The 270064-nt window shown below is 55.5% G+C and overlaps 20 protein-coding genes and 3 long non-coding RNA genes across 55 annotated transcripts in view; 16 read left to right on the top strand and 7 right to left on the bottom strand.

Moving 5' to 3' along the window:
• VPS45 (vacuolar protein sorting 45 homolog) overlaps positions 1–17197 on the top strand; it is a 28022-nt gene extending 10825 nt beyond the window's left edge. Inside the window, exons 12-19 of one of the 10 annotated variants that reach the window (XR_008729931.1) lie at positions 1–73; positions 389–510; positions 7267–7398; positions 12207–12765; positions 13747–13933; positions 14060–14162; positions 14663–16312; positions 16605–17197. The exon at positions 1–73 is cut by the window's left edge and continues 35 nt beyond it. Coding sequence is in view for 1 of the 10 variants with exons in the window: in XM_055696964.1 (XP_055552939.1) it covers positions 1–73; positions 389–510; positions 7267–7398; positions 16605–16692 (415 nt within the window). In the remaining 9 variants the exon portion in view is untranslated. Of the gene's footprint in view, positions 74–388; positions 511–7266; positions 7399–12206; positions 12766–13746; positions 16313–16604 lie in introns of all 10 variants that reach the window. The other 9 variants (XR_008729932.1, XR_008729927.1, XR_008729930.1 and 6 more) reach the window with 9 other exon arrangements.
• Positions 8153–45185, bottom strand: LOC114014629 (uncharacterized). 3 transcript variants are annotated; one of them, XR_008729938.1, is made up of 6 exons: positions 44484–45185; positions 44276–44337; positions 25301–25398; positions 22507–22651; positions 19769–19872; positions 8153–9946 (listed from the first exon to the last, which is right to left on the bottom strand). It is a non-coding gene; the product is annotated as an uncharacterized LOC114014629 (long non-coding RNA). The 3 variants fall into 3 exon arrangements; XR_008729936.1 differs by having other exon boundaries at positions 44276–45185; XR_008729937.1 differs by lacking the exon at positions 25301–25398 and having other exon boundaries at positions 44276–45185.
• Positions 27572–49708, top strand: PLEKHO1 (pleckstrin homology domain containing O1). 3 transcript variants are annotated; one of them, XM_027799033.2, is made up of 7 exons: positions 27573–27929; positions 28774–28920; positions 41310–41450; positions 42913–43017; positions 45193–45294; positions 45827–46596; positions 46838–49708. In XM_027799033.2, exons 1-6 carry the CDS (start codon positions 27900–27902, stop codon positions 46592–46594), a joined length of 1293 nt encoding a protein of 430 aa, XP_027654834.1. In that variant the 5' UTR covers positions 27573–27899; the 3' UTR covers positions 46595–46596; positions 46838–49708. The 3 variants fall into 3 exon arrangements, with proteins under 3 accessions (XP_055552940.1, XP_027654834.1, XP_005434805.1); XM_055696965.1 differs by having other exon boundaries at positions 27572–27929; positions 28783–28920; positions 45827–49708; XM_005434748.4 differs by having other exon boundaries at positions 45827–49708.
• Positions 49709–93086: 43378 nt separating this feature from the next.
• Positions 93087–106248, bottom strand: ANP32E (acidic nuclear phosphoprotein 32 family member E). Of its 4 annotated transcripts, none has more exons than XM_055696981.1 (7): positions 105944–106248; positions 104112–104261; positions 103357–103479; positions 101719–101884; positions 100064–100221; positions 97904–97958; positions 93087–95951 (listed from the first exon to the last, which is right to left on the bottom strand). In XM_055696981.1, exons 1-7 carry the CDS (start codon positions 105995–105997, stop codon positions 95884–95886), a joined length of 774 nt encoding a protein of 257 aa, XP_055552956.1. In that variant the 5' UTR covers positions 105998–106248; the 3' UTR covers positions 93087–95883. The 4 variants fall into 4 exon arrangements, with proteins under 4 accessions (XP_055552956.1, XP_055552958.1, XP_055552957.1 ...); XM_055696983.1 differs by having other exon boundaries at positions 93087–95948; XM_055696982.1 differs by having other exon boundaries at positions 100064–100218.
• A 667-nt stretch (positions 106249–106915) lies between these two features.
• LOC114014631 (uncharacterized) lies at positions 106916–122738 on the top strand. Its single transcript, XR_003558203.2, has 3 exons — positions 106916–109766; positions 119632–120209; positions 121096–122738. It is a non-coding gene; the product is annotated as an uncharacterized LOC114014631 (long non-coding RNA).
• LOC129734258 (uncharacterized) lies at positions 111640–117349 on the bottom strand. 2 transcript variants are annotated; one of them, XR_008729935.1, is made up of 5 exons: positions 116397–117349; positions 114351–114413; positions 113011–113084; positions 112259–112364; positions 111640–111901 (listed from the first exon to the last, which is right to left on the bottom strand). It is a non-coding gene; the product is annotated as an uncharacterized LOC129734258 (long non-coding RNA). The 2 variants fall into 2 exon arrangements; XR_008729934.1 differs by having other exon boundaries at positions 111640–111783; positions 116397–117337.
• A 772-nt stretch (positions 122739–123510) lies between the features above and the next one.
• Positions 123511–128036, top strand: APH1A (aph-1 homolog A, gamma-secretase subunit). The gene is made up of 7 exons (XM_055696979.1): positions 123511–123670; positions 125509–125679; positions 125922–125995; positions 126216–126338; positions 126475–126602; positions 126980–127103; positions 127389–128036. The coding sequence occupies exons 1-7, from the start codon at positions 123558–123560 to the stop codon at positions 127451–127453; spliced, it is 798 nt and encodes a 265-aa protein (XP_055552954.1). The 5' UTR covers positions 123511–123557; the 3' UTR covers positions 127454–128036.
• Positions 128037–128121: 85 nt separating this feature from the next.
• CA14 (carbonic anhydrase 14) lies at positions 128122–132961 on the bottom strand. Of its 3 annotated transcripts, none has more exons than XM_055696975.1 (11): positions 132827–132961; positions 132677–132697; positions 130933–131103; positions 130712–130851; positions 129501–129596; positions 129347–129413; positions 129084–129240; positions 128869–128995; positions 128723–128743; positions 128542–128626; positions 128122–128423 (listed from the first exon to the last, which is right to left on the bottom strand). In XM_055696975.1, exons 1-11 carry the CDS (start codon positions 132876–132878, stop codon positions 128260–128262), a joined length of 1101 nt encoding a protein of 366 aa, XP_055552950.1. In that variant the 5' UTR covers positions 132879–132961; the 3' UTR covers positions 128122–128259. The 3 variants fall into 3 exon arrangements, with proteins under 3 accessions (XP_055552950.1, XP_055552952.1, XP_055552953.1); XM_055696977.1 differs by having other exon boundaries at positions 129111–129240; positions 132827–132956; XM_055696978.1 differs by having other exon boundaries at positions 128159–128423; positions 129111–129268; positions 132827–132950.
• Positions 132962–133879: 918 nt separating this feature from the next.
• On the top strand, positions 133880–137051 carry CIART (circadian associated repressor of transcription). Its single transcript, XM_055697223.1, has 5 exons — positions 133880–134397; positions 135275–135584; positions 135819–135894; positions 135970–136048; positions 136168–137051. The coding sequence occupies exons 1-5, from the start codon at positions 133880–133882 to the stop codon at positions 136436–136438; spliced, it is 1254 nt and encodes a 417-aa protein (XP_055553198.1). The 3' UTR covers positions 136439–137051.
• A 130-nt stretch (positions 137052–137181) lies between these two features.
• MRPS21 (mitochondrial ribosomal protein S21) lies at positions 137182–138743 on the top strand. 2 transcript variants are annotated; one of them, XM_055696990.1, is made up of 3 exons: positions 137182–137230; positions 137472–137564; positions 138236–138743. In XM_055696990.1, the coding sequence occupies exons 2-3, from the start codon at positions 137482–137484 to the stop codon at positions 138414–138416; spliced, it is 264 nt and encodes an 87-aa protein (XP_055552965.1). In that variant the 5' UTR covers positions 137182–137230; positions 137472–137481; the 3' UTR covers positions 138417–138743. The 2 variants fall into 2 exon arrangements, with proteins under 2 accessions (XP_055552965.1, XP_055552964.1); XM_055696989.1 differs by having other exon boundaries at positions 137184–137230; positions 137469–137564.
• Positions 138744–138917: 174 nt separating this feature from the next.
• On the top strand, positions 138918–152351 carry PRPF3 (pre-mRNA processing factor 3). 3 transcript variants are annotated; one of them, XM_055696957.1, is made up of 17 exons: positions 138918–139037; positions 139410–139473; positions 141072–141255; positions 142045–142175; positions 145308–145454; positions 145893–145976; positions 146081–146301; positions 146663–146969; positions 147663–147829; positions 148470–148552; positions 149131–149274; positions 149560–149659; positions 150166–150279; positions 150828–150946; positions 151521–151604; positions 151715–151776; positions 152085–152351. In XM_055696957.1, exons 3-17 carry the CDS (start codon positions 141111–141113, stop codon positions 152229–152231), a joined length of 2055 nt encoding a protein of 684 aa, XP_055552932.1. In that variant the 5' UTR covers positions 138918–139037; positions 139410–139473; positions 141072–141110; the 3' UTR covers positions 152232–152351. The 3 variants fall into 3 exon arrangements, with proteins under 3 accessions (XP_055552932.1, XP_055552933.1, XP_055552934.1); XM_055696958.1 differs by lacking the exons at positions 138918–139037; positions 139410–139473; positions 141072–141255 and adding an exon at positions 144379–144474 and having other exon boundaries at positions 142044–142175; XM_055696959.1 differs by lacking the exons at positions 138918–139037; positions 139410–139473; positions 141072–141255; positions 142045–142175 and adding exons at positions 142915–142933; positions 144379–144474.
• A 398-nt stretch (positions 152352–152749) lies between these two features.
• On the top strand, positions 152750–173972 carry RPRD2 (regulation of nuclear pre-mRNA domain containing 2). Its single transcript, XM_055696951.1, is given in 16 exon segments — positions 152750–153328; positions 159837–159966; positions 162165–162265; positions 163457–163534; positions 164854–164906; positions 166197–166323; positions 167257–167432; positions 168106–168391; positions 168749–169027; positions 169311–169514; positions 170163–172159; positions 172161–172340; positions 172342–172386; positions 172388–172669; positions 172671–172815; positions 172818–173972. Coding segments are annotated over 16 exon segments (4437 nt in total). The 5' UTR covers positions 152750–153108; the 3' UTR covers positions 172952–173972.
• A 441-nt stretch (positions 173973–174413) lies between these two features.
• On the top strand, positions 174414–182599 carry TARS2 (threonyl-tRNA synthetase 2, mitochondrial). The gene is given in 20 exon segments (XM_055696993.1): positions 174414–174496; positions 174681–174886; positions 175501–175624; positions 175721–175842; positions 175917–176034; positions 176474–176538; positions 176635–176713; positions 176796–176942; positions 177058–177156; positions 178501–178667; positions 179155–179306; positions 179393–179472; positions 179475–179550; positions 179644–179720; positions 179807–179833; positions 179835–179908; positions 180487–180588; positions 180936–181008; positions 181434–181548; positions 182379–182599. Coding segments are annotated over 20 exon segments (2112 nt in total). The 5' UTR covers positions 174414–174436; the 3' UTR covers positions 182528–182599.
• Positions 182600–183490: 891 nt separating this feature from the next.
• On the top strand, positions 183491–188222 carry ECM1 (extracellular matrix protein 1). Its single transcript, XM_055696968.1, has 7 exons — positions 183491–183595; positions 184890–184967; positions 185417–185718; positions 186205–186561; positions 186939–187159; positions 187703–187790; positions 187999–188222. The coding sequence occupies exons 1-7, from the start codon at positions 183550–183552 to the stop codon at positions 188170–188172; spliced, it is 1266 nt and encodes a 421-aa protein (XP_055552943.1). The 5' UTR covers positions 183491–183549; the 3' UTR covers positions 188173–188222.
• Positions 188223–190996: 2774 nt separating this feature from the next.
• On the bottom strand, positions 190997–192193 carry RPS27 (ribosomal protein S27). Its single transcript, XM_055696991.1, has 4 exons — positions 192060–192193; positions 191727–191835; positions 191507–191617; positions 190997–191223 (listed from the first exon to the last, which is right to left on the bottom strand). Exons 1-4 carry the CDS (start codon positions 192063–192065, stop codon positions 191195–191197), a joined length of 255 nt encoding a protein of 84 aa, XP_055552966.1. The 5' UTR covers positions 192066–192193; the 3' UTR covers positions 190997–191194.
• A 10-nt stretch (positions 192194–192203) lies between these two features.
• On the top strand, positions 192204–195715 carry RAB13 (RAB13, member RAS oncogene family). 2 transcript variants are annotated; one of them, XM_055696987.1, is made up of 10 exons: positions 192204–192338; positions 192496–192589; positions 194099–194159; positions 194243–194303; positions 194453–194530; positions 194611–194700; positions 194778–194843; positions 194967–195017; positions 195104–195158; positions 195575–195715. In XM_055696987.1, exons 1-10 carry the CDS (start codon positions 192234–192236, stop codon positions 195589–195591), a joined length of 678 nt encoding a protein of 225 aa, XP_055552962.1. In that variant the 5' UTR covers positions 192204–192233; the 3' UTR covers positions 195592–195715. The 2 variants fall into 2 exon arrangements, with proteins under 2 accessions (XP_055552962.1, XP_055552961.1); XM_055696986.1 differs by lacking the exon at positions 195575–195715 and having other exon boundaries at positions 192205–192338; positions 195104–195350.
• JTB (jumping translocation breakpoint) lies at positions 195120–196870 on the top strand. The gene is made up of 6 exons (XM_055696988.1): positions 195120–195158; positions 195575–195772; positions 195865–195905; positions 196051–196136; positions 196255–196334; positions 196465–196870. Exons 2-6 carry the CDS (start codon positions 195696–195698, stop codon positions 196619–196621), a joined length of 441 nt encoding a protein of 146 aa, XP_055552963.1. The 5' UTR covers positions 195120–195158; positions 195575–195695; the 3' UTR covers positions 196622–196870.
• Positions 196871–197009: 139 nt separating this feature from the next.
• On the bottom strand, positions 197010–199032 carry CREB3L4 (cAMP responsive element binding protein 3 like 4). 5 transcript variants are annotated; one of them, XM_055696971.1, is made up of 9 exons: positions 198892–199032; positions 198567–198777; positions 198337–198416; positions 198177–198254; positions 198003–198109; positions 197851–197919; positions 197676–197751; positions 197492–197588; positions 197010–197417 (listed from the first exon to the last, which is right to left on the bottom strand). In XM_055696971.1, exons 1-9 carry the CDS (start codon positions 199027–199029, stop codon positions 197170–197172), a joined length of 1104 nt encoding a protein of 367 aa, XP_055552946.1. In that variant the 5' UTR covers positions 199030–199032; the 3' UTR covers positions 197010–197169. The 5 variants fall into 5 exon arrangements, with proteins under 5 accessions (XP_055552946.1, XP_055552944.1, XP_055552947.1 ...); XM_055696969.1 differs by having other exon boundaries at positions 198337–198777; XM_055696972.1 differs by having other exon boundaries at positions 197492–197550; positions 198337–198777.
• Positions 199033–199790: 758 nt separating this feature from the next.
• Positions 199791–203514, top strand: SLC39A1 (solute carrier family 39 member 1). Its single transcript, XM_055696980.1, is given in 5 exon segments — positions 199791–199882; positions 200397–200657; positions 201550–201680; positions 202737–203168; positions 203171–203514. Coding segments are annotated over 4 exon segments (939 nt in total). The 5' UTR covers positions 199791–199882; positions 200397–200479; the 3' UTR covers positions 203369–203514.
• A 1514-nt stretch (positions 203515–205028) lies between these two features.
• On the top strand, positions 205029–217343 carry CRTC2 (CREB regulated transcription coactivator 2). The gene is made up of 14 exons (XM_055696956.1): positions 205029–205288; positions 209075–209176; positions 209530–209648; positions 209876–209935; positions 211545–211613; positions 213053–213156; positions 213386–213415; positions 213657–213736; positions 213933–213982; positions 214082–214326; positions 214886–215334; positions 215830–216117; positions 216200–216374; positions 216471–217343. The coding sequence occupies exons 1-14, from the start codon at positions 205118–205120 to the stop codon at positions 216677–216679; spliced, it is 2151 nt and encodes a 716-aa protein (XP_055552931.1). The 5' UTR covers positions 205029–205117; the 3' UTR covers positions 216680–217343.
• Positions 217344–218414: 1071 nt separating this feature from the next.
• On the top strand, positions 218415–228432 carry DENND4B (DENN domain containing 4B). Of its 4 annotated transcripts, none has more exons than XM_055696953.1 (27): positions 218415–218489; positions 220815–221123; positions 221204–221456; positions 221550–221619; positions 221778–221947; positions 222031–222272; positions 222377–222443; positions 222526–222584; positions 222674–222818; positions 222910–223085; positions 223191–223291; positions 223368–223583; positions 223659–223804; positions 223882–224021; positions 224099–224222; positions 224341–224547; positions 224636–224764; positions 224848–224995; positions 225080–225645; positions 225720–225839; positions 225935–226110; positions 226657–226780; positions 226869–227102; positions 227192–227297; positions 227370–227535; positions 227620–227684; positions 227779–228432. In XM_055696953.1, exons 2-27 carry the CDS (start codon positions 220825–220827, stop codon positions 227922–227924), a joined length of 4395 nt encoding a protein of 1464 aa, XP_055552928.1. In that variant the 5' UTR covers positions 218415–218489; positions 220815–220824; the 3' UTR covers positions 227925–228432. The 4 variants fall into 4 exon arrangements, 3 of the variants coding, with proteins under 3 accessions (XP_055552928.1, XP_055552929.1, XP_055552927.1); XM_055696954.1 differs by lacking the exon at positions 218415–218489 and adding an exon at positions 220012–220390; XR_008729924.1 differs by lacking the exon at positions 218415–218489 and having other exon boundaries at positions 220439–221123; positions 227779–228000; positions 228130–228431.
• A 738-nt stretch (positions 228433–229170) lies between these two features.
• On the top strand, positions 229171–269291 carry GATAD2B (GATA zinc finger domain containing 2B). Of its 3 annotated transcripts, XM_055696961.1 has the most exons (12): positions 229179–229323; positions 254412–254571; positions 255144–255473; positions 260649–260778; positions 261043–261174; positions 261528–261659; positions 263932–264102; positions 265957–266272; positions 267137–267339; positions 268112–268222; positions 268634–268751; positions 268975–269291. In XM_055696961.1, exons 2-12 carry the CDS (start codon positions 254549–254551, stop codon positions 269106–269108), a joined length of 1800 nt encoding a protein of 599 aa, XP_055552936.1. In that variant the 5' UTR covers positions 229179–229323; positions 254412–254548; the 3' UTR covers positions 269109–269291. The 3 variants fall into 3 exon arrangements, with proteins under 3 accessions (XP_055552938.1, XP_055552936.1, XP_055552937.1); XM_055696963.1 differs by lacking the exon at positions 254412–254571 and having other exon boundaries at positions 229171–229323; XM_055696962.1 differs by lacking the exons at positions 229179–229323; positions 254412–254571 and adding an exon at positions 243822–244045.
• Positions 230134–237199, bottom strand: LOC129734255 (uncharacterized). The gene has a single exon (XM_055696974.1). The coding sequence runs from the start codon at positions 231294–231296 to the stop codon at positions 230148–230150; it is 1149 nt and encodes a 382-aa protein (XP_055552949.1). The 5' UTR covers positions 231297–237199; the 3' UTR covers positions 230134–230147.
• Positions 269292–270064: the final 773 nt, after the last annotated feature.

Raw genomic sequence — 270064 nt, 5'->3', positions numbered from 1 at the left:
GGTCCGGGGCAGTGACCTGTTCGGTCCCAAGGATGCTGTAGCCATCACCAAACAGTTCCTCAAAGGACTGAAGGTATGGATCTGCCACAGATGAAATAGTGACAGTTTTAGTCCTAAAATTACAGTCAGAGCAGGACTGGTATGCAGTGCAAGGCCATGTGTCATGGATTTCAGAGATTTAATAGTAAGTGCACTGGGCTTTTAGGGCATAATTCTCATTGAAGGCAATGGGAGTGAGTTGCTGAAAAGTCTCTAAATCTGGATGTCAGTGGTTAACCCCTGATGTACCCGTCAGATGGTGATGCTCCTTTTATGTGCCTTTGCCGATATCTCTCGGCCCGCTGCCTTGCTGTATTAATTCATAACAAGAGCTTCCCTTGCACTGCAGGGTGTTGAGAACGTGTATACACAACACCAGCCTCTCCTTCAAGAAACACTAGATCAGCTTATCAAGGGAAAACTCAAGGACAGCCAGTACCCCTACCTGGGTGCCAACACTCTCCGTGACAGGTATGTGGGGCCTTTGAGGGCAGAGCTTGGAACCGAAATACATCTGCTCCTCCCAGGGCTGCCGCTTGCTTTGCTGTTTGCCTGTAGATGAAGAAAACTTTGCTTGGCAGAGAAATGTCCTGATTGTGTAGGTCTTTCTTCTGTTCTCAAGTAGGTGCTGTGGAGCGGGCGAGTAAGACTGAAATATGGTGGTCTTGTCGTGCTGGCCAAGATGTGACATTTCCATTGTAAGGGCTCAGGTAGAGAATACAGCCATTGCACCAAAATGCCAGGGTGTTCACATGATGGATTTCAACATGCCCTCTAACTTCATTCCATGCCATCTGGCGCTTATTTGTAGAGTACCAAAAATAGTGCGACTGCAAGCTCTCCCTTCTGAGCCAGTTACTATTCCTGATGAGAATGGGATCTTGCTGAATATGGCTAATAACTGTAATTGAAAAGAACTCTGGCTGTCTGGTTCTAGCTGAGTTTGCTGGAGCTAAGCTCATCTGTCGTCAGCGAAGTCATTAAAGGTAAGTGTGGGCCTCGGAGTGAGGGCTCTGAATCATTAGAGAGAAGACGACGAGTCCTCCTCCGATGGCATTCTCTACAAATCCCTCCTTTCCTTGGTACCACTGTTGCCTTTCTGTAAATGCGGTTCAGCTTCTGCAGCGTGCCAGTTGGGTATTCCTCATTCCTTCCAGTGGCAGTTTTCTTCGAGGAGAAGAGCCTGCTGTTGCTTTGCTTCCTTTGGGTGATCCGTCATGAGGTCATCACAGCGATTCCCTGAATCTTCTCCAATGTCTGTTAAATGCCCCAAGGTTCCAGGGAAGATGTTTTACTTGCAGGGTTAGAACCGTTGTCATTCCCTTCACACGCTGCTGGCTTTTTATCAGTAACTGCCACATTTTTAGTGAAGCAGAAAATAAATTCAAGGTAGTAATTCTCAATGAACGAGGCAGCTGTGGCAGGGCAGTTTGGGTTAAAGGAAAACCACGGACTCGTTTGGAGCAGGAGAGAAGTAGACTTGGGGACCAAGGTTCAGCAGTGTCAAGCGGGTGGGAGGGGCAGAAGCATGTGAAAGAGCGAGCATTCATGTCTGGCTCTTTGAGACGCGCACGCATGCTGCTCTTCCTCCTTCGCCCTGCCTTGGGGCATTTTGATCCATCTGATGAAAGCAAAAGTGTATTTTGTAGCAGGGAGGCATCCAAATTCCATGGCAGGCTGACAGCAGGGGCTGTTAAATCATTTTATTTATGGATAAGAAAGAATTATAGTCATACAAGAGGCAGTTCATTTGTGTATATCCCTGGTAGACCAAAAAACCCAAATCTGCTTTGCTTTAGGTTTTCCCTTTAAAATAAAATGGTAAATTTTGGATAGGGTGGACATGTGGTTTTAATAGGTGTGAAATATCAAGGACCCTCACAACAGAAATGCTATCCTCTCTGTCCTTGAAACCAGCTCTCGACTGAGATGGATTTTCAGCCCAACAAAAAGAGGTTGATGGGTGCGGTTTGTGGCAGATCTGAAATGAGACCTGCAGAACAGCAGCAACTGCGTCCAGGCATCCCTGACCTGGGTTTGTCCTGAGCTAGCTAGAAGCAAATGGTCTTCTGACTTTTATCTTGTTGGGGGTTTTTTTGGTTTTTTTTTTTTTTTTCAGTTCCCATTTAATATTTTCCTGAGTTTCACTTAGATTCCTCTTCAAATGTTTCTGGAAAAGGGTACAGGAACCTGCTCCTGAAAATCTTGGTGCAGATAACATGCAAAGAATCTGTTTGGGGGAGCACAAGAAGGGTTTAATTCCTGCCTCAAACTGAAGAAAAACAGAAGTTGGATGAAGGGAAATGGAGTTTGCCTCTCCCTCCCTTCCCTGCAGCAGCTACAGCCTTGTCTCTTAGCTCCAAGCCGTGAATCCTGTAGTTTTGTTAAAGCAGAACTTCCAAACTGTTTTTCCCTTTAAATTTCTCATGGTTTTCCTTTGGTCTGGGATTGTCCTTGGGACAGCGGCTGGGTACAACAGTGCTGCTGCGGGGTCAGCTCTCTGCAAAGTGATCGTAAGTGTAAGGGCACGTGGTTGTTAGCGTTGTTTCCCGATGGGAATGGTGGATCTTGTTGAGTTTAAGACATAGGAGCTGTAGGAATGAGGGTCTGTAACTGCCAAAAAATAGGCACCTAAATACTTCTGGTCTTTACTTGCTGCGTAAAATGAGGGCCACCGCACTGTGTCACCTCTAACGTATGGGTATTCAGTATCATGGAAGCAGGGGCTGCCTAGAAACAGGTTGTAGTGATCAGGTTTGGAGGAAAAAGGCCTGCTTGATGGTTTTGCCTTGGTGCCAAACCAATGGAGCTAGGAATTTAAATTTCATAATTTCACAAAACTTAGTGTAATAAATCACAGCCCAAGGCAAACTGGGCCCCACTGTCTTCTTGCTCGCTGCTTTCAGAGGATGGTGTTACTGTGATTGGCAGGAGTTCAGCAGAAGGTCAGGGCGAAAGGCTTTGTATTTTTTGATCAAAGGGATGTAGTTGCTTGAACAGCAAAGAATTTGAAAGGATTCTTTTTAACTGTTTCTTTCTGTATTAAACACCACACTGTTGCAAGGGAGGAAAAGCTCCTGGTCCAAATTCAGCTGTGGAAATTGGCGGCAGTGAAGGGAAGGGAATCTTTGCAAAGCAGTGAGCAGGGTTCCTAGGAGAGAGCAATTAGCAATTCCTCTTTCTTTTGCTTCTCCTCTATTTCCAGCTGTGTTAAATATCCGTCTCTTGTATGCCGTAAGCCCGCAGTCCCTTCCACCTCCACCTTCCTGCTGGAAAGTACTAGCTAGAAGAGTTCCCAAAGCCTCTCTGCGTCACAGCAGCCTGCGGGAGCGCGTTACGCGAAGGTTTGTGACCCCCTCGGTGTGCTCTGCACGCCGGGCTTGGCTGAAGCCTCCCCTTTGGATGGAGCTTTTGCTGTGTTTATGCTTTGACCCAGGATTTTCTTGAAGAGGGCATCTGCCCCAACCAACGGGGCTGGCGGTGCCTCCCCAAGGTGGCTCGCGGCCGCTTCTTACAACGTCGGGTTTGTAGGCGGACCATGAGGCAGTGCTGTCACTGCTGCGCTTCTGGAAACCGAACCCAGGTTCCTCAGCATTTTGCATGAAGAGGCAGCAGCCTGTGAGATAGCAGTAGGGAAAGGCACGCCGCTCCCTGGGGATCCAGATGGGATGCGGCTCGTTCCATGTTCTTCTCCGATTACCACTATTACTTCCCTGCTTATTGAAAAATCTTGGAAAATTACCTGGTCTGAAAGCCCATCAGGGTTCAGAGTTAAACGCGGAACAGGAGAATTCACCGGTACCATCTAGTTTATCCTGCCACGGGACACGATCTTTCTCCAGTAACTTTGTTGAGGGGAAAGTCCCTCCTGACCACTTGAGGAAAGGAGGAATTTGGAGCCATTTGGAAGCATCTGTAGCTGACGCACATCTGATGGGACGGGTGAGGTATCTCCTTAGACAGCAAAGGTAAAATCTCCTTGTTTGGAAGCAGCAGCCTGCAGCGTGTGGTGGGGAACCACTGCGCTGTGTGCTTTCTCGTCTGAGCTCACAAACGCTGCCCTAAAGAGCGGGGAAAGTACTGCCACTCCTACATCCCATATTAGCTTGTGTTTGGTGTGGGTTGGGTTCTGTGGATGGTTTTTAAGGCAAAACTCTGACTGTGTCCTTGTCTGCTCGAGGAAGTTGCTTTTTCCTCTTGTCCGAAGTGTTTGAGCGCTCAGCTGTTAAATTGGCAGCTCCCCTGGGGAGATACGTAGCCACAGCCGCAAACTGGGTCTGAGGAGCTCAACAGCTGGAGCGAGTCTTGCTGCGGATTGCCTTCCCGCTAATCCTGTAACAGTCTTGGAGTTTCTTCCTATTCCAAAATTGCTTATTATTTGCCCTTGATAGAAGCAGTAATTCCCTGGGCACTTCGTGAGAACGCCAAGATCCCTTTGTTCTTTCTGTGGCCTGCGCGACGTAGCTCGCTTCTGCTCTGTGAGGAGCCTGATGGTAAATGCCAGATGCTTCGGTAAATGCCAGATGCTTCGAGCCAGGCACCTGAAGCGGGGGAGGGGTGACAGTTCTGCCCTCACTATCCCATGCCAGGCTTAATGCTTAACCCGGGGTGTAGGGTTAGGCTGCTGTCATGGGGACGGTAAAAGCGAATGGCAAACGTAAAGGCTGGTCCATGTTAAGATATCCCAGAGGAGCGTGCAAGAGTGTGGCATGACTTTGGCATCAAAATTCCTTGGGTTTTTCATAGTCCCAACCAAAAATATGTAACTGATGGTACCAGGAGACTGATCCTGTGGGTTTCGGTCTGCACAAAAGTTCTTGGTAAGAAATTGCCTTAAGCCTGAAGGTGCTAACTGACCTAGGGACCTTGGGGAGGTGCAGCTTTCTCAGCCTGAAGGATGTTCTCCCTAAGAAGCGAAGCATGGCACGGCCTGCTTGGCATGTTTTTACTTGCATCGTGATAGAAGTGGCTTTATATCATATAAATATGTAATATATAGGTATACTTTTTCTGACAGCTGACTGTGGCTCATCGGATTTCTTCCTTTCCCTTTGATTTCCCTCCGCAAAGGACTTGGGCACATTTGCATCCAGTTCCCAAGGCCGTGTGCCCAACTGTAGCTAAAAGGACAAGGTAGAGCGCTCTGCTGTCCTTCGGGGCTGGCCCGGCGACTTGTGTTGTCACTCGGGTGCGAAAACCTCCATCTGCCTCCGCGAGATGTTTGAACCTGCCCAGCCTGACCGTGCGGTTGCTGTATATAACCTGCTTATCTGTAGGCTGCAGCGCCAGAGGTTTCACAGGTTGTTCCCGTGCAGGGAACGGTGCAGCTCTGCGGGGAGAGATGAGCACACCGAACCCTGGGGCGTGGGGAGGGAAGCGAAGGTAGCACAGGCTGCGTGGCTGAGATCCCGAGGGCAGCGCTGCCTGCGCCGCTGCTCCTGGCTGGCTGGGGTCAACCATGTGCGGGGTAAAACTCACCGCTCTGACCCGAGAGGGCAGGCGTAGGGCATCTAATACAGCATGTTCCACTGTTGCTGACTTCTTAGAAAGGATTCCGCTCTGAGCCTTTTTCTTTCCAAGGAAGCTGTGCAATAAATGGCAGCTGGAAGGCTTGGCCATTATTAGAGTTACTACAGTCCCCGAGGATAACAAATCATGTAGTACCTGCGGTAGAACTGTATAGAGTGCAACAGCTTTTTTTATTGCTGAATTAGCGATGCTGCATGTCACCAGAGGGTGTGCCTGAAACGACGGGATCCCCACGTTCCAGCCATTGGGGCTGCAGTATTCCCTCTCCACGCCACGGAGGAGAAATGCCCCGACTACCAGCACATTCTAAAGCATTTCTGAAATCTTCTGCCTGCCAAAATCACCTCATGCAAGCCCAATTCAGACTTTCTGAGGCAGCTTATGATTTGGAACATTATTGGTAACGAGGATCACTTTGAGCAGGGGTGCACACTGATCTTCTCTGTTAATTTTTCTTACCTTTCTGCATGCTCTCCAGGGGCAGGGAGGCAGTTGTGTGGTTCTGAGCGTTAACATCCTTGGGCTGAGCCAGTGTCCCGTCCTGACGGCAGAAGTGGTTTTGCTCTTGGTGGTCCCTTCTCTTCAGTGATGCCAGGAAAGAAGTCCCTGATGTTGGCCCTCCCGATGCGCGTGTTGCTCCTCGGGACAGTAACAGGTGTCGAGGGCTTTGCAGGTTGGCTTCTCAGCAGGGAGTAACCAGAGACAGGGAGGCTAGGTGCATTCCGGGGTCATCCCTGTCTCATGCTCCGTTTGCTTTGTCACTGATCCAGAGCTCGCACAGACTGAACACCTGCTGCTTCCAGCACCGCAGCGAGCAGCTGTAGGCTACTAGAAGTACCCGCTGGGAAAGAAGAGATGAGTTTTGAAACGGCAACACAAAGTTCACGGTGTTGAGACTTGACGGCTCAGACTCAAGCGGATGACTGACAGGATGTGATCCACGCCTTTTCGCTGTCGAACCCACAGAAATCGTTCTCTCCGCTTGTAGATGGTAGCGGGGCTGATTTAGGGCTTGCAAGGCCATTCTGCTGTCTGTGAGAGTGGAAAAATGAAGCGGTCGGGAAGGGTGGTGCAAGGAAGGTGCAGCCTTTGAAAGCAGAACATGCTTTCGTGTGTGTGGCTGGGTTTGTATTTTGTCGGATGAAGGCATTTCGCTCTTCCCCCCCTTTTCCCCTCATGCTGCTTCTCCGTAACATCCTGTATTTCTAGGCTGGTTAGGGAATGTAACCTCAGAGGTGAATTTATGCACAAATCCCAGCAGTTTTGTAATCAGCCAGCAAAACTGCAGCTGATCCGTGCCCTTCAAACCGAGCCCGAGAGGTCTGAAGCACCGCTGTTGTCCTCGTTTGACTCCTGAATTGATCTTAATTTAACAGCCGCAGCGGTGTCTCGATCATGCATTAAACATCGGCGTGTGTGTCATGGTGGAGCTCTGCAGGGACGTGGCATGTGGGTGTTGCTGAGGAGGCTTTTAAGGACCGTTAGCACATTGTGTAAATGTTTGGGAGAGAGAAGGTTTGAAAAGCCATCTAACAGGCTCCACGGTGTTGTCAGTCTGGAGCCCCGTGCATCACAAAAATGAGACGTGGTCTGGGGAGGGAGCTCGGCAGGATCACGGCCTCAGCACCTGGTGAGGGGGACAGGATTTGTCCTCGTGTTTAGTCTGATGCCGTCTCAACATTTGCCTCTTTATTGCAGGCCCCAAGACATTGTCGTGTTCATTATTGGAGGGGCCACCTACGAAGAGGCGCTGACTGTCTATAACCTTAACCGCACCAACCCGGGGGTCCGGATCGTCCTCGGTGGGACCACAATCCACAACACAAAAAGGTAATAGCCTGTTCCTTACTGTGGACTCTGAGTATGCAAAACTGCTGATGTGAGCATGAATTTGCGATGCCTGAGGGATCTTTATCGCGCAGTAAAACACAGAAATGTGTGTAAATGGTCCGAGCCCAGCTCTGCTCATTATGGCTGAGGGACATATTACCAAGCTGAAGGTTTAATGTGCATTTTACTGAATTCAAGGGCAGGGAAGTAAATGTGTATAGTTTTTCCTGCTTGTAATTCACCACACACTCTTAATATGAATGAGAAGCCAGTGCAGCACACAGGAATTCAAAACTGACTGTGGTCTCACTGCTCTTGATGGAGCAACTGCATTTGAGAGCAGTGAAGTTAATGTACCTATGATTAGAACTGAGTTCTGTGATTACCCTGCTAGCACGTTCTCTGCCGCCCACAAGCCTGCAGAGTATTGGCTGTGCCTTTTGCATTTCTCCCTGGAGAGCTGAGCTTTCCTTATTGGTTTGCCGTACGTTCCGAGTTGCCTTTCCTGGGAGGCCAGACATTTGTAAGGGTTTAATCCCTCCAGGGACTGAGCAGTGCCGCGGAGCAGCGACCACGTGGAGCTTCATTGATTTCCTCGGTCACTGTCTCTGGGGTGTTCCAGCAGCTGACAGTCAGAGCCGAAGGGCTCGTGTCAGGCAGCGCTGACGATATTTCACGTCCCCTGCACTGAGCTGAGTGAGCCATTCCTGAGGGTCACGTGAGTCACACGGTTTGTACAGAAACCTGCAACTGCTTTGCTGTGGCTGGCCCAAAATTCCTGTCAATGCGGAACGCTGGGTTTATCTCCTGTGAAACATCTGGCTGATAAACACAAATAATGTTTCCTGGACCCAGATTATTCATCTGAGTATTTGAGCACAGGTGAAAATTTAGACCACACTGGGGATTGTCTCCTATCAGCAGGGCTTGTTGCTAGCCAAGCGAAGGAGCACAAATTGTTTCATTTACGTCCCTTCCTCCTTCCCACCACCCCTGTCTGTCCCTGTGGGTCATGGTGCTGCCGTGGCCGGGAGCCAGTGGGTTATCGGAAGGACGGTAACGGCAGGAATGTGACAGGTGACCCACATCTCTCCCATGTGTTGCAGCAGGAAGCGTGGTGAAATCTAAGTCCAGGGAGAGAACCTGGCGTTGTCCAGCAGCTGCTCTAAGCTTAAAGGGAGCGCGTGGCTCTGAGCTGGGGTGGGAGGAGAGCTTCAGCATTACCACGTAGAAACACAGACAGAATGCAGTCCTGCAGCAGGAAGCAAAAGTTAATGCATCTCAATATTTGGGGTGAAATTTGCAGAGCTGACATAACAGCTTTGGGTGCCTCAGCACTCTCCTGGAGTTCAGGAAACACACACAGTTTTAACACCGCAGGCGTCGCGTGTCAGAAATAAAGCTGTCAAGTACTTCATTGATCTCAGTTACTGACAGGTGGACTCAAGTGTAGCAAGTAGGCTAAAAAATGGCTTGGTTTTCAGACCATATATGTACGCTGCTGCTGCATTAGAGTCCAGTGTGATATTTATAAAATCCCTGCACTTTTGGCCTTCTTTTTCATGCCTGTAAGGGATCTTCAGGCTCCAAAGCTGCCTGCACAGAAGCAGGAACAATTCTCTCGCAAGGAAATCCAGTGATTGCTATCATCGCTCACTCAGTAAAATGCCCAAACCCTCCAAATTCACAGTGCCTGCTCGGAAATTTGGTCCTTACTTTAGCTTAATGTCGGTTGATTGGAAAGCTCCTGAATTGATGCTAGCCCAGAAGTAAATTGCTTTGATGAACTGGGTTACAAAGGCAAGTCTGTATTAGCCCACATATCAACCAATTCCTGCCCAAATTACCCAGCTTGCTCAACCTGCTGCTTTACTGAGTAGCCTTTGAACTAAATCCTGTTCCAGCCAAGCCTAGAAATAGTAAGAAAAAGAGATCAGTGGACATACTAGCTGCTCTTTGACTGATAAAAAGAAAGAAGTTAAGTAAATTGTCAGCTTGCAAGGACGCAAAAAAAACCTGGTTCATATTCAGCCTGGCATCCACTCCAACCTCTTAGTGTACCGGTGCATTTTGAGACTGATTTTGACATCTACCGACACTCCTGCATCAAACTTTTACCGGCACCTGTCCCGTGAACCTGGTACTGTCGTCGGACCACACTAAACACAAAAACCAGAGTAAGCGATACAGAGATCTCTGGGATGGTGTAGTTTGTCACACCATACTGGAGGTGGAGACCTGCCCTGAAAGTGTATCGGTGCAGCAGATTCAGCAAAAACTGTCACTTGGGGAGGGGGAACAGAGAAAACTCACCAGCAGTGTTTTGAGTGGGAGTAGGAAAGCAGTAGTGCAGCGAGCAGGGTGGGAAAAGGTGGTTCGAGCTTTAGGCTGCCGTCCCAGCTCTGCTGACGACCTGTTAGGTGACAGTGGTCACCTTTCTTTGTCTGTGCGAAGCAGAAGGTCTCCGAGGTGGGACTGTCTCTCACTTCTGCTTGATGACGTTCAACATTTGCAGCTACACTGTTGGGCTCCGCTTCTTAGATTTGTGCTGTAATGAGTAACATTAGCGAGTTAGGGCTTCTACCGCGACTACGTTTTGGCGCAGTCTCTGAATTATTTACAGAAAAACTAGGATACTGTATCAAAATTTGCATTTCAAAGAATGAAGTGAAAAAAAAGAAAAAGAAAGCTGTTGCTTTTTAAGGGCTGACTACTACAAGGTCCTGTCTGGGAACTCCGGGATAAGGACTGCCGAGGGTCCCATTCTAAAAGTAGTCTCGCCCCAAATGATTTGCTGTTCCCTAGTGCCTTGAATAAGATTTCCTTAATGATGAGAGGCCAAATTAATAATAATAATAATAACTTAGAACTTTTGAGTCAATAATCTGGAGCCCTTTCCAAGGGAGGGCTGGCCTGCTTAGCTCCTGCACACAGAGGAGGAGCAGCCTGTGCAGCCGAGCGAGCCGACTTGCTCCAGACACCTGAGAAATGAAGAATTTTCCTGTCCACTGAATGTTAACCGCAATTCTAGAAAAGTATGCGAGGATCATGGGTATTTTGGCAAATACAGCAAGGTGCCTCGTGTGAGGAAACCTAGATTTTATTGTGTCCTAACTCGTCCAGTAATCCGCTGGCCTTCCTTTAATGAACTGTTGCTTATGTCTGCTGGATTAGGGTTGATATGTCACAATAAACAAGGAGATTTTAATAATAATGCGCTGAGCAGCTGATGTAAGCACACTAATCCTGTGCTTTCATTGTTCTTACCAGTCCAACTTAAATTGCGATCAACATCTGTGTTTATAGGGTGGGGGATGGCTTAAGGGATATCCATTCTGCTTTTTTACAAAGCAGAAGACAAACAAGCCTTTGGAGCTGGTTATGTTGTTAGAGCTGTATATTTGTGGGAAGCTTATCTGTTTAAGAGGCCATCTGTATTGTCCGGTGAATATACTGTACGTAGAGCCTTTAAAATGTGGGAGGGAAAAGTACTCTGCATAGGAACGAAACCCACAACATTCCGTGTTTGCAAAGAGGGTCCTGAAGTGGGCATAGTATGTAGCTGCTTGGAGTTTCCTGATGCGGCGCGGTCGTGTCAAGGAGAATGCGTCCCTGTTGCTCTTCACGGATTTATATCCATATAGATGCAAAACAGAGGCAGGTGTCTAATAATAATGCTCATCCTCTGATATGAGGCGTGTAGTCGAAGGGATTCTTTATAAATCAGTCAGGCTGCAGAAGCTAACAGGCTCCACTGTCGGAATTTATTTATTTATTCCTGCTCAAAAAGAATGCCAGTGGCTTTACAAGAGCGGAGAAAATTTTTGTTTCCTGTCTTCCCTCCTCTACCTCCAGCAGCTAAATCCATGCAGCACACATATTCCTCGGCCTCTTTCCTGATACTACCTGTGGGCAGGTCAGTTGGTGATAGGGTTGGGAATGTGGCTTGGGTCTTCTGTTCCTGGCTGCAACCGAGAGCTGGGAGGAAAAAAAAAATGCATTAAAGCAGCGGGGGTGCTGAAAAGTCAGGTGGGGAAAGCCAGAGAAATCTAGAAATCCAAAGATCAGAAGATCTCTCTGATTGTGCACGCTCAGTTTTGCTGCAGATGAGGCCTTAAATCTGCTTCATCCCTGTTTCCTTAAGTCTTTTTTGCTTTTTTTCCCTCTGTTCCCGTTAACAGGCAACCCTAGCGCTGTTAAGTCTAGGAGGGTATACAGATATGCATTTGGTAAGGCTCTGAGATCCTTTGAGAAACATCAGCAGGGTAGAAAAAAAATCTGTTGTTGTCAAGGAATTTTCAGTGTTTTTCTACTCAAACCAGATTGGCTGCCTCTGTTACTTTTGAAATTTTGGCAGCCCTACTAAAAATATTTCTATTATGACTTGATTGTCAAAAAGGTAAAAAAACCTTCCTGGCTGTGTTTTCCTGCCTGCTGAGCCTAGGCAACAGCTCGTGGCATTGCTGTGCCCAGCTGATGGGAATCGAAATGCCACATCTGCCGCTGGATGCAGCCCTTCTCCAGCAGCTTGTGCCGGGGACGCAGCCTGCAGCTACGCCGTTCTGGCCAGCCGGGGGTCGAACCGCTTGAGAAATGAAGAATTAGAGTGTAGGGCTCCTGTCTGGTTTTTTTTTTTTCCCCTGTAATATAATGAGCTGTAATGGAAGGGTTGGAAGGCTGGGGATAATTAATCATAGGTTCTTTAAAAAATACATATGTAATATGTATTTAAATTATGGTGAGCGTTCTTTCTTGACTTGGTGCCATTCCTGAACACTGACCATAGCAACATCTGTAATTACTTGCAGGAGCCAGACGAATTGGGGCAAAACTGTGGTGGAGTCAAAGTTTTCAGTTGCTTTCCATTCCTTAAGTTCATGTTTTGGAAGGTCGTGAACTCACACCAAAATGCAGAACCCAGAGAGATCTTAGGCATCAGGGCAGGGAGAGAAAAGCCAAGAACAGAAGTACTGGACTTCGAGTTGAAGGAGTCCGGGAGCCTAACGTGGCTGGCAGTGCCTCCTGACTGCTCCCCTTCTCTGGGCTGAAGGTTGGGAAGAAGTGGCTCCGGCTTCCCCGCTTCCTAAAGAAAATCCAGAGTGAGGGAACCAATTCCTTGCTGTTGGTGGCTCCGGCTTCCCCGCTTCCTAAAGAAAATCCAGAGTGAGGGAACAGACTCCTTGCTGTTGGCCAACAGTTTTACCACCAGGTCCATGGGCAAGCAGCTCTGGTTTTTTCCTGCAGAAGCAAATGGATTTCAAAGAAATTGGAGGAGAAAGGGTTAAAAAGATCAATAATTGGCTAAAAATGGAAGAGCAAGACCAGGAGGAACATCTGGTGCGTGGGGCTGACTCATCCAGAGCACAGGTTAAGCACAAACCTGCTGTGACTAATCCAAGGGGATAGCTAGCCTGACCCACTTACCCAGTTCCAGCGATAGCCCGGCGGTGCCAGGCGCGGCTGCGGTGTGCTTAGCTGGCGCAGACTGGTGATGGCCACTGGTCACCGGCTACCTGTGCCTCTGCCAGGGGTGTGCAGGAGCAGCCGTGGTTCCTCCCTACCAGAGAGGGAGGGTTGGGAGTAGAGTGGAGAGGTTGTTTCGGATTCTCCTCGTGATTTGAGAGCTGCACCCCGAGCAGAGGCTTGCCCAGGTGGAGCTGGAGTAGCTGTGACCACTGTGCTAGGTGCTCACTTGGCTCCTGGCAGGACCCTCAGGGTCCTGGCAGGTAACAACAGCCACAGCACGGTGCGTTTTTACTGTGCTCCAGCTCACCCCTCCGGAGTTTGGTTCTTGGGGGAGATCTTCTCTGCAGGAGATGCTCAGAGGTGGTCGTGCTGCCCACTTTTAAGACCTTCCTGAGATATAAAGGGACAACATCTCCCTGCGTCTCCCTCTCCACATGCAGAAACTTTCTCTCCAGATTGGAAATAAACAGGAGTCCCCTTTAAAAATAAAAGCAAGTCATTCTCTGTTGAGAACTCAGTCTGCCTGACTCTAATGCCTAAAAATAAAACTGGAGGAGGGACAGCTCTCGAGCTGTAATCACAGCGCTGAATGACCAGAGCGCAAGCGGTGTTCCTGGACACCTCTTGTAAATCGGGCACCTGCCCTCCCAGACCGCCCATTTCAAGTGGTGCGGTGTTGAGATCTGGAAATTGGTGCAGGCATTTGCATGAGGTTGTGTTTTTTTTAATTTATTTATTTTTTTTTAAACCCCTCAAGATTCACAACCTGGGCAGGTAGACCTATTTTAGACCTGTTTGAGGGGAATCATGTTTTTGTAGGATTTATGGTGTATCCTGATTTTTCTTTCTTTTACCTTTTTTTTTTTTGTTTGTTTTTTTAAGCATTAACGTTCAGATAACTTGATCAGCATATTGAAGGAATGAGTCAACCTAGAAACTGGTAGCACTGTATCGCATTGCCAGAGTAACCATCCTCCTGGTAACATATCCTCATTAGATCTTACGTGGGAGCGTTGCTGTGGTTTTGCGAAGCGTTCCGCTGCCTCCCAAACTGCACAGACCTGCAGGTGTAAGTAACTGCGATGAAGTAATGCCAGCAGCGTTCCGTGGGCCATCAGACACATCCCGTCAGGCGTAGAGGGATGTCACTTGAAGGTTTGCTCACCTGTGTCTTGCCCGGGTGTTTGTGTTACAGCGGCGTGCGGAGACCCGGCTGCGCGGGAGCTGTATCAGCACGCAGAAGACGGTCTGGTCGGTGTGTTATACTCCAGACAAGGCCAATCACATGAAAGACGGAGGTGGGGAGCAGCAGCGAGGGGCAGGAGGGAGCTGTTGCTTGCTGGTGAAACTGGGACTAGGTCCAAGCTTTGGTCCTAGTCTAGCGCTCACCTCTGCAGGCTGTGCTCCTGTTCGCCTTTTGCAGGTGGAGTGCCATACCAAAGCATATCAAAGCCTCTAATCAAACAAAAACAATGCAAAGAGCTTTAAAGCATTCTTTCAAAGATGGGTTGGTGGGGTTTTTTTTTCCCCGTCTTGAAAGGATTGAATTAGTTTCAAACCTTAACCCACTTTTAGACCTATTTAAACAACGGTGTTCCCGAGGTTTAGCCTCCCTTGCTCTGGCGTGCTTTGCTGGATTCAGCTCTGCTGTGCTTTGTGAGGCAGGGCTGGGGCTGCCGGGGTGCAGGCGTGACGCAGCTGACCTTGGTGCAGCTCCAGCTCTGTGTGTGTACCTGCTTCGCAGCCTGCTGCGCCTACCAGGCCACCCAGATAAGAAATGAATCTGTGCTCATGACAGGTGTCGGCCTGGAAACTGAAACGCCGTGGCACGCTTCAGGGCTAAAACTGTCCTTAGAAGACTGCTCGGTGACAGAATGGGTGAAATTCATTTTGCAGACTCATCAAGGTAGAAATCCTCTCTCTTTCCACCTAACCCAGCACCCAGCAACCCCAGTTCTGCCTGCAGCAGAAATTCTTTGCTGACAGAGTTGCCTCCACAGTGATCGTGACTTCAGCCGTGGCCATACAAGGCTTTTAAGATGCATCGCAAGCATTCCAGAACGGGACTTTCCAAACTAGCAAATGCTTAGCCTAACTGTGCTCCTAAAGACGTAATGGGGCTTAAGTGGAAACAGATTTGGGCTAGGACTGAATGGTCTTGCAGATTCCGATCTCAGGATCTGAACCAGAGCAAGACACGGAGCCCAGCCCTCCTGCCTCCCAGACATTTTCAGTAACTGCTGCCTGCTCGCTGCCTGCTTCGACCTATTTTTCTTCTTTTCCTTCTGCAGCTGGCCAGCACCAGCCTCTGGAAGCAATTCTCCACCTGACAAGCCTTTTCTTGAGAAGTAATTTACCTGTTCAAATGTGTCTCTTGAGTGTGGTGACTTTGGGGGTTTTTTGTGTGGAACCCTTGCTCTGGTGTGTGGTTGAACTATTCACTTGGCTTTACAAGGCAAACTTGTGCCTGAGTCTCAAACTGACAAGTTTCTTGGGGTCCAGCCCCCAAACTCGGTTAAGTTTCCTGGGAAGATCACACAGAGGAGAGGCTGGGATGAAGCTGAGTGTGTGCTTAAGCATTTTACTGGGTTGAAACTTTCTTGAGATCCAGCTGAATGAAGGGTTAGTGCCCAGAGGTTTCCATGTGGCTCATTATTTAGATCTGAGTGTGGTGTAAAGAGGCTGGAAGCTGGAGAGAGGGTCTTGCCGTGGATGTGAGCCCTGGGACGAGGCTGCAGAGCTGGGGTGTGAGGCACAAGCCCTGCCCCAGGCTGCTCGAGGGGCTGCTTTCCAGAAAGCCCTGGCTGTGAAAGTCAAGGATGCCTCAGCAGGAGGTTTCCACCCTGCCTCTTCCTGCCTTATCATCCGCACAGGAAGGCTGAGAGTGAGCAGAACAAGCAGCCTGAACGCTGGCCTTCCTGGCTTTGTTGCTGCAAGGCGAGCGGGGCTGCCAGTACCGTCCAGATGCCGAGCTGAGCCCGCGGGGAGCTGCTGCCCTCCTTTTGGAAGCCTCGCAGTTCACGGCACGGGGAGAGACGAGGCCTCGCGGGCGGGCGGAGTGTTTGAGGATGAATGGCCATGTTCAGTGAAGGCATTGACCTGGTGATCCATGCTGGGAGCCCCAGATTTTGGTGCTCCAGATTTTGGTCCCCAGGGGGAGGGAGCTGCTGGGTTTGAGATGAGCCTGATGAGGGAAAGGAGCAAAACCGTTGGGACCCAGATCCCTGTTTGGGGGTGGGTGAGTGGTTTCTTGGATCATGTGCTGTTGTGGGCAGGTCTTCTCCTCTTTGCCACCATCACCACATATGAAGGAGTGACAGGACAAGAGGAAACTGCCCGAAGTTGCACCAGGGGAGGTTTCGATTGGATATTAAGAAATAATTCTTCACTGAAAGGGTTGTCAAGCGCTGGAACAGGCTGCCCAGGGAAGAGGCTGGAAGTATTTAAGGTGTGTAGATGTGGCACTTCGGGACATGGTTTAGCGGTGGACTTGGCAGTGTTAACAGTTGGACTCAATGATCTTAAAGGTCTTTTCCAACCTAAATGATTCGATGATTCTGTGACTCTGTCCCCCCATCCCAGTGACACCAGGGGAGGAAACAGATGTTTTCATAGCGCTGAGGTTGTAGAGCACTTGCTGGTTTTGTTCAGAGGCTTGAGGCCACGCCATGTGGTTACTTTCTGTCTGTATGAGTGAAAAGTTGGCCCCTGTCTCTGCTAACTTTAACTTTGCTTGGCAGCTTCCTCGAGGAAGTTACAGCTTCGGGGTTCCGCGGCCGAAGCACTGAGAGCTCTCAAGTTACGCCAAGGTCAAGCAGCAGATGGTGAATCTTGGAGAAATCGCTGTCTCGCCCATCCGGAGCTTCCACAAACTGCCCGTATGGCTTTGGAGCAGAACTGGACGTTCCTGCGCTGCTGCCGTAGCTTCCCCCACCCATGCCAGGAACCCTAATGGGCATGAGAAGCATCAGGGCAGTGAATGCTGGAGATGGCACCTGCCCTGATGAACCAGGACATGCCCCAAACTGCAGCACCCTCATTGTCTCCTCATAAACACATCTCTGACTGGGACGTGGCTGTGCAGTTGGAGCCGTGACCTGCAGGAGAGCCTGGGAAAAATGCTGCTACAGAAGCATCGAATTCGTGGGAAAGCTGCGCTCTTAGTCAATTTGTCAAAACACATGGTATGAGTCCCCTAATGAATGTCTAATGATCCTGGCCCAGGGTTTTGTGTGCATCTCTGGAAGGTGAAAGTGATGGGCACCAGAAGCCCTTTGCTCTGCTGAGTTGTCTGTATATTTTGTGTCCTATTAAATAACTCATTTTGACTGAACCTCTTGTCTATTAAATGGTTCCTGAGATCCCTTTTGTAATGCCGCTGAGGTATAATTGCATTCTCAGTCTTCTTTAGGAGCTTCTGTTTACCTTAAGAAACAAACACAACCCCACAGCCCTGTTTTTGCTTCCATGTTATGAACTGGAAATGTGTTGTGATTTCTTTTTAACAATAAAAATAACTCTAGCAGTAAGAAAACGGTGTTGTATTCGAAAAGAAACAAGAGGATTGTAATTGTGGAGCAGACCTGGGAACAGAGGAGGCCGGTTGGCATTCGTCTGGGCATGGGAGCTAGAGCAGAAAGTACTCGCTCTGCTTCCCTGGCTCTGGGGAAGGTGGAGACAAGCAGGGTGGGAGCTGTAAATCCCAGCCCCTGCCTCCTTCTAGGGTGCAGGCACCCAGAGAGAAATGCAGGCTCTGCCCCTTCAGGAGAAATTCCACACACACACCCCTCACCGCCCCGAGTTTCTATTTATTTTAGGTACAGGAACTGTGAAAAGCATCACAGGTGAAGAGTCAAAACAGACATTAGCAGACTGGATGCCTGGCTTCTGTGCACGTCCGCTACCGATGAGCAAGTCTTTCCCTTATCTCTTCCCATAATTAAGACTGAACCTCTAGCTCCCCGAGAGCTCTGCAGAGCTGCTGTGGATGGAAAGTACTTGAATTCACACTCATTTCTCTGGCTTAATTCCCTAAAGCAAGGTCACTCCGAGCCTGGGCGCCTGTCCATCCAAAAATCTCCCCGCAGTGCTGAGGGATTGATGGTACATGCGCGGTGGAGCTGCTCCAGGGCGCTCGCGTGAAAACAGCGGGGTCAGGCCAGTGGGGCAGTTTCCACGCCGAATCATTAGGGAGCGTTTCCTTCCTCACTCGGGAGCGGCAGGCAGTGTTTTGGAAGGGATGGGGACTGGCATGGTTTCCAATTCACCGCCTTCATCCTCGCAGCTAGGAAACCAACACATTTTGCTCCTCTCCTGCCTGTAGTGCCCTTCCAAGGTGGGGTTGCCACTGTTGCTGGAGGCAGGAGGCAGAGGGACCCCACAAAACATTTGGTTTATTTAGCCAGCCGGCTCTAACCTTATCGGGCAGCTCAGTTTCCTAACAGCGTGTTGTAAAAGGTTGTGCTCCTGGTAGTGGATTAAGTGGTGGATTAAGAGACTCCTACAACGTGTGATGTTGCATCAACCTTGCTGAAGTGAAATCCGCCTCCTGTGGGTTTCTTTTCACAGCCTCCTTGGTACGCATTTTCGCTTACTGGCAAATGCAGGCGCTGGAAGTTTGGACCAAGCCTGACACAAAGTCCTCGGGAACCATCCCTGCCCTCTGCCTAGTCCTGCTCCCCGTGCTTCCTCGCCCTTCCCTTTGCTTCACATGGCGGCTTGGAGGATCACAGTGCCACCCTTTGCAAAGGCTCATACAGAGCTGACATCACCTAAGGCTGGCTGCCTCCCTTGTGATCAGCGTTGCGGTAAACAAAAGAGATTTTTAAACCAGAGCAGATAAAGAATTGGAGAGAAGCGGCGCAATGCTGGGCTTTGGGTTATTTTATTTTTTTTTCCAGTCGCATTTGGACCTTGTATCTCATGCTGTCTCAGCTCAGCCCCCTCTTCCTGCTTGGAATCCCACTGCTTTCCTGCAGGCACCGCAAATCATTCCTCAGAAATGAAGCAAAAGTAGGCTCTCTGGTCGAAATCCCCGGCTTGGGATTTCTGCTGGGCCAGCAGCAAAGAGGCCTCCAGGGCACCTGCTCTCAGTGCAGCGGGGAGTGAAATCACTCGACAGAGCAGGAGCCCTTGCTAGAGCACCGCAGCGCTGAGCCAAGCTCTGCCAGTGCTCGTCAGAGCCCTCAGCTCTCCCCAGCGAGCTCAGTTCCTGCCGTGGGCCCCGTGGAGGCATGGAGCGGGTCCGGAGCATCCTTTCTCAGCAGAGTAGGCGCTGTTGAGGGGGCTGCCTCCCGATGGGCATCCCTGCTGTTCTCTAGAGATTGTCAAGAACAATTCCCGGGCCGCGAATCCATCTTGGAGGCTGAGTCCTGCTGGGGAGACGGGCGTCCCACACACCCCAGGCTCAGGCACCCTACGTATCTCCTGTCCTGCACAGAGCTTCGGGTCCTGGGTGTAACACAGGCTCGCCTCTGCTGCCCTGTTTCCAGGCAGCGGTGAGGATTTTGCTCACAAAGTTTTGTGCTGGTGTAAAATGAGCGCGCTTGAGCAATGACCAGGGAACTGGTTCACGCAGAGCTCTAAACCCATCCTGAGCCACATGAGCCGCGAGAACTCTACTTAGTAGTTCCTACATCTCATTTATAACTGCTTAAGCTAAAGTGCACGTTAAAAATGTACCCGGTCTTTGTTTAAAAACACATATCCCCAGACTGCCTATTCTCCCTGGCTTTCTTTTTTTTCTTTTTATATACACACTGTAGCTAAAATTGGACTGGCTTCAATTTTTAGCCATTGGATTTTGCTGTGTCTTCTCTTTCGGAGCTTTCTGCCATGCCAGTGAGTGCACAGATCACACCCAAGATAATTTTAGCCCATAGGAGATGTGGGGGTATTAATTTACCTTCTGGAGGCCATGTAACTTGCTGGATGGGGGGTGGGGGTGGGAGAGAGAAGCAGCTCCCAGGGGCCTTCCTCTGACGTCTTCAGAAGATTCTGTTTTCCCATCTGGAAGGAAAAGCGTACCATGACTCTGGTTTAGGGCATCATGAACAAAAGTCCCCACACACTGAAAAACCAGTTTCCCAGGGCATTTTCTCATGGAAAAATCACTGAGCCGAAAAGGAAACAGCAGGGCCCTTGGTAGGAGGTGGGAAGACTCTCTGCGAGGCTGGTTCCTTTATCACTTGGCTTTTTGTGGCTCAGCTTGTATTGTTCCTGCGCTCACAGAGGCAAAATGGGAGAGTCTCAGTCATTCAAACCCTTGCTTCTTTCCTTGGCACGGGTGACTAATACTTCTGCAGATGGAGATTTATTGGGCAATTGCTAGGCTCCTGGCAAAATGGGAAGAGCCTTGTAATTTCTTCTTTTGGCCACAGCTTCAGTCTGTTCAAGGAGCAGGAATAACAAGAGAATACGGATGGAATAATGTCCCTTGCTGTTTTCCGTACCCAAAGTGCAAGTTGCTGTTATGTGGAGGACGTGATGATAATAGTTTACGGAGAAAGGGAGGTGATACCTCTGCATGATGCTGAAAATGGATGAGGCTGGAGCTAAGTAAAGTTTTTGCAACAAAGCTGCTTTTTCAGAGAAAAATGCAAGTGCTGTAGCATCGAAACACTTTGCAAACAAGTTTTGTTGAATGGGGGGGGGGGGGTGTTCTTGTTTTTTTCGGTATCAAAACTCTGGAGAAACTTTTCATTTAGAAAGTACCAAAATATTTTGAGCGCTGTGAAATAAAAACTCCTTTTTGTTTCCAGCTTTTCCTTCCTTAGAAGGAGTTTAAGACAGATCAGAAAGAAAGGATTTTGCTCTTGTTTCATCTGTAACATGCTGACCAAAGTGGGGCTATCACAAGTGGTGCTGGTCCTAATGAGGGGCGAGAGTCCCCTTAGTTCCACCCAGTAAATTTGTCCCCCTCGTGAGCATGGCGGGACCTGGGCCCCCCAGCTGCCCCTGCTACTGCCCTCCTTGCTCGCTCTGTCCTACGCGGCTGCCGGCAGCCTGCCACCCTCGGCATAACCATGTTGAGTGGCAGCAGCCGTGGATGCCAGGACCCTGCAATCCCCCCGGATACACAAAGGGCCCAGCTGAGAAACCTGCAAGTGAGTTTCCAGATCTCTTGACACGTGGCCTCTAATCAGCGATTGACTTGGGAATTAACAAGCCAGATCAAATGAAATGAGCTCCTAAATCCCTGGGAATTATATTAGCATCACAAGTAAGTCCTGTTGATGTGGAGCAATGTGGGATGGAGCAAAGCCCTGTAGTGGCAAGGGGGCCAGCCAAGCCTGGCTAGTGGTCTCCCTCGGGCACCCCGCCACAGGTGTCCTTGATGGCTCTTCTTCATGTTGCTAAAAGCCATCGTGGGGCAAGGAGCAGATCCCTCCGGCCAGACGGTGTGAGCCGTACCTGAGGGACGCAGTGAGGTTCCCCACATGTGGACCTGTGTCCCGCTGGGAGCGGGGGTGAGGACACAGCACCAAGGAGCGAACCTGGCTCGTGTTCCAACTCTGTGTAGCCCGGGGGCTTCTTCACGCTGCTGAAACTCTCTGCAGAGACAGGGTTGCTGGAGCAATCCCAGAGGGGTAAGTCGGGGCATAAAAACCCTGTCAAGATGCATGTTTTTCAGGTTGTGTGCTGGCTGACAAGACCCAGGCAGATGTTGTGTTGGTTTCTCTCCTCCCCTCTCTGCTAATGTTCTGGCTGCAGCAAATGCTGCTACCTCGTTTGCCCCTGCACTGCAGGAAGAGCTAGCCCTGCACAAGGTGTGAAGCTGTGGGTGAACTCCAACCTTACCAGCTCTGTTTTACCATCTCACCTCCCCCCACAGACCTTCTCTGCCCTGGGATCGTTAGCCTGCAATCTCCCAAGCCAGGGCTCACCTTATATCCCACTCTGGTTCCTGACCTCCCCCTCCCGTGTTGTCTTTTCAGTCTTGGGCTAGGTTTGCAGAGCTGGCCAGTTCGTTAGCTCTCTGCAAATTTCATTAGCAGGCTGCTTTCCTCCCCCTTCCACATCATTAAATTAGAGATGTTAAATAAAACTGGACCTCTGGGAGGGAAGTCATGGCAGAAAGGGAAATCATATTGCAGTAGGAACACGCAGATAAGGCATTTCATTTAAAAAAAACAAACCAAACCCAAACTTCTAAACCTGTCTATAACCAAAGTAAACTGCAGGGGAAATATAAGCTTGTTTCTGTTACACGGAGGCTGCTTTCTATCAGATCTGCAGTACTGCAGGAGATGCTAAATTTGCAAAGGCTTTAAAGCGCCAGCAAAAGGAGAGTCACTGAGAATGGCCACCAGGTAGGCATGCAGTAGGTGCACTGGTTTCGCAGTAGGTTTATACTGGTTAGACCTAGACTGGGACAGTGTCGAATGCACTGTGAAGTCAAGTCAGGTTGGTATAAAAGTGCCTCGTCTCAGGAGAATTTACCTTCACGTGGGAAATACTACAGCAGGCACAGACAGAGCTCCAGGCTGTGTCTCGGGAGATCCTGAGGTTACTCCCGGCACTGCCTGGGTTAACTCTCACCACTGTTGTCTTTGCTCAGCTTCAAACTTGCCCTTGACCCCAAGTTCCCAGTGGCCCAAATGTGTTTGCCTACCCGCCAGGTCATGTCTAGTCTAAGCCAACCTGCTCTCCAGCTGAGCTTGGTTCAGACTCTGCGAAGGTCCAGGGTCTCCTCCTGCAGGCCATGGGCCAGAGACGGGTTCCAGCTCCGGCTCCGGCTCCAGCTCCAGCTCCAGCTCCGATCCTGGTTCTGCCCTACTGGAAGCTCCTGCAGGATTTAAGATACTTCATCAGGACACAGCCGCAGCCTGACCTGCTTCAGAACTACATCCCTGTTGAGTGAGCAGCCTTTCTCTCTCCTGTCTTTCCCACCCTCTCCCTGCCCCATACAGAACATTTTAAGTTGTTGGGAACGGGGCAGAGCCTTGAGTGAGTCATTCTGCGGGAGATGATGCTCAGCTCCTGCTGCCAACCTGAGCCACCAGTCCCTGAAAGTCTTGGAGAGAAGATAGGAGAGCTGAGTCACGGCCCTTAAAGGAAACTTAGGCAGTCCCCTGGACTGGTCCTTTCCAGAGGGGTGAATCCTCCTACCAGGCAGACCCCTTTCCCAGACCAGAGTGCTGTAATTATCGTCAGAGTCAAGAAAAAACACATGTCCTAATTAAACTCAATTCATCTTCTAAGCAGCAGTTTCACACTTGATATCCAGAGGCAAAATTATGAGGGGCGTGTGTGTGTGTGTGTGTGTGTGTGTGTGTGTGTGTGTTAAATACGTAAATAAACTGAGAGTGTTTGTTGTCCTGCTTTTGCAGCAAGAAGGTATTTTGGTAACTGTTTATTTTGAATCAACACATCATAGGGCAGCCGAACTGCATCATCAGGGCTGCAGAGAGCAAATAGGATGTTCGAGCTCAGTCAGCAGGAGGACATCGATGTAACTTTAGAAAGAGGTTCTCTTTTCATTTTGCCAATGTTTTCAAGGTCCTTTCCCTCCCTCTTTTAAAAACAATGATATTTCTGTGCTCCGAGTAACAAAACTCAAAGCCGTGATATTAGCAATTCCCTTCAAGTCCATTGTTCCCTGCTCCCTTAGAGAAAAGATAAGTCAGTTGCGAGCAAAACATGTGGTACAGGAACTCAGCCTCCGGCTTGCATCCCCGTGGCAAGGGATGGTGCACCGACCCAAGGCTCCACTTCTCCCCTGCCTCCCCTGCTTGCAGCCCTTTATGCCGGCAGGTGCACGGAGGAGCATTCCTGCAGCCGCAGCCACCGCCCACGCTTCTGTGGAGACCCTCCCGCATCCCCTTGCCACTGCAAGAGTCTCCTTGTGCCCAGACTGGAAGCCCTTTGCGTCGGCAGAGTAGCACAGAGAGCCTTTGTGGAAGCAGCTTTTCAGACTACAGCTTTACAAAGCCAAAGGTGGAGCCTTTGGGGCAGTTTGGTGGAGCACAGCGGAGTCCTGGAGCACGACAGGGGCTGTTGGAAATACTCTGCTGCAACCTCCCGGCGTACAGCACCAAGCACCAGGACCAAAGTCATTGGGCAACGCTGCAGCACCCGAATAACACCCAGCACCTCGCGGCAGGAAACCCAGATCCTGACACAAACTCTTCAGAGGTACCGCCAGAAGGTACTGAAGCAGCCGTCGCCGAAGTTTTGTATCATTATCATCTAAACGTTTCTGGTTCTGTCTTTCCTGCTCACAGCCAGGTGGTTGCTCCCAGCTCCGGGCCACAAGATGCTTTTTCCTGTGGTGTTATTTATTAGGTACTTTTGATATATCCTGCAACCACAATAAAAGAATGTACCGCTACTGAAAATACAAACTGGGAAAACAAATCATCCCAGAATACAGTCTACACAAAGGTTGTTAAACTATGGACTGAGTTAATTAGCAGCTAATAAAAGACTAAATTCTTCCATTAGCTATTCCGGTATGTGAGATGCGCTGATTTCATTGGGGGCCATTTGCATCTGTGGGCACGAGGCCATATTTACTGTGGTAACCATGAATGCAAATCACACAACCGGGGCTTGCCGCAGCTGGGATGGGGACAAGGATGGGGACAGGGTGGCAGAACCGCACAGCCGTACAGCTTCACATGCCACGCTGGTGCAACTGTGGCTCAGGAAGGCCACAACCACCCCCATCCCTCCCAGCCACCTTCCCCAGCCCAGGAAATCCAGCCCATGTCCGGGGGTCAGTCCCACCGCCGGGAGCGTGACTGCCTGTTTCAAGTACGGAAATTGGAGCTGGACTCCCTCCTATCTCCCTTCCTTCCATAGAAATTGTTGATGTTTCCAGATCTGAATCACTGGTCACATCCTTTATAAATGTGAGTCACTGTCGTACTACTGCCTGTGGGCTTGTTCAACCAGCTACACCCCTTGTATTCTCCAAAACAGCCCAAATATTTCAGCAGGAGTTAAATTCCTCTTCCCTGGAATGTGTGTGCAGGTGCTTTATCTGGTGCGGCTACCAGGTGGCTTCCCCGGCACCAAGAGGTGACCAGGGGTGTTTATTTGCACAGCACGAGCCCAGCTCTGCTAGATGAGTGGTGCAAAGGGCCAGCAGTGCCCGTGGAAATCCAGGCCATCACCCAGAGGGCTCCCAAGTGGCCCAAGACCCTCCTGGGCCACCCCCAGTGCTGCTTGGCCGCTGCATTTCCTTGTCTTTGTGGTTCATGTGAGAAAGGGGTGGCCCCTTCCAGCAAGGAGCTCTGTACGCTCCCCCCGGACCAGAACAGGCTTCGAAGTGCCACACAGATTTATGATGTCGAATGGTTTTTGTATTTTTTTTTTCCAAAGCTGCTTTTACACTGCCCAGATAAACTGATTACCTGCTGATGGGGAAGCGGGAAGAGCTGTTTATTGGGAACCACCAAAAAAAAGTTTTTCAGGATCAGAAGAAACCAACCTCCCGCCCGATGGCCGCTCAGGCAGCTGTTCCTCCGACGGCGGCGTCTCCTCTGCATGCTGCCAGCACCCAGACCACGCTCCGCCACCCAGATGCCGCTGGATGAAAACAAAGTTTTACGTCGTCAGATGACGCTGCGGCTACACACTGTGGCGTGACGATGGCAGTCGGCTGCTTTAGTAAAGGCAGCTTATGTGGCAGGCGAAACCTGTCCATGGCAAACTTTCGGATGCAGTATATTGGTTTAAAAATTTGTGTGTGACAACGGGGAATATTACACAAGTGACTTGGCATACGGCTGCGGGAAGCGTATAGACGCTTAAATGGGATTTCAGCAAGGCATCTTCATCCACTTTTAAAACCCCCACGAGGCACCTAACGGTAAGTCTTTTGGCACAGAAATCCCTTGATAAAACCCCAAACGCCAGCCCAAGACAAACTGTACTCGGAGTATCAGAGTTTGACTGGTGAAAACGGTGTGTAACCGTAACAGGGCCGTCCTGACAGTGCCGCAAGGAGACCATTTGGGAAGAGAGTGGGCCCTGAGCAGCGCGAGTCTTGATTCAAAGGGCATGACAAAGCTCTCCCGCTGCTACCAGCATCGTGCCATCTGGCATTGGCCTGCAGCCACCTCTGGGGTGCTCCATAGGACCTGGCCACTGAAAACAGGACGTGAAGAATAACAACTCCGGTTGGGAGGCAAAATGTTATTAAATCAATTGGCACAGTCCGGCATGCAGTAAGGAGACCCTGCAAACTGCACCGGGGGTTTTAGACTGGCAACTTTTGCTGGGGGGAGCATGACTCATCTTTGTCCCTCCACCATCCCACCTCACCTGCTTCTCCAACTCTGCCCACGTGCCGCAACCCAGCCACGTGGGGCAGGTGTTGCTGCTGGGCCTCCGCAGCCCTCGTGGACACATGCCATCGCTGTGGCTCTTCCCTACTCCGCTGGGGTGCCCCCCCCCCCAAACCCAGAGCCTCTCAAGCAGAACAGACTAGCACCTGACACTGCTGAATTTAACAAAGAGAATAAAGGAAGCAATACTAAAGCATTTAGCCACTTCTTAACTTTACACGGTAATTGTAAAAAAAAAAATCCCAAACCACCTGATTATACTCATGGTCTAAAAGGGGAAACTGAGGCACAATAATGGCAACTCCCATTTCTGAGCCCCACAGGGCTGCACAGGCACCAAAGGAAAAAGCAACCCCTCTTCTGCACATCGTAGAGGGGGGATTTGGCTTGGACTGTAACTTGTTGCAGTGTCCAGGCTTTCGGTACAGCCCACAGCTCAAACACGGATGGGAAAGCACTACAGAAGTGCCAGCACTCGGAAAAAGGATGCAAACCCGCCAGCCCCTTCCTCACAAAAGCTCTGAAAATAAGTCTCTAAGCCAAGCACTCAACCACTGCTTCTCCTTCCAGCATATAATGCTTTAAAAGATGTTAGTACAAGTACATCATCAGTATTCTCTATGCATTAATTCCGAAGTGCTTGGATTAAAATACAGTCTACAATTGGTAGGGTGGGTGGGTGCCAGACTAAGGATTGGATGGAAGATTTTCACTGTAAAGCAAGCAACTGATCAATTGATCAATGACTGATCAATCCCTTTTAACTATCTATCTGGTTCTGAACAGAATGATTTCCTCCTTTCTCTGTTTTTTTCTCTTTTTTCCATGTCTCTTTAATCTATAAACGCAGTTGATGGCCTCGGTCCTGTGCTCAGATAGTTCTGGACTCACAGGGGACACAGGATGGAGACCAAATAAGCAGAAAACAGGTTATTTTATAAGAAGCCAAGCCCCTCCTCACTTTTGGGAAGCCATGCTCTGAATCTGACAGTCTTTTTGCAGTGTTAAGTCCCTGCCACCAGCCCCCCCTGTGCTGGGAAGCGGTCCCTTCTCCCCTGGCCCCCTCCCCAGGGAATCCCTCCCTTCCTCTCTGCAGGGCGCTTTTGTTTACACTTCTAAACACTCGGCCACTTTCTTGGCAGAAACCCTTCCCGGTGCCACCTGGCCGCTTTTCCATCTCCCAGGAAGTTTTGCGGTGACCTGTGACACGGCCAAGAATGTGGCTTGGACACAGGGGGGGACATGGGGACATCTGACAATGTGCTGTCTGCTCCCGTCCCCCCCTCTCTGACCCCAGCCTCCCCACACTCCCATCCAGCTGCACACACATCCAGCCACTCACATCAGCAGTGAGTCAGAAACAAAGAAGAAAAACCCTCGTGGGCTGCGATTCGCCCTTTATTGTGAACTCCAGACGTCATACGCGCACGGCTATAGATGGAGCTCGGGAGCCCAGGCCAGCCCAGTGCAAGCCCACAAGAGCTCAGTGATGGTGGTGGTGGTGCCGGTTGGTGGGGGGGGATGCTGTGTCTGTGTGGCTAAGGATGTATTACAGAGGCGGGCTGGTCTTAATGTAACTAGAGAGCTTCTGTAATCTACAAAGGGTGAAGACTGAGAGGGAGTAAGAGGAGGTACCCTGTGTATTTCCCAGCCACACTCTCCCCAGGAGGAGGCCGCCGGCAGCCCCTCTCTGATCCCCCCCCCCCCTCCCCATCTCCCTCCGGCACAGCACACCAAGGAATGATGAAAAAAAATAATTCGGCAAAAAGGGTGAGTCAAATCGGTTCTTCTCTGGGGCACGGTGGGGTGAGGGAGGCTCCCGGATGTTTTGGGGAGGGGGGTTTGTCTCTTGATTTCCAGTTGTTTGCTTTGCCTCTGCTCCCCCCACCCTTGCCTTGCAAAAAAAACCCACCCAACCCCAACCAGATCAAAACAAAACCAAACCCAGCACCCTTCTCTCCAACTGCCCAGCGCCTCTCCTTCCTCTTGAATTCACCAGGAGATACTATGTGCCGTTTAGTGCAGAGCAATGTAGGCAGGCAGTTTTCATTTTTGAGCACAAGGAAACGATAAAATACGGAGACACCATCTATCTGGCGCTGTGTCTGCTCTGTGCCGTATGTGTGTGTCTGCTGTGCTGAGATCTTATCACTGTCTGTGAAGAAATCTCAAATGCAAACCCATACATAGCTTTCACCTCGAGGATTAATTGTTCATAAAAGGCTCAGAAATGCAATTTTCACTGAAAAAAAAAATAATAAATCAGCTAGTTTAAATTCTCTCCAGCACCCTCCTCTTCCTCTTTGCATGGGCAAATGCACATCACATGAGGCGAATATAACATAAAGCCTTTCTTATATAATGCATGGAGTGAATCCCTGCCTGCGATTTTTGCATCGTCCTCTCGGCATTATTGTTGTTGCTTCATGTCTGCAGCAGAAAAATCTATGTAGAGTGAATCAGGCAAAGTACCTCGGTCCCGGCTTCAGTGGAGAGAGGGGCCGGAGAGAGGGGGAGGCGAAAGTTGGGCAAAGAGGGAGGGGGGGAGAAGAGGAGTGTAAAACCAAGAATAATACCGTTTTCCCCCATTTTCTTCCCTCTCTCTTTGTGTTAGGGGCAACAGGATGGAAACCAGCAATCTGTGCAGCCAGAGAAGGTCGGCTGGGTGCGGAAATTTTGCGGGAAAGGCATTTTTAGGGAAATCTGGAAAAACCGTTATGTGGTTTTGAAGGGAGATCAGCTTTACATCTCGGAGAAGGAGGTAGGATCAGTTTCATTTTCCTTTCCCATCCCCCCTTCCTCCCCTTTGCATATGAAAAGCGCACTCGGAGCAGCCCCAGCCTTTCCCCAGCGCCCCTCCATCGCCAGCCTGGGTTCAGGAGGTTTCTCGGGGGCTTCTCTTCTCCTGGAGAAACCTGCCCTGGGCTGGTGTGTCAGCTCCGACAGTGACTCTCTCAGACAGCTCAGGCTGGGAGACATTTTCCCTGCGCTGGACACATGAAAGGATTCACTTAGCGAGAGTTAAACCCCTCATCCTTCTTTCCGCCGCGGTGAAACGGCAATGCCAGCTTCCTTCTGTGCCTGTCCTCTGTCATTAAGTTCGACAGTGGTCTTGTTCCCAGCTGCTGCACCGCTCTATTTGGAAATAACTCTGGTCTCCCAACTGGAATCGAGCCATTTATGGGTCCCCTATCTCTTCTATTTTTCTTCCCCCTGAACCTGCAAGAGCACAACGGGGAAATTTAACCAGGGATTCAACACCTTGTTGAGAAAGGTATCCCCTCTCCTCCTCCCTCATCTCCGCTCAGTGTCGGCTGAGGTTTGGGGTTTAATGGAGTATTTACATTCGACTTAATTGGATGTGACTATCGGGCTGAGTGTTGCAGGCTCTGGCAGGCTGCGATCCGGCTGTCCTCGCACAGCCTCCCCCTTTAATTTTTCTCTTGATAAATTCATCAGGAAGAACTCCCCAGGCAACAGCACTCCTCCCTCCGATTACCCTTTAAAAACTCATCGTTAGCGCTAGCGAGAGTTGTGCCCACAACAAGAGGCACAGAGGCTTGTTTGAGTCAGGCTGGTGTTAGGATAGGGCGTTTGGGGTAAAAATCACAGATCTGGGGCTGGGTCTCGGTGGGTTTCCTCCCATAAGTGGAAGTTAGTCCCCGATGGGCACGGCAGGGCGGTCTGTAGCTCAGACGCGTGGCTACCTGGCCCTGCTGTATCAGTCTAGGATCTGGAGAGGTAATATCATCCAGAGTACCAAGCATAATTTGATTTAGAAGCTAACTGAATCACGGGGCATGGCGAAGTGCAGATGGATCAAGGGTTATTAGAGCATGGAAATAGCCTAAAAGTGGACCGAAAGGCCAGGTCGTGCTTAGCTGTGTGTTGGCATTTCCCAGCTCGCTCCCATTGATCCCTCGGCTGCTCCAGAACCGGAGAGAGACACAGGCAGGGAGTAAATGTTGCCTGCAGACTGGGGCTCCGTGCCTTAGAAAGGCTCAGGTGAAGAGCCATAATAAGAGGAAGATTAGAGACCGTAGACAACACCAGCGGTAATTAGACACCAAACCTAGGATGAATTTATAGATGCATTTATGGATGGGAAAAGTTACATGGAAAGCTGGATGTGAGAGGGACACAGCAAGGGGTACAAATCTCCTTTCATTTATGGTTCTTCCAAATTTTCCAGTAGTAAGGCAGACTGTATGGTGCGTATTTCTCAACAGCGGGCCTGCTTGTCTTGCATGACTCTTACAAGCAGCTCACATACCTCTGGGGCCACAGATCAGAGTTTAGAAACTGCCAGACAGACAGATTACATGGCTGGAAGGATTTTACCTGCTGCCTCGTGTTCTACCGGACTGGGTCAATAGCTCTCCTGTGCTGGGGCCCCAGTTCGAGGCAGCACTGAAACATGTGCTTGAGCAGAAACATATGCTTAAACCCAGTTCACAGGGATCAAACTGGAGCTTGTACTTCTTGAGCCAGGACCTGGAAGAAGGAGGAACCATGATCAAGTTCAAATGACAGGGGAGCTGCCTGCTTGGATCAGACTGTATCAACTGTGCCAACAGAGTTGGAACTGCTGGGAAGGGATTGGGAATGGTCCCTGCTGGGAAAGGATTGGGAATAGACTGGACTAGGCAGCTCTGGAATGGCAAATTCACTGCAGGCTGGGCAGATGTGTCAGCAGGATGCTCTATGGTCCTTTGAGCAGGTGTGAAGGCGCAGTATCACCGATGGGCCTGAGTAACACTGAAATTCAGATCTGAGTTAGCAGGGAGGCTTTGGGGGCACTCAGAGACAGGAACTTTTTGGGGTCCCTCTCACCAAGCCACCTTTCAGTGGGAGAAGGAGTCGTACCGGTGGGTAGAGGGAGAAACCTGGCCCTGCCGAAGCAAAGGCAGAGTCAGGCGGCCGGGACTGTCCCCCCGTGTCTCCACAGGACGGGAGGTCTGGCTGCCACCCAGGCTGCACTGACCACCCGAGCCCACCAGATGCTTTCTGCCGGAGCGAGGACCTCCTCAGAGCAGATCCGCTAGGGAGAGGGCACTTCCAGAGAGCTGCTATTCAGTGCCCGTAAACCCTGAGCAACCTCTGGGAGTACCGGCTGCAGGTACACTGGGGTGCCCGCATCCCCCACGGCTGGGCTCCACGCTGGCAAACTCCTCCAGGGCTGGAGGAGCTGCCCCACTTGGGGGATCCTCCCAGACCCTCCGTCTGCAGCCCAGACCTGCGCAGCAGCTCTCTGGGACAGCAAAGCCACGCTGTGTGGCACAATACACTCCCTTCAGCAGGGTGTGAACCCTCCCTTTGATGGGTTCTCTGGATCTTGCCTGGGAAAACAAGAGTGTTTTCCAAAATCCTGGCCACCCTGAAGCCACCAGCTGGACTGCTACTGGCTGCAGTGCCACTGGGATGTCCCGGACCCCCAGTGCTGCCGGGTGGGTGGTTATGTCTCTCTCTGCTATCCCAACTGTTTGAAACCTGGAGAATAAACCAACAGCAAAGGCTCTACTTGGCTAAGGAGCAGGAAATTAATAATTTGTAATACAGGAATCAACACCAGTGAAGATGTGCAGGAAAAAGATGTCTGTCTGTCCCTCTCTCCCCAATACGTCTGGGTAGCTACTGCTTAGATATCTGTGTCCAAGGGGGACGAGGCTGGCTGGGGGGCCACGCGGGCGCTAGTTCTGAACAAGGAGCACTTGTGTTTGTTTCAGGGAGCATGCGTGTATTTCTTGACAGGGGAAAAAAAACGCTAATGCGTGTGCAACTGAAGCAGCGCTGTGGCTCTACGTGTATGAATACTCGCCGTGTGAAAGACCATAAATAACACACAGCAGTGACTGCCTGTCTTTATATGGAAGAATCTGTGGTTGTGTAGAAATGTGGTTACAGAGGTAACATCTGGCTGGCTGCGTGTGCACTGAAGTGACTCTGTGTGCCTGCAGGACTGAAGAATACGCCTGTGTCACTGGGTCCGGTATCTCCGGGTATCTCAGTACACGAGGTGGCTCCAGCCCCCCTGGTGCGTGGCACACTGCGCTGCCTGTCTGGGGGAGCGCACTTGTGTGCACCTGTGCGGACGGAGGGCACGCGCGTGGGGGGACTGCCTGTCGCTGCGCATTCCCAAGACTTTCTGTCCAAAGACGGACGGGTCTTCCAACACACAGCGCAGGGTGGTGGTACTGACTGGACCTCTACTCCTTAGCAAAGCCTTCCCATACCAGCCAGGTCTAAGATCTGCCGCGGGGAGCCCCGTAGCCAGCACTCTCTCCTGTCCACAGGACACTTAATGCATTTCCGAGCTCTGCTCCCGGAGCACGAGGCTCCCTCTCCATCTCGCTTTCCTGGCAGCAGGTGCCCGCAGCTCCCGCAAATAGCTTAATAAATTGGGATTTGTCAAGCACAACAGGATGGAGCCCTCTTTTGTTTTTTCACACACCAGATTATGCCCAGTGGAGAAAATGGAGCCACTGCTGGGTTGTGCTGATGAGTTGTGTGAGAGGCTCTTCACAAGTGGAGAGGAGAAAAACCTCTCCACTTCTGCACCCCCGCCACTGCCGGTGCAGCTGCTGGGGCAGGCGCTGGATGCAGCCAGAGAGAGAATTAACTAGTGGAGACCCTGAGGAGATGTGAGCAGAAAACTCTAGTGGAAACGGCCACTAGACAGATTCAATCTCAGCCTGATTCCTGCAGTGACGGGAGAGGAAACTCAACTGTCTGTTTCTCTAAAAGATCAGCGTCCTCCTCTGCTATAAATTAGTTTTGTTCTATCAAAGCTATCGGAGCAACGTGGATCTGGTGGATGGAGCTTACGATTTAACTCTCAGATTAACCTTGGTGTTTCTTGTCAGCTTCTCTTAAGCTCAGCAGCTGCTCTAGGACAGAAGGCAGGTTGGTTAGCAGGTAAAGCCGGGCTCCTGGCCTCTCCCCGTCAGCTCACAGCACCGCAGCAAAAGGGGTTAATCACCAGGACTATCCTCAGCTCTGCCACGCACTCACTAAATGAATTCAAACCAGACATTTATTTACTTTTGCCTGAATTTCTCCATCTGGAAAGCAGGGCCAATAATACTCATCTCCCTAAGGCACAAGGTGCCTAGGAAGGGGGAATTGTCTGTCACTGTGAGATCCCTTGGGAAAGATGTCAGCTCAGGGCAGGTAATGATGTTGCACAAAGACAACGTGGAGCAGTGAAACTGCTCGGAGCTGAGCAGCGGTCTGACGTCTGGAAAGGCTGAATAGATAGCTTTCCAAAAGGCTAACTCCCCCAGGCAGAGTCAGACTACCAAAATCCCATCAATATCCACACTGATTCCTGCTGGGAGTCTGTGCACTTGTTCAGTTGCCTACCTAGAGCTGGGCTTGCAGGTTAGAGACTAGCCCTGATGTGTTTATTTTTGTTAGGAGGAGATGTGGATGTCTGATGGAAGCCAGGGCTTCCTCCCTGGCAGAAACCAAGTCTGTAAGGAGAGGAAATGTATTTTATCAGATCAGTTGATACACCTGGAAAACGCAAACAGGGCTTCTGAGTTACGTGCTTTTATCAGGGCATCAACCTTTGGAAGCTTTGGTCTTCCAAAAGACCAGGTTAGAACTTGGTCTAACACCTAGAAGCTTTTGCTCTTCGAACCATGCACCAAAATGGTAGCTGAGGCTTACAGACCTCCTTCAGCCCGGGGCCCTGAGCCTGCAGAGATCTGTACCCCTGCTGCAAGCCGAATTCGGTGAACTTATGCAAAAAAACCTTCATTATTTAGCATTTGGTCATCAGCCAAAAAAAGCGTCCAAGGCAGAAACACAGAAGACGATGTGCTGAAGTGAGCTAAGCTCCTGCTAAGCGAAAGAACACCTTCTCAGTATCATTTCTGCATTCGTTCCCCTTGCTCTCCTCCACACTGGTTCCCTCCCCCCCGCCTCCTGCAAATTTCTGGTAATTGTTCTCTTGTTTCTAGCCCAGCTTTGTCATTGCTTTGCACTTGGGAATAGCAGTCAGACTAACGCAGACACAGCTGGGCTCCTACCACTTCCTATCAGGAAGCCCAGGGCTGTCCAGACAGCATGAACGGACTCTGCGATGACGAGATGTTAATGAGGAAACGCTTCTTGGGGCTTTCTTAAGCCTTTTCTTGTTTGCTACCGAAAGCATCGCCACAATTAGCACAAGAGCACTTGAAAAGTATCTGTTCTCGCTCCTCGTTTGTTAACAGCACCATCACAAGCTGCACAGCTTGCTCTCTGCCTGGGAGGGGTGCATGTGCGCGCATCTGTGGTCACATTCGAGGTAGCGTCTGGAGTTCACATACATGGTTCACGCGTGGGACGGAACCTGCAAAGCACTTGCGGTGTTTCCACACACGTGCTGCTCACGCGCTTGGTACTGACGACGCTTCGTGGCACGCATTTAGCACGTGGTGAACAACTCTGTGTACGGGGTGGTTGTGTTTTCCGGCTCCGTGTTACATCTGCGGTTGGTAGGTGAGGAAAATACGTTGGTGTCCAGCACGTTCGGCATGCACAAGGTGTTGATCAGAGCTGTGTGATTACAGATGTGGTTACGGGCGGTGGTTGTGCTAGGTGTTCAAACCCTTGGCTTTCAGCTACACAGGAACAGTCTGTGACTGCCTGGCTGGCACCTGCAGTCCCTTGCGTACCTCTCCTGCTCTTGCTCTTTTAAGCTATCCTTTTCCCTTCCACCTTCCTTCTCCTGTTTGGCCAAGCTCTGTTCTACACTTTGGAGAGGAAGGTGAAAAGTTTCAGGGGTTGTTTATGTCCCAGTGGCACCGTCTTGCACAGTCAGAGAAAGGGTTGAAGAACACCAAGGTAGAAAAAACACAGCCTGACGCCCTCTCTGCAACAGAGGCAGCTTGTGAGCTGAGGCAGCACAACCTGGGGATTCCAGGGCCGCGCTGGGATGTGACATTGCTGGTTCTCTTCAGGAGCCTGCCGATTCCGAGGGATGTGTGTTTCTGGTAGCCCTGGCTGATGACTCTTTGGGGCAAGGGACTGGAGTAGACAGCAGCTCTCTGCCACCAGCCCCTCGCTAGCTCAGGGCAGCGATCGGGATGTGAAAAGGCCTGGAAGGTGACACTCGTGCCCTTGAGCTACCGAGTTCATGGTGCAGCTCCCACTTGGGATGCTGGTGTGCAGATGGGAGGCAGTCTCTTGGACTGCTGCCACTCCTATCCTACCCAGGTCCAGAGGCTCTGGCTGAAACCAGAGTCCTGCCGTGCCAGTGACTGCACAAACACACTATCTCTATCCCTGTCTTCGCTCTGCACGTGCACTTTGTACTAAAGAAGGAGAAAGTGGACTGTCTGCAGTGTCCCCCTGGACGTGGGCCATTTCACCCTCCTTTCACAGCGTTTTGCAGGCCTCTCTTACTGTAACACCTGAAACCCTCCCAACGCTCCCTGTATTTCTTCTTCTACTTCCCTTGCAGAGCCAGAACCGCTCAGCTACTTCCCTTGTGCAGCCAGGGCACTGAGAACAAGGAGCCAGTGACAGGCCAGGCCCTTACGCTCAGGTCTCCCCCATCACCTGCCAGTCCCCCAACCAGTGCTGCTCCCTGGCACTGCCAGAGCCGGTGCTGCACACATGCGTGGGCTCCTCTCTCAGCCACAGCCTGGTCTGAGCTAAGCTCTGCAGAAACTTCTGTTCCTTGCTGGATGGTAGGACTTGAGGAAGTGAAACTTTGAGCTCAGCTTGAGAGGGGAACACGCTGGCTGATGCTGTCCCCAAAACTGCCCGTGTTTGGATATTCAGCTTTGCTGAGAATCTGTAAGTTTTTTGTCGCATACGCCCTGAGCCACGTTACGACCTCTTGAACGTCCCGTGGATACTTTACACTTGGTGTCTTGTGATTTCCTGTACCTTCCGCATTTGCTTTGAGCATGTCACATCTCAGCAGGGGAACTGCTCAGGCAAATCGCCACCAAGCAAACCTAAGGAAAACCACAGAACTCTGCCTGGGGACCGAGGGACTGCCCTTCCCCTTCGCTCCTGCCTTGGCCCCAAAACACAGCCCCGATCTGAATCAAGCAGGTTTGGAGCTGTTGCAGGTGACAGCTTGATGAGGGAGGAAATTTTAACTCTCCGTCAGCAAGACACCCAAGGGGCAGAGAATTTAAACCACGTTAGGGATCCTTCTGCTGCCAGAACGCTGTGAAGGAGTATTCATGCAGGAGAAAACAGACCTTTGGGAGTGTGATTAGCTGCAAGGCTGGACAGAAGCCCTACAAACCTTTGTGAGATGGTACCTTGGGTAGCACGGCTGATGTTCTGACCCCCTACGTGTTCACAGGACTGCCCCGTCCCACAGGCACAGGGAGTGCCGTGGTGGCTGGCATCCCTCCGGGCTGACCCTGCTGGGGCAGCAGCTGTGGGGGTGAGGCGTGTGAGGAATGCAGCTCCCCTCCTTGAACTTTAGCAACGCGCCAGCAATGTCAGCCTCAGCACATCTCGCCGCTGACTGCAGGCCCAGATTAGCTGGTGGCTGCGTGGCTGGCTGCTGCGTAGCTACACCCTGAGCAGCGGCAGCTGCTGTTGCGGGTGCAGGGACTGTGTGGTCTAATGGCCCCAGGGTCTAACGTGCCCCGCTTTAGGAACCCACCTTTGTTTTAGGTGATGGGGGACACTTCAGGTTCCTTCTCCGTGCCTCAGTTTCCCTTCCCTCGCCTGGCCTACTGGCCAAGTGCGGAAGGCATGCATGGAGCATGGGGAGGAGCCAGGTTGAACCCCAGGACAAGAAATTGTTTAGTCTGCCTAGAGCAGGTACAATACGGATAGCAAAGCCAGCAGACGGCCATGGCAGCAATTGCTGGGATTTATTTACCTTAATCCTTTCAATCCAGAGCTTCCCCGCAGGGCAAGGAGTGCAGGACCTACATGCCCATGAGGCTCTGAGATCCACCGGCTCGCTGCATGCCAGGCAATCAGCAGCTGTGAGGAAGGAAAGACCTGCTGGCCACCTCCCAGCTAGGAATGATTTTGCCAAAATCAACCATCCAGGCCTCTCTCTTCCTAGCACTTTAAGCCAAGCGGTCCCTGATTCCTCTCAGCTTCAAACTACGGTGTGGGAGACCTTAAGAAAAGCTGGTGAAAGCAGAAGGATCCAAAAAATACCCACATCTGCAGAGCCCCAGCTGCTTCACAGGCAGGTGTGCAAACCCGTGCAGTGGACGGGAGAGAAAATGCTGCTCCAGACAGGGAAGCTTTTTCTTGGCTCCCTAAAAGAAGCTGTGGAAAAGAGGAACCGTCAGGCCCTGGAGAGCCTGTTGAAGCCGTCTTCCCTGCAAGTTAGAGAGCAAGGGACCAACTGTCTGGGCATGGGGAACCAGACTGAAGACTATTGAGAGGAGATGCTCAGCCTTTCCCACAATTCAAACCTGTCTTAAAGAGTTTCATGTTTGGCACCTGAGACTAAAAATCACCGCTCACTTTCAAAAATCTGTGTTCAATCTATATCCAGCAAAGAAGAAGAAAACAAACGAGCAAACATAATGGTCATAGTAAATCTCCATCACGAGGATCAGCGCCTCAGCCACAGAGCACCCTGGGTGCATGACAAGCTGCAGTAGGTCACCCTGGCATAAATGAAGATCAATGCTGCTGTGCTGCCCGTGCCATTCCCCTTACAAATCACACCAGGTGACTGAGAAATCACACTTCATTCCCTCCTACTAAGAACTGACACTGAGGCTACTTCCTCCCAAAGGTCTCCAAAACGTTATCCAAAGACCTGTGCGTTGCCAAATTCTTTGCTGGTGAAACCTGAAAGGTTTTATTTATTTGCGTGGCTCCAATCTCACTGAAAACGTGAGATGAGTAGAGACACCCTGCAGGTTTGTCACCCACCCCCTACCGATACAGGTGACCAGGATTTAGGCTTCACCGACGATGCGGTTCCAGCAGTTTTGTGGGTCTGTAGGGGTTGCCTTTTTATTTTTTACAGAGGATGGGCTCATGACTGTCCTTATCCTCTGCACTCATCCTCTCCTGCCTCTGAGGTTGCTCTGTTCTGCAATTCATGCCCATCACCTCCCTCTTTCCGGCCTCAGTGGCCTCCCACAAAGGACAAAAGAGCTGGCTGGTACTTTTGAAGTTTGCCTTTCACCTTCCTTCTCTCTAGTTTCACTGTTTGCACACTGAATGCTCTGTTATTTTGCTCTGCTGCTTACTTCTCAGCCTGTATGTCTCAGCGCGGGAGAGAGGGGGGAAATCAGTTGGCACTGCCCCTTGCGAGACAAGACTGCCGTCCTTCCCATGCCCCATGGAATCTGCCGCTGCATCACCGCAGCAGAGCCCGTTTCAGGCTGATGCTGAGACCTCTTCCCACCACGGAGGCAGAACAAAGCCACGTTCAAATGACTAAATTACAGCCCCCTTCACTTTATGGCCTCATTATACTACCAAGGCTGTGTACAAGAGGGAATCAATTCAAAGTGAGCACAAACCTGCCTCGCCTCCCTGTGCTGCGGCTCTGGCTGAAGGGCAGACATACCCTTAGGCACCTGGCTCACTCTAGCCCACATCCTTCACAGCGTGCACCCACCCCTCCAAAAATACCTGTGGGGGGCTGAACCTGCCCACTTTGTCCGAAACTTAGAAATGGGACCCCAGCATCATCCTTTTAAAGTAAAAAAATGTAGCTTTTTCTCAGCCTTTAAGCGTTTTATAACTGGTCTACACATGGGTACAGCACTTTGGTGAAAGTGATGTACCAGCTGCACAGCAGGGCCTCTTCTGAGTGTCTTTTGTAGACAAGCGCTGTGTTAGAGCCCTGGCACTTGGCAGCCCGAGCCTTCCAAAGGACTATGTACACCTTGCAGGGTGTTCATCTGAACCAACTCCACCTGTCCCGCCTGCAGCCTCCTGTAGAGATTCCTAGAGGCAAGATATTTGAGTCCCAGCTCCTGGGAGTTCACAGCGCAGGCTCTGCTGTCTGAGAAAGGAGGGAAGGGCTGGGGAAGTCCCAGTGACCTACATGAGCGAACATCTGGAGTAAGGAGTCCTGCCTCAGCCACTGGGCCACAGCTGGGGGCTCGGAGGGGATTGGCTTTTCCTGCTGCAAGTGAACAGGGCTGAATTCAGCCAAGATTCTTGGAAAGAGGTGGATTGTAGGATGGTGCTGGGAAGAGATAAAAGCTGATTAGAAATGCATGGGGAGGATATATAGATAGACATTATCTGTGAGAGACATTTCCATATCTGTTCGTAACAGCCCATACACAGTAGCTGTTAGTTACAAGCAGAAATCAGCAATAGCTTCTGGGGCTTCCAGAGGAGCTGTGCATGGTGACCGCCTCCTAGTTCTTGAAAACAAACTCAGGGCATAGAAGGAAAAAGGACAGAGGAGGAACTGCAGTCATTATGCAAGGCCAGATGGTCAGTTTATCTGTGTCTCTGGTTAGAAAGCCGGTTACAGCGTTTCAATCAGCCTCTTTGTTGAAATTCTATTGAAAACATCAGGGGGAATTCCTTCAGTGCTTCCCAAAACTAGGGAGGAAACCTACTAAATGGGGTGGAGTCCTTTCAAGAAATCCAAGAGCTAAGACCTCATCACCGTCTGCCTTTCTGGCACCTGAGTTACTCAACACTGCAGTTCCCAGCCCCTAATGACCCTGGCTGGAGCAGGATCAAGCAGATTGACACGGATTTGTGCCTGCCACTGTTCTGCCCTCAGTGGACACGCAAACCCAAGTTCTCTCCCACCCCAGTTACCAGCATTCCTCCTGTTTACCATGGGAAGAGCAGAGCTGCCCTGCCGCAGGAGCGGGGGGTGAGGACAGTGCATTAATGAGAGCAGAGAAAAGGAAGACCATGAAAACTAAAGGGGGCCAGGCAGAAGACAGGCTGCGCGTTCTCTTCTTCGCTCCAAGAGTCCCCTGAGTGACGGTACCTTCAGGTCAGGGCTCTGTCTGTCATGGGACAGCACCAAGAACCTTGGCTTCCTCCCCAGCTCAGCCACAGCCCTCGCGACCCTGTACAGGTCCCACCTTTAATTTAAGCCTCTGCACTATTTATCTGTAGCTGCGTGCCTGTCACACCGCGGCTAATACAGAAAGCGTTGGGGAATAGACCCTAGAGAAAGTGAGATCTTGTAAAAGCTGCAAAGAGGCCACTCGATGACTCTCTAAAGGACAACCACGAAGTGCTTCTGTTAGCGAACACTAAGCCCTGGTGCTCTCTTCCTTCTTGAAACCTTCCATGAATCCCCTGGCTGCTGGTGGTCTCCGGAGGCCTGGCCAGCCACCCAGCAGTGGAAGCCTGGCAAGCAGGTGCCAGAACAGGACCCATGAGCTGGGCAGCCCCCCGTGCCTGGGTGAATTCTGCCCACAGCCCCTTCCCAAGGGACGAGGCTCAGCAGCGGGGGAGAGCAGCACACGCATCGTGTCAGTAATCTGGGACTGGATGTGCTGCAGCCACCCCCCAAATCAGCTGTCAGCACAGGTTTCAGTAATACCACTAGGTTAAAAATAGGAAGTGCTAATCTTTATCCCTCAAACTTTTGTTATGCTGTCTCCAGAAAAGCAACAAGCGCTAATATGCTTGCCCCCTTTAATCAGCAGATGAAAGTCCACCTCCTCCCAGCATCTCCACCTCCGCGTGAACCTCCTCCTAGCAGGCAAGGTCCTCTCCTTGCTGCTGGAGTAAATCCTGTTCATTTTGAGGCTCCACAAGCATAAACACTGTGTCTGATCACACTTGCATGTACTAGCCCCAGTAACTTTGGGGGTAGGAGAGGCAGTTAAGTCCCAAAGGAACCCATAGCAAAGCAGGAATTAACCTAGGAGACCATGATTTTCAAGTTATCCTTCTAAACACATCCCCCTCATTCCAGAAGAGATTCGAGTCAGAACTATCGTGTTGAAAATCTCTGCTTCTCCTACCCAAAAGCAAGTGTAGCACTCCCCAGCTACCAGTGCCATTACTGCATTTGTGTGTCTGATGCTGGAATATTCTCACACAATGTTTCAGCGACCACGTAACACACCAGAGGCTCCAGCACACATCCTGCACACTCAACCCCCCCGTGCAGACGGCAGCTCCAGCCAGGCACCCTGCTGGCTTGGAGCAGCAGCAGCCCCATTACTACCTCACTGACATCTGCAAGGCTGTAATTTTGTTTTTGTTTTGCAGGTAAAAGATGAAAAAAACATACAGGAAATGTTTGACCTGAGTGACTATGAGAAATGTGAAGAGCTCAGGAAGTCCAAAAGCAGAAGCAAAAAGAACCACAGCAAATTTACCCTTGCCCACTCCAGACAGCCTGGAAACACGGTATGCTCTGCTCACAAGTGCGCAGTGAGCCCGTGACAGCCATCAGCTCTTGGTGGAGACCAGGCTGCCTCCGCTACCGACCACAGGCCCGAGGGCTTGAGGCAGCAACTGGGGGGTGAAACTGGGTAGGCTGAGTTGTGCAGGCTCCAGATTGAGCCTCGTGGTTTCAAATATACAAACACCCATTTACTGTGTCAGGACTGATAGTGACAGTGAGAGATGGAGCCAGGAGGGGTGTTTCTGTTGGGGGAGGACTCCGGTCTCTGGCGTACTAAGGACATGCGACCAAGCACATAGCTCTGGATCCGTTTACCTGAGAGTATTATGACTCTGGGAAAGGAAGGCATCAGAACATTTGCCAGGAGCAAGGACAAAGCATTTCTACTGCCACCACTCCTGGCAGCTGTGCTTTAGCTGACTGCACTCATTTATTCACAGGGGGAGGCAGGGAAGGGAGGGATGCTGATGGTCCTTGGGTCTGCTGTCCAGATTTGCACAGCATCAAAAGAGCTGCACAGGAATTTGTCCCAGGAGTACTTTCTGACCAGACGAAAGCTAAGAAGTGCCAGAATGGGGTCATTGCTACCTAGGGGCAGGACTGCCCATGAGGTCTCAGTTGCCGCTGCAAAAAGAGAGCCAGTCTCTAAAGACAAGCTGTCTCTGGCACGCACCCACCCCCAGCCACACACGTGAGCTGGATTTACACTATTCATTCTGACTTGTTTCAGTAGACCAGGCCTGCCCACCCCACACTTTGATAAGGATTGCATAACATATGAAACAAAAAAAGGGAAGAGAAAGGGAAAATGGAAAGCGGCTGCACTGTCCCCAAGCGCCCTGAGCAAGCGAACAAAATGTTGTGGAGGCTAAAACTCATTTTGACTGAGTATCTAACTTAAAAAAACCCTAAGGATCCTGGATCCCCTGTAACTGCCGTATTTTCAGGACTGCTCTGCCCTCGCTGTGCATCTGGCATATCAAAGCACAGAAAATCCGGCTCCTTCTGCAGGTACCTACTTAGCTGCTTGTCTAACAGACTCTTTCAAAAGTCTGAGGTGGCAACAGATAAATCGCATGTGAGCAGCAGATGCACAGAAAGGCTGCGTCATCGTTTGATGAGGGCAAAATCTAGGATAGTGTGTGGGAAGGCAAAGAGGGGGAAGGAGGAACTGCAGCCACCAGGGAAGTAAATATGGTACACAGCTTTTGGTTTGGAAAGCTGGGTACTGTGAGGAATCACGGTCTGCTTTGCAAAGGGCTGCCAAGAAGCAGAGAGGCCAGGTGCAGTGTGTGGCAGACCAGCACCGTTTTGCAGGACTGGAGGATCAGGTCTGCTTTGCATTTTCCCACTAAGGCGAGCCAGCTGTAACAGCCGTGTAGCTTCTCTGTGGGCAGGGACAGTGTGAAAGCATCTCTGTATGAGTTTAGTCACTGGCACTGACCTGAATTCCCTCTTTTGTAGGCACCAAATCTGATCTTCCTGGCTGTAAGTCCAGAAGAGAAGGAGTCCTGGATTAATGCCCTCAACTCTGCAATTACACGTGCTAAAAACCGCATCTTAGATGAGGTGAGCAGGACTCTGAGGGCTGGACCCAGGCTCTGTGGTCTCAACTTTAATCTTGGGTGAAGATTTTAGACTGCCGGCGACAGCAGCAGCCCCTCCTACCCTCTCCATTTCCTACCTAAAAGGAGCGCAGAGCCGTTGCATTTTCGCGGGCTGCACTCAAACACAGCCGCCGGCACCTAGAGAGTGGGCTGGTCTGGTCTGGTCTGGGGTAGTTTGATCCTCCCAGCCTCGGGCTGAACACACAGCACTGATTGCAAAGCAAGAGCAAGGGTCCAAGGCTCTGCTCCCTGCCTGGCGCAGCCCAGCCCCAGTCAGATGCCTTCACCTCAGAGCCCAGCCTTGCCTCGCACAGGGATGGTGGGACTAAGGAATGGTTTCCCAGGGCTTTGGAGAGACTTTCCTCCTGTCTGCTGCTCCTGAGTGTGCTCATGTTTGCAAAGGAGCTTTAAGTAGTGCAACTGAATTAAGGTATTAACTGTAAACCAATATAGTCCCAGGCTATCTTCAGAGCACTCTAATAGCATGGCACCATCTGTCAGCCCCCCTCAGTCCATCTTCATCCCACCCACCCCTCCCCTCTCAGTCACCACCTCCAAGAGACAGGCCCATTTCCACTGCTGCGGTTGAAGGAAGGGCACAAACTGGGCATTTAAACTTTGCAGATCCTTTCCTACTGTCCAAGGGTCAAACCAGGAACGTTTAATTTTGCCTTCTCAGCACTGTGTGGCACATATATTTCTGTCAAGACAAGTCAGGACCTCCATTTAGTGAAAAAAGAAGGGACAACCAGAGAGATGAGGCTTTGGTGTGCGCTGTGGGACAGCAATAGGACCCTGCAACAGTACAGCCCTGCCTACTTGAGAATGCGTCCATACCAAGCGTAACTAGCATAGCTCCTACCGCTTCCAAAGCGGCAGCGTTATTGCTGCATGAAACTCCCAAAGTAACTACCACAATTATGCAAAGCAGCTTCTAGTAGAAAAAAAGAACAAAGCAACATCAATTCAGCCTCCTCCCAGAGACAAAGTGTACACTCACAAGCGCAGCTGAGCCGACAGAGGCCAGGTTTAGATCAGAACAAGCATTCCCACATAGTTCATTCCAGTGTGAATGATAATCACCTTGAGCAGGCTGTGCCCTTCGCTACCAGGGCTGCGATTTGAACGAGCGTTTCAACACTGCCTCACATTAATGCTTCATGACAACTATTCTTCGGCTTAGATCTGTCTCAGATCTATCTCATCCACATTCAACTTACCGCAATACAGGCGGCCCACTGCTGTGATGCTGTTTGTTCTCTTGGATGGCAGCACAAAAACCCTGTAGTGAAAGAAAACGAAGGTCAGACCATAGGAAAAGCTTTAGAGCAGAAAGCAGCATAGCAAACAATAGTATGGATTGCTTCAAGGAGAGTCTGCCACTGCAATCTTGACAAACAGATTCAACAGATAATTATCAGGAATGACCTAAGTAGATTGGATCCCATCAAGGCACAGAGGGGAGAGACCAGGGAAACGCTCGCGGACTCCTCGAACGCTGGATTCCCACAGCACGCTCCCTGCAGATCTCCTGTAAGCATGTAGATCAGTGACTCCCACCAGCACGCCCAGGACCAGTGATGGCCCTCGGGACCAGCATGTTGTCGACATGGTGCAGGCAGGTTTAAAAAAGCTATCGGTCTGTGTGTGCCTGGGCACACTCCCTAGGGAGGGCGTTACAAGCTGTAGCCATCCAGGCACCCCAGGTAGCCAGACTGTGCTCCTGGACAGCAACCCTGGCCCCGCTCGCAGCTGCAGCAGTCCAGCAAGGTAGCACGTGGGGAATGCATCACCTTCCTCGTTCCAGCTCAGCGCTAGGTCTGGTTCAGGTGGTGAGCACAGCTCACCTCCTGTTCAGCAAACATTTGCACTACAGAACTGCAAACTCTGCGTTTGAGTTCAGGGTTCACCGTTCGCAGCCCAAGCTGCTGCCTGACAGCCTTTAGCGAAGGATCCCAGCCCAGGGGTATGTGGGAGAAGTTCACCCTCAGCATACGGCCGGGTCACAAGATAAAGGGAATCCTGGAGGGACAAATGATCTGCCACAGTGCATCTGGCTGATCACAGCTACGGAAACTAGGAATGGCTCATACGTCCTATGCTCCCAGGTGTTCACTGGCCTTTGTCACCACTGTAGGTTACTGTCGAAGAGGACAGCTACCTCGCCCACCCAACGCGTGACAGAGCAAAAATACAGCATTCCCGACGCCCTCCAACACGGGGACATTTGATGGCTGTGGTACGTATAACAAATTCCGGGCACCTGTTTAGGTAAAATTCCCTTGTAACTATTTCTTTTATAAGTAAATGCAAGAAGACTTGATGTTTGAGCTCTGACCTGAACAGAAAATTGTCATTAAGACCCAGGGCTGTCCTGAGTCATCAGATCTAGTCCTCTGTTCTTGTAGACCATTGCGTTGTGCAAACCCTTTTGCAAAGTGGTTGCTTGCCATCACTCACACCCATTTTCCTGATGCTGAAAACGAAATGCTCCTTCAGGCTCCTGGTGGAGAATAGCTATCCAGCTGGGGAGCTCCGTCATGGGTTAGCACAGACAGCTGGTCCACGGCTGCTCAGCTCATCCACATCTCAGCTAGAGCCACAGACCCAGCATAGCTGGGGCTCTGTCACTAGGTCACACTTGCTAGTATTCCTGGTCCACTTCTGCATCCCCGCACAGGTGATGCGTATCTTTGGTGTAAGAGCCACTCAGAAGTAGCATGCAGCCATGCCTTTCTCTGTGGCAACACAGCTCTTCTTTGTTTCTTCAGGCATCTACCTCAACCTCTGATGGCATGCTGACACTCGACCTGATCCAGGAGGAAGACGCCTCTCCAGAAGATCACAGCACCTGTGAAGAGAGTTTCCGGGTGGATCTGGATAAGTCAGTGGCACATCTTACTGCTGGACGGCGCCGGTCAGATTCAGAGAACGTCAAGTCATCAGAGAAAGGCCGGACAGGGAGCCTCCCAAGACGGGAGGTGACCTCATGGGACAGAGCCGGGCAGCGCAATGACTCCTTTGACAAAGGGACCATGTACACACCACAGGTCCCCAAAAAGCTCTCGCACTCAGAAAAGAATAAATGTGCCTCCATGGAAGAAATTCTGTCTCGACGGGACTCTTCCACGCACCGGGCGGTGCTGAGGAGGGGGCTGGAGGCTCATTTTGCCTCAGCAGAACCAGAGCAGCTGTCCCGGATACAAGAACTGGTTGCACTGAAACTGGAAAAAACTCAGGAACTGCTGACAGAGGTGAAGGGCTACGGAGAAGGCAAGAGAAAGACCAAGGATTCCACCACCAGCACCACCACCACCACCACCTCTTCCTCCTCCTCATCTTCCAAGTCGGACTCTGAAAGGATCCTGCAGGAATCTGAGAGGTTGCTGGGGGAGGCTTCCTCCACCTGGAGCCAAGCCAAGAGGGTGCTGCAGGAGATCAAAGAGTTGAGGGACCTGTACAAACAGTTTGAACTGCAGCAATCAGACTCAAAACCCAAACAGAGCTCACAGTCTCAGTACAGGAAGAGCATGATGTGAAGGCAAGCCTTGGGATCGGGAGGGAGGGACAGGGAGGGCGGCCATTTGGTCTTTTTTTTTTTAATTATTATTATTTACAGTGTTCAAAAGAGTGAAAAGGTGCCTGTTCTTACCCAAATTTGCTTCTCAAAGCTTGAACCCTTCCTTTCCTCCATCACATCCCCTGATGAAAAAACCCTGTGTTCCAATAAATTCAGTTACAGTTTATACCTCCTTTTTTAAAGAGCACCCTTTGCACCGCAGGCCCCCAACTTCTGTCATGCTTGGAGGACGGAAGAAAGCACCAGTTCCTAGAAAATGGCCCTGCATGCCTGGAGCAGCACGTGCATAACAATGGGGACAGATGCTCTTGCGCTGTAATAAGCCCTGGCTTTGCTGCTCTAACGTCTGAGCTGTATCCTGAGTTACAGCTCCTTGACCAAGAGTCTCGTCTTGTTCCCTCACCGTCCTCTTGGAAATAAATGCTAAATAAAGTTGTCCGTCCCAGCCAATCCTTGGAAGTCCCCATTATCCAGGAACTGTCTCGAAGACGCTTGGATGTTCAGGCTGACCTCAAGTTTTAGGCGAGTCGTCAGAGGCACTCGCTGGACTGCAGCTAGCGGGGTTCTGTCCTGGCACAGGTCCCTTTTGTGAACTCCTGGGGTCGGCAGCTGTTATTCTTGTGGTACATATACAGCCCTCCAGAGAGAGGGCAACAGGTATGCAATCTGTGTTCAAACTAATCCTGTCTGTCCGTTGATGCTTTACAGAACCCCCTTGGCCCTGTGCAATGGGAGTTAGCAGCTATATGTCTTCCTTTCTGTGCAAATAGAGGATCAAAGCCTTGAATCTAACAGACAGCCCACGTGGGTTGTTTGGAGGGGTTGTTTTCTGGCTTTTCCATTTTCATTTCCTTTTTTTGTGTTTTCCTTTTCTTTGAGCTGAGGGGAAAATGGAAAAATCAGGGTTGTGTACAGGCGGCAGCCGGAAACCAAGAGCCATTTTGGTAGGTTTGATTCTGTTCTCTCATGCATGCAGTCTCGGTTTCTGCCAGTTGGACTGCCACAGATAGTCCTCGCTGCCCCCCCTAAGATCAGAATCAGGCCTACTGAAACGAAAGCTGAGCCTGTAAGAGAGCTCAAATACCCTCCTCTTGGTGCTGCCAAGCACTTTGCTAAATAGGTGGCTCAGTTTTCACGCCTTTAAGCAGAAAGACAAGAAAGGAGGGTGTTAAGATGTCTCACAGGGCTTAAAGTACACCGATGTGGTAACATCCAACTGTTACTTTTTTTTAAAAAAGGAAACCTAATTCCCTTTCCTACATTGCAAATGATCCATGAAAATATTAAAACCAACAGAGTTATTTGCTGGTCGCAGTTGGTGTTGTCTATTTTCTTTTAATGATTGACCTCCCTTGGAAAGGAGAATGGTTACTTCCACTTCTGTCTGGTCAGCTTTACTATTCAGGCTCATGTTGCTGATGTATAGTTGCCAGCACTGCAAAGAAAGCATTTATGTTTTTTTTTAATTAGTCCTACTCCCACTTTCCTGTTAGAATTACTGGTAGAATTATTACTGTTGGCATTAGGTTCCTGAAGATTTTATTATTTGCAAACTTCAGATCTGGCCCTTGCAACGATCTTTTCCTTGTTCCTGACTCCAGCACGGCTTTTTGCCCACTCTTCAAAGACAGTTTTGAAAAGGCATCGCTCGCACGCCTAAGCTCCTGTCACAGAGCTGCATGTTACAACCATCCAGGGGTATGCACGTCACCCTTCCAGATTCTTTGTTCTTTTCAGGTTTTTCCTTACCTTTTCTATCACTTGGAGGATCTGTTTGGATGCATCAGAGGAAAAAACATAATCCCTAAAAGAAATTTTAAAAGAATGCATGTGAGCCACTGTGATAAAACCCTTCCCATTCAGCTTTTTGATTGAGAGAACAAGAAAAATATGCAAATATTTTCCAGATGTGACATTCAGCATTAAAATTAGCCCTGTTTTCAAAATAAGAAAGCTAGTCTAAAAACCTGGAGGTTTGAATTGCACTCGGTTGGGATGGATGTGTGTTGTGACAGGCTTACTGGACTGATGTCAAAATGTAAGCACGAAAACACACCTGATCCTGACTGCACAGGGGTCGTTAAACACTCTCCGGTCTTTCTGAAGCAACAAGGCAATATAAAAATTGGCTGATTAACAGGGTCAAAACAGTGCTAGAGGCAGGGATGAAACCCTGAGCAGTCACCCAAAACAGGTGACTTTTTGTTGGACAGGTAGCCAAGGGCATCTTTGTTTCACTGCCGCCTCCCCAAGATTACGGAGCTGAATCACATCCAATGAGACCCGGATGCCTGGACACAGCGTTGCCACCTTTAGGTCTCTGCTGCCCTGAGAAAAGAGATGCGCTGCGCACTTGCCAGAGCTGGGCAGAAATACAGGACCATTTCTGCTCTCCAGACTGACCTGTGGAAGCCTTTTTATTTGTAACTAGAGCAAGATCCGGCGGAAATGATGGAGCTGACTTAGGAAGTCAGGAAGAAACTACTTCCAACCTAAGATGAACTGCGGTTCTCATCCTGCCAAACCCCAGGAGGTTTTTCCTAGTTCTACTCTGAAAACTTAAGGGGCCAAGTTTGATGCAGCTCTGGGTGCCGCATTTCCATGCGGACAGCAGAATGCTGCCTGGGGACTGAGCCACAGCGCAACCCCGTCTTAGCCCAGGCTCTTCTCCTCCACTCCGCGGGGGAGCAGAGCACATCAGGCTAGCACATGTACGACACGTGATTTAGGGCAGTTTTTCAAACTGTACAACATGAGTTCCCAGATCTGAGCCACACATCGGCTTCTCCCTCCTTTCTCTCCACCTCAGCTCATCACGGCTGAGTAGAACCCTGTGCAGGTATACTATTTCCAAACTGATTGGAAACTTTCTTTCAGAACATGTTCCCTGTTATAAAGCATAATTTCTGATGGGGCCCAGGGAAAAGGAATAACTTAGGAAGGAAAAACCCCATGAGTTTTCAGAGTAGAAAACGTGTATTTTTCACTTGGGAATATTTTTGTATTATACAAAACGTGAATTTTTCCTTAAAAAACTCACCAAGTCAAAATAAAACATTTTGTTTTACCAACCGCTCCCCTTCAAGAAGCCTGACAATTTTTTCCACAGGCAATTTTTACACTGTTTTCATTCAAAACAAAATTAAACTCGAGCTGTGGAATCCTTCACAAGGCAGAAATGCTAGGCTCCAAGCGGCTCTGCTTCCCAAGCTGTGAAAACTTCAGCCCTGGGCTCCGGCTCCACGCTGCCGAGCACTGTGTGTTCCTGGGTTGTGGCTAAGAGACCCAGTCATACACCACAGCCAGAGCAGAGGGTTCTGTGTATTATTAGCTGCTTGACAAGAATATCTATAAACTCATTCCTAAATTAGGAATGTCTAATTCTAGACACTGCACAAATTGAAAGGATCGCAATCTCTCTCTCCCCCTTCTCCCACATGGGCTGTAATTCTGCCCCCTTTTTAGCCTTTTGTTATTTATTTGAAATTTTGCAAAGTTCTCCCCTCTGTCAATCCCGCTTCTGGGATTAGAGACAAAAAGCCAATTATGAGCAAGAATGGCATGTGTATGGAAAACATGCCAGTCACGTTAGTGCTGCTGTTTCTTCCCTTCCTGAGCACAGCTTCCCAAGCGGAGAACCGATGGGGAAGCTGTGGCTGGGACTGCCGGAGGGGATCCTTCCCAAGGGCAGGGAGAATGGGTTGAGCCTGTTTCCTCCTGCAGTTCATTGACAGATCACAGTTAGAGACAGTTTGCTCTCTATTTAATCACCTAAATGGCTAAGGAAGACACGGAACACACAGCAGTTCACACCATTATTTTCTCTAACAGAACCACACTCAAAAGGACTAAGTAGAAATTTTGCTTTTTTCCCCCAAAAACCCTACAAACCGCAATAATAAAAATGATTCAGCCGCAATTGTAATGATTCTCTGTAGTCTCTTCTCAGCACCCCTATGCCCAGGAAGCCGTTCACACCAAGGAGGGTGGGCTGCAGGGGGAAGCTCCTTCCAGCCCAGCTCACTACTGCCCACAGGGGTCCTTGCATCAGGGGATGGGGAGGAATTGGTGACGCTGCGATAAAAAGGGATCTTCTTTGTGAATGGATTTGCAGTTTGTTTCCTGTAACACCCCTAAGTCATCGAAGGAAGGGAATTGTCCTTGAATTGCCACTGGAACCTTTGATTCCAGCAGGTTTTTTGGAGCATAGTGAGGGTTCAGGAGCCTGTGGGAGTTTTAACGTGCAAGGCACTTGAACAGAAAACATACCTGAACACCGAGGTGCTTCACAACAGCCAAGAACGAGGGTTTGCTGTTCTCTGAGGCCTGGCCCATGGCCTCCTCCCCAGTGCCTCAGACAACTCAGATGGACCAGCACAGCTTAGAAAATCAAGGACAGAAAATTCAAGCTCTAAGGAAGTCAGGAAGACCGCACTTTGCAACCTGTGATAAGCTCCCAGTCACCTCCAAGACATTAAGCTCAAGTGCTGTAGGGGTAATCTCAGCTTCTGAACTCTCTGGGAGCATGGCTGTGCTTGTCAAAAAGCCCCTCAGAATTGCCCTGGGCGCTGGGCAGCAATTTTTCAGGAAGAGCAGATGTTAACATCTGAATAAAACAAAGTTGAAAATGAAGTTTCTTTATGCCTGGTCTCTACACAACAGGATGAAGGGCAGAGTCCACCTGGAGGCTGAGAGGTTTTGTATTTTGCTTTCATGCCTATGTGGTGCTTAAATCTTTCCCTCTGGTCTCCTTTCCTCTTGCTGCACCTGCCCTGGCCTCTCCATAGAGGAAGCGTCCCCACAGATGGTCTGCCTGTGCCCACGGGCACCCTTCACCTGGCTGTACCACGGCACTCGGCTGGTGGCTACGCCGAGAATAAATTGGCAGGCATGGTGGCTCAGCGGGGACACCCCATGCGAGCGTGCGCCCGGGATGCTTCACAGCAGAGCAAGGAAAAATTTGCAAGGGGAACAAGCAGTGTCAAACACAAGCAAATCATTTTTATAAAAGCAGTTCAAGAATTTGAAGAGCAAGATCTCTTTCTGCTTTGTGCACCGCATGCCTGAGCCTGGAGGGGATCTCCAAGCGGAAGAAAGCCTGTCCTCCAAGGGCTGCGCTCGACATGACCCCACGAAGGGCAGGCAGATGGCCCTCGCCATGCTGAGCACAGCACTGCGGCAGCCACGGGAGCTGTCAGGCTGGCTCTCGAGGGAACGAGCATCTGCCATAGGGAGGGGGGGCAGCGCTTTACCGACCGAGTCTATTTGCAGCACCCATGTTTGGTATCATTGAAAGGATGAGGATGAAAAAGTCTCAGTTCTCTGGATATTGAAGAGCTGACACATAAATCAGAGTGAGCTGAATGCCTGAAGTAGTTGGTGCAGGAACAGCTATAAATGTGAAATAGGAATTGGTATCGTAGAAGTGCTGACTGAGGTTTGACTTCTGTGTGTGCCTGGGGGAGGCGGGGGCCGCGCTGGCTGCCTAAAACAGAACTCGGATTAAGGTGTTGAGCTGTATAGAGGATTGAAACTCTCTTTGACAAAGGAAATTTCCAGACTGCTTTTATTCCAGAAAATCATTCCCAACTTCTCCTTCAGGGGCATTTCCAAAAGTCTTTCATTTTGATTTCTGACTTGCTTCCCTTTCAGCTGTCATCTGCAGTATTATGCAAATGTTTACAATGAAAAACATTAACAATGAAATGGCAAATCCACTTGGAGCCCCGAACACTTCAGCAGTCTCAGACCTGCTCCCTTCCTCCTCCTCCTTCCTCTTCCGCTGTGAAATCCACCAGCTGAGCAGCACATCTGGGTCTTGGAGGAACCCTGGATTCTCATGGAACTGGTCCCCTGAACCACCTCTCAGGGGCTTCAACGAGAAGGAAGATGACTGCCTGTTTGCTCCCCTCCTTCACACTCTCCGTCATTTCTATCTCAGTTTACATTTGCAATTCAGCAGCTCCTGGCTTCCAAAGCTCCTCCGGTCTCCTTCCTTCCTCGGAAGGATGATGGGAGAGCAGGAACTGGGTGATTAACCAGGGGCTCTCACTTCACCTAACTGCAAGATGCTTGTTAAGGTCAGGTTTGGCTGAACACCCCTGACGGCCCCTACACACACACACGTACCTGGTCTCATCGCTGAGGTAGCTGTCTGGCATCACACGAGCAGACAGAGCAAGGTGATGCCATGCGGAGAGACCGCCTGGTCCCACAGGCTCCGCAGCCCAACACTGCAGCATTGGGTGGCTCCCAGGCCCATGCGGTTTCGAGAAACAGGAGGCTGGTTTAGGGAAACAACTGGAACACTAGACATGCCAGCTGGGACGGAGCCACAGGGCCTTCACTATCTGCCAGGTCAGAGCACACCTAGGTGACAAAGCTGGCCATCCCTTGCATCAACGCTGTCATGGTGCCCAGTGTTCATATGTTCAGGGTCCAGAGAAAAAGCAGGGGATTCCTTAGCTGAGCAATAACTTTGTTATGGTTCTGCGCCTGAGGGGTTCACTTAGCGCAGAGCACAGCACAGAGCAGAGGCTGTTTCCTGAAGTGCCGCAACCACGTGCTTGGTTCTCAGGTGTTAAAACTTTGAGCATTATTTAAGACTTTGGCTAAGTCCCCCTCCCCAAATTCTTCTTTCTGCATAGCTGTAATGCATGAAGGAAGCTGCCCTTGATCTGGCCGTGGAATGTTTTTAAATTTAAAATTTAAATGCTTGTACTTGCTTGCCTGTCTTTTCAAAAGGAAACAACTTTCCATTGTAGGGAAACAGTTCACAGCTCCCCTGACTCTCCAAAAAAATGTCAGAAAGCCCCTTTAAAGAAAACTTCCTCCCAATTTGTAAGTGGCAGAGATTCACTGGAGGACAGGGGACCACAGCTCCTAAGTAGAGACCCTCAGCAGAGCTCTGCTCACGGGGGTCTGCATCACAAGCTCCCCCTGCCCGCTTACACACCGTCCAGCCCTGCGGGGAGGAGTGTGCCAGGCCAGGCAGGCAGTCAACAAGGCATCAGCCTTGCTCCCCCTCTCCTCAGGGCCAGGGGATTCTTTCAGCCACATACTCCTAGAAGGTTTGGAAGCTACGTATCTTTGGGAATTTCACCTCACCTCCACATCTGGGCCCCAAGAGCAGAAGACATCAACCACCTGCTTCTCCCCACCCACCAAACGGGCATGGAGTTTCAATTGGCAAAGCTGGGAAGAATCCTAGGGCCCCCGTGCTCCACCCAGATGAAATACGGAATGGTTGCCAGAGGACCCCAGCTGTTTGTATCTGAGCTGCAAGAACCCATAGTGAACAAAAGGCACTGGGAAGAGCTGAGCAGTGACTGATGGAAATGGAGCAAAGCTGGGGGCGATGGAGTGGGAAAAGAGAGGATTTAGAGACAATTACACACGTCTTAAAAAAACCAGCAGGCAACGCCCTGGGGAAGTGTGCTCTAGGAGACTGTGCTGAGCTTGTTCAAGGAGTGCATGTACTGGTGGAAGGAAGGATGGGACAGGGAAGGAAGGAATGCTCTTCCCACCACCATGGCATCTCTTTTCTGTTAAAGAAAGTGAGTGGAGTGCAAGAGGAGCAGAAAAAACAGCTGTGGGCTGAAAGGCCCCTCCAAGCAACCCAGGGCCCATGCATGGACCAGTTAAGTTCAGGGTGCTCCTGCTCCATGTAGCTTCCAGGCTCTTACCTCCTTCACTGATACGATAGCTCCGAGCGTGTGCTGAAGCATCTGGCTGAACCTGGCTCCTGTAGCAGAGCCCACAGATCGGTTCTCCATGCTGCAACAGGGTGGGTGTGATCTGCGGCAGTGCAGCCCAGCCCATCCAATAACCCAGGCCAATTCCTGACCTTCTGGCAAAAGCAAAGGATCTCAGGGACTCAAGATTTTTAGTTATTTGCTGGAAGGTTTGCTTAGTCTTGAAGTACAGCAGTGCAGGCAGATTAGGGACGTGCTGATCTGCCAACCCAGTCCTCCTCAAATCACCAAAAGCTCCAGCCCTGTAAGAAACAGCTGGTCCAGGCCAGATAATTAACAGCCACGAATGACCCTCAGTTGTGCCAACTTCCACGGAGCCGCACTAACTTACATCAACCGCGAAACTTGTAGGAATACATGCACGAGGACCTGATCCACACAACTGACAAAGACTGATGCTGGGACCAGGCAGTTGTATTCAGGAGTCATCTGAAGGATGCTACGACGCTTGCAATCCATGCTGAGTGGCTTGCTAGGCTGCAGCAGCCCTGCCCGCCTGCTTGGAAATCCCTGCTCACTGACCCCAGTGTCCTGTCTCCCATTTTACTTGGAAATCCAAAGATCATCTACACTTAAGCTTTGATTCATCACCCAGCAAAGACCAGCTCCAGGAGTGACCGATGAGAACTTCAAAGCACAAGGAAGCATAGGTACGAGACTGGTTCAAAACCCATTTAATCAGAAATCCCCAAGATTAACCTTTATGTCTACTTTGCTGTTTGAGAAAGGAACATTCTCCTCTTTCACTTTTCTGTATCCAGTAATCGAAGGAATTAAATCATTTGCAAACCAAGGCAGTGAATGGAGATCTGACCCTGAACTTCATGAATACTCATGTCTAACGAGCCACATGGCGTTTATCCCCTAAAAAGCCACAGGTCAGAGCAAAACAAGAGTTTTCAAAAAAGCTGGAAGGGAACATAAGGGCTTGAGTCCCTCCCTCCTCTGAGAATGCCTAAATGGTTTAGAAGTGCAAAAGCCACGGACAGTCAGGTGAGTTAGGAAGATTAATTTCGCCTAACTGTAGTCACTTCCACAGAAATGGCATCTCCAGCAGATCTAAACTACTTTCAGTGCTTATCTTGGAATGAATAAATCACCTTCAACAGGTATCAATTCCTTTCCATTAACTGTACGCAAACCCAAACGGCAAAAAGTTGGAGGAGATGATTCTTGTCCATAAGCAAAACATTATGTCACGTCCCTAACTCATTTAAACCCCTTGGAAAACCTTGGTTTCTGCATATATTGTACAAAGGGGCTCTGAAGGTGCTATTTTTTGCTGCAACTGCTCAAAAGAACATTTCATTTACAAACATGATACTGATTTTATTGTTGCTTGATCTATCAATACTTTTTGTCTTTGACTTGTATTTCAGGTTCTCCTTTCCTCTTCTTAAAAAGGGGATTTGGGAGGGGGGGAATGCAATGGGTTGTTGCTTTTGGAAACAAATACCGCACTGATTTTTATGTAAATTAAACCTTCCATATGTACAGACTCTGGGACATTATTCCAGTCTGCTGCAGCTTTGTTTATTTTGATTGATTTTAAGGCTGTGATGAAAAGAATTTTTTAAATAAAGGATTTTTTTTAAAAAAAAAAATCTTTCTTAATGGGCTTTGCATAACTAGAACAAGCAGTTTTTCATGCTGATGAACTAGACTGTTCCACAAAATGTCTTTTGCAATGGAAGAGCTATGTTCTTGCCCCAGCAAGAGGGATGGCAGTAGTACAAACCAGCGTGTGTCACTGTTTACACAAGGTAAGGGCAGTGATAGACTTTCCCTGTTCATGCTGCTTTTGCATTGCCAGCAAACTCAAGCAAGTCACCTCCTCGTGGTTTTATGAAAGCAGCAGTTAAGGTGGGAAAGGAATTCAGTTGCAATTTCAAAAGTACTGAACCACTTGAGAATCACGCATGACCTCTTGCAACCCAGGTAGTGCCAACAAGACGCTGGCCTCCCCCGTGACTCTCCTCATGTTTCAGGAAGCCTGCTGCAGTGCTGCTCTGGGCTGAAGCTTTTAAAAAAGTCAGCACAAGCTCTGTTTCATGCCGCAAACCAGCGGAACAGCTGAAAGGTCATGCACTGGCAATGCTGCGGTACCTGGTACACCCGAGCTACGCTGCCCAGCTTTTCAGCCAGGATTCAGTAAGACCCTGCAGTTTCTAAGAAGGGCGGTGTTTGGGGGCTGGGGAGAAGAGAGGCAGATGACAGGGGAGGTTGCCAGAGGGCAGATGGCAGCTAACAGCTCAGGACTTGTGAGTATTTCCTCCCTTTGTCGTTAACTGAAAGCTGGGTTAGGCTGGAAGAAGGGAGCAAGCTCCTGTCACTTCCAGGTTACTGTCAAAGCCGCCTCTAATGAGGAGTGAGGAGGGCAAGGACTTAACCTGGGTAAATTTAGGACTCGCTGCAGTTGAGGGGAGGACAGCCACAGAACCAGAGCCCTCTGCCGTGGCACAGTCCAGCCTGCAGCACATGGGCTGCCTTCCCCCAGGCCCTCGCTGTCTCTTCAGCAGAGAAGATGTCGCTGCTGGTTTATCCAGCACCTGCTGCAGCGGCTCAGCCCCACGGGGACAGGGCACTAGGCACGTCAGTTCACTCACGCGTGAACTCTCTGCAGCCTGTTTACCTCACACAGGCTGCCAGAGAGTCATCAGATACTACAGTACCCTTGCCTGCATCTTTTACAACACAAGCTCAAGCCTTGGACATTTTACAGATCTTAAAATTACAGTTCCCTCCTACAGGTTTCCTTAAAATATGCGATAACATGCCACACTCAGCAGGATGAGAATCAAGGCAATTTTTTGTTTCTTTTACTACTATGACCTACCTCAGTGTCTGCTCTCACCAGATTAGTGTCACAGAGGTACCTAATGCTGTCAGAAAAATCCTTCTGCAGCCTCCCGGAGGGTTTAAACACCACTCAGACATTGCCTGGCCAGGCTAGCTGGAAGCAGGGAGGGCAGCAACGCAGGAGCAGGCAGGAGGGGAGGCAGGCAGCAGTGCAAACGCATCCAGAGCACAGCTCAGACCCAGGTGTCACGCACTGTACAGCTCTGAGCTGAAGGCTCTGCCTGTATTTGCCAGGTATTTTCACTCATCAACTCTGGTATCAGATTTAATAACCTGGGCTTGAAGCTGAACTTTGCACCTTAGTGTAATTCTATGGAAGGGTATTTCTCATGTCAGTAAAATCACTCCATCTGTTGGTAACACGGGACAAGGTTTGTTCTCTGTGACCCCTTCAACTGGTAGTTTGCAGAAAGCAAGCATACAGGCTGTTGTTACAACAGTGAGCCAAGCAGAGATAGGCAAACCAGGTTGGAAAAAATATTTAAAATACACCAAAATGCATTAAACTCTATCATGGTTTCCAGAATTTCTAGACTTGCTCTTCAAGCCTAAGAATTGTCCTGTTCCTTGGTTCATATTTCAATAACCTCACCTGCCTATGTCCAGTCATACGGACTAGTTTCAAAAAATCACACTCTTAAAAATCAGATAGAGAATAAAAACATTCAACAGCTGTAGGTGTTGGCCTATAGGATTTCCACCCCCACTGATGGATTTGCAAAACCTTACTCTCAATTTATAAATCTGAGCCTGGTTTTATTAACCCTGCTGCAGATTGACAAATCCTATTAGAGATTTACAAATCACACCAATCTACCCTAAAGGAAGAATCCTGGTTTATAAACCCACATGTTCTGCTTAGGCAGCAAGGCCATGTCACCATAGATAGCCAGCTGTATAAACTTGGGGGTTTTTTCCCCTCAGTCTGAACTGCCTGTTGTGATGATGCAGTCTGATGAAGAGGGAGGTCTCCACAGGGAATTTTTCTCACCAGAGTAGTCCAGATACTGCAAAAATATTTGGTAGATAGACAGATACATGCATCCATGCATACGTAGATCTATTCACTACTCTCAGTGTCACACCACGGCCTCTCTCTACTCCAGGACTTCATGTACCTGATACACCCGGTCAGCCTGAGCAATGAGTTTGTTACAGGGGTTGGCAGCTGGAACCATGGTCCATGACACAAACTGCCAGGCCCTTTTTCAACACACATAATCTGTGGGCCAAAACTAACCACAGAACAAATACGTCTGCAATGAGACCGTTGCCATTCAGTTGCCAGCTGCAACAAAAAAGCTGCCTGATGCTTTGTGACAGGAAAAAACTTCAAAAGTGCTGTGTTCAGGACTCGTTTGGATAAGCCCTCAGAAATTCAAATGTTGTTCCAAGATATTTCAGAAGTCTGAAAAACAGGCTGGACAGATGTCCCAGTGCTTCCTGCATTGAGATAGCTGGAAAGACCTGAAGAAACAGCTCTCTCGATTTCCAAGGCTCTGTGTTGAGTTTCATGCAGAACCTAGAAAAGCAGAAGCAGTAACTTGAAAAATAACTGACAGCTGTCTCTGCTGGCCTAGTGAAGCAATAGAAATTACAAACCCTCTGAGAACAGCTTTCAAGAGTCAGTGTGGAATTCTTTTTGCTTGCTGCTGTCTCTAGGTTTTCAGGAATCTCACCTCTGGCTTCCTTCTTCTTGCTATACAAATTGTTTAGCTTCCCAAGGTGCCTGTTTCTGGACATTTACTGTGGTCTTCACCTCCAAGATAACCTCACCATTCCAGTGTCAGTCTCAGCTTCCCTTCCTGTCCTCATTCTCGCACCGATCACCTCTTCTTACCCCTGGCTAGTTTTTTCCACCTCTGTTTCTCTGTTTCCTCCCTGCCAGCCCCTTAGACAGTCCCCTGCCTTCGATGGCATTTCCAAAGGCACTGGCATGTTGCAACGAACCCTAATGGAGCTTCAAAGCCAAGAGAGCACAGACATTGCTTTGTGTATCACACACCCGTTTTGTGGGTGTATCCATGCGGGAATAACGCTGCACAAAGAGGGCATGCTTGGCCAACAGAGGAGCAACAAGTCTGCCATTCCCGGAAAGGGCTGGCTGTATTGTCCAGTGTGTCAATTATTTCAGCTCTGGAGACAAAAAAAATGTATCATTAGAAGAATAAAGAGCACCCTGGCAGAGCAGCACAGAAAAGAACAATTTTGAAGCCTACTAATGGCCAAGAAATCTTGCTTATGCACAACTCTGCACAACTGCGCCTTGAAAACACATGCAAGGCGGGGAGAAGGGGAGTTCAGAAGTGGTATTTCTCATTACACTTCAGGGAGATCAGATTGGGTCCTGGCTTCTTAGTTAAGATGTAGGCAAAGTGTCTCCTATAAAAATAGCTGCAATTTGCTTGACAAATGCCAATGAGCGTGAGTGTTGTTTTGCTTTGCTTGTCAGCTGCCACTCCGCAGGCAGCGAGCTCTCTTCCCTTCACCCTCTCTGCCTGCTTCTCCTTCTCCATCTCCGCTGTCTGCTCCCTCTCCCTCTCCACAGCCAATCCTTGGCACGCTCCAGCTCCCAGCTAAATAAGGAGAAGCAGCGCGAGGAACCCCGGGGTGCTGCAGGCACCCATGCACCCACCCAGCCCAGCGGCTGAGCCAAAGCGGCTTTTTGTGGTTATTTCCCCCTCCCCGGCTCAAAGACCAGCCCCCCTCCTCCCTCTTCTATTTTGGAGAAATAACGGAGAGATACCTGGGAAAGGCCGGGGGTATTATCAGTGCACAACAGCCTGGGAAAAGCAGTTTGAAAAACAAAAAGCACCAACAGAGAGCCATGCATCAGCCTGTAGCTGAACCGATTTGCAAAACAGGCACCAAGGGAAGTTGTCCCAGTGCACAGCGAACCTGCCCGCACAAGCATGGTTCAGGGTGCAAAGGGTGCCTTGCTCGGCGGATCAGCACAGGGGCTGCTGCATCAGCAGGCAAGGGGGGCTTGGACAGCGTCCTGAAGTGTTTTGAGGGAAACAAAATTTTAATCTCAAAACCCAGTAGCTCTTGTCTATGAATCCTTTAAGACATTTTGCTAACCAGCCCTCCATCACACAGAGTCAGTCTGCCGCCCCTCCCAGCCTTGCCCTACTTGCGGAAATCTGTTGCATTTAAAGCTGCAAAGCAATTTAATTTTAGCAGCAACCATCTACTCTGGTCCCACAGCAGGTCTGGAGCAAGCAGGGCCTGTCTGCTGGCGAGGAGTGCTGTGCAGGGATGTGCTGCTCAGCATCAGATGACGGCCTTCTAGCTTTTAAAAATTCATTTTAAAGCAGAGACCCGGGCAGAATGGGGGAGAACAGCAAGGTAGGAAGTTGGATTTTCAGCCTCACGGTGCTTAGATCAGCATCAAATGGAAACTGTCTTCATCTCATGACTTGCTCAGCTGTCAAGAAAGCCAGGGAGCGTGGGGGATATGAATTGAAGATTTTCCACAGACACTTTTGATGATAACAATGACAAAATGTATATTTTCAGTTTATTTTTCCACAGAAGAAGTTGGACCTTTTGTCAAATGAAGCAAACCCAGAATATTTCAAGGTTTTTAAATTCTGCTGCAGTGCCTCAAGGGAGCTGTAGTTAATTTGCTTCGCACTCCTCTCTTGGGCTGGGATTCCCATGGGTCTCCATCTCCCACCCTGCACTGTGGTGGGCCTTTTCTGGAGCTGGGAGGACAGCCTCGTAGCTGTGGCCCGTAGATCATTTTCACACTGTCCTAATTTTTATTGAGAAAACAAAACAAAACAAAATGGCATATCTGAAAGTCTTGTGGCGGCTTTTCTATCAGGATTCTCTTCCAGCACGTGCATGGCCTTCTCTTTCCACTTAGCAAGACTGGAGGGACAGAAGATGTGGCCTGCCAAGGTAAGAGCTCATGAGGGTTATGGCAGGAGCTGTTGACAACCTGTTGGTCTCAGAGCATCGAAGGAATCGCCCCTGCAACCTTACATCTCGGCTCTTTCACCTGAGGATGAATCAACCACGACGAATCCTGGTTACGTACACATTGCCAACTGTGTGGCACATGCCACCTGGACTTCCAGCACCGGGAGCAGGAGCTGCTGTGCCTGTCACTGCATCAGGTAGATAAGGCTCCTACTAGCCTTGCCCCAAGAATTTTAAGTGGGAGGGAAAAATTAGGAATGTGACAACCTTGCTTGTGCTACGGATGTTGGGAATGTGTGGCCACTATTTTGGTGACATCTCTCTGGTGGCTGTCAACTTGTTTGACACTGATGATCAAACACATAATCTCCACATAAAACAGTTACTGCTGAAGCCGGTACTGCATCACCAGTGCTGTAACAGACCCGTACCCACGGTGGAATTAATGCTGTCCCATGTCATACCTCCATAGGTTGCTAACGTCCTTCAGAATCAATAACTCAGAGCAAGCATAACAGGCCAGATAAAGAGAGCAGCTGCAAAATTTCTGAATTACTGCAAAGCCTCTTCAAAGCAGAAGATGACTATTAAGAGGCTTTTGGAAGCTATAAATAGAATTTACACACACTTGGAGGCAACTTTTACACTGCTGGAGTGAGGCAAAGGGCTTTGGTATAAAGAAGAAATAGGCCTGTGGTGTTTAAATAGCAGTGGTCCACATCCTGGAATGGTATCTTACAAAAGCAGCTCACAGTAATAAAATTATGGTGGATCAAGTCACATTTCTCTAGCAGTTTCCAGTCTTGCAGCCTTCCACTGCGTTAAGGGGAGAAAAAAAAAAAAAGAAAAGCCCCCAAACCCCAGAACAGAGCATAAACAGTCGTGACTCATGCCAGAGGGTTCTCAGCCTGGTGAGGTGGGTGGATAAATACAGTTTTCTGATACAGCTGATAGCTCCTGCTGCACAGAAGTATTTCTTGGAGTTACTGATGAAGGAAACTGCAGAAACTGTTGTTGCTTTTCTTTTTTTCTTTAATAAGGCAAATGCCTTAAAAAGATAAGGTGAGATCTATTTCTGGAGGTCTGCAGAAGGCAGAAAGCTATAGGCCCTCTGAGAGCCTGACTGCGACGGTAAAATAGGGTTGAATAATATGTTCAGCATACACTTAGAATAAAATGAATGAGATTCAAATGCACTCCGTTATGTTGTCAGAACTGGGTGAACATTTTTCTGGACACTTGTATCAGCTGTTGTAGATGAATACCCAGTCATTTAGGCTGGGGAGCAGAGGGTGGCCTGGAGCTACAGTGGAGTTTGCTTGCACTGCTCTGTGCCTCACCAATTTTACTCCCATGGGGCAATTAGTTTGCTGTTGACCACTGAACTCTGGAAATAAAACATTCCTCTGGAGATGCCCATCTGTCCATTGATCATAAAGGGCGCGTTTACAACCAGGTTACTAATGTCAAGATCCTGTAAATGGCTTGCTCAGAGAAGTGCCGGGGATTTACTGCCTGTTAGGTGCATGCAAACAGGCAACTATCTGCGGCAGAGAAAAGCTCTCATCAGAACAGAATGCACTTACACTGCACTCACTTACAACACTCAGTTTTTCAGTAAATTTTGGGGAAATTTTAGACTGTTTTGAAAATCGTGGTGTATTGAGAAGACAGTTTTGATTTCTGCAGATTTCCTCCTTTGAGGGAAGTTGCCCTGTAGGAAAACCTACTTAAGCATACAGGAGTACATTCATCTTGAATCCCTCAAGTCTTTCTGCTTTGTTATCAAGAGTTGTCTCTTACTAATGGAAAGCACGGTGCTTCTACCCTTGGAGTACTGGAGTACTGAAATCCTCTTCCAAGTCCCAAGAGAGAGAGAGGAAAAAATAGAAAATAGTTTGACCTACATTCACAGGAATAATTATTGACTTAACAAGTTCCAACCAGCTTTTCAAATTAAAGCTCAGCAAGAACAGACCCACTTCCCTAAAAAAAAAAAAAAAAAAAAAAAAAAGGAAAAAAAAGGAAAAAACTCACGTCTTATTGTATGTCAGATGTACATGTGGGCAGTGACCGTATGTAAATGTATCCCTGGGATATGCATGTATGAATATTTGTCTGTGCTTGTATCTCTTTAGGAAGAATTTCTTTTTTGTGATGGGTTGTACAGTGCCTTGCGGCGTGGGTCTCTGATCTTTGACTGGCGATTTCTGCACGCCAGGAATACGAATATGTACAGCAGGATCCATACTGGCTGTAGTCCTTCCTTGGAACCTATGTGAGCTGTGCTGGGAACACATCTGTGAAGCACTAACAACAACTGCCCGAGAAGGGCTCGTTTAGCTCTTCCCTCTTGTGACAGTATGGACTAATGGAACCAGAAATCCAGCAGCTGTGGCTTCAAGTGTTTCAGGGCTACACCTACAATCAGCATCAGAGAAACTTTTTGCCCCTGGGATTAATGTTTGAGAAAGAAAGCCTTCAAATATCAATACTTGAGGCTGGAGTTAAAATGAAAGTCGCAAGGAAAAGCTAAAAAAAGTAATGATTAGCATTTGTGCTCTGGGAACTCTTTCCAGTATCCTACTTGAAAGTCCCAATGACATCAACATCTCCATTTGTGTCCCGAGTCCACAGAAATTTACTGTTTTGAAGGTACTTTCTCTTTAAGACTTCTTTCTGACTTCCATGATTCTACTTGATCGCAAACTAAGACATGGAGCTACGATATAAAATCTTATTAATCATAGATCTGACCCTGCCTTAGGCGAGGCAGATGGATTGGATTATATATTATGGCCAATTCCTAGTTTTGATTCAGTATTGAATTAATTGTAACTGATTTTTAATAATAATCCCAAGTAATCAATATATAGAGGGCCTTTGTTTCTAAACAAAAAAACCGAAAACAAACCAACCCACCTTGGACAGGTGTTTGTATCCCTAATCTTTCACCTCAAGAAAAAGATACCATACTTACAGATACTGATTCAGGGAAACTTCCCTGTTCAACACAATACGTTAACAGATGCTTAATTCATCATGGGCTTAAGTGCTTTCCTGAATTAGGGCTACCAAGAAGGAAACAGTTTCATACACAAAGCAGAACTAAATAATCTCTTGATTATTTTGCCATTACTGGGCTCAGTTTTTAGTAGTGAGCTTGGGTGTTTCACTATGTCTCAGGTGATTGAAAGTGGCAGTGATTGGGTTAGGATCCACGTTTTTACTAATATTTTAATATGCAAACGCAGGCAAGTTCATTTCTCCATGTAGGAAAAATGCTGCACAGCCCTATTTATTTTTATACAGTGTCTGCCATGCAAAAGAAAGAGAGCAGAGACAGACCTCAATACAGCAGCTCACAGCCAAGATAATGCATGTCCATACGGAACAACTATTATACACCGCTATTACTGAGTGTCTGGGAAAGCAATGACACAAAAGCTAAGAGAACCGCTGATCATTTTAAATCCAGTCTCTAAAAAAATAGTCCAGCCCTCAGAAAAGGCTTTGGAATGATAATGAGAATTTACTCCAAGATTTTACTGTAACACTTCTGGGGTATGAAGTGAGGATGACTTACGTAATGTCACTAAAATTAACGGCAAAGAAAGGCCTCAAACCTTAGCTTTGGGCAAGTGACCACACCATGGAATCACTCTGAAGACATGAAAGACAACCTCCTGTATAAGCAATGGCAAACCAAACCTCATTCACAACCCATTTTTATTAATTTTTGATCTCAACACTGCCGTGGGAGCTAAAACCAGACCTGATTGAGTTGCTATCCTTAAGTTCTTGGGTGTATTGCGCATAGTTGGGGTGGGGTGGGCTGTGGGCTGAAGGTTCTGGACACTGTAATGTGATGGTGTTACTGACATACCTCCCCTTCCTGCAGCCTCTCTACATCTTCCGAATGAGCCACCGCTCGGCCTGACCATCCACAAGACGTTTAATCCCTTTTTGCGCTATAACGGCCCTGGGCTGAATTAATTCTGCAGGCAGAAGTCATTATGCAGCCTCAGCTCTCCTCAGAAAGAGCAGCCCTCACTTGAGACAGCAAGTTATAGAGCTAATTAGTGGGAATGAAGGAATTGCTAGGCTGGATGAGACCCAAAGCCCATTAGTTTAGTGTCTTATATCCAAAACAGACCAGAACTAGATGCTTTAGAGCAAAGCGTGAGACTCTGCCCCCGAATTTAGCCACCTTGAGAGACCAGCTTTGAACCCTGAGCAGGAAGATTCCTATCACTTGTGGAATTGCTGTTAGGGATCATCAAATCTTACCACAGCCTTGGTCTCCATGTTTAGGAGTTTCTGCTGCCTCAAGACTTTGTCACTACTGCAGGGACTCTCCACTCATTAAGGTTGGCAGGGTCCTCCCAGAGATGGGGAGCCAGCCGTGGGGGTGACCAAATAACCGCACCAGGTATTTTTCATTCTAAAAATTTCCATAAATCCACATATTTCACTGTTTATATTAGCTGGACAAAGGTCTCCTCAGTTAGCTCTTTGAGGACACTTTGTGTAAGCTTTGTAGACTGAAGGTTTTAAGCAAATTTTCCCAGTTGCTGTTATCTATTACTAATGAACTGGAAAATAGTGCATCATCACTGTATGAGTCTGGCACATAATTCTTGATTCTTTCTGAACTCCAGTGAGAAGTATTTATTAAAAATTTCTGGCTTTTTCTGCATAATTGTGAACAGCGTTAGTGCCTCCATCTATTAAAAGCCCCAGACTGTTACTAGGATTTCTTTTCTCTAAATACAAGTTTATTTTGCCCTTAAAACTGACAGCCAGTTTTCTTCTGTCTGACTTCTGTCTTAAGTTGCCTTTTTTCCTTCTGTATTTCATGCACTTTATAAAACTAATTCATATTAATTGCTCTCAGTCCCTCCATCTCCTCATATCTATTTGTTAGATACTGCTTTTTTGTTCTAATTGCTGTCTTTGCACTGAGTCTGTGCCAGATGGACTCTCTTGAAGGAGGAATTATGGCTCTTTGGCAACTTAATGCAGTCTTTTTACAGACTCCTCCATGTTAATTTATGTCTTTCCATGTGAAATCTTTAGCTGTCAGTTTTGACTCACAGTTCCCTTCATCTTTGGGAATTTGGGGCTGTAGCGGTCCATCGCACCGTGCGGGGTTACTGGCTGGGACAGTCCTCTGTTTGCCTGTATTGAATACCACCAGGTCACAACCACTGAGCATCCCAGGCCAAACTGCCTGCTCGGGCTGGCTGTGCCACCGGCAGTGGCCTTGCCACCATCCTGTCACCTCCAGGCCCTTCAGGTAGCACCTCTCAGGTTGGCCATGTTCCCCGATCTGCATAAGCAGCATGCAGCACTCCTGCCATCATCATGCAACATGTAAATCCCTCTGTTCACATTGCCTCATGGCTGTTGTCCACCAAATGAGGGCTGAACAAACACGTAACCATATTTCTCCCCAAATCCTCCAAGCAGATGTTAATCTTTCCTCTCTCCTCAGCGAGCAGAGACTTCCAGCCCATGTCCCCATCTCTGTTCTCGTTCCCATTCCCTCTGGCTGCCTGGGTCCTGCCTAGAGGTTTTGTTGGTTTTGAACTTCGCTTCTGTGTTGCAGGAGTGTGGGGTGAGTGGAGGGGAACCCCCAGGCAAAGGCAAAGAGGCATCTAAACTGCAGGGGCAAGACCACTCAGCACCGAGTCCCTCACAGTGCTGACATTGCCAAAGTGTGGGAGATACCTGTCCTGTTTGAGTCTCGATGGAAGCGGAGGATCACGGGAAGCTGAAGCCAGCTGTGGGCAGCTCCGAGACTTTGCTTTTGACTTCTGGATGCTTGATATCCAGGTCACATGCCAGAAAGACTCCCCTGTTTCCTCCCTTGGTTTCCTTCTCTTCCTTTATTCCCTGGAGGGCATCTGGGAGAATCCTGGGGTTTTTGCACGTCCTTTCCAAATTTGTTTTGGAGTACAGGCCAAAGTAGTTATCCTCTGACTGCCAGGAAATGGCAGCTGGAATAAAAGATGATATTGAGGAAAGCAAACTGATGGAAAAGCAGATATATACACACATACATGTATACATATATTGTATGCGTACCCTTTTAGATCTATATATCCCCAAGTGATTCAGGAATAGCAGGCACTAAAAGGGCTAGTGGAAACTGCAATAAGAGATGTACTGACAAGCCTGAAAGCCTGGCTCCTGCCATCAAGTGTTTGTTTTCAGGAACTAGAACGCATGGTGTGAATTGTGCTGCGAGCATTCAGCATGAAGCAGTCGGCATTTCAAAAATGCTTCCGGTCCACTGCGGTGCAACCAAGCTCCAGGAACACAGCTCAGAGCCGGCAGCTCCTCAGTTATTAATTCCTTGGCAACTTTGCCCAAGAAACTTGATCTCCGTGTCCCAGTTTCCCCTGCCTGCATGAAGAGAATAATCCCTTGTCCACCTATAAAAGGATGCATTGGGATTGATTAAGAAGCCATCAATGCATGACACGTTCATTTTCAGGGCACAGCCTGCTACCTAGAAGAGCTGTTCACGGGAGTTACTAATAAGTCTCAGAGCATCCCTTCTCACTAGCACGAGTAATCCTTCCCTTCGTGTGAGGTCAGAGGTGGTGTTTTGACACTGCTGCTGTTTAACATGACATCTGGTATACAAAAAGGTTGAAAACCGGAGCTGTGAGTTATACTTTTTGGAAATGTTTCTATCAGCTCAGCATGGCACAAGAACAGCAAATCAGCTGCTGTATTTTCAGACATATCTATTTTGTTTGACTTTATAAAATGTCCCAGAGGGACTGAAAACTATAGTAAGCCTTCCACTTCATTAATTTTTAATGTTTCAAACAACTCTTTTGCTCTGGTTTGCTCCGTTTTAAAACAACTCTTCCCTGCTCAGAGGGAAGACAGCTTTTTAAAAAAAATCTTTATAACATTTCTGAATGTTTGGGAGAGGTCAGACAAGCCAGAGTTCAAAGTGCTGGAGATCAGACCCTCCTGACACTAGCAGCTTGGGAATTATGCATATAAATGATGATCGCTTCTTCCAAAACCCTTCCCTTCAGGCTGACAGAAAGGAGACGGTTCATAGCTCTGTGGTTAGAATAAAGAGTTCATACATGCACAATAGGCAGACAGAGGGCATTATTCAGAGCTGTAAGAATTAGTGGCTTATAGTCTGATATTGAACAGGATGCAAAGGACTGGCATTAATTGGTCAGACACAGCAGAGATGCGGACATAATTATTTAAAGGAGTAACTCTCAACAGATGGACTTAGTCACGGCCAACACATAGTGTAGCTATCTAAAGAGGAAAAATACAAATGCCCTAGAAGGGAATTATTATTTCGAAGGATGCAGGCAGCCTTTGTCTATTAGGTGGCAGAATGATTCTTTCCATCCTCAGAGAGCCTAAAGAGTACCATCATTTTTCTTCGAAAATCTGCTCACCTCGTGCTCTGTGCCTGCCAACCTCACAAGCCTGAGAGAACCAGCAAGGGGTCTTCACTAACTGAAGGAAAACCAGCATGATGGTGACGATGGGTGCTGTGACAAGCCATAGGACGGTGACTTCCAAGGGAAGGTGAGGCAGCTTGTGGAGCGCTGCGACAGAGTGGCATGAGGGACACAATAAGCACACCTCTGAGATCGGTGGTGAGGCGCACACAACTGAGAACTTGGGAATTTGCATCATGGTCCTCCTGTTCTTGACAGCCACATGATCATATGGTGTCACCCTAAAGATACTCCCCTTGGCCATCAGATCAGACATGTTAGATCAGTGGGATGGGGAACTTGCCAGGGAGGGAGAGGAACAGCAGAGACAGCTAGACAATCTCTCAGCTGAGAGGCGCTTCAAGGAAAGATGGCACTTCACCTTTTCCCAGCCAGGAGTTCCAGTTCATGAGCTGATGGCTCTGCTAGATCCCTCTGTGCTCTCAGTATTCATAAATGGGCTGAGGAAATCACAGTTTCAACTCAAAAGCTTTTCATCACCAGCTGAAGTCCCGTGGCTAGCAATAAAAAAGGACAGCTTTTATAACCAAGAGGATCTTCCTTTCCTCATTAAGCTGCTGATGCTTAAGCACATACATCATTTTGGTTGCATCTAGTTGCCTAGTTTCATAACTTTTAGTGTGGATCATTGGTTCCCCTCTTTAAAATCAGATACTCATGGACACAGAGTAGCCCTGCAGCTGCCCCTGCTCCAGGTTGGCCTCAGCCCTCTGGAACACGTGGGACCCTGCATGCCTTGGTGTGTTTGGTGAGTTAGCTTGCTCCCCAAGGGAGAGATCTTTGCACATGAGTAAGGAAGAAGACAGAGCAGAGAGCAAGGAATCAAGCGGAGTGCAGCAAACCTCCCCCTGGCAGGCCAGTAGTTGTCCTTCATCTCTGTCAAGCTCTCACCAGTATCTTCTTAGTGCTTGCTGCTGTAATACCCAAACAAGCCCCAGCAGGGAGAAAGATACTGACGATGCCCAGTGTGGAGTGAGCCTGAATGTGTGAGATGGAGAAGCAGCATTGCCTAAAGGTTAGCGCCTGCAGCTGAGAGGCAGGCCTGCTTTCATTACTGTTGATGCTGCAACATAAGCAAGTCACTTGATTTCTTCAGAACTGCCTCCCACTTCCTGCAAGCCAAGTGTTCTTCCTTCCAACCCACTTGCTGCTATATATAACCTCAGCGCTGTCTACCTTTTTTGCAGTCCAATCTGGGAGTCATGCTTCCCAGAAATTATGAGATGGCAGTCAAAATCATGCAGGTTCTTGGAAAAGCATGGCTTGAATGCCTACTCTTGGCTGCTTGCTTTCTGATCCTTTACAGGTCACTGGGTCACTTTTTTTAAATGCCTGTTGGCAGGAAAGCAAAATGGTAGTTCTATAAACAAGAACCCTGGCTCATAAAAGTCACATTTGGCCTCTGTATGTCAAATACATCATTAGGAAAATCAGTTTATCTGTCTCCTTGTTCAAGTAAACTAAGTAAATTTGCCTTCTGCCATCTGCTTCCTCCCTACTTTCAGTAAAGAGTTAACCTACGAGCTAGTCAACAAGAGGCAAAATCACAGACAAATCTAACTGCATGCTATCAGGAAAATAATGGTTTGTAGCAGCAGCTTCCTCATCTATTATGTAATAGTAAAGTTAATTCCTCTAGAAATTTAGTCTTGAACAGAGATCTGTCATCAGCTATAAACTCTGCTTATTGATCACTGCAGGGATTGCAGCCACTTCTGGAATGAAACGGGGCAGCTTTGCAATACCACACAGCACACCACACCCCAGTGAAGGACAGCTGCTGTCTCTCTTTAGCAAGCTGATGTGCGACTGGGATTCGGGGAACCTGATCAGCTAGTTGATTTGTCCTATTTCCTAGGCCAAACCAGGAACACTGATCCTCTGCTTCCCAGGACAGGAACAAGAAAGAAAGACATAATCAGCTGGAACAGGAACAGGACAGCTTGCTGCATGACACAATGCTTCTGTGGGCATCCTGGCATCACAGTGAATTTTGTGGACACCCAGATTAATTACAAACAGCTTCTAGTGTGCTCTCAGCTGTTATGGGTGTATGATTCCTGCTTTCTTATTTCTTCATGGGCATACCTCTAGAGTTACCCTCACCTGCATCTATTGACCTGTCCATCAAGTTTTCTTGGCCTGCACTACACTGTATCTGACCCTTTGCACTTTTCATATGGAAGCCTTATTTTCTTATAATCCATATTTTTAATCGAGGACAGGATTCTCCTCTGATGAGTATGGGTAATTTTACAATGTTTGCCAACTAGAATCTGCTTCACAGAACTGAAGAACCCATCACAGAAGATCCACATAGCTGTCACCTGAGCACTACTAGTACCACTACTAGAGAGCGCTACTACTGAAAAAAATGGCAGAGAATGGGAAAATGTAGAAAAACCAGTACAATTCATAGTACAATTACAGCGCAAGATGTTGTATCTATCGAGGATTTATGTTTATATTTATATTTAATATGAATTATGAGTAAAAAAGTAGAAAAGATTGCCTTTTATTAGGGGGAAAACTGAGTTGTAGAGCCGGGGAGTGTCTTTCTTGGAACCCTTAGCAAAGCTAGGGCAGAAGGAGTACCCGTTTATAAGTGTGGTCACAAGCTCCTACCGAAAGGATTAGACCTGAACTCTTCAAAACAACCAAAGGAACTCCAGCACACTAGAGGTGGGACCAAACAGATTGGAAAGCAAGGGTCAGAGTCTCCCACACTTCAGCAAACCGGAGCATCTGCTGCATGGAGCCAAGCTGATAATGCCTTGTTATAAAAAATGTGGGTGATAGCTCAAGTGGATGCATTTAAAAATCTAACAAAGCTATGTATCATCTCAACGATTTTCCTCTGATAATTCAGTCATCCTTCTAACGACCCAACATTTTTTGCTGTTATAGCTTTCCTCAGCCTCTCAGACAGCTTGTGACCTTGTTTATTCTTTAGTTTTAGAAATGTCACTGTCTGTATTTTAAGACGCCTTAAAAACAACTTCCTCTTTTACAGGGCTTTCAATACAGTTTTCCATCCTTTTCTTACTGCTTAGCAGTTTAGAAATGTTTCCATTACAAAGAAAAAAATGCCTGCCTTAAATCACAATGTAATTGTTTAAGAGACAAAAAAAGAAGATATTTGGTCATATGAAACTGTGGTCATACAGAAATTTTTGTCATTTCAGCTGAACCTTCATGAAGATCTGCCTGGTGAAGTTCCTGTTCAATGAAGCATGTGAAATAGCACATGAACAGGTTTAGGCTTTCGCAACAGGCCTGCAGCATCAAGGCTAGCTCTAGGAAATGCAGCACCTTGCGCAGGCAGCAGGCCCCCATGCTTCATGGCTACCAGTTCTCCTTCCTCAGAAGCCCACCCAGAACTGGTTTCCAGATGTAAGCCAGGCTCTGGCCTCCCAAGCTGTAGGGCAGGCAGCTGCGCAGCACCGGCCTCTCCTCTGCCTGGTGCTGGCTCCATTCCGCTGGTCCAAACCTCCTCTGCTTTGGTTGATCGAGGTGGCTCTTGTGACCAAAGCCCATGGGTGGGCTTGCTCCTGATCCTGCTCCCACACGGCTGCCCAGAGCCCTGGGGCCCCTTCAACGGCAGAGCAGCAGGCACTGGAAGTTGGTTCTAGGCAGTCTGTGAAACATCCTGCGACGCGATGGGATGACAATCGCAGAAAGGGACACTAGGACAGCTGACCTGTCAGAATGGTGAGTCTGGCTCCTTGCGATAACACAGGGATAATGCAGGCCTCTCAGACACTTTCCATCCCTAGGGAAGAGACCCCAGTATCCACTGGCCTGCTGTTACAAAGCTACAGAACGGAAGACAAGCACCAGTGCAGGGCGGGTGTGAATGATCCCGGCCAGACTGTGTGGGAAGAATCAGTGGGAAGTCGTACCATGGGCTTAGGCCCCAAGACTTGGGCAGTCCTGAGCTACGGAATGCCAGGATCAGAGTTACCGTCCGATACAAAAGTGCAATTTGGTGACCATGAAGAGCAGAGGCAGGGAAGAGAGGGACCCGTGCGTTTAAGCCAGAACTGTTGTTCAAATGCTGACTCTGGCAGTTCCTCGGTGCATGACTTGGAATGAATCACCTCGTCCTGTGTGCCATTTACCCCTGTGCAAAGGGCGAGCATGAGATCTCTGCTCTCAAAATAGGAAGAAGCTGCTACACCCTTGTGATTCCCTGCAGGTGATCTGGATCTTCATATGCTCAATGACAGTAATTCCTGTGTAAAGGAAGTTGATGCTTATATACAGGAATGGCTACGGGACAGGAGGGAGCCCATTATTAATTAACTGGTGGTGAAAGTGATTGTAGGGAAGTATTATCTGGCACAAAACAATCCCAAAGAACTTCCTGTTTCATTTAACGGGAAAATAAAAACTAGAGGTGCCAATTTAGATCAAGAGGGTAGAAGGGAGACTCTTCAAATTGGAACAGACCAGGTGCTTGCTACAGGGTAGAGCAATGAGGGTGCCAGATAGAAGGGAACTGGATAAGAAGGATTGTGAACATATTTACAGCCATCTGGCACCCTCTAATTATCCAAATGACGAGGCTGCCTGAGTGCTCACCAAAATGTGGAGAGTGAGGGAAGGAAGGAGTTTGTTTGGGCAGAGGATCTTGAGTGCTTCATGCTTTCAACGTATGTTTTTTGGAAATGTTTTATATCACTTACAAGATTATTTATATTACTGGAGATGTAGGAAAATGATACCAGAAGGAAATGGAAGGGCTACTCCTTCTGGAGTTTTCCTTCCAGGTTTCTAAAAATCAAGTCATAGGAAAGAAAAGATACAGTTTCTTGGAGGCAGCATCAGGGACGGGAACGAGCCAGGAAAGCTGGATTCCTCCTCATCTACAGTACTGATACGTTGTTAGTATTACCTCAAGTCCTGCAGTTTTTAGTCAGAACTCTGCAACAGCTGGAATGATGTTATTTAGGAAAAAAATCCCAGGTTCTAGAACTACAGTGTAAACATTTTAAAACAAGCTCATGGTGCTTACTCAAAAACTAAGAAGGAAAGTTAAAAGTTTATGGTTCTAAGCACCAGTGTTATGCTTTCATTGGCCTTAGTAATGATTTTGTAATGTCTGGGTTCACCAACATTAAAGCTGTGTTATCTTAAAATCACTTTACTTTGTTGTGCTTTAGTTCTGTGAATCAGGAGTTTTGACTTGGTTTCTTGGTTTTATTACTGTCCAGCTGCGAGGACATAATAAGAGCTTTCCGTTCAAGTCCTCCTTTAGAATGGTACTAACCTTTCTGTCCTACCTGTTCAGAGTTATAATGTTAGCACTCCACAGAAATGCAAGCAGCAGTGTAACTCTTGCATTGCAATTACAGTATGTGTACATCCCTCCACTGACAGGACTTAACAACAAAAAGCAAACCATTTAATGTGAAATCTTGGGTATGTTTTTCTCTTCTTTCTGATCTGGGAGATATCATAGCATCATATACGGTGGTGTGGTATTTTTAAAGGTTGGATAATTTTATGACCACTAATAACATCTGCTGTTAGGCCTTTTAAGAGAAGGGTAATCAAATTTCATGCTTCAGGGTATTAACCGATCACAGCAAGTGTCAAAATTGTATTTTATTCTTCTATCAGGAGCTAAACAGTACTACGCTGACTGGACTCATAGCCTCATTCAAGCGGAAACTAGACTTCAGTGACAAATTATTTGCCTTAGCATGGTAAAAAGCGAGGTGCTGGACTTAAAATTTGACATTCGCTGTTGCTCACGTATCACAGCAGATAGCAAAGTAGAAGCCATGCCCTCTAAACAATCTGGAGCTTGCTTTCTTGATAGTGCAACAAGTGTGCCTTACCTAGAGCACAGTGGAAGTGACATTAACCCAGCACAGTGGTTTCCCTGTCAACAGTGGTTTATTGTCCTGGAACCTGATCACAAAAGGCTTCAGCTTCTGCTCCCTGAAATAAGACTCGCTGAAATGAACAAGACTGTGATGTTAGCCATATGTAAACAAGCGCTGCAGAAACAAGAATTTCTTCAGAATTCAATATCCAGCACAGAAATAAAAGGTGATCATTAGCTAAATAGTGCTCAGCAACTCTAATAGGGAAGAACAGGTCTGAGGACGGCACGTTACAGTTAGGGAAGAAAGCCATTTACTTTGGCAAGAAAACAAGAGATCATTGTGGTCAAATGTTTTGAATGAGACGTCAAACCAAGGCTTCACTGCACTCACGATCACGAAACTTTGCATGGTACCTAGGGTAAGAATAGACATAAAAACACCGTGTTCCGTCAGAGTCAGACCACTGATTTCTTGCATTTTCTGTCTTTTGATTTCTTCCTATACTTAACAAAATTGCTTTTCACTTTCCTACCTACGTGCTCTTAATATTCCTAGTGAGCCATAACTTCTATAGAGCATTTTTATGTCTCACAGCATACTCGTCATTATTTCCTTTTGTGCTGTATTTCTCGTTTTTAAATACATTTTCATAGTTTGAATAAGTTCTTCAGTGTTGCAATGTAGGTATGCTGTTTTGTTTCCTCCCTTTTCTGTTACAGTTCCTTTCTTGCTTTCTGGCAAGTTTGCCTTCTCTTTTTTTGGCCATTTTTATGGGATGCTGCCAGAAACGCTGAGCCAAAGCATTTCCATTTCCTCAATTTTGACTTGATCTTTTTTAGTCCTTTTTAAAAAATAAAAATAATTTTCATTTTTCATTCACTTGATTAATCCTTCGTTCATTCAGTCTTCGTGTCCAATTGGTAGGGTTTGGTATCATCTTTCAAACAAAAATCAGATGGATCGTATCACAGTTATATTTTCGGCTATGTTGCCTCCAAAGAAAATCGTTATCGTTAAACTGATAATGTACCAATATTTCTGGTTAATAAGCTAATCTCAGTATTTCTTTTTGGTTCCCTGACAATGATATGTCTGCCTCTGTGTTGCCTCTTCTGTTATGCTTACATCAAGACTTTTCATTCTGTACAATGCTGCCCAAAGAGGATCTGGTTTACAGCCATCGTTCCCAAGCACTGCAGTAACAGAGCAAATAAGAATTTGTCGTAGCGACTGATTATGGCTCAGTCAGAAGGGTCAGTCTCCCTCCACTGGCATTAGAGCCTCGAGTTAAAGGTATCTCACCTAGGAGGGATAATCTGGTGTGTCCTGCGCTCAGTCCTGCATGCACTCTGTTACAGAGGAAGAGAATTTGTGGAAACTGAAATCTGTCCACACAGAGGCTCACACCTAAATCACTAAACTATCCCCTTCAGTCCATTAAAAGCTGAATGTGCCTCCAGAACAAATGGATCAGATATGAACAAAAGCTGGGAGATGTCTAAGAAAAGTCGGAAGAGCCCTTCTAAAAGCAGCACAGATGCAGGAACAAGACACTTGAAGAATGTTTGGTGAGATAAAGGAGGCTGAAAATGAACCGGGCTCGCTGTCATTTCTATCCTGTATCATTACTAAGTATGGAGTGCTCCCAGCCCTGCAGCGCCTGGAATGCATGCCATGCCTTCAAGCCTGCAGCTGCTCGGAGGCAAGGCTGGCAGCCACAGCTCAGCCAGGTCAGGTCCAGCGCATCGTAAACTTTCCCATGTCACTGCTAAGGGTATGAGACAGAGCCGGCTCTCCAGTGTCACTACTCGCCCCCCTGGCCCCAGCAGAAGCAGGTGTCACGCAGCACCAAGCCCAAGCGGCCCTGATGACACGCTTCCCTCTTGTGACGCTTGCAGGGCTCTGATGAAGTGACCGAGCGCAGAGCAATGTTGCTGCGGTCCAGCTGCTTGTTCGAGTGCAGGCAAACTTATTTTGAGCTAAAACTTTGCTCAGTCTGAAGGCCATCCTTTGCCTTCTGGAGCAGTGGGGTGCGTGTATTTTAGGGTGGAAAACTTCGCCACCAATCTGACTTCAACTCTTTGCCCTTCCTGCATGAAGTTTATTGGAAGGTGAATGAAAAGTTGTCTTGCTCTGCCCTCTTATGATGGTATCATATTTCCAGCTGTTATTTTATTAAGTATGTCCTGTCTGCAGCTCTGAGACAGGCTTTTAAGTTAAAATATATGATAGCTATACAGATTCTAAGGTCTAATAGACTAGATCTAACAGTACTGACTTTTAAGTATTGAGATACATTTTTTTTTTTATTCTCCTTTTCCAAATTTTCTATTTAATGATGTATTTGAATGTCTTACAACGGTGTGTCTACACTGTAAAAACGGAAGTATTGCAAATGACACCTGCACAAGCTAAGTCCACACAGCAGAGTACAGCAGCAGTCACGTCCAGCTGGCACTAAATGCTTCGCTCCGAGGGTTTCTATCCTGTTCTGTCCTGGTCAGCGCTGATCTTAGCACAGCCCAAGCCAGCCCTGTCCACCTGCAGGGCATGCACCAAGTCTGTATTTGCAAACAATCTGGGCTCAGATAAAATAAATTGTATGTATTGGTCTTACAAACAAAATAGAATAATGTTTGCCTTTGAAGAACAAGCAGAGGCTAAAAATACTAGAAAATACTAAAATAATAAAGAGAAACTTTGCAGCTTCTGGTATCCCCTTATTCATCATTTTTAAAGAGCACGTGCAGAACTAAATGTCATGTCCACTACATCCATTCCTCAGTTCCAAAAGCTGGTATAAAAAAGGGTAGCCTGTGATGTTAGTCAGAGTTCATACACTCATTGGAGAGATTACAGAGGACAGCGATGATATTGCAGCGCTGTGCTAACATTCCAAGGTGGTCCATTTTTCATTGTCCTTTCCCACAAAAACAGGAATACTTGCAGGCAATCGGTTGTGTAAAAACACGGGAGACAAAGGAAATGGTGGCAGCATGACTTCAGGACTGGAATCTTATTATGAAAATGCCTAACTATATTAACTGAAATGGAAAGCCTATTCAGAGAAGACACCAAAGGGTGTATGTGAACCCATGTGGCAACACTTGGGTTGCAACTGTCGCTTCCACTCACTGTTTTTAACCTGCAATTTTTCTATTTAACTCCACTTAGCAGACTGTAAATATCTGAACCACACTCCAGCATTTCCACATGTTTTCTAAGGCTCCCTGGTCAGATGCGTTGAAAAACTTTGGGGATGCTGAGGTGCCCATTTAAAATGCCTGCAGTTTACTCATTGGGCTGCACTGAACCATTTATCCATTATTCCCAAAATGAAGTAACTCACAGGCAACCAAAAAATCACGCTTAGCGACTTTCCTCTCTCCTTTCTATTTTGCATTTTGTCTTTTGCATTTCCTAGGTCCAGCTAGGGCTGTCACACTTGGACAGAAGGAAGATATGCAGCAGAGCGAAATAACAGCGTTTAGGGTCAGTGGAAAGCAGAGGTGTTGTTAATAATATGGCAGTTCTCAGTTACTGCCAGAGTTACCATCTTTGACATTTGTCCAGTGCTATGATGAGCTTGAAAGGCCTTGCACAATTAAAAACGCATCTAACTTTAATTATCAAAACTATTCCACAGAAAGTAAACCCAAACATACGAAGACTTTAGGATTCCAAATTTCTAGCAGTATAGCCAGCCTTAAAAGTTCAAAAATTATAAGTCAGGTTCCAACAAAAATATGGCGCTTAAAAAGAAGTCTTTAGGATTTTGTCAGAATGCTTTTTGCCTCTTGTACATTTAAGAATGCCCTAGAATACGCTTTCCTTTAAAGCTTAAAGGGGTTTGATGGATGTGTTTCTTAAATGATAGTGATAATCATTCTATATTCACATGACTCCAGGTGCTGCGATTTTAAGATCTATTAGTACGATATTCATAACACAGTTGTGAAAGCTGGCAACACTCATTTTGATACGCCACTTTCCCAAAAGCCCAGAGAAAACAGATGGACTTTGCGACATGCCTGGAAAATTAATTAAACCTGGACGCTAGTGGACAAAGGAGAAAGGAAGAGCCAGATTCAAGGACACCTCCTGGAAAATGTTTCTTCCTGTTCGCAGTGGACGCAGGGCTGGGGATGCACAGGCTGCACCAAGTGACTGAACAGCTCCAGAGTACATGTGCTGCTCTTAAAGATATAGCAAATGAAAATGTGTTTGTTTACAGTCACAGGCTGCTGAGAGAACCATTGGCACTGCTGGGTTTGTGCTAAATACAGCCCTGAACTTGAAGGAATTGGTGTATTTGTGAACCTCAGCTTTACACTACCAGAAGTTTTGCTGCTGTTGGCTACACTGCAACCACTTCTGGTTGTTTACGCACCCCTGTTTGTGCATCACCAGTAAATGCAAAAGCTGTGAAGGAAGAGGGGAGGAGGAGGAGAGGGGGTGACAGATGGTTTGAGAAATGGAGCACTTGTAGAGGATTCTACAAGAAGTTCATCACATCCACGGAACCAAACCCTTTTTGACCCAGTTGTTTGGATTCTGTTTGCCTGCTCCTTTGTTACACAAACACTTTGGTATTCTTGTACAATTGCCACTGTCCCAGGGTCAGGACTACGTGAGAAAGCAAGTAAATTCAAAGACAATACAAGAGAAAAGAGAACAAACTAGTTATGGCCTGCAGCCATACAACTCCAAACTGGGATTTCAGTAGAGCATCGTATGTCCTGACTGGGAGGGAATGCCAAGAAACTCAAAACCCCAGCTACCTAGAAAGACAGATAGATAACTCAGCATGTGGCACTTGTCAACATAGGCCAGTAATTATTAACTTTATTACTTCAGTTGTGTTAGAGATCAGTACGTGCTATCCCTTTTGATAAAGAGAAAAATCCTCATTATTGTGTTCACTTATTGTTCAGCATCTAGTCTAGCATCCTGCTTCCAGAGTCAGTTACTGCTTAATGCTCTAAAGTAACGCACAGCTCACTAGATGCATTATTTTTTGTAATGCTGTTCACAGATGTGGGAGAGGAGAAATACCTCCCAGAAACCAGCAGTCCCTAAGCATAAGATTTGATTATCTTATGTTAGCATGCGCGTTATGGCCCAGATTTTGAGCTGCAGCTGTGTTGTGCCGTGGGGACTTGCTCCTGTCTAATTTAGAGCACTGGCAGATTAGGAATTGCTACAATTACCATGGTACAATGTTACTCCAGCCACAGTTCCCTTTTCCCAATAATTAGCCCCTGCACCAGAAAGCTGAGAAAGAAGATGATAGGGAAGTGGCTATACATCTCCTGCAGAGACTCCATGGCAGGTAGAAATACACCAGTGACTGAATCGATTGAGGGTACAGCTCCTTTATGTAATTAGGGAAGCATAAAGCAGTTAGCTATAGGACCAGATCCTCCATTGCAACCTACAGAGGTTACTCTGGCCCAAAGGATGTAATTAATTACTATTATGACTTGTATAGTTAGGAAATAATCCTCTATATTTAGTAAATGTAATAGGATAACAAGAGTGTTGGCCAGAAAACACGGTGAGGACAACTGTCCTTCATGGGCGATGCTAAGATATATCATAATAAACAAACTTTAAACAAACTGTGATAAGGCCAGAATATTTTGGCTTGGAAAAGAAAAATTAAAATAAACCCCCAAACCCATGAATCCTAGGTACTAGAGCAATGCCCACACCACCAGGTCTATTTTTCTATGGGTACGTAAGACCAAGCAACAAAATGGGGTGGGGGGCAAAGGAAATGAAAACAAGTGAAGGCCTTGGAAATAAAAGTGCTGCTGTGAAGGTTTTGGACTAGTAAAAGAAAATTCTGTTTGCAGAGGGTTTACTAAGAACTTGAAAGATATCTGTGGAAAACGTGTCAGATTTTGCTGCATTTACTGTCACATCAGTGAGCATCAGCAGGCAGGTTACCTAAGCATTTACGGGCAGGACAACCACCCAGGGTCAGCCTTGTGCTAATCCAAGAGGGGATTTTTATCAGCAAGTGTACCTGGGAATTTTATGGGGGCCCCTTTAATACTGTGCTACAAAGAAAGCATCCCCAAACCACCAGCAGATGAGTAATGACCTGCACGATGCCAAGAAGAGCTTCTGTCCTTTCAAGGGCAAGTTAAATTAAAAAGCAGTGCAATAATTACAGTATTTTGTTGGGTGAGGGGTTTTCTTCTTAGGCTATGAAGTACAGAGGTTGAATGATATCTAATATGGTCACCGTAAATGTTTTATGAGAGAACAGAAAAAGCAATATTGTTTACAGTAGATTCTTCCTTCTCCCTTTCAGGCAGGCTGAATTTTCATTACCTAAGAGCAAATTCCGATGTAACATTAAGTTTTTACTAAATTATCAGGAATATATTTCCCAAAATACTGTGCCAGTGGCCTCACTGGTGTGCAGGTCCTAAACATGACAGACCAGCAACTAAATCTTTGGACAGGTCATTTAGAAGAGTGAATGTAGAAAAGAAGGCAAACTTACTTTTTTTTTTTTTTTTTTTTTTTTTTTTTTTGGTAAGAAATTTGGAGTACTAATTTCACAAAGCTAATGCATACCAGACAATGTAGTACAAGCTCCTCCAGGCTGTTAGATGAATAAGGTCTTTCAGGCACTGCACACTGCGCCACTTGTTCCCTAAAGTAGCGCTTTCTGGTAGCTAACCTCTCAGCTGGCAAGAACAGAGGACACTGCACCAAGTGCCATTTGTCTGCCAGCTTTCAAAAAGCAAAGCCACCCTTACAGCTGTTCCATTCTGCACTTCCCATACACACTTCCATCGTGTCTGACACCCTAGATGGACACACAATATTCTTTGGAATTAAACCCCCGTGAGTCTGATGAGCTCAGCTGTCTGAATCCTGCTGAAAGTCAACCCTAACCGGCTCAGAGTTTTCAGAATCTATCACACCTAGCTTGCGCACTCTGAAAATCGTCTGTAACTTTTCATCCCAAACCAATACTCCTGAAGTGAATCAGGAAGCAATTCATATTTTTAGAACGCAGCCTTCTGTCATAGTTCCTGAATGAAGAGGAAAATGATTACCTGTTATTTGTAACTCCTGAATGATGCAAAGACAGAGGTTATAGATGAAGCATTCTGGAAACTGTATATATTTTACCATGTGAAACCAAATAATTTCTTAGATCACCATGAGTTCTTGAAGCATTGTTACAGACAAAAAAAAGCACATGCTACTTATTTTGCTGCATTTGCATCCTTATAATACCAAGTTTAATGACATCAATGCAGCTGATGAGTCCAGAACCTTCCAAATTATGCCATTTTGAAGAGTTACTTTGACTCCTTCACAGTCAGAAGGGAGCTCAGAGGTAACTAGTCTGCGATTGCCTCCCCTACCAAACCCCAAGCTGGTTACCGGTCGCACTGTCGTGTAGATGGTGCCCTCTAGTGCTCCTTCCTCCTAAACCAGGAGCCAGACCCTGCCCCCGCTGCCCGGAGCCCATGACGTCCCCAAGCAGAATCACAGTATCATGGAATGGGTTGGGTTGGGAGGGACCTTAAAGCCCACCCAGTTCCACCCCCCGCCACGGACAGGGACACCTTCTGCCAGCCCAGGGTGGCCCCAGCCCCGTCCAAACTGACCTTGAGCACTGCCAGGGCTGGGGCACCCACAGCTGCTCTGGGCAGCCTGTGCCAGCGCCTCGCCGCCCTCACAGGGAAAGATTTCTTCCCGATATCTAATACAAATCTGCTCTCTTTCAGTTTAAAGCCATTCCCCTTTTCCTATCCTTACAAGCCCTTGTAAAAAGTCCTTCTCCACCTTTCTGGTAGGCCCCTAAAGGGGTACTGGAAGAATCGGCAATACATGGTTAAAGAATAACCGTCAGGAGCTTTTCATGGAACTGTAATTATTTTATTTTTTAAACAACTTTCCCTTCTCTTTCCTCTGACTCAGCGAATGGCACTGAGTGGCAAATGAGAAAATAATAACAGTATTGCAATCACATCTAGGTGCCTCTATGAGTGGCCCCAGAGCCCCATTCCACTGTGGCCTGCAGCGTGCTGCGCGTGCACATATTAACAGGAAAATATATACATGTAAGAACAGCAAAACCACAAAAAGAAGGATGTGGGTCAGCAGCCCGGGTGCTGCTGCCTGCTTCCCAGTCCAGGCCGCAGGGGCCAGTCAGGACCCAGCAGCCCACCACCATTCCAGACACCTGCCAGACGAGGTCACTCCACAACAAGAGAAAGGAGATTCTCCCATCTCCCATCGTGCCTTCCCTTGCAACGAGACATCTCCTGATACCGTTTCAAAAGTCTCAGGACAAAAATAAAGCTTCGGCTCTGCCCTTCCAGAGCACGGTGCTGCTACGTGGGGGTTTTACAGCCATTATTTTTCCCCAGAGCATGATGCGATGCATTCATAAGTGGCACCTACTGAACTCACGAGCCATCAGTACAGGGTGTAACTGCATCTGATATGGAAATTTACACCACACAATTCTTAGGGTTGTTTTTAGTGATTCTAACTTTGACAGTTTTATTGCTGCTTTCTATCACCGGAACCATGTAAGACAACTGGACCTCGGATTTGTCTTTGCACATCCTTGAAAGCTTTTCACTTACTTACTCCAGCTGGAAGAAAACTGACTGGCTCTGGGCACTGCCGCCATTACACTTAACAATTTGCCACTGCATTTGTGCAGCTGCTAATAGTCACCACGATGAGTTGGGGAAATGAAGCACAAATTCTGTAGTTGAGTGACTGTACCTTGTGTGTTCTTTTAAGTTCCTTCTTTTTTAATTCGCCATATTAATAATGTCTGAGAGACAACAGGTTTTGCACACATTCTAAACGGTCTTCTAAATAATAAATCCAGATAAATATAATCACTTGTAAAAGGAAATAGATTTTAAATACATTTATTTGCTTTCACTTTCTTAATTATGTCACTTTCTTTAATCATGTTTAGCTGTTTCTGAATTACTGTGACTAATTCAGAATAGCTGTAATTCTATTGCCTCAACTTTAAGGGTGCGGCCAACGCTTATACAGATTAAAGATAAGTAACCGTGAGTATCTAAATACCATCAACCACTGAGTAGTTTCTAACATTCAGGGGCAGATTCACTGAACAACTTCAGCAGGTTCCTAGTACTTCAGAAGAGAGCACCGAGTCCATTCCTATTAGACGAGTATTAGCTATACATTTAAGCACATGCCTATGTCACAGAGATTTCCCAGTTCCACTCCCTCTCCGCACCTGGCCCCTGCAGAGGCCAGCGCAGCTTCTTCCTGGCAGCGGGTAAAGAACTCGTCTCACTTTCCCATTCTCCCTCATCTACTCTTCCTTCTTTCTAAACTACATCTTTCCCTTCTACGCAGCAAACGATATTTGTACTAACCTTGCACATAGAACTGATGTATGATTCCTAGTGAAAGTACATATTCTATACCCCTAGAAATCCAGGTGTGCTAGAGCAAGGAAGAGACCTACTGGGGGAATTTGCAAAAGCTGCAACTCAAGCACTTCAAAAGATCTGCAGTAAAAGACATGCAGCAAGTATTTCCAAATTTAAACGGTTGTCTCAGTGGGTGTTTCATATTACTATCTGCTTCACGATTCCTCACTTTGTTCTGGGAAATATTTTTTGCTTTTCAATAGTATGATGTTCCTGGAATCTTCTTTGTAGTGAAAATGCTTAACCTTAATGTAGAAATTATGCAGAAATTTAAGCCTGCAGCTATTCAGAAATTCAGAGCAGAGATATATTAATATTCTTCCTCCTTCCATCCCTCCTCATTCTTACAAAGGTACAACTCGTCTGTTCAGACTTGTGATTTGAATGAGGAGTAACTCTAGATGTCTGTGTAAAAGGGAAAAGAAAAAAAAAAGAGAGAAAAAAAAAAAAGAGGCTCTCTCAGGGAAAGCCTCTAACTAATTTGTGTAACATGTTAATGTAAGAGATTTTACTAACAACCAACCTTACTACCCCTGGCAGTATACATCAATTGAGATGGAAATACCCGTCATTATATCATAAGATAAAACATTTTAATCTCCAGAAGACTGTGCTTCAAAGAAAGCAAGTGCCAAACATGCATTTATCTTTAACGCCAAAAGCTTTAAGTATTTCAAGAGGCACAATCTAAGCTTTCAGAGCTATATTAACTTCAGCAGGAGCACTGGAAGGATGTACACAGGAGGTGTGATAACACCCAATATTTAGCATTAAAAAGTCATAGCTTGATTACATATGGAAAAGAATTAAAGACATGGAACATCCTGGGTGGGCCAGCCCACAAAACAGCCCCCTTTCCTACAGCGGCGAGACCCTGCATCTGTGCAAGACCTCGACCCACAGCACAGGGGATGGAGGCTGGGCTGGTCAGCGCAGCAAGGCCTCCTTCCCAACAGCCCCTCTCGGAACTCCTGCTGGAGCTGGGCCTCGCCTGCCGTCCCGTGCTGTGGCCTGATCGGGTTTGCAGAGCGTTCTCTATGGCTGGGTCCATATATGCCACGAGTTCTTTCAAGATTTTACAGCACAGGACCGCAGCTGTGTAACAAGATGGAGATAGCTAGGCTGTCACGGCTTGCCTGCATCTCTACACCATTTTTCAGCCTTCTGTTTATGAGGAGGCTCCCCACCTGCTCCCAGAACCACTTCTCCTTTTCCACATCTCCCCAAATGATTTGTTGCTGGTTTCACCACACCTGTCTTCAGTTTCTTTGAGGTCGTTTTCTTAATCATTTTAAATTGGCTCTGGTTGTGGCTGTTCTGTGACTGATCTCACCTTGGAGCCCCTGAAGGCTGTGCAGAGTTTACAGAATCCATCAGAGGAGAATCTGGAGCCTGTTTTCTGACAATTTAGAGAAAGTCATGTGCCTGTTTGCTTGCAAGTGCTTATGAAAGCCTTTTATTCTATATGCATGCATATTTTAAATCAAAATCTCTGTATCTCTGTGTAATATATATGTATTTTAAAGGAACTACGCTTATTCACTACTCTGATAAGAATTAACCAGGACTCTCCTAAGCTATTGCCGACTTTTAAATGGAAGGAGAAAGGTAGGAGACATTATGCAAAATAATTTCTTGTAATCGGAGAAAATGAGTTCACAATATGCAATTAAAAGTACTAAACTGTAAATCATTATCTTGAAACAAGAGCACTGATAATGAAGTTGATTTCGTATTATTTGAACTCTTATTTAGAGGAATGGATACATCTTGTTGATGTTTGATTCTTGCTTAATAGAGCGTACGGTGATAAAGCAAGCTATTTTGGGATAAGGAAAATTTCAGTTTAGCTTTTTGTAAGATTTTTCCTCAAGTGAAAAAAATATGATTTGGCCTTTAATAATAATAGCAAGGTAGTTGATAATGCAGCGTAGCTTAACAACTTCCTGATTACTAACTCCTTCCTGACAATTATTTCTTCTGTGGTCTTACATCATCCATTTTGGCAAATCCACTTGATATTCCTCATCTAGAAAACATGCTTTAAAATATTTATTAACCTACACACTACACAGATTAAGAATTCAAAATTGTAGGTATCAGAAGTCCTTCTTATTCAGATACTATGCTGCAGAGCAACGTACCTGTTTGCAGGACTGCTGCTGAGGTTAGTGGTGGGCTTTGCATAAGAGAGCCACTAGCTGCTTCTTGGCTGCAAGGTCTCACTTAGGTACACAACACTTGGGTTTGTAACTAAAATGTTGATACAGTGACTGATAAAAATCAAATTCCAGGCAAGAAAATCTGATAGAATAGGTAACACTTCATCGGTCATTTTTTTTGATTGGTCAGTCCACTGAGGAACAATTCATTCTTGATTTGAAAAATTACTACGTACGTGTGTGATTTCATATCCTGACTTAATGAAGCTTTCATTACTTTACTCATATTAATAATGTTTCCGTTTTTTCCTTTGAATTTTAGCATCGAGGTAACCCTGTGTTCTGGCTGATAGTAACCACTGCTCCTTTACATTAAATACTGCTCTTTAATACCGTCCACTTTTACTAACAGCGTGAATATGCTGCATAGAGACTGTTACACAGGCAAACGAGGGCAGTACATGTACACCTACACCACACTCTGGCTAACAGATCACCACGAACACGGCTTCTAACACGGAAAGGCTGTATGACGATTACTTGATAACTGTAAAGGAAATTTCATCCTTTTGTTCTCATCACTGCTGTGTGTTTATTTTCCAGTGACAAAACTGGAGTCAGAAAGCCATATAAAAGTTACAGAGCTATAAAGGAGATCAAAGGTACATCCACTACAGAATGAAACTGAGCCATAAGACCTATGACCCTTTTAAGAATGTGTTGTTACAACATTTTTAAACGGGTTTTTGTTCAGTTTAAGCAAGTAACTTCAACTATTGTAAAAATGATATTTTTTAATGAATTATTATTCATATTAGTAAGTCTATAAGGATGAATGCAGAGAAGGATGAAAGAATATATATACATGAGAAAATTAATGGTAAAAGTCAGTAAACAAAACTATTTCAGTAATATTTACCAGTACATTGAACAGTAAGAAAGTTCAAATATTTGACTTTAAGAGCAGTAATTTGATGACACCTGGATGAACCTGGCTGAATTCTTAATAAACAAACTGATTTGTAATAAACACACTAATGGTTTAGTTTCCTGGAAATTAAACAGTAAGTTTCCTTTTTGCTAGAGGCTGAAATGAAGGTGAAGGTATCTTTGTAAAGCTTAACTTTTTTCCCTTCAAGTTTGAAGAATGAGAATTTCTTTCAACTTAATGTTTTTAGATTATGGTATCTTCTGTCCAATAAAAAACTTAAATTCTTACATTCTAAAATGCATCCAGGGTACTTCTTAATTTGCTCAATCCTCATGTTCTTACCTTTATAGATATTTTGTAATGAGTTGATACATAATGAGTGTGCTACCTATGAGTGTGTGTGTGTATACATGGATTTTTTTAAACAGAAGGTTGGGTTTTTTTGGTTTTAGAAGCAAAAAGTTTAGCTGGTTTTGTGGCATTTTTAAATATAACATCTTGCACAAAGTAGGGCATGAACTACTTGAATTTTCAAGTCTGCTCCTACTACTTTTTGTACTTTTTGTGTAGATCCTCTAACAGTGATACCGATGAAATAATATATTGAAGAAAGTATTCCTGTTAGTTTTCAGAAACACAAATTCTCAAATTCATTCATTTCAGCACTAATAATAGTTTTTGCTGTAATACAGGAGCTCATTAGTAACAAACAGCACCTTAGAGGAAATACTGCAGCATACTTTTAAGCAGAAGAATAATGAGTCATCACTATGACAAAGCCGAGAGAAAAGAAATGTGATTCTAGAATGTATTAGGAAAGGCACTTGCTGCAAAGTCATGTTAGTATCAATACGATTTTAGCCAGCAGCTCCCTTCCAATCTTAGGTTCCTAATTAAGCGTTATTTCTGCATGTCCCCAATATTAAGACAGATTCCCAAGGGAGAAGGATGTGACAAAATTTCCCATTTTCTTTGTATCCCCCATGTCTTTAACTATTCTTTCCTTCAAGCTTTGCTCCTTACATGAGCGTATCAGAGGAAACACACAATCACAGAAGTTTATCATAAAGTTACCACACAGCTTTAAACAAATATACAAATGTAATTAGTCAACTGATACTGATTAACAGACACTTTCATCCCTGGGGAAAAAAAACTAACCAAACAAACCAACAGAAATTTTCAGTTTACCTTAACTTCCCAAAAGACATGAGCTCAAACCCATTTCTGACACTCCTCTACCAGAAGATCTACCAAAGGTCTGACGCTTTTGGGTGGGAAGGTTTCCAGTGGAAAAGTACCTTCCAGAAGCCTTCTGCCTGCCACAGAGTCTTCTCTCTCTTTCCCAGGTTTACCCCCTACCTTAGATCCGACCCCATCCTATTTTACCCAGCTCACATTTGCATTGGAACGCAAATGGAACATCCCTTGGGCTTGTTCTGCGCTGCAGAACGACTGCCCTTCATTTTGTGTTTGGTAACCACATCGAACTGTGCATGATCTTCCCTCCAGGGCAGCTGTCTTCTGCGTGTTACAGTGCTGGTTGGAGCTCTGTAAGGATCTTGGACATCATCACACCAATTTCTTTATTGGTCTGGTGCTTACACGATGCCAACAATTCCTCTGCCAAAGTAAGTTACTATTAAAACAGTACTCTTGTGAGGCTATACTTCAAATGTAAAAAAAAAAAAACAAACCAACAAAAAACCAATCCAAACCTCTGTACTTTGAGATAAATTCTTTTTTTGGCAATTATCTGATAAAACTGTTTTGTAAAAAGGATATGAATATTTTGTTTTCCTGTAGCCTGTGCTCCTTATCATGCTTTAACTAATACAAACCACAGTATCAAGCAAATATAGAACAGCAAAACAGAACTTTACTCTTAAATACCACAGTGAAAAATTAACAATAAAAATATCTTAATATAGAAAGCAGCCACTTAGGGGGACTACTTAGTGAGGATAGCTCTAGTCTGCGGCAGGTAGTCTCTCCAGACTCCCTTCAGAGCTGATGGAAAGAGAAGCTCTTCCAGGAAGCAATTGGCAGCAGCTACCCGAAGCACTGCTGTCTGGAGGAGCTGCTCACACTCCGCTGACTATGCAGAGGTGTCATTTATGTTTAGATCCAGACTGTTATCTTTTTGCTTTCATTTTCCCTTATCTCGCAAGATCCAAGATGTATGAGGTCTGTTAAATGCCTGCTGGAGCATCTGTGTGTGTGTGTCCTTCTGCAGGTCTCATGGGGACAGCCATGACATGGCACTGCAGTTTCTAGGCACGAAGAGGGCACATAGGGACTGCCCAGTGAGGCAGAACTGGAACCAGCTAATTACACCGTGCTGAGCAAGTCAGGACAAAACCACCCCCTGGACCTTTCACAGCTCTTGAGGAACCTACACAGGCACCTCAAAAAAGGCTATTTGCACAGCTCTGTCTTAATGGACAGAAAGTAATTAATAAATCCCCACCTAGGTGGAGCTGAAGAACTCTAATTTGCTACTCCTCAGTCATCAATAGGATTATTTTATTTGAATTTTTACTGTAGAAGGAAATAGACATCAAACATACAATTTTAACATATTACATTACTATAGAAAAAATAACTTTTTTTTTTTTTTTTCCCCAACACACAACCAAATACGAAGTCTGCGGTCATTTTTTTCCTCAAACAGAATCCTTTTCCACAGTGCCAAGAGTTCCCAGCTTTTATGTATACTGTGGTTTTCTTTTGGTTTGTTGCTGTGGCCGTACACTTATTTTTGGATTCTCCCCTCATTTTTGTCAGTTAAATTAGAAGCATGAGGAAAGGGTTTCCTCAGTTATTTTTGGGGCTGGCTTTTGCTTTTTTTAAAATGAGATGCACTCAAAGCAGAAACTGAAACATACCATGAGCTCCAATTTTAAAGTTTAAAAAGCAGAAGAGTGTTCCCCAGAAGAAAAGGCTGTAACTCAAGTGAAAAATCTCCCAACAGCAATAGCACCAGGAATTTCACTGCCCCAGGCTGTGCTCTGCAGAAATAAATTTTCTGCCATTCTGCTCAAAGCAGCTGCTGTCACCAACTTTCTCTGTTCCCATCCTATGCATTTTGCTACCCTTGGGCAGCTGCTTGCCCTGACTCCATTTGTGCCAGTCCTGCTGATCAATGAACAACTGGAGAGCACAAGTGTGTACTTACAATATGGTACAACCTTACTCAGGCTGCAACCCAAACCACGAGACTCAGAAATCAGAAATAAAAATAATTTAAGAATTATTTAATTCTTAAATTATTTTTCTCTCGTAATGTCTGATCTCGTTCTCTGGTTCAGACATTTGTGATGTTTATGATCAGTGAAACTGGTAATTTTTTTAGTGTATAGCAACAACTCTTGCTGCCAAAATCAACATGCAGTACTGTTTACTGTTGAATGTGGCAGTTTTCGTTTTGATAATTCTCATTACTTCATCATACAGCTGAAGTATTCTACACTTTTCTGCTAACCCACATTCCTGAATTCATGTGATTAGCCGGGAATGTCAGCTTCCCCTGTTATCACATAAAAATACAGATGAAGAAATGTGAAAGCATGCTCCCTGAAGGCCAGACACCGACAGACCCTCATGGCTTTATGTCCTCAACAGTATGAGTTTTTTAAAACTAGTTTAATCTGGGGGACAGTGGGGGAATAAAGGGAGAAAAAGGCTAACCCCTCATCTTGGAATGTGTGGGAATGACAAGGAATAGTTTTGTTAGTTCTTAGGTAGATTCCAGATCAAAGAAAACTCTTTTGTCCAAGTCTTACCTGCAGCAGGGCAAGCATATTGCCACCCCTACCATCGCTCCCCTTGACCCAGGCACCTGCTTTTATGGAAGGGTACCCCAAATTCTTTTGAGACTGCAACTGGATCAGATTTACCTGAAATTAGACAATGGCTACTGTAGGGATGAGTGAGAAAAGGGGAAATTTGTCCGGTAATCCTGCATGTGCCATGTTTCCTTGGGAAAACAGGCCAAACTTGGGGAACAGATGGATGAACTACACGGCTGCACAGGTTGCCTCAAACACATGAAGAGCATTTTAACTAGGAAGTAACTTCTTCCGAGTTTCACCATGAGCATTTGTACCAAAGTCCAGCTAAACTTACCCTTTCTCACGTGTGACGCTGAAAAAACCCTTTGGGATTAGGGTTTATACTGTGGGGTTTTTCTTCAGTTTGGGCTTTGAACCACCCACCACCAGCATAACGCTGACACGAACTGACAGGAAAAGCCTCTCCTGAGGGGCGGAGGGGAGGCACAGGCTGGTTTGGGGTGGAAAATGAAGCACTTGGCGGGAGATTTGCTCCCCTCCGCCAGCACCACAGGCCGCCCGCCTTGCAGAGGCAAATGGCGGCGGCGCCGCTCTGAAGAACGACCGTTGAGGAACGACCGTGGCGGGAGGGGGAGCGCGATAGGCGGGCCCCGGCGGAGGGGCGGAACTGCGGCAAATCTCAGCCAATCAGCGGCGGGGTCGCGGCTCGGCCCCTGCGGCCCGCAGCCGGGCAGCCCCGTCGCTGGCGTTTTCCCGCCCTCGGGGGCCCCGCGCGCCCCCCGCCCCGGCGCTCTCTGGGTTCCTGAGGCGTCCCGGCCGCCGAGGAAGGAAGGGGAGAGGAAGCGGCACAACTGGAAGGGGGAGATAAGGGCCGAGAGGGGCGGGAAAGAGAAAGAAGGGGCCACAAAAGACAAAAGCTCGGATGAGGAGGAGGAAGGAGCAGGAGGGAAGAAGCCGCACGGCCGCCAGCCAGCAGGGCTTCCCCTCACTGCGACAAAATGGAGGACAGCAGAGCCCCTGGGATTCCGCTGGAGACAGCGGGCTGGGGCGCTTTTCGGAGGGCGGCAGCTCCCCTCCGGCCCTGCCCGGCAGCCACCCAGGCGGAGAAGCGAGGAGCTGGGCAGGGGAACCTGTGCAGCAGCAGGTGTGTTTTCCACCAGAGAGCGCCAGTCTGTGTCAGGGAGAAAGGTGGTTTATGACAGGTCACGGACAAGCTGCTCGCCTCCACGAGAATCAGCTCAGGAGCCCATCAGCCCACGCCTCGAAGTTCTTCCTGATTTTGGAAGACGTGCCTACGCAGCACTGAATTTCATCTCCCTTGCCATGCATGTATGTACCCGAATGGAACCGCCTGGGTTTATTTCATGTAAACCCACCGGTCTCCCCAAAAGGTAGACTCAACTTCTGTTAAAAACAATCCTAAAGCTCAGGTTCTGCATTTGGTTTCGCTTCAGCAGGCAAATAGGCACACAGGGAGGGAGCAAGCAATATGGGGCTTGAGTTGAAAAAGCAATTCCTCCCCGCACCTTGAAAAAAAAAAAAAAAAAATAATCCCAGAAAACCACCACCCATTTCTTGGCTGATCTAGCAGAAGAAAAGCCTGTTTAGTTACTAGCTTTCTCAAGTGCATCCAGGGGATTTTTGCCAAGAATCCTGGACTAATCCCAACATAAAAACAATGTGATGTCTAGCTGCATAGAAGCAGGTTTTTTTAAAACACTGTTCTTAAACAAGGAGCAACGCACATGGACTGAGGCAGCTACTTTGAAGGGACAGCATCAGACTTGCAGGTCAGGCACATGAAATCAGTATTTAGGGAAAGCAAAATATAACCAGGCTCTTGATTTTTCATTTTTGTTTCTTAAGACTCAGCCAGACTTACATAGCTCAGCTACACTCAAATGGTATTGATTTATCCAGTATGTGAAAGCCCTGTCAGCTCCAAGGCTCATTTCCACATTCAACTCCTCTGGAAACTAAGGGAACTATCCAGACACCACTTCGGGTTTTCCATGGCCTCCTTCCTTGGCTGTGACAATGTTACCAAGCTCTGAAGTATCATAAAGTCCAAGTTCTAGCTCCAGAAAGATACACAATGCTGCAGGTTTCCCCCCCACAACAAAAAGGCAACAGCAAAGAACAATTACTTCTCACTCCATTCCTTAAGAAATACCACATTCTCCACAGCTGTACATACTAAAAGAAGTAATCCAATACAATAGTCTCAATTTATTTGAAATAATTCGGTTTGAAAACTTTTTAATTTAAAATTTACAGCACACGTTGGGAGGAAACATGTTTTGTTACAACTAAAAATTATCAGAAGAGTGCTGCAGGGTTGTTTTCTTTAATTTAACACTGTCATGGCTTTATTCAAAACACAGTTGCACAAAATCAGTTACTCCAAAGTTTAAGGAAAGAGTTTGATAAGGAACCAAAACACACTATATACATACTGCCATACAAAGAGCATTAAAATAGGACAAAACCTCTACAAAATATAAAACCCACCCTTACATATTTGCATGAAAAGACCACCCACCAAGCAAAAAAGTTTCAAAAGTTATCTGGAGGCTCTGTATTACTTATTTTAAAAAATGCTATGCTGTTTAATTGCATGCCAAGCTGACAAATATGAAACTATACTTAGATGGTAACACTGAGGAAAAGACAAAGTTACTTAGGAAGTTGAAGTTGTGTGTGAGGCTCAGATTTTTAGACGTAGTGGCTGATGCACGACACTGCAAGTTGGTTTTAGGAAGCATTAACTCTGCCTATCTTGGGGAAGGTCTGCTAACCCCTTCCGAGTTTATTGTGTTTTGTCCGATTTGCTCATCCAACATCAAAACTGGACTCGCTTACTGAAACAAGACCAGTACTCAAGTAATTTTAATTCAAACTAGAAAGTTTTGTTCCATTGAAAACTAATTTTATATGCATCAGTAAAAGACAGTTAAGGAAAACCCTGACAATGAGGTACTTTAGAAGTACACACTTATAAATAATAGGTTTCAATCATTCACCGAGACTAAAAAAAAAAAAAAAAAGCAAACAGATGGGAAAACACACTTTTCTATCTCAAAGCTGAGCACAAAGCAACTGCCTTGAACACAGAGCCTCCACGACAAGATAGGATGTGCACTTACCTAAGGTTTCTATTCATTCAGTATTCATACACAAACACAGGAACTTTAGATTGTGGTTGCAAATGTAGTTTTACCACTACTTTTTCTAGTGTCTTACAGATACTCGTTAAAAAAATGCAAAACCCATTCAGTCAGTTCATTTCCAAGTATATTGCCATCTGCCTGACTCGTTTCATTCAGATGCCTTTAATGGCTGGCTATGCTTTACAGCTACATGAGAAACTATGATTTAAGGCTCTATTCGGGGGAAAAAAACCACACACACAAGAAATTGGGCTTTGCAGAACTTCAACCCTGCAGTATCTAAACTTGATTTAAGAGTTGGAAGTCACATTTAAAGTCTGCTAGTGTGTGAAATACCTATTAAACTTTCACAGGTAACCGATCTATGGGCGACTGACTCTGACTTAAGTCCAGGAAATCTCCCTCTTCCCCACCCTTGGTGTCTCCCCCAGTTTAATGGCAGCTATTGTCAGCCAAGACAGATATAAAAATAAGTCTCTTGAATAAAGCTGTGTGTGATATTTGGTTCAGTACCTACGTGACAATGTAAATTAGTTTTATATCAAGACTACCATTTTAAATCCAAATCATGACTGAAAAAGGAATGCTGTATGTCTGAACTTGTTTCGCAGTGGCTCAAATAGAAAACATGAATCCATCGGGGCAGAATTATTACAACCTGTTGGTCATAATCAGGCTGCTAGAAAAAAAAGCTTGTCTGCGTGTCTCCTGTACTTGCCACCAACTGTATGCAATGGAACAAGTCTCTGCAGCCATTCAATATAAAAAACCCTAAACTATTAACTAGTATTATACATAAACTTGAATGTTTTGCCTACAACCAGATTTAAAAACTTTAAAAGGTGACCTGTGAAGAAAGACTAACTTCTGTTCATCTTTCCCCCTTCGGTGATTCTATAAAAGTGTGGGGGGTTGTTTGAAAAAAAATGTGCTTGAAGGAGTTACCCGTTAACGTCTGCATTAGAAATGCATATATTTCATAGCCAAACACCATGATTGTTGCAGAATTCCCAAAATGACAATGCAAGAGCAAAGTGAGTGAAGGTTTAACACTGACTTTCTAGCGAAACTACACATTGCTTTTGTTAATACCTGCAATGACCATGTATTCTGGAGAAAATTAATGGATTAGAATTAGATTTCATTTTGCCAAGATACGTTCTTGAACAGTGATCTAGAGAACACTCCAGCAAACACTGAACATCTGAACAAGCAGGAAAAAAAAAAAATCTTCTGAAACCCACTTAGGCTTTACGATGTAACACACAAAATGGATAGAAGACTTTAAAAAAAATATTACAGGAGTCACCTTTTAAGAAGCTGAAATAAAGGTGTAATCTAGTTGTTGACTTCAAACAGAATCCCTGGTAAACTCAAGACTATAGTCAACTTCTCGTTTAAGAGACTGGAATTTGCCATATAGCATTTCTGAGTTCAGCTTTTTAAGTATAAAAACCTTAAAATCTTGAAGGAAATTCATAATATTAAACCCACGTGAAATGGGTGGTTTACCTCTGGGCTAATGATGACCAACACAGCAAGCTTGTATAAAATTAAAGAGCTCCAAATGAAAATCTAGGGGGAAAAACTTGACAATGGCTTCAGTGATTATAGGGCTGAAAATTGTTTTCTACATAGAGGTTCACTAACAGGCTATTATATCTTATTTGGAATGATAAAAAGGGCAAGAATAGTAAAACCACACTTCTCCTATAAAAAGTTAACATATTATCTTCTGTAGGGACATCTATGGTACATGGAGACATACAGATCTGCATAATCACTATTGCGTATTCTGTAACTTAAGAGTCTGGTCCTACTTGTGTCTATACCAAATTAATCATCCTCTTCCTCGCCTTCATCTTCAGGGTCTCGTTTCCTCTTCTCCCCTCGAATGCCCTCTGCTAAGGAAAAGAGGCACACATTGCATTACGTTCTGCTCAGACATCACAAAGGTAACGTTATGCTTTTAGAAAAGGTAATTGAAATGGATTACTGTTTGTTCATCGTTAACATGCTCACCACTACCACACTGCTGCATGGCTTACGGCTCTCAAAAAAAGATGAGTTTCAATTGCCCTCCATAATTAAGTTCAAGCTAAGCATGTGATGTTCCACAGAGGGATCACCGATATGAAGTAGATTTATAAAAAAGTGTTTCTGTTAACACTTATTTGAGAACTACAACGGAAAGGACGTTTTTCCATCTCCCCAACTTCGGGTTTTAGAAGCTGCATACATCCTGCCCAAAATGCAGCCGTTTCTGCAGATACCAAGCTCCGTTCTCTCTCCAGTGACAAAGTGATATAAGCATCTTGCATAAACATCTTTGAGCTTATTCTTAGAAATATGTTTAATTCAGTCAGTGGACTATGCGCTCTTGTGGTGAAATCATGAAATGCAATTTTGTCAAATCTAATACATTTATTTTTCAGCAGTCATTTCCTGGCTTATTAGCCATCCTGACTGCCTGCTTTGTTGTCTTAATAGATTCCAGGGCTGCATTTATAAAAACTCAAGAATTAGCATTACTACTTCAGAATTTCAGGTTTTTCAAGTGCAAGGTACATCTCCAAAAACTGATCCATAAGCCAAGCATACGGATAAGACAGGCTCTAGTCTGTGGAGAAATTCTAGAATTTGTCTCGTTGACACAGAGGTGGAACCAGACTCCAGCATTAATACAAAAATTTGCTGCTAGGGCTAGCTTAAAGGTTAGGACAGAGTTCCTAACCATTGGAAAATGGAAGTTCTAGGAGAGCCTCGCAGCAGGACAAGAGGAAAAGCCAGGTCATTTTAAGATGAAGCTTGGTCATTTTTTTGAAGGGACTTTAGCAGCCACTGACTGGTAGGAACAGGGGACTCCTGCCAAGAGAAGTTTAACTTCTGTTCCAGTGGTCCTGTAGGAGCATCAACCCTAAGGCCAGGTCCTACCCTGAAAGCTTGGAAACCTCAAATAAGGTGCAAAAAAAGAACGAGTGATATGTTTGCCCTGTTTAACTCCTTGGAGATCCTTCTTAAAATATCAAAAGGTAAAAATTAATTTATGAAAAAATACTTGAGTAACCCATTTCTTGCAAAGGAAACTTTTTTCTTCAAAATACCAAAGAGACCATACTGGCCTGCACAAACGCCCCTGTCTTTCACATCACTTACACACACTCAATGCACCGTACCCTCCTAAAGCAGGATGAACCGCACAGGCTGGCATTTTTTCTTCGCAAGCTTTTGACTATTATGCATGTGTCTGACATCAGAAGAGTAATTTATGAAATTAAGAAGTAACAACCATCGATAAAAGGACTAGGTAGAAAAAAAAAAAAAAGATACGATTAGGCTCACTAGCTAAGGTTGCCCCCGAAAGCAGCTTTACTGCAGGCCACTTTCAGCTTGATAGAGGGAGAAGATACAGCTGCTACCACTGCTTCTAGGGCTGCACCAGCAGAGCCTCTGGTGCACTGAACAAGGCATTTTAAATGTACATAAATAAAACTTGCAAGGCGTACAGAAGTCCCTCTTCTGTCCACTCTTGAAGATTAAAGTTTCTAACCATGTAGGAGATGCAGTATCCTTCAATTTGGAAAACTGCCCCAACAAGACTTTGAAAACTGTCATTTCGTCCTTGTTTCTATCTTACAAGCGGGCAGATAGAAGAAAATACCAAATACTCCACTGCTGCTTTACTACCTGCTCGAGCTCCTGCTTAAACTGATCCTAAAATACTTCACATACCTTCCGAAACAGACCAGCCAAACAGTGATTTATGCTATTAAACTGCACATCCCAGATTTGCATAGTTTCAGAATTACGAAGATTAGATTGTTTTAGTCACAACGTTAATAACTTGAGAACTTACCTTCTTCCTCCTCGTCACCTCCTTCTTCAACATAGTCATCATCATCATCTTCATCCTTTACAAAAATTGTGAAACATTTTTACAGTTGCTGTTTATTGAAGCTTGGCGTACACACTGCTCCTGAGCAGAAATTCAGAAAATCCCACCTACTCTGAGCAGAGGCCACATTCCACATTTACTTTTTTGTTACTGGACATCTGTATAAGGCCAGGCAGCCAAACCGACTGCAGTACATTTAATCAGCGGTATCATCTGACCTGGCATTCTCATTCCGTCGTTTTTCCCCACTTATCACTACTTTACGCCAGCTCAAGGGTAAGTTATTGCAAGATTAACTGAAGAGGCCACGACGGCAAATAGCGACGACAAACCGCTTTAGTTCCCCTCGTAACCCAATGACATTAAAAGACAAGAAAGAGAAAGCAGAACAGCTAATATTTTCACAAAATTGTTTCTATGTCAAATGAATTTAGTTGTTGGGTTTTTTTTAAAAAAAGCTGATAGCTGAAAAATGTAAACAGTTAACCATCAGCAGCTCCAGAAAGTCAAAACAACGGTGCAAGACCTCTGTCCTACCAGCACCATGTCAAGCCTTGATGAGAAACTAAAGTCTTATTTTTATATCCACCCACTATATCAAATTTTATACATTGGGTAATGCAACAAGTGAAAACAGCAAGCCCATCTAACATTTGCCCTTAGCACATGGGAATGAAAAATCACTCTGGATAAATCCACTGCAATTAGAATGGCACATGACTTCATTTTTGAAAATACAGGAACGAGCTACCAGAATAGAACTCTTCCAAGACTTTACATACCTCACCCTGACCACCATCTGTTGCTAACCTAAACGAATGCAAAATACAAACTTAGGATCTGGTTTTGTTGCCCCATCAACAGAAGGGCCATGGTCCTGAACACCCTAACGTTTTCATGGCTCTGTGTGGCAATTCCTGGTCACCAAACATGCAGAGCATCCGTGTACATGAACGACCACACACAATTCACTCCTGACACTCTTCCTAGTCACACACTGTTAATCTTCCAAGGAACTACCTCTAACCTCTTGGCTTCAAAACAGGTTTAGTTATTTAGTTTAGCTTCATGAATTGTGTTACAGCTGTTACCTCTTCAGAGTACTAAGGCAGAAAAAGTTACAGACGTAAGCCCATCATACCAGCCGTGGTTACCAGAACAAAATGAAAAACACCAAAGAGCTTAGTTCAAGATTTTCTGCACATCCATGTGAAACACAGCTGACAGGAAGTCACCACTTATCAAAAGCAAGAGTACCGGAAGTGATGACCACAGGTTTGGGGGTGTTTTTTTGATCTACAACATGCGAGCTGCTCACACAAACTTGCACAAAAATCTGTGCCAGACACACACTCCCTCTGATCCTCCGTAGCTGTAGAGAGCACACTACATCAGGAATCCCGGGTTTTACTTCTACCCAATCATCATTTAGGCACGACCAGTTTCTATCTACAAGAATCTGTTTATAACCTTGTAAAACCATGTATCTTTTCTTACCCTAGGTTCTTAATACTACTTCATTTGCTTTTTAGCACAGTAGTACTTGAAAGATCCTGTGGGCTATTTTCCACAGCTCTTCACACCACCACTGGGAACATTTTCAAGTGAGCCCATGGTGAAAAGCCCCCCATTTATCGCAGCGAAAAACTAAGACTTTTCTTTTGGGTTTTTTTTTTTTTTTACTTGAAGTACTGGTAACTTGTTGCTGCTTCACTCTCTTCTTCCTCAAGACCAGCGTATTTTCTTTGGTTTTCCAAAAGAAATGAATTTATTCTACTTAATATATGTTTCTATTCTGACCATTTAAATGGTAGTAGCACATAGTTTCAAAATGTTGGGGAGAACAGCTTTGGTCGCTCACAGAGAATAAAGTGGCTCCACCATCCTGCAACTTTACGGGATGGGATAAGAGTGACCCAAGTCTCGGAAGTCAGCCAGGACCATCTTCAGAGCTGACAGCCACCGTCCTGCTCAGCGCTCTGCTGTGACAGCAGTGTTCTCTCGAAAACCCCTCACTGCACCGACCCTGCGCTGACACACTCAGTGTCTCCCAGTTTAACACAGAAGCCTGCAGGCAGTTTCTCTGCGTTGCTTCCATTTGGAAGAGTTTACCAACTTTACCTGAATCTCTTCTTTCATCAGGTAGGAAAGACCAACTTCCTCCTCCTCTTCGCCTTCCCCCAAATCTGAACCTCCATCATCTTCATCATCTTCCTCTTCGTATTCTCCTGGAGGACCGGCTTCATCCTCATCTTCGTCATCGTCATCTTCATCTCCTTCTGAAACAAAGAATACACTTGTAAACATCTAAGCTAAAAGTCAAGTTCCATTAACTCCTCCTTATGCGAGTTTGTACACACCAGTGGTATGTAATTGTGTACATATACATACATATACACACAACAGCTGCATATATAGTTGTAACGTTTTCTGCAACACATGGGAAACAAGCACGATTTCAAGGACGTTAATCTTTGTAATTTTTTTTCCCCTAAAGAAAAGCCTACCACCATTTTTACATCACAAGCTTCAGGCAAAATTCTCAATGCCCGAAGCAGCTGTGTATGCAAACTCCTGGAAGGAAGCTGAAATTTTAAGTCGGTGGAAGGGGGAGGGAGGCTTCTCTATAGAATCAAACCCTAAAATATTTAAAGGCAAAACCAGCTTAACATATTACATATATCTTATTTAATCACTTACTAGTAGCTATGAAACACCTACAGTTCCAGAGACATGATCTCCCATTTCATTTCTATGTCTGGAGCACATAATCACTTTCACAGTTTCAGTTAAGCGAATTACAAGAAATGACAAGGTGATTTAACACTTAAATTCATTTTCAAGTTAATAACCTATTAATCTATTTTCAAATACTGGGTTTATTTTCACATTCCAAGTATCAACTATTTGGCTTTTTATCAAGCTCTTTTCAACACGGGCTTCCAAAATCTGATGGGTCTGAGTACTCTTGGGCAGCCCCCTGACAGCCACGGCCCCACACTCAGCAGTGTCAGCTCCCAGCGCATGATTTAAGACACCAAGAAAACACTGAGAAACCTCCATCACGAACAGATACAGCCCAAATCTCGCTAGTTGTTTGTGTGGATGTTTACAACGCACACGTAAGATGCTGTATCACAACAACAGCCCATCATACTTGCTAACAGTGCTCAAACACATTTGGGATGGTTTTCCATCCTCACAGCTCTGACTGTTTCAGTCATTATGTTAAGCCAAGAACACTGAGGGAAGAGCACTCTTACTCCTAATTCCTGCAATCGCATCAACACAGAATTTGTAGGTGCAGAATTTGTGACTACAACTGAGGTCAGATCAAAAGGAAGTGTATATGTATTTTTGAACAAAAAAAAAATTTACTACACTCGAGCACGGGACTGAAGCCATTACAAAACCCAGTAAAATTAGGGTTTTGCATACAGAATAATGCCTTCATCCCCTCACTTTCTATCATTCAGCAACACCAAAGAGCTTTCCTCCCAGCAACAACCCCTTCTGAGAACGCTTCTATCTTTGTAACATCTTTATAGTCAAATTGCCTTAAACTCAGGCAGCTTCTTCAAGAACACTCAAAACCTTCAACGGTTTTCACTCCATATCACAGCGTGTTAATACCAAACAAGTTCTAGGAGTCTGTGCTTCAAGAATAAGGGCACCAAATCTCACCAGTGCATTCCAGAAGTCACTATACCCCACACCACATTTACACCTTTATTACAGCATACTACGCCTATCCACAGTTTATTTCAGGAAGTTACCCTCATCATCATCATCTTCTGAGTCCGGTGCCTCATTATCTTCCTGATCAAATCCATCTAGGTATGTGATTTGCTGAAGCAGCTCAAAAATGCTGTCTCTGTAATCCTCGAGGTTTGTAATCTCACAGTTGAACAGGTCAAGGCTCTTCAAGTTTTTCAGATTTTGCTGAAAATAGATGAAAAGGGTTGGGTTTTTTCCCCCCTTCTTGACACAACTCCGTGGTACTTCAAGTTACAGTGCAGTCATAGCCCACACACAGTTAACCATGCAGCCAGCTACAGCGTTTATTTGGTCCCCATCCCTTCTTTTCAGTATTTTGCTCCCCATTAAATACAAAGTTCAGTTCAAAAAGTTTGCAGCAGCGAAAGTGCCCAACGAAAGAAAGCACTTTGGCAGATCAACTCCACAGCGCGTTTGCAGCACGCCCAACACATCCTCGAAGCACTAGACCATGCTGCACAGACTGTGCAACGCATATTTGGGTTTGTCTTTTGTTTGCATCACCTATTTTTGCTCAGGTGATCACAGGCAAAAACTGAACAACTCCAGAAGCCTTTCAGTAAACAGCTTGACTAATTGAATTACAGGCATCTTGTGAGGAGCAAGCAAGAGGCACTTGGTAGGATTTCTAACTACGCTACAGGATTTATTTTCCGAACAAGGAAGACCGGACAAGTGATGGCGATTCTCCTCACCTTTCAGACTTTACACACATACAGATAACGAGCCGCCTGCACGGCCTGGCGAGCACCTGAGAGCTAAATAAAGCGTGTTTCTTCCACAGAGCATGAACTGCTTTACTTGGTCCATTAGTCAGACCATTAAAGTAGACAAAGAATTTTTATAAGCAGTTTTAAAAACATGCAGCCTGTATCAAAGTCTTAAAAAAACCAACCCCAATCACCTAGAAAAATGGGTGAACAGATCAGGCAGTAACAGGCACTGGCAGCTTCCACGTTTAATGCCCTACTGCTGCTGCTTCCCAGGTTTGCTGCTAACTGACCGTCTCATACACACATCCTAATCACTTCATAGTTTAATGAAAGCTTAAGGCAGTTGCTTATTAGACAAACTATACCTTAACAAATGAACACAAGAGGATTAGCAAGACAGAACTTGGCTACTTTTCTTTCAAAGACTAAACAGAAGCTCAAAAATCTCTTATTCAGTACATCCCATTACTAACACAGAAGGAATTTTACAGCGGCACGTTTACAAGCGCTGTCTCTAATAACCATGACATTGAATTAATCAAGTCAGAACCAACTGGAATACCGACAAACCTAAAACACCGCAGTATCCGTTTCACCTGAGCTGGCAAGGAAAAAAAAACAGGGAACATATGACAGGTAAGAAATGAAATTTCATTTCGCATGCCTTTCAGCTGAAAAGGAACAGAAGCAGCTAGAACATATCACACCGCACCTTTGTCCTTGCTGATTTCATAGGCTGCACTCGTTAAAAGCCCCTCTCTGCTGTCCCTACAGCTTGCTTCTGTGCCACGTGCTCACGCACAGCCCTTGCAGCTACGCTTGGAAGCTACCATTCCATTGCAAAAAGAATCAGTTCTTGATTAAAAAAAACCCAGTATTTCTGAGAACTAAACTTTCCATCGGCCCCTCTCACTTCATACTTACAAGAGCTTCCACAGTGCCAAGATCTTTGATTTTGTTGCCGCTTAGGTTTAGATATGTGAGATTTGGACATCTTTCTGCAAGGACCTCCAGGCCTCCCGAAATGATGTTGTCACTCAACTCCAACTATTATACAGAGGGAAAAAATTAACTAATTAAACGCTTGGCTTCTTACCATTAGATTCAGACCACATCATTTTTAACTGTTCTCCATTTAGCTTGACAGCTTAATGACAAAACTGAACACTTCTCAAGAGCCGCACAAGTTAACAAGCTTTGGCTGAGAAAAAGTTCCTTTAAGTTTGAGAATTATAGAATTAAAATCTCAACAGTTTGGATATCTAAAGTTTAAAATTAGTAGAATATATAGTACCGGAATTCAGCACAAGCTTTTATTTTGCCACAAATGTGCAACAAAAGGTATTTCGCTGGCCAGGCAATCCAACAGCCTCTTATCACCCACCAGCACGCGGCAAGACACCGCCAACCCTCACAGCGTTTCACAGACAAACATTTACCATCCTGAGACTCACTGACCGAGCCCAATTTGGCTCTAATTAACTGGAGATACCCAACCCAATTTCCGATCTTAAAAAGAAGAAAACCTCAAACGATGCAGATCTGACATGGCGTCATCTCAGAGGCCCGCCATCTCATAAAGCCCCGCGCCGTGCCACCGCGGGCACCGAAAGGCACAACCACGCATCGCCACCCGTGACTTTGACTTCTCCGCACGCTGGCGGAGGAGAGGCACGTACCTTTCGGAGTTTGCTCAACGTGGGGAGTTTGGCCAGCGATGTCAGCTCTACATTGGCCATGCTAAGGAACTCGAGTTCTTTAAATGAATCATTCAGACCTTCGATTTCACCGTTGCTGGATCGGCAGTTATCAAGCACCAACTCCGTCACCTTCAACGGGACAGCAAGTCACTTGTCAGGTTAACGAGCGTCAAAAAACTTCACGCTTCACCCAAACCACAACCCGGAGGCTGTTAACGATCTGTTGGTTTGGTGTTTGTCTTAAATTTAGGCTAGAGGTCCCAAATCACTGACACCCGCCTAGTTAAAAGAAATTAAGAAAAACATGCAACAGTTTCCCTTTCTCTGAGCATACTTCAAATTCTGCAAAAATCTGCCGGTTAACCCCAAACTTTTATTGAGAGATAAACTGCAGCCTCCCCTAGTGCCACTGCAGCCCGGGCTGGAAGCCGCCCTCACATACAAGCGAACTAACTTGTTTCTAAAGTCTAATCATTTAATTGTGCATATTTAAATGCATAAAAGCGTGCCATTTCTCTCCGAACTCTAAAACCTTCTGGCTCCAGATTATTTTACCAGTGAGTCCTGCAGGTTAATTGAGCCCAATTAAAGAATTTCCTCGTGCCAAAGCTGCTACCACGACTCGATAATCGATACAGGTCGGAGCGACCAACAAGGAACAGCCAATTAATTTTAAATTATTTTATCTACAGTGGAATGTATCACTCATTCGAAAGGACGTGAACAAGGTGACTCTTCCTTTCCCCTGGACGCTTTTTAAATAACATTTTTGGACTGCGGCAGAACCCCCCCGAGCGGCACACTTTGCCAGCTTCAAGTCTTTTTTATTTTTTTCCATCCAAAAAAATATAGGAATAACAAAACAACCAGCCCCCTCCCATAAGCACAAAGTTTCACAGCAAGGGGGACGTGGGGAGGGGGCTTCCCGGCTCGGCCCACGGAGCCCCTTCCCCTCACCTGCCGCTGGCAACCCCCACCCCGCGAACACCAGTTTTTGGGTTAAACCAGCAGTTTTGGACACTTTCCCTCCGTCCCGCCGCTGTCACCGTCCCCCCCCCCCCCATTCCCCCGGAGGTCTGTCCCCGTGTCCTCCCCCCGCCACCGAGCCACGCGTGGGGCCGCCCCACGCGACGTGGCCCCTCGCCTTCGGCCTGGGGGGGGGGAGCGTCTTACAGGGGGCAGCACGCGTGAGCTCCCGAATTTTTGGGGGTGTTATTAATTTTTACATCTTTCCGAGGAAAAGGGAAGTTGGCGGCGGAAGGTGCCCGGGGGGTGGGGGGGCTCCCCCCGCAGCCCTGCCCGTGGTGCGCCCGGCGGGGCGGCGGCAGGAAGGAGCGGGACCGCGCCACGCAGCGCACGGGGGGGTGGGGTGGGGGGGCGGAAAACCAAATTAATTTAAAATAATTGAAAATATATATATAATTAAAAAAAAAAAAAAGAAGGGTTGAGGGCGGGCTCGGCGCGACCGTGACCTGTTTACTACAACCGCGCTCGCAAGTTGGAGGCGGCCGGCGGCGAGGCGGGAGCGGATTAACGGCGGGCGCAAGTTGGGGGCCCGCCCGCGGCCCCCCCCCAGCCCCGAGCAACTTCGGGGGGCGGGGGGCGGCCCCGCGGCGCGCAGCCGGCAGCCAGAGCCCGCCGGGGGCGCGGGTCCCCCCCGCCCCGGGGCCCGGAAGCGCCGCCCGCGCCCCGCGGGGCTCCTGCGCCACGGCTGACCCAGATTCGGCGGCGGCGCCGGGCCCGCGCGGCCCGAGGCGGCGGTGGGCGCCCGAGCGGGGGCGGGAGCGCGGCCCCCGCCCCGCCGCCCTCACCTTCTCGGGGGCCCGGTTCCTCAACTCCAGGTTGATGCGCTTCTTCATCTCCATCGCCCCCCCCTCCCGCGGCTCCGCAGTGGCGAGGGAGGGTGGCCGGGCGCGGCGGGGGACCGGCCGCGGGGTCGCTGCTGCGGCGGCCGCCGCCGGGAGGGAGCCGGGAGTGGGGAGGGGAACGCCGCGGGCAGCCGCCGCCGCCGCCGCCCCGCTCCGCCCGCAGCTCCGACCCCGTCAATGGCCGCTCGCACACTGAGCCTCCATGACATGGCGCATGGCGCCCCCTCCCGCCGCCACGCCCCCGCCCCGGGGCGGGGCTTCCTCCGACACGCCGCCCCTCTGATTGGCCCCGCCGCGCCGCGGGGGGCGCCGCGCCATTGGGCAACGGCGCTGCCCGTCAGGCGCGCCGCCTTTTAAAAGCGGGGGAGGGGAAGGAAGGGGTGGGGTTTGGCCTGCCGCGCGCGGGCTGGCGGGAGTCGTGCGCTGCGCGCCGGGCGCCCTGTGCACGTGGTGGGCAGGAGCGGGGGGTCACGGTCGCGCGTGGGGGTTTGCACGGCCAGGCTGCCGGTGGGGGCGGCTGGCCGGGCCCTGCGGGGGGTGGGGGGCGCTGCTGCCCCTGTGAGCGGGGCTTCGCACCCCCGCACGTGTGGGGGGGCGGGTTGCGTGTGGGAGGTTGCGTGTCCGGTCACACAGAGGGGAGACTGGATTGGGGGGGTGTTGGACCGCCTCCTGTGCCCCCTTGTCTGGCCTCGGCGGGTGCAGATGGGGGGTTTGCACATCCCCTTGCGCTGGGGTGGGCTGCTCGCGGGGGTTTGCGCCCTCTGCTTGCCCCCACGGGGGGCGCAGACCCCCAGTTGTGCGGTGGTGGTCGGGTGCTGGCATGGCCCGGTGCACTGGGGGGAGCTGCTCGCTCGGGGGCGGGGGGGGGTGTTGCATGACTGCTTGGGGAGGGGGGGGTGAGGCTCCAGGCACCGTTTGGCGAGCGGCGGGTGGCACGCGTGGTTGCAGAAGGGGGCTGCAGGCGGCGGGTTGCGTGGAGGACTGCGAGCAGGATTGCACGGTGGGCTGAGCACCCGGTTGCATGGTGGGAGTCTGCACCCAGGTTTTGTAGGTCTCGTTGCACCGGTACCGCCGCCAAGTTTTTGCATGCAGCATCTTGCACGTGGAGGGATGCGCTGTGGGTGCGGGGTTTGCATCTGGGGCAATGTGTGGGTCATGGTGCTGGGGGGGGTCGCACACCTCGGGGTTGTACCCTCTCCTGCAGGCTCCGAAGGCGATTTCCAGCGTTGCTTTTCCTGGCAGACCTGTTCTGCTGCATCCCGGTTGCTGTGGGAGCACTCACCCCACGGCAGGCTGGGGGCTTCCTGGACACCCCAATTAAAATTTGGACCCCATCAGCTTGTCACCCTGCCAATGGCTGTGCACGCCTTGCAGTTAAACTTGAAAAAAAAAAAACACCTACAAATAAAGGATGTAAGAACTCCTCAAATAGGGAAATGGGCAGGGGGTGACGTGATGCCAAAGCAAAACCACAGGTGAATACCACTGGGCCCTGTCAGGTCTGGCCAGATCTCAATCTGGGTTTCCCGCCGCCCCCCACCACTGAGAAGAAGCCATGGTCGTTACTGTTAATTTGCATTATTTTTTCTTAATATGCATGAAGGGAGCTTTGCAGACATACAGGATATATTGGTCAAGGTATATGCATGAGCAAACAGCCATGTGATAGCATGATCCTTTAATTCTGAGGCACCTCTGGGTGGATATGTATGGTTTCTATACATCTGGAAGCACGGGAAACTTTTTTGCTATTTAAAATAAAAGTATTTCTATATTTAAAGCTTCGGTCCTGGAGGATGCTGATCTCCAGCTACACTGCGGAATCTGCCCATAAGCCACTAACTCTACTTAACACAAAGCACGAGCCAGGCTGGAAGTGTTAGTCCCTCCCCAACAAGCAATTCCAAATATTTATATGTTGATTCTTTTTAACTTTGGGACTCAAATAGCCGGAGACGTTTTGGCAACTCGGTGGCAGAACAAAAAAACCAACATGGGAATTTGCCGGTCTGTTCCGCTTTGTGTAAACTGAGCAGAGAAAATATTTCCTGTTTCAGGATCAAATAGTGAGAGTTCAGCCAGCCAGTTTCTCTGGTTATTTGAGAAGGGGTTAAAAATGGGATCAAAAAGACTCAATCTTGCCAATTTGGTGCCATATTTGGGCAGGAAGGTATTTTATTTTAGGGGGGGTCTCAAATACAAAGTCACCAGCTGGTGTAGGAAAAAAATTAAGGGGTGAAGGGGAGAATTGGTTGCAATGCTGCCTGCGGTGCTGAGGGCAGAGCATCCCTCTGAAACTGAAATTTATTTGTGACAGCTGATATTGAAGTGCTTCAAAAATAGATGTTTGGAAAAAAAATAAGTTTGTTGGGGGAGTTGAGGCTGGATTCAATACCGGCAATATTCTGTCATTGCAGAATTGTACTTGCTGCTTGCCTACGTTCTGGGGTTTCAGTTGACTCTCAGATCTTCCAGTATTGGTGTTAGGCACATCAAAATCAATTTAATTTTGAGTTTGGTGTCTGCTTTGGGGCAGCAGCAGCAAAAAAGTATTTCAGGGGAAAAGCTGAGCCTACAAAGTGTCTCTCTTAACTTTACTGATGAGCCAGAAAAAAGGAGTGTGTTCGGCCATATGCGGGGTTTGCATCTCGTCCTGTGCCTTTTTGCTGCCGGAGTCGTGGTCCGAGAGGCGTGCCATGAAGTAAATGGAAGAAAAATGGGAGAGTTAAGGAATAAAAGGAGAATTACCATTTCTTTTGGTTTGTTTCAGATCCTGTTGCTCCATGTGGTGCTGATGGAAATAGTCCATGTTAGTGCTGCCGCTCCTGTTAGGGCTTCGAGATCCGAGCAAGGTTGGTATTAATGGATGTACCAGGACGCTGAGCAAAGTAATAACTTAAAAATAATAAATGCAGGAGACCAGTCCCAGCCCTCTTCAATAACTACATAAATCGGCAGAAATTCATCTTAACAGGTATCTAAAATAGAGGGTTGCAAACCCCAGAACCAGTTACCTCCTCGCTGGCCCCAGGGAGGGCGGCTTTGAGCCGCAATTCTGCCGTTTTGCGTGTTTATGCACATCACTGGCGGTTTTGGGGGTGAAACCAGGCTCCTCTTAAACCTCCCATGGTTGCTCCTGTATAAGTGCTATGCAAAAATTAGGGTCACCAACACCTGGCGTGAGAAAATGAGCCCTAAAACCACCCCAACCCCCTTTTTGTTGGGTGGGGTTTTGTTTGGTTTCTTGCATTCTTGCAGTCACGGAGGCTGGATGCCCCATGTGAGGCTGGAGCACATTAAATGCATCCAAAACCTGGGGTTACCCTGCACTGCGGGATGGCAGAGGGTGCGCAGCGTTCCTCCAGCACCGCTTCAGGATGTGCCCGGGCTCTCGCAAAGCCATCGTGGGCTGCAGCTCCCCAGGGACGCTGTGCAAAGACGGGGTGCAGCAGGATTTGCTCCTCAAAGAGTTTGATAAATTGCTGCTAGAAAACAGCCAGGACCTTGGGAGACCTTCTGCTTGCTTCTTGCCTGACCGGAGCTAGGAAAGGTTTTCAGAACCGGAGGGAAAATCCTCTTTGTGTTAAAGCAGCTTATCCCATGGAGGTTTGCTGGGTGAACCTTGCGCGAGCGGTGAAAAAAGGGGCAAATCTGGGAAAGCAACTTGGGAAAGCATCCGGACGTGGAGCAGGAGAATGGATTCGCCTCTGGCTTCGGGTGCAGACTGAGGGAAAGCTCCCGGCTTTGCTGTCAGAAAGGATTCCGGGTGAGATCTTTTGCTATTAGAAGCACAGATGTGCCTTTCCAAAGAAAAAGAATTAAAACATCTTAAAACTCCTAATATTTTCATGAGCAGGACTGTGTCCTGTAGTGGAAAACTTGGGATTTTCCCTGGTCAGAGCTCCCTGGGTTAGAGCATTTATAAACTAAGGAGATTTTTGTGAATAATACCTGCTTTGGGAAAGCAGTAGGGTCGTTTGCAGCTGTACATCGTTAGCTGTAATTAAGTCAAGGACATACCCTGAATGCTCCTCTGAGTTGAATATAGTTTTTGGCCCTTTCTTCTGATCTTGAAGTGAGCTGGGTTTTTGCAGTAAACCGTGTTTGTGGTGTGCGTTTTCACGTAATTAATTCCCCTGTGATTGGGTTGACCTGGCGCTTTTGGAAAGGGCGTCTGGTTTTCTGCCCCTTGGTGTCAGGAGCGCCACCGTGGAGTAGCGATGCCACTAAATATTTACTAATAACTTAATGATGAGTAAACCTAGTGTATTAGAAGCTTCATGGCATATGTATTGTTTCCCCTTGATTTTTCTTCGTTGCAGGGTTGAAAATCTCAAAGCTGCGTGTTCAGAAATTATTTTCCGAAGCTCTCCTAAGCAAAGTTCAGCATTTTTTAGCAACTCTTATAGCAATGAGGAGCCAGGAGGTGGCACTGGCTGGCAGCGCATTCGCCTCTCGCTCACTTCAGCAGCTCCTGGCCATGTTTTGGACCCTCTTGGCTCCCCTAGGAAATAAAATATTTTTGCTTTTCCAGGTTGGGAGCCTGGGCAGCCCTGCAGACCGGGGTGAGGGGTGGTGGGACTGGCTGCTCTGTGGGTGTGGAGGAGGTGGGTGGGTTGGGGTTGTACCTGCTCCGGCAGGTTGGGGAATTTCTGCCGGGGGTTTTGAAGGTGCTCGAGGGAGCTTGGGGCTCTGCAGACCTGGGGGCCGTGCAGATGTGACCGCCGTGAGCTCTGCCTCTTGGGTTGACTCAACCTCCATTGACTTGCAGGAGCCCCAAGACCACGTTGGGTGCACCTGAACCAGGTTTGCTGCTCATCCTTCCCCATAACTCTCCCCAAGAAAAGCACAGTAAACACACAGAGTGTGGAATGGCACGTTCAGGGTTTTGGTTTTTTTTTCCCCAGCTGGACTAAGAGGAGCCTTAAAAACTCAGACTTCTTCCCCAAAAAAGACATAATCTGGCACAGTTTGTTCTCCTTGCAGAGCTGATAGGGGCTGTGTTGGCTGGAGGAGCTTTTGTTTTGGTCTGACTTCTTACTGTGCCACAGATATTGCTGGTGTTTCTAGAAAATAAATAGTATAAAGAGGAATTCTCGGAAAACCTAGGTGGAAAACATCTGCCTGCTTTTTCTAGTTAGCCAGTAGCTGGTAGCTTATGGGTTTAAATGCTTGAAAAGATCCTTTTGATGAGATCAATGCTGATACAAGGTTCTTGTATTTGTTATTCCTGTTCTGCTGGTGTTTGCTGATTATCAAGCAGGTGAAACTGCACCACCAGTCACTACAAACCCCATGACGGACAGTTGCCGGCATGGAGGGTTTGTCCCAAAACGGCCCCGTTTCAGGTGGTGACCTGGGAAGGTGGGACATGGCAAAATCTCCGTCTGGGAATGCTGAGGTTTTCCTGAAGAAATGGGGTGGGAATTGGGGCAGGAGGAGCAGGTTTAGCACACCGCATGGTGTGGATGGTGCCGGTGTTCCTTGTGTTTTCCTAGAGGGTGTTGGTGGCGTCACACTAGAGACCAAACACAGATTGTTAGTAGTTTTGTTGGCAGGAGTTCATATTTACAACTGAATAATAGGAAATCGGAAAGGACCTAGTCATTACAAAGCTTTTGAGTGTTTGTACAACTCTTATGGCTCGGGTTGGCATCACCCATTTATTGAAAACTTTGTACATAAAGTCACAGCTGGACTAAAGGTGGAGGTGACGGCTTCGTGGAGAGGATGTAATTTCCCACGCGGTGACGATGTTCTTTCCTTCATCGAGACCGTCGTGTCTGAAACGAGGGGAAAAGATGAGGAAGTGGTTGCTATGTCCTTCTATTGTGTTTCAGGCCACACTTCCAGCGGGACAGGGATTTTGCATGCACCTGGGATGTCGGTGAGCTTCAGCCCCTGGAAAAAAGGGGATTTGGGTGGTTGAGCAGTGGTGGTGCCTGGGGCTGTGACCCCGTTTGGGCCAGGGGTGCCGACAGCGTGGTCGTGCCACTGAAGCTCCCGGTGAAGGCTGTATGCAAAGAGGTCACTTTGGAAAAATACCCTAAAATGCCTCTTCAGGTCATTAGTAGCAACTAAAGCTTCTTTGGTTGTCCCTAGCGTGGCAGCTGGGTGCCTGAAAGGCTTAAATAGTTTTTGAATTATGTTGGAAAGTTGCTGCAAAGCGCTGCTTGCTGCTCCTTTAGGAAGAATTGAATTTTGCCAGCTTAAAGACGTGCTTTAAGTGAGCGCTTAAATCCTACGGGGCTTTAGTACCTTCTGAGGAGGAGCACGGGGGTCATAGCAGGAAACCCAGGAGGCTGAGGAGGAGGCTGAGGGGGAGGTGACACTGGAGGGGCGATCCCACCGACTCCTGAGGCTCCTGGCAAGTCAAGGAAAATAAATCAGTGGGAAAAAAACCACTTGTTTTAATGTGCTAAAAGCCAGTGGCAGAGCTCGTGCCCCAATGAGCCTCTGACTTCTGAACTGTTCCTGGTGATTGCTGCCAGGGGGAGAGATCGCGTGGCTGCCCAGGAGCATCCTTATCTGTCACTGGGCAAAGCGATCACTGAAATCCAGGGGGTGGCATCTGCTTTTGGAAATCCCTTCCCCAAAGCCCTGATGGCGCTTGGATGGATGTATAGGAAAAGGAATAACCTATGGTGTCACAGCATAGGCTTCACTACAAATCATTTAGGTTGGAAAAGACCTTTGAGATCATCAAGTCCAACTTGGATCCAGGGGGATCCCTCGCTGAGACAGGTCTGATATTATTTAATTAGGAAAATTAGGGATTTTCCCTTCTCTTACCTTCTCTGCAAACTGGCAGAATAAATCCGCGGCAAACCAACCCCAGCTATTGCATGGGTGTCCTTTGGCCAAAGCCACGTGAGTTGTTCAGTAATTTAAAATCAGCATTTTTAATCCATTTATTCCTTCCTGTGACAGTGGGTTTGGCAAGGAAGGCCTCTTTTTTTTTTTTTTTTTTTTTTTTTTTTCCAAAAATACGAAGAGAAAGCCCAACTCACCTCATATATGTACATGGTGGGTATTAACGTGGTGTTATCAGAATAATATTCTACAGTTGCGTATAAGTAATCACCTGGAATGAAAGCATTGTCCTGATGAGGCTGTGCTAATAGGCAGCACAGCCAGTCAGGCATCTTACCCACTCAAACCGTTACAACAATGACACCAAGCATCAATTCCACAGGTTGGAAATTTAATTTTAGGGGCTGCCTGGGTTGAGTTTACTTGGGAGCTGCGATGGCAGCGTGCTGGGGGTGCGGGAGCCTGTTACTGCCGCGGGAATCGAAGCGATTCTCTGCCCAGGAGCAGCTGCTGGCGGTGTCCCTGCTCTTGGTCCATCTCAGTCACCTTTTTAACTTGGCAAGATGTGATTTCAGATGGTAAGAAGAGCTACCGGGGGCAGAGCCGCTCCAGAAAAATGTTCTTTACTTTTCATCTTGGTTGATGTTTTACGCCACCTGTGCCCGAGAGTGGCTTAATTTATAGCAGTCAGCGTTGGGGCATGTGTTTCCTACAGGTTATTCACGTCTGGGTCAGAGGTTCCTAGTGTAGTTCAGACACCAATGTTTTCATGGGAGAGGGTCTCCAGAGGCTCCTTTTAAAGCCAGTGGAGATACTGGGCACCAATTTCTCTCTGTTGACACAAAATGGGTAGGGGGGAACCTGTGCTGTGAGCACATCGTCCAGCGTTGGACCAGATGTGTCCCACCCTTGTGTCGTGACAATATCATTGCGTGTCTTTTCCCCTCGGAATAGACCACATAATTTAAATTAATCTGAATACCTTGGGGAAATAAACTGCGGCTCTGCATGTCCTGCCCCGAGCACCCACAGGGACTGACCCGCCACTCAAATTCTCACGCAGCCGCAATTTGGCAAACCTCTTCCTTCATCAGAATAGCATCTCCCCAGACCTCAGGTCCGTTTCCCTACAGGTATTTCTGCAAGGCTCCGACGCTGCAATATCACTATAAATAGATTTCTGAATCGTATGATGCTGCAAGGACCCGGGGCTGTGGCAGCCCCTGAATTTCCTTCTGCCGTGCACGGCAGCATTGAGCTTTTGGCTTAAATTAAAGATTGAGGGCGCCGAGGTGGGTGCTGGTGGCAGCACAGGGGGTGGGGTGGGTGCAGTGTTATTTGTAATTGCTGAGGACTAGATTCAGCGGCTTCTCAGAGCCTTTGCGGTGGTTTGTGTGGGCAAAGCTTCACCCTGCCTGCCGGAGGCGGGATGGAGACCTCCCGGCATCCCTTCCAACCCGGGTTATCCCAAGTTGCTCATGCAGCTTGCATGAAGTGATTAAAAAAACAAACAAATAAACAAAAAGCAATTTCTCACTGAAACGAGATGCGTAGTCATATAAAAACTCTGATATCTCCTCCTCTTCTACCTCAGCGTTCCCTAAAAACAAACAAAAAGTGAACGGTTCATCATGCGGCACCGCAGGCAGAGACCCGCGTCGAGCTGGCTGGATACGGTTTCACATGAATAGTTTCAATGATTTATTGGCGCTTTGTGCAAACCCTGTTCCCTGGTGGGAGTAATGGATTCGCAATCTGGTCCGTAATTAAATCAGAGACTTCACAACAAAAGATATCGTGTTGCAGACCGGACCAGAGCTCGTCCCAAGAGGGGGTTTTATTTCCTCTATTTTGGGCGCAGATGTGCCGGGAGAGGGAGATGCAGCAGCCCTTCCAGCGTGTTCCTGCACCCCCTACCCCAGATTTATTTTGGGATGGATCTCAAAGCTCTGCTTCTTGTGTTTTGAGCCGCTCCTCGGCCACCGACCCGCCTGGTTTATTCCTGGTGTGCCTTTTGCTGCGAAATTGCTGAAGGCTCAGAAGGGAGCCTCACGTTTCCGTAGGGTTGAGTCGCTATAAATAGATTTCTGAATCGTATGATGTTGTCAAAACTGTATCACGTTGCTCATTTCCCTTTTCCAAATACAAGGTTCCATGCGGTTTCTTTTTCTCAGGGTCTTGTAAAGCAGACTAATTGAAAATATTAATATTGTAATACTCACATACTCGTATAATAATAGAAGGTGCTCATACAATAAGATAGTAAGATACTCATACCATAATACAAGATCTAATATTAATATTGTGATACTTAAATATAGCAGATCCGCTCATCTAACAAGATAATTGTAATATTATGAGTTACAGTGTTAAGAATGTTGATGATGCTGTCAGTGGTACCCGGGTCCAGCCATAGCTCTGGGTGCCCCTCTCCAAAATTTCCCCCCATTTCCTAACGTAGCCCCGGGTTTCTCAGCGCCGGCAGCGGGCTGAGCAAGAAGCCCAGATCCAAAACCTCTCAATTATTAGGAAATTATCTGAAAAGAGTGACCCAGCCCAAGACTTTCTGCCAGGGGAGCCAAAGGGGAAGGAGTCAAGTCTGCGGATCGTGGTACCGCGCAGCCTTCTCCATCGCTCAGCCCTGCCACGGGAAACACCTCGACCCACCCTGTCCCCATCCCGAGCTTTCAGGGACACCGGGACCGCAGTCGGGAGCTGCGTGCTATAGCGTATGCTCGTCCACCCCGCGTGCCTTCCCACGCTCGCCCTCCATCCTTTCTGGCTCCGGCTCCTGGAGCGCATCCCCCCGCGCACGCAGCGTTCTGGGAAAGTTATTCCAAGTTGGCCGTTGTATTTACACTGGAGCCACACTAAGAATAATAAGAGTTGTATTTCCCAAAGAGCTTCCATCTGGAAATCCCCCCCCTCCGTGGCCGCTTTTAACCCCTGGCATGACATTTCGCATCGAGCGGGGAGGAGGAGGAAGGTTATTTGCGGCAGGCATGGCAGTGCTGCCCACAACTTCACTTTCCCAGAAATGTTACTTCATTGCATGTGTGTGTTCCCCCTTGTCCTACTCAGGTTCCTGCCACTCATCCCGCCTGGGGGCTGCCGGTGCCATGCCTCCCCTCCCTCGATTGCCCCCGCTTTGGTCCTCCCCATGGCCCCCAAGTGCCCACCTAATGCTTCAGGAAATCCTGTTTGGTGCGGGGCTTTTCTTTTCCCTTGCCTGTATCTGTCTCTCTTAATAGCTCCCAGCTGTATATCGCAAATTATTTTGAGTGCAATATGGAAAACATTAATTATCACGCTCTATTCTCCAAGCAGGGGCTGTAATTCTGCAAGCACACGCTGCGATCTCCAAGCACACAGACTATTCTGCAAGCACACACTTTGACTCATTACATCATGTGGTCCCCCATTATTTTTTTGGCTGCAGACCCCCCATCTCCAAGCAAACATCCCAAGACCCCACCCCAAGCGACCCGCAGCATCTCAGAAGTGCAGAAATAATTCCAAACCCGGCGCTTAGCAGCATGGTAAAATTCAATTGCAAGCCAGAAAACCAGCGAAACGTATTTACCCAGTAAGAAATGAAGAACCAAGAGTGCCACAATTAAAAAGTTCGTCATCCTACGCGTCGATGCCGTCCGCTGGTGCGGCTCAGCACTGCTGCTCGGGAATTTCTTGAGGCGTCCCAGCGGAGGCAGGAAATGACTCTTGTGAGGGCTGGACCGAGCAGCCTCCGCGCGCTGAGAAAAGACGTTTTTCGGCCGTTTGCCGAGTGGTGCGATGGCGCGCTGGGCTCCCGTTATCCCTACGGGCCAGGAGATGCGCGGTGGCCGTGGCACCGCTCCGGCGAGGGAAGGTTTTTCCCCCTTTGGCAAAGACTTTTCCCGATGGCTGAGTTGCAAATCTTGGGAAGTTACTCCCCAGGGAGGGTTAGTGCCACAGGATGAGCTTGCAGATAAGGGGAGGATGGTTTTGATTATGTTATTTATAGCAAATCCTTCTTGTCGAGAAGGCGGCGATTAAGAGGCGAAGGCAGGAACGACGACTGGGAGCCAGATTCAGTTCCAAACTTCCCTGAAAATCTTGGGGAACATTTTCTTGGCTTCATTTCCCCTTCCCATGCCTCAGTTTCTCCATCAGACAAAATGCAAACGGTCACAGGCTTATTTTATTCCATAGTGACTAGAAATCCCTGGCTTGGGGCGCTTCAGGAGCCGCGTTCCGTGTTTACTGCTGGCTCCTGCAGGGCGAGGTGCCTTGGGACGGGTTGGCATCAGTTGCTGGTTTTCCTCTCTTCTCTAAAAATAAAATAGGAAAACATTTTTGGGGAAGAAAACAAAATCTAGTTCTTCTGCACCGTGGGGAAAAGCTGATACGGGTGCAGAAGGCCTCCGAGAAGGTGACGTGGTGCTGGTGGGAACTGGTGTTAACTGGGGTGTGAAGCAGCAGGGGACTGAGAGGAGCAGGACGTAAATTGGGTGTGAGCAAACCAGTGTGAAATCAGTTCCCACCGGGTGCTGCTCCCCACTGCGGGTCTGCTGCGGGGGGCGCCGAGGTCGCTGTGACTTTCTTGCTTACGCAGCAATAAAAATGAGTTTTCCTGGGGGAAACCCCATGCATTCCGCCACGACGGCTCCCTCCTTCCTCTCAAGCATGATGGGTGATGATGTGTTTGGGTTCTGGGGCAGGCAGCGGGTGTTAGCGAAGCGAGGAGGAGTAAGGTGCGTCTTGGGAAGGCCAAGAGGAGCTGTGCTTTGAGGTACGGTGAGAAGGAACCCCTAACTGGGGAGATCCCCCAGGAAGCGGGACGGGCTGCACGGCGTGCTCTCGCCTTGCCATTATCCACCATCCCTGAGGCATCCTCTCCCCCTCGTCAGAATCTGGTCCCAGCTCTGGATTCCACATTTTCCCCGGTTCAGTGGCTCAGGATGATGCTCCCAGCTGCATCACATCTCCCCCCCCCGCCCTCCCCTCAGAGGGTGCCTCCCGCTCCGGGATGCGGATGAGAAGAGGGAAGTGGGCTCCGCGGCACGGCGGGGGCGTTTAATGGCAACCAGCTGTGCGGGGGGGCGCGGGCTGCCACGAGCATGGCCAGCGCTGTCCTCGTCCCCGGCCATCGATTTCAGCCAGGGATCCTGGCGATTGTAAGCCAGGGAAGGATTCCTGTTGATCATAGCCAAGGATTCCTGTCAATCATAGCTAAGGATTCCTATCGATCATAGCCAAGGATTCCTACTGATCTTAAACCAAGGAGTCCTATCGATCTTAAGCCAAGGGAGGATTCCTATTGATTTTATGCCAAGGATTCCTATCAATCAAAAGCCAAGGAAGGATTCCTATTGATCTTAACCCAAGGATTCCTATCGTTCTTAAGCCAAGGACTCCTATCGATCATAAGCCAAGGAAGGATTCCTGCCGATCCTAAGCCAAGGATTCCTATCAATCAAAAGCCAAGGAAGGATTCCTATTGATCTTAAACCAAGGATTCCTATTGATTTTAAGGCAAGGATTCCTATCGATCTTAAACCAAGGAAGGATTCCTATCAATCTTAAGCCAAGGATTCCTATCAGTCCTAAACCAGGAATTCTTATCGATCATAAGCCAAGGAAGGATTCCTATTGATCTTAAGCCAAGGATTCCTATTGATTTTAAGCCAAGGATTCTTATCATTCTTAAGCCAAGGATTCCTATCAATCTTAAACCAAAGACTTCTGTCAGTCCTGAGCCAAGGATTCATATGAATTTTAAGCCAAGGATTGCCCAAGGCAGATTTTATTTTTCGACTAATACAGGACCCAGCTGAAGAACTTTCCAGGCGCATCCCAAACACATTTGCCGGGCTCCCGGGGATGTACGTGCTTTGCTGAAAGGGCTTTTCCCATCCGTAGGGAGACGCATGGCAAAGGGTTAAGCACAGAGGAAAGCTGGGCGGCTGAGCAGACAGGAAGCGAATATCTCCAAACCCTCCCCTTGACCCTCAAAAATAACATCAAAACTCAAAATCTCAACCCAAGCAGAAGTCTGACCTCGTTGGGATGAATCCCACCGGAGCTGGAGCTGCCGCCTCAGCTAGGAGGTGCTTGGGTGGTGTGGGGAGAGGGAGAGCCATGGGAGAGTTACAATATTGTGGGTTTAAAGTGATGGAAGGGGCAAGGATGGTTTGTGAGGGTGGTGGTGGCTTTTATTGGGTGAGTGGGTGGGGTGGGATGGACAAACTTCTTGGCATGGAAGCTTGGGGTTGGAACTGAATGGGATTTGCTGGTCTGGGGCTGAGAACGGCTCCTCAGGGTGGGACGTGATGATGTGAAACTTGGAAAAACTTGGGGAAAATTTAAAAAGTGTAGTACCTGCAGCATGGAACTGCCACTCAGGGAGCTGGATAAAGGGCACCGTAAGGTGGACACAGGGACAAACGAACCCTTGGCACCAAACTGGGCTGTGCTTTCACAGCGGCGAGCACGGGGGCATCCAGCTGGAGCATCCCCAGCAGCATCCTGCATCCTCGCGGCCTGAGGGATGGTCCTCAGCTGCTGGGGACCACTGGGGAAATCTGGGCCTTGATTTGGAATTGTGTTTCTGGCCGCAAAAAGAAAACACTCTATTTTTGTTCAGTTTTTTCCTTTTACGTTTGTTCTTGCTCACTTTTCATGTCTTGCAACACAAAGCAAAAACACCACCCGGAGAGCAGCCAAAAAAAGCAGCCAAACCAACATCTTTTCCATCTCAAATCCCATGCTCCTTTCCCAAAACCTAATTCCCGTTCTGCGCAATCTCTGTATTTTGTCTTTTTTTTTTTTTTTTCCAGTGATTAAAGTTCACGTGCCGAGATCAAACCGTAAAAGGTCCCGCAGCGAGGGAGCAGCGTGGGAGCGATGCTTTCCACACGGGAAAACTGAACTTGGGAGCCAAAAAATAGATGTTTTTTCCAGAAAGGGATGGTAGAGCCGGCTCATGCTCCTCATGATGCTGAGGATACTGCATCCCAGGGATGCTTGGAGCATCCCAGTGTGGTGAAGCCTGGCCGGCTGCGCTCGGGGGCTTGCACCACAACTTGCAGTTTGGTGCCGAGGATCAAGGATAAAATGAGCTCACTGGTGGCACCGGTGCTCGGATGCATCGCGTCATTTCCCAACTTTAATAGGCGGAAGCAAAACTTGAAGGGGAAATTTAACAAATGCAGCTGGTAAATAAGACTCTTCCCTTAACAATGACTCGTGCCCAAGCAGATGACATTAGCAGGATTCCTGTGGAAGTCGCCGGAGGGAACATTGTTCGGTGGTTTTGCTGCAGGAGATGGGAAAATGGATGAAGGAAACGCAAAAACTCTGTTCCCCCATGGCACCGGCTGCGGTGGTGATCCCAGCGCCGCGTGCCGGCTGGGAGGTAGGTGGGATGCACTGCCCTTCCTGCGGGAAGCCTTTGGGGAACGGAGGGGATTTTCTACCGCCCAGGCTGTTCTGGCTGCTCGATGGGGTTTCTGAGGCTGGATAAAGTTTTTCCTGCCCATCCCTGCCCTGTTGTGAACAGCGGCTGCTTGGGCTGGCCGTTGTTTTGAAATAAAGAAACCCCCTCATTTTAAAGCAGCAATTCTCAAAAAAATAAACAAAAGTACAATAAAATAAATAAAATATAATAAAAACGTGTTCCTGGTTTTGACGGCTGTGCAGCAGCTCGCTCTTCCCCTGGGCATCATCCCCATGCGTGGGGGAACCCCGGGGGTCTGTAGCCCCACACTGACCCACCGCCAGCGTTGGGCTGGGACAGGCACTGTGAGCGCTCGGTGCATCACCAGCTGTGGGAGGTGGTGCTGGGTGGCCCGTCGCAGAGTCACGCTGCTTTTCCAAGCATTGTCTTATTTTTTCCTTCCTTAATTAGAGCCAGATGGGCCACGTGAACCCCTGGGGTGCGTCCCAGGGCTCGAGATATGGGATGCTTCCCATCCCATCCCATCCCATCCTATCCCATCCCATCCCATCCCTTCCCCTCGGAATACCCCCGCGGCCACAGCGCTGGCAGGACGGGAGTATGAATTGCACCCACAGATACCCCAGGCTCCGTGCGTTATCGGGGGGTCACCAAGTGGCTGGAAAAACTGGGAGCATCCTTGGAGCATCCTTGGAACAAGGAGTGGAGCTGTTCATGGTGCATCCTGTGGTGGCTCTTCAGTGTGTTTCAGTGCCCCAGGAGCAAAATAAGGGGAGAAGGGGCAGTGTCACAGCTTTGCCCAATTCTTTTATTTTTAAAAGCCTTTTTTTTCCCTGTTTCACAGCAATTCCTGATGGCTGCTCCACAGGGCACCACGAGGCACAACCTGGTATAAATCCAAGACCTCCGCTGCTTGCCCAGGAATTGGGAATTTTATTATTTTTACGCCACCTCTCATGGCTATCGAGCATCTCCTCCCTCCCCCCAATGCTTACAGCCTTCCTCCTCCTCCTCCTCCTCCAAGCCAAGCTGAGAAACCCAGCAGGAGAAAAGCAACAGTTATTCCCACCCAGCCCCGCTGCCCTGGATGGGGAAGAATGGGATCGTGGAGCTGCTGGAGATGCTGTGGCCAGCCAAACTGGACATGCAGGGTCCAGCCAGTGGGTCTGTGTCACTGCAGCACTGGATGGTGACACCGCACCGGCTGCTCCCACCCCAGCACGCTCCAGCCGCTGGGCACCTTCCCAGGGGTTTTGCATTTTTTCCAGTGCTCATTAGCTGGGAAACCACTGAAATAAGCTTTCCGGGTGGTTCGCGTGTGATACGTTTACGAGCAGCCGTGAAATTTGCTTTCGAGATTGTAAACGAGTGAAGAAAAAAAAAAAGAAAGAAAAAAACCCACAAAACTCTGCTAAAAACCCTCCCCAAGAGAAAATATCTGAAGGGAATTTTCCCAGGGCTACTGCTCAAATCCTGTTGGAAAAGATTACGCTGAAAAAATCCTCCCGGCTTTTGCAAACTATTGTTTGCAAAATAAACCTGCACATTTTTTATTTTTTTTTTTAATTTGCAAAAAAAGAAAATAATATTATGAGTTTGCAAACTGTTCCTGGGGCAAATGTGCAAGTTACTGGTGGAGGGGTACCAGGGGGGTTATTTGGGGTTTGCCAGTGGTGGGACGAGCGCATCCTCCAGCCTGGGGGGTTATTTGGGGTTTGGGCATCCGGGAAAGGGGGTATTTGGGGAAGGAACAGGGAAGGGAATTTGGGGAGGGACACAAGCACCCTGGTTTCACTTGGAAAACTGGATTTTCGTGCCAGGTCCGTGTGGCAGCGGGGGTTTTCATCCTCCTGCCCACCTCACCGGGAAGCCCTGGGCTTCGTCGTCTCCCGGTTTTTCTGCTCTCCCAGGCAAACGTTGGGTCACTCGTGGTCTTTGGGCTGGATTTTCCCCCGCTCCCACCCGGGAGCCGCCGGGAATTACCCCCTGAGCACGGAAGCCACCTACAGAAGGACCCTATATAGCGATACTCAATATATATTCTATATTCTTCCGCCTTTCTGCAGCAGCTGGAGCTGGCGGTGGCTGCGGTTGGCCTCGCCGCTGTGTTTTGTCACCTCTGGGGGACTCACTGACATCACCCCCTTCCCCCCCCCCGAAGCGATGGGGTTTTGGGGAGCGGTTTAGCCCAGGAATCACCCCAAAAGCAGCGGTGGGGATGGGGTCTCTGTTATGGACCAAAAGCCACGTGTTTGTGTCCCAGCCGGGGTCGGGGACCCAGCCCAAGGCCGTGCTGGGGTGGTCTCTGCCCCCCCACATCCCCAAAATGTTTGACCCCCCGCAGTTCCCCCCCAGCCTGGTCCCAGGCAGCTCCGGACCTGCAGCGTCTGGCCCAGGGAGGGGGTCCAGCACCCAAAGCCGATGCCAGGGGTCTGCGGGGGGACGCTGGGGGGACGCTGGGACGAGCCAGCCCCTCGCCCCCAGGCAGCTGCCTGACCCCCAGCACCCACTGCCCCAGTGACCCCACCATGCCCCCCCCGTCCTGTCTGCCCCCCTGCCCCTCACCCCCAGCTCCCCCCAGCGCAGACCCCCTGCGTCCCACTCACCCTGCTCTGTCCTGCCGGCCCCCTCGGGCCCCCATCCCCGCTGTGTCCCCCCATCCCCCCACTCTGTCCCCCCACCTGCTCTGTGTCCCCCTGTCCTCGCTGTCCCCCCCATCCCAGCTCTGTCCCCCCATCCCTGCTCTGCCCCCCCATCCCCACTGCCCCCCCCATCCCCATTGTGTCCCCCCCATCTCCGCGGTCCCCCCCAATCCCAGCTCTGTCCCCCCATCCCTGCAGTCCCCCTCATCCCTGCTGTCCCCCCCACCCCCGCTGCCCCCCAGCCCCGCTGCCCCCCATCCCTGCTGCTCCCTCCATCCCATGCCCACTGCCCCCCATCCCCGCTCTGTCCCCCCCAGCCCCGCTGCCCTCCATCCCTGCTGCCCCCCATCCCATCCCAGCTCTGTCATCCCATCCCCGCTGCCCCCCCCCATCCCCGCTCTGTCCCCCCAGCCCCGCTGCCCCCCATCCCTGCTGCCCCCCCCCCATCCCCGCTCTGTCCGCGGGGTCCGGTGCGCTGGGGGAGGGGGGGGAGGGTTGCGGTGCCCCCGGTGCCCCTATGGCCTGCAGGGGGGGCTGGGGGTCCCCACCCCGGCAGCGCCCCCCGAGGCAGGTCCTCCCCGCCGCCAGGGGGCGCCGCGGCCGCTCCTGGACTACAGCTCCCGGCGTACCCCGCGCGGCCCCGCCCCGCCCCGCGCGCGCCGCCATGGGGGCCGCCGTCTGCTTCGGCTGCGCCGGGATCGCCTTCGGGCCGGCGCTCGCCCTCGTCCTGCTCACGGTGGCGGCGGAGCCGCTGCGGGTCATCGTGCTGGTGGCGGGGTGAGCCCGGGGGGGGGGGGCGCCCGGGGGTCCTGGGTGGGGCTGGGAGGCCCTGGAGGGGCGTGTGGGGCCTTTGGGGGGGGCTGAGGGACCTCTGGGGGGGGGGGGGGGGCTGAGGGGGGCTTGGAGAAGCGTGAGGGGCTTTTGGGTGGGCTGAAGGGGCCTTTGGGAGGTGGTGAGAGGCCCTGCAGGGTCGTGAGGGGCCTTTGAGGGGGGTGAGAGACCTTGGAGAGGCCTGAGGGGACCTTTGGGGGGGCATGAGGGGCCTTTTGTGGGGGTTGAGAGGCTCTGGAGGGGCATGAGGGGGGGTTGAGATCTTGGAGAGGTGTGAGGGGCTTTTGGGGGGACATGAGAGGCCTCTGGGGGTCGTGAAGGGCCTTTGGGGGGATTGAGAGGCCTTGGAGAAGAGTGAGGGGCCTTTGGGGGTCGTGAGAGGCCTCTGGGGGGGCTGAGCAACCTTTGGGGGGGCTGAGGGGTTGGTGGTGCCGGGAGGGCAGCTGTGGGGGCTGTTCTGGGGCCTCTCAGTGTCAGGGAGCACTGGGGGGGGGCAGTTGGGGGGGCAAAGAGCACTGAGGGATGATATTGGGGGATCAGAGCGCGCTGGGGAGGCAGTTGGGGGGGGTAGAGGGTGTTGAGGGGGGTCAAGGGGGAAGTAGGGGGGGTGCAGAGTGCATTGAGGGGGCAGTTTGGGGGCATTTGGGGGGGCTGAGGGGCTGTTCTGGGGCAGTTGGAGTGTTCTGGGGGACAGCGGGGGGGGCTGTGGGAGCGCTTCGGGGGCTTGTGGGGGGGTCTAGGGCAGGGCAGGCAGCAGCGGGGGGGTGACAGGGCAGACAGGATCAAGGTGGTCAAGGGGGCAGCTGGAGAAGTGTGGGGGCAGTTCTGGGCTAGTTGATGGGGCTGTGGGGGAGTTGGCAGCTGGGGGGGGGGCTGTGGGGGGAGGCTGGGGTACAAGCAGCACTGGGGGGGCTTAGGGGGCAGCTTTGGGCTGGCCGAGGCAGCGTGTGGAGGGGCTGAGGGGGAGATCTTGGGGCAGTCGGGGGGTCTGGGATGGGAGGCAGCACCCTGGGGGCAGTTCTGGGGGGGGTGGGGGGACAGTTGGGAAATGCCCTGTGTGGGTGGGATGAGCCTGTGAATTTGTAGAGGGTGGGGGGGGTTGTCCCCTTCCCAGGGTCCCCTTGCTTTGGGGTCTCCCACCACTTGGCTCCGGTTAAAACCGGTGACCCGGCTGAGGCGAAATACCGGGGGGCTGGGGGCTGCAGCCTCGTCACAGCACCCGGGACGGCGGGAGCCACCCCCAGCTCTGACCACGCAGCCTCTGCCGGGCCGGGGGCCACCGGGCCTCGCCGCGCAGCCCCTCGTGCAAATCACCGGCGGGAGCACGGTGGGCTTGGTGCTGGCCAGAGCCGCGGCTGGGGGCAGCCCCATGCCATCCCTTGGGGGGTCGGCTCAGCCCCCAGGGTGGCGATTCCTGCCCCGCGCCTCAGCGTGGGGGTTTGCTGTCAGAAGAGCTTGAGCAGTGGCTCAGGGGGGGTTGCGTCCCCCCACGCTTGGCTTCCCCATGGTGCATCCCTGTCTGACCCCCGAGGGGCGAAGCACTGAGTGTCCTTCCCCGCTTCCAGGGGCAGCAGCGTTCCTCCGGGCAGGTCGCTGCGGCTCCGAGAAGGGGAAGGAGGATTTGGGCTTCTGGATGCCTTTGGCTTTCGCTCCCACGCTTCCTTCGCCTGCCCTCCTCATGCGACAGTGACCAGGAGCCCGGGCGAACCAAGCGAGCGGCGTGGCGAATATTTGCCCGACTCTGAGCTCTGGGGTGTGAACCCGGGGTTTCTCTCTCCCCCCAGGGCGTTTTTCTGGCTGGTGTCGCTTCTCCTGGCGTCTCTGATCTGGTTCATTTCAGTTCATCTCAGCGACCGGGAGGACGCCAAGCTGCAGTATGGCCTCCTCATCTTCGGGGCTGCCGTCTCCGTCCTGCTGCAGGAGGCTTTTCGATTCGCCTACTTCAAGCTGCTGAAGTAAGAGCCCACCCGAGGGCGGCCCGCGCGGCCCCCGTGGGGCTGGGTGACCCTTCTGGTGGCTGTGGCTGCCGCTCGGCTCTTTGTCGGGGGAACCCCCCAAAGCATCTTCCTCCTTAGATCCCTGCCGAGCTTTCTCCTTGCCCCTGTCTCGTTTATAACCGTCCCTTCCCCTCCCGTGTGCCGCGGCCCCTCTTCCCAACCAGCCGCTCACGCTTTCCCTCCCCCCCGCCCCGCCGCAGGAAAGCGGACGAGGGCCTGGCGATGATCAGCGAGGACGGCCGGTCCCCCATCTCCCTGCGGCAGATGGCTTACGGTGAGCATGAGCTGGCACCGGCCTCCCTGCGTCTCCCGGGGCTGCCTGGCCGTGGGGTGCTGGGCTACCCGAGGCCGGTGGTGCTGCTGCTGAGCCCGCCGGGGTAGTGCAGCCTCCCCGGCTCTTTGTCCTGCTCTCCCACCTTTCCCCGAGTGTGGGGCTGGCGGTGGTGGCAGCGGCGCCGCGGTGGCTCCTGCCTGACTCCCTCCTCCCTCCGCAGTCTCCGGCCTGTCCTTCGGCATCATCAGCGGCATGTTTTCCGTCATTAACATCCTGGCCGACTCCGTCGGGCCGGGCATCGTCGGGATCCACGGGGATTCACCGTATTACTTCATCACGTCCGGTGAGGCTGGGGGCTGGCGCCCGGCGTGCTGCGGCAGCGCTGGTTCGGGCCGGAGCCTGCCTTTGCCAAGGCGAGGGGGAGGAGGAGGAAGGTGGTGACGAGGTCTGAGGGGGGCTGTGTCGCTCTCTTCCCCCAGCGTTCCTCACCATGGCCCTCGTCTTGCTCCACACCTTCTGGGGCGTGATCTTCTTCGACGCCTGCGAGAAACGCCACTACTGGTGCCTGGGGCTGGTGGTCGCCAGCCACCTCCTCACCTCGGGGCTGGTGAGTTGGGGGAGCCGGAGCCCCCCCGGGCAGCACCGACAGCTCTCCCCGGAGCGGAGCGGCTGTGGCCATCGTGGGATGCCCACCTGGGGGGCGTGGGGACCCCCTGAACCCCACCTCTGGGCTGTGGGGCGAGTCGGGGCGCGCTGGGGCCCGAGGGAGCCTGTCGGGGGGGTCCCGGGGGGGCGGAGGGTTGGGAAGGCCGGGACTCGGAGCAGGATTAGCGCTGAGCTCCTGGGGGAAAACCGATGGGCAGGTTAAGCCAGGCTCACTGGAGCGGGCTCCGCTGGGAGTGCCTAGCTCCCCTCCCCCACCGCGGTGGTCTGGGGGGGCTGTGGGGGCGGCGGTGACATTCCCAACATGTCTCTGTCCCCCAGACGTTCCTGAACCCCTGGTACGAGGCCAGCCTGGCCCCCATCTTCGTCATCACCCTCTGCACCGGCCTCTGGGCCTTCGTCACTGCCGGGGGCTCCCTCCGCAACATCCTCAAGTGCCTTTCCTGTAAGGGGGGGCCATGCGCGCCACGGGGGGGTCCCCGCGGTGACGTGGGGGCTGTGCGGGGTGGTCCCTGGCCCCTCATAGCTGTTGGGTGGGTTGGACACGGGGGTCCCAGAGCCACCAGGGTAGGGGAGGATGGGTCGTACCTGCCCCCGTCTCCATTGTGTTGACTGGGGGCTGCGTCTCCTGCGTAACGGGGGTCCCTGCGAGGCCGCAAATGCCGCCCTGGCCCCCCCCAACCAGCCCCGTCCCCCCACGCTCACCCTCTGCCTCCTTTCCGCCCCCCAGGTAAGCAGGAGGACGACAGCAGAGTGATGATGTACTCGGCGCTGCAGGTGCCTTTGGAGGACTGAGCAGCAGCCGCGGCCCTGCCCGCGCTGCCCGTACCCAAGTGCCCTCTTCTCGGCAGCTGGAAGGTCACACCGCTGCCTTCGTCTCCGCCGCCCGGCTGAGCCCCGGCCCCTCACGGTGGTGCAGAGGTGGCCCCGCGCCCCGGCCCTTGCCGGGGGATTGCCGGGGTCGCGCCCCGCGCCGGAGTGGATTGCCGGGGTCCCACCGGTGCTCGTGGATGCCCCGTTAGCTTCGCTAGACTGTTTCCTCACAGGGTATGGCTGGGGGGGGGGGGGGGGGGGGAGGGGCAGGGGGGGCTGTGGTGCGGCTGGGCTTGTGGGGCTCAGGGCAGGACCCCCCTTCCTCGCCCCTCCCCTCCCCGAGGGGCCCCCGCTTTGGCCCCAGCCTGGTGTAACCCGCTGCTGTTCCCTGGAGCGGGGTGATGCTCTCGGGGGAGAGGGGGGGCTCTGCCTCGCTCGCCCCCTCTCTGCTCCCGGCCGGGGGGCGCGGCTGGGGGGCGGGGAGCACGTGTTACCCTGCTGTGTGACTGGGGGGGTAAATTATTTTTTGGATTCAGAGTAAAACCCTTTTAATAGAGTAACGGGTGCCAGCGGGCACGGAGGCGCCTTCTGTGATGGGGATGGTGGGGGTTCTTGTGGGGGGGGGGAGGGGTCGGTGCCCCCCATCTCTGCCCCCAGTTTTGTGGGGAGCACACGGGGGTCCTGGTTTCTCAGGGTTGGCAGGATAAAGCCCCCTGGGCAAACGGCCTCATTTCCCAACCCCCCCTCCCAGCCAAGAGCCACCAGTGCCATGGGGTGGGGAAGGGGCTTTATTTCCAGTGGGGCAGGGGCCATTGCTGCGGTGGGGCTGACCCCAAAGTGGCCCCTCGGAGGGCTGGGGGGCAGCGGGGGGGTTCAAGGGTGGGGGTCATCGTCGGGCGTGCGGCGGGAGGAGGCTTTGAACACGACGTCCTGCTCCTGCGTCCCCCTCGCTCTGCCCCGCGGGGGGAGAAGGGCTGAGGTGAGACCGACCCTCCCCCGGGGGTGTCCGGACCCCCCGATTTGGGGGCTGGGGGGGGGGTCCCCCTGCATGGGGGGTGGGGGTCTCTCACCGAATCCTCTTGGCCACGAAGTGGATAGCGAGGAAAACGCCGAGGCAGCTGCAGACAGCACCGAAGACAATGGCGATGACTTCACCTGCGTGATGCCGGGGGGGGCTCAGGGGGGGCATGGGGGGGGGCGGGCGTGAGCCCCCCGTCCTGCCCCCCATCCCACCCCCCAACCAGGCCTTACCTGTCGAATACCCCTCGGGCTCTGCAAGAGAAGAGCCGGGGCTCAGCACCGCAGGCTCCCACCCTGCCGGGGCTCTGGCAGCTATTTGAGGGGTGCTGGGGGGGGTCCCCTCCCCACCGCCCCCCCACCCCCCGGCCAGCTCTCACCCCTGGGGAAGGACGACAGCACCAGCCGCTCGTTGAGCTCCTGCGGGATCCGAAAATTATCCACCAGGCGCTGGGGCTCGGGCTCGGCCGCCTCCGTGGCATAAAGGGTTCCCTGGAGCTGCTCCAGCTGAAATGGGGACGGGGGGGGGGGGGCGGGGGGAGCGCTGGGGCTGCTGCCCCCACCCCAAATAAAAGAAAAACCAAACCCAACCCACCCAAAAAGCAGGGTTTCACCCCAAAACCTGCGCCAGGCTGATGTGGACGGGCTGCTGGAAGAGGGTCCAGAGGACCCCCTGGAAGCACGGGGGGGTGGTGAGGGACCCGTTGTAGCGGTAGTAGAGGTCCAGGCGGGGGGGCAGCAGGTCCTGCACGCTGAAGGAGGGGACGGTGGTCGTCTGCCCTGGGGGGGGGGGAGATGTTTGGGGGTCCCCCACCGCCTCCCCCAGCTCCCCCCCTCGCTCGCGTGCCGCTCGCTCACCTGCGTAGCGGATGCTCCCGAGGTGGCTCAGGATGTTGTCGTAGGCGGGGTGGGGGTCAGCACCCACCTGGGGGGTGCAAGGAGGGGGGAGTGTCAGGGCTGGGAAGGGGGGGGGGGGGTTGGGGGGGGAAGCGTGTTTTGGGGTCCCACGTACCTCCAGGAGGACGCCGAGCACGGCCAGCCCGCCGGCGTGGTGCTGCGCCTCGCTGGCATTGGCGTAACGCTCCGCGTCGTAGTGCACCACGTGCATCTGCGGGTACCGCGGCTGGGGGGAGGGGGCGGCACAGGGACCCCCCCAACCTCCCCGCACCCCCCAGGCTGGCTACCCACCCGCCCCCTCTTCCAGGCCTGGTTCCCAGACCCGATGCCGCAGCTCTGCCTGCGCCCAGACCCCTTCCCCCTCCCCGTTTCCCCCTTCCCCCTCCTGTTTCCTGCCCCCGTTTCCTCTTCCCGCTCCCATTTCCTGGCCATTTCCCCTTCCCCCGCCCCTGTTTCCCCTTCCCGCCCCCATTTCCCGCCCCTGTTTCCCCTTCCCACCCCCATTTCCCGCCCCTGTTTCCCCTTCCCACCCCCATTTCCCGCCCCTGTTTCCCCTTCCCGCCCCTGTTTCCCACCCCTGTTTTCCCCTTTCCATTTCCCACACCCAGAACCCCTTTCTCCTGCCCCTTCCCACACCTCCTCCCGTGCGCACCCCATCCCTGCACCCAGGCCTGTGTCCCACACCCACTTCCCTGTGTGTTTCCTGCACACGGACCCATTTCCTGCCTCCAGCCCCACTTCCCTGCCTGTTTCCTGTGCCTGGACACGTTCCCCATTCCTTGCACCCAATTCCTGCTCCCACATCCTTTTCCCAGCCCCCTTCCTGCACCCATTTCCCACCCAATTCCAATGCCATTTCCCACCCCCAGACCCGTTTCCTGCCCCATTCCCATGCCATTTCCCAGCCCCATTTCGCACCCCATTCCCACGCCATTATACCCCCATTTCCCACCCCAGCCCCATTTCCATGCCATTTCTCACCCCCAGCCCCATTTCCCACCCATTCCCACCCCATTTCCCACTGCATTCCCATGCCATTTCCCAGCCCCATTTTCCCACTGCATTCCTACCCCAGCCTCATTTCCCACCCCATTTCCCACCCCCAGCCCCATTTCCATGCCATTTCTCACCCCCAGCCCCATTTCCCACCCAATTCCCACCCCATTTCCCACTGCATTCCCACCCCCAGCCCCATTTCCCGCTCCATTTCCCACCCTTTTCCATGCCAGCCCCATTTCCATGCCATTTCTCACCCCCAGCCCCATTTCCCACTGCATTCCCACACTATTTCCCACCCCCAGCCCCATTTCCCCCGGTGCCCCCCACCTCGGCGGGGGCGCGGTGCCCATCCAGGAGGTGCTCAGCGCCAGCGCGGCCGGGCCGGCCCCAGTGGAAGTGGAGCTGAGCAGCGGCGAAGGGCCGGGGCAGCCCCCGCAGCTGCAGGGTGGGCGGCAGCACCAGCACCGCTGGGGGGTCGGGGGGGGGGGCATAGGGGTCAGCGGGGGTTCCCCCGGCAGGATCCCCCTCCCCCCCCAGCCCCCGCTCACCGGTGTGGCCGTTGTTGGCCAGGGCGAAGGTCGGCGCCGTGGGGTGCTGGTAGCCCAGGGGGGGCAGGGAGGGGTCCGGCTGAGCCCCCCGCCGCTGGATGTCGATGGGCGACTGGGCTCGGCCCCCACAGGCCGGGTGGCCCTGGGGCCAATGCTGCTGCCCATGGGGGCCTGGCGGGGCCACCCGTCACCCACCCCCCCGACCTCAGCTGACCCCATCACCCCCCACCCATCACCCTCCATCAGCCCCCCCCCGACCCCAGCTGACCCCGTCACTCACCCACCCAACCTTGGCTGATCCTGTTACCCAACCCCCCCGACCCCGTCACCCCCTGACCATGACCCCAGCCCACCCACCATCCCCCCTCCCCACCCATCACCCCCCATAAGCCCCCCACCCCGACCCTGCTGACCCCATCACCCCCCTCACCTTGACCCCAGCCCACCCGTCACACCGCCCCCCCACCCCAGCCCACCCATCATCCCCCCCAACCTCGACCCCAGCCACCCATCAACCCCCCCTGACCCCAGCCCACCCATCACCCCCCCTCCCCACCCCGGCCCCCAGCCCACCCGTCACCCCCCTCCCCACCCCGACCCCAGCCCACCCGTCACACCGCCCCCCACCCCAGCCCACCCATCATCCCCCCCAACCTCAACCCCAGCCACCCATCAACCCCCCCCGACCCCAGCCCACCCGTCACCCCCTCCCCACCCCGGCCCCAGCCCACCCGTCACCCCCTCCCCACCCCGGCCCCAGCCCACCCGTCACCCCCCCCCCCACCCCGACCCCAGCCCACCCGTCACCCCCCCCCCACCCCGACCCCAGCCCACCCGTCACCCCCCCCACCCTGACCCCGGCTGACCCCATCACCCCATTCCCAACGCTCCCAATACAGCTCATTAAGCTTATGGGGACATTTTTGTTCCGGCCGGGGGAGCGGGGACAAAGGCGACCCCGGGGCAGGGGGGGGGAAATGGGGGGGGGCCCGGGGGACCCCGCGGGCCTGGCGGGCCGGGGCTCAGCCGGGATTTGGCCGGATCCTAATTGGATTTGGCAGCGGGAGCGGGGCCGGGGCCTTATGTAAAGGAGCACAATGGAGCCATTGGAGCGAGGGGGACCCAGGCTTTTGGGGGGGGGTGGGGGGCTGCACCCACCCACCTGCCATCTGAGGGGACCCAGGCATCGAGAGGGGGGGGGGCTGCATCCACCCACCTGCCATCTGGGGGGACCCAGGCATTGGGGGGGGGCATGGGGGGGCTGTACCCACCCACCTCCCATCTTGGGGGGGGGGGGGGCATGGGGGAGAGCTGCACCCACCCACCCACTTGTCTCCCATCTGGGGGGACCCAGGCATTGGGGAGGGGGGGCGCACGGGGGGCTGCACTCACTCCCCCCCTTCCCATCTGAAGGGATCCAGGCACCCAAGCACTGGGGGGGGGGTGCTGCACCCACCCACCTTCCATTTAGGGGCACCCAAGCATCGGGGAGGGGTGGCGTCACTGGGGGGGCTGCACCCACCCACCCACCTCCCATCTGGGAGGACCCGGGCATCAGGGTGGGGGGCACAGGGGGCTGTCACCCACCCACCTCCCTCCCATTTGGGGGGACGCAAGTGTCGGGGGGGGGGGGGGCTGGGGGGCTGGACCCATCCAACCCCCTCCCATCTGGGGGGACCCGTGTGCTGCCCCCCAGCCCTGGGGCGTGTGGGGCAGCAGATTTGGGGTGCGGGGCCCCACTCACCCTCATATGCCCAGTGGGGACCTGTGGGGGGGGAGCAGAGGGGTTTGGGGTCAGCCGGGCCCCCCCGGGGGGGGGGGGGGCTGCACCTCAAAGTGGGCCCCGCTGCCGGGCGCTGGGAGTTGGGGTGCAGCCGGGGGGGGGGGCACTCACCAGCGGGCAGGGTGGGGGCCAGGCCCCCCAGCAGCAGCAGGGCACGGAGCATGGTGGGGGCTGGGGGGGGGCGGCCACCAGCCCGGCCTTAAATACCCCCCGGGACCGGCCCCCCCCCGGGGCACGGGGAGGGGTGGAGGGGCCGTGGAGGGGCCATGGAGGGGGGGTGGGGGGACCTGTGGGGCTTGGCAGGGGCTGGGGGCTGCAGAGGAATGAGGTGGGGGGCTTAGGGGTGCCTGTGGGCTGGGGGGGCTGGGAGGGGTTGGGGGGGGGGCGCTGGCTGGCTGTGGGGTGCGGGGGCTGCGAGACTTGGGGGGCTGTGAGCTGGGGGGACTGTGGGCTGTGGGGCAGGGGGCCATAGGGCTGGGGGGGCCTTTGGGGGGGCCATGGGGCGGAGGGCTATGGGGAGGGCTACGGGGCACCCGGGGGGGCTTTGGGGGGGTCTGCGAGGGGGGCTTTGGGAGGGCCCGGGGGGAAGCTTTGGGGGGGGCTATGGGGCAGGGGGCCATAGGGCAGGAGGGCTGGGGGGCTCCGAGGAGAGGGCTATAGGGGGGCTATGGGGCGGGGGGCCATAGGGCTGGGGGACTGGAAGGGACCCGCGGGGGGGGCCGTGGGACGGGGGGGCTATGGGGCTGGGGGGGGCTATGGGAGGGGCTGGGGCGGGGGCGGCCCCCGCAGGAGCTCCCTCGCCCCGCCCCCCCGCCGATTCCACGCCCCCTCACCCCGCCCCGCGGGAGGCGGGGCCTGGGGCAGGAGCGTGCCCCCGAGGCCCCGCCCCGCGAGCGCGCCGTCACAGAGGCGCGTGGCCCGCCCCCGCGCGCCCCGCCCCCACGTGGGGGCCCACGCGCTGCCTGCCTCCATTATGTAACGGCGCCGAGGCGAGGCCGCTCCTCTCTCATTGGCCGCGCTGGCCGTGACGCGCGCCTGAGGCCGGCGCCCATTGGCAGATCGCGGCGGGGCGTGGCCCACCCCCCACATCGCGCAGCCCCCCGACCCCGCCGCCCCCCGCCAGGGGGCGCTGCCTCGCTCCGCGCCCCCCCTCCGGGGCGCCACATGGAGGGGCGTGACGGCGGCTCCACCCTCCTGGCCAATCAGCGCAGAGCGGCTTCCGCATTGGGCAGCGCCGCCGGCTGCGCGGGCCAACGGGGGCGAGAGGGCGGGGCGGGGCGCCGAGTCTCCGCCCCCTGCCGGGGCTCGACGTCCAATGGGAGCGCGGGGGGGCGGGGCCCAGCGGGAGGCACGTGCGGCCGCGCACGTGTCCGCGTGGGGCCGCCGCAGCCGGGGCGGGACCGGGACGGGAGCGGGGGCACCGGCACGGGGACAGGGACCGGGACGGCAGTGGGGATACCGGCCCCGGGACACCGATACCGGGACAGGGACACCGGCCCCGGGACACCGATACTGGAAGAGGGGCACCGGCCCCGGGATACCGGCCCCAGGACATCGACCCCGGGACAGGGACACCAGCCCCAGGACACTGGCACTGGAACAAGGACACCGATACCGGCACGGGAACAGGGGCAGCGGCCCCGGGACACTGATACCGGCCCCGGGATATCGTCACAGCATCGGTACCGGGACAGGGACACCGATACCGGCCCCGGGGCGGGGACATCGGCACCGCCGCAGCTGCAGCTGGGAGCAGGTAGGACCCGGGGGAGCCAGGGTCGGGGGGTGGGGGGGTCCTGAGGCCGCCTGGCGGGTTGTCTCGGTCCTGGGGGGAGGTCCCGGTGCCGGGGCAGGTCCTGAAGCCACCTGGGGGGGGTCCCGGTTCCTCGGGGGGGAACCTGAGGCCAGCTGCGGGGGGGGGTCTTGGGCCTGGGTGGGGGTCACCATTCCTAGGGGGGTCCTGAGGCCGCCTGGGGGGGTGTCTCTGTTCTGGGGAGGGTCCTGAGGCCGCCTGGGGGGGTGTCTCTGTTCTGGGGAGGGTCCTGAGGCCACCTGGGGAGGGGTCTCAGTCCTGGGTGGGGGTCCCGGTGCCTCTGGGGGGGTCCTGAGGCCAGCTGGGGGGGGTGTCTTGGGCCTGGGTGGGGTTCTGAGGCCACCTGGGGGGGGTCCTGAGGCCGTCTGGGGGGGTGTCTCCATTCTGGGGAGGGGTCCCAGTGCCTGGGGAGGGGCCTGAGGCCACCTGGGGAGGGGTCTCGGTGCCACGATGCTGGGCAGCCCTGGGACCAGGCGGGAGGGGCCCGATTCTAGGGGTGGGGGTGGTCCCCATCCTGGGTGGGGGGTCCTGGGTGAAGGCTCCCAGTGCTGGGGGGTGTCCCTGACCCCCCCCCTCACCGTGCTGGGAGATGCTGGACCCACCACCCAGGAGTGGGAGCTGCCAGAGGAGGGGGTGGGGGGGGGAAGACCCCCGGTGGGGGGAAGCATCACTTTATTTTCCATTTTTGCCCAATTTCCTGCTTTTTCCCCTCTTTTTTTTTTCCTCCCCCCCTGCCCCCCTCGCAGGAGCCAAGACCAGGGAGCGGCTCCCCGGGGGGGGCCCCTGCCGCCCCCCACCCTGCCATGGAGCCCCCCGCCCGCACCTGCTCCTGTGCCACCCCCAGCTCCAGCCCGGGGGGTCCCTCTGACAGTGAAGCCGAGGCGGGCGCCCCCCCCCCCCAGCCCCCCCAAACCTGAGCGCAGCCGCAAGCGGCTGGGGGGGCCGGCCCGAACGCCCTCCGAGTTACCTCCATCCCCCCGTGGGGGGAAGCGACCCCGGAGGGGCGAGGCGGGGGACTCCCCCTCCAGCGACGCCGATCGCCTCTTTGCCCAAAAAGTGAGTTTTTGGCAGCAAAACGACAGAGCACCCCCAAAGTGGGGGTGGGGGCAGCGCTTTGGGCCCCTCAGAATGTGTCTCTGCCCGGTGCTGCCTCAGTTTCCCAACCTGAAATAACTGGGAGGGGGTGGGGGGTAAGCAGGGGGGGGGGGGGGGGGGATAAATAGAGCTGGGGGGGCATGAGACCCCCTCCCCACTGGGGATCGGGCCCAGCCACCATCCTCTTCCTCCCAGTGCCAGGAGCTGCGGGGTTTCATCCAGCCGCTGGCGGAGCTGCTAGAGGGGCTGAAGCGGGGGCGATACGACAGAGGTGGGTGCCCCCCCCGAGCCCCCCGAGCCCCCCGGTCCCCCCTGGCAGCACTCACACAGTTTTGGGGTCCCCCAGGGCTGAGCAGCTTCCAGCAGAGCGTGGCCATGGACCGCCTCCAGCGCATCATCGGGGTCCTGCAGAAGCCAGAAATGGGGTGAGTGCCCCCCAGATGACCCTGGGGAGTGTGGTGGGGGGCATAGGGCCCCCCCCCATGGGGGTCCTGCCCTCCCCCACACCCAGCAGCAGGGTGACAGGTGCTCTCTGTCCCCACAGCGCCCGGTACCTGGGGACGCTGCTGCAGGTCGAGGGGATGCTGCGGCTCTGGTTCCCCCATGTCGCCCCCAAACCCCCGCCGGCCCCAGCTCCGCCCCCCGCTGCCCCCCGCCGCCGCCCCCCCGCTGGCCCCCACGGGGCTCCCCGCTGCCGCCGCCTGCCCGGGGACACCCCCGTCTCCAGCCCCACCGGAACAGTGCAGCGGGGGGGACATCCCCGCTGCCACCGTCCCACCGCCCAGACAGGGACACCCCCCACACCGGAGGCGTGACAACCACCCCCCCACAGTGGGGGATGGGGGGGGGTGTCTCTCCCCTGGATTTCTTGCCTTTTTTGGATGGTGGTTTGTTTTTTTTTTTTAATTGTGGACACTGAGACCTGCGGGCGGGTGGGGCCATCCCATGGGGGGACCCCCGAGACCTATCCCCCCCCAGGGGGCCCCAAAAATCCGGGGGGGGGGGGGGAGGGGGGCATGTGCCTTCGGCAGAGCAGAGCCCCCACCCCAAGGCTGGGGGGGGATGTGCCTTGGTGTACTGCGGGGGGAGGGGGTGGGGGGCTGGCCCCCCCCGCTGGCCTTGTGCCTTCCCCCTGCATGGCGTTACGGGGGGGCTTGGGGGTGGGGGGTCTGTGCCCCTTCCCCCCCCCCCCCCCCCCAAAGTGGGGCTGCCCCATGGCTGGGCCCTGCTGGAAGCAATAAATGCCGCGGGAGCGGCAGGGGCTGCCCGGTACCGGTGTCCTCTGTCCGGGGGAACGCGGGGGGGGGGGGGGGGGGGGCGGGGCTGGGCCCTGCCCCTCCGCAGCGGGACCCCCGGTGCGTCCCCCCCCCTCCCAGGCCCTGACCCCTGACCCTGTACCCCACAGAGCGCCGCGCCCCATGGGTCAAGTCCTGCCCCCTACCCCGTAATTAGCCATGACCTTTGACCCCGTGACCTGCACCCTGACCCCCGCCCCTTACGCCCATCCCGACCTATGGCCGCGTGACCCCAGCTAAGTCCCGCCCCCGCTGGTGACGGCTGCGACTTCCGGTACGGGGTTTGACTTCCGGTTCCGGGGCGCTGGGGCGGTGAGTGGAGCGGCCGTGGCTGCTCCGGACGGGACCTGTCAGGCCCGCGCCCGGCACCGGGAGGGGGGGGGGGCGCGGCTCGGTGGGGGCCTCCGCGGGCGGGGAGGGGGCGTGGAGGGGGCGGGGGACCGGGTCCTTCCGTGAGGGCGGGGGCGGCCCAGCCGGGGCCCGGTGGGGGGGTTGGGGGGAGCCCCGGGGCCGCCCCGTCCCAGCCGCCCGCGCCCCCCCCGTCCCCCAGCAGAGCAGCGGCCATGGCGAACCACCTCCGCTTCGTGGGCCGCACCGTCATGGTGCAGAACGGCAACGTGGACGCGGCCTACAGCTCGCTCAACAGGTGAGGGGGGGCCCGGGGAGGGGGGCAGCGGCTCCGGGGGCCTGGTCACGCTAATTAAACCAGGTGTAATTACTTCTTGGCTGGGGTCCTGCGCGTGAAGTCCCCCCGCTTTACACATCCAGTATGTCCAGGTTCTTAAAAACAAGGAAAAAACCCCACCCCAGCCCCCAGGAATTGGGCTTAGAACGTGTATTTTTGGTTCTTTTTTCAAACTTGGACGCCTCTATAAAATGAGGGGGTGGGGTTGGGGAGGGTCGCGCGGGGGTCTTCCATCGGCTCTGCATCCTAATGTGTCCGTACATGCAGATATAATTAAATTAAAATGAATTAATGAAACGAGTTAGTATAAAAGCAGGCAGGAGCATGGGCAGCAGTGTCACCGGTGGGTTGGTGACATCTGGGGCGGGTTGGGCGGGGAGGAGGGGGGTGTCCCATCACCAGGCTGTGACCTGCCACACCCGCCTTCATGTCATGGCTTAATGAAGGTCTGCGGGCACCAATTCCCGCCCTCATTCCGGGTGCGCGGTTGGAATCAATGCAGGAACATTACGATGGCAGAAGCCAGGCCCGATTTTAATCAAATCCATCATGCGAGTTTCCATCATGCAGAAAAGGGGGGAGCAGCGAGGGGGAACATGGCCCCTCTCACCCCATCTCTTCCCCCCCGCCAGGATCCTCACGCTTGATGGCGTGGTGGAGGCAGTGCGGCGGCGGCGCTACTACGAGAAGCCATGCCGGCAGCGGCAGCGCCGGGCCTATGAGGAGTGCCGGCGGGTCTACAATGCCGAGATGGCCCGGAAGATCACCTTCTTGGCACGGACCAACCGGCCGGACCCCTGGCTGGGCTGCTAGTGGGGAGCCCCCCTTTGAAAAGCTCACTCCCCATTTCGTAACAGCTCCAAGGGGCAGCATCATGGCCCCCTAATTAATGAAGGGCAGAGGAGAGAGCACAGACACCCCCAATTAATAAAGGCTCCGGGGGGAACCACCCACCCCTTTATAATGGCCCTGGGAGGGGAGCCACCCCCCCAAATTAATAAAGGCCAGGGGAGAGGGGGGGGGGCACCACCCCTCCCCCCCCAACAATAAAGGGCCAAGGAGGGAGCTACCCCACCCCCCCAATTAATAAAGGCTCCAGGGCCTTCCCCCAAAAAATTAATAAAAGTTCCCTTCCCTTAATTGCGTTTTAATTTGGCTTTAATTAACCGTGGCGGGAGGAGCCTCGGCGTCCGCGGACACGCGGCGGCGCTTCCCGCGCTGGCTGAGAGCGCGGGAAACGCGGGGTGGGTGTGGCTTCGTGGGTCACGTGACGTCGGCGGGCACGGGCAGCTGGCCCCGCCTTCTTTCCTCCCGGCACCCCCCGCGCGGGCGGGCGCGCAGGCGCCGCGCGGCCGTTTCCGCTTCCGCCCCGACGTGCCGTCACCGTCAGGGCCGCCGGGGCCTGCCGGGGCCGCGCCCCGCCGCGCCGCTCCGGTGAGGGGAGGAGGGGAGCTAGGGGTGCCGAGGGGGCGCGGGGGTGTCCCGGGGACGGGCCCCGAGCTCTTGGCCGCGGGCCCGCGGCGCCCTGAGGGGTCCCGCTGCCGGGCCGGGGCCCTGCGCGCAGCTCCGCGCCTGGCGGGGACCGGGCCTGGCGGGCCCGGGCCCGGTGTGGGGGGGTTGGAGCCGGAGGGGGATCGTCACCAGGACCACCGGGGATCCCCAGCGCCGTTGGGGCACTTCGGTGGCCACCGGGCATGCGGCAGCGGGCTCTGGGCGGGCCGGGCCTCGCCTCAGCGGCCGCTCTAGCCTCCGGCGGGCGATTCAACCGCGGCGGAGCTGAATTATTATTATTTTTTACCCCCTAAGGAAGCAGCTGGTGAGGCCGCAGCGCCGCGGGAGCATCGGCTCCAGCTTCGCACCGTCCCGGCAGGTAACGCGGCACCGGTGGCCCTGCCCGTACCGGTATCTAAAGTCTTGTAGGTGCTGTTTACCCACCGTCCTCCTTCCTGATGCCCTGTGGCCCGGGGGTGCTCAGGACTCCGGTCCTCGTGGGCACCTGTTTGCACCTTCCCTACGGACCCCCAGCGGCGCGTTTGCTCTCCCCACATTCCAACTAAAACACCATCAAACCTGTTGCGCTCCACTCTCAGTCCTTATTCGATTACAGAAGTTAAAGGTTAATGCAGAGCTTAAGCCAAGCGCTAATTAAGTTCTCCATTTAATACCATGCGCGTGTGAAGCTGTTGATGTGTCAGTGTTGTAATTATTTTCCGCTTGCCTTGAACCTCTAGCTTTGTCCCGAAGCATTACGTACAGCAGAGTCAGAACTTAAGGATGAAATGCCATAATTGTGCTTTTTTTGGGTGGGTTTTGCTACATTTGCGTCCATCTCTGGGAAACCTGCTGGAAAAAAGCCAGCGGCTGCGGGGATTTTCAGGCTTTTGGCTGCAGAGAGGGAGAGCGAAGCCCCCGGTTGCTGCTTTAAACCTGTGGATTCCTTCTCTTGGCTGCCGTTTGCAGACTTGGTATCAAAGTGTTTTGTTACAGCTAACACCCGAGCTCTTCATTCTCGGTTTTGGGGCTGATAACCGTATTTGATTGGATTTCTGTTAAAATAAACCCACGTCAAAGCTCTGCAGGCCTCTTATGCGGGGCAGAAATGCCGAGGTCAAACAATTTCCTTAAGAAGATTTTCTCCTGTTTCCAGATAAAGGAGACTTGGTTTCCAAATCAGATTAGGTCCCGGGCACGTAATCAAACATTACTGCATCTGCAGGCTGTGACTGACGGTGCGAGAGCCGCTAACAGTTGACGGGAAGAAATTTTTTGCCTTGAAAAATGTGTCATTTTGGGTTTGCCTCCGCTGGCTGCTGGTTTAAACAGCAAACCCAGAGGCAGCCAGCCACATGCTGAACTTTTAAGTATCAGTCAAGCGGAACATGTTCAGAAGGTGTTTGTGAACTTCACGGGAAAGGGGCTAATTAAGGGTTAGCAGGTGCGTGACTTGCACGGACCCGTGTGGCTCGAGGTGCGTCAGTAACTGGAGTAGCAGCCACGGAAACAACTGAGCGAAGTTCAAGGAGAAGCTGGGGCATGAAGGGATGCCCCGAGACCAAACGTTTTGCTCCCGTTTGTGGCCAATCCATGTGTGAAAGAGGAGCCTGAGCTAGGAGGATCGGGTATGGGGCTTGCCATGTGTCCGTCATCCATGAGGGAAGGCTGGTGGGATGTAGGAGGTTCAGGGCTTTCCCCGCAGATGAAGCTACGAGCACTATTTCCCTTCGCGGGGCCTGATGCTGCGTTTTGTCTGGTCAGGTCGTGGCTCCTGGCTGCCAAGGCCCTTCCTCCCTGTGTGCCTCATCTAGTTTCAGTTTGTGTTTTTAAAAATAAGGGAGCAAAAGTAGTCTCCGAGAGCTTTCATTGCTTGTGAGCTTTCTTGTGAAGGAGAAAAGCGCAGCGCGGAAGCAACGATAATCCAATACTTTTATTTTACTAGCCTGTGGTTTTCTGATTTTGGTTTCTTTACAGGTACGAGTAAGATAATTCAGTTCAGCTTCTCTGGCAAAGATGTCGCTCTCCAAAAGAGAACTGGATGAGCTGAAACCATGGATCGAGAAGACGGTGAAGCGAGTCCTGGGGTTCTCAGAGCCCACCGTGGTCACCGCAGCGCTGAACTGCGTCGGGAAGGGCATGGACAAAAAGAAAGCAGCTGGTATGTCCTGTGGGCTCCAGCCCTGACCCTGCAGCTCTTTGTAGAGGTGGTCAGACCCCTTGATGGAGAAAATAAGTGCACACAAATCCTCAAATAGCCTTGAAATAGCCTCAAATCAGACTTAAAATCATTCCTCCTATTCCCGGAAGACCGACCTCCTGCTGGTGGTGCCAGGCTGCATGGCCGGTCAGGGTTTCCTTGCCAGTGGTGGCTGGCAGAACGTGGAGGGCGAATGCCATCCTCGGTGGCGTGAAATCTGCTGTGTGTTGGGCTAGTTTTCTAAAGGAGACAAAAAAACCCCAAACCTGGAATCTCCTGAGTGTACGTCCAGGTGTAGGTCCAAGGTGGTTCTGACTCCGCCTTGTTGAGGCAGAGGTGAGTACTTGCAAATCCATGCGGACACGTGACATGCAACCAAAAGCCTTGGAATGCATTACAAAAAAAGGGGAAGTAAAAATTAATTAAAGGGCTCTTTTTCTAAAGGAACTTAAAATGGTAATTTAATTTGTGGTTTGGTTTTCGGTTGTTTTGGGGTTTTTTGACCGTTAGAGCCCTAATTTTTTTCTAGTTGAGGTCCAGATTTACTTAATCCTTAAAGCTCCTGCCGACAGGATCTGCAGGTCCCAGAGGCCTCCGGACCTCGGGTCGCAGGCCCCGCTGCATTAGTACAGTTGAATCCACTTGTAAATAAGTGTTTTACAGATTCACAGAACTCTCGGCAGATTCTCCGTTCACCTGCTCATCCCAAGCAGTGAATTCTGAATTTACACAACTCCTCTTCTTTTCCAGACCACCTCAAACCCTTTCTTGACGATTCCACCCTGCGATTTGTGGACAAGCTTTTTGAAGCGGTGGAGGAAGGCCGAAGCTCCAGGCACTCCAAGTCCAACAGTGACCGGAACCGAAAACGAGAACTGAAGGTGATTATTGATTATTGATTGCTTTTTTTCTGTGATTTGGTGGCCGTGGAGGCAGCACTGGTGCTCTGCCACACTTTCCTCTTCCAGAGAGGTACATCTCGTAATGCTTAAAGTTCAAGAGAAAAGACTCTTTTCCATGATGAAGTGTGTGAGCCTTTACCTTGCGGGTTCTCTTCGGATGAGGAAGAGCCATGCTCTCCTTGGTGGCAGCCAAGGTGGAGGCTGGGGCTTTTGATTTCCTTACCAATCTCTGCTAGGCCCGTGCAGTGGAGTAACTTCACCGGGGCTCCGTCTCTCTGTTTTCTTTTGCCCTCTTTACCGTTGTGTTTTCAGTGAGAGCCTGGGCTCACTCAGCACTCCCGGCGACTTCCCGTCACTCTTCCTTGCCCAGGCGCCGCGTTTCACCCTGCCAGCCAGCTCTCCCTGTCAGCCACTGAGTGGGGCTCTGTGGTGGGGTTTCATTCTCTTTTTTTTTATTTTTTTATTTTTTTCCCCCCCATCCGGAATCAACAGAGGATGATTTTTGACAACCCCTGTCATAGCACAAGGTTAATTACGGCAGGGATTTAATAGCTCTCTGGTGTTTCTCCCATCTAATGCTTGTCTGGGATGGTGGAAGTCTCATGCATCCAAACCTGTTTTCACCTCCTTTCTTCTCTTGAAGACTTTACTCGCCATCTTCTGGAATTGCATTTTTTCCATCACTCGCATGCCGAGTTTAAAAGGGGCTACCCTCCATGCTGCTCCCCGCTTACAAAGTAAGTTTCCTTTCACTTTTTCTGAGGTTCCTGTTGTATGGCAATCTGTGTTTCTCTGTGACAGTTTCAGTCAGCCCTTAACCTCAGGGAGCTGCAATAATCGTGTTCGGGATTTCGATCTCTTCAGGTGTGTTGGGAGAGAGCTGCTTCCACTCCCTGTTTTCCGTTAGAAACTTGCTTTTTCTCCAGCTGTCTGGCTGAGGCTTTAACCAGTGCCAGATGGGGTCTCCTCCCGGTCTGGGTACGTTCACCGGCTAACGAATGGTGCGTTAAAGCAGCTTCCATCCTGCCGAGCTGGTACAGCCCGAGGAGCAGCAGCACAACTCCATTTACTGACCTGGGGAGGTTTGGGTTCACGTGTCCATCCCCCTCCCAAATAGCAGCAGTGGCTTAAAAAGATCTCAGTCTCGTGCAGCTTTTTTTGGTCACCACAGAACTGCCACTAAGCATCTTTCAAGTATTTTTGTGCTGCGGTTCTGCTTTAATTTGGCTAACACACTGTGCCGAGCTGCTGCAGGGCCGTTAAAAAGGCGAGGTTCCAGCTAGGCTGGGAGATCCTGGCTTTTCCCCACAACCCTCTTGCTTTTGACCTCTTGGGAAGATGACAGAGAGATGGGGACATTGTCTGTCCCATCGCTGCTTGGTGTTTCGTGATGTCAGGGTGTCAGGCGGGGCGACACTCGCAGCCCTGTGGCACTAGTAAAACCTGCAGGTCCTCCCTTTCTTCACAAGTTGAATTCAGATTCCCCTGTTGCTGTGCCCGCCTTCGGGCTGTCTTGTCCTCTCATCATCTTCCTCGTGGCCGTGGCCAGCGCACTGCCGGATGGGGAGGGAGGGAGGGAGCAGCATCCTGGTGCAGAGGGGATTTCGTGCTGGCAGAGCAGGGATGGGGTTGGGTGCGGAGCAGGCGATTCTTCTCCAGCGAAGCAGCCACTGGGGTGTCTTGCGTGACCGCTGATGGCATCCTCGGCTTGCCAGCTACCCCGAAAGCAGGGCTGGGAAGCAGCAGAGCGGACCTATCCTCTTCTCTTGGCTCCTGGCATAGGGACAGGCGTCCTGCCTGCCAAATAGTCAACCCTTCTGTCCGGAATTACCTTCCTTGGAGGTCCTCCATCAAGATCTAGATCTGTCCTGACCCTTGCTGTAACACGAGGCCGTCTAGTGAGTTTGTCAGATCGCGGCCATACTTGCCGACTGACTTTCCCCTTCACCCCAGCGCAGGTTTTAGAGTTGAATTTGTACTTGCACACTTAGATCTTGTAGCAATGGGCAGTGAATTAATTCAGAGTGCTACGTTAGCTGTCTTCAATGCGCTGCCTGGCCTGCCTTCTCTCTCCTTGGTTAACTCTTGTGGGGTAGGTCATTGCTTGGGAAGTTTCAGGAACTAAAACGTAATGGTTTACACACTTTATACTATGGGCAAGTCCTTTCTCTTGAACTTGTAGGTTTTCCAAGAAGTACCTGTGTCTGGATGAGGAAGTGTCCTTGTAGAATATGAACCGTTATAGTGAAGAAGGGATTGCAACTAACGCTTACAACCGGTGTGTATATTTTATTTTCAAATAACACCTTGACACACACACTACAGTAACACAGTCGCATGGACAAATCCAGTTTGCCGTACACAAACCAGGCACTGACTAGATGAAATCCATGGCCGCAGTCTCACGAGCTGGGGCGTGCTTGAGCAGCGCTCCGTGTAAAGCGCACCTTGCCTTTTGTTTTGTGACCCTCGCGCTGCATGCGAGTCCAGCAGCGTGATCGTTGCTCCACTTACTCTCTGAGCTGCGCTTCTCCGGAGCGGCTCGCTTGGAGCGCAGCGTCTTTGGATCCAAGCTGGAGTCGGCTGGGTCGGAGTGTGAGGAAACGCCGACCCGCCCTGGGTCTGCGGCTGCATCCTCCTTTGGGGGAGGACGTGGTGGGACAGCGCAGCTTCTTTCACCAAACCCTCTGAAGTTGGTGGAAGACATGGAAATTATTTTAGCCCAGTCAGGTCAGCTTGTGGGCAGGCTTTTTCCATCTCTCTGGGCAGCTGAGCGAGACCTTCAGTCTCCTCGGTGCCAAAAAACCTTTGACCGTCTGAGGGAATTATGTGGTGGCTATTACACGGGCACATCCCTGTGATGTGTCCTGTCCTTCACGCTCTTGCATGGATCATCATGGAGGCTTCTCTGGTGGGGGACCAGGGCACAGGCTTCATGTGGGATTACCGGTAGATCAGCCTGCGAGCGCTGCCCTGGAAACTGAACCGCAACGCAGTGCTGACCGTACGGTGCCAGATCTGATCCGCGTGCTGGTTTCTCATCTTAAAACGCTGGCCGTGAGGAGAACCCTTTGTTTTTAACCACAGTTTTCTCCTTTCCTTTTACATTAGGATGTCTTTGGTGATGACTCTGAGGTATCCAAGGAATCTTCTGGCGTCAAGAAGCGGCGCATACCGCGATTCGAGGAGGTTGAGGATGAGCCTGAGGTCATTCCAGGCCCACCGTCGGAGAGCCCTGGGATGCTGACCAAGCTACAGGTTAGGCTGTGTTACATGAGCTCTGCCCCGGAACAGAGCTGCCCGTGGCTGAGATCTTGAATCCCAACATGGTTTAGTGTTTACTGTATCCTAATTCACCTCACAAGCTGAGCGAGCAAACAGCAAGTTGCTTTTGACTGTCCTTTGCTTGCTGTGTTCATTTCACAAGGCTCACGGCTGCTTGTGCGTTAGGCTAACGATGATGTGAAGCCTTCGAGTGAGGGAAGTTTGGATGTTTGTGAAAGGTCTTGGTAGAGAGTGCCTGCATGGTAAAATTCCTTCTCTACAGCTGGAGGTTGTCGATCCACACCGTTTGATACAATATCATTCTCGCTACGCTGGCTTGCCTGCATCTGCAGCTGTAACGGGGTGCTGAGGACCCCTTCCCTCCTTCTGATAAAGGGAAGGAAAATTCACTGTCCAATTCTCTTTCCACAGATCAAACAGATGATGGAGGCAGCCACCCGGCAGATTGAAGAGAGGAAAAAGCAGCTGAGTTTCATCAGTCCACCGACACCACAGGTACCTACTGGCAGCCACAGGCAAATCCTGCAGATTCAGCTATGACTTGTTGACTTTAGTGTGCTAGAACACGCACCTCACAAAACTTCCTTTTCTGTCAACAGCCCAAAATTTCTTCTTCATCCCAATCGGAACGCCTTCCCATCGGCAACACGATCCAGCCCTCGCAGGCAGCGACGTTCATGAACGATGCCATTGAGAAGGCCAGGAAAGCAGCGGAGCTGCAGGCCCGAATCCAGGCTCAGCTGGCTTTGAAACCAGGGCTCATTGGCAACGCCAACATGGTGGGGCTGGCCAACCTGCACGCGATGGGGATCGCACCACCGTGAGTACCTGCTGTTCCTTGCATACTCTGTGTGATCCTGGTGAGCCTAACTCCAAAACACCGGTGGAGGGTCTGACCGAGGGTTTCTCCAGCACTGTTGGTTCCCTAGCGCTGGCCTTAACGCCTGCTGAAGGAACAAATCTGATATTAAAGAGGTGAAATGGAGGTTACACCTTCCTTGGGTAAGACTCCCAGCTTCTGCGCACGAGCTTTAAGTCCGTGCTGGCAGCATAGATGAGATTTAACGTAACAAGGAGACCTTCCACAAGCTGTGGGCCACTTTGGTGCTTCCCGTGGAAACAGGGCTCACGTTTCCTTTGTGCTCACGTTTTAATGCAACGTTATTGTCTCTTGCTGCCAGGAAAGTGGAGCTGAAGGATCAGACAAAGCCTACGCCACTGATCTTGGATGAGCAAGGCCGAACTGTTGACGCGACTGGTAAAGAGATTGAGTTGACTCACCGCATGCCAACCCTAAAAGCAAACATCAGAGCTGTGAAGAGAGAGCAGTTCAAACAGCAGCTTAAAGAAAAGCCCTCGGAAGATATGGAGTCGAACACTTACTTTGACCCCCGGGTCTCCATAACCCCAGCCCAGCGTCAGAAACGCACCTTTAAGTTCCATGAAAAAGGCAAATTTGAGAAAATTGCCCAGAGGTTGCGAACGAAGGTATTTGGGGTCTTGCCATGCTAACTGACAGCACAGGAGTGAGGGTTCGGTTCGGGATGGGAGCTGATTCTCCTCTCCTGGGATGTGAAGGGAGCTGTGTTGGCTTTGCCTAGGAAGCTTTTCACTAAAGTCACCTGAACCTTTTCTGTCAACACCATTCTTGTCGGAAAGGGAGGCATCCCAATTAGAACTTGTGTGTGGAATGAGTTTTCTTACAGCTATCCTTACCTGATGAGAGACAGAAATTTTTTTTTTTTTTTTTTTTTTAATTTTGGCAAAAGGTTGAAAATTACCAAAGAGAATAGATAATTATTGGTCCTAAGCGTTCTTTCTGCAGAACTGATCACTCTAGAAGTGGAGGTTTAAAGGAATCTTGGTAAAATGCCCGAGGTCTTGGGGAGAGGGGGAGAGAAGAGCTTCATTAAGACAGAAAAGTCCAGGGATACGATGCCTCTAGGGAGATATTCCTTTGGGATTGTTCCATGCTCCTAGAAGGCTCAGTAATAAGACCGGATTTCTGGGAGGTCTGTCACTCTGCCGTCCTGTGCTGTGTGGTTTTTTTCTGTGGTCTGCTTCAGATTGTTTTAAGAAAAAAAGAAATCAATCAGCAGGTGCATATGTATTGTGCTTTTCCCGAAGGTTGTGCTGTTCTGGAATGACCTTTATGTGCCGTTTTCCTCTCCTTGTTCTCAGGCTCAACTAGAAAAACTGCAGGCAGAGATCTCTCAGGCTGCCAGGAAGACAGGGATACACACTTCCACCAAGTTGGCTCTTATTACCCCTAAGAAGGAGCTGAAAGAGGGGGAGATCCCAGAGATAGAGTGGTGGGACTCCTACATCATCCCTAACGGCCTCGACTTGTAAGTGGTTTACTTGCCGGTTTTGATCCTCCTGCCGCGGGAGGAAAACTGGGAGCATCTCAAGGGTCACGTGGTGGTGTGTTGGGTTGGACCAGGTGTATTGGCTTGAGCTGTGGAATTCCACCTCCCTCATCCCTGAGATCCCAGCAGCACCAGGTTTGCTCCCAAGGTCTTTCTTGGGGTCGTTTCTCCCAAGGTCTTGGTGGTCGGTGGCTGCCCTTCTCCCCATTGGAGGCTGTGTTCCCCCCAAAGACTCCAAGGTCTTGGAGGCGGCGGCTGCCCTGGAGTTAGAGTGCTGTTTCTGGCCCAGAGTTGGTGGTGTGGTTTGGGGTTTTTTCAAGCGTGAGTGTTCTCTACGAGTCTTGTTCCCAGTAGAGTTGTGGGAAGCCTGTCTCCTAACCGTGAAATGTGGGTGGCTGCTCCACTGGAGGAGACACCTACGCATTAATACTACGTTGCTGCGTGTCTCCTTCAGCACATCGAGCTCTGATCAGTGATTTGGGTAGGGATTTGGTATCCAGCACAGCTGGCCCAAGGGAAGCGTTATTTTTTTTTATTTTTTTTTCATGGCTTGTGTTGAAGGGAACACAGGAATTCAGGCTGGGAGTTTTGCAATGATGCCCAACTCTTTCCCTTCTAGAAAAGGTGGAACGTCTTCAAAGCAAGATGAGTACTTTGGGATCACGAACCTCGTGGAGCACCCGGCGCAGCTCAACCCACCAGGTACTGCCCCTGTTTTGGTCAGCTTCGCTGTTGAACTAAGACACAAAATACTCTGAGGGGTTAGCACTTTGTGGGGTGTGCAAGCCCCCAGCTGCAGCACTGCAGCCCAGCGTCTCATGTCTCTGTAAGGAGAAGGAATTGTGCAAAGACAAGTTGGAAAGCAATGTGAAGATAACTACAATCGGGAGGGAGGGTCTCTGCCCTGATTTTGGAAACTTGTAAAACCTGTAGTAGTTACGGGTAGCTCGCTTACCTACCGATGGCCTGCTCTGTGCTCGCTGGGTGGCCGTGCAGACACGGGCTCCTCGCCAGCAGCCTAGTTTTGACCCAAGGAAGGATCATAAAATAACCACAGAGCATTTAACTTTTCAGTAAAATAAATAATAATAAAAAAACCCAGTCAAACCGCATTTGCCTGGTTCCACGTTTGGTGTGGGGGTCAGGTTTGTTGATAGTGTGGGGGTCACGGAGCGTGGTGGGGGTGTTTCCCCCCACCTCCAGTAAGGGTCACAGGCAGTATTTTCTCTTGCTTCTTCAACAGCAGATTTACGTTTCTCTTGCCTCATTTCTTTTCCCAGTGGACAGTGACACACCAGTGACCCTGGGTGTTTATTTAACCAAGAAAGAGCAGAAGAAATTACGACGACAGACTCGGAGAGAAGCGCAGAAGGAGCTGCAAGAGAAAGTCAGGCTGGGCCTGATGCCGCCGCCAGAGCCCAAAGGTAAATGCCGGTTACAGGGGGCCCGCTGCCAGCGGTGCTCCGGGCTAGTGTGGGCCCTCAAACCAGTGGCCCGGGCCAAGCGTGGACGTGGCTGGGAAAGCCGCAGGCCGCCCAGCCTCGGCGGGACGGCGTGGATCTGTGTGTGGGTGTGTTGCTGTGATCCGACACCTGCCCGTACAGGTGGTTTATGAGCTGCACGTGTGCCTGCCGTTTCTGTGCTTTACCGTCCTGGCAAACCGGCATCCGACAGGAGCCTCTCACAGCTCCTCTCCTGTTTCCCTGCAGTAAGAATTTCAAACTTGATGCGAGTACTGGGGACGGAAGCTGTTCAGGACCCAACAAAAGTCGAAGCTCATGTCAGAGCGCAGATGGCGAAGAGACAGAAGTAGGTGGCACATTGTACCGTACTTTGGGGGGTCGTTTTTTTGATGGGTTGATTGCTGGTGCTGCATTTGTAGAGAACGAAATCCTTGAACTGATGCAGCGAAGCAGCAGCAGTGTGATTTTCTGCGCGTTGCTCTCGTAGCCTGTTTCAGCTGCCTTGAATGACCCCCCTGAGGCCGGCGGGGCGCTGGGTCTTCGTGAGCAGCTCTTCCCACTGGAGAGAGGCCTCATGCCCTATATTAAATGGGTTTCCTACCATAATGAGGATGATGGTCACGGTCACAGTTGTTACTAACGAATGTTTTCATGGAGAGACAGAGGATGGATTTGGACGGGTGACTGGATTAAAAAAGCCCACTTGCTTGTAATCCAGGCAGGTGCAAGCGGAGATCTGGGCAGGATTTGCAGCTGCTTTGGGGTCTGTATTCTGTGCTGGGAAGGAAAGGGATCCATTGTGATGCTGTAACGCTGCGTCTTGCTTATAGCTGCATCTTTCTTTGCATCCAGAGCTCACGAGGAAGCGAACGCTGCGAGAAAGCTCACAGCAGAACAGCGAAAAGCGAAGAAGGTTAAAAAGCTGAAAGAAGACGTTTCGCAGGGAGTTCACATAGCCGTGTACAGGTGAGGGCTGGGCAGAGCGCTCACCGTACATCTCTTTCTAGATACACCAGAGAAATGCTCTAGAGAAACCTGCTGGTAGGGAGGAGCAGGCTTGAGTAGCGGGACTGTGCCCCCACTCATCAGGTTTCCATCCAGCGTTAAAGCATCCTGGCTTGTAGCAATTAACGCTGTCCCAAAAGACATGTTCGTTAACAGGATAAGTTAAGGACAGAGTTACAGTCCAGCACTAAAAACACATGTCGGGTTTGGAGCGTTTCAGCTGGGACTGCAGTTTCCAATGGCGAGAGCTGTTTCCTAGCTGTCAGAGCTGACCTGGTGCATCCCTGTTTGGAAATTGGGAAACTTTAAAGCTCTAAATGAAATAATGGGAAGGGACAGACACAGCCGCTTCAGCAGTCTGATAACAGATGTCATTTTGAGGTGTGGGTAAAGCTCCCGCGGAGCTGGAGGAGGAAACACTGGACCCAGTTGAGGCAGAGTAGGGAGCTTTTATGGCTTGATTATAATTTCCACAAACATTTGTGTTTGGTTTTTATCCTATCCTTTAGGGTCCGAAACTTGAGCAATCCAGCAAAAAAATTCAAAATCGAAGCCAACGCTGGCCAGCTGTACTTAACAGGCGTGGTGGTTTTACACAAAGATGTCAACGTGGTCGTGGTAGAAGGAGGTGAGAACTTTTGAGGCAGGCTTTCGGTCACAGTGTAGCATTCAAAAGCTTGCTTCTAGCAAAAATTACTGTGAAAATTATTGATTGAGGGTTACGGAAGGACAAGGAAGGAAGGAGGCCATTTGAAACTCCCTTAATTACGTCCCTAATGGGGTTAGCGCTGACTGCAGAGTGCACTGTAATCCAGTTAGAAAACCCAGCGCATTCAGCGTTGAAGGGAAAAGCACTTGATTTGAATCCGTGATGCTCTGAGCGGATGCTTAGAGTGAGGAGACTTCTCAGTCTGCCGCAGCTTCTCATGTTTTGTGCTGTTCTAAGTAATTTTTGCGAGGTGTTGAAGAGCCTGTTTGGCAGCAGGAAATCCCAAGGTGCCAAAGGCTGCCAGAAAGTCTCAGCCACCCCATGGGTGTTGGCACTGGGTCAGTCTGGCTGTGCCTTACTTGCCATGCCTGGTCAGCTGGGTGCGCTGGGAAGGGTTTGTGGGCATCGTTTGGATTCTGCTGCTTTTTCGAACTTCCTGAAAACTGAAGGTTAAAGGACTTTTTGTGAACGATGAGTCTCAATTCTTCTCCAGGCCCAAAAGCACAGAAGAAATTCAAACGTCTTATGCTTCATCGAATAAAATGGGACGAGCAAACATCAAACACGAAGGGAGAGGGTAAGTGTAAAACTGTGCGCATAAGAGGGGTGGTGAAGCGGCGGTGGGGCTCCCGCTCCTCATCTGCCTTCGGGACTAAAATTGGCCTTACTGGTTGGTTTTTTTTTCAGATGATGATGAGTCCGACGAGGAGTCTGTTAAGAAAACAAACAAATGCTCTCTGGTTTGGGAGGTGAGTCGTGGGTGTAGGTCTGTACCGGCGGGGCTTAGGCTGGAGGGAAGTGAGCCCCAGCAGCAGCTGGGGCAGGAACGATGCTGGGAGGCTTTGGATCCAGAGGCAAACCTGCCGCTCCAACTCTTTTCCGTAGCGTTTCTCAAGCTGTAGCGGAGCTGGCAGCGTCTAACTCGTGCAGTGCTCCCTCTAGTCAGGCATGAGCCTGTAAAAATATTTTTTCCCGGGTTCCCCAAGCCGCTGGGAGCTGCGTTTCCCGCGAGTTTCCCCCAGAGACGGGTGGGAAAGCGCCCCTTTTCCCCTCCCAGGGCACAGCGAAGGACCGCAGCTTCGGCGAGATGAAATTTAAGCAGTGCCCCACGGAGAACATGGCACGGGAGCACTTTAAGAAGCACGGTGCGGAGCACTACTGGGACCTGGCCCTCAGCGAGTCGGTGCTGGAGTCCACAGACTGAGGTGAGGGGGCCGCCGCCGCCCCCTCCTCACACCACAGCCCCCCCGCCGGACCTCGGACAGCCCCCTCCACCCCTTGCTCTCCTCAGCACACCCATTAAAGACATATTTTTTAAAACAAATCACCGTTACGCCTCTTGGGGGGGTGGGGCGGTGGAGGCGGCCTGCCCCCGCGTTGTTTCTTGGCTGTGGAAATGGGGTGGGTGGGGGTGTGTGTGAGGGGGGGCTGTGAGGGAACGGGGGGGGGGGGGGGCGCAGGCCGCCCGCGGGGGTCTGGCGGTGGCAGGAGCCGCCTCCCCTTCCCTTATGTACCACCAGTTGGATTTATTTGAGGCCGGGCGCTGTTTTCCAGCGCGGTTGCCGTTACCAAGCCCTCAGGCCGCGCTCCCAGCCGGGGGCGGCCGCCATCTTGCGCGGCGGGGGCGCGCGCAGAGGGGCGGGGCGCGGCGCAGGCGCGGCGGGGCGGGCGGGCGCGTGCGCGCTGAGGCGGCGGCGCAGGCGCGGAGGGGCGGGGGGGGGCAGCGCCGCGGCGGCCCGTGTGAGGGAGCCCGGCACAAAATGGCGGCGGGGGGGCGGGCGCTGCGTGCGGGGGGGGCCGGCCGGTGACCGCGCCGCCGCCGCCGCTCCCAGCCGTCACCCGGGGCTAAGCGGGACGGGGCCTTACGGGCCGCGGCTGCACGATCGCCCTCGGGGCGGCGCCGTCGCCCGCCGCCTCTCCTCAGGCCCGGCGCAGCGGGCCGCCGCGCTCCCCAGCCGGCCGCCGCGGGCCCCGCCGCCTCCTGAGGCGCCGCCGCCCGGGCCCCGCCGGGCCCAGAGCGGAGCGGGGAGCGCCGCGCCGCCGCCGTCCGTGCGGCCCGGTTGGGCGAGCAGGGCGGGAAGATGGCGGCGGGCGGCGGAGGCGGCGGCCGGGCCTCCTCCTCCTCCTCCTCGGCCGCCGCCTCCTCCTCGTCGGCCGGCGCGCTGGAGGCCTCGCTCGACAGGAAGCTGCAGGCGGTGACCAACACGATGGAGTCCATCCAGGGCCTCTCCTCCTGGTGCCTGGAGAACAAGCGGCACCACAGCACCATCGTCTACCACTGGATGAAGTGGCTGCGCCGCTGTGAGTGCGGGGCGCCGGCGGCGGGGGGGGTGGGGGGTGGCCGGGCCCGGGGGTTGTGCGGCGGGGGGTCGCCCACCTCCCCGGAGGGGGGCCCGTGGGCTGTGCGGCTGGAGGGGCCGCCCCTTGCGCTGGGGGGGTGGTCGCCCACCCCCCTGGAGCCTCGGCCCGCTGCTCCCGGTGCCCGTCGGGGTGAGGGCCGTGCGGGGGGCTGCAGGCTGGGGGGTCCGCAGTGGGGAGGGTGGTGCGGGGCAGCTTACACGGCCGTACCAGAGGCTTCGGACCCGGCGTCAGGCAGCGCCGTGAAATCTGGGCGTCTGGGTTCGCTCCTGTCGGTGCTGCGGGGCCCCTGGGCAGGGTTTCTGCTTGGCATCACCTTGTCACGCTTAGAAAAACACAAATCGCGTGTCTGCACCTGAATGGTGGCACCTTCAGCTTCCTGAATTCTGGGTCTGCTTGCCCGGGATCTTCCAAAACGTTATTTTGAGAGCTGGGGTGGGAAGGATGCCTTCAGCATTGTGGGGGTAAGGGACCATCACTGCCCGCTTCCACGGGCCTGTTGTGGGTGCGGATAAGCGTTGGGTGCCAACACTTGGATTTGGCGAGTGCCCGCAGGTGATGCGGCGGTGATCTGCAAGTGGGAAAGTTAATGTTTTCATGAGTCCAAATAAAGCGGCTTTATCTGTGCCGTCTCGCTGCTATGTGAAGGTTTTGCTTGTTGTCGCAGGAGCTGGAGTAAGCTTTGCGTTAACGCAAAGATAACGTTCCTATCCCAAGGCATCACTCCAGTTTGTCATAAACATTTTGTGAAGTTTGGGGATAGTTGGTTTTCTGTGTTGAGGCCCTTCTGCAAAATGCGCAGGGCCCTCTTCCCCCAAATTTTGATTTGCATTTTTGTTGGTCCGTATGCTGCGTGATTAAACAGAGCAAGGTAAGAGCCTGAGGTCTGTTGTTTTCTGGTCCATACCGACCTGCTGGTGAGGGGAAGCTGGCCTTGGTCCATCCTGCCTCGCTGTCGTTCCCCACCTCTCCTGGAAATCCTCATCCCTCTGACAGCCCTTGTCACCACGGGGGTCCTGTGGGACCGTCCTCGGTCCTCTTCTCTCTCTCTCGCTCTGAGCACACCCCCTCCGAACAAAATCCATCTCCTGTCTCTCCTTGGGACATACAGACTCCTCAGGACTTGGCGTCTCTTGTCACAGCTGCTGTTTGGGCTCCTCTCTAGGATTTTGGTGAACGTTTTTGCTGTAGGTCAGGCTCAACGCGACGCAGCTCCTCGTTCCCTGCCTGTACCTCGGGGCAGGTCCTCGCTGTGCCTGGCTGCTTGAGCCTTTGTGCCAGCGTGACTCCCCCATGTTTGTCGTCCTGCAGCTCCCCTCCCGCTGGCCTGTGGAGCTGAGACTCTTCCCTGGACTCCTGCCGCTTTTCCGTGGCTGACATTCATCTTTCAGCTCCTGGCCAAGGCAGCTGAGCTTCCAGAGATGCTGCTTTGGCACTGCCCCTTCCTTCTTCCTTGCAGTCTTCCATGACTCCTTCCCTCCTTCCCAAGCTCATCAAAAGTAACGTGTTCGTTCCCGCTTGCGGGGCCCCTGATGCTCCATTCCTGCCCTGCAGGAACTGCTCCCTGCGGGGCACCCTGCTCCTGCTCCTCAGCCCCTGGTACCAGCCTGGACTTTTTGTTTTATTTTGGCACAAGAGCTTTCAGGGCTTTCCTTGCCCAGCCCTCGTGAGGATCTCCCCTCAACACCCCTCGTGTTTGTCCCAGTTTCTTCTTAAGCATCTTCTCTGAGGTACCAGCTAAAGCAGCCCTGGGCAGCAGTTGTGATACTGCTGTGCCCTGACCTCTGATTATTTGGTTACTTCCCACTTCGTGTTTTTTTTGGGTTTTTTTCTCCTGCTTTTCCCTTCATGGTACGTTTCATTCTCTGCCCCAAGGACCTTGCAGCCTCTCACACAGCGGCAACTCGTACTCCTAACCAAAAGACTTCAGTGTTACTTCAGTGTAACAGCAGCGAGTACAGCTTGCTTTTGGGTTCCTTTCCCAACTTTTGAATATTTTAACTCTAAAGCTGCTAAGAATGCATAAAAGCTGCTTTTTCCAGGGAGCTCCTTGTGAAGGATTGGTGTGGTGGGATCAAGGGCTGTATCTCAGCGCTGTGTCCGGGTGAAGATGAAGGCACCTGCGTTCAAGCTGGGGGAGAATTGCTGTTGTCTCTCTTAGATGCCCATCTCTGTTCAGTGTGAAACCCCTGAGTGGGGCAGCTCCAGCCCAGCGTCTCTCCAGCGATGTCAGTGTTGGGTTGAGGGCAGTTTCTTGCAGGAGGTTTATAGAAAATGTCAAGCGCGGGGAAAAAAATTAGCCTTTTGATTCTTTGTCCTCTATAAATCAGGGGGAGTAGGCGTTGGGCTGGCCTGTGGGGCGGTCAGTGCTCCTGCCTCGGGCTGTGGAGGGATTTTGCCTGAGCACTGGTGGTCTCGTGGGTGCTCCCACCCCAGAGGGTGGTCAGTCACTCTCCCCATGCGCACTTCTGGGGGGAAACGGCTGCATTTTGCTGCGGGTATTTCCTAGCATCTGCATTTTCCCATATCTTGATGGATTTTTCTACACTTCGGTGTTAGATATTTGTTTCAGCTGATGTGAAATGTCCAATTTAACCGAAGGGGTATGTGGCTACTTGGATAAAGAATTGGGTCCTTTCAGAGGAAAAAAACCAAACCCAAACCTGAGTGCTGTTATTTAAGTAAGTTGTGGATGGCATGAGCATCTCCCTTCCTGGGTCAAAGCTTGTCCTGAGCATCAGCCGGTCACAGCTGCGGTTATTGGCCCAGAGTTTCACGATGTGAATGTTTCTGTGAGGTAATGCTGCCGTAACTTTACCTCTGAGAAGTTTGTTGTGGACCCAGAGCTCTTCATCTCTGTGTCCACACGAGCAGCTCTTTAAGTGTGAGTTGCATCGGACACACGGTGCGCCAGCTGCCCTGGGATGCCGGTCGGTGGAGCAGGCGGCTGTCCTGGAGCCGAGCAAAAAGCTGGGATGGGCTGTTATAAAATTTCCTGTTTCTTGCCTGTATTTCCTCTCCGGTTTAAGCCAAGACAGTCCAAGAGTAATTAAGAAGCCGTTCACCCATCGGATACGGCCAGTTGCATAATGTGTTTGGAACCCCTTGTACAAAGTGCATCTTGGACCCAAGGGTGCTCGGCTTTTTTCATGCAGCTTGTCCTTAGCCTAGGTATTGGTCTAGCAGGGAGTTTTCCTACTGTGCAAGTTGGGTGAATCTTGTTTTATAAATATTAGCTCTAAATTGAGGAGCTAAATTAAAATTAATTCTGCCTTGGCTGAGGTCTGTATTCACCCTTGTGGAAACCGTGGCAGAGGTGATGGTGTGAGCTGTGCTCCACGTGTTGGGCATTTGTATTGAACTTGGCTCTGGATTTCTGAATGCTGTGTATACGGTGAATCGTTTAAATCAAAGGTTTATATATCTTCAAGATCTATTTTGCATTGTGTCGTAGATCTGGAATCAGCGCTCTCTCTGCTGGTGAATAACAGTGTCGGGATAGAAAGAGCATCCAGTGACAAGCGGGTGAATTAGCAGTGGAGTGCTGGGCTTTAATTAAATTGCAGAAAACCCATTTTGATGGGATGATGACCTGATAGGTTATTGAGGCTGGTGTTTTGGGGAAAGCTGACTCCAAATTGTTTTGGGAAGCCAGGGGAGTGCAGCTCTGCTCCGGCTGGATTTCCAGCCCTCCGGGCAGAGCAGAATGCTCCTCACCCTGCTTCTCACTCAGACAAACAAACCCCTATCTGCTGTGTAAGCGTGTTTAGCGTGAAGATTGTAAATAACAGTTTCTGCTAATGAATCTTTGTGCTTGTTTTGTTTGTTGCTATAAAAGCCTAGTCTGGGACATGGGAGTTGAGGCTCCTTGACATGGCAGCTGCCAGAACAGTGTTGGAGTAGCCTGGTGGGAAAGATGAAACATACCCTCAGCCAAAAAAATAGCTGGAAAATACACGAGTAGCAAAGTCAGGGGTGAGAAGCGGTCTGCGGTGCTGGTGGAGGCAGCAGCTGTGTGATGCCTGGTTTGGGGCTCACACCGGTGGCCACTGCGGGCTGGGGCCATGAGGATGAGGGAAGTCCAGGGGGCTGGCTGTCTGTCTCCTTGACCTGCCGTGCTGTGCCTGCCCTGGGTTTAGGGCCTGACGATGCTTCTTGCTCACGCACGGGTTTGTAGTGACACTCAGCGGGTACCAGCAGTGAGCAAGAAGAATCAGTGCTGCTGGGGGGGGTGGGGGGGTGGTGGCTCAGGGAGGCTTCAACCTGTTGAAGATTTGACAATCAAACCGGACCAAGCCTCAGTTTTGTTTCTCCAAAGAGGCTGCCTTCTGTGAAAGATCTTCATTTCCAACAAACGACTCGCAAAATCAGCCCTTGGTATCGGCAGGTCGGTGTAGAGCTCGTGCAGTCAAAATGTTCTGGCATCAGCTTTTCAAGCAGGCTCGCTGCCTGCTGGGACTCCTCTGCCAGGCGGGTGCTGGACCCAGGGCTGCTTGCTTGGTGCCGATCCCTTGGCCAGGACGGAGGCCTTCTGCAGGACAGGTGTGTGAGAGCAGGGACGAGAGTCTCCTGTCGAGAGGAGTCCCGGAAAACACCGGCGTCTCATGCTCGGCTTCCCAGACGTGAGCATGCAGCGTCGTTCGTGAGCAGGGATCCTCTGTTTTATAACAAGTAATAATTGCATTCAGTAGGCAAAAAAAGAACTAACCCTGTATTTCTGTGGCTACCATCCTGCTTTTGTGGGCTCCTTGCCAGGAGTCAGTCGGTGGCCACTGACCCCTCTTCTCTGCATCGGAGAGGGATGTTAGAAAAGAGGGAGGCAATATTTAACAATTAGTGTCCAATAAAAGCGTGTGAGCTTATTGTTGGCTGGAAAATACTCGTGTAGTGGCTTTTCCTTAGGCGCAGGCTGAGGCGCCAATGAGTTCTGTGAAAATCCTGGCTTTATTTCTGGCTGGCTTTGAGCAGGAGGGGAGCACGCAGCTGCCAGCGATGGAGTCGCTGTGGTGGGTGGTTTGGAGTTTTTCTGCGACAGGTTGCCAGCGCAGGAGCGGTGTTGGTAAGGGGTAAGCTCCCACCAAGGGCACTGGACCAGGGATCATGCTCAGAGCTTCCCAGCAGGAGACTCAGAGACCAGGAGAGCTGCAAGGTGCAGCAGTGGGAAGAGGCTCTGCCAAGGTAGGGACAATTGGAAAATGAAGCGGGATAGAGAATTAAGGGATTTGTAGCTAAAAAATCTGATTGCTAATGCAGCCTGGGTACAGCCAGCGGGGGGGTGTAACATGGGGAAGATGGGAGCCTGCTAGAGCCCACGGGCATGTGAAAGAAATCCATCTATTGTCACCATTCCTATATTTAAATCCTTGTGTTGTATCGTTAAATTAAGTGAAGAAGCTAATTAGCATGTGGCTGCGCTTACTGCACTACAAGTGCTGTTCCTGGCCAACTGAAGGAGAGGTTTGATGAAATAATTAAATTTGGAGCCGAATATAGGAAGCTCAGAGGCACATTTGGTGTGGATGCGTTCGGAGTAGAGCCGCGGGGGGGAGGGCTGGGTGCGAAGGTCAGTGCCGGCTCGGCAGGGACGAGGGAGGTGGTTTTTGGAGAAATCGATCCCTGGAGGAGAAGGGACGCAGATCCGGGGTCCTTTGTGTGCCACACAAAAGCTGGTGCCTGGCTAGCATTAAATCGCACGTCGGGAAAGGGCCATCCAGGCAGCCGCGTCCAAGGAATCAGCAGCGCTTATTAAATACATTAATAAGCATTGGTTTATTAATAGGAGGCATTTAAAGGGATGTGGAGAAGGTGTCTCCCTGTCTGTAGTAAGTGTCCTCTGGACAGCTACGGACACTGGTAAAACCTCCCCAATAAAGCTGCAAATCTTCGAGACCGTTTTAAGCTGTGAGAGCTTAAAAAAAAGGGAGACTTATACATGATTGTTCTTAAAAAATATGAATAAATGTCCACTACATTATTAAACAGGAAGCTGCACTGAAGCAGTAGCCAAGCGGGGTGATGCTGGAGCTCCAGAGAGAGGACCATACGCACACTCTGGAGTGGTTGGGTTTTTGCTCCGTGCAGAAGTTTGTGCCATTTTGCGTTTGACCTTTTAACCACAGGCGATGCTGATCTTTCTAGCTAATACGGTTCCTTTCGCTGCGTGGGGATGATAGATCCAGCGCAGGGTCAATGGATTTTTGCGTCCTTTCTAAGCTCGAGACAGAGTCGATGCTTGAGGTTGCCAAACACGCAGGTTTTGGGAAGATGTGGAAATTATTTGTAAATGGGATTTCATCTCCAGCCCCCAGTTCTGACTGTTGGACTGGCCCTTGTACATGCTGGAAATGCTGAAAAAAATTCTAAAACCAGGCACTTAAATGTTGTTGTCAAAACACAGCTGACGTGACTACTTCTGCTTGATGACGAATCTGAATTTTCTTTTTGTCTTTAGCTGCCTTTCCTCATCGTCTGAACCTTTTTTACTTGGCCAATGACGTCATACAGAACTGCAAGAGAAAAAATGCAATTGTCTTTCGTGATACGTTTGCAGAAGTGCTTCCTGAAGCTGCTTCGTTGGTGAAGTAAGTAACTGTGGTTTGGAAGGTTGAATGTCTCAGAAATGTGATTTTTTTTTTTTTTTTCTTCTAACATCTCAAAGTCTAGAAACATCAGAAAAAAATCAAGGATTTTGTTCGAGCGACTGCGTGGGTTTGAGCTTCTCTATGAGGAGGGTGCTAGAACGGGCACAGAGCTGGCTTTTAATTTGCGTGGGGGTCTCATTGGAGTATAAATTATCATGTGAAGTGGTGTGAGGGGCAAGTCTTGCACCATTGTGTGCGTGCCCCGTAGCTCTGCCCTCCCCTTGCGTGTGGGCACCGGTGGCTTGTGCTGCTGCTGGGGGCGAATGGTGCAGACCTGGGGGAGCACTCGCATCACGGTGCGGTACAACAAGACAGGGAGGAAGAGGAGGAGGAGGAGGTTTTTGTGGCCTCCAGGGATCTGTCTGTGGTCGACCACCAAGAGAACAAGCATTGCAGATGCCAGTCTAAACCCTGCCTGGCTTCTGCGAACTTCTCTCTGTCTCCTGTGCTGCTGTACCCATCGCTGAAGCGTTACTTCAAGGTAATGCGCTTTCAAAGGTGGCTTAGCGCTCCGCTGGAAGTCGGAGACTTTAATTTATGAGAGTAGCGTGGGAGAAAAAGATCTTGCGCTGGCAGGTGGCCAGGTGGGGTGAGCCCCGTCCTGTCGTTACCGCTGGGTGCCTCACTGCCCTCTGGTTTGGTTTCTGAATCTTCCTCAAACCAGATGATCTGTCAGGGGCAGGACATGGTAAAAAGACAAAGCTGACATGATGTGACTGGTTTGTGTTGTGTGTCTTTGGAACGGTTTGAAGCAGCAAATTGTTGAACGTGGCGTGAGGCAGGGAAAAGGTTTAAGTTGGACTGCTTGTTAGCTTATAGTTAAATGTAATTTGCCAGAAGAGAAAGTTGAAAATACCATTAATAGATGCCAACAATGAGGAGGAGGGAGAAAAAATGCTGGGAGTATCAGCTAGCAAAGCAAAAAAGAGAAGGAAAAGCTACAGCCAGAAGTGCGTGTTCCCATTCCATTGGTGGCCTCAGCAGGCTTTACCAAGCCTGCTCTTGATTCCAGATGTTGGAGTCATGGATTCAGGAATGATTAAATGGATAAAAGTTCTCCCAGCTTGCTGCTTCCGAGTTCCACTGTTTGTGTACCGTGGCAGTGTGACTTGACTAGCCTTTACCCTTTACGGACCCCGATGGAAGGTTTTTTTTTTGCAAATTCCACGCGCACCTCGCTGCGCTGGCAGGCGCTGTCCTTCTGTCCGTCCCTGTGCAAAGCTTTGCCTGGCCAGGGACGGCACTGTTGCTCCATAGCAGAGTCTCAGCCACCGGCCGCCTTCCAGATGGTTTAAAAAGCAGGAAAACTGGCCAGAAAACGCATCGCTCGCTCTTCAGGTGCTGAGCTGGAAGGCAAACGCAGCAGGGCTTGACGTCGAAGGGGTGAAGCTGTTCCTTCCACAGCTCTGTCTGGCAGAGCACCCACCACCTGAGGGTGCGGAGCAGCCCCTTCACCTCTGGGCTTGGAGCCGTGCCGTGGTGCCAGCTGCCGCCCAGGTCCTGCTGGCAGCGGTGGTGGCAGCTCTGCTTTCCAATTAAGAGTTTATTAATCTGAGCTCGAGTCCTCTGGGCCAGTCGCTTCTGGTTGTTGGCAGGGTTCAGGCTCGCATGGTCGCCCAGAGCTGGAGAGGTGTGTGTGGCGTGGAGTTACTGGGCACCAAAGCCAGCTCGGGTCGGGTCACTGCTGTACTCGCTCTGCTTCTTGTAACGCTCGTCCTCCACTGGTTCCTGCGACGGAAATCCCCGCAACGTGCCACTCAAATCCCAGGTTACAACAATTTTAAAGCATCAGCCGTTACAATTATTAGAAGGCTGCTTTGGAAGAGTAACAAATTCTTTTCCCCCCTGAAGAAAGGCTTCAGGGAAAATCCTATTGGCGTTTGTACCGCTCTGAAACCTCCTGGTTTTACCCCAAAAAGGGTCCTGATCTGTTATGGTACAGAAGTGTGTGTTTGCCTAACTCCAAGTGTGGACTTGCTGCCTCGGTCTCCCTGGGACCTTTTGCAAGTCTGAAGGGTCTTTTAAAGTTTTGATTTAAACACGTCATTATTTACATTATTTACATTATTATCTATCCTAGAATTGCAAGAAATTACAATGTGGGGGCAAAGCAAACCCGCTACGCTCTTCTTTTTCAGGGATCCATCCGTTTCCAAATCTATCGAAAGAATCTTCAAAATCTGGGAGGACAGGAATGTGTACCCCGAGGAAACCATTTTGGCCCTAAAAGAAGCTCTGAGTAAGTTAGTTGCCCTTTGCACTTCTTACCTTACAAACTTAACGCGTGAGGTTAAAGAAAACGTCTGGAATCGCCGAGTGAGAGGAGTTTATTGTGTGTATCCGTTTTCTCGGCGTTTGTACCTAGCGCAGGCTTTACAGCAGCGAGGTGTCGTATGTGAGCAGCACTGAATCCACCTGCTTCACAGGGTGGGAGTGGGGGGGGTTGTACCTTTCTAAAAACAGCTCTGAATCCTTTCACGTAAGCTGGAATTGTTCCAGCTTGAGAGTAAAGAGAACGTGAAGGTAAAAGTGATCCTACAAGTCGGGAACACGGTGCCCTGGTAGAGTGCCTGTGTCCCTGGCTCTACCTTTGAGGCTGTATTAGCAATAAGCTGGTTTTCCTAATAATATTTGTGGTGGAGGAAAGAGGCTGGAAGCAAAGCCGGAGGGTGAAGTGTTCTCAAGTACTTAGGAAAGAACTCTCCTTAAAAGCTGAAACGGCGAACATTAACTGGGAACATGCGTAGTCAGGTAAAAAACCAGAAATTAGCCGATACTCAAATACTCGAAGGAAATTGGTCCACGTTTCGGCTTTCCTTGGGTACGTCGCTGAGAGCTAAAGGTGCTTCAGGAAATCCTCACGTGTGGTTTTGAGAGCCAGTCGTCATGGCAGGAGAAACACGGTGTGCGGGCTTTGGCATGAGAAAAGGCTTTAGCTGGGCATTGCATGTTGAGAAGTGAAGTTGATGCGTACGTTCTGAAATCTCTTATTTTTATTGTAACTTGAAAACAATATTTCGGATTCCTTGTAAATTAGATATTGTGGCTATTTTCCCGACTTGCATTACTTGCCTGTTGAATGCTGATTTCATGAAAGCCTCCCTTAAAGAGCCGAGTGGTACAGTTTTAGTTCTAGATGCCTCGTGTTTTTCCTTTTTACCCTGGCCGTGACTGTGATTTTTGAACTTGTCTCAGCGTAAGGGCAAACAGAAACTTGATTTAAAAATGGAAGACCATCCCACAGGTTGCTGTATTCCTGAGTAAACTTAGGTTCTCTTGGGCATCCAGCAGCTCATCTAAGGAAGTTGGTCTAGGTATTTTAAAACAAATTTCTGTTCACTCTTTTACCGTGCAACCGTATGGCACCAAAAACCAGATTCTTAAAAGGAATCCCATAATGCCAGACTGCAAAAAATGAAATGTTTTCCAGGTACCACTTTCAAAACTCAGAAGCAGCTGAAAGAAACCCTGAACAAACAACCGAATAAGCCGTGGAAGAAATCACAAAGTAAGGAAACAATGTGAACTCTCTGAACTAATATAGAAATTGCCTTCTTGAGGAACAGAAGAAAGGCTAGCCCAAACTGGGCAAAGTACCTGGACTAAAACATGAGCCAGCATGCATCTTCCAGGCTTGTAAAGCTCCTTACAGACTTAATCTGTAAAGCACCAAGGAGTTGTTGCTAGAGAACCACTTTTAAAAGGAATGAAGTAAGAAAAAAAAAATAAAATCTTTATGAGAGCAGAGGTTATGAAAGTAGAGGAAAGAGCTGGTGGAACCTCTTTGAAACTGGCGTTAGACTATTGAGAGATGGAGAGAAGACAGACAGAACCGTGTGCTTTGGCAGCAGGAGGTGGACACTACCTTCGTGCTCGGGAACATGCCTTCAGCAGCAAACTAGGTGCTAGGATAAAGGAAAACTGGAAGCTGGCAGTGCAGATAATGAACTTTGGCATCCGACAGTACCGGCAGCGCAGTCTAGCAGGAAATGCGTTTATAATATGCCAATCTTCCTAATCTCATTATCCGCTAAAGCCTTGAATGGTCTGTAAAGCGAGATGGTGGAACGTTAGGTGTAAGCCGCGGCATGCGCCCACCCGTACGAGTGCTGAGATCAGAAGGTTAACAAAAGAGTTTGGAAGCATTTATAACTGCCCTTAACATCACAAGCTGCCTTCCCAAACAAAAATGTGCTATATTCAGCACGGATGAAGGGTTTAGCGTTTCGCCTCTTATCAGATGTTTCTCCTGTTCTGTCCAGAAACCAATGGATTAATCTCTTGACAGAGGGATTCGTTCCCCCTGCCAGAATAGAGGTGTAAGAGGTTTTTAAGGTTGAGAGCATGGTTAGGCCTAGTGGGTGCCAAAGGGAGACCTTGTCCGAAGGAAATGCTGGGCTTTGCGTGTCAGCTCTGAAGTCTGGCACTTAAGAAATAATATTACCTTCCTTACGGAGAGGTATAAACTCATCAAATGAGGCTGTTGGATCAGCCCTTGCAGGGACTTGTCTTCCCAAAGGTAGAGCTGGAAAAGGCATGCACAGTAAATTTTTATAGCATATTAAAAAAATTAATTGAAAGGCGATAGTATAATTTATTGAACCTCAGTCTCGATCTAGCTGCATGTGGCAGTGGCCCGATTAGCTAACGGAAAGCCAGAGCACTGAGGGACATCTGTGTGGAGGGGAAAATGTGATGGGTGACAACAGCCTGCGAGTCTTTTCGTTGAATTGTCTTAAAATATCTCGGTGACTTACTTTTAGTTGGGCTGCAGTTCCTTGGGTTCTTTATAAATTTTTTTATTTTTTATTTTTTTTATTCCAACAGCATCCACAAACCCGAAAGCTGCTTTGAAGTCCAAGATTGTTGCTGAATTCAGAGTAAGTCTGCGAGTGGAAATACTCTGTTGCACTAACCTCCATCCTTGGGCTGTAGCTTTTGTGTCGCTTGTGTCCACCAGCAGCATAAGCTTGATGGGAAGCTCTAGTGTTCGCTGTCTTTATGTTCCTTGGCATATAACGCCTGCTAGGCGTTTCAGCTGTGAGTTTTGGTAGGGCTGCCACCCCTTCTGCGCGCTGTTAGGGACAGGAAGGCGGCTGGCAAACATTCGGAGCAGTGCAGAGGCCCCCTGTACCAGTTTTCATTTGGGGTAACCTCATACGGGAGGGCAGTGTGGTGGGTTGACCTTGGCTGGGGGCTGGGTGCCCACCAAGCCGCTCCATCACTCATCTCCTCAGCAAAACGGGGGGGGCGGGGGGGGAAATAAGAAGGAAAACCCCACAGCCTTGTGGGTCAAGGTAAAGGCAGTTTATGTTCAGCCACGTCCCAGGAAGCAGGGCTTCAGGCATAGCGGTTGTTCTGGAAGGTAAACTGAGTAAATAACGAATGTCCCCCCTTCCTCCTCCATTCTCTTCGCTTTTCTATCCGAGCAGATGCCGTATGGTGTGGAATATCCCACTGGCCACCTTGGGTCCCCTGTCCTGGCCGTGTCCCCTTCCAGGGTCTTGCCCACTCCCAGCCTGGTGGTGGGGAGAGGTTGGAGAGACAGCCTTGATGCTGTGTGAGCCCTGCTCAGCTGTAGATCAACACGCTGGTGTGTTCCCAGCACCTTTCTAGCTCCCCATGGCAGCACAGCCCGAGGAGGTTGCTGTGGGGCTCAGCCGGAGCCAGCACAAGCAGTTTGCTGTCTCGGGAGCTGCTTAAAATCCCCAGGCGCTTAGGCTGGCCGTCACCGACGGTGCTGACCGAGCTTGTCAGCTTGTCCCAGTGAAGGGGTAGTTTTAAGGTGGCTGAGGAGTTGGTGGCAAGAAATTTATCTAAATTCGATCGCCTGAAGGAGCGTGGTGTGTTAATGTAATGCACGGGCACTGGTGGAGTTTACAAAAGAAAATAAAAAAGGCCTGTTCCTACTCCAAACCATCACAGCCAGGAGTCCTGTAGAATTACAGCCCCTGCCTGAGCCCGGATCTGCCGATCTGTTTGACTTGAGGTTAAAAATCCAGAGACTGGCACGGTTCGTTTCTGTGTTAGCTCTCGTTTGGAAATGGTCTTGAACCGGCGAGTTGTTTGTCACTGAAGCAGGACTGTGCTGTTGGCTCTGTGCAGCGGGGTTTCTCTTCCGTGGAATGTGATGAGGATGCTTTTCTTGTTTGATTTCCCACCCCCCCCAGCCACAGTCTCTTATTGAAGAATTGCTATTATACAAGCGCTCGGAAGACCAGATAGAACTGAAAGAGAAACAGCTTTCCACTATGAGAGTGGACGTCTGCAGCACTGAGACACTTAAATGTTTAAAAGGTAAAGACGGTGTATAACATACAAAACCCAATGTAATTAAGGGGGGCAAATACAGTTGTAGGAGCCCCTTGGTTCTGTTGAGCCTCAGACTAGAAATGTAAACTAGAAAAGTAAACTGGGTCTGTAAAATACCAAAATTTCAGTGCAGTTAATAACCACCGAGCAGGAGCCTAAAAACTTTGTTAATTTGAACCTGTTCATAGAAACCTGCAGATACAGAGCTCAAACAAAGCCGAAGTGACCTCTTTTGAAATATTTAAACACGCCCTCCTGTGTCACTAAAATTTACATTGTTCTTAACGTCTTCAGAGCCCCTTAAATAATTTCAGATTTAGTATTTCAAGTTAAGGCAGCTGCCGGTGGCTGCAGTTTGATAATGCCAATTACGAGTCCAATAGCAAGTATTGGGGGCAAACGAATGGGGTTATGTTGAGCTGTATTAACAGGAAATTTAATTGTAAAACTGCAGGTAGATTTAGCTGTGCTTGGTAATCCGTGATTTGGAAATGATCGTTCGCAGTCGCGGTAATTTGTGGGTGTCATGAACCCCAATGATAGGATGTTAGGAGCCCTGGGAATATGGTAACGAAGGAAAAATAAAACTCGGGATTTTTGTCCCTTCCAAAATGAAAGTACTCTCCCTGTAAAGAGGAAAAATTTACACTTTACTTTAAAAGAGTAAAATTTTACGCTGCCTTGTCTTGAACTTACTTATCACTAATAACTAGTTGATAAACAATATGGACTGCTGGTGACTTGGCCTCTTTTTTTTTTTTTTTTTTTTTTTTTTTTTTTTTTTATATGGATAATGATGGATGGACGGGGTGATCTGGGGAGCATGCAGCACGGTGCGGTCTCTGTTGTCTGAACTTCCCAGTTGCTGCTGTCAAGGGCATGCTTCCGAGAGCTGATTTTCCATTAATCTCCTTGCAGATAAAACAGGAGGAAAGAAGTTCTCCAAGGAGTTTGAAGAAGCAAGTTCAAAGCTGGAAGAATTTGTAAATGGCTTAGACAAGCAAGTGAAAAATGGCCCCTCTCTCACCGAAGCCCTGGAGAACGCTGGTATATTTTATGAAGCGCAGTATAAGGAAGTCAAGGTGGTAGCAAATGTAAGTACGCGCTTCCTCAATCCTCCTCACACAGACCGATGTCTGCCTGTGTTCGCTAAGCATCTCGGAGGCTGGAAAACGCATCTCTGTACTCCCAAATTAAGAAGTTTGTTATGAGTGTGGTACAAGTGTTGTCAAAAGAGAGCGGAGTTCAGGTGTTGGGCAAGAAAAAAAAGACGCTACAAAAAATCCGTGGGTTCAGAAGCTCAATTCTTGTGTGTTGCTGTAATTTCGTAGCCCTTCTGGGTTTTTAAACGGGGGCAAAATGACGGTTAGTCTAACTAATCCGAAATTCTGGAAACTGCGCCAACGATGATCAATAAGTGAACTAGATGAACAAAGAAAGAATTCAGTAAAGCATTGTAAACACAACCAACCCCTCCCCCCAGCCCTTCCAAAAAAACACTGAACAGGCAGCATATTTGTTAGAAAACGTGGCGGGAAAATGGGGTTTATGAAAATTGATTTAAGTCGGTGGAAGGTTTTACCTTCCCCCTTTTTTGTGGTCGTTGCTCTGCAAGTCACACTGAAAAGCTGAGTTCCTACCGCAGAGTTCTCACTGCAGGTAATCAGAAATGGTCTTCTAAGGCTGTGTGCTGCTTCGTTAGGGAAGTGATTAACGCATGCACTCTTCCGATAAAAGACACTCACTCCGATATCCGTCCTTTCTTAGGCTTATAAAACATTCGCTAATCGAGTGAGCAATCTAAAGAAAAAGCTAGACCAGCTGAAAGCAACACTTCCTGATCCAGAGGAGTCTCCTGTTCCTTCTCCGAGTATGGACGCCCCGTCTCCGACAGGCTCCGAGTCCCCTTTTCAGGGCATGGGGGAGGAGGATAACTCCCGGTCTCCGGTGGTTGGAAGCCGCAAGACGGTATCTCCAGAGCCTGTGACGGATAATCGGGATGTGGAAGACATGGAGCTGTCTGATGTGGAGGACGATACGTCTAAAATTATTGGTACGTCCTGCGGGAGCAGCAAGAGAAAGTGTCTGGTAGAAATTCTGTGGGGATGAAACAGCCCTTTGGGGTCTTGTCTGGGAGGCGGAGGGTGCACAGAGCCTTCGGTGGGTCACGGATTGGTGCCGTGGGGTTTTGGTCTCCCGCTCCAGGCCCCTGACTCAAACAGGGAAATGCCAACCTAGCTGCGGGTTTTCCCGTCTCCCAAACTGCTCATCCGATACGTTCTTACATACCCTGTGGGAATCGGACCTAACACACCTAATGACGAGGATCCTGTTGAAAATCCTGTGCCCTGTGTAGTTCTCGGGGGGGCAGAGTGACGGGTCTGGTCTTCTTCTCCCCCTCTCGGTGCAGTGGAAGAGAGGAAGGAGAAGCAGGCTCCTCCAGCTTCAGCACCCGTCAAGACTGAAAGCGTCCCCAAAGCGGTGCCGTCTACCGCTGCGGTGGGCACAACCTCAGTGACGGTGACAACGCCTGCCCAGACTCCACCAACCCCTCCGGCTCCAAAGGCAGTGAGCGCGGCGGCGCCCATCCCTCCGTCGCCAGCGCTTGCATTGCCCAACCTGGCCAACGTGGACCTGGCAAAGATCAGCTCCATCCTTAGCAGTTTAACTTCTGTCATGAAAAACACAGGTGAGTGCTGAAGGAGTGCCAGCCCCGGGGGTTTGGTTAACGGAGCTAACAACGGAGTCTTGTTTTGTAATCTCTGAAAGCCCTAATTGTCTCAAAATAAACACAAATGAGTTACTGCTTAAAAGATCTGGCTCGGTCTTTCCGACACACGACTGTTGGCTTCCTGAGCCTCTCCTTTCTCACGCTCGGAGCTCTGCTGCAGTTGTATCTGGGGAAAACTTGAGCCAAAAAAAGCTTCGCTTAACGAAGCAGCCTACGTGAGTGGTGTGTGCTTCTGTCCTAGGTGTCAGTCCCGCCTCGAGACCTTCTCCAGGAACCCCGACCAGCCCAACAGCTCTTACTAGCGGCCTGAAGACTCCTGTCATGGGAACTCAGTCTGCTCCTTCCAACCCGTTAGCAAATATTCTCTCCAAAGTTGAAATAACTCCTGAAAGTATTTTGTCTGCTCTCTCCAAAACCCAGACTCAGACCGCACCAGCATTGCAAGGTACCAGAGTGGGTCGCGAGGGAATGGCTAACTGTGTGTTCGGTGGCAGTAGCCACGCTGAAACGTGCTGCAGTGCTTATCCTAAAGCGAAAATGAAAAACTTTTATGTGGAATGTATTACGTCTGTGGCAAGGTGACTTTTTCTCAGGTAGCCCACGTGTTACGGATCAGCAAGTTCACTTACTTTGCTGTATGTCTTCGCATTTTTGCCGTGACTGAAGGGCGCTCATCCAGAACGCTTGGTTGAAGGGCGCAGAACAGGACGGGAGACCCGAGAGGGCTTTGTGGTTTCCCCGCGCTTCCGAGAGCGCTTTTTTAGAGCAGACCAACTGCCCAGAGGTGCTACTTCTGCTTCTGCACCTTGCATGTGTAACCCTGGTTGGTAGCGCGATGTTTTTTACGCCTGGCTATGAAGCCAGGCTGAGTTATTACCCGACTCACTCAGACGCGTGTTGAAATTTATATTTGTAGATCAATCTGAGCCTCTGGCAAAAGTTTGCACCTCAGCGGGTGCAAAATCCAGTCGCTTTCCAGGCTGAATCGGGAAGTAGTTTCAAGGAACGACATCTGCGGTACAAATACCTTGACAGCGGCTCAGGTTGAGTTGCCTCTTACCTGAATATCTGAACGCAGCGTTCTTTTTTCCAGGCTTATCGTCCTTACTTCAGAGTGTGGCTGGAAATACCGTTCAGTCAAGCGAAACTGCGTCGCAGAGCACTTCAGCATCGCCCGCCAACACGACTGTTCCATGCGTGAAGGGGAGGAATATTCCTTCCAATCCTCAGTCCTTTATATCCAAAAGTTTTGGTTATTCTCCAAACTCATCTACCGCTGAGGTTTCCTCAACTTCGGTTAATAAGGCTCCCGTTGGACACACCCCAGGGCTGTCAACCTCCAGTTTTAAGCCGCCAACCAATTCCCTGGGATTTTCCAGTTCCCACCCTCCCAGTCCTTCTTCCCTTTTGCCAACAGAAACCTCACTGGGTCAATCCTCTGAAATTTCAAAAGCAAAGCTGGAATCGGAACCCCCTTCTCCGAGCCTGGAGATGAAGATACACAATTTCTTGAAGGGAAATCCTGGCTTCAGTGGTCTGAACTTGAATATTCCAATCCTCAGCAGCTTAGGGTCCAGCATCGCAACGGAAAGCCACGCGTCTGACTTCCAGCGTGGTCCTACCAGCACTTCTATGGACAATGTGGACGGAACGCCGGTGCGCGACGAGCGAAGCGGGACACCCACCCAGGATGAGATGATGGATAAGCCGACGTCGAGCAACGTTGACACCATCTCCCTGCTGTCAAAAATCATGAGCCCTGGTTCTTCTACTCCCAGCAGCACGAGGTCGCCTCTGCAGAGCCGGGATGACGGCTATTCCCAGGAACTCTCCAGTTCTGTGCACGCCTACCGGCCCTTCGGCCTCGGCAGAGACTCTCCGGCCGGCCTCTACAAGCAGTCTGCAGACAGCATGGAGATGCCCTCCTCTTTAATGGACTCCTCCCAGGAGAAGTTTTACCCGGACACATCTTTTCAAGAGGACGAAGATTATCGCGACTTCGATTACTCTGGGCCGCCGCCGTCGGCCATGCTAAACCTGGAGAAGAAGCCAGCCAAGTCTATCTTGAAATCGAGTAAACTCTCTGAAGCTGCGGAGTACCAGCCGGTCCTGTCCAGCTACGGCCAGAGGTCACAGGAGTTTGGCGTGAAGTCATCCTTCCCTCCGTCAATGAGGTCTATTCTTGACCAGAGCGAGAGCTGTGACCCGCTGGCGGCGTCTCCGGGGATGTACGGGAGCTACGGCCTGAGGGGAAACGACTCCACCTCGGACGGTTCCCCTTCGCCCAGCAAGAATGATGTGTTTTTCACACCGGACTCCAATCACAACAACTTACCGAAATCGGTGGTGCACTCTGGCCTCTCGCAGAAGCAATACCCGGACTCGCCCCACTCGATTCCCCACCGCTCGCTTTTCTCTTCTCAAAACGCCCTCTCCAGCCCCGCCGGCAGAGCGCCCGCGGCCAGCGTGGAGAAATCCTTGGGTTCTTCCATTTCCGCCACGTCGACCATCGAGTTCAAGAACATGCTCAAAAACGCCTCCCGCAAGCCCTCCGAGGAGAAGCATTTTGGCCAGATCTCCAAAAGCAGCTCTGGCGAGGGGGTGAGCCTGTCTGGCCACGGTGCGGCCGGCGCGCCCAAGGGGGAACCGCAGCCGCAGGAGGAGCATTACCGCATCGAGACCCGGGTCTCCTCCTCCTGCTTGGACTTACCCGACAGCACCGAGGAGAAAGGGGCCCCCATCGAAACGCTGGGTTACCACAACGCCTCGAGCAGGGGGATGTCGGGAGAGCCCATCCAGACCGTGGAGTCCATCCGCGTCCTGGGCAAGGGCAACAGAGGACACGGGCGAGAGGCGAGCCGGGCGGCGGGGTGGTTCGAGATGAGCAGCAGCGGGAGCGCCTTCGATAACGGGCCCTCGGGCACGTCGGAGTTGCCCGGCATGGGCGGCTTCCCGGCGCCCTACAAGGAGCACGTGCCGCCCTTCCAGGAGAGCGTCAACAACTTCCGAACAAATAACTTCAGCCCCGCTTTCGAGCACCACATGCCACCGCCACCACCGCCGCCCCTCGCACCGCCTCCCATCGAGCACGGGGACTCCCTTCCAGCGTGACCCGGTGGGTCCACCTGCCGGCCCCCCGGCCGCCCCCCCCAAGGACCACGGCAGCCTGTTCCCCAGGGATCACTCGGTCCCTCCCCGCATGCCGTCGGTGGATCACACCAACCCCTTCTCGAAGGAATCCTCCGCTCCGCTCTCGCTGCCCCACGGCGTCCCCCCCGCCTCCCTCCGTGGAGCACGCCGGGGTCCCCTTCCCCACGCCCCCCGCCGCCCCCCGTCCCAGGGGAGCACGCCGGCGTCCCCTTCCCCGCTCAGCCACCGCCGGCCGGGGAGCACGGCGGCGTCCCCTTCCCCGCGCCGCCCCCCATGGCGGTGGAGCACGGCACCGGCGCCTTCCCCAAGGAGCACGGTACGATCCACCAAGGGACGATGAAAGAGCATTTCGCCGTGCACGCCGGACCCCGGGAGCCGGTGGCCCAGCCCCAGCAGCGGGACCACGCCGCAGCCCCCCTGTCCCGCACCCGCGAGGCCGTGGGGCTGACCCCCCCTCTCCCGGGAGCAGCTGGGGGCACCCCGTGGCCTGGGGCCCCCTGCTCACAGGGACGGTGGGAGCCGTGGCGGGGTGCTGGTCAGGACCCCCCGCGCTGACTTCAGGCCGCGAGAGCCCTTTGTCAGCAGGGACCCCTTCCATAGCCTGAAACGGCCCCGGCCGCCCTTCGGGAGGGGGTCCCCCTTCTTCACCCCCAAACGCCCCTTCTTCCCCCCCAGGTACTGAAGGAGACGCCCCCAGCGAAGGCATCGGATGCTGTGGAGAGCAGCGAGTAGCGCTTTCACATGTTTTTTTCCATATTTTTTTTTTCTTTCCCTTTGAGAGCCCCATAACCTTCTCCTAAATTAAATAGTCTGGATTTCTTTTTTTTTTTCTTTTCTTTTTTTTTTTTTTCCCCTCCTCCCGGTTTATTTCTACCCAGTTGGTGCAAGACTAGGGGGAAAAAAAAAAAAAAAAGTTTTAATGGAAAGAAGAAGCGTTGCTGTTGAAATAAAAACTTCCAGTAGTTTCGAAAGGTAAAAGGAAAAAAAAAAAAATCTGAAGAAAAAAAAAAAAAGAAAAAGGAAAAAAAAAAAAGAAACCAACCCTAACAATCAGAAGGGAAGGATGAAGCGTGCTGTTGGGATGTTGTTTTTTAGCCGATTACCAAACCGCTGCCGCAGGGAGGAGTGAAGGGTCCAAGCGGTGGCAGAGACCCCCCCCCACCTCTCCTGTGCCTTCCTCTGCAGCGAGGTCGCCGCTCCCCCTGGCAAAACCCACCAAAAAAACCCCAAAAAAAGGTTTAAAAAAAAAAAAAAAAAAAAGGCAAAAAAAAATCAAAAGAACAAACTCACCCTACGATGATGCTCTGCGGCCGGCCGGACTCTGGCTCCCGGCGGTGAGGGGGGGTCCCCAGCCTGTCCCCCCTCCATCACCCGTCATCTGTTGGTTGGATTTTGGTTTATTTTGGGGTTTGTTGTTTGGTTTTTTTTTTTGTTGGGTTTTTTTTGTTTGTTTGTTTTTTCCGTTTCGTTTCTCCCCTGGGAACACTGTTGACTTTCTACGTGTGTGTATATATAATAATCACTTTTTAATTCCATCTCTCGGATCGCAGACGGAGCCCACGGGGGGCTCGGGGCGCTGCCCCCCGCCCAGGGCCGCCCCGCAGCCGCCCCGACGGCTTTTATATGAAGTTGGAATTTTACTTGATTTATTTTAAATTTGTTTTGTTTTGTTTTTTTTTTAGTTGCTAGAATCCATCATATATGTTTGATAAAGGTGTAGGGTTAAATATCTACATAAAAATTACAAAAACGAGGTGGCGGATCCTGTCTTTGTTCTGCGCTTTGGCGGAGGGGGGGCTCGGTCACCTCAGCCCTGAGGGGATCCCCACCGTGGGCCCCCCGGGGAGGCTCGGCCAGACCCCCGCCCCCCTCCTGCGGGGCCGTCAGGGGGTCCCGATTTCCCCCCTTCCCCCCGCCCCCCTTCCGTCTTGTCCGTGGTTCGCTCCGGCCCGCGCCGGGAGCGGGGGTTGCCCGGGGGCGGGCGCGTCCAACGCGGCCCCGGGGCGGGGGGGGGGCCGGGCCGGGCGGGGGTAGCACCCGGGCTTGGTCCAGCCTCTGGGTGGAGCCAAGCGCGCCTAGCTCCGCCCCCTGGGTGTGGCCCCGCCTCGGTGGAGACTCCTGTCTGGTCCCGCCCTTGGGTGGAGCCTCGCGTTTGGCCCCACCCCCGCACGGCACTCCAGCTTCCGGCCGGCGCCGGAAAGGGCGGAGCGTCGCGCCATGCCGTGCGCCCACACCGGGGGGCGGCTGCTCTTCGCGGGAGCCCCGCGCCGGCACCGGGTGCGCTCGGGCCGCTCCCCTCCCCCGCGGGCCTCCCCCCACCTCCCCGGGCCCTCCCCCGCACCCCCGGGCCCCCGCCCCTCCCCCAGCACCCCCCTCCCGGGCCTGACCCCCGGGCCGCCCCGCGCCGCCAGGGGGACGCAGGCGCGCTGACCCCACGCTGACCCCTGACCCCCGTCGGCAGGTCTCCGGGCCGGACCCCCACCTCGCCGAGCGCCTCCGGCTCTTCCAGCAGCTGCGGGCAGCGCAGGAGCCGCGGGCCGGGACCGGGGATGGAGTCGGGGACCAACCCCCCCCCGGGACCCCCATCCGCATCGCCCTGCCTGGGGGGAGCCGCCTGCCCGGCCGGGCCCTACAGACCACCCCCTTCCAGGTGGCCACGCAGCTGGGGTACGTGCAGGCCCCGGTGTCGCACCCCCCCCACCCCGCCAGGTTCCCCAGGGTGGCTCTGTGCCCCTCCACCGTGTCCGTGGGGTCCCTGCAGGGTCTCAGCAAGGTCCCCAGAAACCCCATGCGGCCCCACAGTGGCCCCACAAGGTTCTCAGGGTCCCCATGGTGTCCCTGTGGTCCCCACAGTGCCCCTGTGGTCTCCCTGGAGTCTCCAGGGCCTCCACAGCGTCCCCACAAGGTCCTCAGGGTCCCCATAGTTTCCCCATGGTCCCCAAAGTGTCCCCACAAGGTCCTCATGGACACCACAGCGTCCCTGTCGTCTCCATGGAGTCTCCAGGGCCTCCACAGTGTCTCCACAAGGTCCTCAGGGTCCCCACAGTGTCACTGTGGTCTCTGTGGGGTCTCCGCAAGGTCCCCAAGGCCCCCATGGGGTCCTCAGTGTCCCTATGGTCCCCACAGTGTCCTCACAAGGTCCTCAGGGTCCCCACAGTGTCCCTATGGTCTCCATGGGGTTCTCGGGGTCCCCACAGCATCCCTGTGGTCCCTCCCCAGAGTCCCCACAAGGTCCCCACGGGGTGCTTGCTGTCCCCACGGGATCCCTCCTGTCCCCGCAGGGGTGGCCTGGCGGAGGTGGCACTGGTGGCCCGGGTGAATGGGACCCTCCAGGACCTCGACTGGCCCCTGGAGAGCGACACCGACCTGGAGCTCCTCGGCTTCTCGACACCGGAGGGGCGGGAGGTGAGTCGGGGGGGACGCGGGGGCCAGCCCCGCGCCCCTCACAGCCTGTCCCCTCCATGTCCCCGCTCCGTGTCCCCTGCCTCGATGTCCCCCCAGGCTTTCTGGCGCTCCAGTGCCTGCGTCCTGGGGGCGGTGGCGGAGCAGTTTTACGGGGCCACGTTCTGCAGCGCCAAGGCCACCGAGGACGGCTTCTTCTGCGACGTCCACATGGGGGACAGGTAAGGAGGGGGGAAGGCGACACGTGGGGGTCCCTGTGGGGCACGGTGTCCCCAGCCTGTCCCCATGCCCGCAGGACGGTGCAGCGTGGTGACCTGCCAGCGCTGGAGGATGCTTGCGCAGCTTTCGCCCGCGCCGGGCACCGCTTCGAGCGCCTCGAGGCCACCCGGGAGCAGCTGGCCCAGCTCTTCAAGGTGAAACCCTCCACGTGTCCCCTCCCCATCCCGGAGTGGGGCAAGGGAGCCCTTTTTGGGGACGTTAGGACCGTCCTGGTTGGGGTTATGGATCAGGGTGACGCTGACCAGTGTCAGGGATCAGTGTCACCTCCTTGGTGTCACCTGTGCCACTGTCACCTGCCTGGGTCCTCCCTGCTGCAGCGGTGTCACCCCTGCTCCGCATACTCCCCTCTCAGTGTCACCCACCTTGGTCCTTCCCTGTCTAGCACGGTGTCACCCCCTCTCAGTGTCCCCCGTGCCACTGTCACCCACCTGGGTCCTTCCTTGTCCAGCTTTGGTGTCACCTGGGCCTGTGTCACCCACTTTGGTCCTTCCCTGTCCAGCAGGGTGTCACCCCTGCCCCGTGTCACCCCTGCCTCTGTCACCCCCCTCACTGTGTCGTCCTCCCCCCCCACAGCACAACACCTTCCAGCTGCAGCAGATCGAGGAGGAGGTGACGTCCCCTACGGCCACCGTCTATAGGTCAGCGTGGGGTTGGGGGGCACCGGGGGGGCAGAGATGGGCCTGTGGGGTCCCCACGTCTGTCCCCACGCCTGTCCCCCCCCCCCCTCCCCACAGGTGCGGCCACCTGCTCCAACTCTGCCGCGGCCCCCTGCTGCGGCACACGGGGCTGATCGCAGCCCTCCGCGTCCTGACGGTAGGTTCCGCCGTGGGGCAGGGAGGGGACCCCGGGCCCCGCTTCAGCCCCCCACCCCGACGTACCCCCTGCCCCACGGCAGAGCTCAGCCGCGTTCTGGCGAGGGGTCAGGGGCCACCAGTCGCTGCAGCGTGTCACCGCCGTCGCCTTCCCCAGCGCCCAGCAGCTGGCCGCCTGGCAGCAGGCGCGGGATGAGGCCGCCCTGCGGGACCACCGCCGCATCGGCCAGGTAACCCACCCCTCCCCCACCACCAGGAAGGGGTGGGTGTTACTGGGGGGGTCGCTGGCAGCCGCTGGGACACCCCCCCGGTAATGCCCAACCCCCACCCACCCCCCCGCCACAGGAGCAGGAGCTTTTCTTCTTCCATGAGCTCAGCCCCGGCAGCTGCTTCTTCCTGCCCCGCGGTGCCCACATCTACAACACCCTCATCGAGTTTATCCGGGTGCGGCCCCCCCCCGCCCCCCCCCCGGGACATCACCGGCACCTCTGCGGGGGGGTGGGGTGGGGGAACCCGGGGTCTGCCTTCACCCCCCGGGCTGTGCACCCCATCCCTGCCCTGCAGCATGGGCCCACAGATGTGCACCCTGCTGCACCCCATGGCACCCCCCACCCCGCTGTGCCCCCCCAGCACCCTGCACCCCATCCCCATCGCACCCCCACCCCGCTGTGTCCCCCCCACACCCCTGACCCCATCCTCATCGCACCCCCACCCCGCTGTGCCCCCCCACCACCCCTGACCCCATCCCCATCGCACCCCCACCCCGCTATGCCCCCCCCACACCCCTGACCCCATCCCATCGCACCCCCACCCTGCTGTGCCCCCACCCCCACCCCTGACCCATCCCCATCTCACCCCCAGCACCCTGACCCCGTCCGCATTGCACCCCCACCCCGCTGTGTCCCCCCCCTACACCCTGACCCCCTCCCCATTGCACCCGACCACCTGCTGTGTCCCCCCCGACCCCCATCCTCTCACCACACCCCCGACCTGACCCATCGCACCCCACCCCACTGTGTCCCCCCCACAACCCCTGACCCGATCCCCATCGCACCCCCACCTCCGCTGTGTCCCCCCCCACACCCCTGACCCCATCCCCATCGCACCCCCACCCTGCTGTGCCCCCACCCCCACCCCTGACCCCCATCCCCATCTCACCCCCAGCACCCTGACCCCGTCCGCATTGCACCCCCACCCCGCTGTGTCCCCCCCTACACCCTGACCCCCTCCCCATTGCACCCCGACCCTGCTGTGTCCCCCCCGACCCCATCCCCATCACACACCCCCCACCCCTGACCCCATCGCACCCCCACCCCACTGTGTCCCCCCCACACCCCTGACCCGATCCCCATCGCACCCCCACCCCGCTGTGTCCCCCCCACACCCCTGACCCCATCCCATCGCACCCCCACCCTGCTGTGCCCCCACCCCCCACCCCTGACCCCATCCCCATCTCACCCCCAGCACCCTGACCCCGTCCGCATTGCACCCCCACCCCGCTGTGTCCCCCCCTAACACCCTGACACCCCCCCATTGCACCCCGAACCCTGCTGTGCCCCCCCCGACCCCATCCCCATCACACCACCCCCCACCCCTGACCCCATCGCACCCCCACCCCGCTGTGTCCCCCCCACACCCCTGACCCCATCCCCATCGCACCCCCACCCCCCTGCACCCCACATCCCTGCTGTTCCCCACGGCTGCAGCTCCCCATCCCTCCCGCACCCTAGAGCCCCCCCGGCAGGCCGGGTGCCGGGGGGCTGGGCTGACCCCCCCCATCCCCCCCAGAGCGAGTACCGGGCGAGGGGCTTCTGCGAGGTGGTGACCCCCAACGTGTTCAGCCCGCGGCTGTGGCAGCGCTCGGGGCACTGGCAGCACTACGCCCCCCACATCTTCTCCGTCGCCGCCGGCGCTGAGACCCTCTCCCTGAAACCCATGAACTGCCCGGCCCACTGGTGAGTCTGGGGACTGACCCCTCTGCGCCCCCCACACCCCGACCCCCTCCCCATCGCACCCCCCACCCCCGCTGTCCCCCTCAGCACCCCGACCCCCTCCCCATCGCACCCCTACCCCTCTGTGCCCCCCCACACCCTGACCCCCTCCCCATCACACCCCCGCTGTCGCCCCCCCTGCACCCTGACCCCCTCCCCATTGCACCCCCACCCCCGCTGTCCCACCCCCTGCACCCTGACTCAGTCCCTGTTGCACCCCCACCCCCCTCATACCCTGACCCCATCCCCATCACACCCCACCCCATTGTGCCCCCCCCCACCCCTGACCCCCTCCCCATCGCGTCCCCCACACCAACATCCCCCACACACACCCTGACCCCATCCCCGTGCCCCCCCACACCCTGGCCATGGGGCACAGGGCACAGTGGGGGACACGCACTGGCGGGGGCCTGACGCTGCCCCCCCCCCCCCCCCCCGCCCCCCCCCCCAGCCTGATGTTCGCCCACCGGCCGCGCTCCTGGCGGGAGCTGCCGCTGCGCTGGGCTGATTTCGGGTGCTGCACCGCAACGAGCCCCCCCGGCACCCTGACGGGGCTGACGCGCCTGCGCCGCTTCCAGCAGGACGACGCTCACATCTTCTGCAACGCTGGAGCAGGAGGTGCCCCCCCTCCTCCTCTGGCCCTCTGCCGCCCCCCCCCCCCCCCATCCTGTGTCACCTCTCGCTGTCACCTTGTCCCCAGCTGGAGGGGGAGATGGACGCCTGCCTGGATTTCATCCGGACCGTCTACGCCGCGCTGGGTTTCTTTCCATTATCCCGAGCCTGGCGCTGGCCACCCGTCCCGCCGGATTCCTGGTGGACCCCGAGACCTGGGACCCGTGCTGAGCAGGTGGGACAGAGCGTGGCCGCGGCCGCTGTCCCCAGCGTTGTCCCCCCCCACCCTGACAACACCCAGCCCCTCCCCACTATTTCGTCCCCGCAGCAGTTGGAGCGGAGCCTCGCACCTTCGGGCAGCCCTGGGAGCTGAGTCCGGGTGACGGCGCCTTTTATGGCCCCAAGGTGAGAGATCTGGGGGCTGAGGGTCCCCCAGGGGCAAACTGGGACCCTTCAGGACCCCACCCCCCCCGTCCCATTATTCCCAATAGATTGATATCCAGATCCGGGATGCGCTGGGGGCGGCAGCATCAGTGCGGCACCATCCAGCTGGATTTCCAAATGCCGGAGAGATTCCAGTTGGAGTATGCCAGGTACGGGGGCGGGGGGGGGGATGGGGGGGGGGAGGCAGGATTGGGCCCGGGGCGGGGACAGAAAAGGGGGGGGGGGACGGGGAAGGATTGGGCCAGCAGGGGGGATTGGGCCAAGGGGTGAAGATTTGGGCTGGAGGGTGGGGGCAGGATTGGGCTGGGGGGGGCAGGATTGGGCCAACAGGGAGGATTGAGGCTGGGGGGGCAGGATTGGGCCAACAGGGAGGATTGGGGCGGGGGGGGGAGGATTTGGGGCTGGGGGGGCAGGATTGGGGGCGGGGGAGGGGCAGGATTGGGCCAACAGGGAGGATTGGGGCTGGGGGGGCAGGATTGGGCCAACAGGGAGGATTGGGGCTGGGGGGGGCAGGATTGGGGCTGGGGGGCAGGATTGGAGCGGGGGGGGCAGGATTGGGGCTGGGGGGGGAGCAGGATTGGGCCAAAGTAGAACAGAAATGGGGCTGGGGAGGGTCAGAGCTGGGCTGGGCCTTGGCAGAATTGGGTCTGGGGGGGGTCAGGATTGAGCTAGGGGGGTGTTGAGGGACCCCCTGCATCCCCCCTGACCCCGACCCCCCCCCCCCCAGTGCGACAGGGGGGGCGGCACGGCCGGTGCTGATCCACAGGGCGGTGCTGGGCTCCGTCGAGCGGATGGTGGCTGTGCTGGCCGAGAGCTGTGGCGGCCGGTGGTGAGGGGGGGGGGGGGGGGACACGACACACACACAGAGGTTTTGGGGGACACCCCCACCCCCCAAAAAAATCTCACCTTGGGGCTGTGAAAGGGGCACCCCCAATCCCTGGGACACCCCCTAAGTGCCCCCCCCATTCCCGGGGTGTCACCATCTTGGGGACCCCCCCCTCATCCCTGGGGACCCCCCCTCATTCTTGGGGCACCCCACAATCCCCAGGGACACCCCCCGTGCTCCTGGGGACACCCCCATGTCTGGGGACACCCCCCTGCTCCTGGGGACACCCCCATCCTGGGCACCCCTGCCTTGACCCGCCCCCCCCGTGTGACCCCCCGATGTCCCCCCAGGCCGCTCTGGCTGTCCCCGCTGCAGGTGATCGTCATCCCGCAGGCGCCTGAACTCGAGGACTATGCCCGCGAGGTGAGTGTCCCCCCCCCCCGTGACATGTGCCCCCCCCCGAGGCGCGTGTGTCCCCTCCATGTGTGTGTCCACCCTGTGATGTGTCCCCCCAATGCGTGTCCCCCGTGACATGTGCCCACTGACGCGTGTGTCCCCCCCGACGCATGTGTGTGTCCCCAACGCGTGTCCCCCCCGTGATGCACATCTCCCCCCCCGACGCGCGTCCCCCCCTCACGATGTGTCCCCCCCACCCCCCCATGATGCTTCCCCCCCCGACAATGTGTCCCCCTGCTCCATGATGTGCCCCCCCCCTCTCCACGTGTCGTCCCCCCACCGTGTCCCCCCCCGGGTCCCCTCTTGCATCCCCTCCCCCCGCCCCGAGTCCCTCCCCATCCCTGGGTGCCCCCCCCCCTCTCTCGGTGCCCCCCTGACGCCGGGGGGGGCAGGTGCAGGCGGTGCTGCGGGGGGGCGGCGTGGTGGCCGACCTGGACAGGGACACGGGGGCCACCCTGGCCAGGAAGATCCGCCGGGCCCAGCTCGCCCACTACAACTTCCAGCTGGGTAAGGGGGGGGCTGGAGGGGGGCTGGGGGGGCTGGAGGGGGGGGCGGCCCAACCCATGGACCCCCCGGGACCCCCCCGGGAGCAGCTGTGCAGAGTCAGCAGCACCCTCCCTCCCTCCCTCCCACTGGAGCTGGGTGGGAGCACTGGGACTCCCCTGGGCTCCTTCTGGGGACCCCCCCATGGGACCCCCCGCCTTGGGACCCCCCCGACATCCCCCTTGGGACCCCCCCAGTATCCCCTTCGGCCCCCTGGGACTCTTCCAGGATACCCCCCCCCCTTGGGAATCTCATGGGCCCCCTCCCCAGCATCCCCCTTGAGACCCCCCCCCCCGACCCTCTTGGACCCCCCGACATCCCCTTTGACCCCCTGAGACTCTTCTGGGACCCCCCTCCTTGGGACACCCCCCCCAGCACCTTCTTGGGACCCCCCCCCCATATCCCCTCCATCCCCAGGACTGTTCTGGGACTCCCCCCCCCCCCCCCCCTCCCCCTTGGGACCCCCCCTCCCCCTTGGGACCCCCTGGGACACTCCCCGTCCCCCTGTCCCCCCCCCCCAGCACCCCTCGCCATCACCCTTAGCCCCCCCAGCACCTTCTTGGGACCCCCCAGCGCCCCCTTTGACCTCCTGCCACCCCCCTGAGATCCCCTCCTTGCCCCCCTCCCCAGGGTGCCCCCCCCCCACCCCGGGTGCTGCTCAGTGACACACGTGGGTCTTTGCTTGCCCGCAGCTGGGTACCCCGGGGGGGTGGGTGGTCACGGAGGCGGGGGGGGGGGGGCTGTGGGGGACACGGGGTGGGGGGTGTCACAGCCCCCTCCGCCCCCCCCCGCAGTGGTGGGTCGGCGGGAGCGGGATCGCGGCACCGTCAGCGTCCGGACACGGGACAACCGGCGCCTGGGGGAGCGCGACCTGCGGCGGGTGCTGCAGCGGCTGCGGGAGCTGCGTGACAGCCGCGTCCCCGACGCCGAGGAGCGATTCTGACCCCCGTGTGTCCCCCCCCGTCTCTGTGTCCCCCCCCCCCAACACCCATTAAACTGCAGGAGCTGAGCCCGGTGCAGCCCCCAGCACCCCTGGGTGTCCCAAGGGAGAGGGGTGGGGGGGGGGGGGGCAGGGTGACCTGGGGGAGGGGGGCAGGACACATGCGACCCCCCCCCCCCCCGCCCTCGACGCTTGGGGTCCCCTTGCCCCCCCCCGCCGCGTGGCTGGGGCCTTTCCGCTGGGGTTTTCCCCCTGCCCTGGGCGAGGGGGGTCCGGGGGGGTTGCGCAAGTCCCCATCGCCCGCTGCCGGGTGTTGGGCAATCGGGGTGGGGGGCTGGGGCCGCTCCCCCGCCCAGCACCTGCCCAAAAGTTTGGGCTCAGCACCAAGCAGGATGTGGCTGCGCTGGGGGGGGGACGGGGGGGACGGGGACACCCCCCTTCCCCAGGGACCCTTCCCCCCACCCCCCGTCCTGGGGTGAAGGGAGGTGACCAAGGCTGTGACACCCCCTCCCGCGGGGGGCATGAGCTGAGCCCCCCCCCTCTCTCCTCGGGGGGTGGGGTGGGGGCGGGTGGTCCATCATGGGTGGCCCCCCCCCCCCCCCCCGTGTCGTGGCCCCCCCCCCGCCAGAGCGTGGGGTGACTCACTGGGCAGGGCTGGCCCCAAAACGGGGCAAAAACCGCAAAACTCCGGCTTCCCCCTGCAGTGACGCAGGGGTCCCGGGGGGGGAGGGGGGGGGCACGGGGGGGGGGGCAGGGGGGCGCTGGGGCGGGGCGTGACCACGGTGGTGTCCCTGAGCCCCCCCCGGCCAGGCTGGGGGCGATAGGGGGTGGGGGAGGGGCACGGCGCTGTTTGGGGGTGCGGGAGGTGAAGCAGCCCCCCGGGGTGTCCCCCCCCCCCTCCGCCGGGGTGTCCCCCCCCCCGGCCCCCCCGCGACGTCAGGCCGTGACTCACCCGTGGGACGCGGCGCTTCATAAGGCGGCGGCGGCGGCGGCAGCCCGGCACCCGGCACCCAGCACCCAGCGCCATGGCGGCCTTCGGCCTCCTCCTCCTCCTCCTCCTCGCTGCGGCCGGTGAGTCCCGGGACACCCGGGACCCCTCCTGTGGCACCCGGGTCACACCCCACCCCCACCCCCCCAGATACCTGGGTCCCCTCCCTGGGCACCTGGGTCCCTCCTGGGTCACCCCTGTCCCCCCCCAGACACTCGGGTCCCCTCCTTGGGAACCTGGGTGTCGTGTCATCCCCCCCCCCCCAGACACCCGGGTCCCCTCCCTGAGTCACCTCTGTCCCCCCCCCCGGGTCACTTCTTTCCCCCCCAGACACCCAGGTCCCCATTGGGCCACCTGGGTCCCTTCCAGACACTTGGGTCCCTCCTGGGTCACCTCTGTCCTCTCCCAGGACACCTCTGTCCCCTCCCTGGGCGCCTGGGTGTCCCCCCCCAGGCACTTGGGTCCCCTCCTGGAACACCCAGGTCCCCATTGGGACACCCGTGTCCCCTCCCTGGGCACCTGGGACCCTCCTGGGTCACCTTTGTCCCCTCCCAGGACACCCGTGTCCCCTCCTTGGGAACCTGGGTGTCCCGTCCCCCCCCAGACACCTGGGTCCCCTTCCTGGGTCACCTCTGTCCCCTCCCAGACACTCGGGTCCCCTCCTGGGACACCCAGGTCCCCATTGGGACACCCGTGTCCCCTCCTTGGGCACCTGGGTCCTCCCCAGACACCTGGGTCCCCTCCTGGGTCACCCGTGTCCCCTCCCTGGGCACCTGGGTGTCCCCCCCCAAGACACTTGGGTTCCCTCCTGGGACACCCCAGTCCCCATTGGGACACCCGTGTCCCCTCCCTGGGCACCTGGGTCCCCTCTTGGGTCACCTGGGTACCCCAAGACACCTGGGTCCCCTCCTGGGACACCCACGTCCCCACTGGGGCACCTGGGTCCTCTCTTGTATCACCTCTGTCCCCTCCTGGGGTACTTGGGTGCCCTCCCGGGTCACCTGGGTCCCCACTGGGACACCCGGGTCCCCACCTGCGTGTCCAGGTCCCCTCCCCGGATATCTGGGTCCCCACCCAGGACACCCGGGTCCCCACCCACATGCCTGGGTCCCCTCCCCGGATGTCTGGGTCCCCAGGGGGACACCTGTGTCCCCTCCCCAAACATCTGGGTCCCCAGGGGGACACCTGGGTCCCCTCCCCAAACACCTGGGTCCCCTCCTGGGACACCTGGGTCCCCTCCCCAAACACCTGGGTCCCCTCCCCATTATGGGGCTCTGCCCCCACAGGACAGGGATCCCCCCGCTTGCCCCTCCCTCCCCCCTCCGGGCAGGGGGATGGGTGAGGGTCCCCCCACTGACCCCCTGTGCCCCCCACCAGTGACAGTGGTGGCCGCGGAGCCACCCCAGCAGGTGGAACAGGAGAGCCTGGTCCCGCGGTACCTCGACATGGAGCAGGGTGAGGGGGGGGGCACCTCGGGGTGGGGGGACATGGGGGGGACACCTCGGGGTGGGGGGACATGGGGGACACACCTCGGGGTGGGGGGGCACCTCGGGATGGGGGGACATGGGGGACACACCTCGGGGTGGGGGGGTGCATGAATGGGGGGGACATGGGGACAAGGACTGCTGGGGATAACAGGGGTGGGGGGAAACGGGGTGGGGGGCACACCCAGGCTTGGGGACAGCTAAGGGTGGGGACAAGGGGGCGTGGACATCGGGGGGAGGGGGTACAGGGTGGGGGTGAGATGGGGGACAGTGAGAAATGGGGGGGGGACACACTGCATGGGGGGGGCAGAGAGGCCGGATGGGGTGGCCAGTACAGGGACAAGTGTCCCGTGGTGACAGGGCGGTGGGGGACACCCCCCCCGTGTCTCCCCCACGTCCCCACACCCCCCCCTCTCTCAGTGCTGCAGGAGCAGGACCCCCTGCTGCTCCCTGACCTCCCGGCGGGGGGGGTGGGCGCCACAGCCCCCCCGCACCTCCCCCCACCCTGGGCCAGCGTCCTGACCGGCTTCCCCCCCGCCTGGCCCGTGGCCGCCGCCGTCACCCGCCACTGCCGCCACCCCCCGCCGCCTGCCCCGCCCCCCCAGCTGCCCCCCACCGCCTTCGCCCACCTGCACCGCCAGGCTGCCGCGCTCGACGCCCTCCGGCCCCGCCTGGCCACCTGCTGCCACCGCAGCGACCCCCTGCCCTGCGCCCGCCGCGCCGTGAGTCCGCGACACCGGGGCCACTGGCCCGGACCCCTAGGGCCCACCTGGGCCACCTCCCCGCACCCCTGGGCCACCTCCCAGACCCCTGGGTCCCCCTGGAACCTCTTGGCCACCTCCCCAGACCACTGAGTCCCCCCTGGGCCGCCTCCCTGGACACCTGAGCCACCTTCCTGAACCCCTGGGTCCTCTCTGGGTCCCCCATGGGCCACCTCCCCCACCCCTGGGTGCCCCCTGGGCCACCTCCCTGGACCCCTGGGTGCCCCCTGAGCCACCTCCCCAGACCCCTGGGTCCCCCTGGAACCTCTGGGCCACCTCCCCAGACTACTGAGTCCCCCCTGGGCCACCTCCCCGGACCCCTGGGCCACCTCCCCATACCTCTGGGCCACCTCCCTGGACCCTTGGGCCACCTCACTCACCTGAGTGCCCTGTGAGGGACAGGGGTGACCTGCAGGTGGGGGAGGGTCTGACCCCACTGTCCCGCAGTGGACGGAGGTGCTGGACGCGTTCTGCACCGAGGAGTTCGGGGTGAAGACGCGGCAGTTCCACTGCTGCCGCCGGCACGGTGCCGCACGCCGCCGCTGCTTCGCCCAACGCTCCGACAACGCCGCCGAGGCCACCGCCATCGCCGAGGCCACCGCTGCCACGTGGGACGCCATCACCGAGCCGCCCTTCCCACCCGGCGAGCCCACGGCCACCAACATGGGCAACCTCTGCGGGTTGCGGGGGCTGCGCCCCGGCCCCTCCGGCCGCTCCGGCCCCCGCGTCCGCATGCGCCTGCGGCTGGAGCACGACTACGGCCGGTGCTGCCGCAACGGGAGCCTGGCCTGCGCCCACAGCGCCGTGAGTGCCGGGGGCTGGGGGGTGGGAGCACCCACGGGGTGAGGGGGGCCGGGGAGGTGGCCCAGGGGGCACCCAGGGGTCCAGGGAGGTGGCCCAGGGGGGGACCCTGGGGTCCAGGGGGATGGCGCGGGGGGACCCAGGGGTCCAGAGAGGTGGTCATGGGGGGACCCAGGGGTGCGGGGAGGTGGCCCAGAGGTTCAAGGGGGGACCCACTGGTCAAGGGAGGTGGCCCAGGAGTCTGGGGAAGGTGTCCATGGGGGGCCAGGAGCTTGGGGTGGTGGCCCAGGAGTCCAGGGCGGTGGCCCAGGTGTCTGGGGAGGTGGCCCAGGTGTCAGAGGGGGGTGCCCCGGCTGATGCCCCCCCCCCCCCACACACAGTGGCAGAAGGGGCTGGAGCGGTTCTGCCGGGAGGAGGCGGCGGTGAAGACGGGGCAGCACCGGTGCTGCCAGCGCGGGGCGGGGCGCGCCCGGACCCGCTGCTTCGCCGCCGCCGCCCCCCACCCTGCCTACGACCGGGAGCTGCACAACGTCAGCCTGGCCCGGCCCGGCCCCGCGCTGCTCCGCACCCTCTGCGCGCCCACCCGCCTGCTCAGCAAGAGGTGGGACCCCCCCCGGGACCACCCCGGGACCCCCCAGCGCCCCCCACCGGGACGGACCCGCGGGGCGGGGGCGCCCCCCAGCGGCCGCGGGCGGTACCGGGGGGTGGGAGGGACCCTGGAGTCTGGATGTGCCCCTCCCCCCCCGCCCCCTGCGTGCCCCTTGCCCCATCTCAGCACCCCCCTGCCCCTGGGACCCCCCTGTCCCTGGGACCCCCCTGCCCCTGGGACCCCTCCCCGTCCCCTGGGACTCCCCCATTACAGAGGGGACATGCACAAGCATCTGAGTGCCCCCCACCCTGTGACACCCCCCCCCCCCCATTTCACAGGGGACCCAGCATCTGTGTCCCCCCACCACTGTGACCCCCCCCCCATTTCCCCAACATCTGGGTCCCTCCACCCCTATGACACACCCCCCCCACACACTTCCTCAGCATCTGGCTGTCCCCCACCACTGTGACCCCCCCTGCCCCCGTGATTATGACCCCCCCTTGGAGGGGACCCAGACGCCTGTGCCCCCCCCGTGGTGACCCCCATGTCCTGCAGGCGGCCGGTCCCGGAGCTGCTGGGGGCCCTGACGGCCGCGTGCTGCCCCCTGCCCCCCCAGGAGCAACGTGCCTGCGCAGAGCAGCAGGTGAGTGATGGGGGGGGGGCATGGGGGGGGGCATGGCGGGGGGCAGGGGCTCAGGGGCTTTGGGGGACACCCCCAGCCACCCTAACCCCCCGCTTGGGTCTGCGCCGGTCAGCAGCTGAGTGCTGGGGGGGGGCCATGGGGGGGACCAGGAGCTTTGGGCCCCCCCCCCCCCCAGCCACCCTGACCCCCCCCTCGGGGTTGTCCCCAGCTGTCCCAGGGCATCGAGACCCTCTGTGCCACCCCACGGGACGTCTGGCGCGACCCCCAGCGCTGCTGCTCGCAGGGGGGCCCCGAGCGGCGTCGCTGCTTCGATGCCACCTACCTGGCCCAGGTGACCCTGGGGGCGGCCGTGGCCCCCCCACCCCCTGGCCACGACGAGTAACCCCCCCCCTGGCGCGAGGGGGGGCAATAAAGGAGCTGTGCTGTCACCTCCCGGTGCCTCGGGGTCCCTGGTGTGTGTGTGGGGGGGACACAGACCCCCCCCCGCCTTGGTGTCCTCATAAGTGGGTGGCCCCCCGCCACGTGTCAGCATCCCCCCAGTGAGTGGGGTTGTCCCCCCCTGTGTCTCGGGGTCGCCCCCCCCATGCCTCGGTGTCCCTGCATGAGTGGGTGCCCCCCCCCCCCGTGTCTCAGTGTCCCCCCATGAGTGGGTGACACCCCCCCCTTGTTCCCAGCCACAGCCCCGGGTGTGTCCCCAGTGTCGGGGTGCGCCGGTGCCAGCGGTGACACCCGTGTTTGTGCTTTGGGGTGTGCCCCGCTCTTCGCAGGGACCTGCTGTCCGGGGGGGGGACACATCTCCCCCGTGTCCCCCGGGGTGTCCCTGTGTGTCCCCCCCTGGACTCCTACATTCTCATGTCCCCACAGTGTCACTGTCACCTGTGGCCCCCACACTGCCATGATCCCACGGTGTCCCCTTGCCCCCCCCCATGGTGTCCCCATGTCCCCACATACCCCACGGTGTCCCCATGTGTCCCCCCCCATGTGTCCCCATGTCCCCACATACCCCACGGTGTCCCCATGTGTCCCCCCCCATGTGTCCCCATGTCCCCACATACCCCACGGTGTCCCCATGTCCCCCCCCCCATGTGTCCCCATGTCCCCACATACCCCACGGTGTCCCCATGTCCCCCCCCCATGTGTCCCCATGTCCCCACATACCCCACGGTGTCCCCATGTGTCCCCCCCCATGTGTCCCCATGTCCCCACATACCCCACGGTGTCCCCATGTCCCCCCCCATGTGTCCCCATGTCCCCACATACCCCATGGTGTCCCCATGTCCCCCCCCCCATGTGTCCCCATGTCCCTACATGCCCTATGGTGTCCCCATATCCCACTCAGGGTGTCCCCGTGCCCCCCCCCAGTGGTGTCCCCCTGTCCCCACATACCCGACAGTGTCCCCACATACCCCATGGTGTCCCCATGCCCCCCCCAGAGTGTCCCCCTGCCCCCCCAGAGGGTGTCTGGGTGTCCTCCAGTGTGCCCTGGGGTGTCCTCCTGTCCCCTGCGTCCCACAAGATTGCAAGTGGGGAAACGGGGGGGGGGGCTGCACCCCTCTTTTCACACACACACCAGTTTTACCCCCCCTTTTCACCCCCCTCTAACCCCCATTTTTGCAGCCTCTCTGCTTCTTCCCCCCCCACACTTTTTGCACTCTTTCTGCTACTCCACCATGGGTGGCAGGTGTTTGGGGGTCCCAGGGGGCTGTTGGGGTCCCTGGATGGTGTTTGGGGGTCCCAGGGTGCCATTGAGGTCCCTGGGGAGGTGTTTGGGGGTCTCAGGGAGACATGGGCATCCCTGGGGGGGTGTTTGGGGGTCCCAGGGAGCTGTTGGGGTCCCGGGGGGACATGTTTGAGGGTCCGAGGGGGCTTTTTAATTCTCTGGGGTGTGTTTGGGGGTCCCAGGGGGGCTGCTGGGGTCCCTGGGGTGTGTGTGTTTGGGGGTCTCAGGGAGATGCCGAGTTCTCTGGGGGATGTTTGGGGGTCCCAGGGGCATGTAGGGATCCCTGAAGGATGTTTGGGGGTCCCAGGGACATGTAGGGGTCCCCAGGGGGTGTTTGGGGGTCCCAGCAGACCACCCACCTGTCCCTCCTCCTCCTCACCATCCACCTGCCGCCAGCTGCCCCAGCCACCCAGTGCTGTCCCTCTGTCCCAGTGTCCAGCTGGGGGGTCCTGGGGGTGGGCAGGGACCCAGGCGAGGGCTGGAGCCCCTCTGCTGTGCGGCCAGGCTGGGGTGGGGGGCTCAGCCCGGAGGGGAGGGGGCTCCGGGGGGACCTTATCCCGGCGTGGGGGACGAGGGGGACGGTTTGAACTGAAAAGGGGAGATTCAGGCTGGGGGCGAAGAAGGAATTTGTTGCGCCGAGGGTGGTGGGACCCCGGCAGGGGCTGCCCGGAGAGGCGGTGGGTGCTCCGTCCCGGTGGGTGCCCCGTCCCTGGGGACACTCCAGTTCAAGCGGGACGGGGCTCTGAGCACCCGCTGTAGCGGGAGGTGTCCCAGCCCAGGGCAGGGGTGGCACTGGGGGGTCTTTACGGCCCCTCTCCCCCCAGAACTGGGTGTTAAGGGCAGATTCGTGGCTGTTTCAGCCGTTACGTTCCCCAGTAAGCGAAAGAGGAGGATTATGGCTCCGTAATTAACATGTATGGACAACAGAAACGTTTTTTTTTTTTCCCTTTGTGAGTTTTAAGGCCATGTAATACGTCTGTTTTTCGCATTCCTGAGCTCTGGAAAATTTTAAACAAGTGAATCTGACAGCGATCGCTTCTCTCGAGCGGTCACCCCTTGGGCTGAGGGGACAAAGAAGGAAACCTGGGTGTGACTCTAGTAGCGCTACTTGAAGGCAGCTCTCTGGGAATACTCGGCCATTCAGAGCAGCCTCCCTGGATCTCCTTCCTTGTGGGATATTTCCACCCTCCTGCAGGTTCCCACTGTGAAACCAGACTGGGACGGGGCTCTGGATCGTAGAGGATTTGGTCCCTACGCGTGGAGAACACGCCATGACAGCGGCGAGATCCTACGCTGCACGCTCAGAGGTGGTTTTGTTTTTTCTGACCTGAATAAAAGCAAGCATTTTGTTTGTCTCCAGTGTCATCTCCCAGCACTTAACTGCCAGGGGGAGATATAAAAAAAAAAAAGAAGAAAAAAAGCTTCAGAACTACTGTCAATCCACCCTTCTCTTGCAGGGAAGAACCAGAGCACTGAAAGCAATGGATTTGTATGTATTTTATCCAAAATTTATTGGCGGCGAGATGGGTAGGGCTACGGGGACAGTATGAAAATCACATTTGCAGCTGGCCTTTCCGTGGAGACCCGCTCGGGCCGGGCCTGGAGACGCAGCTCTGCGGCGGCAGCCCCTGCCCTCGCGCGCCGTGCGCTCTGTGCAAGTCACCTCCATCCGCGCTCCCCGTGCTTAATGCTGCTTTCGCCTGAAAGAGCAGCCTGAGGGAAGAAAAGCCAGGGAGAGGGGTCAGAAAGGCTGCAGCCCCCTCAACCCCCACCCACCCCCAGCCCCCACCCCGGGGGTCTCGTCTCACCAGCCCCACTTCAGCACATTTCTCCTTGTTTTAAGATAAAAGCACCACCCCCATTCTGGAAGCGCCTGTCAGTAGCTTTTAAAAATCTTCCAGCCCAGAAGAACGGCAGCTCCCCCAGCCCCCCCCCCCCCCCCCCCCCCCCCACCGCCCCGGGCGATAAGCCGCCCCCTCCCCGCTCTGCTCCCCACCTTCTGTCAGCCTCGCCTTGCCCCCGGTGGGCTGGCACAGCACGGTGGAGCAGCCCACGCACAAAACGACGGTCTGAGCGTGGCTGAAGACGGTAGTGATCTTGTAGCAACCTGCAAGCGAGGAGGGAGCTCGCAGGGGGGGCCGAGGGGCCCCGGGGCCCGCTGCCCCCCCAGCCGCCGGGCCCTCCCCGCCGCCCCCCGTCCCGTCCCACCGCCCTACCCGGGCACTTGACGTCCATGAAGTAGGAGTTGGGGCTCTGCACCAGCCGCTTCTTCTTGTGCTTCCTCTTCTCCTCCTCAGGGGAAGGGTGCAGCAAGTCCTTGGCCAGCTGCGGGGACAAGCCCGGTTAGCGCCCGGCCCCCGCCCGCCGCCATCTTGGGGCCCCCGCCGGGGAGATGGCGGCGGGCACGGCCCACCCCCGCGGCACCGCCGGGCCCACAACCGGGCCTGGCCCCCCCCCCTCAGCCTCCCCCTCCCGTGCCGCTGTGCGTGGCCCCGGCCCGGCCCGGCGTGGGGGCGGCGGGCGGGGGCCAGGCCTGGGGCCGCGCTCACAGGCATGTTGGCGTGGAGGCAGCCGCGACCGAAAAGGGGGCAGGCCGGAAGCAGGAGCCGCTATATCCGCTGAGGGGTTTCCCCGCACGGGCGGAAGTGAGGCGCGGCCGCTGGGGGCGGCCATGTTGGAAGAGCGCTGGGGGCGGCCATATTGGAAGAGCGCTGGGGGCGGCCATGTTGGAAAGGTCGGCTCTCCCGCCGCCAGCTCGGGAGAGGCGCCTGTGGGAGGGAGGAGGCCGCGGGAGCCGTGACGGCGGTTGCTCCCCCGGTGGCGTCACGGTAACGTCATGGCGGCGGGGCCGGGCTCGGGGCGAGTCCCCGCCTCGGGGGGGTGGGCGGGGGCCGGGGCCGGGCCGGGTCCCGGGGGCGGCGGCGGGGGCGAGCGGCCCGGCGGCGGGCGGGGGCCATGGCCAAGGCCTACGACCACCTCTTCAAGCTGCTGCTGATCGGGGACAGCGGCGTGGGCAAGACCTGCCTCATCATCCGCTTCGCCGAGGACAACTTCACCAGCACCTACATCTCCACCATCGGTGAGTGAGCGGTACCCCCGGGACCCCCCCCGAGACCCCCCCCGGGCTCGCTCACCGAGATCCCCCCGGGACCCACCGGGGATCCTGTCCGGGAGCCCCGTCAGGGACTCACCGGGACCCCCAGCCCCAGGACGCACCGAGGACCCCACCCGGGACCACCCCCCGACTTACCGGGGTCTCCCCCCTCGACTCATTCACCGGGACCCCCAGTCTGGGACCCAGTGGGGATCCTGTACGGGAGCCCCGTCAGGGACTCACCGGGACCCCCAGCCCTGGGACCCCCGGGACCCCGGTCCAGGACTCACTGGGAACTTCTGGCCGCAGGACTCACTGGGACCCCCCTCAGGAGCCAGCAAGACCCCCCACCCCGGGACTCAGTCACCGGGACACCCCCAAGACTCACTGGGGTTCCCTATCTGGGATCCACCGGGGATCCCCACGGGGACCACCTGGGACCCCCACCCAAGACTCATCGGGGAACCCCCTCAGCACCCACTGGGGAGCCCCTCCCCGGGAGCCCACTGGGACCCCAGCCTCGGGACTCACCAGGATCCCCCCGGGACTCACCAGGGACCTTCACCCAGGACTCACCAGGGATCCACTGGGATCCCCCCCTGGACCCTGCAGGACCTCCAGCTCTGGGAGCCATGCCTCCCCCCTTCCCCCCAGCTCCCCTCCACACACCCCGGGTGGCTGGACAAGGGTGGGGGGCAGCTGCTGTCCCGCTCATCCTTCCCTGGACCCCAGCACCGCCACTGGGAATGGCACTGGGAATGGCGCTGGGAATGGCACTGGGAATGCCACCGGCAGCTCCGTGCCTCACGCCAACCAGCGAACGGCAGGCCGAAGCCATTTCCAGGGGCTGCATCCGCAGGGAAGCCGGCGTGGCACGCTGCTGCCGGCCGCGGCTCGACGCTGATCCTGCCCTGCACCGCCAGCGAGCCGTGACCCCGGTGCCCACCGCCCCGGCCGCCTCCGCGCTCCCACCGCGCTGGTAAAGCCGTTTCCTGAGCCTGGAGCAGCCGCCCCGCCACGGCCCATGCCATAAACTCCAGCGCCTGCTCTGGCCCTTCCTCCTCCTCTTCCTCCTCGCCCGCTTGAGCCTCTGAAACAGGGCTGAGCCTGGGGGGGTTGCAGAGATGCGGGATTTGGTCGGGGGGGGACACATCTGCCAGCCTTTGGCACTGGTTTAATTGATGGGGGGGGGCCGGTGGTCTCTTCTCCTGCCACGGCATGGGCAGCAGCGTGGGCAGCTGCATGGGGTGATGCCATCCTGCAGGGATGCCACGGACAGTGGGATTGGGGATGCAGCTCACCCTCTCCCACCCACTGCAGCCGGTGCCAGGCCTGGACTTTGCCCCCCCACACACCCCCCACCCCCCACCCCCATTCCCAGATGCCAGATGGTTACTAGGAAACTGGAGACTGGGACTGGGAGTGGAGGTGTTTATGGCATCCCCTCCCGGTGCTGGTGCATCACCGGTCCCTGTCTCTCTCCTTCCTTCCCAGGGATTGACTTCAAAATCCGGACGGTGGACATCGATGGGAAGAAGATCAAGCTGCAGGTCTGGTAAGTGGAGGGGGGGACGGGAATTGGGGTCCCTCCCCAAGCCCCCCCAGGCCACCTCACCCCCTCCCCTACCTCTCCCACAGGGACACAGCGGGACAAGAGCGTTTCAAAACCATCACAACAGCCTATTACCGTGGAGCTGTGGTACGGTGCAGGGGGTGCCAGCAGCCCCCCGAAGGGCTGGGGCAGCTCTGGGGGGGACCATGCCTGCCTAGGGATGAGGAACCCCCCCCCCCCCCCGCCAGAAACCCAGGCAGAGGGTCCCTGCCCCACTCACTGTGCCATCCTGGCAGGGCATCATCCTGGTGTATGATATCACTGACGAGAAATCCTTCGAGAATATTCAAAACTGGATGAAAAGCATCAAGGAGGTGGGTGTGCACGGGGGCTGGGGGCACGGGGCAGGGGGAGTTGGGGGGCTGGGGTCCTGCCCGTCCTCTCCTGCCTGCAGAACGCCTCTGCCGGGGTCGAGCGTCTCCTCATTGGCAACAAGTGTGACATGGAGGGCAAGCGCAAAGTGCAGCGGGATGAGGCTGAGAAGGTAGGGGGGGCACTGTGGGGCTGAGGGGGGGGCCGCCCCCAGCACCCTGGTCAAACGGGGGTCCCCTTGTCCGGCAGCTGGCGAAGGAGCACGGGATCCGCTTCTTCGAGACCAGTGCCAAGTCCAGCGTGAACGTGGAGGAGGTGAGAAGGGGCTCCAGATGCAAAGGGGGGGCCGCATGCCCCCCAAAGGAGGGGCAGAGGAGGTCCCCCATCCCCAAGGGGGTTCTCCGAGCACTGACGCCTCTGAGCATCCCCTCTCCCTAGGCCTTCAGCACGCTGGCGCGGGACATCTTGCAGAAATCCTCCCGGAAAGCGGTGAGTGGGACTAGGACAGGGGGGGCTGGGCGAGGGATCCCCCCTGCTCTGGCCCCCACCCTGACCTCCTCCCCTCCCTCTTCCAGGCCCCCAGCAGCAGCAGGCCCCTGCTGGAAGCCGGCCCCCCGAGGAAGGCCGGGGGTAAATGCTCCCTCGTGTAGGGGCGCCTGTCTCCCCCCCCACCGCCACCGCTCCCCCCGCCTGCCCCGGGGCAGCGCGGGCGCCTCTCCGGGACCGGGGGGAAGGTGTCCGGGGGGCTCCTGGTCGGAGCAGGGCTGGGGGCTGACCGCCCCCGGTCCACACCTTGTGCCATAAAGCCCAGCTTGTGCCTTGCCCCGTCTCTGGTGTCTCTGTTGGGGACGCGGAGGGGGGCGGGTGGGAACGGGCCCGGGGGGGGAACGGGCCTGGGGGCGGTGGGGCTAGCCCCGGGGAGAGTGCCGGCTGGAGCCACGCCCCCTTGCTCCCAAGCCACGCCCATTCGCTGAAAGTGGCGCCCATTGCACAAGCCGCGCCCCTTTCCTCAACGCTCCGTGACTCAAGCCCCGCCTCCGCCGTAGGCCACGCCTTCCACTGACCCCGCCCTTCCCGTCGGTCCGCGCTCCTCCCATCGGCCCCCGCGCGTCAAGATGGCGGCGCCGCCAGAGAGTCGGGGCTCGGTGCGGTAGTTCCGCCGCGCCGATGGGGCCTCAGGCCCGCGCCGGGCCGCGCTGCTGCGCCCTTTACGCCGTGTTGGGCGCCCTGGTTTGCGGGCTGCGGTGAGCGGGCGGCCGGGGGCTCGGGGCGGGGGGGAACGCGGCGCGGGCAGGCCCGGAGCGCGGCCCTCACGGCGTCTCTGCTCTCTCCGCAGGCCGGCGGCGGCGATGGCGGTGGGCGACGAGAAGCGCTCGGGTGAGTGCGGGGCCAGTGCTGCAGGGCCGGGGATGTGGGGCGCTCCGGGGCCGGGGGCCTGCGGTGTTGCGGGGCTCGGGGCGCCACGGGGCAGGGCCAGGGCCTCAGGCCAGGCTGGTGCTCAGCAGCCATGCTCTCTCCGCAGTGAGCCCGGTGGTGGCCACGCTGTGCTGGCGTGTGGAGGACTTTGTGGTGGCACAGGAGTGCACCCGCTGCTCCAGCTTCCAGATGGTGAGTACTGGCAGCGGAGGCGCTGTGCTCACCTCCTCACCTGGTGGGCTGGGGCTGGGGGGTCGGGGGGGCCGGTACTGCCTTGACACAGCCACTGATGGGCCCCTTTCGGTTGCAGAAAACAATATCGCAGTGCAGCCCCACGGGCTTCATTGAGAAGATCAACTGTGCCACATCCAAGAGAGATGAGTATAAGAGGTGGGTGCATGCTCTGAGCAGGGGAATGGGGCAGCTGCGAGCCCCTGGGAGGTCACGGGGAGATTGGATGGGATTTGGGGCTGAGGCTCTTCCCTGTGGTGTTTGTTCGTAACTCTCCCTGTGGGTGCAGCTGTCGCTCCGCAGTGATGGAGGCGCATGTTTTCTGGAGGTTCGTGGGTACCATGATGTGCGTTGCCACCGTCTTCGCGGTGCTGGTGGTGTGTCGCCAGCGCGTGCTGGACAGGAAGGCCCTGGAGAAGGTCCGCAAGCAGATCGAGTCCATTTAGCAGAGCCCGGCTGCCCTGGAGCGGAGGACTCTGCTTGCCCGCAGCCCCCAGAAGGCTGGAAGGAGAAACGGGTGCCCTGGGGCTGGCCCTGCCCCACTCTGTGAATGTGGAGTCCTGCCTGGAGCTGCCCTCTGCTGCCTTGGACACTGCTGGGGCATCCCGTGGGACTGGCTGAGGGGTGCCCTGCCTGCCCGGGGGGTGGCCCCCGGGGGGTGTGGTGTGTAATAAATCCTGATCGTTGTCACCGGAGCAATGTTGGCGTTTGTCCCTGGGGGGACAGGAGTGACGCAGGGCTGTGCCACCGGCTCCGCTCCCCCGTTGGAGCCCGGAGGGGGTCCCTGTCCCACAGGCAGCAACACGAGCTCAGTGCTGACCCTCCAACACGCGGTGTGGTGCAAACCAGGCATGGTTTTATTCACCAGTGCACAGAGCTGCCAGGGTTGTGAGGGGGGGGCACATCCAGCACCCCCTGCCTGGGCTGGGCTGGGTGTTCCCCATCCGGGGGCAGCTCCCAGGGCCCCAGAGGATGGACGGCTCTCTGCTGTCTGTCACATCTCGTCACCGTGTCCCTGTTTTGCTGCCCTCGCCAGAGTCCCTGCATCCCCTGGGGGTACCTGGCTTGAATTGGTGCCCGGTTCCCTGCCGGGGGCGTGCCTCCCATCCCCCTGCCCCCCCTCAGCTCCATCCTCCACCGCAGGTCCTGGCTTTTCCACCCACAGCGACCCTGGCGCAGGGAATGGGGCTTCTCCAGGCAGTCCCAGCAGCTCGCCCTGGGTCAGGATGTTCCTGGAAATCACTGCAGGAACAGGGAATGCCAGGGTGGGCAGTGCTGGGGCGGGGGGGGGCACACCCCAGCAGCCTCCCCGTTACCTCCAGTGGGCCTGTTGCTGCCTTGCATGGCCCCTGTGCCGCGGCGGAAGGGGCTGTAGCTGGGGAAGAGGATGAGTCCGAGAGAGAGCAACAGGATCTGTGGGGGGGGACAGGAGCTGTGTGCCACCGAGCGGTGCTGGGGGGTGCTGGTGTGCACAGGGGGACTGCGGGGCATGTGCCGTACCAGGACACAGGTGCCAGTCTGGGCGGCTTTGTTGGACGTCTGCTTGATCAGCGCCTGCAGCTGCCGCAGCAGGGACCTGTGGGACAAGGGGTTGGGGGGCGCCTTGCCCAGTGCCCCCTCTCCCACACTTACCCCGGTGCCGTGCCCATCCCGGTGGCCCCTGTGCCGCGCTCACCCATTGCGCTTCTCCAGCTCCTGGACTTTTTTCCGCAGCTCCTGGTTCTGTGCTGAGCATGCGGCTGCCCTGCCCGGGCAGAGACAGGGATGGGTGAGGGGACGTGCCAGGACACAGGGGACATAGCGGCTCCTGGTGCTGCTGCCACCCACCTGCTCTCCAGCCCGTCCAGGTACTCCTTTTTCCTCCGCCGGCTGTCCTGGGCCGACCGCTTATTCCGGATCTTTCTTCTCACTTTCTTTAGGATCCGTTCCTCAGCCTGGGGAGGCAGAGGGGTCAGCCCCGCCCCACACCACCCCCCCAGCCCCCACCCCCCCCCACTGTACCTCAGTGAGGGGCAGGGTGCTGGGCAGCGTCACCCCCTCTTGTGCCAGCAGCCGCTTCTCCTCCTCCGTCAGGCACAGCTGCCGAGAGATGGGGTGTGCGTGGGGACGGGTGGGGGGTGCTGGGCAGCAGGGGGGCACGGGGGGGGCTCTGGGGACTCACTGTGGGGCTGGGCAGGGGTACAGCAGGCAGCTCGTTGATGCCGCAGGAGCTGGGGAGCAGCGGGGGGCACAGCCAGTTGTCTGCAAGGGGGAGAGGCAGCAATGCTCTGCCTGCTCCTGCCTGCTCCTGCCCACCTGGACCCCGGGAGCCGCTCTGCTCCCTGCCCGCTGCCGTGCCGGCAGGATGCGGCCCTCTGGGCTGAGCCCTGCCGGGGGCCAAACCCCACTGACCCAGCTGGATGGAGACAACACGGCCGTGCAGGGGGGTGCTGAGGTCGCAGACCACCTCGCAGAGAGCGGCGGTGGGGGGCTCCTCAGGCTGGGGGGGCTCCGGGCCAGCATCCTGGGAGCCGTGGCTACCTGAGGAGGCGAGGTGGCCACCCAGGCCGCAGATGTCGTCAGGGTTCACCATCAGTTGCAGCAGCTCCTCGGCTTCACTCCCCTGTGGCCGGAGAGATGCTGGCAGGGGGCACGCCGGGGAGACGGGGACCCCCTGGGCTCTGGCGCCCCTCAGGGGGCTCCTCTCTGCCGTGCTTCCCCCTCGACACCAACTCACGCCATCCTCGGGGAGCAGCCAGCCCTCGAAGGCCGACTCCGTGCCGCCGGGAGACGGGACCGAGCTGGGGAAGGGGGGCTCGGGGAAGCTGGGGCCCGGGCCGAGGCTGCCTGGCGGCTCCGGTGCCTCCGGCTCCATCAGCGGGTGGGAGCGGGGGCTGCCGGGGCCCCTCCTGGATCGGGTGCCGCGGGTGCTGCTCCCACCAGATCCGGGCGCCCCCCGCCCCGCCCGCCAGGCTCGCTCTCCTCGGGGTGCCCCGGTTCCCGGTGGCGCAGCCGGCCCTGGGCCGCGCACCAGGATCTCCGGTATCCTGGGCCGGCCCCGCCAAGGCCCGCCCCGGAGCCTCACCCCGGTAGGGCCGGGCTCCTCGCCCCCCGCCGCCTCTACCAGGGCACAGCGGGGGGCCGGGGGGGCTACCGGGGGCAGCCGGGCTGGGGCTGCCCCGGTACCGAGTCCCGGAGGCCCCGGCGGGGAGCGGCTCCGCGGCGGAACCGGGACCCCGGGCCCGGGGGCCGGTTGGCGGCAGCGGCCGGTGGCTGCAGAGCCGGGCCGGTGCGGTCCCGCCCGCCGGTAACGGGGGGGGGGGGGGGAGAACCCACCGACCGGCCCCGGGGCAGCCGCGCCGCGCCCAGCCCGCTCGCTTCCTATTGGCTGCCGTGCCTGTCACTCAGCACCCCTGGCAAGGTGTTCCGCGTCTCTATTGGCTACGAGCGCGGTGGCGGCTCCGCCCCCTGGAGCGCCGTGGCCGCGCGGATACGATGTAGAGATCGGTGAGTGCGGGGGGGCCGGGGGGCCGCGACACCGGGACCTTGGACCGGCCCCCGATCCCGGGCCTCGGTCCCCGGCCCCGATCCTTGATCCCGGCCCCGAATTCCCGGTGCTGGGTCCCCAGTCCCGGTACTTGATCCCCGCTCCCGGTCCTTCATCCCGATCTCGGTCCAGTCCCGGTACTTGATCCCCGCTCCCGGTCCTTCATCCCGATCTCGGTCCAGTCCCGGTATATGATCCCTGGTTTCGGGTTCCCCAATCCCAGTCCTTTATCCCCTCTTCCTGATCCTGGTTCCGGGTCCTCGATCCCAGTCCTGGTCCCCGATCCTGGTCCCAGTCCCTGCCCTTGATCCCGGTCCGGGGTCCCCGATCCCGGTCCCCGATCCGGATCCCTGCCCTTGATCCCGGTCCCGGGTCTCTGATCTCGCTCCCGGTCCCGGGTCCCTGATCCCACTCCCGGTCCCTGCCCTTGATCCCGGTCCCAGATCCCCGATCCCGGTCCCTGCCCTTGATCCCGGTCCCGGGTCTCTGATCCCGGTCCCCGCTCCCGGTCCCGGGTCCCTGATCCCGCTCCCGGTCCCTGCCCCTGATCCCGGCCCCAGGGCTGCCCCTCCCAGCCTGCCGGGGCAGCGGAGCGGGGGGCGCGGCGCGGGGGGGCGCGGGCCGGGGGCAGCGGGGTGTGACTCACCGGGCCGGGGGCCGGCCCTGACCGCCCCCCCCCGTCCCGCCCCCCGCAGCCCCGGCCCCCCCGGCGGAGCGGAGCGCGGAGGCGGCGGGCCGGATCGTGCCCGCGGTGGGCGCTGAGGCGGAGCGCGGCGGGATGGCGGCGGGGCCCGGGCCCGGCGGGGGGGCGCAGCTGGCCTGGAGCCCCGGCACGGCCCCGCGCCCCCCGCCCGGGCTGGAGGCGAAGCTGGGTTCGCTGCTGCTGCTGCTGCTGCTGCCGCTGGCCTGCGGGCTCGGCCCGCTCTGCTGCTTCCGCCAGCCCCCGGGCGCCGCCGGTACGGGGGGCGGGGGGGCCTGGGGTGTCAGGGGGGCGGGGGGCTGGGGGGTCCCGGGGGGGCTGGGGTGTCAAGGGTGTAGGGGTCTGGGGGGTCCCGGGGGGACTGGGGGGGTCCCGGTGGGGCTGGGGTGTCAAGGGTGTAGGGGTCTGGGGGGTCCCGGGGGACTGGGGGGGGGCAGGGGGTGTGAAAGGTTCAGGGGGCTGGGGGGGTCCCGGGGGGCCTGGGGTGTCAGAGGTGCAGGGGGTCCGGGGGGGCCTGGGGGACCCAGGGTGTTAGGAGTGTTGGGGGGGCTGGGGGGCCGGGGGTGGCAGGGGTGTGTAGGGGGCTGGGGGGTCCTGGGGGGCCGGGGGTGGCCGGAGTGTAGGGGGCTGGGGGGACTGGGGGTGTCAGGGGTGTAGGGGGCTGGGGGGGTTCAGGGGGTTCCCAGGGGGGACTGGGGGGACCTGGAGGGCCAGGGGTCTTGGGGTTGTAGGGGGCTGGGGGGTCTCAGGGGGATCCCAGGGGTTTAGAGGGGCTGGGGGTACCGAGGGGCCTGGGGGTGTCTGGACATCTCAGGTTTTTTGGGGGGGTTGGGGATGTATGGGGGGTCCTGGCGTTTTGGGGGGGTCCTGGGGGGGCAGACGATGTCCAGAGTGTCCTGAGGAGTCTGGGAGGGTCCAGGGGGGTCCCAGAGGTTCAGAGGGTCCAGAGGGGGCCCAGGGGGCCTGGGGGTCTCCGGGATCTTGGGGTCCCAGCAGAAGGTCCAGGGCTTTCAAGGTTTTGGGGAGTCTAGAGTGGTCCTGGGGGTCTGGGACCAGCTGGGGACAGGGCTGTCACTGTGGGCAGAGCCGGGTGGGTGCTGGGCTGTTGTGGGGGTCTCGGCGGGGGTCTCAGCCCCCCTGCCCCGCAGACTCCCGCAGCCCGGTGCTCAGCCTGGTGAGCTGCTTCGCCGGCGGCGTCTTCCTGGCCACCTGCCTGCTCGACCTCCTGCCCGACTACCTGGCCAGCATCAGCGCGGCGCTGGAGGGGCTGCGCATCACGGTGAGCCCCCCCCGGGACCCCCCCGGCTCCTGCCTCCCCCGGGGACCCTGCCCAGGGGGACCCCGGCTCTGCCACGGGGTGACCTGCTGTCCCTGGCCCCGGGGTTGGGGTCAGCAGTTCTGGCTGGGGTGGGGGGTCAGCTGTGCTGGGACGGTGGGGGGGGGGAGTGGCCGGGGGGGGGGGTGTCAGTAGGGAGGGGACATCCAAGGGGGGACAGTGGCGAGGGGATGGCTGGGGGGGGGGACACGACGGTGACGACAGTGGGGAGGGGGTGGCCTGGCGGTGTATCAGTGGGGAGGGGATGGCCGGGGGGGGGGGGGGGGGGGAGAGGATGGTTGGGGGGACAGTGGGGAGGGGACAATGGGGATGGCACAGTGAGGAGGGGTAGCGCGGGGATGGGATGGAAGGGAGGGGTATGGCGGGGCAGGGGGGGGGCAAGACGGGGGTGGGTGTGGGTGGGACACTAGGGCAGGACAGGGACAGGGACAGGGGGGCCGCGGTCAGCGAAGCAGCCGGGAGGGGCCAGCGGAGCCGGAGGGGCCTCGTGTCCTGCCGTGACTCATGGAAAGATCCTCCCTCTGCCCGGGGCTTCCCGGCAGCCACCGCCGGGCGGGCGCAGGCAGGGCCGGGCGCAGGCAGGGCCGGGCGCAGGCAGGGCCGGGCGCAGGCAGGGCACAGCGCAGGCAGGGTGCAGGCGGGGTGCAGGCACAGGCAGGGTTGGGTGCAGGCACAGGCAGGGCCCAGCGCAGGCAGGGTACAGGCAGGGCGCAGGCACAGGCAGGGTTGGGTGCAGGCACAGGCAGGGCCCAGCACAGGCAGGGTACAGGCAGGGCACAGGCAGGGTTGGGTGCAGGCACAGGCAGGGCCAGGTGCAGGCAGGGCACAGGCAGGGCCAGGCACAGGCAGGGTGCAGGCAGTGCCAGGTGCAGGCAGGGCGCAGGCAGTGCCGGGCGCAGGAAGGGCCAGGCACAGGCAGGTGCAGGGAGGGCGCAGGCAGGGCACAGGCAGGGCACAGGCGCAGGCAGGCCCTGAGCCCCCTCTCCCCCCCCCCTGCAGCTGCAGTTCCCCTTGCCCGAGTTCATCCTGGCCATGGGCTTCTTCCTGGTGCTGGTGCTGGAGCAGGTGGCGCTGGCGCAGCGGGAGCCAGGACCCCCGCCGGATGAGACCCGAGCTCTGCTGCCCTCCGCCTCCATCCAAGCCCCTTCCCCGGCGCCCCCCGCCCCGGTGGGGGCCCGCGGTGCCATCCGGGCCGGTTTGCTGGTGTTGGCGCTGGCGCTGCACGCGGTGCTGGAGGGGCTGGCGGTGGGGCTGCAGGAGGCGGGGGGGGCCGTGCTGCGCGTCTGCCTGGCCCTGCTGCTGCACAAGTGCGCGGTGGCATTCAGCCTGGTGCTGCGGCTGCTGCGCGCCCGCCTGCGCCCACCCGCCGTGCTGGGCTGCCTGCTGCTCTTCGCCACCATGACGCCCTTGGGTGTGGGGCTGGGGGGTGGCGGGTGGCGGCGGGCGCGGGGCCGCGGCAGCGCTTGTGCCGGGGGGTGCTGGAGGGGCTGGCGGCCGGGACCTTCCTCTACGTCACCTTCCTGGAGATTTTGCCCCAGGAGTTGGGGGTCCCCCAGCATCGTGTCCCCAAGGTCATCCTGCTGCTGGCCGGCTTCGCCCTCGTCACCGCCATCCTCTTCATCAAGATCTGAGAGCCGCACAGGGGGTAGGGACCCCCCCCATGGGGTAAAGGACCTACCCACCCCCCATGGGGTAGGGGACCCCCACTATGGGCTAAAGGACCTACCCACCCCCCATGGGGTAGGGGACCCAGCCCCCCCTCCCCCCCCCCATGGAGTAGGGAACCCCTCATGAATGGGGTAAAGGACCTACCCATCCCCCATGGGGTAGGGACCCCCTCTACATGGGGTAAAGGACACCCCCATCCCCCATGGGGTAAAGGAATGCCCCCCAACATGTGGGTAGGGGACCCCCTCCCCATGGGGTAAAGGATACCCCCATCCCCCCATGGGGTAAGGGCCCCCCCCATCCCCCACGGGGTAGGGGACCCCCCTACACACATATGGGGGAGGAGACCCCCTCGCAGCCCCCCAGGGGTCCCCTCTGCACCATATGTCAGTGCCAAGCTGCCCCCAGCCCCCCATGCACCACGGGGGGGGGGGGGGGGGGCTGCCTCGTGCCTCAGTTTCTCCATTGCACAGGGGGAATGGTGCTGCCCCCCTTGACACACCAGGTGGGGGGGATGCCCCCTCCCCCCCAACCAACACCCACAAGTGGCCTTATAGCGCAGGTGGGCACAGCCCTGGCCCACTGCCCCCCCCCCCCCCCCCCCCCCGCCGGGGGGGGTTGCTGTTGGAGGAAGCAAATAAAGGATTAGACTGAAGGTGCTGCCTCTGCCTTGGGGGGGGATATGGGGGGTGGGCACAGTTCCCGGGGGGTCACACTGCCTCCCTACCCCCCCCGCACTCCCAGGACTATATGGGCTGGGTGGTTCATGACCCGCCCCCCCCTAGTTTTGGGGGGTAGGGGTGGGCTGCTCTGTTCTCAGCCATGGGGAGGGGGTGACACTGCTATGTTCCCCCCCGCACCTTGTCATGCTGCCCCTCCCCCCCCAGTCCCCACATCGTGATGCCCCCACGTTGCCATGGCCCCCCAATCGCCGTGCTCCCCCCATTGCTGGGTACCCCCCTCCACCGTGCCGCCATGTCACCGTGTCCCCCATTCTGCCGCCTGCCCCGCCCCCCTTGCCATGCACCCCATCCTGCTCCACCCCCCCCCCCGCCCCGCGTCCCCCCTTGCCGTGCCCCCATGTCACCATGCTCCCCATTCTGCTGTCCCCCTCCCCTTGCCGTGCCGCCCCCCCCCATCCCGCTGCGCCCCCCCCCCCATCCTGCTGCACACACACCCCCTTCCCGTGCCTCCCCATCCCGGTGGCCTCCCCATCCCGCTGCCCCCCTCCCCCCCCCTCCCCATCTCGGTGCCCCCCGCATCTTGCTGCCCCCCCCCCCACCTTGCCGTGCCCCTCCTCCCCCCATCCTGCTGCCCCCTCATCCCGGTGCGCCCCCCCCATCCTGCTGCCCCCCCCCCCCCCATCTCAGTGCCGCCCCCCCGTGGTGCACCGCCCCCATCCCCCGCCGTGCCCCACGCTGCCCCCGTCCTGTCCCCGCCCCTTCCCGCGGGTGGGCGGCCGCCGGCTGCGCGGTGCACGCCGGGAGCTGTAGTCGGGCCGGCGCTGGGCGGGGGCGCCCCCCTCCGCCAGTCAGCGGCCGCGGACTCCACTTCCCGGCGGCCCCTGCGGGCGCGCCGCAGGGGCTGCCGGGAGTTGTGGTCCCCCGGGCGGCTGCGGCCCAGCGGCGGGGCCCGGCCCGCGGACTCCCCGCCCCAGCCTGCGCCGCGCGGCGGCGGCGGCGGCGGCGGCCGGAGCGGCCCGAGCAGGGAAGATGGCGGCGGCGGGCGCGGGGGCCGGGCCCGGGCCCGGTGCGGGCTCCTCAGCCGGGGCCGGTGCTTCCAACCCGCGGAAGTTCAGCGAGAAGATCGCGCTGCAGAAGCAGCGGCAGGCGGAGGAGACGGCGGCCTTCGAGGAGGTGATGATGGAGATCTGCTCCACCCGGGTGAGCGGCGCCGAGGCCTCCCCCCGCCGGATGCGCGGCGGGGCTGGGGGGGGATGAGGGCTGTGTGAGGGGCCGCGGGTGCGGGCCTGTGAGGGGGGTGGGCGCCTGTGATGCGGCCGGGGGCTGGGGGGTGCGGGCCCGTGAGGCGGTCGGGGCCTGTGAGGGGGCCGGGGGCTGAGGGAAGATCTGGGGGTGTGTGTCAGAGGGGGCTGTGTGGGGGCTGGAGCGGTGCAGGAGGAAGTGGGGACTGGGGGTAGTGGGGGGCCGGGGGCTCGGCTGGGGGTGCAGGGCGGGTGGGGGGCCAGGAGGCGCAGGGGCAGTGGGTGGGGGAGGCTCAGGCGAGTGCCCGGGAGGGTTGGGGTGCAGCGGAGAGGGGGCATCACCCCCAGCTTGGTCGTGGGCCTTCACTGGGGGCACGGAGGGGACGGGAAGGTGCCCCCCCCCCCCCCGAGAAACGCTTCCCCCCCGGGTGCCCAGCTGCACCCCGCTTCTCCTTCCCATCAGTTTATTTTGATTTATTTTGGTTTGGGGGAGGGATCGCACGTGGCTCGCTCCGGCCCGTGGCCACCGTGCGTGGGTCCTGTACGCCTCCTCCGCCTCTGAGCACTTGTCTCAGCCACTGGCCGCAAAAACCCACTCGCCACCTGCGGCACCTGATGGTTTTGCTGGGGCTCCTGCCGGGGGGGGCTCGGAGGGGCTCCCCGTGCCTCTCGGCTCTGTGACGGGCTCCTGTGGTGTTGCAGCCTTGCGTCACCTCTACCTGGCCATCCTCTGCCGTCCCCGGGGCTCTGAGGGGTCTGTCTCTGGACCCCCAGGAGGGTTGGGTTGGTCCTTCCCACCGACGCAGCCGGCTCCCGCAGGAAGCGGTGGATGCTTTGTCCCTGGAGACGTTTAAATTTAGTTTGGCTGGAGCCTGAGAAAACGCAGCGTTGGGGACCGCAGATGGCCCTGCTGGACCTGAGCCGGCAGAACTGTCCTGCTTAATGGCTTCTGGGGAGGGGGAGTCATCGTTGCCTGCGGGCCGAGGGCTTCTCGGAGGGACCACGGTGGCAGGAGGGCTGCTCTGGGGTGCTGGCAGAATGACGGTGGAGCGGGGAGGCCGGGAATACCATGGCTTGTCTTCAGGAGAGCGGTTTGCCAGGCAGGGGAAGCCGTCAGGAGGAGACGGTCAGCTCCGGTTTGTGTTTCGCTCTGCGCCGGCCCCGAGGAGTCGGCAGGGATTGCGCGGCCGTTTGCCAAGATCAGGGTTTGGCCAGATTTCAGCTCCCGGGGAGGCAGGTTGTGCCAACGCCGGCAATGGGGCTCTGCAGCGTTGCGGGTCGCCGTGCTGGCAGCTCTGCGGGGTCCCGCAGCCAGCGCCATCCTTCCTGGCGGAGGTACGGGGATGGATGAGCGAGGGGAGAGGAGTGCAGAGTCGAGGGAGCTGGCATCACAGGGAGGCTCTTCCAGGTGACAGGGACCACTGATGGGGAGGCTTGCGTGTCACCCTGCACACGAGGTTGGTGGGACTGGGAGGAGAAGGGAGCAAAATACATCAGTCCTTGAAAAATGGGGTGTTTGGGTCAGAGAGCCCTGCTGGCACCCCAGGGCTGGCGAGGCAGCGGTGACCTGACACCACGGCACCAAGATTGGCACTGGAGGGGGTGATGGGGACAGGGTGCTGCCGACCCCCGAGGACCAACGCGTGGCTCTCCGCACCGAGCCGAGAGCCGCCGTGTCCCGGTGAGCCAGCAGAGCTCCCGAGCGGGGACGCCTCTCTGTGTGCTTTGTCCGCTCTCTCGCCAGGACGGCAGGCGGGAGCCGCGACCTGTGCATCGCCGGTGAGTTTGGGAGTGGGCTGAAGCCTCCCGCAGCGTGTTTGCACAGTAAACAGCTGGTTAATGTGCAGCAAAGCTGGGGGAGAGGCAGCAGGACTGTCCTCCCTGCTAATCCCTGTCCTGGGATGCTTTCTCCGGGAGTTTATTTCCCACACATGGAGCTGGCAACCCAGGAAAGGCGCGGAGCAGTCCAGAGCTGGTCCCAGAGCGGGTTCCAGCCCCACGGCTCCCCTCCATCCTTGCCCACAGGGCTATGGGCAAGGAGCTGGCAGTGGCCATCGTGCTGGCAGCTTGTGCCCCACACAGGCACCTCTGTCTCGTGGCTCCTCGCCAGGGGAGAGGTGGCTGGGGGGGCTGCTGCTCAGCTCTGGGGTACCCCGCTCCCACCGCGGGGGTGTAGCAGCCCCTCAAGCTTTGCTTTGTGTTGCCTGGAGTTTTTTTCTGGCCGCTTGTGAGCTGCTGCCTGATTTCAGCCTCGTCTGGCTCCGCCGGCTCCCGCAGGGACCCTGGCTCGGAGAACAGAGCAGGATCCCAAGACCTTAAGCCCCAGCGCAACTCCTCGCACTAATCCTGAAGTGCCAGCGCAGCCAGCTGTTGACTAAATCCCCCATTTTTTTTGGTGTTTTTTTTGGTTTTTTTTTTTTTTTCCCTGGATCTGGATTTTGCTGGTCTTAAGCTTGGGAATTTGCTGTCGCAGGTTTCCCGGCTGCAGCCCATTTCTGAGCTGCTTGTTCTGCTTCATCTTCTCCTTCCCTGGGGTTTGTCCAGGACCAACGAGTGCTGGCGCTGGTTGGTGCATGGGGCTGCTCGGGACACCCCGGGCCCAACGGGAAGGTGTGAATTTGTATGTGCTTGGCCTTGGCTCTGTGGGTTGGGATCGGGGAAACCTTCCTTCCCCGCTGAGATGCTGGAGGGAGGGAATGGGACACCCCGGTGTGCCGGAGGGGGTGATGGAGGCCGTGCCCTTCACCGGGATGCGGGCAGCGGAGTGTCTTCCTGCTGCTGCCAGGATGAGGAAGTCTGTGCTGCTCATGACGGGTCAAACCCCTGCCCGGCTGGGCTGTGGGCAGGCTCCTGCCTGTGGGGCCAGGGCAGGAGGGGGCTTTTGGGGTCGGCCTGGTGCTGGTGCTACCCCAGGACCCTGGCTCTCCTTTGCTGTTGGCTTTTCCTCCACTGCCGAGCGTGGCGGGTGGGTGCCCAGACCCGGTTATCTCCCGCCTGTGGTTTGCCATGACTCTTTCCCTCGGCCTTGAGCAGCGCCGGGAGCCGGCGGGCTGTCGCGCCGAGCCAAGCGGGCTGTCCCGCTCGCCCTCCCGGAGCCCCGGTTGTGATCTCTCCTGGTTTTTGGGCTCCAGCACTGGTGTCGCTGACAGCCCCTGGCTTGTCTTTGGTGTGGATGTGGTGCTTGCTGGAAAACCCAGCACCTGCAGATGGAGGGGGACAGGCTGACCCACCGGCTGCCAGTGCCTGGGGAGCCCAGAGCCCTCTCGGGTGGGCACAGGGGCTGTGGATGGGAGGGGGGCTGGGGGTGCTGCAGCCTGTGGGAGAGACGCGGCTTTCCCCGTGCTGAGCTGCTAAACCCAGCGGGGGCTCAGCATCCTTCCTGCACTGGAGCACCCACGGAGGGTGGAAAGTCCCTTGTGGGGCCTCCTCTGCACTTGGTGGCTTTGAAGCAGAGATGTACCGGGCACCTCGAGCCCTCCCGGCCTGCTCCTGTGTGGTTCCTGAGGCCACGGGAGGTTCCTGAGGGTCGGACATGCCTCGCTTGGGGGCTGCCGCCTCCCGTGGGATGCCCCGGTGGCTCCATGGCATGTGCGGGGCAAGCTTGGGGCTCAGGTGCAGCAGGGAGAGCGTGGGGATGACCCTCTGGGATGGCAACTCTTGGGTGTAACAGGGCAGCTGGGAGGCCCACCAGCACCCCGGGGGTGTCTGCTGCCCCCCCTGACCTGCCTTCCCTCCCCCGGCCCAGCTGCAGGCACAGAAGCTGAGGCTGGCCCACAGCCGGGGACCTTACTACAGCGGCTCACTGCCCAACGTCAACCAGATTGGCAGCGGTGTCTCTGACTTCCAGGTGAGCAGCGCCCACTCTGCCGGGTGGGGTGGGTGTCTGGGGGGGCTTCCCCCTCCGGCACAGCGGCTGCTGCCCCCAGTGCCTTGGGGAGGGGGATCAGGAGCTGCGTCCGCACGTGGGGTGGGCATCGGGGAGGAGGGTGAAGAGCGCCGGTGTGGGCTGCTGTTGGGGACAGATGGGACAAGGGGATGTTCTCCTCTAATCCCTTTGCCTGGCCCCAGCTCCATCCCGCTGGCAGCGCTGCCAGCGACAGGGTGGTCAAGGGGGGCTGATCCTGAGACCCCTGCCCTCGCAGCCAGGGTCTGCGGTGGTTACCCAGGCGGTGGGCTAACCCCCTTGTCTCCCCCCCGCAGGGCCCTTTGCACTCGCCGCTGGACTCCACGCGCAGCACCCGGCACCATGGCCTGGTGGAGCGAGTCCAGCGGGACCCGCGTCGCATGATGTCCCCCCTTCGCCGATACGTCCGACAAATATCCTTTATCCTGCTCCCCCTTACCCGGCGGTGGGGGCAGGCAGCCTTTTCTCCCCCCACTGGGGCTCCTGCCCCGATCCCAGCGCCCCTGCTGCTCGTCCCTTTGGGATGAGCGAGCATTAGCGACGCGTGCTGCGCTGGCCTGCCTGCGGCGTGGCAGTTGGGTGCCTGCGTGCCCGTTGCTCAGCCCCTCGCTCCCTGTTTGGCCCTTAACTTGCCTCTCACATCGACAGTTCTCCCTACGGACCGACCTACCTGTCGCCTCCGCCTGAGCCTAGCTGGAGGAGGTAAAGACCCCACGTTTTCTTGGCTCCCGCCACTTGTTTTCCGGGTGCCGGTTTCCAGCCCGTTGCCTCCCGGTGTCTGCGGGGTCGCTGGAGCCCGGGGCTTGCTCCAGGTGGTTTGGAATCAAGCAGGCTGGCAGGAGCCCGGTGCCGGAGGGTCCCTCGCAACGGGCAGCCCTCCCGGGAGGATTTACACAGCTTCCAGACCTAGGGGGGCAGAGAGAAACGCTGAGATGCTGGGAGTGGGGCTGCCAGGTCTCCCACCTCTCTGGTGTCGGGTGCTGCCCGCACTGTCCTGCAGCGAGGGGGGATTTTTAAGGAGGAAGGATTTCATCGTGCCCAAAAGAGCCGGCTCCGGCACGCGGGGCGGCAGGCACCTGCTGCGGCAGTGGGAAGAGGGATCCTGCCCGGGGTGAATCACCGGGCGGCTGAGCCCCTGCGTGCTCCGGCCCTTGGCCCCGGGGGCAGGCGAGGCCGGGGCTGGCTGAGCCCGAGGGTGCTGGGCTTAGCGAGGGTGCTGGGCTCAGCGTTGCTCAGGGCGCCTGGGCTTTCTGTTGAAGGCTGCCCTGGCTCCGAAGCACTGTGCTCAGCACAGCTCTCCTTCCCTGGTCCCAGCACCGTTCTCCCAGGGAGACTTGCTGCCGATGCTCCTGCCGTGTCCACACCTCGGTGCCCGGCACGGCTCCACTGCTGTCCTGGCACGCTGGGAGCTTGAGGGGCCGCGTGTCCCCCCTCTCCCCAGCCCAGCGGGGACACTGGTGGTGGCAGGGGTGGGGTGGCAGCTCTGGGTTGTGCCAGGCGACGCCGGGGCTCTGCTGGATGTTGGTGTTGTGTCTTTCACTTTGTCCCCTGCCATGAGCCTGGGCACCGGTCAGTCCAGAGCGTGAGGAGCACGGCCTTGCCCCCCGCCACATCTTCCCCCACCCTGCTGTGCCCAGGCCCAGCTGGCGGGTGCCCTCTCTGCCATCCTCCTCGACCTCCTGGGGCAAGGCCCTGGCTTTTTTCCCCTTCTGAAAGAAGAGGTCGAGTCAGATCTTCCTTGTCACTCGCAGCGAGCACAGCCACCCTCCTCGCAGGACCTGGGGCTCCGGGGAGATGTCCCCAGGAGCATCTCGCTGCGAATCCTGCTGCAAATTCCCCACCCCAGGCTCGGGGGGGACCTTCATCCTTCTTCCAGACAGCTGCCTTCACTTGGCTCGTGCTCCGTGACGCTTCCCTGGGCACTGCTGGAGGGGGAGGGTGGTCTCTGGCTTGCGGCCCCCTGCCCTGGGGCACAGAGACCCTCTGGTGTTGCCCCAGCACGCCTAAGCCATGGTGGCATCGACTCTTGGCTGTGATTTGCCCAAGCCGGGCCAGCTGCTGTGGTTTTGGCTCCCCGAGGCCGAGCCGTGGCGTCTGGGCTGCAGGCAGGGGGCTAAGGCAGGGGATAGGGTGAGGATGGCAGGGATCGCCCCCGACCCGGTGCCCACCGGGACCGGCAGAGATGCTCCGGCTTGCCCAGGCAAGCTGCCTGCCTCCTCCTGCTGCCCTTGGCCTCCCCCCCGCAGGGGCAGTGCCCCCCTGCGCCCCCTCCCTTGCCCCCCAAGTAACCCTGCTGTTTCTCCTTACAAAGGACCATGCCCTGGGGTAACTTTCCTATGGAGAAAGGACATTTGTTTAGGCTGCCGTCGGCTCTCAACAGGTGAATGATTTTTTTTTTTTAATTCTCTTTTCTCTCTCTCTCCCGGTCTCCAGCCCTTCCCCAGGACCCCCAGGGTGGGCACAGCCCTGCTTGTAGCAACTCCAGCCCCCCAGGAAAAGGGAAAGGGGTCTGCAGACTGCCCTGGCCGCTGAAAGAGGAGGACCCGCAGGGTGGAGGTGGCCCTGTGTGCCCTGCGGCGGGTGCAGCCCTCGCACCTCCACAGGCTGCATGGTTCCGCAGCGGCTCCCAGCTCCCTGAGGAGCTGCTCTGGGGGGCAGGGGGCTCTCAGGTGCAGGGCAGGGTGTCCCCGAGGGCTGCCCTGGCTCGGCGCTAGCTCCAGGGATGAGGAGCCAGCTCTGCCCGCTGCTGTGGCTGCTTGGTGTCGCGCCGGCGCAGCACAAGGAGCAGGAGCTGGCGCAGCCCTGGGGGATCGGGCCCCCTCTCTGGAGCCCGGTGAGGTGGCAGAGCCGTGGGGTCCCCGTGGGGTTTGAGAAGGGAGATGCTGCGGAGGACGCACGGAGAGCTGTGGCGTTGGGGTGTCACGTTCCCCAGGCTGGGGCACAGTGGGGTCCCGGCAGGGCCAGCAGGGCTCAGGGTGGGCGCGTTGCTGATGCCGCAGGGATGCCCAGCGCGGGGGGCTCATGGCAGCCCCCGCTCTGCCTCCCTTGTGCTGTGTGGGCACGGGGCTTGGTGCTGGCAGCGGGGCCCTGGCCGTGCCATGGGCAGGCGCCCATCGCTCCCCGGCTGGGCCCCGTGCGGGAGGGGGCTGCGTCCCATGGGCCGGGGGGGTTGGGGGGGGGGGGCTTCCTGCCTCCCAGCTGCGCCGCAGCTGAACAATATCCCCCTTGTGCGCTCCCAGGACGCGTCATTAGCTCGAGCGGCCTTTTCCCAGCCCCTCCCCACGCTCACCCGCTTCAAACCAACTAATTGGAAACACAATGGGTGTAATATCCCTGGGTACGCTGCCCCCAGCCCCTCCAGGGCCCCCGGGGGAAAGAAAGGGTCCCAGGGGTGCCCGTCTTCCCCGTGCCAGGGGTGGCAAGGGCTCCGGGGCCATCGCTGCGGTGGCAGGGCCGGAGCAAGCCCCAGCGTGTCTGGAAGCGCAGGGCAAGGGACCCCACTGGAGCATCACCTGGGGAGGGGAGGGTGGGGCTGGCAGAGGGGGACGAGGACCCCCAGGACCCCTTGGCGTCTGCCCCAGGGTTCGTCCCGGGCACGGCGAGCGTTGGGCAGGGAGGGCTGTGAAGGAGCCGGTTGTTCCTCCAGCGAAGCCCCACCGTGCTCCCTGTTCTCACCCTGCTCTTCCCATTTTCCACCCGCTGCCCTGGCCCTGCGCTTGCCCAGCATCCCGGTGCCGGCCGTGGGGGCTGCCGCAGGGGTGCGGGGGCCGGGGGCTGAGCCCGGCCCCGTCTGACCATCACCTTTCCATTCCCAATTAGAACAAATTCCGACTCGGCGCTTCACACGAGCGTGATGAACCCCAACCCCCAGGACGCGTACCTGGGCCCCTCGCAGGGCGCCCCACCACCCGGCCGCCGGAGCGGTGAGTGTCCCCCCGCTTTCCCCAGCAGGACCCTGCCGTCCCCACCTGCACCCGGCTGCCTGGGGACCCCCGCACCCCTTTCACCCCTTGCGGACCCTTGGGGGGGCCGTGTGGAGCCGCGTCCCTCCGTAGCGGGGTCACGCAGTGGTACCCCCGTCTCTCCACGGTGCTGATTGATGTCCCCCGTGTCCCCCTGTGCTGCCGCTGACTGTCACCTGCTGTCTTGCAGGTTTTCTGGACGGGGACACGGACAGCAAAGGTGAGCAACTACCCACCCCCGGCAGCGCGACACCGAGCCCGGCACAGACCCCCATCTCCCCACCTTGCTGCCTACAAAGCGTCGGGGCGGTGGGTGGGATGTGGGGGGCCAGTGCCTGGGGACCCCTCTGTGGCAGGGGGTCTGTAATGCCCCACTCGTGACGGGTCAGTGCCCCCCGGCGGGTGAACGCAGGTGGGCTGTGCTGCTCTCGTGGCGCTGACCCTCACTCCCCCCTCGCCAGTGTTTCTTTTCCAAGTGCCTCCCATCGAAGAGACCTTCGATGACAACAAACATGCGCTGAAGCCCTGGGACACCAAGAAGGTGGGTGCCGAGGCAGGACGGCGAGGAAGTCGCCCCTGCAGCCCCCTGCCCACGCTGCTCGCATCCTGCCTGCCGGGTGGTGCGACACCGGGGTGGCTCTGCCCCCTTCCTGCCCTCAAACCGCGGCCGGCCCAGGGCTGGGGGGGTGCAGGCTCAGCACCCCGGCTTCACCGCGCTCTTCTCTTTGATTTCGCAGCTCTCGTCATCCTCGGCCCGGCCGCGCTCCTGTGAAGTCCCTGGGATCCAGTAAGTCCTGGGCTGGGCTGGGGGGGGGCTGCTGGGGAGGGGGTCACCGCAGGAGGCAGCAGCATCCCCACACGGGACACGTCTCTCTCTTTCCTCCAGCATATTTCCATCCCCGGATCAGCCTGCCAACGTCCCCCTCATCCCCTCGGCCCTCAACACGGGGGGCTCCCTTCCTGACCTCACCAACCTGCACTTCCCCTCCCCGCTGCCCACCCCTCTCGACCCGGACGAGACCACCTACCCCAGCCTGAGCGGGGGCAACAGCACCAGCAACCTGGCCAACACCATGACGCACCTGGGCATCAGCGGCAGCATGGCACTGGGGACGGGCTACGACTCGCCAGGTGAGGGCTGGCCCCGTCCCGCCGGGAGGTGCCGGAGCAGATGTCCTGGGGTGGCTGGAGCCGCCGAGACGCAGAGGACCGGCGTGGGGAGCCGGGAGAGAGACCCCCATGGTGGGGAGCTGCTCGGTGGGGCCGGGGGAGACGGGATCCACCGCACCCCGGAGCCGGCTGCGGCAGCGCTCGGCCTCTCCGGGTGGTCCCGGCCTGGGATGGAGATGCTGCAGCCTGGGAGCAGGGTGGGGAGCGCTGCGGGGTCTGACAGCACCGGGGGGTCCTGGGGGGGTGTGGGGGGGCGGCCGCGGCCGCCTGCCCTGCTCCTGCCCCGGCACCCTCCGCTTGCCGAGCCGGAGCATCCTGTGCCGCCGCCGTTCCCGTTCCCGTTCCCGGGGTTGTGTGTGTGTTTCTGTCTTGTCTCCATCGTTTTGGTCGCCTCCGTCACCTTCCATCCCACCCGGGGCAGACGGGGAGCCCCAGCCTGGCCCGGCCCGGGGAGGAGAGCCTGGGGCGCGGGGCGATTCCGTGGGGTAACGGTGGTGTCTCTTCTTTTTTGTCCCCACAGGACTTACCTCACCTATGCAGAGCTCCCTGAGTAACCCGTCCCTGCAGTCCTCGCTTAGCAATCCCAACCTCCAGGCCTCCCTGCGAAGCCCCTCGCTCCAGTCCTCCCTCAGCAACCCCTCGCTCCAGTCCTCCCAGAGCAGTTCCTCCATCCCTTCCTCGCTCTCCAACCAGTCCCTGCCCTCCTCCCTCTCCTCCTCGCTCAGCAATCCCTCGCTCCCCACGTCCCCCCGCAGCCAGCCCATGCAGTCCTCCCCCAGCAACCCCAGCCTGCCCTCCGGCTTGAGCGGCTCGTCCTACGCCCCCATGGTGCAGGCGTCCATAACCACCTCGCCCCGCCGAAGGGTCCCGCTCAGCCCCCTCACCCTCCCAATGGGTGGCGACTCCAGAAGGCAGCACCCCAAACAGTTCTCACCAACAATGTCACCCACATTGTCCTCCATCACCCAGGTATGCATGGTCCATCGCCCGCGCCGGCCCCGCGCCGCGCGCTCGCCTCCATCTCCTCCCTCCGCTGCTCTCGTGTCTCCATCCTCATCCTCAGCCACGCGCCAGGGAAGCCCCTGGACCCCCCCACCCACCAGGAGGGACCGCTGCGTGGTTGGGAATTGAGGGGAGGGGGGACACACACGCACAGAGGACACGGGATGTGGCGCATCCCAGCCAGGGCTCCCCCACCCCGGGGTCTTGCTCCGGGGGGGGCTGCCCAGCCCGCTGTGGGTGCTGGGTGCGAGGGCTCAGCACCGGGTGCTGCCGGCGGGGCTGGAATTCCGGCTCTCCCGCATCACCGTGGGCTCCCCAACCCGCTGCCGGTGCGGGGGGACGCACCGGGTGGGGCTGGCAGAGGTGGTCCCCATCCAGGGGAGCTGAGCAGAGGGGCCGGATCCTGGTGGGTGCCGGGTGGGTGCAGGCTGACCCCCCCCCCTCTTTCCGCTCTCTCCGCAGGGGGTGCCCCTGGACACCAGCAAGCTGCCGGCCGACCAGCGGCTCCCACCGTACTCCTACAGCCAGCCCGGCTTGCTGCTGCAGTCCCAGCCGAGCCAGAAAGCCCTGCACCAAGCCGTGCCGTCCCCCCCGCAGCCGGCGTTGCCCCCCGCCCCGCCGGCGCGACCCCCACCCCCATTGCCCAGCGGGGCCGCCCAGCGCCCGTACGGCCCCCAGTACCAGCCTAACACCCCTCTGCCGCAGCCCCCGCCGCTGGGACAGCCCCTGAGCGACTTCGGCTTGGGCAGCGTGAGTGCTCGGGGATGGGGGGCACACAGCTCGGAGGGGGGGCACCCCCGGTATTCCCCCCCTAACCCGCCTCTCCCCACAGTTCGAGCAGTTCGGGATGGGGGAGAGCCCCACCGGTAACAGCAGCGGTTTCCCCGAGGAGCTGGGGTCCCTGAGCTACCCCCCGGCCGAGGGAGCCTACGACCCCCACGTCCTCAACCGGCAAAACCTGAGCAACTGCAGCCGCCACGGCCCCATCCCCAACATCATCCTCACAGGTGGGTGGCACCGGGTGCCGACGGAGACCCCCCCGGCGGGCGGGATGTCACCTAGGGGGTGCTGAACCCCCTGTTATCCCCCCCTCCCCCAAATAGGGGATTCTCCCCCCGGCATCTCGAAGGAGATCGCGACGGCGCTGGCCGGTGTCCCCGGCTTCGAGGTGGACGCGGCGGCGCTGGGGCTGGAGGAGGATCTGAAGATCGAGCCCCTCACCCTGGACGGACTGAACATGCTGAGCGACCCCTACGCCCTCCTCACCGACCCGGCCGTGGAGGACTCCTTCCGCACCGACCGCCTCCAGTGAGGGGCCAGGGGCTCCACCAGCCCCCCCCGGCCCGGCCTGCGGACCCCCGGTCACCACCGCCCCCTCCCCAATTCCCACCCCCACCCCCACCCCTGCCTTTCACTCCCCTTTTTCACTTTTTTTCCGGACAAATGGGGCCGCCGCTGGCTCCCTCCCCGGAGAACGGGGCTGGGGGACACCGGAGCCGGTGTGAATTTTGGGGGGGGGGGCACAAGCCAGGCACTCTCCAGCCCCATGGCACCCCCAAACCCCGGCGGAGAGGGGGCTCCCAGCCCCCCGGGGGCGGCTGTACATAACCCCGTAGGTAGAGACCCCCGGGGAGGGGGGTGTAGGGGGGGCCGCTTCTGTTTTTATTTTATTTTTTTCTGGCTAATCATCATGTTTAAGGAGAAATCCCGCTCCCCCACCCCAAGCTGCGCCCCATATGTACCCCCAACCCCCCGCCCCTTACCCAGCTGCCGGGGACCCTGCGGGACATGTAGAAAGCACTTGTAACTTTGCCCCCCCCCCCCCCCTTACACCCCGAGGGGAGCGTGGGGGTCCCGTCTGCGGGTGGGGGGACCTGGGGCCCCAGGACCCGCGTTCCCCCCAAACCCGGGAGGGAGCCAGAGTGATTTATTATTATTATTATTTTTTAAAATATATTATATGTTAATTAAATGCCCTCTGTGATGGTGTGTGGCTGATTTTGGGGGCGGGGGGCGACACAGGACAGACAACACACAATGGGGGAGGCTGGGGGGTGGTGCTCTGAGCCTCCCTGGGGAGGTTTGGGGGTGCAGAGAGGGGGTTCAGTGGCTCCAGCCCCACCCCCACTTGCCAGATCTTTAGGTCTGGGGTCCCTTATGGGGGGGGCAAGGGGTCCCCGTAGTTCCTGGGTGTGCTGGGGGGGGGCATGGCAGCTGCGGGGAGCTTAGGGGGGTGCCTTGAGGTTCTTGGGGGTCCCAGGGGGATGCTGGGGGAGCTCCTAGTAGTTTCTAGAGGTGCTGGGGGGTCCTGGGGGTATCCTGGTAGCTTTGGGGGGTGCTGGGGTGGTCCTAACAGCTTCTGAGGGTGCTGGTGGGGGGTCTGAAGGGGTCCTGGCAGCTTCTGGGGGTGCTTGGGGGGGTCTGGAGGGGTCCTGGAGGGTCCCGGCAGCTTCTGGGGGTGTTGGAGGGGTCCTGGCGGGTCCTGACAGCTTTTGCTGTAGCTGGGGGAGTCTGGAGGGGTCCTGGCAGCTTCTGGGGTGCTGGAGGGGTCCTGGCGGGTCCTGACAGCTTCTGGGGGCGCTGGGGGAGTCTGGAGGGGTCCTGGCAGCTTCTGGGCGTGCTGGAGGGGGGTCTGAAGGGGTGCTGGCAGGTCCTGACAGCTTCTGGGGTTGCTGAGGCGTCCTGGCAGGTCCTGGCAGCTTCTGGGGGTGCTGGGGGGGTCTGGAGGTGTCCTGCAGTGGTCCTGGAGAGTTCTGGCAGCTTCTGGGGGTGCTGGGGGTGTCTGGAGGGGTCCTGGCAGCTTCTGGGCGTTCTGGAGGGGGGTCTGGATGGGTCCTGGAGGGTCCTGACAGCTTCTGGGGGTGTTGGGGGGGGGTCTGGAGGGGTCCTGGAGGGTCCTAGCAGCTTCTGGGGGTGCTGGGGGGGTCCTGGCGGGTCCTGGCAGCCTGTGGGGTGCTGGGGGCTCCCTGCGTGCCCCGGGGACCCCGCGGGGGTGGGGGCGCCCCCCGTGTGCCGGGAGCCCCCCGGGCCGCCAGGGGCCGCTGTGGGCGGCGGCGGGGCCGGGCGGGCGGTAGCGGCCCAGCGGAGCCCAGCGGCGCGGCCCGGCCCGGCCCGGCCCGCAGGTACCGGCGGGGGCGGCCGGGGGGGCCCGGGGGGGCTGCCTGGCTGCAGGGCCCGTGGGGCCGGCTGTGCGGCCGGGGGGGCCGGCTGCAGGGCCTGGGCCGGCTGTAGGGCCTGTGGGGCCGGCTATAGGGCCCGGGCCGCCTATAGGGCCTGTGGGGCCGGGTGTAGGGCCTGTGGGACTGGCCCTGGGCCTGTGGGGCCGCGTGTAGGGCCTGGGCCGCCTGTAGGGCCTGTGGGGCTGGCTATAGGGTCTGTGGGGCCAGCTATTCGGCCTGTGGGGTTGGCTGTAGGTTCTGTGGGGTTGGCTATAGGGCTTGGGCCGCCTGTAGGGCCTGCGCGGCTGAGTATAGGGCCTGGGCTGCCTATAGGGCCTGTGGGGCGGCTATAGGGCCTGTGGGGCCGACTGTAGGGTCTGTGGACTTGGCTATAGGGCCAGGGCCAAGTATAAGGCCTGTGGGGCTGGCTGTAGGGCCTGTGAGATTGTCTATAGGGCCTGGGCTGGCTGTAGGGCCTGTGGGGCTGCCTATAGGGCCTGTGGAGTTGGCTGTAGGGCCTGTGGGGCAGCTATAGGGCCTGTGGGACCAGCTGTAGGGTCTGTGGACTTGGCTGTAGGGCCTGGGCTGGGTATAGGGCCTGTGGGGCGGCTATAGGGCCTGTGAGATTGGCTATAGGGCCTGGGCTGGCTGTGGGGCCGCCTGTAGGGCCTGTGGGGCCAGGAATGTATACAGGGTGTGTAGAGCCAGCTGTGGGGTATTGAGGGCTGGCTGGGGGTGTGTGTAGGGCTGGCTGTGAAGTGTATAGGGCCGCCTGTAGGGGCTGGGGGGGGCTCTGTGGCCAGGCTGACATTTGCTGCCCCCCTACCCAGGTTTCCAGCCTGAGATGGAGGGTGGGGGGTGCTGGAGCCCTGCCGGGCCCGTGGGGTGCAGCGAGCCATGGGGCAGGGGGCACGTGGCAGGCCAGGGTCCCCAGGCACCATGGGGCAGGGGCTGCTGGCGACGTGCTGCTGCCTGGGGACCTCCGGCGCTCCCCTGCCTTTGGGGCGCTGCCATGGGGCAGGCTCGCCCCATAGCCTGCCCAAGGAGTGGGGCGGGGGCACGGATTGCTGCCCACCCGCAGTCACCGCTTCCCCATGGGCAGCCCCGCAGTGGGGCCGGTTCCTGCTCTCAGCACAGCTGGGGGTCAAGTCCTGCCTCCCCCACGGGACCCCGCTGTGGGGCTGCCCACGCTGGGGGTCACCGGGCGGGTCCGTCAGCCAGGCCGCCGCCGTGTCCTGCTGGCTCCCAGTGGGGTGCCCCACTGTGGGGGCCCGGCTGGGAGGACCTTTGAGAGAAGGGAGGTGTCGGGGGGGGGCACGGGGCAGCTTTGGGGACCCCCCCCTGCCCCTGGTTTCTCCCCACCTGAGGCGGGTGGCAGGAAGCTAAACTGGGAGCCGGGGCTACATCTCCGCGGCTTGGCCATCGTCACGTGGTGCTGGGCTAAAAATACCCTTTGGTGGTCACCTGTGGGGCCGGGGTCCCGGGGCTCCAGGCTGGGGGTCCCGGGGGGGATGGGGTCACGCTCCAGCCGCCGCTGTGGGCCTGTCTCTTCCGACACGGGAGATGCTGGCATGGCTCCTGCGGAGCGCATCCCCCCCGGCTCAGGGGGCTTCTGGGGTTATGGGGCCACCGCCGTGACCCTGCGGGGGGTCTGTGTCTGGGGTTGGGACTGGTTCCCTTCCCCCCCCGCAGCCCCGGTGTGGCTGGGGCAGAGCTGGTGTTGCGCCCCGGTGCCCCGTGGAGGGGGTGACGGCCGTGGGGGTGTGACGTGGGTGTTTGTGGCCTTGTCGTCCGCTTCCTTCCCCTTTCCAGCCCGCTCCGCACAGCTCCGGCGGCCTCCGCGGACCCCCCCCTGCGGCGCCCGGGCAAGCTGGGGGTGCTGGGGAGAGGGAGGGGGTGCGTGGGGGGGGAGGGGGCCTGGTTGCCTGCTTGGGGGGCGCAGCCACCCCCCGCGCTGTGCGGTGGGGGTCCTGTCTCAGGGGTGCTGCCCCCAGGGGTGTCCTTCCGCAGCCGCTGTGCTCGGGGTGGGGTGCTGCCCCCCCCCCAAGCTGTGGGGGTCCCCATTGCATCGCCCTGTGCCACACGGCGTGACCGGAAGCCTCCTCCCTTCCCGTCTCTGGCGCTTTTGCCCCGTCAGCTCCGCCGTGCCCCACAGCCGCCCGCTCCGCCGTGGGGCACCCCACGCTGCCAGCCTGCCTGGGGGAAGGAGCTTTCCCTGTTCTGTGGGGCTCCGGGGCCGGCTGTGGGGCAGGGTTGGGGTGTCACCCATCCTGCTGTGTCCCTCCCTAGATGCTGAGCCATGTCGGACGAGAAGCCCCCGCAGCTGGTGGACTACTTCGTGGTGGCTGGCCTGACCGACACGTCGCGGCCACTGGAGGAGGAGAGCCAGCAGCACCGCCCGGCGCGCCCCAGCGAGCCCATCACCGACGTGGCCGTCATCATCCGCTCGCAGGGCGAGGAGGTGCCCCACGGCTTCACCTGCATCGAGACCACCACCTCCGGCCACCCCGTCGACCTCAACGCCGGGCTGCTCAACAACCCCCAGATGTTCATATGCTACAAGCGGGGTCGCGACAAGCCCCCCCTCATCGAGCTGGGGTGAGTCCTGGGGACCGGGGCTGTGGGGGGACGCGCACGAGCTCCCTGGGGGTCCCCCTCACCCCCTCCTCTCCACCCAGGGTGCACTACGAGGGCAAGGACCGCCCGAAGCCGGGCTATAAGATCCTGGACACGACGCCCTACAGCCGTTCAGCCAACCTCAATTCGGGGGGGCCGGGACACCAACGCACCTTCCTGACGTACCGGCGGGCGGCCGAGCCCCACGGCCACAACACGCTGGGGGTCACCGACATCTGCCTCGTCATGCCCAGCAAGGGCGAGAGCACCCCGCACACCTTCTGCCGGGTGGACAAGAACCTCAACACCAGCATGGTGGGTGCCAAACTTCCCCCACTCTGGCTGCTGCTGGGATGCCCCCGCTGCCGTCCGGCCCACGCTGACCCCCCCCCCCCCCTCTCCTTCCAGTGGGGCCCTGCCCTGTTCCTGTGCTACAAGATTGCCATGGCCAAGGCCAACACGCTGGTCTACGAAGCCGGTAGGGTCTCCCGTGGTGATTATGGGGGGGCCAACCCACCGTGGGGTCACTTGGCAGGCTGCTGGGTGCCCACCCAGCCGCTCCCTCCCTCCCTGTCCTCTGCTGGCAGGGGGAGGTGACAAGGTGAGGCTCATCCCTCTGTCTGTCTGTCCGTCCAGGCCTGCTGGGGCGTTATCCCGAGCAGGACAGCGAGTCCTTCCCCCTGCCCGAATCTGTGCCCGTCTTCTGCTTGCCCATGGGGGCCACTATCGAGAGCTGGCCGGCCGACACCAAGTACCCGCTGCCCGTCTTCTCCACCTTTGTGCTGACCGGTGCCTCGGGCGACAAGGCAGGACGGGGGCCTGGGGCCGGCGGAGGGGAGGGGGCTGGGGTTGGGGGATCGATCCTGATCTGATGGCCCGTCCCACGCAGGTGTACGGGGCGGCCATCCAGTTCCACGAGGCGTTCCCCCGGGAGCGGCTGTCGGAGAAGCAGAGCCTGCGCCTGGGGCTGCTGAGCGTGGTGGACCGACGGCCCGTGGCCGGCCGCTCGCTGCAGACCCGCAAGAGCATCTGCGTCCTCTCCCACTGGCCCTTCTTCGATGTCTTCCGCAAGTTCCTCATGTTTATCTACCGCTACTCCATCTCGGGGCCCCACGTGCTGCCCCTTGAGACGTGAGCGCCGGGCGGGGGGGACTTTTGTGTGTGTGGGGGGACACGGGGGACAAGGGGGTGGCCCCCGTTGCCTCCCCCCCGCCGACGGGCCCCTCTGCCTGCAGGCACATCTCGCACTTCATGCACAACGTCCCCTTCCCGTCCCCGCAGCGGCCGCGCATCCTGGTCCAGGTGAGTCATTGTGTGTGTCCCCCTCCCCTCGCCGTCCCCGTGCTGGCTCCCTGCAGCCCACCCTGTCCCCCTGTCCCCCCAGATGTCCCCATATGACAACCTGCTGCTGTGCCGCCCCGTGTCCTCCCCGCTGCCGCTCAGGTAGGGATGGCTGTGGGGTGCTGGGTAGGGGGTCCGGCTCCGGGATGGGGGGCACGTGGGGCAGCTGAGTGACGTCCCTCCCCCCGCAGCGGCGCCAGCTTCCTGACGCTGCTGCAGAACCTCGGCCCTGACAACGCGGTGGCACTGCTGGTGGCCGTGCTGACCGAGCAGAAGCTGCTCATCCACTCCCTGCGCCCCGACGTCCTGACCAGCGTGGGCGAAGCCCTGGTGGCGGTGAGTGCCGGGGAGGGGATGCCGCGGGGGACGCGCCGCGGCGCTGGGGACCCCTGGCCCGCGGCACTGACCGCCCTTGTCCTGTCCCCAGATGATCTTCCCCCTGCGCTGGCAGTGCCCCTACATCCCGCTGTGCCCGCTGGCGCTGGCTGACGTGCTGTGTGCCCCCGTGCCCTTCATTGTAGGCATCCACTCCAGCTACTTCGACCTCTACGAGCCCCCCAGGGACGTCATCTTCGTCGACCTGGACACCAACACCATCTTCCAGTGAGTGACCCCCCCAGGTTTTGGCTGTAGGGAGGGGGGTTTCAGCCCAGAGGGACGCGGGGGGGTTCAGGGCCACCCTCCCCTCGTCCCTCTGTCCCCCCGCAGGAGCGAGGAGCGCAAACTGCTGTCCCCCCGCTCCCTGCCGCGCCGGCCCTGCAAGGTGCTGCTGGCCTCGCTGCACAGCCTCTCCCAGCAGCTGGATGAGAGTGAGTGGGGGTCCGGGGGGGGACCCCGGAGCCGCCTACGCCCCCCACCCCTAACCCTCCCCCCTTTGTTTCGCAGTGTACAGCGGGCCGGGGGAGGAGGCGTCGCTGGAGCTGCTGCTGAGCGATGCGGAGGCGGCGCGGGGCCGGCGGGCGCAGCTGGAGCTGGAGGCGCGAGCGGCTTTCCTGCGCTTCATGGCCTGCGCCCTGCGCGGCTACCGCTCCTTCCTGCGCCCCATCGCCCCCGCGCCCGCCCCGGCCGGCCGCGACGCCGGCAGCCTCTTCGCCCTGCAGGGTGGGTGCTGGGGAAATGGGAGTGGGGGCTGGGGGGGTTGGGCTGGATTGAACCCCCCCTGCCCTGTCCCCTCAGGGTTCCTCAAGTCGCGGGAGCGGGCGTACCACCGGTTCTACGGGCAGCTGCTGCGCACCCAGCTCTTCACCCAGTTCATCGAGGACTGCTCCTTCGCCAGCGACCGAGACCCCTGCCTCGAGTTTTTCGACACCTGTGTGGATAAGGTGGGTCCCACCAGCTCCGCGTCGCGTCCCTGTGTGTCCCCCCCCACCCCCAGTGACACCCTGTGCCCCCTCCCCAGGTGCAGGCGGAGCTGGAGAAGCCGGAGGACAGCCCCCTGATGGAGCTGGACGACCCGCGGGGCGGCGAACACACCGTCTTCATCACCCCCCCCGAGCAGCCGGCGGGTCCTGATGGCACCGAGCTGCCGGCACGATACCGGTGAGACACCCCCCATCATCCCCCAGCCCCACTGCTCCCCGGGTCCCCCCAACTCAGCCTCTACTCATCCCCCCCAGTTACGATGGGTTCCCCACGCTCCGCCCTGAGCTGCTGGAGCCCCCCCGGGACCCGCTGGTGGCCCAGCTGTGCCAGGCCAGGAGCAGTGCCCCCAGCAGCCCAGCCCCGCGCAGGACCAAGCAGGTGAGCGAGGCCAATGCTGTGACGAGTTGGCCGGGCCTCAGCAGGGGGGGGGATGGTGAGGGGCGTGGGATGCCGGCTGCCCACCCCAGCTCCCTCCTCTTCCTCCCCTCGTCCCCAGGAGATGAAGGTGGCCCAGCGCGTGGCCCAGAAGTACTCGTCGGTGCCCGACATGTGGGCCAAGTGCCTGCTGGGGCATTGCTACGGGCTCTGGTTCCTCTACCTGCCCACCCACGTCCGCGCCGCCCCCGCCAAGCTGCGGGCGCTCCAGCTGGCCTATGAGGTCCTGCGCAAGATGGAAGCTCACAAAGTGGTGCTCCCGGATGAGGTAGGTGGCGTTTGGGGCAGGGGGGGCTGCCTAGGGTGGGTGGGGGGACCCCGGCCACCCCTGATTGACGGTGGCTGCCCCCCCCTAGGTCTGCTACCGCATCCTGATGCAGCTCTGCGGGCAGTACGGGGAGCCCGTGCTGTCGGTGCGGGTGCTGCTGGAGATGAAACGCGCCGGCATCGTGCCCAACACCATCACCTACGGCTACTACAACAAGGTGACGGGGAGCACACGTGTGGGGCGGGGGGTCAGGGGGGTCCCCACCGGCCCCTCACCGTGTCGTGCCCCCCCCCGTCGCAGGCGGTGCTGGAGAGCAAGTGGCCGGCGGGCACCCAGAGCGGGCGCCTGCGCTGGGCCAAGCTCCGCAACGTGGTGCTGGGGGCCGCCCAGTTTCGGCAACCCCTGCGGCAGCGGGAACGCCGGGCCGCCGCCACCGCCGCCCCCCCAGGTGGGTGGGGATGGGGGGGTGCGGGGGGGGGGGGCAAGGAGGCCGCTGTGACCCTGCTGACAGCCCCCTCCCTCCCTCCTGCAGGTGGCCGAGCCCCCCCAGCGCCCCGTCCCAGCCTGCAGCGACAGACCACCTGGGCTGGGCGCAGCCTGCGGGACGCCCCCCCGGCCCCCCGGCTGGTGAAGAGCGGCAGCCTCAGCTTCCCCAGCAACACCCACAGCGAGGGGGGCCGGGGAGGGCTGGGGGAGCCCCCAGCCACCCGCCCCCCCCCTCTTCCCGTAGCTCCGGACCCGCTGCCTCCCCGGCTGCGGGGTCCCCCTGGCTCGGCCGACGGGAGCCTGTCGGACATCAGCTTTGCCACGGACGAGAGCGACCGGGCGGACGAGGGGCCGGTGGGCAGCGGGGGGCCGGTGGGGGGCACGCCGCGGCGGGGGCTGGCTGCCAAACTGCAGCAGCTGCTGTCCCCCGGCAAGCGGCCCCCGCTCCGGCCAGCCGCCAGCACCGAGCTCCCCGCCGGAACCCGCGACGCCGCCGACGCCGCCTGCCCGCGCCGGGGGTCCGAGCAGCGGGATGGGGAGCCCCTGCCACGCCGCGGCCCCGCCGAGAGCCTGCTGCGCCCACGGGAGCGCCCCGAATCCACCGCCTCCGAGGTACCCGGCTTCTCTGCGGCCACGGCGGTTGCCCCTGGGCCCGGCCGTGCCGCTGACGCCGCCTGTCCCCCCAGAGCTCCGTCTCGCTGGGCAGCGAGCTGGACCTGTCCGACACCTCGGTGGGCAGCGCCGGCGTCCCCAAGTCCGAGCCACTGGCCGATGGGGCCACCGGGCAGGAGCCGCCTGCCGTGGAGGTGAGTCTGGGTGGGGGGGTGGGGGTCTCCATCCTGCTGTGGCCACCGCCCCGGTTTCTGCCGCCGGGGCTGACGGTGGTGCCGGTGGCGGCCAGGTCCTGCTGTCCAGCTGCTCGCGGTGCCAGGGCTGCGGCGCGCTGGTGTACGACGAGGAGGTGATGGCCGGCTGGACCTCCGACGACTCCAACCTCAACACCACCTGCCCCTTCTGCGGCCGCTCCTTCGTCCCCTTCCTCAGCATCGAGATCCAGGACTTCCAGCTGCCCCCCAGGTGGGACCCCCTGGCCTGCTGGGACCTTGCGCACCCCCCGTGTCCCCCACGAGCAACCCTCCTGTGCCCCAGCCTCCCTGGTGCCCCCAGGTCCCCTCTTCAACTGCCCACCAGTGTCCCCTGTCTTCTCCCTGGGGACAAACCCCAGTGTCCTGCACCCCCTAGGTGTCCCCAGTGCCCCCAGTTACCCTCTTTGCTGCCCACCGGTGTCCCCTGTCCTCTCCCTGGGGACAAACCTAATGTCCCACATATTGTCCAGTGTCCCTGGTGTCCCCAACGTCCCTCCTTGCTGCCAACCGCTGTTCCCCTACCTTCCACCCTCTGGGGGAAAATGCCCATTTCCCGCATCTGTCCTGGTGTCCCCAGTGTCCCTCACCCCCCCACCCCGCACCCGCTGCCTACAGGTGCCCCCCGTCCTCTGGGGGGAACCCCAGTGTCCTCACCCACCATACCCCCCCCCTTCCATCCTCTGGGGAGATCCCCAACATCCTGCATCCTGCCTGGTGCCCCCCCCCCCATTTCCATAACCCCCCCTTTGCTGCACAGCACCGCTGAGGATGGCTCCCTCCCTGCTCCGGCCGCGCAGGGACCGGTGCTCAGCGACCGCCGCCACTGCCTGGCGCTGGATGAGGCCGAGCCGGAGCTCTGCAACGGCTGCCCCGACGCGGCGGTACGGTGCCAGGCATGGAGAAGGGGGGGCCCCGCGTGAGGGTGGGGCGTCCCAACTGGGGGGTGAGTGTGTCCCCCTTCTCCCGCAGGTGCCGCGACGGTTGGAGCGGGTGGCTTTCGCCTACTTGAGCCCCTTGGTGCTGCGGAAAGAGCTGGAAAGTTTGGTGGAGAACGAAGGCGGGGAGTTCCTGGCGCAGCCGGAGCTGGTGGACAGCCACCCCATCATCTACTGGAACCTCGTCTGGTACTTCCAGCGCCTGGGGCTGCCCAGTAACCTCCCCCGCCTCCTCCTGGGCTCCCAGCACGTCGCCCCGGCCCCACAGGTAAGGCAGGAGGGCTCTGGGGTGGGGTGGGGGGTCTCGGGGTGGGGCGGGGGGGTCGCTAACCCGGTACCCACCTGGCTGTCCCACAGGCGCAGCCCCCCGACTCCCCCTGCGTGCGCGTGCGGCTGCTCTGGGACGTCCTGACCCCCGAACCTGACAGCTGCCCCCCGCTTTACATCCTCTGGAGGCTTCACAGTGAGTCGGGGGGCGGTGGGGAGGGGGGGGACCGGAGTGGTGGGGTGGCACTGACCCCTCCCCATCCCGCAGGTAACGTCCCCACGCGGCTGCGGTCATGGCGGCCCCACGGCCACCCCTTCTCGCTGGCCTTCCTGGAGGCCGTGCTGAGCCATGTGGGGCTGAGCGAGGTGCACAAGGCCATCGCGCTCTTCCTCGAGACACTGGCAGCCCCCGGGGGACCCCGGCACCTGCAGAGGTAGGGCTGTGACCCCCCCCCCCCCCCCCACGACCCCCTCCACCAGCCCCCCCATCCCTCCCTCTCACTGCTCTGCCTCCCCAGGAGCATCTACCGGGAAATCCTCTTCCTCACGCTGGCGGCGCTGGGCAGGGACCACATGGACATCGGTACGGGGCGCTCGGGGAGCGGCTGGGGGGGGGGGTCTGGGGGCCCCCCTATAATGCTGATGGCTGGTATGTCTGTGTCCCCCCCTCCTCGCAGCTGCCTTTGACAAGAAGTACAAGTCGGCCTACAACAAGCTGGCTGGGAGCCTGGGGAAGGAGGAGCTGCGGCGGCGGCGAGCGCAGCCCCCCAGCTCCAAAGCCATCGACTGCCGCAAGAGCTTCGGGGCCACGCTCGAGTGCTAGAGGTGCCCCCCCCAGGAACGGGAGGGGGGTCCCAGGCCAGCCCCTCTGCTCCCCAGTCCAGGAGGGGGGGTCCCAGGCCAGCCCCTCTGCTCCCCAGCTCGGGAGGGGGGGGTCCCAGGCCAGCCCCTCTGCTCCCCAGCTTGGGAGGGGGGTCCCAGGCCAGCCCACCCCCTCTGCTCCCCAGCTCGGGTGAGGGGGGTCCCAGGCCAGCCCCTCTGCTCCCCAGTTCCTGGATTGTGTGTGGGGGGAAGCCCCTGCATCGCCCCTGGCTCACAAAGGGTTTTATATGTCAGTGTTAATATATTTTTATTTATTTATTGCCCCCCCTCCCCCCACCTCAGCACCCCCTCCTTGCTTGTGCTGGCAGCTGGGTGAGTGCCGGGACAGCTGGGGGGGGGGGGCGGGGGCTCTATGTATCGCCCCCTCCCCATCCCCCACCACTGCCCCCCATATACCTGCACCTGGGGGTGGGGTGGTGTTGGGGGGTTATGGGGGTGGGGGGGTTTGGGGGACGCCCCCCCCCTCGCACTGTGCAATAGGAGCCCCCTGCCCCAGGGGTCTGTAAATAAAAGCTGCTGCAGTATTTTCCCTGCCGCCTCCCCGGGCGCCTTCTTGGGGGGGAGGGGGGCACCCCCCCAGGGGGGGCGCAGGACTCGGGGGGGGGGGGGGGGGGGGGCGGCAGCCATCTTGGGGCCTGGCAAAGGCCTGGGGGCTGCTGCGAGGCCTCCGAGGCGCCAGGGCCCTGCCGGGGGCTGGGAGGGGGGGCCGAGGCGGGGGCTGCGCGGCCTTGCCCGGTACCGGAACCTGCCCCGCCCCCCCCCCCCAAGTGGCGTCGCACTGGGCCACGTGCAGGCCGGTACCGGGCGCCACGTGGGCCAGGCGCGGGGCAGCTACGGCGGCCGCTGCGGGCCCAAATTCCCCCGCGAGCGGAGGCGGGTTGGGGGGGGGGGGGGGGCGGGGGGGGCGGGTTGCCCGCCGACACCGCGCGCCGCCGCGGTACCCGGATGTCCAGGCTCGGGGACCCATTAAAGGCGCCCCGCGGGGAAGCTGGGCGATTTTCCATTGGTGGAACAAAGCGCCAATCTTCGCCCCCACCCACCATTAAGAAGCGGGGGGTGGGCTCGGTGTGGAAGCGAATGGATTCGATTGGTGGGGCGTCGCGTCCGTCGTAGCGCCGCGCCAATAGGCATCGCGGCTAGGGTCGGGAGGCGGGGCGAGCGCGGCGGGGCCGCTGCCCAATCAGCGGCATTGTTTGTGGTGGTGCCGGCTGCGCTCCGCGGCGGCTGGTGGCTGCGGCGCCGCGTCTGCTCCGCCCGCCCGGCCCGGCCCGGCCCCGGCTCGGCCCCAGGGCCCCCCCCCCCGGCGCCCCCGGCCCCAAGGGCCGCGCCCCCCGAGCCAGGTGAGGGCTGCGGGGGCGGCGGGGCCGGGCACGGTCGCGGGGGAAGGGGTGCCGGTGGGGGCGGGGCAGGGCCCGGCCCGGCGGGGGAGGGGGTGGGGGCAGGGCTCGAGCTTTGAGGCGGGGGCGGGGGGGGGGCTGTATTTGGGGAGCAGCACCCGTGGGGCCTGGGGGCTTCTGCTGGCAGGAGGTAGAGCCTGCGGGTTGGGGGGGCAGAGGGCGGGGGGAGCAGTGTCGGAGGGGGGGCAGAGCTCGGGGATTGGGGGCGTAGAGCAGAGGGGTTTGGGGGGGGCAGAGCAGAGGGGTTTGGGGGGGGCAGAGCAGAGGGGTTTGGGGGGCAGGGAGGCAGAGCAGGGATTTGGGGGGGCAGAGCTCAGGGGTTGGGGGGCGTGGGGCAGAGCTCAGAGATTGGGGGTTCAGAGCAGAGGGGTTTGGGGGGGCAGAGGGGTTTGGGGGGGCAGAGCCCCCGCCTTCTGGGGTTGGCAGTGCAGAGTGTGTGGGGGGGTGGGGAGCTACAGAGGATTTTGGGGAGGGGGGGCTGCAGTCAAGCCCAGGGTTTGGGGGGCAGGCCCAGCCCTGGGGCATGGGCGTGGATACCCCGCGGTGAAGCGGGGTGCTGGGTGTTGGCTCTGTGGGGCCGGGGGGCCGGTCCCTGCCCGGGGGGGGCTGCCTGGGCCGGGGTGGGGCCGCCTGGGCCGGGGGGCGGTGGGGTAGCAGGGGGTGGGCGCTGCCTGGCTGCAGGCCTGGGGTGCGTGGGGGGTCCCTGGGGCGGGGAGGGGGCAGCCGCCTCCCCCTCCCCAGGGCGGGGCGGGATGGCTGCCTCCCCATCACCTGGAGGGTCTGGGGGGAGCGGGGTCTGCGCCCCCCACCCCGGCGTTGGGTACCGCTGCTGGGTGGGGAGCGCTGGCGAGTGATGCTCTGATGGAGTGGCCCCCCCGATGGCAGGGTGTGTGTGTGTGGGGGGGGGCTTGGGGCTGGCTGCTCCCCCCATCACCCGGGGGGACACCCTCTTTGTTCCCTCCTCTTCTGCCGGATTTCGGGAGCGATTCCCGTTTCCTTCTGCGATTCCCGTTTCCTTCTGCGTTGCCATCGCGGCGTTTCCCTCTTCCCTGGGGAGGGAGGCGATGGGAGCGGGTGATTGTCCCTGCCTCGCTTTGCTGCTGCTTGGGAAACCAGGTTTTCTGCCCTGCGGGATTCCTTCCTTCGCTCCCCCCCCCTACCCCCCCACCCCATATTTCTTGGTGCTGCTTCCCCATGGCAAAACCAGGAGGGGGGCAGCCAGGAAAACTTTCACATCTCTTACCATGGAGCAGGAGAGTCCAGCAACTCCCTCCTCCTTCCGTGTGGGCAGCCCTGCCCGCACCCCTTCCCCTTTTACCCTGGGGGGGTGAAAATCTCGTTTCATCCCTCTGGCTTGGCGTTTGGAAAACTGGGCAATGTGCTTCCTCTCCCCTTTTGCCCAATTTCCTGAAAGATGAGCGTTGGAGGCGTTGAAAGGTGCTTTGCCTTCCCCTCGGCACCCAGGAGGGTCTCTCGGATGCTGGGGGGTGCAGTGCCAGGGAGGGGGGAGGAGGAGGAGGTTTGGGCACGCGGAGGGTAGCTGGAAGCAAGGAGGAAGAGCGACAGCATATGGATGCGATCGGATCGATTCGCTTTAGCTGCCTTTGCCTTCCTCGCCTTCTGTTTGCTGAAATCACCCTCGAAAAGGGTTGGGTGGGTTTTGGGTTTGTTTTTTCTTTTTTCTTTCTTTTTTTTTTTTTTTTTTTTTTGAGCCTGCCTTGGCTGCTGACAGGCTGGAGGAGGAAGGGGGGGGGTACGAGCCCGCGGGGAACGGCGTCCTTCTGGAAGAAGGTGTGGGAGGTTTTGACTCTTTTTATTTCTCGGTGTTCTTCAGTGGGGGTTGGGGAAGGATTGCAACAACAAGCGGTTCGAGAGGACGGTGGTTTGGAAGGTTGGCTACCGGCAGAGGAACGCATGCCTTCTCGCTGGGGAGCCAAGGGCCGGCCGGCTTTGTGCTGTCAGGGTGTGCAGGGAGACCCCCCCCCAGCCCCCTGACACGCTGGTGCCCTGCTCTGGCACATCACTGGGTTGTCAATGGCTCCAGGTACTCCTGTCACTGAGGGCAGCCGTGATTCCAGCTCCTGTGGGCATCGTGTGGCTGGCGAGGGGCCCGGTGCCCTCGGGGTGAAACGGCACCTTCACCGCGTTTGCACCTGATCCGAGATGGGGTTGGGGTCCCCTTGGATCGGGGGCCCTAGGGACCCTCCTGCCTCCCCGGGATTTAGGAGCGTGCCTGGAATTTGTTGCATTCCTGGTTCTCCTGGATGCATCGTCGGAGCTGCCGATTGCCCCGGCAGTGGGAAACAGCCATAAAGACCCGTGCCGGGGCCGGCGACCTGATTTCCGAGCCGTTAAGATCTCCAGCGCGAGGTGCAACCTTCGCTTTGGCGCTTTTCCTGATCACGAGGCTGCGTGAAACCGAATGTGACGTGCAGCTGACAGGGAGCATCCATCTTTGCAGCGCTGCGGTTTGCCCGTGCCGAGAGCGGCCTGGCTTCCTCTTCTGACGGCTAACGGTCCCTGCTCGGAGCATCCCGGTCCCTGCTCGGAGCATCCCGGTCCCCGCCATGTTCCCAGCCACTCTGGCAGAGCAGCAAGGGGATCGCTGCCTCCATTCAGATCTTTCTGGGTGGGGGAGAGCAGCAGCACCTACTCGGCAGAGTTAATTAAACTTAAGATGCTCTTGAAAGTGGTTTTTCTGCCAATGTTTTCTTCCGAGGAAGCAGCGCAGGGCTGGTGATCGGCCGCTGGCGGGATGCAGGGAGGGTTTAAAGGAGAGGAGCTTTCCCCATTCATTCACTCCACTGCTTTCATCACTTGCTAGTCCCTTCAGCAGTTAAGGAAGAACAATCACCGAACCTTTTATTTTTTTTCCCTTTTTTTTTTTTTTTTTTTTTTATTATTTCCTCAGTAAATGACAATTCCCTGCGCTTTCTTCTTCCTCGCCCAACAACGACCCGCTCACCGACCCCTGGTCTTGCGGGAGAGGGGGGTTAAGGGGCCGCAGCCCTTCCACGTGGGATAACTCGCCCCTTTTTGGAAGCCAGCTGGGGTGCGCCTTTGTCTGGCGAGCGGCCCCGCTCGTCCCAGCTCGGGAGTCCTGTTGCACCACTCAGCTGTAGGAATCACCAATTTTTCAAACGTTTGGGCAATAACAAGAACTAGGGATGTGATGGCGGGGGGATAAAAAATCCCTGTTATTTTTACAACCTCTGATATTACCCCACAGAGGGAGACCTTTTTTTTTTTTTTTTTTTTTTTTTTTTTAAAATGGGCATGTGGTTCGGGTGGTGTTTAAAGCTGCCAGTGTGCGAGCGCCGAACGCGTGGCTCTGCGTCGTGTTTGTGCCGAGGCACCACAGCAAAATGTGTTGTGTTTTTCTTTTTTTAACACACACAGGAGAACAAAAAAAAAAAAAAAAAAAAAAGATTGGCTGTAAATCTAACCCCCGTGTAAAGCTATCCACCTCGTGCGCAGAAATTCAACCTATCAGGCCGTGCCACATGCTGCTGCCGTTTTATAGCGTTGGATCGACTGCTGGAAGATGGAGAAGAAACTTACTTTTTACGTGGAGCCACCGTGCCGAGACCTCACCGGTGCTTCTGCGTGGGCAGGTCGAGCGTGGTTTGGGGATCCGTTTCCTTCCGTAGCTCCGCGGGGCCGTGAGCGATCCCTCTGCGAGGCGCCGTGTTTTTGGGTTTTGCCCGGAGACTTGTGGATTTCTCCTCCTTAATTTCCAGGTGGTTCGGAGGAGCCCGGTTACAGATGGCTGGGGTTTCAGGGTTTCATTTGCTGTGACTTTGTTGTTGTTGTTGTTGTTGTATGTAGGTTATTTTGCAGGGTTTTTTTGTTAAACACCACGTTTTGTTAAACGTGGGATGATATTTCACTGTTCGGTAACTTAGTTTGCAGCATCTCGGGGTGATGCACCAAGCGATGAGATGTTGCGATGAGCCTGCATTTCTCTCCTTCGCTGTTGCGCGTAGACTTCGAGTCGTTTCTTTTGATAGTTTCAGTATTTCAGGTGATATGGCTATTAAAAAAAAAAAAAAAGGAAAAAAAAATCACAAATATTCTCTGCCTCAGCTGCGCTTTCTTCGGGAGGTTTCCGTGGAAAAGCGAGGAGCTGTGCTCGCACGTGTCCCTGTGGACCATCTGCCTGGGGAGAGGCTCGCTTTGCCACGGCGCGTACTTGCTGTGAGAGCTGGAGTTGAAGTGCTTATCTGGGTCATATGAAAAAGGGATATTCTATTTTTTAATTCTGTTTTTTTTTCCCCCCCTAAAGAGCATGGCTCTGAGTTGGGGCTTTGGCAAATACATCAGCTTGCCTGGTGTGAGGGTTGGGGCGGCTGATGAAGGCTGGAGGGCTGCTGGTGGCCTGGGATGTGCGGTGACTCTTGTTTTCCTGCTTTTTTTTTTTGTTTTTGAGCTGGAAATGAATGGATGGAAGGTTTTATGAACCTTCAAATGGAGCCACACGCCCGGCACTGCCCCGGCGGTTGAGCCCGATGGTGCCTTTCCCCCCCTCCCCGAGCGTTGCCAGCCCAGCGCAGCGTGCCCAGAAGGGTGTCGGGAACACGAGCGTGCTTCCCTGCTCTCTCCCGGGCTTCCAGCTAAACTGGAAACCAGCCTTCAGACACCACCAGCGTCACGCGCCAAACCCGATTTGGAGAGAAATTACTTGGCGGGTTAATTGGGCAGAGGATGGAAGGCGCCGTGGCGGTGCCTGGCTCCAGCGATGGACGCAGCTCAGCCTCGGTGGGGCTATGGAGAGAAAGCGCCTTGGGCTGGGGTCTGGGGACCCCCAGGTGTTGGTGGGGGGGGTCATTTGGGCATCACAGGTCCCGTCCTCGAGCTGCACAGCTTTCTCATCGTGCATGCATTCCCTCGGAGGCATTCCTTGCCCTTTGCTCTCTCCCCTTCAGACGCCCAAAGAACGGCATTAAGGATTTTTTTTTTTTTTTTTTTTTTTTTTTTTATGGAATCGAGGACAACTGAAGTCGTTTTCAGGATTTGGGTGATTTTTGTCGTCGGTTTTCCCCCAGCATGACCCACGTAACTGGGACAGTGAGCTCTGTGTAACGAAGGCAGGTGAGGTTCTGCCTCCGTTTGCTCGAGGTGCTGCTTCAAACAAAACTCAGCCGTGTTTTCCAGCAGAGCTCCAGCCCACGTGCTGGTAACGCTGCCCTAAGGTACAGCGGCTTCCTCGCTGCGACCGATCAGTCCCCTCCTGTCCCTTGTGCCAACCCAGAGTGGATAATTATCCCAGGCTGGGTGTTTTTAGGTTTGTCAAGTGCCTCATTGCAGGCACAGACCTGAGAAAGCTCATCCCCATCCGTGGGAAGCGGGTCGGGGAAGAGGCTACCATGCTAGGATTTTTTTTTATTTTTTTTTTTTTAATTCTCCGTGGTTTTCGTATAAATGGGGCATATCGCTTCTAATTGCTCGCCCTCAGCCCTCGCAGAGACGGGGTTATTTAAGATGTGTTGAGGAAAGGGGGATAACACTAAACTTCAGATCGCAATTAGTTTTGCAACGCAGAATATTATCCGGTTATTTGTGATAACGGTATCCAGAATATGCCTGAAATCCTTCTGAAGACCAGCACCAGCATTTGGAATTTGGAGGGTGTGAGGAGAGGCGCTTTCAAGCCTCCTCTCTAAAATTAGACCCAAGACCGGCGCGGAGGAGTCTATAAAGAGCCTTGAGGGCTTTTTGCCGTGGAGCATCGACATGACCATTGCGCGTCGGTCCTGCGAAGCCGCATCCATTTTGTTTCATCCCGAACCAAAGCCCTTCGGTGCGGCGGTGGCAGCCGGTATTTCCAGATAGGTGGTGCCAGCTCCGCTGGAGCCGGGCACGTGCCGGGATGGCTTAACAGCCTTTCGCTGGATGGAGGCTGCTACTGCTCGGGTTTGAGCGCGGTAATGTTGCGGTTGAACCCTGAAATGGCCCCATTTCAGGGTCCCGGTGGTGGATTAGGGCTTACAAGCCCTGCCTGGTGCCTGGAGGTTGGAGGAGCATCTTGCTGGATGATGGAAGGAGCTGCGAGAGGGGAGGGAGAGGTGTTCCAGGAGCGTTCAGGCGGTGTCAGAAAGCAAAAGCCAGAAAATTTTCTCGGTCTGGGCTGAAACGAGCTGTGTCCTCCCATCCCGTGGCACGCCGGGGAGCGGCGAGGGCGGAGGGAAGGTGCCCTGTTGTGCCCGGAGGTGCTGGGGGAGCTGCCCCGCGCTGTCCGTTTCCCCCAGTTTATTGGGGTCTGTCGCAGCAGTTGGCGTGCTCGTAGCGGTTCTTTTCCTGCCTACGTTTGCCATGCCTGGTCTTTAAAGGCAAACCTGGCTGCTGTTGGATGGGCGACGGCGCGGTGCCGGTGCTGGGGCGGCTGCCGGAGCCGGGCGCTGGTGCCTTTTGGGTGCCTGCGTCCCAGCATCAGCTCAGTACGGCTGCGCGGGGGCCCGACGGTGCTGATCATGGGAGAGCTGGTAGCCCCGTGCCTTTTGGTGTGATGGAGGAGATAAAAATGCCTTAAAACATCCAGGTTGGGATCCTGTCGGGGCGGTGGTGGCGGTGCCGCTGGATGTGGGCTTCTGGGGGAGATGGTAGTGACCAGAAGCTCAAACCGCCTGAGGCTCAGGAGTGTGTTTTTCCAGAGTATCTTGGATTTAGGCCTCGTTTTCATTGAATCTCAGAAAACGCCTGCAGGAACAACCCTGTTTCTTTGGGATTAGACCTAACCAGAACCCATCTGTCACCGCGGGAAGAGGATGCCGCTGCTTACTGCCTGCTCTCCATCTCTTGGACCCACCGCTTCGGCTTCTGCCCTGCCCGTGGCTGGGAGCAGAGCAGCCCTGTGCTTTCACACCACAAAACATTTAAATCCTCCTCTTCCATTCTGGTTAACCCTTTGGTTCGATTTGGGGGGCTGGGAGCAGGGTCTTTGTCCCCAAACCTCCATAGAGAGAAATATTTGCAGGGAATAGAAACGCTTCTGCGTGTGGCAGCTCGAAGCGTTGCCTGTCCCCATCCGAGTCTTTCCCGGCTTGATGCCGTGGTCTGGGGAGGTCAGGGGTCTGCTGGGGAGCAACTGGGCACGTCCCTCCTCTTCCTGGGGTCCCAGAGGAGAGAGGCCGGACCTCTCCCCGCTGCCTCGGTGAGCTGGTGTGTTGGGATCAGGCTTTTTATCCTCCTCCTGCCAAGCCTGGATACCTTTTGGTCGCGTCCCCACCAGCAAGGGAGCAGATGGAAACGTGTTTTTTCAGGCTCCCAGCAAGGAAGGAGGACAGGTCTGCCTGAAACGCCTCTAAATCTGGCTCCTGCCCCCCAAAGCCATCCGCCCTGGCGAGGTGCTTTGGGGTGGGTGTAAGGCAGCTCCGGCTCCCTGCTCCCCTCCGGACCGTGCAAGAAGCTTTCCCAGCGGCATCCCGGCGTGAAGACTCGCAAAGCAAACGTGGGAGCTCTTGCTCCGCACCCTGGGGTCACATCCCCCCTTTCCAGAGCCGGGGAAGCTCAAGGAGAGGTGGATAACCCGAAATCCTCCTGCCGGCGAGGCTTTCGCTGCTGACAAGTTCAGGGTTTAACAGTTTGCTTGTCTCTCTTTCTTTTTCTTTTCCCGGCTGCCTAACGCAGTTTGGAGGAGAAAGATACTCGCTTGAATGAATTATAAAACTTGTTTCGCTGCAGTGGGTCTTCATTTTTCCTTTTGTCTGCAGCAGAGTCACTGTTTGAGTAGAATAAAATTAACTTCGTCCCTGAAAAGACAAAAGAGCTGAAACTCCTTGCTGCTGAGAGGAGCGGAGGGAGGGAGGGGGCAGGACATTATCTCAAAGGCCCCATGTGCTTTTGCCAATCATAATGTTTTGGGTGTTTTTTTGTTGGGTTTGTTTTGGTTTTTTTTTATAATCTAGAGTTTTAAATTTTAAACACTTTACCATTTTCAAATGGTTCTTTTATATAGAAGTTTTTGCTCTGTTTTCCCAGTCAGTCGCTGATAGGCGTGAAACGGAAACAACCAATGTAAAGTTAACGAAGCCGCAGCATCGTTACAAACACCTACAGGTGTAGCAGTGCCTCCGTCTGCGCGCCGGCAGCTCCCCGTGCTTAGCGAGGGACTGAGATGTTGAAGGGAAAAAAACCTCCTTGTCCTTTTCCCAGGACTGCGGAGCCAGTCGCGCAGGGTAATGTTAGGGTTTGTGCTGTCAACCGTTTGTGAAAGTTGGATCGCTGCCTTGGTGAGGTGGCTGAGTGGAGGTCCGTACCAGGCCTTGGGGTGGCTGGAGATCTGGGTGTCAGCTGAGCTGCTCCCAGTTTACTCCCAGTTTAAACCCACCCTTTAGATGGCGCTTAGTAGCGATGACGCGTGGCAGCGAAGATGCTGCTGCCGTAACCGGACCGAAGCCGTCGGCTCCTCGAATGCGTCTGTGAACGCCCCGCGCAGCTCTGTCACCAGCCAGATGATGCTCTTTAGATATTTGGTTGGTTTGTTTGTTTGTTTTTAAAAGGGAATTTTGAGTGAAAGGAAATCAATCAGAGAGATGCAGACTTTCAGAGAGTTTCAAAATGGTTGCTTGGTAATCGTCCCTTGTTGTTGGAAGTCCAAACCTAATGCATTTTCCCGTTCTATGAATCACTCCTTAACTTGCTGCTTATTAAAGTCCCTGATTCCAATTTAATCTTGGAGACCTGACAATTTTAAATACCTACTAGTGCAGCCTGAGCCCGATTTGGCATTTCAATAGCTCATTGTTTTAGTCCCTGCAACAATTTTTGACAAACTGGCGGCCACGCAGAGGAAAGCGACACTTGGAGCTCCGTGGCCGGAGTCTCCGTGTTCGATTCGGAGCCACAGGTTTAACGTAACGCTGCATGTTCGGTAGCCCTGGGAAGACACGTGTCTGCTGAAATAGGAGAGAGATACTAACGGACTTGTTTTTAGAGGGATGGCTTTAACAGAAGATCAGCTCTAGAATTTCTTTACCGTTTTAAAATAACATCCCTTCTGGGCTCAGCTGTATCTAGTCGGTGTGTTTCGCGGAGATTTGGATAAATGGAAGGAACGACGGGTCGGGAAGCTTGCTGCAAGCCACACAGGGTGTCTTAATTAATTGCTGGGTGGCATATGGTGGTTTTGGGTGCTTCTCTTGGTGTGCTGGGGAGCCCGTTTTCTCCGTGCCTTGCAAATGGGGTTTGGCTGGACCACCACCACGCCTGGACTCCTCGCTTTCTCTTCCCTGGATGAGCTTGGTTGTTGTTTCGCTCTCACGCTGCTATCTTTACGCTGATTGTCCTTGCTTTACTCTCAGTTTGCTGCTCCAAAATAAGGTGGACTCAAAGTGCCGCTCGCTAGTTTGACGTTTCAGCGCTGAAAACAACCGGACTGGGAAGCCGGCAGCAGCTGGACACGGTTAGCTTCCCCTGCGTTGTGAGGATAGAAATAGGACTGCCGGCCGTTCGCTTCCCGGTGGGATAGCGCTGCGATGGAAGTACCGTGGTGCGGCGACCGGTCTGTTAAAATGGCCACGGAAAGTGAGCGAGGGGAGCCGACCTGGGCACGCACTGCAGAATCCGAAGGAGATCAGTCAAAGGATGGATCCGAGCCGTGGTTGTGTGGCGTTTTAGGGAGAATTGACCATTTCGGAGGGGTTAACCCCAGACCTGGACTGGATTTAGGTGGCAGGGTTGTGCCAGCGGGGACTGGCCCATAGAATGTGAAATAACTGCGTTACCTGGAGGCCATCCTGGTGGTCTTTTCCCCGTGAACGTTGTTCTGCTCCATGGGAGTTTGCTGGTGAAGCCTTGTTAACCCTTGCCTTGAGATGAGCGGGCTTTGAAGTTGTATCGAATGGCAAAATTAAAAAAAAAAAAAAATCATTCCTTCCCTCATGTAATCATCTTCCAGTTCGACCAAAATATTTTTCAAAGTACTCGTCGTTAGTCTGAAGCGGCGTTACAATGATGACAGTCATCTGCTTGCTATTAGCTAATGAGAAGGAAGGAAAGAAAATCCAAAACCATCAAGAGGAGGGGATTTGATCCAGGAACCCTCTGTTTTGGAGGAGAAGAGGCAGCTTGGGTGACAGATGTCTAACCGAGGGACGGCGCAGGTGGGGAATAAGCAATGAGGGAAGAGATGAGTCCTGTCGAAGCCCACCCTGGCCCCGCTGCTTGCTTGGCTGCAGAAGCTGTCCTGTGCGGGTCCCGCTCCGCTGGGGACTCTCCGGCACTCCCCAGCACCACGAAGAGCAGTTGCGACCCATGGGACTGCTGTTTGTGTTTTATTTCCCCCCCAGAAAAATCATTCGTAGAGATTTATTGTGTTGGATGTGTTGATGTGAAGTAGCAGCGGCAGGGACGCGGGTCTGTATCCTGATGGGCGTTTGGGTTCCTCGTGGAGTCTCGCCTGGAGGCTTCAGCGCGGGGTTTAAGCACCACGGAGGAGCGATGCCGCCCGGCGTCCCCATCCCTGAGTGCCACGGGGACAGCACCGCTCTCAGTGGACGACTTTGTTACGGCTGTTCTTAACGTTTATACCGCCGGCAACGGTCTGTTGTGGGATGTTTAGTTCTGCTTGAATTTTAAATTTGGTAGAAGTGTTGTCATTAAACCTTTTTCTCCTCCCCCATCGACTATCATGATAGTCACTGCTCCTCGGATCGCGGGCTTTCAGCTTGTCCTTCGTGGAACGGGACGAGCCTCCCTGCCGTCTTTGTGTTGGGCGTCTTGGGGGCTCACCCTCGCTACCAGCCTGTGCCTTCAAGCCCACCTGTTGCTCCTCCTGTCTTACACCCTCCTCCTGCGCTGTTAAACGCGATGGGCTCGTCGCCTGTCCCCGCTGCCGCGACCGTTACCCAATTTTGTTCCTGATTTTGGGGTTGTGGCACCGGCCCGGTGTGGGGTGGGCAGGTTGTGGGCTAAATCTGACCCTGCAGCGCGTTCGTCCTGTAACCAGTGACTTTATAATTCAAACTTCCCAAATATTTCATCCCGATAAATTAACTCCGGGCAATTGCATCCTACTTTTCTGGTCGGCTGCCTCTTTCTTACTTTCCTGATTAGTTACCTGGGAAGGCTTGAAGGTTTGCCGCCCTGCCACCCGTCCTTTGTGCATTACGCGTAAGAATCGCTGCAAAAACATAAATGCAGGGAGGATGGGGACTTCTGGGCTAATCACCCAGCAGAGCGGATGGGAATGGGGCGAGATTTCTCAGCGATGGATCACCTGCAGATAATGAATTGGGTTCGGGAAACAGAGCCGCATAAAAGCAGCTATTGTTAGCACTTTTGCAGACTTCGTCAAAGGCCTTTTTAGACTGGAAATAGAAGCACCCAGAGGATGGGTCCTTATGAAAGGACCCTAAAATTCAATTAAAATGAACAGTCCAGTGATGTTTTACCAATACCTTTCCCCATCCTGGCCGCAAAGATCTTTCAGAAGCCTTGCAGCAGTGGGATAAAGGACAGGGCAGGAGGAGAGATGTGAGGCATCTTCAACCACCCCTCGTTTGTTGGGAACGGTTTCATCTCTGCCGAATCTCTGCCTGCCTTCAAACAAGGATGAAAGGTCTGGAGGAAGATGGGGAGTATGAAAAAAGCGTGAAACGGGCCTAAAAAAAAATAAAATAAAATAACCGGAGAATGGAAGTGGCTGAGGACACGCTGAAGAAACTTTTTGCTGCGGCAGGTTGATGTCACTGGGGAGGTGAGACGGAGAGGTGTAGGATGGAGCTTGCCCTAGGGGGAACCATTGGAGGTGGTGGTGATGTTCCTCTGAAGAAATTCCAAGCTGCCAGGCTGGGCAGAGCCTCCCTGTGGTGTCCGGGGAGGTGAGTACCGGTGCGTGGACACCGAGCATCGTACCGGCTCCCTGCAGGGGGGCTGAATTTCAGCTGTGAAGACCCGGGGCTGAGGACACGTTGCTCAAGCGTGAGTGTCGAGGGACGTTCAGCAAAAGCATCTCAGTTCTGGGTTTTAAATGAGGAGGGGGTCGGCTCTGTCGATAACGGGACTCAAGCAGCGTTCCGGTCAAGGTAACGGCGGTCTGCGGGGGGAGAGGAGAACCGGTGCCGGGATGTGGGCAAGGTGGCAGCCCCCAGCCCCGGCCGAACCTGAGCTGCATTTCCCGGGTGTCACCGTGTAGGGTTTTTTTTCCTGGGATTGACCAAATGCAGTGCAAGATGAGTGGTTGCTCCCTGGGAGAAGCCCCACTTGCCCCGCTGCACGTGGAGGGGGGCCGTACCCCCCAGCGATGCCCAGCTGACCGCGGCGCATCAGCGGCTGCAGGTTTCTTCGTGCCGTATGGAAAAGAGCGCTTGCCTAACGTGACACCTTTTTCCCCTGAGACCCCAAAACACGTCATTTCTTTGAGCGGAACCTCAGGATTTTGGAAGATTTGCAGCCGTAATGCCCTTGGGCTTTTTCTTAAAAAAAGACTATTTTACCCAATTTCTTATTCCGCGCTTCTCCCGTGACCTGCCACCCAGTCTGCACGTTTTCGCTGGACGCAGCCTGGAAACACATCTTATCGGGGCCCAAACTACCACCTCATTAGTTTATAAATCTCGGGTAAGTGCCGTGTAATTAAAGCCTGATTAGTTATTTCCCCTTTTGTAAACGAAATTGTTCCATTTTATCTAATAAAGGCGAACGCGGGTAGTACCAGTGCTTGGAGTGGCAGTGGAACTCTGCTTAATTACCAGATTCTGTGCAGCCCATAGGTTGACTAAATACACGATAGTTACTGGGTATTGTAGATTACATGGTTATTTGTGTGCTCTGTAATAGCTTTATTTTTAGAAGATGATTTGATAAATGCTTACAGCATGTAAACCCAGTGAAACCTGCGCGCGCGATCTCGGCAACAAAAAGATGTAGTTTGTGAGTCGGTCACTTCTGCTCGCTTCGCGAGGAAATTAAGCGTAGTGCTAACGCTAATGACGTGCGGGGAACCTCTCCAAATTGACGCTAGTGCTCTCGTTAACCTTTGATTAGCACCATCTTGTGATTTGCAACCCAAAATGGAAGGTTCCCGTTCTGTCAGCAGTCTCAGCTGCCCGGGCACGGTGGAGACGCCGGTTCCTGCTCCCCGTTCAGCGAGGCCGGGGTTGTGCTGGGATCCGGGGTGATGCGTCCATCCACCGGCTTTGGGAGACGCCTGAACTGGCTCGTTAACGGCAGGGGGTTGAGGCTGGACCCGTCTTAATGAAGGATGCCACGTGGGGTGGGGGTGAGCCCTGGGTCTCTCCCTTGGGGTGGGAACTTGAAATGGTAAAATAGGAGGAACGGTAACACGTGTTGGAGGTGCCTCGTGGAAAGGATAAGGTTGTTGGGGGGGAAAAAAAAAAATATCTGTTCCAAGCCTTTTAACCTGTTTCTGGACACGTGTGCGTAGACCCTTGGGTAGGGTGAGCATCTTCGCTTTGGTGGCAGGCTCCCTGCCTCTCGGCTTCTCTGTTCTGGCTTGCAAAGGCAGGGGAATATTGGTTTTATTTTTGCTTTTAGCATAAAGACACTGAATTCGCTCATTCCGGTTTTACAAAAAGCTGTTGGGCTCAGCAGGGCTGGGCTGAGGTGAATGTGAATCGCTTCTGTCCTCGGTGCTTTCAGAGGAGCTGCGTGGTGGACGCTCGAAAGGCACGTTAATTCCTTTAATGAAGCCTCAAACTTGTTGTCGTTACCGCTGTGTTTCATCTTCACCCGCTTGCTTCCAGCCCTGGGCTTCAGGGCGCCCTTGCCTTCGTGCCGCGGCGTCCCCGCCGCCAGCCAGAATCCTGCCAGATCCCTGCCGGAGGAGGGAAGGTGATGCCAAAGCCACTGGTGGCGGTTTTGAAACCATCCAGGTGTTTGAACCCAGGTGTTGGTGGCTGCTCCGCTCCAGGCTCTGCCAACCAGGGGTGGGAGATGCTCATCCCACCAGCAGGGATGCGGTCCACCCTCGTGGACCTTCGCCCGCATCCCTTGGCGTTGCCGCGAGGGGATGGAGAGGATGCTTCGACGCCTTTCCCCTACGGCGGGGCGTACACGCTATGGCCCTGTGCGTGCCGGCTTGGGCATGCGGAGCGTCGAGGGACCCCCGAGCGTTGCTTTCGGGAGCGAAACGGTTAAAATACCATCAGAGGAAAGGAGCTCTCATGAATGAAGACAAAGTTTGGCGGGGGGCCAGGGGCTGCTGGCGGCTGGGGGGGGGCGGGGGGGTGGCGGTGGGAGGGGGCGGCAGCCAACTGACTCTTATACCACAACCCACTTTAAAAAAAAAAAAAAAAATAATTTAAGAGATAATTCCATGTCCTGAGGTTACAAACCGGCTGCAACTGGTTTTTTTTTTTTTTTCTTCTTTTTTTTTTTTTTTTCCTCTCTTTTTCCCTGCCCCGCGAGGCATCATGGGTAAAAGTAAGCATCCCCCTTTTCTTTTGTTTAATATAACAGTACAGCGCATGATTGGCAGGGAAGTGCCCGTTTTGAGACAGGGTTTCTGCAGGTCCCTGGAGGGGGATGGCACGCGGGGCCGCCCATGCTCTTCCGAGAGGGCTCCTCGTAAAAAAACCTTGGCTCTTCCTCGCCCTCCTCTCCCCCCTTCCCGCTCCGCCGTCCCCGCTCCCTGGCTCTCCCGTCCCCCCTTCCTTTCTCCCTAATTTTCTTGACAACTAGAGGAGGCAGCAGGAATATTGTACCTGTAAGTATTCTTTAGACTGTCCTTTTTTTTTTTTTTTTTTTTTAAAAAAAATTTTTTTTTTTTAACAGACAAAAGGCTCTTTATGGATTATCGGATCTGCTTTTTCTCTTTTTTTATTTATTTTTTTTTTTAACCATGAGTTTGGCAGCTAAATGTAATGTCTTTACAGAATATTTTAAGGAGAAAACTAGCACTGTTGCTTGTATTTGCTGTTGGAGTGGTTCCCTTCCCCCCCCCCCCCAAAAAAAAAAAAACAACCACCAACCCACCTCTCTCCAGGCTCCAACCATCGCTATTCTGCCGGAATTCCTAAATCCGACCCTCCCCGTTCTACTGCTGCAAGGCCGATCTCAGGTATTAAAAAAATAATAATAATAAATTTTTTTTCTTTTGTCTCTAGCGCTCATGCTTTGCTGTAACAGCACCACCCCCCTTCCCCTTCCATTTTATTATTTGATTTTTTTTTAATTTTTTTTTTTTTTTTTTTTTTTCCGCTCCCGGCCCCGGCCCCGCGGTGGCCGCCAGCTGACGGGCGCGCGTGGCCGGCGGCCAGCGCGCAGGAGCGTGCGGCGCGCACAAAGGCAGGGCCCGCAGTCGAGGAAATCGCGGCGCATTATATAAGGAAGCCTGCGTCATGCTCAGCCTGACGGATGGGGAGGAGAGGTGGAGGAGGACAGAGGCGAACGCTCCCCTTTCCCCCCCTCCCTTCATTACTATTATTTTTTTAATTAACTGACCGGTTCGTTGAGGGTGGGCAGCGCTTTCCCCAAATCGTGCCATCGCAGCCAAATTCCCCATAAAGCAGGACGAGTATTTTTTGTATATATATATATATATTCCCCTCCCCCCCTTCCTATTCAGGGGCAGAAAGCGGCTTTTTTAAATTTATTTTTTTTTTTCCTCCTCCCCATCTGCCACAGGCTAAAAATGATTTTACGGGGTAAGGTGTAATGGTTGTGGCAGCCCTGATTACCTCCTAATAAATTAACTTTGTTAAAAATGCAAACTTAGGAGGGGAGGGGACAGCAGCACTTTTGCTCCTCACCACTCGGTTCGTTCTCTGCAAAACTCCACCCGGGGCTGCTCTGAGCCGGACTGGGGGTCTGGGGTGGGGGTGGGGGGGGTCCGGGTTGTGTCCCCCCAGCCCTGCCCCCCCCCAGCCACGGGTATTTTATCCAGTGAGACGGAGTCGACCGGGAAGTTGCGAGGTGGCTGTACCGACCGCCGGCGCTTTTTAGAATTCGCAGACAAATATTTTGGCTGATGGTTTATTAATTGGCTCGGTGGATGGGGCTCTGCTTTGCTGGGGGGAGGCGAAGGAAGCCGGGGGGGGGGGGACACGACACACACCCCGGTGTCTCCCACCGCTCGGGGCTGGGGATGGGAAACAGCCGAACTGTTTAATGAGTTTGCGCCGAAACGACTGTAAGAATTTACAGTCTGCTGCAACCGAGAGACAGCTCCCCGATCCTGTCGAAAACTAGCCTGACGGTTTGTCTTCTAAAATATTTTCTTTGTCTTATTTTCATCCTTCTTCCCCTCCCCGTGCATCTGCACAGCAGGGAGAAACCTGGCTTAACCCCCCGATTTATGAATGGCTCTCCCTTTTTTTTTTTTTTTTTTTTTTTTTTTTACGCTCGGTGGATTTTTTTTTTAAAGGCTGTCAGCTCTTTTCTCTTTGTTAAGGCTGGAGTTAGGGCTGTGTGTTTCTTTAAAGCCTCCTGCATGTTCTGCTCTCGATAAAAATCGCCACGATAAGGACCCTACGTATTTTTCCTTCTTACCTGCATCAAAATTCCTCCACGGGGCTGTAGCGTAGTATTTCTCTTCGCGGCTCGCACAATCATCCGAGCCCGGCGTAGGATTTCTTGACAACTTACAATCTGTAGCATCAGGATTCAAAGAGCGGCACGTTTTTATTCGAGAGCGGGTGGTTGGGTTGGGTTGGTTTTTTTTTTCATTCCCCCCCCTCCCCCCCCCCCCCCTTTTTTTTTTTTTTTTTTTTTTTTTTTTTTTGCATCAGCGTTCTTGCCGATCTCTCTTCGGACCGCCGAGCCGTTAAGTCATAATTACCTTTTTAGGTTATTATCCTTTTTATAGTATTGTATGGAAATGCTCGTCTTGGGAGCCAGCCATTTTGTGTGTGCCGTGTCGAAATGCATTTTACGACGTCGAACGTCGGTTTGTGTTCAGCCTAGATGGAAGCGAAGGCGTCGGAGCGGTGCATGTGCCGGGCTCGGGGCAGCCCCTAGACGTGGTGTTGCATCCCACTGTACCGGCAGGGCTCCGGACAAGGAGCCCAACGGGGTGGACGCTGCGGGTCGCCGGTGGGCTACGGCGTCTTTTGAAGCGTGCGGGGGGGATTGTGCCGCTCGGGGGTGCCCACACGGCTTTTGGAGCACCTTCAGGTAAGTCGGACCTCGTCTCCTCTGCGCGGGTAAATGCCGGTCCCGCTCCCGAGCTGCGACGGGCAGGGCTTGAAGCAGCTTTTATTCCACCGACTTGAGTTTTTAATATATAAATAGCGGCGTGGTTCGCGGTGTTTGGAGGGACCAAGATGGCAGAGCTGCTTGGAGCACCGTCGCTCTCCCCGGCACCACTCGGGCGTTGGGTCCCCGCGAGCGTCGCGGGTAACGTGGGGGCGTTGGGGTTTGGGTGCTGCTGCAGGTGCCTGAGCTGCCGAGTCTCTTCCGTGCGATCCCGTGCGTTATCAACGTGTTTGCTCTGGGAATCCAACCCCTTCGCCTTCTTTGCACTAACGCACCCCCCGCTGTTTCTGAGCTGCGTGTGAAGGTGCTGCTTCCCCTCGGGTTTAACTTTGGGGGGGGGGGGGGGGGGGTACCTGCATCGTTTTGGAATCCCTCCTCCCAGCAGGACTTATTCCCAGCATCTGGTGGGAAGCTGGAAGCAACGCCGAGCTGTCGACGGAGGCGGGGTCTGCCGCTCGGGCGGTGGGAGGGCAGCTCTGCGACCACCGGCTTCCCTGGGTGCTTGGGGTCTGCTTGCTTGGAAGAATAAAAAATACTCCGTTGGGATTTATTGGTGGCTGGAGGATGGCATCCTTCTAGTTGATGATGGCGCCTGGACGCTGCTCTTGCCCACGTGGGATGCGGGGGATGCTCTGCCCTCCTGGACCACGTCACGTAGTCCGCCGTGGAGATATCGCTGTACGTCTCTCCTTCCCGATCAGGCTGGGAGAAAAAGCGTCCTCGTCTGTTGGAGCGTCGTTCAACTCTAGTGGTCCGTCCATGTGGATGGAATCACGCTGCGCTTGGGAAGAGTAGAAATTAATCTTTTCTAGAAAACAGCCCTTCTCAAAGGGTTTAGGATGCGTCTGGTCTCCTGGGTTGCTGCAGGTGCCCGCCTGCCTGCGTTCCATCCTTGGATGGTGCCGACTTGTGCCCCTCCGCTTCTCCGCACCCAAACTCTGCCGGTAACGTTTGCAAAGGGCTGTGCGATCCCGTTCCTCCTCTGAGCGTGACCAGCTTGCTTTTCCTACGGCCCTCCTCCTTCCTCCTAGCGACCCGCTTGTCAGCGGGGAGGATTTTCCTCTCCTGAAGGCTCATCCGTAAACGTGCGTGCAGGAGATGCACACGCCGTCGCTCCCGCAAAATTTTCAGCGCCTGACTGTGACGTGCTCCATGCTTAAGGTGGAGTGGGGTCAGTGCTACGCCGTCGCGAGCAGCCTGGCTTTCCAGCCAGGATCATCTCTGGAGATGAACTACCCCGAGCCGCTTCCTCGCCACCGGGCTCACCCTCACGATGAGCGTTGAGCGTCCCAGCGGGCTGGATGGAGCTGCTGTGAGCTGGGGAGCGCTGCGAGCATCCTGAACCAGCCAAGGGCTGAAAGATGGGTGCTTTGTCCTCCAAGAGGGACCTGCTGGGTCGGCACTGGCTCCTCGGTGGCTGTGGGCTGGCTGCGTTGCCCTGGGGCTGCGTGGTGTTGAGCAGCAGGTCCAGGTAGGGTTATAAAGGTGACTTCTTCCCTGGATGGTGAAGAACAAGAACAGAAAATGCGCGATTGGCACGTGGAGCACATCCCTTCGCTCGGCACTGCCAGCCCGTGGTGCGCAGCACATCCTCGCCCTTCTCCTCCGCGGAAGACAAGCGGCTTGGCAAGGAGCAGAGCAGGCAACAGGTCTGGTTTATCCTTTTATTTTCTTTCCGTGCTCCCTTGGAAGCGGGATCCCAGCTGAGCTCTTCCAGCGCTGTCGGCTGCCCCTGTGCAGCGGCTCCGCTCGCAGTTACTCCTTGTGCTGCTGGAGCAGGGATGAGTTAAGGAAACTGGTTGTTACTGGGCGTGGTGGAACTGGGGAGACTGTGTGTCGCTGGAGGAAGATTTTCCTTTTAAGAAATGTCAGAGGAGATCTGGTGTAGAGCCCGTCTTGCCTCGGACGCTTGTGACGGCGGCCAGTATAAACGGCTTCGCAGGAAGGCAGGCAGAGGGCTGCCAGGAGGGTCATGCTGCAAAAAGTTTTAGCCTCGACTAGTTGGGAGAGGAGGCGGCTCGGGGATCCCTCGTGGGTGGATCTGAGATCCTTTGTGCAGAGTCTGGAGTGGAGGCAAAGAGGAGGCTTTGCTCTTGCCTGGCCGGGGATGGAGCATCGCAGCGTGTCCGTCTCGGCTGTCCATGCTCGGTGTGGCTGATGCTGCCTGGAGCGTGGCTGGCAACCTCCAGGCTCCAGCCCAGTAAGCTCCAGCCTGGAAAGCTCAAGCCCCGGAGGCTCCAGCCTCTAGCCCAGTAAGCTCCAGCCTGGCAGGCTCCAGCCCAGTGAGCTCCAGGCTCCAGCCCAGTAGGCTCCAGCTCAGCAAGCTCCAGCCTGGCAGGCTCCAGCCCAGTGAGCTCCAGGCTCCAGCCCAGTAGGCTCCAGCTCAGCAAGTTCCAGCCTGGCAGGCTCTAGCCCAGCAAGCTCCAGCCTGGAAAGCTCCAGCCCAGCAAGCTCCAGCCTGGAAAGCTCCAGCCCAGCAAGCTCCAGCCTCCAGCCCAGTAAGCTTCAGATCAGTGAGCCAGGCTCCAGCCCGGCGAGCTCCAGGCTCCGGCCCAGTAAGCTCCAGCCCGGCGAGCTCCAGGCTCCAGCCCGGCGAGCTCCAGGCTCCGGCCCAGTAAGCTCCAGCCCGGCGAGCTCCAGGCTCCGGCCCAGTAAGCTCCAGCCTGGTGAGCTCCAGGCTCCGGCCCAGTAAGCTCCAGCCTGGTGAGCTCCAGGCTCCGGCCCAGTAAGCTCCAGCCCGGCGAGCTCCAGCCCAGTGAGCTCCAGGCTCCAGCCCAGCGAGCTCCAGCCCGGTAAGCTCCAGCCCGGCAGCCGGAGGCAGCCTCCAGCAGTGGTGGCGTGATCTCCATGTCGTGGCCTTGACCTCGGGCTCCTCGCTTGGACTCCTGTGAGAACAGAGAAGCGTAGGTTGCACCTCCCGGGCTGGATCGCATCCAGAGGTAGAAACGGGAGGATTTGTCTGGTGTCTCCGCTCGCAGCCTCCCTCTTGGCTCCGGGGGAGCCTTGCTGGGTGGCTGCTGGGTTTTTTTCTAAGGCTTTTCCTTCTGGGTGCTGCCAGCCCTGGCTGGGTAGGTAGGATGCTGCAGGAGCTGCCGTTGCCTTTCAGCTTTGCTGTGCGTCCGCCCGTTAATTGCAACCCGTTGATTAGTTCTGGAGGGTCTGAGGCCACCGGGAACAGGGGCTGGAGGGCGCGGTTGGTCGCGTAGGAGTCGAGGAAGGCGAAAGTGTGAGTTAGCACCATGGAGGAGCCCTGAAAGAAAGACGAGGAAGGGGTTGTAACCTCTCGGGGTTCCCTGAATAAACTCGAGTTGAAATCAGCTTCGGTTGCTTGGTCCCACCTTCATCAGGTGAACCTCAGAGGATATTTCTCCGTGCAGGCTGTGCATTAAGAACCAGCTATATCCCGTCCCCAGCTATACTTGCTTCTCCAGTGTAATATTCATTTTTTTAGCCCAACTCACTTTTTCCAGCTTTTAAAATAGTTTTGTCAGTTTTGTTGTTGGGTTTTTTTGTTGTTGGGGTTGTTGTTTTTTCTTTTTTTTTTCCTTGTGGGTGCTGTATCAAATATAAATGGAAAATTGGGCTGCTGCTTTGTTTGTCTGGGAATGGCAAACCTGTCTTTCGAGCACTGGAGAAGTAAAACTGCCTAAAGGTAAAGGACCGTACAGAGGAGCGCATGATGCTGGAGCTGTTGCCTGCCTTGCTCCCGACTGTGCTGACGGCGGCATCGGCACAGATGGGCACGGGGCTGTGACGCTCTTGTTTCCTCGTGGAACAACGTGCCCGTGGTGTCAGCCGTGGGGATGTCGGGGACCAAAAATGAAGGTGAGCCTGGGAACCGGTGACGCTGGAAACGCGTGGCTCGACCCAGAGGGGCTGCGGAGGGGAGAGCACTGGGGCTTGTAAGCTGGGAGGGGCTGGGGGGACTGGATGGTGCTGGGGCAGAGAAGGAGGTTTGAGCGTTGAATTTGGGGACCCGGAGTCTTTGGGAAGAGGGTCTGCGCGCCGAGGGACGGCGCCTGGTGGAGGAATTGCTGTCGGTGGAGAGAAGGGAGCTGGGTGCTGCCTGCCCGCCGGCTGGGCTGCAATTCCTAGAAAGCGTTTTCACTCCGACAGCGGCCGGTCCGGTCTTGCTGATGGCGCTGCGTTTCATCTCTCACGTCCCTGCGTCGTGGGGGGCTGAGCAGGGCGTCCCCTCTGTCACTTCCTCCCTGGGAGCCCCTGAAATGCCAGCTCTGATCTGACACCGGCTTTTCTTTTTTTATTTAGTCGGGAAAGCTTGCTCACCTGCCGAGCTGCAACTGGAGATGCTTACAGCCTGTATCAAGCCCAAAACAAAACACGTTCTGTAGCTCTTGTTTCCCCCTGCGGGATTTTGCCACCATTTGAGAATTTTCTTTCCATTATTATTATTATTGTATTTTTAAAGTAAAGTTCCTTAGGGAAGAGAGAGAAGGGAGAGCCTGTTTCCTGGGATGTGCCAGATCTCCAGGAGCGTTTTGCTGGAGGGAGGCGAGTCTGGATGGTCTGGTTTGTGCTGTGTCGGTGAGGATGTGCCGACGTGCCCGTTGCCTCCCGTCCTTCAGGTGTGACTCGAGCACACCCACGTTGGCTGCTGCAGCTGAACGGCATCGCTCGCTGTGCATCCCTGTAGTGTGGTCCTGTTCCTGTCAGGTTTCTTCTGAAAAGTGGCTAAAATTCAGAGGTGTGGGGGGAAAAAAAATCTGTTCTTGCTTAGTTTATAATCCCAGATGGCTGACAGGGAGATGCTCCACAGCCAGTCCTTGCTCGTGAGTCAAACTGGAGATATCTAATCTCTGCTGGTGGTTCGGGTTGCGGTGGCACGGAGCGGGGCTGGTACCGACGTTCGTGGCTGGCTGACCTTCAGACTCGCTGAACAGCTCGTGGTTGGAAGAATTCCTGCTCTTGGGATGAAGCTGAGTGCTATCGCCTGGCTTGCCCAGTTCAGCCGTCGAGGTGCCCTGGAAATTCCCAGGGCTCCCAGGAACGCTGCAGTTTCTCCCCTCCCCTCCCCCATCCTCGCAGCTGAGTGCTAACGCTGAAGGGCCCCATTCAATAAAGAATCTGAAGCCTAATTTAGTTTTTATTGAAGCTGGCTGAAAGTGCGTGCTCCTTACCAAGCCTGGAAAGCCTCCTTTTGAAAGGATTAAATAGTTGTGGTACCTGTTTCTGATAACAGCGCTTTTGATTTGTTTCTAGTCCCGAAGCCACTCACGGTAAGGGGGAGGGCGTGTGGAAATCCTGCAGATCCCAGCTCCTTGCGTCTCCTCGCACCGGGGTTTCATTCATGGTTTGCTGGGTCCTCCCTCCCTGCAGCACGGGGATGTGCGGAAGGGTGCTGCCGCAGTCCCGCTGGCTGGGGACCGTTGAGTCCTGGAGGCTGCTGTCTTGTTTCCTCGGTGTTTTGTCGGCCCTGAGCTCCGTTCCCTACCCGGTACCTTCCTCTTCTGCGTCCTGAGACGGCATTTCCTTAACTTCCCCATGGACAAACCGCTGGTCCTGCAGCTCCGTGCTGGCGGGCGACGGCAAAGCTGGAAGGTGACAGGGATGCTGTGATGCTCGGGGGCGCGGTACCACTCTTGGGATGGAGCAAGAGGCAGGGAGAGGGGCACCCACAAACCCGCTTCGGCGATGGGATTGGTAGGTCCCTGGGCTTCCCGTGGGGAAGGGGAGATGGAAGGAGACCTGTCTTGCGGGAGGCCGAGCAAAAGGGTTGTTGTCCTTCCGTACCGCTGCTGTACCTGCTTCGTGGTCTTGGTGGTGGTGGACCCTGGCTGCTGCCCACACACCGGTCCTGCCAGTGCTTCCGTCGCTGTTTTTTTTTCATGCTCCGACTGGATTCGGAGCGTGGCCATCATGCTGCTTGTCGCCTGCGTGTCTGCCTGCAGACCGGGCTCCCCAGCTGCCTTCTGCTCACGGCTCTGCAGGGGCAGCACAGCTCCAAACCAGCACTTACCGGCCCCTGATTTCTCCCCTTTTCCCCTGTAGCAGCTCAGAGGGACAGCGGCGGCCGTGGGTCTTTAAAGGAAAGGCCCTTTAAAGGGTCTTTAAAGGAAACGCATGACTCCGCTCCCATTTCGGGGGGCTGCTTTCGCTTGCCCAAACGGCTGCCGGTGAAGGGGTATGGCTCGATGGGAGCCTCGTCAGAGCCCAGCGACTCTCCCTTTGGGTACGTTGCTTTTTTTCTGGATGTCGCACCTTGAGGTGCAGTTGGACCTTTCCTGGTTTTTCAGTGGGCAGATGATCACGATGCTCGATGGTTTTCCACACACGGGTACCTGTCCCCACCCTCCTGGAGGCCAGAGGAAGACCACTGTGCCCTCAGGAAGCCTGAACCTCCTTTGTGTGCTCTACTATCGTTTTGTTTTTCTGCTTGCCAACGATCTTACAGCTGTATTTGTCTTGGTGTCAGAACACACGATGGGAAATACCCATGTGCGTGAAGCGGCACAAGGGCTTTGGGTACCAAGACATATCTCCCCTGCTCTCAGCCCGTGTTATTTGGATTTGTTTTGGTTTTTTTTAAGCCATACATTTAGTTCATGGATCGATGTGGAGTTGGTTTCGTAGGGATGAAGCTGCCTCCCAGCAGGGAAGAACCTGCAGGATGACTTGACTGTGCCGTGGGGATCTAGGGATGCTTTTTTGACGTGTCCTCAAGCCAATGGTGAAGCGACGGCCAGTTAGAAAGTGCTCCCTCCCTGTGCATCAGCCTTTGTCTGCCAGGTATCTGGGCTTCTCCCTCCTCCTCCTCGCTTGCTTTTATCTCCCCGGAGCACGAAGTGGAGGAAGCAGCCGTGGAGGCCCTTTCATGGCTGAGTTAATTGGAGCTCGGCGCTTTCCCAGCAGCCGGATCCAGACCGCGGTGCTGGGTGCGGTGAGGCTTCTCGCTATCCCATGGTGTCTTAAATAACCCACCGCCACTCACGGCTTCAATTTAACCTGGGGTCACTTCTTAGGGCTGGGGGTGGAGAGCAGCATTTCATGTGTCTTCCTCGGCTTGCCCGTGCTTGCCTTTCTATATTTGGTTGCAGAAGACGTGCATTTTCCTGCCGAGAGACGAGGCTGTCAAGTAGAAAAGAAGTTCAAGGAGAAAGAAGTCGGAGGTGCTTGCCCTGGACATGGCAGCCTCTTTGAGATCGCGCCGTGCTAGGGGCTTGGTCGGATTTTTTTTATTTTTTCTATTTTTGTTAATTTTTTTTTGGCCGATTTGTATTTGTTTTCTTGCTGCCTGCGCCCCGTTTTTTTTAAGAGCGAGGTTTCTTTAGCACGGTTCGTACCTTTGGGACCGCGCTGATGCTGTAGTTGAACTTGTGTGACAGCTGTACGTTGGAAGGTGTGTAATTATAGGGAATTTATAACTGAGCCAGAACAACGTTTTCCTGGCAGGAGTTTGGCTCGGCGAAGCGTTATCCCGTGAGCGACTTCAGAGCCAAGTGTAGGAAGCTCCACCTGAAGCCAGTGTGGAGGAGCTGAGGTGCCGGCGATCCGGCCGCCGTGGCCTCACCTCGCAGCTCGCAGTGTGCAGACCTCACGGACGAGCCCCTGCGAGCCGCTGGTGCGGAGCGAACCGCGGTCCCCGCGGCCGTGACAAACCCCGGGTTAATTCTCTCTTATCCCCAACTGTTTGTCATCGTCACCAGCCCCGCTCTGCCTGTCAGTAGGTAAAGACCTCACCGAGCTGGTCTGTCTTTGTTTTCTGTTTTCAGGTGGAGCTCCCTTGGCTACTTTTTTTTTTTTTTTCAGGGGCGGTGGGGGGTGTTGTAGCTAGTTTCTTATCAGCCTGGGAGCGGAGGGATGGGGTTGGGATGGGCTCTGCGGCTCCTTCCTCTTTTTACTGCATCTGTTTGCCGCAGGGCATTTCTGCACCTGGAGGAGAGGCAGGGGAAGATGGAGAGTGAGTGGGGGTGGGAGTGGTCCTGTGCCTTCATCCTTTGAGTGAGAAGGTGCCTCGCATTCCTCACCGACTCGGAGGGCAGCTTCACCCGTGAGCATGGAAAGAGGGAAAACTGCATGGTAGGGGGATTTTCTGGATTTGGGGAGCTTGCTACCCAACTCGGCGTGCCGTGGTGTTTGTGCTGAGGGCGGGGGGGCTCAAACCGCGCTTCGGGTCCCCTCGAGATCCAGAAGTCCGCGGCACGAAGCCTTACGAAGGCTGAGGCTGGGCACACTTAGCCGGGGAAGGAGCTGAGCCGCCCTCCTCCTATCCCTGGGGGACTTGAGCGTTTTCCACCTCCCCTTGCTAGTAAATCTCGCCGAGTCGCAGCCGGTGGGCTTTCAGTGCCCAACAGGGGGTTGTGCCCCCCCGTTCTCAAGGGTTTGGGGGTGCTCTCAGCCTTCAGGTGCGTGTGGTTCCTTCTGCTTGGGAAACTCCCTGCCTGGCCGGTTTGGGATCGGGGCTACAAGTGCGAGCACCGCTGCCGGCAGGTCACCGCATGCCGGTGCGTGGGAGGTCGGTGCTCCCCGAGGGGGGGGAGCGGGTCTCGGAGGTCCCTGCCGGCCCTGGGGGAGTTAAGCCGGGTCTGCCACAGCCGTTTTCTGTTTGCCGTGATACTGATTGTGTCCTTCTGTCCACCTCTGTCCCGCAGGATGGACAGAATGACGGAAGATGCTCTGCGCCTGAACCTCTTGAAACGGAGCTTGGACCAAGCGGATGATCGGGATGATGTCCTGGCAAAGCGATTGAAAATGGAAGGACATGAGGCGATGGAGCGCCTGAAGATGCTGGCACTGCTGAAGAGGAAAGACCTCTCGGGCATTGAGGTGCCCCACGAGCTCCCGGTGAAACAGGATGGGGTGAAAGTCTACGAAGAAAAGCTGAATGGGAGCCTGAGGCCCCATGGGGATGGCAGGACTGCAGGGAGGCCGGGGAAGGAAAACATTAATGATGAGCCGGTGGATATGAGCGCGAGGAGAAGGTAGGTGCCGAACGACTGGAGTCTGTAGCTTGCCTGTAGTTAAGCCCGTGCTCTGCCAGTATGTGAGAGCCCAAGTCAGAAATTAAAGTGACATTTTGCGCTCCTGGAGGATGGGGGGAGGGGGGGTCGTCTTCCTGGTGTCTGCGAGGTCCCTTTGGCTGAACACGGAGGAGTGGAGCCTGCCCTCCCAGCAGAGTGTCTCTGGAAGGCGTTCAGCGCTCTTCTTGCATTGGTTTTGCTTCTGCTGCCCTTCTGATTCCTCCCCCAAACCAGATGGGTTTGGTTTCTTCATCCATCCGTTCAGTATTACAAGCGGCTGGCAGCGCAGAGCCTGCCGGCGTGTGCGGAGGAGCAGGGTGTCCCCTCCGGCCAGGACCTGTTGTTGGCACCTACCAGAGAGGCAGGAGAAGCTTTTTATTTAGCTGGAGGTCAGTCCTGATGCAGGTGGCACGGACAGTCGCTCAAACCTGACCCTGGCCAGGCTACTCACGCCTCTACGGCGAAGTAGTAACTGGTTTTTCTCGCTGAGCCCCAGGCTGCTGGTGAGAAGCGGTTCCCTGAGCCGGTGAGTTGGGTCTGTTTTCCAGGAGAAGCTCCAGTGTTCCTCACGCTCTCCGCCTGGGCCGTGCACGCACACCTGATTTTTTTATCATCGGTGAATTTGGGCAGCTCAATTTCCGCAGCCAACGCCTGCAGGCAGGTTCTGCGTGAAGGGGGCTGGAGCGAGAGGATTGCACGTGAGAGCCTGTCCCGCGGGCTGCACAGCACCGCTACGTCCCACCTCTGCCCTTACTTCGGCTTTCTTGGGACCGAGAAGGAAACAAACGTTAACAGTATTGATTTGTGGCTTGATTGGGATGCTGAGCCAGCGCAGGCTTGGACAGACGGGCCGAGGAGCAGGACAGGGGTGTCCTGTTTGAAGTAGGTGCGAGGTGCTGAGACCTTCTTGTGATGTTTTTTGGTGGATGGAAAGCCAGACATGAGCTGGCGGCGTGCGTGGGCAGCCCGGGAAGCCAACCACCTCCTGGGCGGCATCGATGGCGTACGTGGCGGGGGTTGTGCCCCTCTGCCCTGGTGAGGCCACATCCAGCTGGGGGGTCCTGGGGATGGGCAGGGACCCAGGCAAGGGCTGGAGCCCCTCTGCTGTGCGGCCAGGCTGGGGTGGGGGGCTCAGCCCGGAGGGGAGGGGGCTCTGGGGGGACCTTATCCCGACGAGGGGGACGGTTTGAACTGAAAAGGGGAGATTCAGGCTGGGGGTGAAGAAGGAATTTGTTGCGCCGAGGGTGGTGGGACCCCGGCAGGGGCTGCCCGGAGAGGTGGTGGGTGCCCCGTCCCTGGGAACACTCCAGTTCAAGCGGGACGGGGCTCTGAGCACCCGCTGTAGCGGGAGGTGTCCCAGCCCAGGGCATGGGGGGCACTGGGGGGTCTTTAGGGTCCTTCCCCACCCAAACCACCCGGTGATTCTGTATTTTCGTGGTGCTTCAGGTGGGTGACTGCACCTCGCTCAGGAGCCAGGCAGCCACCGTGGAGGCGTGTTTGGAGGAGGCGGTGGTGGCTCCTACGCAGAGTTTTGGCAACAGGGGGTGGCCTGGAGGTAGCCACCGGTGTCCCGGCTGGTTGACTCCATCTTTGCCCGTCGCCAGACGGGAAGTTTGGCTCCTTCAGCAGGGAGGTCCGAGGGCAGGGATCCCTCTCCGTGATGGGTTGTGCGCTGCCAGCATCCTCTGGTCTCACTCTCCCTGTTCCTCGAGGAACTGGGGCTGTGATTCAGCAAAACTGGGATTTAGTCTTTGTTGGTGCGTTGCACCGGGGTTTTGTGGTGGTGGTGGTGGCTTTTGGAGAGCGAGGGGGTTCTGCCTGCCCTTTGGGGGGCTCCTGTCCCAGCAGAGGCTGGCGAGCAGGTGATGGACGGGGGGGGTTGAAGGCTGGGGATGTCGGCACCTCTGGCTCCTTCTGGATGCCATCAGTATAACAAATATTAGAAAGGTTAACGCCATCAGTCTTCAGTAATTCTCATCCGTCGCACCCTGCTTTCCAGAGCATCACAAGTGCGAGCAGACCTGGAGTGCTGGAGGTGGGGAGGGGGGTCCCACCTGGATTATTCTTTCCTGACAATAGATGTGGCTTAAACCTGCCCAGACACCTCTGCCCGCCAGCTGAAGACCTGCGTGCGGTGAGGCAGGGGTGGTGTTAGAGGGTCCCACGGGGTTTTATCTGCGCTCAGAGCAGTGTTCGGGTACGAGCAGCACCCTTTGTACCTGCCCAGGGTTTACTCATGTCCTGCTCAGAGCGCCTCGTCTGGGTGTTGCGCCCCTGAAAAGTGCAGCTCTGCCGAGAAGCCCTGTGGGTGCAACGCTGCGGGTAACACTCTTATACATTATACTCCATGATCATGGCTCTGGGTAAATGAATGCACAGGTCGTCTTCGCCAGGCGGTGCGGAGGGCTGCGTGCTCGCGTGAGGTGCGGGGAATCCAGCTGGGTACCAGCGTCGGGTGCGGACACCAGCATCGCAAACGGTGATTGAAAAGAAACAAGCCCTAAAAAGAGGTAGAAAAAATTCTGCTATGGGTGTTGAAATCAGCGCAAAAACCCATCTCTTCACAAGAGAAATAAGGCTGGGGGGGGTTGAATTTTCCGAACCCGATCAGAGGTCGCTAAGCTGGAGTCTGCTTGGGAACGTGCTCCGTGTCTTCTCACCTCTGCCTGCCTCCTGCCTCGTCGGCGTAGCTTTCCTTCCAGTAGTTTTGTTGCAATTACGCTCTTCCCTTGACAAAAGTAAATAAAACAACCCTGACATACTCGGCAATTCTTTGCAGATGGCCCTTGTTTTCCCCTGTCTGGTTTTGATGCCGGCTTTGCTTTTTTCCCGTCGACGGAATGTAAATGAAACAGCCCTGACTTATCTGGATGCTTGTGCGAAAGAATCATCATCAGCCGTAACGACGGCCCGCATTTAGGAAAATCCTGACCCCAAATCCGATGCTTTGTTACTCTGGGTGTGCCCGAGATGTGGCCGAGGATGCGAGAGGAGCAGGAAAACCTGCTGTGCTCAATGCACCGTTGCCTTCAGTCCCTCCGCTCCCAGACTTTGGGATGCTGTTGCTCAAAACAAGCGCCTCCAGGGGCTTTGCACCAAAGGAAGGGACTTGGGTTTTGTGCCTGCGGGGTCCTGGTGGGGGAAGGGACCCTCTGCCGAAGCTGTTTTTATTTTTAAGGTGTGATCTGTGCGTCGCGGAGAGCCTCCAGTCCAAACGCTTGGTCGTGGCGGTGTTTGTTGACATTGGAAAGGCCGTTTGGGGAACGGCGGCTGCGAGCTGAGCCGGGACACACGCTTTGTTGTGAGGATGGTTCCGTGTCCTCACTGATAGTTTGGAGATAGGCACCTTGGGTGGCTGGCAGCAGAAGCCAGATAAAAATGCGGCGGGAGGGCACCGGGCCGCTCAAAAGCTGTTGAAGACTCATCCAAAAGCAGCTCTTGTTCCTGGCTGGCTAAATATCAACCTCCTTGGATGCAGGTTGGTTTGCCTGATGCGCTCGGGCTGGCTTTATCCCGAGAGGATGCTCTGGATGTTCTCTGCTGAGCACACCGCTGGGACAGACCACAAACAGCCCCAGCTGGAAGTCCTCCTGCCACCGGTGACCTGGGGAATGTCCTCCTCCGCTTGGGAGCGGGAGCAGCAGCTGGAAAACCCCTGGTTTGGATCCTGCACGCGGCGTCTGCGGGGTGCCGAAGGGAGATCTGCAAGAACAGGGTATCTGTTGATGGGCAGATGCTGTGTTCGCACGCTCAAGGCATAGTTTGATGGCCCACAAAGAGGTTATTGAGGGCTCTCGTCACCCCCAAATACCGGCAGAGCTGCATCCCGGTGCTTTTGGGGGCAGCCAAGAGCTTTCACGGCTTTGATTTCTTCGTTGGTTTTTTGGGGGATGGGTTGGAGCCGCACTGCTGGGGGCATTTCTCCAGCTGAATGCCAACTCCCTGAGCCACGGGGGTTTGCGGTGGATGTGCGACGGCTGGAGAAGGGGGCGGCTACACGGCACCAGCGTTTTGAAATGCCCACGAAAGCGGCTCTAACATTTGGGAGACGAAGCTGCCGAAGGCAAAACCTGCTGGGAGACATCGTCCTGCTCTGAGCATCCTCTCCGACCCCAGCCCCCTTGGAGCAGCCAAGCCTGGGAGCTGGGATTTGGCTTCCAGGGTGTTCAAAGCTACAAGTTTCGGATAAGATAATCTGTGGATCTCCTCGCAGCAAAGACCTTCCAGTGAGTCCGAGAGCGATAAGCCTGTCTGCCTCCGTGGCAGCGTGCCCGGCACCTTTATAACCACACTGCTCGTGCTGCTTCGCATTGGACTATTTAGCATTTTTCCAAGGCTCTCCAAGCACCAGTACATTAAATTGGTGATAGCAAAGGGCTTTTATTAGTGTCTCCTTACTCTGAATGATGCCACTGTGAGCAGTGCGGTGCTTGGATACTGCTGGATTATAACATTGATTTTACTTTATTTTTTTAAATATATTTCCCCCCCCCAGCCCCAGTGATGCGCCGTTGTTGTTTTTGTTTACCAGTTTCTAGATCGCGGATCCGTTGGATCTTTGGACTCTACGCAGGGTATTTATTCAGATTTTCCTTTACGGAGTGACCTTTTAAAATAGGTTTGTATGGAGATAGGCTTAGAGTATTTACATTTGTGTAAGCTGGGGGAGTCAGCCCCTTCCCAGCTCCAGCAGGGTGATCTTCCTGGGTAAGCAGGAGCAATCCCAGATCCCGGTACCTATCCCGGTGCCCTCTGCTCTCGGCACCTGGCTACGGGTTAGTTACGCTACGGCTCGTTATGAACGCCCACCTGCTCCTCTCGCAGATGGGCTTTGCATCGCGTGTTTGCTTACCCTGCGCTTAAAACAACCCACCTTTCACCCCGGGGAAGACGACGGTTTGGAACGAATCTCTCCCCTCCCGCGAGCCGAGGATGCTTCCGTGCTAAAGCCGGCAGTCGGCTGGTGCTCATCGGCTCCGGTTCGCATCTGTGGGGAAGGGGGAGGGGTTTGTCCCACTCCCACCTTTGCTGCTGATGCCTTGGTGTTGTGGCTCAGTATTTTTTATTATTTTTTTTTTTTTTTTTTTCCCTCTCCATTTTACTATTTGATTTTTTTCCCTCCCTTCTCTTACGCAGCGACCAGGACAGGGGCCGATTAACCCCTTCACCAGATATAATCGTCCTCTCTGATAATGAGGCATCCAGTCCCCGTTCCAGCTCTCGCATGGAGGAAAGGCTTAAGGCAGCAAATCTTGAAATGTTTAAGGTAAGAGCTTTCTGTGCTGTCCCGAGCCGCTCCGCCGCCGGGCGTGGGGTGGTGGGGTGTCTGCTTTGCTGAAGAATTTGGGAGTTAAGGGGGTTTCTGAGCAATGTGGGAACTTCTGGGCATAACGAGCCGGTTCTCGCATCCTTGGTTATCTGTGGTACAAACTCTCGCTTGTATGAAATCTGCCGCCTGCTCTCTTGCCACCAAGGCACCGGCAGCAGGTTTCGGCGGTTGGGAGTTCTGATTTTCCACCTCTTTTTGTAGGGTAAAAGCATAGAGGAGCGACAGCAGCTGATCAAGCAGCTCCGGGACGAGCTACGGCTGGAGGAGGCCAGGCTTGTGCTGCTGAAGAAACTGAGGCAAAGTCAGCTGCAAAAGGAGAACGTGGTGCAGAAGGTGAAGCTCTGAGCGGCGAGGTGGGGGCGAGGTGGGATAAGGGGAAGGCGCTTGGCCTCCGAGCAGCCTGCTAGCGGGCAAACACCAAGAATTTCTCTGCTCTCGGACCTTCCTTTACTCCACATTTGCCCCCCTGTGTGATATTCTTTACCAAAGCGTGGCTGTAGCAAACCCGCATCCCGTCCCACCTAGCGTGCTGCCCTCAGGGCCGGCTGAGAAGATAAATCTCTGCGGCTCTGAAGTATTAGTACTTGATGTAACGTCAGCGAGGCTTGGTCTGCGTCGCTCCTGTGCATGGATTTCCTTTCCACACGCTGTGTGCTGACGCCACTTCTCATTTTCTCTCCATCTAGACTCCGGTTGTCCAGAATGCGGCGTCTATTGTCCAGCCATCTCCTGCTCATGTGGGACAGCAGGGACTGTCCAAACTTCCCTCCAGGCCTGGAGCTCAGGGGGTTGAGCCTCAGAACTTAAGGACATTACAGGTGAGCCTTCCTGATGCCCGTTCGCTGTGCAAAAGACTTAATTGTGCTTGGGGCTCACATGACACTGCATGTTGGTCTCTGCCCGAGATGCTTTTTCCAAGAGGCAGGTAGATGCTGGCGGTTCTCAGCACCATGAGTAGGACAGCCTGGTGTCCCGCAGGCAGGCTGGGACATTCTCCCTGCAGGCAAACTCATCTCCAGAGCCGATGGGCAGAGGCTGAGCCATCCCTGTGATCCCAGCTCTCGGCTCCTTGCGTGGCGTGTGCTGGGAGGTCGGGATGCTCTGCCGCTTCACAAGTGGCAGATATTTCCAGCAGCGAGCTCTGGAGGTTTGTCCAGCTGATGATTCGGGTTGTGTGAGGTGGAAGGAGCTGAATTGAGATGTGGTGGCCCTGGAGAAAGCTCTCTGCTGCTTGGTAATGCAAGTTCTGGGGCTGCAGGGAGAAAACTGCTCGTATGCCTGTGCCCGCAGGGATGGCCGGTCAGCGGAGCCGCTTTTGGAAATGATGCGGAACGGTCAGAAGGGGAAGAGGGCAACGAAAAATGCAAACAAAGCAGGGAAATGAAATGTTTACCTTCTTCGGGAAAGTGCCGTAGGCAGGGCCAGGGTGCTGTCTGCCACAGCTACCTTTCTGCCCGTGTGCTGGGAGGATGCTAATTCTGGATGACACGGTTGTTTAATGTTGCACGGGGAAACGAGGAGCCAGCGGTGTGAGCTCACTGGAAGGAGGGCGCTCGGTCTGCGTGCACCTGCGGAGCGGGGTGCTGATGCTGACAGGCGATGGGGATTTCTCCCTGCTCTGCTGCAGGGCTTGGGGTCCCCTGCCACTTCGGGGCACGCTCTTCCCCCTCCCCAAGTGTCCCTCTTCCCCCTCCCCAAGTGTCCCTCTTCCCCCTCCCCAAGTGTCCCTCTTCCCCCTCCCCAAGTGTCCCTCTTCCCCCTCCCCAAGTGTCCCTCTTCCCCCTCCCCAAGTGTCCCTCTTCCCCCTCCCCAAGTGTCCCTCTTCCCTGAGCTCTGTGGCATCAGGAAATGGACTTGGTCCTTTCCGCGGGAGGCTGTCGGTTACATTTTTTCGGTGATATATCGGAATATACAAAGTCCCGGTGATGGGGTGGCGAACCCAGCTGCTGGGGAGATGCTGTACGGGACGAGGGTGGAGGTGATCCTCCAGTGACTCTGCCTGCTTTTGCCAAAAGACTTTTCATTTCAGTCTTGCTGATCATTTACTCCCTCCATTAACCATCTCTTTTGTTTGTGGCATTTGTTTTCTTTGCTATGGCAACGATTCGGGGTCAAGTCTATTGTGGCTTCGCAGTGGGATTGGGCTGGTAAAGGAAATGGGCTTTAGGAGAAGAGGAAACGCATTGTTTGCACGGTCTTTGTGAAGCTTTTCTTATGTGTGACAGCGAAGAACCTCGTCTAGAACAAGTTGGAATAAAGAAAAGAAAGGGGGGAGGGAGAAAAAAGTGGTTGGATGGGAGGTGTTTAGTGTTTTGAGATCATCTCTGATGAAAAAAATGGAGCTTTTCTACCTGCCACCCCCCTGATCTGGCGGTGCTGAGCCGCGAGGAGCTTGAGGTGAGCGGAGCCTGGCTCAGGTCTTCCCAATTCTGCTCGCATCGATCTGTGTGCCCGGTGCTGAGGCCTGCCGCACGCCTCCGCGTTCCTGCACCAGGGCAAACACCCATCTCCCTCTTCCTCAGGACTCAGAACTCGGGCACTGCTGTGAATTCTGGTTTTAAAAGCTCTGTGCAGCTGGCCAGCAGCCGCCTCCTTAATTTTTTTTCCTAAATCCCCTCTTTTCCCTTCGCATTCTTCCCTCTCGATCAGATTGACGGCGCTGTTTTTAATGCAAAGGCAGGCGACCTATGTGTGTCTTGACAATTATCTTCCAGAACATCCCAGCCTAGATCCTGAAGGTCCTACCTTCTTCCCAGTGAGCTGGGTGGCTGCTGGGAAGCCGTTGCTTCGTGAGATTATTGCCCCTTGTCCTGACTCAGGTGCAGTTCCAGCCTCTCTACAGAAAATAGGTTGACTTGAGACATCCTCCCTCCAGGCCGAATAGCCGTGATTATTTAAAATAAAGGACAATTAGAGGAAAACTTCAGTTCTTTGAGTGCTGTCTCGCATTAGAAGTTCACCGGAATTACAGAGGAGTGGAAATGCTCTGCTGTTGCAGAGCCTGATCAGGGAACTCCAAATTCTGTTTTGCCTCGAGTCCTTTTTTTTTATTTTTTTATTTTATTTATTTCTTGTTCCCTCTCTCGACAGGGTCACAGTGTCATTAGGTCTGCCACAAACACGACTCTGCCCCATATGCTTATGTCACAGCGTGTGATCGCTCCGAACCCTGCCCAGCTCCAAGGGCAGCGGGTTCCTCCTAAACCTGGCCTCATCCGCACTACAACTCCGAGCATGAATCCAGCCATCAACTACCAACCGGTAGGTTACTGGTTTTTCCCTGGGTTTTGGGCACAGCTGCCTGGTGGGATGAGCGAGGAGGGGAAATAGGAGGAAATTCCGAGTCGGAGGAGGCGCTCAGAGCTCAGTGTGAATACGTCGGAGCGAAGCCTGCAGGTGGAAATCTACCCCAAGCATGGACCAAGACGCCTGTCCTTGACCCGCGTGGAAGGATGAAGTGATAAATAATTGTAAAACTTCCTATTGGGAGCTGCTGGCTCCCACAGGGCTGGTTCATCCCAGCTGGAACAGCGACGCGAGGGGACCGGTTCGGGAGCAGCGCTGATTTCTCTTCCCGCAGCCCTCGCTCACGTGTGCGTTTCTTCCGCTTCTCTCCGCCGGCGCAGCGCAGCGAGCTCCCTGCGGTCAGCAAGCTGTGGATGCTTAAACCTGTTTGTTTCGCTTTTGGAAGAATGGCAAGGCTTCCATGAAGACTGGGAATGGAGAGGGAGGGGGAAAAAGAACGACACTTTCCAGTTCTAGCCGTGGTAAAACAATCCGACCTTCCCGGCGAACAGCCTTGGTCCCTGGGCTGCATCTCCCACGCGTGGGACAGTCTCCGTTCCTCACCTGGGCGGAGATGCTCTGTGCGTGTGCGGGCCCAAATTAACAACCCCTCCTCGTTCCTTTGGGGGTTTGTGTCCAGTTCTTAAGCCGTTCAATCTGCCCTAACAATGGGATGGGATGGGATGATGTGCCAATTGTAAACATGACGAGGCAACAGTCTGAAAGCCTTGCAGCCGAACAACTGTCAGACAGAGCTAATTACATGTTCCATCAAAAAAACCCACCCCAACTGCTCTTACAGGAAGAGTTGTAAGTTTTTTGGTGTTAATTCATCAACTATTTAAAATGGCATGAGTTGGCTCTGCTAATAATTTTCCTGGATCTCCATTAGAGCACCGGCTTTGGGATTAGCGTGGTCCTCTGCCTTTTTTCCCCAACCAGCGAAGCATTAGCAGTCCTAAAACAGAAAACTGGGGCAAACTGATGGATCTTCTGTTGGCTATTTGCGATCGACGCGACCGTGGCCCCCGAGCTTTGGCAGCCGACCCCGTTTGAGTCGCTGAGGGGGTCGGTGACTGTTTGGGGTCTTCCCTTTTGCACTCATGGATGTGTTTGTACCCTGGGAAACAGGTAGATGGGGTTAAGGGCTGGCAGCAGCCCTGCCAGGGCTTAAATAGTTTGCAGGCTGATGGCTTTTTGTCACAAAAGACCACGCAAGCCGCATCCTCAGGTCAGCAGAAGTCTTTGTGCTTTGCTGCCGTCACGTGCCAGAGGGACTGCGCATCCAACGGAACGGAGGATGCAGGAGAAAGCTGCTGGAAATGGAAGAGGAGGGAATTGGCACATGCGGAGCACCTGTGTGGGAGGGGACGGCCACCATCTGGTAGCGGGGATGCTGCCTGGGCGCCTGCCAGAGCAGCGAAGCAAGAGGTGGAGGAGCGGAACGCGACAGCGAGCGATGGTGCCTGCGTGTGAATCACGGCGCTCGGTGCTGCCTACGCTCGCTGGTGCCGACGCCGGGTCCCCAGGCCGGGCCCTGCCCCCACCTTCCCTCTCCCGCAGAAGCCCCCGCGCTGCTCCAGGTGCCGAGACCCCTCTTGCGGATTCCAGCGCGCGGGAGGCTCCTCGGCACCAGCGCTGCGTTATTGCAAGGACCGCGATGAGCTCCCCGCTCCCGCATCCCAGCACGACTCCCACGGTCCTTGCGGGAGCGTTTGCCCTCGGAGGGTTGTGCGAAGGCGCTCTGGCTCGTCGTCCGGGTGACTTCAGCTGTGGCTGGGGGGCTGTGTTAATTTTCTGTATTAATCCTCGTCTCCTCTTCCCCTCCAGCAATCAAGTTCTTCTGTTCCTTGCCAGCGTACGTCGTCTTCAGCCATCTATATGAACCTTGCCTCCCACATCCAGCCTGGCACTGTCAACAGGGTGTCGTCGCCGCTCCCCAGCCCCAGTGCTCTGAACGACGCCGCCAACTCCCAGGCAGCTGCCAAGCTTGCCCTCCGCAAGCAGCTGGAAAAGACGCTGCTGGAGATCCCCCCCCCCAAGCCGCCCGCTCCCCTGCTGCATTTCTTGCCCAGCGCAGCCAACAGCGAGTTCATCTACATGGTGGGGCTGGAGGAGGTGGTGCAGAGCGTTATTGACAGCCAAGGTGAGCGCGGCGGGCTGCAGCCTTCCTCCATCGCCGTGCTGACCGTGCTCCCGCCTGCCATTTCCGATTTTTATTTTTATTTTTTGCCAAACGCCAAAATGTGTGGCTTGCGAGGCTGGGGGAGCGCGGCAGCTGGTCGTAACGCAGCCCAGGGCTCTGCTTCTTCCTGCGGCGGCTGCCGGGGGTGCAGAGCCGGGTCCCCCCTGGCGCTGGCCTGCCCCGTGGACACAGAGCCGGTCTGGTGGGGCTAGTAGCCTCCACATGCCGAGCCCGCAGCTGGCCCTGGGGCTCGTCAGTTGGTGGCCACCTGGGGGAGGGGTCTCCCCGGCTCTTCCCTGGATGAATGTTGGGGAGCTGAGATGCAAAATCCTCGGGGCTGTGACTGCCCGGGGTCCCGTCCTGGTGTGGTTGTGGAGGTTTTAGCTCCCACCTCACCGTTCCCTACGGGCTGTCAGCTCCCAGGTGGATGGGTTGGGGATGGGGATGAGATGAGGATGAGGATGGGGATGAAGATGGGGTGGGATCTGATGGGATGGGATGATGGGATGGAGCCTGTGGTACGCCTCTGGCTTGCCTGTCTCGCCCCTCAGTTTTTTATAGTCCTGTAGAGCTGGTCCCAGCACTGCCAGGTCGTTCTGTCCCTGGGGCAGGAATGCTGTGTCTCTCCCAGGATGCTGGGATCTTGCCCAGAGTGGGCTTGACGTTGGTGCAACACTGTCCTGAAAATCCATTTATTTACCGGGACCTGCGTGATGGTGCGCGCGGGGGCCTGTTGTTGTCGTGCCCGGGATGGCGGAGGTGGTGTGGGAGTGGGGGGGCCTGTCCTGTTTTCCCCACTAATTCCCGTCGGCGGTGCCTTCGCAGGGAAAAGCTGCGTGTCCCTCCTGCGTGTGGAGCCCTTTGTCTGTGCCCAGTGCCGCACCGACTTCACCCCGCACTGGAAGCAGGAGAAAAACGGGAAGATCCTGTGCGAGCAGTGCATGACGTCCAACCAGAAGAAAGCACTGAAGGCAGAGCACACCAACCGGCTGAAGAACGCCTTCGTGAAAGCTTTGCAGCAGGAGCAGGCAAGTACACAACCCCTCTTGCTTTGCTCCGGGGCTCCCCGCTCCCCTTCCCGTGGCACGGCGGGGTTCCCCCATATGTCAGCTCCAGGAATTTGGTTTCTCTGTGGGGCTGGTGAGGGTTCCCAGCTCGGTGCCCGGAACTTCTAAGAGCACAAAGCTGGTGCTGAGGATCCAGGGTGCGATGTTTTCCCCCTGGATTCGTAACTGGAGGGCTGGCTGGGGACAGCTGCCTTCCCTCCCTGGCTTTGCCGCTGACTTTCCTGGAACTGTGCGGGGAAGGCGCTTCACCACTTGCTGCCTTATTTGTGGAAGGGAAGGGAATTTGCTAAATTCCTGTGAGAAATCAGGGTTAGAGAACTTGTTTCGAGGCTCTGGGGTGAAATAAACCAGAAGCATCATTTGTGAACGGTTAAAAAAAAAAAACCAAAACCCAAATATGAAGTGGAATCTGGCTGCTGCCAATTGGGATGTGACTGCTTTGCAGAAGAGTCTTTGGGCTGTTTGTCGCGAGTGGGTGCAGAGATAGAAAAGCTGTTCGTGTTGGCTGCGGCGGGACTGCGGCTCCTTGGGAAAGCTGCAGCCAGGGTTTCAGTGGTTTTCAAATAAAAGTGTGGGGGGAGGGTCCTGCTTCCCCCCTCCCCAGGAATGCCACCCGTCAGCCCCGCTCGCAGCGCCGGAGGGGTCAGCTTGGACCCGTCGTTCCCCGCCGGGGAGGTGCGGTGTAACGGGATGGCGTGCGCCTCTGAGAATGCTTCTGCTTCGTTTTGCTCAGGAGATCGAGCAGCGACTACAGCAGCAGGCAGCCTTGTCCCCCACTGCAGCTCCAGCCGTCTCCAGCGTCAGCAAACAGGAGAACATCATGCGGCACCACACGCTCCGGCAGGTGAGCGCCGTCCCTTCTCCCATCGCTCCAGCGCTGCGCGGCCCCTTGGGATGCTGGAGGGAGGTGCGAGCATCCCGCTGCCTTCGCTCCCACAGCAGCTTCGGGGCCGGGCTGCCCTTCCTCCTGGCAGCCGGAAGGTTTGCTTTGAGCCCGAGTCCCCTGCAACGTGGTGGCTGCTGGTGGGCTCCTCTCCCACCCCCTCCCCTCTGCATCCCTCCCTCGCCGGTGCCGTGCCGTCCCGTACGGAGCCCGCAGCACAGCACTCTGCTGCCTGCTCACGTGCCTTGAAGAGAGCGATGTGCAAACTATATTTTCCATGTACTGGCCAAAACCGGTGACTGATTCTTCACCCTCTGGCTACGGCTGCTTCCAGGCTGCCTTCCTACCAGCTTTTATTCTCCTCTTCCTCAGGCTCCGCAGCCCCAGAGCACTTTGCAGCGTGGCATCCCCACCTCTGCCCGCTCCATGCTTTCCAACTTTGCGCAGGCACCCCAGCTCTCCGTGGCGGGTGGTCTCCTCGGCATGCCAGGTAACGTCCCCCGTCCATGCCGCGCCGGGATGGGGCTGGGGGCCAGGCGGAGAGCGGGATGGGTCACTCACTCTGTGCCTGCTCTGGTTTTTGGGGAAGGGGGATGTGTTGCCACCAGCACAGGGAAATGGTGATCGTGGTGCTTCGGTCACCAAAGGGGGGGACCTCGGAGCGCAGGGGTGTGTTGGGGGGGTCCCCACCTGCTTTTCTCACCCCTCTGCAGGTGTTAACATCGCTTACCTGAATGCTGGGATCGGAGGCCACAAAGCGTCGAGTTTGGCGGACCGGCAGCGGGAATACCTTTTGGATATGATCCCACCCCGCTCTATATCGCAGTCCATCAGTGGACAGAAATAACGCCTATTGACCGTCCCCCCCCTTCCTCCCCACCTCCGTCGCATGCAGTGCCTGTACTGGTGCCTACCGTACACGGGGAAAAAAAAAAAAAAAAAAAAAAAAAAAAAAGACAAAAAAAAAAAGAAACAAAAAACAAATGAAAAAAAACCACAAAACAAACAAACAAAACAAAAAAAAAAACATTTCAAACCTTCAGCGACCTGTCCTTTTTCCGAACCTTAACTTCTTTGGTTTTCTATAGCAGTGAGAGGTCACGTCCTTTGCCCGAGGTCAGAACAATGTCTGCTTGAAATCAGCATTCTCCATGTGTTAAAGCTTGTTTTATGCTATTTTTTTGTAATGACAAAGCATAGAATTTTTAATTGTGTTGTGAGGTTGGTTGGTTTTTTTTTTTTCCTTGGTTTTTTTTTCTTGGGGTTGTTTTTGGTTTTTTTTGTTCCCTCCTCCTTTGCTCAATGGATGGTTAAAACTTTTTTTCCTTTCCAGAGACTTTCTAAGGGCATCCACTCGACTTTAAGTGACCGTTAATTTTTTTTAAAGGGCAGCCCTATGCTGACTTATGGGGAAACGGGGGCAAAGAGTTGCGATGGGCTGGAGCCCGGACCACCGCCCGTGGTGGGGTGCTACAATTCCCTTGGCTTGGCAGACGAAGTCAGGAGCTGCCGACCCCGACACCCGTGCTCCCACCTCTCTTCCCGGAGGAAGGGAAGCCCGGTTTGGTGAGGAGCCGGTGCCCGCGGCCATCGGCACCGACGGGGTCGACTGGACGGTGCTGGCGACCCCCTTGACCGACCCAAGGAGCCCGGCGAGGCGCAGAGGGGTGTCAATGGTACCCGGTGAGCCCCCGGCGTGGCGGGCAGCTGCCGTTGTGCGTGGCGGTGGCGGTGCTTCTCGGCGGGTTCTAGAGCAGACTGCGAATGACCGGTGGCCTTGGGCGCGGTGAGTCCCCCTCCTCC

Source organism: Falco cherrug, chromosome 19 (genome assembly GCF_023634085.1).
Source record: "Falco cherrug isolate bFalChe1 chromosome 19, bFalChe1.pri, whole genome shotgun sequence".
Taxonomy (NCBI): Eukaryota; Metazoa; Chordata; class Aves; order Falconiformes; family Falconidae; genus Falco; species Falco cherrug.
The sequence above is the reverse complement of the archived record's forward strand: the minus strand, read 5'-3'. Positions and strand labels throughout refer to the sequence as shown.

Bases quoted from the DNA above. Each gene is read 5' to 3' on its own strand.
- CIART (XM_055697223.1), top strand. From the start codon at position 133,880: ATGGAGGGGCGTGACGGCGGCTCCACCCTCCTGGCCAATCAGCGCAGA. The intron at 135,895-135,969 runs GTGGGTGCCCCC...GGGGTCCCCCAG, and splicing joins GCGGGGGCGATACGACAGAG to GGCTGAGCAGCTTCCAGCAG. The intron at 136,049-136,167 runs GTGAGTGCCCCC...CTGTCCCCACAG, and splicing joins CTGCAGAAGCCAGAAATGGG to CGCCCGGTACCTGGGGACGC.
- MRPS21 (XM_055696990.1), top strand. From the start codon at position 137,482: ATGGCGAACCACCTCCGCTTCGTGGGCCGCACCGTCATGGTGCAGAAC. The intron at 137,565-138,235 runs GTGAGGGGGGGC...CCCCCCCGCCAG, and splicing joins GCCTACAGCTCGCTCAACAG to GATCCTCACGCTTGATGGCG.
- LOC129734255 (XM_055696974.1), bottom strand. From the start codon at position 231,296: ATGCGTTCCTCTGCCGGTAGCCAACCTTCCAAACCACCGTCCTCTCGA.
- CA14 (XM_055696975.1), bottom strand. From the start codon at position 132,878: ATGCTCCGTGCCCTGCTGCTGCTGGGGGGCCTGGCCCCCACCCTGCCC. The intron at 132,698-132,826 runs GTGAGTGCCCCC...CCCCCCCCACAG, and splicing joins GGCCCCCACCCTGCCCGCTG to GTCCCCACTGGGCATATGAG. The intron at 128,744-128,868 runs GTGAGAGCTGGC...CTTCTCTTGCAG, and splicing joins GCTGTCGTCCTTCCCCAGGG to AGCCCGAGGGGTATTCGACA.
- RPS27 (XM_055696991.1), bottom strand. The intron at 191,618-191,726 runs GTAGGGCGGTGG...CCTCGCTTGCAG, and splicing joins CATGGACGTCAAGTGCCCGG to GTTGCTACAAGATCACTACC. The intron at 191,224-191,506 runs GTGGGGAGCAGA...TTCTTCCCTCAG, and splicing joins CAAGGCGAGGCTGACAGAAG to GCTGCTCTTTCAGGCGAAAG.
- JTB (XM_055696988.1), top strand. From the start codon at position 195,696: ATGGGGCCTCAGGCCCGCGCCGGGCCGCGCTGCTGCGCCCTTTACGCC. The intron at 195,906-196,050 runs GTGAGTGCGGGG...CTCTCTCCGCAG, and splicing joins GGGCGACGAGAAGCGCTCGG to TGAGCCCGGTGGTGGCCACG. The intron at 196,335-196,464 runs GTGGGTGCATGC...CTGTGGGTGCAG, and splicing joins AAGAGAGATGAGTATAAGAG to CTGTCGCTCCGCAGTGATGG.
- DENND4B (XM_055696953.1), top strand. From the start codon at position 220,825: ATGTCGGACGAGAAGCCCCCGCAGCTGGTGGACTACTTCGTGGTGGCT. The intron at 221,124-221,203 runs GTGAGTCCTGGG...CTCTCCACCCAG, and splicing joins CCCCCCCTCATCGAGCTGGG to GGTGCACTACGAGGGCAAGG. The intron at 222,819-222,909 runs GTGAGTGCCGGG...TCCTGTCCCCAG, and splicing joins TGGGCGAAGCCCTGGTGGCG to ATGATCTTCCCCCTGCGCTG.
- RAB13 (XM_055696986.1), top strand. From the start codon at position 192,234: ATGTTGGAAAGGTCGGCTCTCCCGCCGCCAGCTCGGGAGAGGCGCCTG. The intron at 192,590-194,098 runs GTGAGTGAGCGG...CTTCCTTCCCAG, and splicing joins CACCTACATCTCCACCATCG to GGATTGACTTCAAAATCCGG. The intron at 194,304-194,452 runs GTACGGTGCAGG...CCATCCTGGCAG, and splicing joins CCTATTACCGTGGAGCTGTG to GGCATCATCCTGGTGTATGA.
- CREB3L4 (XM_055696969.1), bottom strand. From the start codon at position 199,029: ATGGAGCCGGAGGCACCGGAGCCGCCAGGCAGCCTCGGCCCGGGCCCC. The intron at 198,110-198,176 runs GTACAGTGGGGG...CTGCCTCCCCAG, and splicing joins GCACCCTGCCCCTCACTGAG to GCTGAGGAACGGATCCTAAA. The intron at 197,920-198,002 runs GTGGGTGGCAGC...CTGCCCGGGCAG, and splicing joins CTGGACGGGCTGGAGAGCAG to GGCAGCCGCATGCTCAGCAC.
- ECM1 (XM_055696968.1), top strand. From the start codon at position 183,550: ATGGCGGCCTTCGGCCTCCTCCTCCTCCTCCTCCTCGCTGCGGCCG. The intron at 184,968-185,416 runs GTGAGGGGGGGG...CCCCTCTCTCAG, and splicing joins GTACCTCGACATGGAGCAGG to TGCTGCAGGAGCAGGACCCC. The intron at 187,791-187,998 runs GTGAGTGATGGG...GGTTGTCCCCAG, and splicing joins GTGCCTGCGCAGAGCAGCAG to CTGTCCCAGGGCATCGAGAC.
- ANP32E (XM_055696981.1), bottom strand. From the start codon at position 105,997: ATGGAGATGAAGAAGCGCATCAACCTGGAGTTGAGGAACCGGGCCCCC. The intron at 103,480-104,111 runs GTACGTGCCTCT...TCTGTATAATAG, and splicing joins CGTTGAGCAAACTCCGAAAG to TTGGAGTTGAGTGACAACAT. The intron at 97,959-100,063 runs GTAAAGTTGGTA...ATTTTTGTAAAG, and splicing joins TGATGAAAGAAGAGATTCAG to GATGAAGATGATGATGATGA.
- PRPF3 (XM_055696957.1), top strand. From the start codon at position 141,111: ATGTCGCTCTCCAAAAGAGAACTGGATGAGCTGAAACCATGGATCGAG. The intron at 149,275-149,559 runs GTAAATGCCGGT...GTTTCCCTGCAG, and splicing joins GCCGCCGCCAGAGCCCAAAG to TAAGAATTTCAAACTTGATG. The intron at 151,777-152,084 runs GTGAGTCGTGGG...TTCCCCTCCCAG, and splicing joins AATGCTCTCTGGTTTGGGAG to GGCACAGCGAAGGACCGCAG.
- APH1A (XM_055696979.1), top strand. From the start codon at position 123,558: ATGGGGGCCGCCGTCTGCTTCGGCTGCGCCGGGATCGCCTTCGGGCCG. The intron at 123,671-125,508 runs GTGAGCCCGGGG...CTCTCCCCCCAG, and splicing joins GTCATCGTGCTGGTGGCGGG to GGCGTTTTTCTGGCTGGTGT. The intron at 126,339-126,474 runs GTGAGGCTGGGG...CTCTTCCCCCAG, and splicing joins GTATTACTTCATCACGTCCG to CGTTCCTCACCATGGCCCTC.
- PLEKHO1 (XM_027799033.2), top strand. From the start codon at position 27,900: ATGATGAAAAAAAATAATTCGGCAAAAAGG. The intron at 41,451-42,912 runs GTATGCTCTGCT...CCTCTTTTGTAG, and splicing joins CCAGACAGCCTGGAAACACG to GCACCAAATCTGATCTTCCT. The intron at 45,295-45,826 runs GTACGTATAACA...TTGTTTCTTCAG, and splicing joins GGGGACATTTGATGGCTGTG to GCATCTACCTCAACCTCTGA.
- GATAD2B (XM_055696961.1), top strand. From the start codon at position 254,549: ATGGAAAGAGGGAAAACTGCATG. The intron at 261,660-263,931 runs GTGAGCCTTCCT...CTCTCTCGACAG, and splicing joins AGAACTTAAGGACATTACAG to GGTCACAGTGTCATTAGGTC. The intron at 266,273-267,136 runs GTGAGCGCGGCG...GTGCCTTCGCAG, and splicing joins GAGCGTTATTGACAGCCAAG to GGAAAAGCTGCGTGTCCCTC.
- CRTC2 (XM_055696956.1), top strand. From the start codon at position 205,118: ATGGCGGCGGCGGGCGCGGGGGCCGGGCCCGGGCCCGGTGCGGGCTCC. The intron at 213,737-213,932 runs GTGGGTGCCGAG...TTGATTTCGCAG, and splicing joins AGCCCTGGGACACCAAGAAG to CTCTCGTCATCCTCGGCCCG. The intron at 213,983-214,081 runs GTAAGTCCTGGG...TCTTTCCTCCAG, and splicing joins TGTGAAGTCCCTGGGATCCA to CATATTTCCATCCCCGGATC.